The 288,358-nt window shown below is 41.0% G+C and overlaps 2 protein-coding genes across 4 annotated transcripts; one reads left to right on the forward strand and one right to left on the reverse strand.

Moving 5' to 3' along the window:
- The first annotated feature begins 12,688 nt into the window (after positions 1–12,688).
- Positions 12,689–86,681, forward strand: PGBD5 (piggyBac transposable element derived 5). Of its 2 annotated transcripts, XM_054063192.1 has the most exons (8): positions 12,770–13,386; positions 39,753–40,180; positions 48,462–48,596; positions 61,153–61,333; positions 68,398–68,595; positions 74,542–74,647; positions 76,156–76,275; positions 85,868–86,681. In XM_054063192.1, the coding sequence occupies exons 1-8, from the start codon at positions 12,810–12,812 to the stop codon at positions 85,938–85,940; spliced, it is 1,818 nt and encodes a 605-aa protein (XP_053919167.1). In that variant the 5' UTR covers positions 12,770–12,809; the 3' UTR covers positions 85,941–86,681. The 2 variants fall into 2 exon arrangements, with proteins under 2 accessions (XP_053919168.1, XP_053919167.1); XM_054063193.1 differs by lacking the exon at positions 85,868–86,681 and having other exon boundaries at positions 12,689–13,386; positions 76,156–84,098.
- Positions 86,682–99,554: 12,873 nt separating this feature from the next.
- On the reverse strand, positions 99,555–194,290 carry GALNT2 (polypeptide N-acetylgalactosaminyltransferase 2). 2 transcript variants are annotated; one of them, XM_054062813.1, is made up of 16 exons: positions 194,069–194,290; positions 143,291–143,381; positions 137,252–137,405; positions 132,652–132,750; positions 132,011–132,078; positions 131,025–131,090; positions 127,738–127,859; positions 121,653–121,740; positions 118,035–118,122; positions 117,403–117,506; positions 113,576–113,702; positions 109,506–109,598; positions 109,212–109,295; positions 105,740–105,866; positions 101,326–101,445; positions 99,555–100,044 (listed from the first exon to the last, which is right to left on the reverse strand). In XM_054062813.1, exons 1-16 carry the CDS (start codon positions 194,180–194,182, stop codon positions 99,889–99,891), a joined length of 1,701 nt encoding a protein of 566 aa, XP_053918788.1. In that variant the 5' UTR covers positions 194,183–194,290; the 3' UTR covers positions 99,555–99,888. The 2 variants fall into 2 exon arrangements, with proteins under 2 accessions (XP_053918788.1, XP_053918789.1); XM_054062814.1 differs by lacking the exon at positions 194,069–194,290 and adding an exon at positions 152,168–152,268.
- Between the last annotated feature and the right edge of the window lie 94,068 nt (positions 194,291–288,358).

Raw genomic sequence — 288,358 nt, forward strand, 5'->3', positions numbered from 1 at the left:
AATAATTATTGTCTGTTTCTCACAATGTAAGAACTGAAGGACATCAAGAAATGATCAGGTGGCAGGATAAAACCAAAGGAAAATACTTAACAAACTATTCTTAAATTGTGGATTTCATTGCCACAGTACGCTGTGAAGGGTGTTGAGAAAGTAGAATGTACAAAGTCTATTCAAAAAGCAATTAGAAGAACCACTGGAAATAAAGCTTACCAAGGCCATTAGACAGACAGATGTAGTTACATCCACCTCTGAAATTTCCTAAGCAGTTGAGAGCTCACGGCTGAGAGCTAAAATGGTAACGTGATGGCACTGTCTCCTTAGGCTTTTCCTTTAAGCTTCTATTAGTAGCCCTCAACAGCGAGAGTATGTAGGCAAGAGACCTTCACTCCTCCTCAGTGTTATCATTCTTATTTTCTTTCATTTGGTCTTCCCCTCCATCGGGTCACCTTTCCCACTGCAAACCTCCCACATCCTCCCCCTGTTTCACAGGAGTTCCTGGATATCGAGTCATCCTGAAAACACATCATGATTAACCTTATACCTTCAGTGTGTATGTCATAACCTGAACTGAAACACCAACTGATTTTGGAAGGTGTCATCCTTTTTTGACATTTGCAGATTGCTCAGAATGCCTTCAGGGACAAAGAAATGTCACTGTACCTTCCAGCTTCAAAATGTCATGCCCTGATCTCACAGACTTCCTCGTGGTAGCAGAAATCAATAGGAAAACAGAAATAGGAGAAAGAAAGAGATGGATGGCTGCACTCTGCATTCAGCATTGATCAAGAGAATGAATTTTGCTTCCGAGTTAATGCGGCAAAAGGTAAGACAGTGCTGGAGACATCTGAAATTCTGCCCAGCAGAACCTTCATTGAAAGGGAGCTCCATGCTTGTGCCAGAGAAGGATGCTTCCAATGGAGCAGAACATTCAATGCGGCATCTAGGCCCGGTATCTGGCACTCTCTGTCAAGCAACCTGACACATACCCATCGCTCAGTGACAGCTCCATCTCTTAATTAACGTGACAGGCATATATCCAATCATTCGGAGCTGGCTGTCAATGCTGGAACAACTCATCCAGTCAACAGCCAGCTCTCTGTTGCGTCTGAAGAGCTTTTCTGAAAGAACATGGCATAACTCCTGTGGTGGAAGAAGCAGCACAGATAAAGTGCATCTTGTAAGTGGTTTATGGGATCTGGGTTGTGAGCTCCATGCACTTGCTTTTCTACACTGCTCCCCACACTGTGCATGAGGCAGAGGAGGGGAAAAACTGCAGACACAAGCACTGATAAATAAGGAGCTTTCTCAACATGATCAGCAATACATCTTATGGCCAGATAAGGCTAATGGCACTGAATATTATTGAATCAGAGAGTTATAGCCCCGTATTATCTGGCCTAACCTATTGATTAATTTCACTTAGCACCTGCTGCAAACACATATCCTCATTAACAAGCGACCATTCATTGACAATGCAAATGATAAATATGGAATGCTTATGTGATGAAAGAGTAGCCACACCTTCCTCAAAACATAAATGCTTTTTCCACAATTATACACATTCAGGTATATGCCCATGTTCCTGAAGAATTGCAGCTATACGGTCAGTTGTTTTGCCGGTAGCCTTTACTTATTATTTTCTCTTGGTGGAATCAATGTTTCTTTACTTAAACCAACAGACAAAAGGTGCCCAGTACTGAACAGATCTGTTTAACAAGCTTTGCAAGATGAATCTTGCAGAATATATATTTGAAAGGTATTTCCAAGACAGCTAAATGCTCAGGTTTTTATTTTAGCCTCCAGCCTGCTTTTGTGTATTTCAAGATCAAGGAGATTTATGGGATTTTAGCTCACTGAAGTTGCAGAAAGGGGACAGCGTTACAGCCAACAACTGATGATTTCACCTCTGCTCATCTTTGTAGAATGTCTGCTTGGAATAAAGAACTGAAATAAAACAAAGCTCACTTAAAAGTATAAATCCAGCTACATTCATCATACAGTACACTTAAGGATGTGAAATGAACCGAACATTCAAAAATAACCCTAGTAAGTGTCCTTGGAAAATAATTGTATCAAATTATTAATCCTCACTAAATAAATTGGTTTGACTTGTACTGCAGCTGCCTGCAGCGAATGTCTATTTCACTAAGAAGTTCAAAGCTCTAGAGAGCAATTTACATACTTCTTCAAGTATTGCTAAGACTTACTCTCTTTGGGAGGGTGCTATAATTCCAGCAGTATGATTCTGGGGTACCACCTTGCTAGTAGGTGTTGACGGTGTTAAAGATGTCCAGGATGCAAAAATGGTTGAGAAGTTTTCCTTGAGAAGACAGAATTCACAGAAGGCACCCAGCAGTAATAACAGAGGATGGGAATAAATAATGAACTAGATTTTGCCTTCTCTCTGGAAGTCAATCACATAGGTTATGTAGGAAAACACAGGAAAACAAGAGTCCCAGGAAGAACAAATTTACCCAGGGATGGAGAAAGGAGAAGAAGCTCCTATAACCACATTGTTAGGTTAATAACACGCCCATGACACTTCTTGGTGGGCCAGTGGCTATGCAGTCCTTACCAGTGGGAAGGGTAAGCTGTTACACAGTACAGCTTGTGAAGGAAGGCTGCATCTGCAGAGCAGCATGATGTCCCGTCTTCAGTAGCTAAGGAAACACAGTCACATGGGAATGGTCCCTCTGTAATTGTACCAATCCACTAATGAGGATGGACAGGGCGAAAAACAAGCCATGCAACCTTTTTTTTAAGAATACTGACTATAAATTCCAAAACCACGAGATATTTTTCTGTCTGTTAAGGCAGTTAAATATAATGCATTAATTTGTCATTGCTTCACAAATAGATACCAGGCAGTGATAATAATTTGAAATTTCTTTACTACATTTTGAGCATGGAGGGGAAGAGGATTTGGAAAAAAACAGTGAGCTACTGTGGGAGAAGACTCCTAAAATAAAAAATACAACTAGGGGAACAAGGAGATGAAGTCCACAAACTTAACCTTAAACAAACAGTTAAATCAGTGACAAAGCTCCCGCTTGTCCTGATGAGATGGGTGGGCCAAATGAGATCAGGGAGACCAATTCAGGTCTGTGTGTAAGGGAAATGCACAGAACCAGTGTGTCCTCAACCTACCGACTGTGAAAGAGGCTCTCATCTGTGACAGCAGTCTTCCCAGAAGAGCAAGCAATGGTTGCATGCAGTGGGAAAGATGAAGAAAGATGCAGATGATGTTTAAATCAGACCAGCAAAGCTGTATTTCCATGTGTTATTTGTGTAAGCTCTTCTGAGGACTAACTTTACACATAAAGAGCTTTGAAAAGGCAGGTGACCCAAGTGAGTGAAAGTAAGTGGGCACTGCAAGTGAACAAATGAGTGGTTTGATAGCAGCTACAATATTCTGCGTAATAAGCTTCAGTAATCAAACTGGCATTCATAAGGGTTTCTGTTCTTTCTCATTCTTTTTTTTCACTAGACTCCGTGTGTCACAAAGCAACTTTGAAGCACCAATAGTTAAGTATTTGACAAATATCAAGGTCACTCCAAAGTTTAGTGAAGACCCAGTGCCTTTTACCCACTGTGGTTTCTCATTTACTTCACGAAATTAAGCAGACTAAGACATGACACATGAACACACTGTCAGATTTACAGCGGTGGCTGAATTTTCATGAACATTCTGCTGCTTTCAGCAAACATATCTTTGCCAAAAAAACCCCAACCTCAGCAAAGCAGTGGTCACCCAGCTGTATTTAAAAACAAAAAAAACAAAACAAAAAAAAAAAAAGAACATGGAAAAGATGTGTTTTCTTTGTTCCTTTTAATGAGAAAGCAGTTAACAGAGAAGGCCGATATCTTGATGCCAGAGAAGGTGCCTATTCAAATCCAGGCCAATGTGCCTGATACTTGTATCATTCCAGTGGCTGTTCAATGCTCTGACTGAAACACTGTGGTGATACTCCAGACAAAGTACAACTCAAATGTCTGAGTAGTGATGGAGTGATTACAAAGACTAAAGTGATGTCTACAAGAAGTTGCTGCCAATTTAAGAATAATCCCCAAGTAAAGCCACTGGAAATGTTCCAAGGTCTGCAGACCTAACTGCTCAGCCATGAAGTCCCAATGAACATTAAGAGGCTCCACATCATGGGACAATATGTGCTGCAGTAAACTGATGTACAACAAGAAACTGTAGTTTTATAATTCATATGTTGGATTTAATCCGTAGATTGTTATTGTCAGGAAGAAGACAATGCAATAGCTGGGTCGTTCCCAGCAGCTCTACACAATGGTGATCCATTCAGTGACTGACCATGTAGCAATGACATAACATACATGGAAGCGTGATATTCTGGCTTGTGAGTTAGCTGCATTGTCACCAGCATTGCTTTAATGCCTCTCAGACCATATCATCTCCTTGCTAAAAAGGATCAGAGCAGGATTCCATCACATAATAATGTTGCCATATGTTTTCTTAAGATAGTAGGAACAGGCTTTTAAAAGAAATTTTTAAGCTTCCCTTGAAATGTAATCAACCCAACACACAAGTTCACCAAACTATGAAAACCCAAGGGAGTTTGTTTAGCCCAGACTAATGAAGTAACAGGCATTAACCAAATTATCTAGGCTGCACAAAGGAAAAGAAAAACAAAAACAAAAAAAAACAACAAAACCACCAAAGGAAGAACAAAAATATAATATAAAAGCTGATTTGTATTATTATTTTCATTTTTGTAATATTATTTTCAGCATCACATAGAGAGAACTTCTAAAATATGTCTTTCAGTTAACAGTTTTCTCCAGCTCACAGTACCAAGAGGTCTGATTTTTATCTTGCTAATGCTCTTTGGAAATGTTCCTCTTTCAAATCCTGACTGCATATTTGGAGAAAAACTGGCATGCAAATAAACCATTTCTGACAGACGATCACTAACATTTTTTTCCGGATGTCTTTTAAATATCCTATTTCTAACCACATCACAAGCTATTTAGACACTACAGCTTCTGGAATTGGTAGCTTCCAGTGGTGCATCTCAGAACAGAAATTCAGAGTGTGCCAAGCCAGCATTCATTGACATGCTCTGAAAGGACCCTTTGATGGGCCAAATCCTGAGAGCCAGGAAGTGTTTTTACATTTCTTTCACTGCTGCAGATGTTCAATTACCCTCAAGAGCTCAGCCCTCTTCTTTTGTGATGGTTGAACTTTCAGCCTTAGCTTGGAAAAAGAAATTATCTCCTGTGGGGTAATAGATGTCAAATAGAAGGTATTTTTGTGATTAACAATTATTTTTGTTAATGAAAATAGCCTCTCTTGCTTTCTTCTTCCCTGACCCCTCATACATTTTCAATATTGCTCCCTTTTATAATCAGATTTTTGACTTCTGAAAGACTTCTTTTGCAGGAGCTAATTGGGAACCGGTCTCTCTTGTGGCTATATTGATTGAACAGAGTGGGTAAACTCTCCAAATGTAATTGTGACTAACAGCCATCTGCCATACTCTATGACTAAGACTATTACATTTTTGTGGGAAGATGTGATTCCATTTCAGATCCTTAAGCAATAAATCACCCTATACAGCAGATATTTTGGGTTTTCAGCCTCTTTTTTTCTTTTTCCCTGGAGAGAAGCAAAATCCCCAAAAATAAAATGATCGACGGGGCTGCTTTTGACCAAAACAGAAAGGATCTGGTGTCTGATGAAATGCAACAGAGTATGAGTCTAAACTTACTTCGCTAACCTATACTGCTTTTGCATGGACTGTCCATTTCAGAAGGATTATAACTATCCCACAAGTTACTAGCACAAAAAAAAAAAAAAAAAGAAAAGAGGTAATCTCTTAGGAGAAGGTTTAGCATAGATTGTTGATGGATTGGAACCTATTCAGATAACGCTAATCAACACATCCTGGCAACTGCCAGACAGGATACTGCATTTCCTGATAGCTTCAAAGGGCATTTTAGAAAAAGATGGTCAAAACTCAGAAAGGATTACAGTAGAGAAAAGGAAAGTGGTGGTAGATGGCAAGAATAAACAACCTGAGGAACTCGTTCTGGGCATTGTGGCTCTTCTACCCATTTACGGCCTAAATTTTGTGTCTTCAAGAAGAGGCATTTATAATGTTAGTGTGTCGTTGGGGCTGCTTTTCAAGAGCATCTTATTTTATTATAACAGTCTTCTGAAGTTTAATGGTTTATTAATAATATTGGTAAGGTAATTACTGACAAATCATTAATTAACAAGTATTTATTAGCCATGTTTACAGTTTGTAATATTTGATTATATTATCACTTTGCTTCTATGTTGGAAAGGTAAAGTTACAAGCTACTAGAAAAAAACAGCAAGCAAATTCTGTAGCTGGAAAACTGATTTGCAATGGAAAGAACAGACGCTGGTGCAGGCTGTAAAGCTAAGAGCCAGAGTATGGCTGTACACATGCACTCAGCCAGGCAGGCAGGCAGACAGGCACCTGACTTGGCAGCTGAAGCATCCTTCTAGGAAGGTCTGAAGAAGGTGAACTTGGAAATCTGCAGACCAGTAGTGATTCAGCGAGGCCAGCCATGGCAAAGCAAATGCCATGCAAGATAGCCAGCTAGAAGCCAGACTGGATGGGATCCTGTTCTTTATTCACCTCCTTTGTACATTGCCACTGGGTGGCTTTCTCTGAAAATGCTTTCATGCTTTTAATGGCTAATGATCATATAAGGTAAGACCTGAAACTATCATTTGCAGCAAACAGGGTTGCAGATGGTAGAAATACAGGTATGGTTGAACATAATAAGGAGTGAACATGTCACTGCCCTTACTGTGAGCTGTAGGTTCTGAGGAGCAAAGGTCTTATCACAAGTTTTGGGCATCATGTCCTCCAAACTTAAAGATCTTGTAGTGTGTTTTAATAGAATTAACTAGCTAAACAAACAGCCTTTAGATGCTACCCCACTCACAATCCCAGGGACCTTCTAGGTCAAATGTTGAACATGATTTATGCTGTGCAGGACACAGGCTGCTGTAGAGCATTGGCTTAGTGACTGTAGCCTTTAACAGCACTCTCATGAGGCTCTGTCTCACTAGATCACATCTTACTGTGAAGTGTGTGCACGGTGTCATCCCTTCAGAAAGTGTATTTCAAAACTGTGTGGTTTTCAATGGAAAAATAAGTGCAGCATTAGAGGACACCGATTTTCATGAGACAGTATAGTTCCGTGTTTCTGGCCCACTAGATGTATCTTCTGCTCCATGCATGCACTAGAGATCAAGATAGAGCTTTTGCAGACCATTGCAGCATATTCTATGAACCTTCTATAAATTATTAATGAAACAGCTAATCTTCCATGCACGCGTGAGCAACACACCTTATCGTTCCCTTTGGAGCTTAGGCGAGAGTTGTTCATAACACAATTTTTGCTAAAAATGTACTGTGCGTGCACAGAACATAGTTTACAAAGGCTCTTAAGCCAAACAAATCCAAAGTGTTCATTACAGAAACACTCAAATTTCTCTGCTATATTTTAAATTTCAGCCTCCACCTCTTCCAGTGTTAGACATGTCAAAAATCATCTCTCCTTTTTACATTATGAGAAAAATATACTTGTTCCCCTTGTTTCACTTGAAAACAGAAACTTGCTTTTTTCGTTGAGTTTTTAGTTATCATATTTGGGCAATATAAGATATCAATCCAAGAAAGAGAGGGTTCAAACGCTATTAAGAAGTTGAAAACTAGAATGCAGAATGGAAATACATAGACAAGTGTTGTTATTGCTGTCAACATCCTATATGCTATAAATACCTGATCAGTTTAAAAGAAAAAAACCAAACCCACCAATTATCAATATTACTTCCAATAGGAAAATTGTAGTGAGAAAAATTGAGTTTATTACATAGGGCAGTGCAGTGGCAAATCAAACTCTGCAGAGATCCTTTTCCCTGTGCTATGCAGCCAGACATGTAACAGAAGCTTTTATATCAGGGCATGGAGAGCAATGTAACATGACTGGTTGTGGTTGTATAGATTTCTTACCTCTGATAAAGGGCACTGGTGATGTGCTGAGGAACAGCCTGATCCAGGATTCCTCCCAGGTATGGTACAGCTCCTCCCTGCCTCTTCTCAGGACCCTGAGAGGAAACCGTACATTGGCGCCAAGTCATTGCTCTTTTCAGCCTTGGTGAAGCCTTTTCCCAAGCTTTCCTGTTCATCTGAGGCAGTGCAATAATGGAAGAGGGAACTATAATCTATTGGCCTTACGATGGATGAACAAATTGACTTAACTCTACAGACTTCTTTTAGGATGGCATTGATAGGGAAGACAGCTTGAAATTCAGATTCTGGGCTGCACTCACTTGCAGAATAGGAGATTAGAAGAGAATAATTTTGTAAACTGTTTAAATATTAGACTCATTGAATAGTTTGTGTTGGATACTTAAATTTACTTAGAGGTATTCTAGTCCAGCTGCCCATCTTATTCCAATTCTATGTGTTTGTGCTGTGAAAGGAACAGGCACACACAAAGGCTTAGGTCTACAAACCCTGTAGAGGTTCAATAGGAAGTGAGAAAGCTTATGTAGGAGACAGAAATGACAATATTCTGTTGGATCAAGGCCACGATTTGACAGTGTAAAGTAGTGTGCAAAGACAGCACAAGACCCTTCCTCAAAGAACTTGATGTCTAAATATGAAGATTAAGTTACTGAGAAGTGAGAAATTCAGGACTTCCTACTACAGGCAAAAGGCCTCACGTTTCTTATCCTATTGAGTATTAAAAGCTATCACATTGCATGTTGGTTTAACAGACCTGTTCAGACTAGCCCACAATCCTTTTCTGGTTGCATGCATGTCTTTAACAAGAGACTACCATCTCCCGAAACACATGAAATATAAGTAGAAGCAAAACGCTGACACATTTCTAGCTATCTTTAAACACTGAAAAGGGAAGTGGTTAGGGGAGGAGAGTTACAAACCTATGATTTGCCATCTTCCAGTGGTCCAGTATCTCAGCAAGATCTCTTCAGACAGGCCACAGCCAGTTTATGGGAGCTACAGAACCACCAAACCAGGCAACTGTGAAACCAAAGTGGCCTTCCTCAGCAACCCAACTGAGAAACTAAATCAAGTAAAGGTCCAATCTCACTCCCAGCAGAGAGACCACACTGATCAAGGCAATGCATTATGGTGCTTTTGGTTGCAGTGGAAGCTGAAGAAAGTCTGGAACAGTGAAAAGTGAATATGAAGGACTATCTGACCACTAGTGCTGACACTGCTTAGTGGACTCTCCTAGGCATCATGTGATCCAACATGTATCTTCCTTAAAATATTTTATCACTTAGTTTAAAGATAATTTAAGGAATCAGTCACTGACAGTTGGCCATTGGGGCTGCAAGGGGAGTGTTAAAGACTTCAATGACCCCTTGCACAGGACAAGATGCTCAGGCCAATCATAGTCTTAACATTGACAGTTGGCAGGGTCATAAGGAGTGTACAGAAGACATCATTGCTATTGCAATAAAAGCAGAAACCTTCAAGGAAAAAAAAATGCAAACATTTTCTTTGTAGGCAAATTAAAAGTGGATCAGCAGGTTGCCATGGATACAAAAGTCAGTTTACTCCAGTAGTGTTTTCTAGCAGTTAAACACAAGTATAAGTGATTAAGGAGAAAACACAGCTATGTTTGTACTATTCCATTAGGTTCTTTCAGCTGCAAACCACCATCGGTGACCTTTTTCTCAACTGTTCATGAAAACCTGGTGGGCTGATGAGGCCATTTTAGGAACCACCTGTCCTCCCTCTGCCTCTCCACATTCATTTGGGATCAAATGACTACTAGCATGTCACACATAGCAAATTTCACAATCCAGAATCCTCATTTCATGTTATGGCAATCCAACTAGCAGTTTGTATGGCTGGTCTGAGAGAAACACAGCTATGTCTTAGACCGTAGGTCAAGCCAAAACCCCTAGGCACACAGCTGTGTGTGGGAGCCTTTATAGACTTGTCTCAGAAAAGTAACCTTATCCTCCCAAGCATGCATGACAGACTAGAGCCGTCTATCACCTCATGGGACAGGCAGAAGAGCTACTTGTCTTTGCACAGACTGAAAGAAGGGAAAGTTCGCTGACAAAAGGGTCACAAGTGTGCATGGCAGGAAGCTCAATCTTTAAAATGTGATGTTGGACTTGTTACTGCAAGGGTCAGTGCTGCTTCTCTCCATTGACATTGAAGTGGTCTCCTCCCAGAGCTCTTGTGTCCATATTCCCTTCAAAAAAAAAAAGAGCCCTGAAGTTCTGACATCTGGCATGCAATTAGGTAGTATTTTTTTCAGTCTTAAAAACCATTGTGTGAGAGTGTTGACACAGGGCACCCCTATTTTTAGTTTCATGGGGACTGCATATAACACAGATGTTTGTGAAGAGTAATCTGTGGTTTTCTACATGCCAACACAGCAAACTAGATTAATGATGTTCAAGCTGGTCATTTATCATTACCAGGAAGAGAAATTCTGCAAGTCTAGTTATGCTTTCTCATCAAGGTATTCTGAAGACACAGGGTCGCATGGATGCAATTAAGAGGATAGTTTGGCTTCCGATGAACAGGGAGATCAAATGAACCTAATGTAATGACCAAGTTACAGGGCAGAGCTTGCAGGGGAAAAAATAGAAAGAAAATAATTTGAATATAAACTTAGTAATTCTTTAATATAATCAATAAGATCGTTTTTGCAAAGTAGACTTAAATCTCACCCCTCAAATTACACTGGGCTATTCTGTTTGCTTAAAGACACAGAGGAGATTGATTCTTTTCTCTGAATACAGCTGCATGCACTACATAGAACTTCAAAGTTTTAATGAAGTCATTGCAATTTAAAAATAGCTGCATAGAACATAAGATTGGTCTTACAAATACCTACACAGCCCAGCGTTTATCAAATTCCAGGCTGTGCTAGAGCCCTTAAGAATCATCAGAAGGACATTAATCGTCATTTTTTAAATAAAGAAACATTTAGTATTATAAAATCTGTAAAATCTGTAGCATTAACAGATCTTAAGATCAACCTACACTGAAAGTTTGCATCAAAAAATACAAATAATATGCCCTCTCCAGCTGCATACAATCAATGCACAGAACCCAATGACTATTTATTTTGAAAGCTGTGAAAGGGTAGGCTTGATAGCTGCTATTGCTGTCGGCAAGAAGGGAGGCAGGAACTGTCTTCTTAATGAATGTTTGTACAGTAACCAGCACAGTGAGATGCCAATAGTAATAATAATAAACCTTGATCAGAGATTTCAAGCATTCCTGTAACATCAGACAGTCATTCTGACTGCTGCACAACCAGGGTCTTGAGCTGCTGTATGGAATCCTTGGATTACTCCAGGGATACTTCGAATCACATTTAACTAACCCAGTCAGTGCATGGGTATTTTCACACACCTCGTTTTCTTGCACATCCACGTGGCTTTTAAATCAGTAGCAATTTTGGAAGAATGGTTACTTCACATCATACTTGCCTGAGAAACCAAACCACACACCAGAGGTGCTCAGATCTACAACCTGCAGCATGCTCAGTGATGGATTCAGCAATAGGCAGGAGGATGCCACCCCAGGCCCATCCAAAGCCCCTCTGGAGTTGTGAGCATGGCAGCAGCTCACTGCTTCAGTTGGGTGACAGGGCAGTGGCTAGAGAACACCTGGCTGGTGGGGCTCAGGTGCCAGGTGCCTAGTGGCCCTGTACTACAGGACCATCCTTGCTTTGCTTCAAGGGCTGCCCCAGAGCTGGTGCTCCGTGACCTATTTTGGGGCAGCAACATCAGGGTCCCAGCTGCCATGTCCCTACTCACACTCCCCTGCCTGCTGCAAAGTCATGACAAGTTGGTTTGACCACACAACTGAGGCCCTGACCCACTCATCAAATCATAGAATTGCTAAGGAAAAGACCGCCAAGATCATCAGCTCCAACCATCAACATGATAACAACACACCCACGAAACCATGTCTCGAAACGCCACATCTACAAGCTTTTTGAAGACCATCAGGGACGGAGACTCCACTGCTTCCCTGGGTAGCCTGTATCAGTTCACCACTCTTCCAGAAAAGAAGTTTTTACTAATATCCAACCTAAACCTCTCCCGGCACAACCTGAGGCCAATCCCTCTCATACTATAGCTTGTAACTCTGGCAAAGAGACCGACACCCTCCTTGCTACACCTCCTTTCAGGCAGTTGTAGAGATCAATAAGGTTGCTCCTTAGCCTCCTCTTCTCCAGGCTAAACAACCCCAGTTCCCTCAGCCACTCCTCATAAGACTTTTGTTCCCTGGGGCCCTAATTCAGCGCCTCCCTGGGAAGGTCTTGCCTGCTGGGGGCCCCGCAGCCAGCGCCTCGCCCGCGGGAGCCCTCCTCCCCGCTCCCCCAGGCAGCGGGGCCAGCGCCGCCGCCTCTGCCCCGCCGTTTCAGCACCACGGACAGCTCCGGGCCGGGCGCAGGGACACGCGCTACCGACGAGCCCGCAAGGCAGCGACCCAGCGTCCCCGCCTCTGCGCCGCCGTTTCAGCAACGCGGACAGCTCCAGCCGGACCCAGGGATCCGCGCTACCGACGGGCCTGCCTCTGCCCCGCCCTGTTTCAGCACGGCGGACAGCTCCGGCGCAGGACCCCCCCCCGCTCCGGCGGAGCGGCGCAGCGGCGGTCGGCGCTGTGGTTTTAAATGGGCGGAGCGGCGGCGGGTGTCGAGGCGGGCGGTGGGCGGCCCCCGTCGGCCCGCGGCGCCCATATAACCCCACCTTCCGGGCGCGGACCGCCGCGGTAATTGGCTGGATGTGGTACTTGGAGATGTTGAGCTGGCTCCTTCCCCCCATGTCCCTGCACGCGCACAGGGGCGGGTGGTGCGGGGGGGAGCGGGAGGCAGGGCTCGGCGGCGGGGCTCCCGCCGCTCCCTGCCTGCCCGCCGCCGTGCCCGAGCCGCTCTTGCTGCTGGGCTGCTGCCTGCGGCCGCGGGACCCGGCCGAACCGGGCCGAGGGGAGCGAGGGCGGCTGCTGGCGGCGGCCGAGATGATGGCGGAGGGCGGCGGGGCGGCGCGGAGGAAGGCGCTGTCGCTGCTGGAGGCGGCGCGCTCCCGCTACGAGAGCCTGCAGATCTCCGACGACGTCTTCGGCGAGTCGGGCCAGGACAGCGGCGGCAACCCCTTCTACAGCACCTCGGCCGATTCCCGCTCCGCCGCCTCCTCCCAGGACGACGAGGACGACGATGAGGAAGGCGAGGGGCTGCGGGGCGGCGCGAGACGGCGCCGAGCCCCGCGGGGCCCGGTGGAGGAGGAGGACGAGGAAGAGGAGAAGGGGGGCTGGACCCGCTCGCTGCGAGACGTCCCACCCCCTCGCTTCAAGGATAGCAGCGGTACGGCGGGGGTTCCTGGCCGCGGGGCGGGGGGACGCGGTGCCTCCTGGGGCGGCCAGCGGGTGCTTAGTCACGGGCACCCCCGGTTCGGCCGTGCCTCGTGGGACGGGGGGCTCCTGCGGGCGGGGATAGCCTCGGTTCTTGGTGCGTCAGGTGTAACCTGTCCAGCGCCCTGGAGAAGGGCTCTGGGAGCGGGGCTGGGATTCCCCCTGGCAGCAGGGCTTTCTGGGCAGCCCTCCCTAACCTAACCCTGGCTCGCACGGCCTTTGGCCAGAGCGAATGGCAAGAGAGTGGTGAGCTGATGTGACATAGAGCAGTGGTCCACAACACTGATATATGCTAACGTGACACAGAGTAGCAGTCTACAGCATTGACATCTGCTGACGTGACACAGAGTAGCAGTCCACAGCATTGACATCTCCTGATGTTGTATGACATCATAGAGCAGCAGTCCACAGCATTGACCTCTGATGTGACATCATAGAGCAGCAGTCCACAGCAATGACATTTCCTGATGTGACGTAGAGCAGCAATCCACAGCACTGACATCTTACATTGCGTGATGTAGAGCAGCGGTCCACAGCACTGATGTCTCCTGACATTGTGTGACATCATAGAGAAGCAGTCCACAGCATTGACATCTCCACAAACTGGTTTGTGTAGCAAGTTGTACCACTGGTATTATATCTGTCTGCAGGCCTTGACAGTCAAGTTGCCTGTGCAGCAGCAAGGCTTTGCTCAAAAAGATTAATTATTATGAATAGCTGGGATGTAAAAAAAAAAACACATTTGCCTCTTGGAACAGGATGTGATGATTGCTGTTATCCTCAACCAAGCTGGTGACTTCCTGTCTTAAGGTTGCTTGTCTCTGCCGGTTTTGTGGGGTAGTGTCTGATTCCTTCATTTTGCTATGAAAAGGTAAATGCAGAATTGTGCTGCTCGACTTGGTGTAGTATGCTGAATTTTGTGCAGTGGTACAGGTAGAAACCTATCTGAAGAAGCAGTTTAGGATGGGGAGTAAGGTGGAAGTGCTGGAGCCCAGAGAAAGTTCTGTCATGTTTCTGACATTTGTGCAAATAGAAGTTGTGTCTACCTCAAGAAATAGCTAGGCACTGTGAGATAGTGAAATATCAAGCTAACGTGCTTCTTTAAAGAACTCTGCAAGTTTTATTGATGATTCTTATTCACAAGCGTAAATAAGATCAGTTTCTGGAATATAGGCTTCATGGTCTGATGCTATTTCAGCATCAATTATCGCTTAATTTCTCTGCCTTTTCTGGATTATTTCTTCATATCATTACTTTGTAGTAATATCTATTTTAATGTAGATGGAACTGGGATTAGTGTTTTAATGCTGGTTTGGAAAAGAATTAAGTTGATGACCTATAAATTCAGCCATATTATGGACGCAGATTTCAGTTTAGGAGGGTGTATGGATATTGCTGTGAATATTTCCTCTAGTAATAGATGGAGAAGAGGTTGTTGCTGCCCTTTCATTCTGTTGATGATGATGATAGATGCTGCACGCTGATCACAGTGTGGTGATTTGCTGTTAGTGTCGTGCTTTGATATGTGTGAAACGTACACCCTCTGTCATATGGGTTTTATTTGACTACTTAAATGCCAGGGATTGTATATAACTAAGCTCCTGTAATTCTAATTTGTAGATATACTGATTTTAGGCCATGCATATATCATAATTGCAATAACACTAAGCACTCTTGTACTGACACCATTGTCACTAAATTGGACAGTGTTCTGCCCCAAGAGTTTGTACCTGCTGAGGAAGAGACTGCCGTGAGGTGAAGACAGCTGTCCCTTGCAGTGAGAGCACGTCTTCTGATCACTAACGGAGTGCAAGCAAGAAATAATAGACTAATAGAATCATTAAGGTTGGAAAATACCTCTAAGATCATCCAGTTGGACTGTCAGCCCAACACCACCATGCCTACTAAACCATGTCACCAAACCATATTCTCAGTTCAGATATGTTGGATGTGAGAATCTTTTCTTTCTAGGCACTGAGCATAAAAGGAACAGGCTTTCATGAGAATTCGTCTTCGGGTAGCACAAAAACTTAGGAGTGCAGCCTTTTGTCAAAATCTCAAGAGAATAATCCTAGTGGCAGGACCTGACATAATCTGATGCCAGAAGACAAATGTCCTTGTGGACTGAAGAGACTCAAAAGAGACTTGTGGACTCGAGAGATTTCAGTTACGTCAATGCCAGAAATAAATCCTTGAATCAGACTAGGATCGAAGCTAACATCAAGCTGTTTGGTTTGGGAAACTGCCACTTCATGAAAGGGAAGGTGCAGAGGAGAAAAAGGTTTAAGTTAAAGAGAACGAGTTAAAGCTGCCAAGAAAAAAAAAAAAAAGAAGAGCTACTTGCAGAACTCTTGTGGTCTTTTTAGCTAGAAGCAGAAAATACTATCACTTCCTTTGGTTTGGCTGTTTAGGTTTGTTTTTTTTGTTTTTGTTTTTTTTTGAGTAAATTACTTAATATTGCATTTTCCCACTCTCAATTACTAACTGAAATCTTAGGGAACTGTTGTATCCATCCCTAGAATTAGTCCTGAGCCCAGTCAGGATAACTGATAACTTACTCTCAAAAAACATACTGGAGGCTCAGATGTGCTGGGGCCTGCTAGCAGTGTTAGATGGTTCGGTATGGCCTCAGTCTGCAGTTAGTCACTGTGTGTGTTTGAGTATGCCTGCCTTGCCTGCATGGCAGGTTCTGACAAACTAGGAAAGGTTTGGGTTGACTTTTGTGTGGCTTCTAGAGAAGTGACTAGATGGCAACCAACACTGTGCTGCTTATGTCCCCGACTTTAGTTTTCTGCCCTTTTTTCAGGGATCTCCAGTTACTGTTGTTTCTGTTCCATTTAATGAAAATAGTGGGTGCTCAGAGTCTCTGGAGGGAACCCACCCCTACCTCCCCTGCCCCTATGAACAGCTTTAGTTGACTTCTTTTGTGGAAATCCAAAAGAGCTGTTAAAGTTAACACGGAGGTTAGAACAGATGGCTTGCTGGCACTTCCTGTTACTTCCAGTTAAGCTACTCTGCAAAATCATTCTCTTTAGTTGCTGCAAAATCATTCTCTTTAGTTGCTGAGAAAAATCCCAACCATATTGTGATGCCCTGATTTTTAAACTGATAACCAGTGGCACTGTGTAGTTCTGATTAAAATAGGTTGAGGAGACAAGGGACCTCAAGTGTCTGTCACAAATATCAAATCAGTAGTGTGAGTTCTGAGGTGCTGGGATAAGAGTAGTAGATAGGAGTGGCTGAGATGCTTTCCCTTCACAATTAGTGCCTGGCTACAGTAGGTCTGTGGTTAGGTCAATATATGTGTTTAAAAGGATGATGGCATCCATGATCAAATGTTGCATCCAGGCATGTTTTGACATATCCCTTCTCATTCTCCTCAAAACTCTCTGTGAAGGGGGAACAGAACTGATTTGTTGGGAAGTGAACCTACAAATAGATAGTCTTCTAGGAAAGGAGATCTGACCTCTACCCAGACAGCACTTTCTGGAAGGAGGGATAGCTGGGACCCTTCTGGCTTCCCTTCCTTCCCTGAACGGCAGGACAGAGACAGTTGTGGAAGTGTGGAAAGAACAAGGGAACAAATTGCTGCTAGGACAGGGAAAGCATAACTGAAATTGAGAGAGTGAGTGACTGTGTTTTTACTTTAGTGACAAGCTAGTAAGTGCTAGTAACTCAATGGAAACCCTTGGTCACTCCTGCCTCAGACTTAACGGGTGTGCTCTTCCTTTCTTCAAGAGCGGGATAATTCTGTGTGGTGCTTTCCCTTGTTAGTCCAGTAGTCTGTCCAGGACATGTTCTGTAATGCATAGGGGCGCTATTGGTTCTGGTCTTTCTTCATGGAGGGCCTTAGAAGGTGCAAATATCCTGGTATTGCTGCAGCGTGATGTTCCTGAATTGGGGTAGCTGGCGTCCTCTTCCTAGAGCCAGTGCTTCCTATATCCCTATGGTTCAGTGACTAGAAAATTGCTCAGATGTAAGAGCATTTTCTGTTGTTAGTGATAATGTTTTAGGGTGGCATCAACAGCAGAGAAGTCTGAGCAAAAGTTAAATCTGAAGTCCTCAAAGTTACAGTCGGTGCTACTGTTTTCTTTGTTTTCTGTGCCTTCCAAACCTTGTTCTTGAGCCTAGATCTGAGGACAAAATGTTAAGAATGTTCCTTGCTGAAAGAGCAAAGCATCTTCTCTTCAAGTTGCATTTAGAGAGTGTAACTAGCTTTTTATGAATTTCCAGAATATTTCTCTGAAAGACTAAATGTGCCATAAGTTACCATCTTTGAAGAACACACTCCAGGAGAACAGCATGCTCTCAGAGAGAAGCTGCATAGACTGCATCGAGCAATCAGGCTCTCCGTGTCACCTTGAAGAGGTTTAAAGGAATATTTAAAGTAGTTTTTAATTATTTTTTTTAAATGAGTGTTGTTTTCCAGAAAGACCAGGTTATGGGAAACAGTAATTTATTCCATCATGGCTGCCATATGAGAGATAATCTTCTGCACAAAGCAGGGTATGTTATCTGAGGGATGAAATGAGCCTGTATGTTCCAGCTAAAGACAAGGAAGCGAGGCAGAGCTTTAAATTCCAGGTTGTGACCAAGCTCACAGTAAAAAAAGGTGGGTTTCTGTTTAATCACAAGTATCTCTTTGCCTGTCAGCTGATAAGACTTCACTCTTGATTGGGTTTTTTTTTCCTCAGTAGTGTTATTTTATGAATGTTAAGTAAGGATAATGAATTTAGTTCCTTCAGGTTCATCTCCAGTGAATCATACAATGCACTATATATGAACATAGCATGGAGTTGTTCATTTGACCTATGTTCTGAATGGTTTTAGCAGAGCTAAATAATTTAGTTAAAATTAAATAATCAAAGGAGAGGAAGATGATACGTGTAATGTAAGAAAGGCTTGTAGATGCTGTTTGAATGGCTATAATCACAACTGGGCAGAGAGTTGTGGAAAGTCTTTGCAGGAGGCCCAATGTACATCCTCCTCCCAAGAGCGTGGAAAGGTAGGTGGGAAGGCAGCATTCTAGAAGCAGGGAGCTTGGAGGAAGAGCTTTTGGATCAAGTTGGGCCATGTACATCCCACCATCTCACAGTGGTGGTGATCTTGGTTCAAGTTCTGAATAGAATCTGAAGGCTTTAGTCTTATTAGATTGAGGTCAATACTTAAGGTTCCAGAGGTGGAAGAAAAGCTATGAAAGCTACTTAGTAGCTTATGGCAGATTCTGCTTTAGAAATATCTGGGCCATATTCTCTGACTGTAAGGGGATAAAGTGCTGCTGATGTGACTTGTTCTTGCTTACTTACGCTATCGGAGAAATTAGCTGCTTTTGACTTGCATAACCATAGAAAATACTGGGAAAAAAATTGCGTATCTGTATAATCTGTTCTTGCATTCTAAGTAGAAATTACTTCTGTCTTCCTAGAAATGTTGCATTGCACATTACAAAGATGTACGCTACTACTTTGCAAATCCTTTATAGGATGACTTAAAGATTTGAAGTTTTGCTAACTAGGTGAATCATGCAAAGGCTTAATATCACGCACATCTTATGAAATCTAATTATGCTCCTCAGGTGGTTTTACTGGTTTAGAGCATATTTTCCTGCTTCCATCATCACTGAAGTGATGAAAGTGCATGACATGACAGCCTTATTAGTTCTAAAATTTAGAGCAGCTTAGCTATCTATGTTCCCTTCCCTCTTTTGCCTGTACCTCTGCTACTGAACATGCATTTAGGGAATAACTTCATGGGGGAATAAAAACTCTTCTCTGCTTTTATACGGAGTACCAGTTTGGATCAGTACTTGAGACATAAAAGTCTATGAGCACTGTAGATCAAGGTCTTCTCCATAGACACTGCCTAGCCTTTTACAGAGAAAAAGTGTATTTACTCTTAGATATGTCACTGCATCAAATGTTTTCCACTTGCAGGTATTGATGGGGTCACTTAATAGATTAACTCCTACTGCTACTCATGTCCTTATATCAACATCACAGAAACAGTACAGCAAACAATTTCCTTGCCTGCATAACCTCCAAGTCAACCTGGAGAGGAAATTAGCTTCTCCAAGTCTAATGAAGATGCTAATAGTGGAGTTGACTTGCTAATTCTGTAGAGACTGCTAGGTCATAGGAAACTGTCCTGGATGCCATAGACTTAAAAGCAGCTGGAAACTTCCCTTGTGTGTGCTTGTTCATGCTTGGGTATGCATGTTTCCCTCCCATGCTCAAGCTTCTGAAATTTTGGAGCAGATGGATTTAGCAGTTTGGAAGTACAAGGTACTTCCCAAAAGGAAGGTAATCGTGGATTCAGCTACACGTGTTATCTAGAGGTTAGTGGAATCCTTGCAAATACTGCCAAAACTGGGCGTGTTATTAGAAAAAGAACAGATGGTCTCAAAAGGAATGCACGGTTGAGACAAATGCATGAGAATATTAGCATTTGACATCTTGCTTCCTTGTGGCAAGGCATCCTTTCTAGAAGCTTATCCAAACTTGCACTTCATCTTCCTTGAAGAACAGGATGTTAATCAGTTACTAGCTCCATCTAAAAATGGATGGGCACATAACTGAGTGGGTCTTTTAAAAATGAAACCAGAGCAAGACTGTAGGGAAGTAGTCTTGAAAGGCTCCTTAGCTTACTTTGGCTCTGTATAAATTAGTCCTGGATTATCTCATTTTTCTGTTAAAACAAGTGGTGTTGATAGCACATCATCGAAAACATGCTTTTAATTCTGCTTTCTTGGACAGCATGAGGGATTCACATGTCCTATATTGACAAACTGTATTTGCCATTAAGAAGGACAAAGAACAAAAGCAAGCAACTTCTATTGTGCAAGCAAAACAAAGTGGTAGCTCTGCAGTTGAAAACTGGGCAAACTGAAGTATAACTGATGAGGCACGCTGTAAGGATGCAAAAATGGTGTCGGAGAGGGATACACAGGACACACTGAAGAAAAGAATATTGTGTATATCTGTATGGATGGGGAGAATTAGCTGTGCATTGGACAGGGAGATTGCAGGACTGAGATAAAGCATACATTGAGCCTATCAGTGAGCACAAATGGAAGTATTATTTCTAGTGAAGAAAAAGTAGAAAAAAGTCTTAAAGCATCTGCTGTTATAACGGTGATTCATATGGCAGAGAAGTGGGTGTGTATGAAAGATTAAATTGGAGCAAAAAATGAGAATACCTTTCCTTTTTTTAAGTTCCTTATGAAATTCTCTGTTGTGGGAAAACTGACTATCCAGTGCATATAGTCATCTCTGCTTTTTTTTGAAAGGTAGATGCTGGCTAACTTCCGAGTGGGTAGCACTTGTGGGTGTGGAATGTGGGGTCAGTGTGTAGCTGTGGGCATGTGACTGTTCCCATTGATTTCATGCATGGTGTTGCTTGCTGCTGGATTCACCCTGCTGATGCATGGCTTGAGCAATGGTAATTTTGTCAATTCATGCCCTGAAGAAAACTAGTTTCAAAGGTTTATATGTATATTGAAACTCATGCACATATGCCCTTATACATACGGCTTTTGGGTTGAGGATGTAGGATTACTTATTCTGCCCCAGTACAGGGAAAGCAGTTCAACTGGACTGCAAGGCAAGAGGTGGTCAGCCTTCCCCAGAGGGCAAGATGGTTGTGTGTAAATGTTCACTTGCTGCAGCAGCCTGGCCAAAATGAACTAACTTTGGTTTGGGGCAAGAAACTACTAAGGTGATTTTGAAAAACATAAGGTGCTCATACATCTGTCATGCTGGATACATTGCATTATAGATATAAATACATAGGTGGATATAAATTCTTATTTAGTCTTTCAAAGAACTTCTAGTTTGCCGAAATGTATTTCTGAACAGAATCATTAAATGAGATCTCCTTAAACTGAAGAATTCCCCCCATTTCCTAAGTTTTGTAGTGATTCTTTACTTATAAACTTGTCCTATTATGTAGGAAAATACAATGTCTCAAGGTTTATACTTGAGATCTACATTAATTCCTTCTTGTCATTGTTTTTAAGACTAAAAAAAATTAAGCACCAAGACTTGGAGTGCCTTCAGTGATCTGTTACTATTTCCATGGTGGTAACCTTGCTGCAAGTAGTCTCAGCCTTTCCTTTTAAATGTAAGGAAAGGAGGTGGCTTTGAGCATGTTAGAAGTCTCCCCTATTGTGAGTTGAGTCATGAGGTTTGGAGTAAATGACATCCCCTTCTTTCCACTTGATGGGGTTGTACTTGATAAATAAGGAATAACCCTCTCAAATAAGGCCTTTCTTCATCTGCTTCTGTACTACTAGGTAATGACTTTCACTGAAACTGACATCAGAGATGGTAAAACAGCTTGTCAACACTCTACAGCAGCCCCCGTCACTGTGCCCCACGGCACCTGGGGGCTCTCTGTGGGCTGGGGCTCCCTCCATCAGAGCAGGGCTTGGCATCCAGGAGCTGTCCTGCTAACCCCAGCCATGACAATTGCAGCCGGGACACTAGCAGTGGCTCCTTGAAATGAACTCTTTGGCAAAAAATATAGCTTTCTGTAATGTTCTTTCCACAAAAAAAAAAAAAAAAAGAAAAGGTGTTCAGAAAGAATTCAGCAGTAATTGATTTGGCTCTTCTTCCAGCCCACTTCCCAAAGGCTCTGGACTCTCCTTATTGGTAGCCTTAGCCATGGAGAGCCTGGCTGCTGCCGCAGACTGGCTGGGAAATAGCACTGTCTTCTCATTACCTTTATTTCATAGGTACCCTGCCAGCTCCTTTTGGTTCGAATTACCTTTGGTGTTCATTTCTCATGTATGAAACAAGGTAACAGCTTGTGGTTTTGGTGCCTGGAGTGGTTTACCTAGTTAGAAGCTGAGTCTTGTGGAGACCCACCGTGGTCCACGTGTTCCTCGTCAGACTTATCTCCATGTTTTCTGTACTGAATTGGAGGCAAAATATTGCAACAGGAACCATCTCTGCAATACTAGCTCCCAGTTTCACAGTGTGCTTTGCGTTATGCTGTATCTGTTGCAACAAACCATGCAGAGATTGAAATATATAGGGGAGAGAAGAGGGCAAATGCAGAAACATCTGGCTGAATAGATACCGCCTAGACCCTGTCAGGTATTCTCACTAAAATTGTCATTACTGCAAGTGTCTGGTTCTGTTTTCATTTGAATTTGATAAGGTTGTATCCAGTATCTCAAAAAAGGGTTGTGTAAAGATCTGGCAAAAGCTTAAATGTTTTGATGGAAGAATGGTTCAGGGTTTTGTGTAGTTTAATGACAGTCTGAAACTGCCTTCCTGAATGGAGGTAGACTTACTGAATTTGTTGGTTATATTTTTAGATAACATGAAGTTGGGTGGGACTCCATGAACACTGGAGGACAGGCTGTGAATTCACAAAGTTCATGACAGCCTGAGATAGTTCAGGAGGAAAAAGGGCATGGTGCAAGAGAAATGCTTCATGTAAGGGCAGCAGTGACTAACAACAGAGGTGGAAAATGGAGGGGAAGGGCAGAACTGTTAAGGTTTAAATGGAGCTGGAGGTTGAAGCTGAACAAATGTGACTCAGTGTCATGTTGTTGTGAAACAGCAAACATCTTTCCCAGATATTTAAAACATATATAAGACTCGTGATGAGACAGGCTTGCCATTAAGGAGACAGAATCTGGGTCACCAACTCAAGTGAGAAGTAAAAAGTCAAATGTGGAGAGAAAGGTCTGAGAAGCAGAGAATCTACTAACTGGCCCACCTTTGAGTATTCTGTTTTTAAGCTAAGTAGCCATACGGATAACTAAGGGCTATTATTGGAAGGGGAATTATTTGCCTTATCTGCTCTGAAAACTGTCTATAAGGAATAACGGGTATAAATTGGATTGGACAATTAAATCAGACATGATAGAAACTCTCAGACAGTGCAGTGTTGCAGAAGACATGAGGTGCATCCCTGGAAATCTAAGACCAAGTGATGCTAACCTTTTCTAATAGACTGATTATATGCGTGCTGAACGAGGATAGAGGCCTGGACTAAAGGACTTCCTGAGCGCCCTTCCAGCACTCTTCTCCTCTGTTTGGTTAAGATAAATGCAAACACTAAGGAAGTTGTGTAGTAGCAAGCTGTATGTTGGACTGCTATGCAAAAGAGTTGCTGTTTCCATCTCCTGCTTCAGCTTTGGAAGCAGGGAGAAAGCTCTATAGCTTGTGGGAAGGACCTGTGTGCTTGTAGAAGGCCACCTGATTTGTTAGGGCAAAACTCCCTCCTTCTCTTCACCCCAGTATAGTGGCCCAGGCTTACTTGGCTGTTACTTAAAGTATTGTTCCCACCCTCACTTCTATGGTAATGAGTTCTGTGCCCATGATTATTGTATCTCTACGCAAAGGACTAATTGTGAACTTCCTTCTGTTAAAAACACTAATCTTGTTATGCCAGCAGTGCCTGATACAACGCTACCCAAATACTTGTGAGATTAGCAGTACTGCACTTTGGAAGCACTTAGTTGCTGCATCATCCAGTGGTGCCTAGGTTTATACTTACCTTTGGCCACAACTCTGAGGTATCAAGAGCCTTCTTGCAACCAAATGCCAACACAAATCTCTGTACACCATGACAGTGGGTATGTGAAGGGCAGCAGGCACATGTCTAGAATAGACCTAGCTAAGTCATATTCCACATGTCTGCGATAACTGATAACTGTGCAGCAGATGTCTTGGCAAGGAAGAATAGCTTAATGTCTACTCCGTGTTTCTCCAGTTCATGGACTGGGTATCAGAAGATGTTTTCACTTCTTTGTGGGCATTGTAAAATTGTTTCATCTTGCGAAGAGTACTGTTGTCTTCTCTTTTCCTGATATTTTCTTCAAGCATATTGAAGAGAATTGCTGCTTTTTTTCCCCTCTAGGCTAAAAGAGAAAGTAACTGGTTTCTTCATCATCTCCTGTTATTGCTTTTTCTAGTAGTAGTTCTCTATATTTCCTAGTTTGGGATCTACTTTTTGGTGGCAAACTGCACAGTAGTTCCAACTAAGGTGTTAAGATTCCTGTTCAAAGGTATTGATAAGTCACTATTTCCACTAAAAATAATTGAAAACCTGCCTAATGCTACCTAGAAAGCCACTAGTTGTAGTGTAGAAAGCCAAAGTTGTAGACGTCAGTTGTGCATCACTTTTCTGCAATAGAAGAAATTGGTGTCCAATTTGAGCAGATAATTGAAGAAATAACTCATTATTAAAAGGCATGACTTTGCCTTTTTTTCTGTTGTGTATACTCCTCTTCAAACTTATGTGACCAACAAATCCAGCTACTATCTATTAGGATGATTAGCTCAGCATACCTGTTAGCATCTTGATTGTACACTGTTCTAGTTTCATGTTCTAGTAATAAATTAGGCAGATCCAGAAATCACCCACCTGCATCCAGGGAACTCTTCTCTTGGTCAAGGATCTGGTTAAATAGGAAACATTAGTACTCTCACTCATCCCTGTTGCTGCTGATTAAGAAGTACCTAGCTTGAAACGGAACAGATAAATTCATCTATGCTGTAACTAACACCTTAGAAGCTTACACACTAAAAATTATTCTAAGGTGACCTGTCTATAATACAAATGCTCTGCATTTGTCTTGATGTCCTTGATTAGTCTTTCCTTCAAAATCTATTCAATCTTTGAGGAGTACTGAGATCAGAGTAATAAATATAAAGTCACCAAGTCTTATTTCTCTTTGAAAGTCTTTGTTTCCTTAGCTTGATGTGTTACCTTGAACTTGGATTCACTTAGATTCTCTTGTTATGGGGCTCCTAGTGTTTGAGGATTAGAAACGAAAATGTGTACCAAACTGCAAGATTTTAATTTTTGTCTTTGTCTCTGCAGCTTCTGGTGTCCTATCCTCAAACTCATGAAACTTATTCTCTTATGAACTTCACTAGTTGCCTTGCAAACAAAGGCAAGTGCTTATGTTGACAGCAGAATCACACCAAGGTTATCATGAATCTCTGTCCTGAAAGTGTCACTGGCCTCACTTCCTCCTTCTCCTTCATCCCCATTTTATTTGATTAAAGAGCCTTTTGGCTCTTCCTGTACAAGGCACAGCTGTTTCTGCTTAAGAGGAGGGAGTGTAGCCCAAAGTACCTAATCCTGCAATCCCAGTAGACTATGATAAATAAAAACCGTGTTGAGCTCTGTAAGTATGAACTGCAATGTAAGCACCTACTTGCTGTCTGGGATACATGATAGAGGTAGAGTATTCTGCTATGGATATTTTTCAATTGGTATTATCAAAGTGGATACTGAGTATGACATTGTTCTAGGAATATGAAATAGGCTTGACACTGTTACTGCTGTTGTTGAGACTGTACCAGTTTTTAACTTTTTCTGTTCATTATGGCTGTTGGCTATCACTCCCTGAGTCAATGAAAAGAAACTAAGCCTTAGTTTCCTTCTAGAAGCAGCCCTTTGTATTGTATGCTGAAGCAGAAACATTTGATCGCATTTTATGGGCAGATATTGTAGTTGAGTGAAATGTTAAAAATACAAACCGTACCTTTTCTCCAGGTCTTTTGCAGAAGGGCTGACTCAAAAGGGGTCTGAGTATTGACCTGGAGTGGCTTGACATTGAGCAGTGTGCTACCAATTGTTCTAATGTCAGCTTTCTTACTAAGATAAAAGCGAGACTGGATTCTTTCTTTTTAAGCCGAAATGGGCAGCTAAAGAGAGAATGCTTCAGCACGATACTTTAATCAGAAAAGGAGCAAGAAACAAGTATAACAAAAGCTGTTGAAAACTTTACTTTGAAGCTTTCCATTTCTACTGCATCCTTTTAATCTGTACTATAACCTTTTCCTAACCTGCTCTTTCTTTGCTACAGCATTTGGTTTTTCTAATTGTATTTCATTTCCTAGAATTCTTTGCTGCCATAAAAATGAATGTTTCTCTTATGTCTTATTATAGATCCTAACCAATACTTCATGTTTTAACATGATGTTCTTAGTCATTGTAAAACTTCCTTTTTTTATTCTTCTGGGCCCTGTTGGATACCATGTCTCCACTGTTCCTGTTAAAATTGCAGGTAGTCTGGAGCAGGGGTTCATTGTTCAAATTTTGCTGCTTAGTAAGCCAGGCTTTTTGCAATTTTGCTCTGCCTTGTCTGCCCAAGTCCATTCCTGTGAGAGGAGAAGTTAGAGGTCTTCCAGGTACTGGGTTCCCACCTGTCTTACGCAAAAATAGCTGATGGTGGTGACAGCCTTTTGAATTACCCTGGCTGAAAGATGGCTTGCTTGAGTTCAATCCTTATTAGACAGCACATTCATAGTGAGAAAAGCCTGTAGGCTCTAACAATCTCCTGCCATGAAAAAGCTAGTTGATGTCAAGAGACAAGGCCATGTGAAACCAGACTCTGCCTGCTCTTGCATTCGTAGTGTCGTATGAAGATGACTGCTGGTACTTCTAACATACCAAATTGCTGGCCAGATGCCCCTGACCACGCTGCTCACCCACACCCGCTGCAGCTGATGTTCCAGAGCTGAGTGCGTAGGAGATGCGATATGTGAACAACTGTCACACCCACCACATCACATAGCATTAAAAAGCTAGAAGGGATGCTGTGTGCAGCTCAACAAAATTTGAGTTGCAGATCTAATAGTAGTGCTTATCTGTGGGTTTGGTTATCACATGATTAATCAACCTTCTGTTTGGATGAAGGTTGCATATCATCTGCTCCTGCAGAAAGCTTTGAGGGAGCATTTTGTTGTGGTTGAGGTGTGAATGCATCAGTGCTTGTGCTGCCTAGTAGAAGAGACTAGCAGAAGTTCAGAGGTTAATGCACTGAGTAATGGGCCCAATCCTTTGCAGCAAGCATTTAAGGAATACTCTCCTTTATCCTCCCTCACCTCTGTTGGTGGGGGTGCAGATTGGGTCGCCTGTGTCTAGTTCTTCCATTGCTTGCACAGTGTACCCTGGAGCCTCTTATTCCCCAGATATTGATTCTAGAGGCAAGAGGATATGGCCAAAACCAAGAGATAATTTCTATAAAGAAAACAAAATGTTATTGTAGTTTAAGCAGTTTGGTGTAGCTATTGCTTTTCTTTTCTTGCCATTCTCTGTACTGGTAGAGCTTGAAAGCTTCCTAAAGAAAAGAGGCACATGGACAGATTTTAAGTTTTGCTTTCTGTGAGCACTGGTGTAGACAGCCACTGTAAGTTGCTTTGTCTGTGATTTAGAAGAGGGAAGAGAAAGTAAGCAAGCTTTTAAACTCAAGTAAAAAAAGGTAGGTCTTCTAAGCAGAGTCTTTAAGTGCCTCTTTTGTTATGTCTCAAAGTCTTACTATATTTGTTCTTTTATGGTTGTTACTGGTTTTGTACAAGCTGCATCACTTGACATTATAGCAGTATAAACTGCTAACTTGTTTGGAGCAACCCTGTAAGAAATGTGCATAGTCTCACTTAAAAACCAGGCACTTCAGTGTAGTGTTGCATTGGTGCCAAAGAATGAGTTGATCACGGTAGCTTAAGTTAGAGTATGTTCCTCAAATGCTCTCTGCTGAACTGGAGCCTAAGAGACCCTAAAAGAGATTAGTGTTATTAGTTAACTCCCAAACTAGCCTTGAAATTTTCTTAAGAGATCCTTTTGGATCTTTCTTGAAAAGTACAACCTGTGTGCTTGGACTACACAAGGAATTTAAGTACCTCATGTTGTTACGTGCCTAAAATGCTATGGCAAGTCATGTGACTGGATTGCTCCCTAAACATAGCATTTAATTAGCTTTTAAGAAACAAGTTTATACGCTTAGAACAGTAAGCCTAGTATCACAGCTGAGTATAAGTGGTAGAAACTAACATTAAGACCCATGATCAAAAGGAAAAAAAAAACCAAACACCATGTTCAGTGAATAACATATCAGTTGCAATTTGCTTGCCAAGGTTTGAGAAGAATGACCAGAATCTACAGAGTGATAGTCATAAGGCCCTGAAGGGAGGACAACGGGTCTGGAGCAGAAACTGCAGAGGATTTTTATGATAAAAAGGCATTTCTCTTCACTATGCATATTGCAGCCTCAGTCTTGCTTATAGGATTAATAATTTGCTTGCTTGACTGCACAATGAATGTGTGCTCTGGAAACTTATTTCCACTAGAGAAAAACAAGACTGTTAAACATTCTTTTGATTTATGAGTGACACAAATTAAAAAAACTCAAAGGGGAGTGTTGAGGAATGTTAGTATAGTACATTATCCTTTGAATCCAGAGAAGTGTATAAATGCATACGTAAATGCATATGTGGTACTATCTTAACGATATAGTCTGGTAACATGCTAATAGCAGACTGACATGAAAACTGTTATAGCGAAGCAAAAATACCTCTGGCTGATGCTGCCACTCCCCTGTTCCTGCAAGAAGAACAGTTTTCTAGGGAGGGCAAAGGGAAATCACTCCTTTTCAAAGCCAACCAATGATACTGGTATAAAACCTACAGGTAGCTCAGCTGAAGCTTATAGGATTCAAGTGCACACTCAGCTCTGATTGAAGTGAGGCTGAACTGTCTGCTACGCTGCTTTAGTCCTGAATGCTATTACTGAAAATCCTAGGGCGGTGTTCTGCAAACATTTTTGATTGTGCACCTCTATCAGTAGATGTTTTTTGAGCATGTACCCCCAATCTATGTATAAATGCTATACATATACATATACTACTGTACTAATACACTACCTACATTATAAAACATACACAAAGATAAAGACTGAAAAGGATGAGATAAAGATTAAACACTAATTGAAATTTTTATTTTGTTTATTTACAGTACAAATAAAAACTTTCTTCCAGTACACCAATAGATTGTTTTGTACACTCCCTGAGGCAGGTTTGCCCCGTACTGGAGACCACTGCACTAGGGGTTATGAAGGGATCTTGATATGAGCTTCATATGTGGGCAAGCAGACAGCAAGCAGGACTATGGTCATTTGTGTCCAGGTCTGCCAAATTGCCTCAGTCCAGGCGCAGAGAGAGAATTTTTGTACAGTGGCTTGCCTCTCTCTGCCAGGCCCAGATCTAGTATTTAGCTTTGATGAGAAGTTGTATGTTCACCTACTTCCTCTGTCTTCTCTCTCCCTTCTCCAAATAAATAACAGTCTAGCTTGCCTAGAGGGCTTTAGGGCTTGATGACACAGGTTATAAAAACTCCAGGCCCAGCCTTGCTAATCATCTGAAGGCTTCTCTGCCTCCACAATAGGTCCTAGTTGGATTTGGCCCTAAGGGAGGAAGGTAATCAGTTCCTCATGTGGAAGGGAAAATGCTGCCGATTCAGGGCAATTCAGTCAGTGAGGAGGAAAGGAGCTGCATCAGATATGATGGAAGAACCTGATAGGATTTAATGAGATGCAGCAGGTCTCTTACTTTCTGTAATTTTATTTTTATGAGGCAGTCAACATAAATAAAGAATGGATGGAGAGAAATGTTGCTTAAATGAGAGAACTTTGTGAATGTTGCAACAAGCAGCTGAGGAAATGGGAGAGCAATGCAGAGGAACAAATCTGTCTATAATATAAAACCAGCTTTAACACTTAGTCTGGAAGGCTTAGGAAGCAGGAGGCTCCCTATGGAGACGTGTTCTTCTGTATTTGCCTTGCTGTTTCTGCACACAGACCCAAGAGAGCAGGAAGAGACTTAGCAATCAAAACTTTAGGTTCTTGGATGCTCCTTTTCCTGCTGGATTACATATTCAAAGAAGCCAAATCAGGAAATGAAAGGAGTTTTGGAAATGCATGAGCATTCTTGATGTCAGACCTGCAGTGCTGTTATCCTGGCTGGAGACGCAACATGCACTGCTCTCTCCCAGAGATCGAGTTGACACTGAGGTTTCTGATAAATGAACACTGACTAAGGCACCGTCTCAGTGATGGCTTGAAGGGAAGAACTGGGCTTTCTAGAAAACATTGGTATAAAAAGACCTGGTTCACTAGAGCACTGGCAACTGTACAGCATAGATTGGGCAGTGGTGGGAGCTGGCTGCCAGGGGGAGAACCACCACACTGGCTGCACACAGTAGATGGGCAGAGGTTGTAGGAGTGCTGCTCTGTTGCTGAGGGACTGCTATTTGTAGATCGTGCTCTGACTTCACTCCACTGTTTAGCTCCGAGTGGTGCTTCTGGCTTGCTCTCTGCAGATAAAACTCTGTGAAAGCCTTCCCTGGGGGTACAGTGGTTTGTAAACACGTCTGCATCAAACTAGAATTAACACAGGCAGTGCAAGTAATAAATTCACCTTTTTTGCGCAGATGACTGCTTTTTATTTATTTTTATTTTTTTTTTTTTTGCTTTACAGTTAATTGCTGAAGAAATGCTCTGGTTTCTTACAATTGAGAAGTTGTGGGTTTGTGAGAGTTATTAGGAAGCCTAAGCAGTTGGAGTGCTGTGGAGTGCGTCATGTATCCTGCGTGTGTAAGAGGATTAGAGATGTTGATGTGCGTGGTATATAGAAGTCATCCATTGAACTTTACAGCCATTTGGCTATTTTGAGTTCAGGCAGCCTGTAGCACTGGTCCCTTCTAAGGGCAGGTAGAACAAGGATGAGCAAAGGCAGTCTAACAAGAGGGTCAGGAGTAAAAGAGCAAAAAGAAAACAGAAAGCATATGAAGTGATATTGTGCATGTGCAAAGGAGCCGTGGCTCTAGTAAGGATTGCAGTTACCTCCACTTGCATCTTAGCTCTCCTAAGAAAATTATTTAGACTTTCATCTGCCCCTAGGCCTAATGCACCAGTGGGGAACTTGCAGCTTTTAATTGCTTGTCCCAGGGTTTTTGAGGAGGGGAGGAACACAGAAAATACCAAATCAGAAAATTACAAGTTTAAAAGCAGCTATGTAAATGCAGATGCATTGTGATCTTCCTTGACAGAGGTGGTGCAGCCTTCCAATGAAGGTGCCTGTGGCTGAAGTGTTGATTCACTTTATTATTATGATCTCTAAAGTGAAAAGAGCTACTTTGCCTCCTAGTTTAGGGAAATCACAGCAGAGAAACATTGTCTTACTGAGCAGTTTATGAAGCTCACCTAGGTGTGCATGTTTCATACAAGTACCAGTAAAATCCAAGGGAGGCTAGTACAATCCAAAAAAAGAGGATGTTTGCAAAAGGAGCCTGGATACTATCCCCTTGAAGCTCCTGGCACCAGCCTCCTTGGGCGGATTCTGATTTTTAAACTCTTCTAGCTGGGCTGTAGTGAGAGCACCCCACTCATCTTCTCCTGAGGGTCTGAGTGGGTGTAGCAGTAGGTGCTTAGTTCTGTTCATGGGAAAGAGCATTGAATGCTTTGTGTTTACCCTAACAACTGTTCTCTGTCTTCTCCAGGAAAATGCTGTAGCTGCTGGGAGGCAATTGCAGAGACCAGTATTGTAGCTACCTTAGCTCATGTGGGATGGAGATGAATCATTAGGAGGTTCTGTACTGAAATGAATGTTTTTGCATGAAAAAGGTTGTCTTTAATGCTTTTCCAGTTGATATAGTTTTTTTTTTAAAGAAACAATTTTTGAACAAAGCAGAAAACCATTTCCTCATAAGACTTGCTCAAAAAGAGGTTCATTTTTTCAGTGGCATATGTGCGTGTGGCATGTAAATGCAAGCACTGATGTGAAGGCTTTCAGCATCTCATTAGTTGGGTCACTTGCTTATTGACTTTAATTTACAAGAGATAAATTAAATGTCCTGATGTTTTGCCTGGAAAACATGCTAAGCTATTTTCACTTCTTCAGACACCAAATCCCTCCCTTTGAAGGTGACATCCTGAGAAAAAAATATATTGCTAGTGCTTACACAAGTGGATTTTTATTTGAACTTCTTAAAGAGGAGTAAGTTGCATGTGGGAATGGTATTTGTGAACAGTGTGCAGTAGAACAGACCAGGACCCTGGGAGAGAAAGGTATGAAGATCAATGGCATCTGCAAGAGTTACCAGTGAAGGAAGGGCCACCCCCCCACCCCCCTCCCAAGGGACCATGCCAAAGCAGACTTCTGGGATTTAGTTATTAGGGTCACCCTACTGGTAATGGAAGTTGTGTTGGCGTAAAACTATCCATGTTATTTTGCAGAGTTATTTCATAAATGTGCACAGCTGTGCCTACAACCAGATGTGTAACTGTTCTGCCTTCTACGAAAAGCTGTATTACAGATGATACATGAAGCCAGCATGTTGACAGTTGTTTCTAACCTGCTATGTAGATACGCTCGGTGTCAGCTGGAACAGCCAAGAATAGCCAGTCTGTTGGGTGAGTGCGGTAAAATGCTAACAGAAAACTGCGGTGACAAAAGAAAGTGCAATGGACTATTACCATGGAAGCTGCTGCAGCAGGAATTCCCCTGACAAGGGACAAGCATGTTCAGTCCCACAGCCAAATGAATAACATGCATAGGATTATGTAAGCTGGCACAACATGGCACTGTTCCAGCACTGACTGTTCTAATGTGTTTGGCTTTTTAAAATTAATTTAACCATAGAACCTTATATCAGGGTTTAGGACCTTCTGTTGGATGTTGATAATGCTGATTGGTAGGTTGTAGGATGTCACCACAGAAATAAGTATATAATTAACGATGTCAACATTAGCTGCAGTGGGCTTTTTATTCTTTCTGCTTCACTACTCGCAACTTGAAGGCTTTGTGGCTTTTAAAACGTGATGGTAAGCACAAAAAAAATACTCATTCTTAATTAAACATTTTTTTTTTGACAGTGGCTCAAACCTACAAGCCACACTTTCATGGAAGACTGAAATGTTCTCATTCTCAGACAAATTCTGTTGGTCTTACAGCATACATTTGGTCAGTTGGAAAGGTGTAGGTCCTACCTGCTCAGTCTCCTGAAAATGCCCAGAAATTTTACTGTTTTCATACAGTGTCTTATCACACGTAGTAAGGTGCTGAGTGAAAGCCAAAATTCTTTACCCTTGGCATCCCAATGTTGTTCTTGGTGCCCCTCACGTTCTTGACCTTTTCTGGGCTGAACTGCCAGCTAGCACACAGTAGCATGAGGCAGGAGGAAAGGACAGGGTGCCTTGGTTATCACTCCAGGACTTGGGAGGCCATTGTCACATTGAATGAGAAGATTGTCTTGTGCTGGGTGGGAACAAGTATGTTACTTGCCCCGGACCTACACCAGGCTGACATGCTAGAATTGACTCTAAAGGCTTTTGCTAATGAAAGTGAAATGAGAATCTAGATCCAGTACATAGCAGGGAAACAAGATGAATTGCAGTAAGTTCCTAAGTTTACTAAACACTTCACAAAATTTTACCATTTAGTTTAACTTTTACAGTTTGGTTTACCAAATAAGTTCCTTATTTAACTTGTCACAACACATGACTGTCTAGTGTGGAGACCAGGGACTGTTTTGACCAGACTTAGCATGGAGCAGCTGTGTGCTGGTTATTGGTCCTTTCTCAGTCGTCTTTGGATCACCTTTAGATCCAGCCCTTCATTCTCTCTCTGAATAGAAATCAGAGTGCAATACGTGGATCACTTTATTGGTGGTGCTGTGAGGAAAACAGTCTTTTTTAATGCTGGGGAGGGAAGAGAAAGTGTCCTTTTCTGGAAGCTGTTTGGAACAATTTTTGTGACTACAGTTATGTGCGGATGTGGAGGCATTGTCAAAGGCTTACTTATGGCATTTGGAAAAGTGCAGTCAAATCACACTTTGCTAAGTAGCTTGGAATAAATTTAAATGAAACCCAACATAGAGCAAAAGTGTGTGCTACTGAGTGCCCAGCCAAGGGTGCAAAGTAAGTTTCTGGGGGAAGGTGCCCTAGTGAAAACTTACCCAAATGTATTGGCTGCTGAAAGAGCCATTATGAAGAGAACTATCTTTGGAAGGACTATGTCCAGTTTCTTCTTTCGTGGGTAAGAAAGCAAATATAGTGTCTCCTTGGGAGTTTGTGGGATTTTTTTGTTGCATCTTTATAGGCTGGCTCTAAGCTCCAGGCAACTCTAGAGTATGGATAGTGTTTTGATCATTTATATAGAATTTTTGTCCTACGCAGTCCCAAAGGAAGGTAAGAATTATCTACCAAAACAGGAAGTGCGAACATCTACTTGCCCTGAAAAATTGGTCAGAACGACAGCTATATAAGTTAGGATGACTCCTTTGACTTGACAAAGTAGACTCGTCACTGAAGCTTTGGATTTTTTTGATGAAGGTGAACAAAATACATGCATCATAATATCCTACACTAAAGACCTGGATACTTACTGCCAGTTCCTACAGGAGAGCAGTATCTGAAATAAACTGGAATAAAATGCAGAAGAGAATAGTTACATGCACGTACTTCAAGCTGTCTTGACAGGCTTGTTGTAAGGCTGTCAAACTGGCTATGGTTCGAGAATGATCTGATGTACATTTCTTCCAGGTCATTAAGAATAGAGCTGATATGAAAACTGATTTTCTGGTAAGCCAGATAAGCTTCAGCGTTTGAAAAGCTTACATAAGGGAACTTAGTGTGAAACTGAAATTCTCAAGTATCTCACCTGGGAAACAGTAAAACACTGCTTTTTTATTTTGATGCTGTTTTTTCAGCTGTTTGTATTAGTCTCTACTCTTTGAGAAAGATGCAAAATTATTTAAACTGTCTGTCATATTTCATCAATTGACACTTGCTCTGAAAACATCATTATTTTTTTGATGAATGTGTATTTTCTGACAGAAATCTTCCATCGGCATTATTTTATGTTCTCTAAGTAAGACCTAAAAAAATCATGTTTTGTAGTTTTGGAAATGTAACTTCTCAGGAATACAAAATAGTCTCTAATTGCTTGGACACAGGAAGAAGGAATTAATTGGATTTTTCAAACCCTCGTCTTTGAAAGCTGTCTGTAAGTCAGAGGAGAAAATACTTCCCAATTGCCAAAAAAAAGTCTTTTGCACAGCAGAGCAAAAGGAGTATTTTCTTCCACTGCATTTTCTCCTTAACACATCTGATTTATCCTGCCTGAAATTACAATGCTTTGACCTCCTTAAGATCTGTGTTATATTGTGGCAATGGATAGATTACAGTAGGTTTTGAAACTTTCCATCTTTTATTCTGAGCCTGTGAAGTCTGTGCTACTAAGTAACAGGTTGGTCATCAGAACACGAAAAATGGAAAAGGATAAATTAACCTATTAAAAGTATGCTTAAGTTACTTAGTCCTGCAAACCAGTTAAGTAAGGAAAAAGCAGTTAATTTCCTTGGAGTTATTTTTTTCCCTAATGTGCTGTTTGACAAGGAAGGCTGGAAACACTGTTGGGATTGGAGCAGAGGGAAGATATGTGACTGGTGGGGACACTTTCATGTGGAAGACCAGAGATTGTAGGAGGATATGAGGGGCTACCTGAAGGATGGTCACAAAGAAGTTTCACATGAACTTTTTCTTAAACGTTTCTGTTTTTTTTCTACCATGTGTATGTTTGAGAAGTTGAGCGTGCAGCCTCCTCTCTCGCTAGGCATTGGTCCTGGCACGGCTGCTGCAGTTTGCCCTGAGCTGAGTTGAGCCAAAATGGGCTCTGCAATGCACATAGTCTGAGGGCGAGGTGCCAACCTCCACTCCACCATCCTATCTCCAGTGTGGAAACATAATTGGCTTTCTCTGCTTAGCTTCTTAACTTATTTTGAGTCTGTTATTACAATTTAAATAGCTGTGGCTCTGTGAAGGCATTCCTTCTGAGTGCAGAATAGGAAGTGGAACAAACTTGGTCAAAAGGGGTGTTATAATAGTAATGATTTGCAAGGTAGTTGCTGCTGATGCACATGAAGTTTTTTGCTGATAGATGGGGTGAGAAGGAAGGAGGACAGTTCGTGTGTGCACGTTGTATCACAACAGAGGAAGCTTATCGTATTTTTCATGTTCTGCAAAGTCACTTAAGCAATCCCAAAGAGCTCATGCTGGTGTGTGTGCTGCCCAGCTAGAGGTTACTCAGTAGAGCTCTCTCCCCAGTCCGGGTGTGCACAGACCACTCGGTCTAGCCGCATGTTTGGAACCTCCAAGAGTGCTTTTGTGCTCTGACTCCATAACTATATTGGAAATCCTGATTGGCCTGATTGGTTTTTAAAGCAAAAAAAACTTAGATAAATATGTTCTTTCTGTGCATGCTTTAGGGCAGAGGAGAGAGAAAATTCTAAATTTTGCAGTCACGGTTGTGTAGTCATTCTGCGAATGGAAGACTAGGCAAAGCCACTATTTTTTTCACTGAATAAAGCTTTGAAAGGTAAGCAGTGCATGTGTGGAACGCTGAACTCTTTTCATATCAGTATTTTCTGGGTAAATGCCATTTAAGTCAATGTAAAAATGCTGAAAAAGTGCAAATTCACTATCTAGGTTTCTTACACAGTTGGTTCTGTATATGGGACATATTTGTAAACTTCAATGGAAAGCCATATTTGAATAATTTATTTTAGACTAGTCATTAACTATACAAAATCCAATTCATGCTAAAAATTCAGTTATCTTCCTACAGAAATTCATTGTCACTCTTGTTTCATTGCATATCAGTAAATTATGAATCAGTTGCACCTACTTTACTGATAAAAGCTGTTTTTCAAGACAATGAGATTATACAGGGTTTTTCAGAATTATATTTAGTCAACAATTAGGTTGATATTTGAGTCAGAAAGTGATTCAGCTCACTTTTTTAGAGCTATGTGGGTTCTGCATAGCAAATGTGATACAAATCTTGCGTATTTATTTCAACATGGAGAGCAGATAGGAGCTTATGTGTGGCTGGAGCAGGACTGCTGGGAAGAAAGGATTATCCTATCCAGTATACCTGGCAGTTTCCCACAATTACTTTTCAAGGTAAACTTGCACAGCTACTGAAAACTTAAAATACATACAAACGTACCTTTTTGTCCTTCTGACTGTTGTTGACTTCGTATCAATGGAGTCCAGCCTATTGTCCATATCCACCTGTCTCAAGACTGACATATTTCACTTTGTAAGACTTAATGCTTTATGGATGCATTTTGATTACTGTAGGCAAGATTTGAAATGTTACTCCACTCCCAGCTTCTGCTTCTCTGCCTCTGTGATCTGCCTTGAAGGTTGCCTGGGCACTGGAGTTGTATTCTGATAGCTTCTCAAGATTTTCTGCATAAGTAGGAATATGGTCTGTGCAGTAAGTTAGCAGAAAGCCCTGTCTGCTGTAGAACGTCAAAATTTGATTAAGTTGTGGGGAAGGAGGAATTGATGTACTGCAAGTCATTCATACAGAATCATTTGTAGAGTGTTTCATGTCAGCTATAGGAGTCTAGCAGAATAAAAATCTGAACCAAAGAAGAGAACTGTTTGCTAAGAGTATTTATTGCAATAGAAGTTAAGGTTAAGTAAGTTTATTTATTCTCATCCCATAGTTCTTATTTAAGCTGAAATTTTCTGGTCTGTCCTTACCAGAAAGTAGATTGTTCTCTGATCTTGCTATATAGAGGCATGTGCTTCCAACTGAACTGTTTCACTTCCAGTTTCTCAATCTCACAAATTAAAATTGGAAAGTAATCTTTAAATACACGTTTCTTTCCCCACTGCACTGAGGGGGAAAAACATCCGGTTTTGATTGCTTTTTTGGCATCCTTTGCAATCTGAAGGTTCACTGTTCCAGTGCCTTGGTGCTATTTTTGCTCTCCTTCTAATAGCTTGAGTTTACCAACATGCACCCAAATATTAAGGCTTAAGAGCAAGTCCAACCACAGCATTTGCGTAGTTCCTCGTAGTACTGTTACGTGCAAAATTTCTGCAAGCTGCAGTTGTTGCTGTATCTGAGGATGTGAGCTGAGATACAGGGTAATGGCAAATGCAACCTGACCAATACATTCGGGGATCTTTGCAGAGCCAGGTCACAGGACGGTAAATCTCGTGCTCTGATTCGGTTAGGAGAGCTGAAGGCTGAGATCCAAGCAGGCACGTAGTGCAAGGAAGACTCTTGATAGGCAGAACTTCAAATGTGAAGCTGCATGTCTCCTGCTTTTGATCAGGAACATTGTTCAGACAGTCCTGAGGCTGGAGGAAGGCTGTTAAATAAAAGTGCAGCATTTATTGGATCCAACGCTCAGCTTGAGGTTACAATCATGATACTGTCTTTTGAACAGGGATGTAGAACTGCTCTTAAGTGCTATTGTGTCAATTGCGTTTGTCCATGCTGCCCTTCTCAGATGCATTGATGTTCACTGCTTCTGTAAGAGAATAGGGAATGTCTCTGTTCCCCTAGCCCTTACCTGGTGACTAAAGCACTGCCACAGGGTGGGAGCATGAAAACCACTACTTTTTAAATGGATATTAATTAGTTTATGGAAAGGATTAGAGGAAAGAGGCCTGTATGGACTAGGTGTCTGCATCCCTGGTATTGCAGGCTCAATGTTCCTAATTCAGTCTAATGTAATCTGATGTCTGACTGGATAACTTTGTTACACTGATATAGTGCTGCCAACCTGCAGAGCCACCCCTTTTTTTTTTAACCCAGTTTTCTTAAGCAGTAGTTGAAACTAGGAGAGATGGTGCAAGATCAGTGGAAAGCTAGAGTAATGCAGCGTAGGACTGTAATGCCTATTACTTAATGGGAGGAAGAGAGCCAGCATATGCATTGTAATGCTAAAAATATTCCCTGTGACGTGGGACAGTGACACTAGCCACATGATGTCTCTGACTTGTTCTGGTAATGTGCGTTCTTGGGAATGCCAGAATGCAGGATAAGGCTCCAGTGTGGTGGCTGAGACATAGAACTCAGAAGTGCATAGGCATGATCTGCACATGTCTGTGTCTGGAGCAGAAGAAGATGTGAAAGTCACAGGATTCAGGTCAATGAGTTGGGCTGGAATTGGAAGTGCAAAAGAAAAGGTGGGATCAGGTTCTAGTGCCCAGGAATCAAGTCAGGTGAGACGGGAGCTGCATTCTCTCTAGTGGGCTGGGACATCCGTTATTCTGTCTTGAGGGCTGTTTTGAGGAAGGCACTGCATTGATGTGCATGTGAAAAATAAGAGTATCCAGAAAAAGGCCAATACAGCTGCTGAGGGTGAAAGGTACAGATAGTGCGTAAGGGGAAAAATTAAATACATGCTACTTCACAGACCTGTGTGCCCTCTAAGTCTTGCTACAAACAGACGCGTGTGCAGAACTGAGGAAGAGCTATTCAGAGTGTGCTGTACTTGTGTAGTAAAGGACAGACAATATAGGAAGGAAGTTTCCTGATGAGAGCTGTCAGACAGTGGATATGCATTCAAAGGAATTAGCTGACATGCAGTCACTTTAGCCTTGTCTTCCTGCTTTAGGAAAGTAAGTTAGCCCTGTTTTAAACTGCTAGTATTGAACATACCTTGCAGTGATTAGGAGCAAGCTTATCTTCCCTTCTGGGTTTTGTCCTAGGTCCAACACGAAAAATGCCCCTGACTGCCAGTGCCATGGACTTTTTTCAACTCTTTGTCCCTGACAACGTACTAAAGAATATGGTGGTCCAAACCAACATGTATGCCAAGAAGTACCAGGAGAGGTTCGGTAAGGACGATGCCTGGATTGACGTCACCTTGACAGAAATGAAAGCCTTCTTAGGCTATATGATATCGACCAGCATCCACCACTGTGAGTCCGTTCTCAGCATCTGGAGCAGCGGCTTTTACAGTAACAAGAGCATTGCACTTATCATGACACAATTACGGTTTGAGAAGATCCTGAAGTACTTCCACATTGTGGCCTTCCGCTCGAGCCAGACAACGCATGGCCTCTACAAAATCCAGCCTTTTCTGGACTCTCTGCAGAATGGCTTTGACTCTGCTTTTAGACCTTCGCAAGCCCAGGTAAGAGTTAACTGGTTGACAGGGAATGTCTAATCGAAGTACTCTGAGTTGTGCTATGACTGAAGGTGTAGGCAGAAAGTAGAAAGAGCTGGGACTCGCTGTGTGAAGCCAGGCTGTGGTGCCTCTGTGATGCATGAGAGAAAAGGCACTGTTCTATGCCAGTGTTCAGCAACATCTGACTTACAGCTCTGCAGTGCAGGTACCTAGCATGGTTCGATAGGAATGATGGTCTCCGAGCTGGGTCTGTTCGCTTTAGTGGTCTAAACAAGCCCGGAGGCTTCTCAGTGACCTTGGAACCCCACTGGCTTTTGCTATCCTGAAGGTGGGTTGCAGGCTTCTCCTGTGAGGGAGGGTGGAAAGGGCAGAGCTGATGCAGCCGGGCTGGAGGGAGAACCTGTAGCTTCTCTTGTTATAGGCTGAGGATTGAATGCAGCAGCTAAGTTTGCTAGGAGTGACCAGCCCTGACCTTAGCAGTTAGGTGCTTGCTGTATGATCCAGCAGCACAGCTACCTACGCACGACTGGGCAAAGGAGAAATAAGTAGGGGGGCGGGTGGTTTTGATTGCTGCTGTTGTCAGCTGCCCTCAGCAGCACTGCCTGTGCTTTTTGCCAGTCGTTTTTTAATGATGGGTGATGCTTCTGTGGAAAAACTGATTGATGTGTGGATTTGCAGCCAAAGTGCCAGTGAACTGGAAATATTTCTAGACTACTGGCAATAAAAGTAAACAGGACTCCAATGAATTTTCATTTCCAGATATAATTAGGGGTAGAACAAAATGCCATTCTGCAGCAAGAGTGCTCCATAGTCTGGGCAGACAATGTAGGGAACTAAATATAGAAACTTTTGTAGATGGTAGTTGTCTGACTACAGCTGTACAGTTAAACATTTAGGTTTATAAGTGCAAGAGAATCTTTTCTTAATATTCCTCATACTCTATTTAAATTTTGTTCTACTCTAAATTATTTTCTTTTGGAGCTTGGAAAGAAAAAGCAATAAGTATGAAATATGCTAGTGTTTGAAATAACTTTTCAATCAACTCTCTTTTCACAATGTAAAGATTTCATCTAGGCATTTGGAAAAAGTGTTGTTTATATCTTTTTCTTCCTGTTTCCCCTCTGAAGCATTACATTTTTGCTCATTGCACAACATTAATAAAGACATAGATAAACCTCATCCATTGAAGTGTGCCCAAAATAAATTCAGAGTGATTACAGTGGTTCTTTTCTGTTTTAAAGACAATAAAAATCATACCTGTATAATTCAGGACAACACAGCTGTCTCAAAAGCTGTTACAGTAGAGACAGAAGAATGGAGGAGGGAGGACTGTTCTCACTAAGCAGTGCCAGCAAGGTGCATTTCCATCAAGACAAAACAGGCAGCAAAAGACACAATATTATTGGTACTGAGCTCTCATTAAGATATGAAATTTAATCCTTATGGCCACTGACTTCAGTGGGCAGAAGATAAAGGCTTCAGAAATGTGATCACTGTGTCTAATGTAAATGCTTATAATAGTGTGCTGTGGGACATGCTGTGAGTCCAAATCCCTTAAAGAATAAAATTTGATTTGCATGTATATCCCTTCTTCTTTCCCGTCTCCAGAGCAAGGCTTGAGAACTGAAATGACAGAATCATAGCATCCCATTTGCAGTGGCAAAATAGATCTAAGTCTCCACAAGCAAAATGTATGCTTGTGCTGAGCTTGGTAAAAAAAAAAGAAGGGGGGCAAGAAGTGACAGCCCAGTTCTCTTACTCCCCTCGCTACTTCTCTGATCCCTTGCCAGTGTTTACGTCAGTGATTTCTGTACCGTGTGTTTCAGTGGTATTGAACGAAACAAAAGGCACTAAAATACAGCTTCAAAAATAACTCTGTGGGGAAAGAAAGAGTTTGAATCTGTTGTTAAAAATACTCTGGTGTAGTGCCAGTAGTCTAGTGTAATTCCAGGCCTTCTCCCAAAAGGAGCCTTATTCCTAATGTCCTCCTGGATGTGATCAGGCAGGGCTTCACACTACCTGTCTCAAGAGACATGGACCCATCTGCTCAAAACAACAAGAGAGTCCTCTCCCTGGAAATTGCCTCAACTTCTGAGTAGCAAACTGTAGTACACATTAAACCCGGAATGTCAGGCCTAGTGAGAAATAATAGAAATAATTAAAAATAACAGCCCAATTGTGCAGTAACAAAGGGAAAAGACATGGAGAAAGACCTATTCTGATGGGCTTTTGGATATGCTGCCTCTCAAAGTGTTTTGAGAAGAGGGGCTCAGGTTTCTGTAACCAGTGATGCCTGGAATACCAAGTTCAAAATGGATTTGTCGCTTAAGGTACACTTGTATCTTAAACATAAGACAGTATCTGGATGGTTTGTGCCTGAGCTTTAGCCTAACATCTTGTAAGTGGCACCAAACAGAGGGATGACTTGTGCTCTTTGTTGCTCAATGCAGTAGGGCTGCATCGGGCTTGCCAGTAGACTTACGGTTGACTTTCTTCCTTTGGCGTTGTGGACTCGCAGAGCAGGGGTTAGAAAGATGTCATGTTTAACTCACTCCTATGGACAGAGCAGGCAGTCTGTGTCAGGTAGGCAATGCAACATCTGCCTTCAGTTATTGCTTCTGCAGATTTGATGTTTTCCTTTTGGAGAGCTAGAAAAGATTCTTTAAGTGGAATTTCTGTCTCAGAAAATATTAAGGTTTTTTTTCTCATGCACATCCCCCAAAGTTGGCATGCAAAAATGACACCGCATTTTCTCTGAAAGGAAAGAGAGGGAGAGAGAGAATTATACCAATATACCAAAACAAAGAAAACAGTCTAGTGAATTATAATTATTTTGCTAAATATACTGAGCAAACAAAAGGAAATAATTACTCTCCAGCTTATGAAAGTATTGAAAGCCCAGAACATTATAATTGTGTATCAGCAGTGCTAGCTTCAGTTTCTGAAGTGAAAAAAAAAAAAAAAAGGTATTCTGACCTAGATTGGATAGGAATGACAGGAATATTCTCTGCCTCCTATCCCTCCCCTGCGTCTTCTGTATAAATAACTCTGCCTCTACCTAAGCAACAAGAGGTGGAGGTTTGGGTCAGTTCCTGCCATCGTTGTTTCTTTTTTGCTGGGGTTCGCATAGTTTTGTAACTGTGCCACTGTTGACAAGTGGAAGCCTCAGGAGGTATACTGCAACAAATTCAAGGGTACTCACCTGCCAAGGATGTACACTGAATTCCAGAAACCGGAGGAGCTCAGGAAAATAAGATCAATGCTCAAATATCCTTCTGTGCCTGCTGAGCACTTATACACTTGTCAGTGGGATGTGACTAGACAGGATTGCTGTCTCTGGCTGCCCCTGTCTGGTGTGGGAGAGGTCAGGAGCACAACTCTGGACACTCTCCTCTTCCCTCTCACAGCAAAGTATCTTCTCTTTGGCATCTTGGAAGTAAATGTTTCTGCATCTGTGTAGTGAAACATCAGCAGGGAACAGCCAGCTTAAATCCTTACCTCAGGCAGTAATGAATTCCCTGGCAAAAGGAGAGACATAACTCTAACCTCTTACTCCAAAGGCATGGTGCTAAAATTTGGCTGGTTACTAGAGGGCTTGTTTATGTTTTGCTCTCAGTGGTATCATAGGGTACAGATAAGCAGTTTTGACGTAGTTCTTCCAAGCCACAGCATTAGACAACAGCTTCTCTGAAAACACAAAGGGGCAAAGCTAGGCTGATCAACTCACAGCTCTTTTGTGTCCTGATAAATAAGTGTTGATTTGGTATTGGACACTTCTGAATTATAAGATGTTGCTCAAGTATCTGTATCTCAGTTTTTGTGTTTTCAAAATGATTCTTTATGAGTAAGGATGCTGGTCCCAAACCAGGACTGTTCTGTCTTAGGGCTTCTGTGATTATATCATGAAGACCTAAATAGTCCGAGGACATCAGCCAAGCATAGGACATGGAGCAAGACTAAGAAAGAAGAGCAATATTCTTAATATTGAATAGCAAGGTAAATTTCTGATATCCTGTAGCTCTTAGCTGGCTGATCCTCTGGTGAAGCCAGATTTTAAGGAGAGTTTGACAGCACAAGATGAACCTTTATGGCTGTTTTTAAATTACCTAATAGTAATGCAGTGCTGCAAGAACACATTTTTTTTTTTCTTTGAAAAAAAAAAAGTTGATTGAAGACTGAAAAAATGGGCGGAGAAGTGTGAAATCATGCCTTCATCAGAGGTGGAAGTTAACCTTTGAATGATTGCAAAAAGGATCAGTAAAATGTGGATAGTCTGAACAGGACTTTGAAAGGGAAGAGAGAGATTCGATCTGATACATTAGAGAACAAGAGCTATCAGAGAGAAATAAAGTGATGTGGCCAATGCAGTGGTCTGACTAGAAGAATGGATTCCCGGCAGCAATCTGTAGGGAAGGATGGTCTTATGTTGAGGACAAAAGGAAAACTTGCAGGGTAGCTGTGGGCTTGGATGAAAATGTTACTGGCTGGGTAAGTTGTTTCTCAGAAACATGGAAAATGCAGGCGTTGCCTGGCTCAGAAGACCTCGCAAAGAGTTGGAGGTAAAGACTGACATTCACATTCACTAGCCGGTGAGATCTGCAGCAGAAAGAGGCAGATGTCTATGATGACCAAAAAAGGAGATAGTAAAGGGTTATCTTAAGGGAAGACATACGCTCTCAAATGTAGCGTAATAAAACCAGGACTGACAGCTAGGTATGCAAGCAGAGGTGTTGAGTGCTAGCAGAGAATTTAGTTTAGATGGGAGGAGCTTTGGAGCAAAGAGGCGGAAGCACAAGCTACTATTGCAGAAGCAATGGCTGACTCTGCATACACGTACAGTTACCCCGGGGACTCTGTTTGTGACTGGATGGTACTCACCAAAAGCCAGAAACAAGGCAAACTGGGGCGGTTTATCCAGGACATAGACTGAAAAGAACCTGTGTTGAGCATGGCCGTAGAGCTAACAGAAGATGAGCTATCTCCCGGACCTGTTGGTTCATTGTCTAAGACAATGGAGTGGTTAACTACTGAAGTGCCTCTGGGCTTTGCCTACAAGCCTACTTGTGCTGTCATGAGAGCAGGATGGGTGGAACTGTGTAGTGGAAAGACCTATACAGGTTATCTAAAATGGAGAAGAAAGAAAGGCACTCCTGACAGTGGTAAGCTGCTTTGTTCAGTGAATATGATGTGAGATGTAGAGCGATTGCTGGAGAGGCAAAGCTCCAAGGTGAGACTCTAACACTTGGAGTTCATGTACATTTTGAAGGTAAAACAAAAAGTAACAGCTTATCAAACAGATCTAGCAGGGATGGGGATGGCTATAAAGAAGAGGGGGAAAAAAACCCAGCCATAGCATAGTTGTTGGGGAGCAAAGCGACTAGATGAGGAGCCTCTTAGACCTGAACAAAACTGAATATTTGAGAGAAGAATATGGGGATGATTTCTGTGAAGAAATCCACACGATATCTTGTATCAAAGAAATTCAGAATGGGAAGAGGGGGGAGGGCTTGGAGAGTGAGTCAAAGATGGTGAAGAGGCAGCCAGGAATATGTGTAGGAGTCAATTAAGCCTGAAAGTAGATTTTTATCTAGGAAGATGAGGAGGAAAAAAATATGTCTTGGGGATGGTAAGCTCACTCTTGGAAAAATGGGTATTGCAGAAACAGCAAGAATAGGAAGCGGAAAGGGAGAAAATAACACTTTGCATGGGGGTTTGGCAAAGAGATGGGTTTGAGATTATAGGAGGAGCAAGAAGGCTAAAAATGGAGGAGGGTGGACAAACTGATAGTACTGTGGCAACAGGGCTAACATTTTTTGTCATAAGGAAACCATGTCAGTGCCAGCAGCAACAAATTGCCCCTATGAAAACAAGATGAGGGTCAGCTGCTCTAGCAGCTGCGAAGTCCTTCACAGCTGTTGAAGCAGTGATTGCAAATGGATGGATGAGAACACTTGTCTTTCCACCATCTCTGGAGGAAGAAAGAAGAGCAAGCTCCAGGGTTTTTATTTCAGTTTCCCTGCCTGTCCACATTCCATTTTTTGCAACAACAGCAAATCTTGCCCTACTCTGTTTCCATTTTTGTTCTCTCTTCTCAGCAGTTCAGTAAGGACTTCAGTGGACCATTGGTCTTCTTGGGGAGAAATGGAAGTGACAAACATTTGTGACAGGGGAGAGGAGGGGAAGCTCTGGGTCTGAGGGGAAGGCAGGGCTGAGCATGGGCAGGAAGAAGAGGAAGATGGGGAGAGGTTTTCAGAATTCAGATTTGGTTTTTAAATTTAAGTCTCACAGGCCTTACTATGTCTTAGAAGGCAGAAAGAGTGCAAAAGGTAAGCAGGATGCAATAGAGCTGCTGTGAGGAGAGCTGGTGTTGTGGTGCAGAAGTGAGAGCTGAGCTACTGACAGAGGGTGGAAAAATTTCAAGTGATGCTTATACAGCCTTTACATTGTGCTGTTTCCCATCCTAAAGCAAGGGAGACTGTAACAGTTAAACCATACCACTCTGCAGGATCTGGCAGGTAAGAGGGCTTTTCCAGAAGCTGAGGAATTCTTAATGGTGTATCCAACCCCATCCCCAGGGATCTGGTCCCCTCCTCTACTTAGAAGAAGCAGAAAGCCAAAAGTAAATGAGACCACAGTTAATATGTGCAAAACACTGTCAGAATTCCCTGAGGTGGAATGTGCCAGGTGGTGGTAGAAAGGAAGAACAGTGTTTCATGTGGACATCAAGAGAGGAAGATGATTTGCTCAAGTGGGGAAATAGGGCAACTGCGACTTTAAGAAAAATAGCCTTGTATGCATCTCTCCTTGCTTGCATCTGCATTTTGGTGTATAATTTGAACATTTCACAAGAGTGCTTTCAGATGGTCCTGTGAATGTTTTATGAGCCGTTAAGAAGTGGAGTGTGTATAAAAAAAAAAGTCTGCAGCCGCCACTGTGTGGGGAGGGCACGGGTGCCTATTTTGGGCTGTCAGGGTGATGTTCAACAAAGGGCTTGTATTCAGGAGGCCAGCAACTGCTTATCACGGGTGCTTAAATGTTCACCGACCACGTCTGTCCTACGAGCCTTGCTCCCAGGTTTAATGCAGCTTTGTTCTCATTTCTGCCACTGGCTGTGTGCAGATGTGCACAAAAGTAGCACTCACGTAGAAGTGGAAAGGGTCAGTCTGAGGGCGAGAGCTTCTGCATTGTGGATGGTCACTGGGAAAGTACGGGCTCCTTTAGGGCATAACCCACCTGATTTATTTTACATGTATCTTTAAGAGGGTACAAATTATAGCCTATTGGGACTGCAATCCCCTTGTGTATTCAGGAGACCCTGCAGTGACTTGTTCTAGTTTAGATGTAGATGCCTGGATTTGGTCAACATTCATCAGTTGAGACATTTCAGCAGGTTCCAAACATTTATACTCTCACAAGTGACTTGTTGGAGAACTCGCACACCCTGCCATCAGGGATATAAATGTTATGCATAGCTACCTGTGAGTTGCGAGGACGTAGTCATGCTTTTCTATAGGTGGGTTCTGTAGTGTAAAACCGACCAACTTTGCTGCAGAATTAACGGAGAGAAGTATAACTTAAATCATCTGGATGCAGAAAGCAAAAATTGCTTTGCTTTCACAGATTTACATTACTTGCTCCAATCTGCCTTGTTTTTTTCTATTCCTGACTCAGATCCTTTATCTTTCTGTTCACTTTTGTCAAATTTTTCAGCTCCTTAGGCAAGAGAGGCTTCCCTGAAGCTGCTGCCACCTTGAAGAACATTTTCCATCTCCTCACCACCTCCTTAAGTGGCAGCAGAAAATACCTTTTTCTCCCTTAAATTCTTTCCCTCTTTCCTCTGTGTTTTTCTTTGTTGTAACCAAGGAATGCTCCTTACAACATATTGTAGGGCATGTTTAGGTGAAAGATATTCTGCCAAACAAGATTAGACTGATGAAGCTTAGAGAAGGATGCTGTTAACAATTCCTCCCGCTCTCTCCGCTTAACACTGCCACATTTTAGAGGGATGTTAAACTGTAGCTGATAGTGAGAAGTGGAGCGCCATGCCTTGTAATGTTTGCAAACCAAGTGTGGAGCAGCCATCTACCATGGATTGTGCTTGGCCAGGCTTTAGGTTTTGTCGAGTGACAGCGTTGAACAAAAGTAGTTTTGTCCCTTGGTATGAGGCAACATGCACAAGCACAATGCAAGGATTGTATTTCCTTGGAAGAAATTAAAATCCTCTTTTTTTTTCAACTGTCACATATTTTTCTGTTTCTTTTTCCCCCTCTATTTTCCTGCCTTGTAGGTACTACATGAGCCCCTGATTGATGAAGATCCTATTTTCATTGCAACATGCACAGAGAGGGAACTGCGCAAAAGGAAAAAGAGGAAATTCAGTCTCTGGGTTCGGCAGTGTTCATCCACTGGTTTCATCTGCCAGGTGCGTTTTACCTCTTCATGTGTCTTAATTCAGTTAAATGTATTGCAAGACCAAAGGTAACAGTCACTTCTGTTCATAGCTTTTCCGGGACCTCTGCAGGCCTCTGGCTTCTGCAGTTACTAGATCCAAAGGACAGTGACAAGTTCCTGATGCTCTGTTTGCTGTATGATTTAACTGAAGGTGCCTGTCTCTAATACTGTCCATCTGGCTGCCAGCCCTAAGCTAATTAAATTGAAATGGGGTTAAAAGGTCTGTCTGTGCACCAGAAGTTTATCTAAATGTCTAGGTACTGTGACTTCTGTCCTTTTTTATGAGTCAGCTTCTCTAAGTGTAACGCTGCATCTGTGACAGCCAGCGGTGTCCAACAGACTAAATCAGTTTAGTATCAAGATGTCCATTCTTCTGAGACAAACGTATTAGCATACCTCTTTTCATACTTCTGCTTCCCTACCAAAGAAATAAAATCTGATGTGGCTTCAAGGTGAGATATGAGCTTGAGTGGGAGACATGTTAAAGGGTTTTGTTTAGTGTTGTAAAGCATTGGGGACGACTTTTCAAATTCTCAGATTTCCCAATTGCCGATGTATTTTTGAGGGCTCTTGAAAAATTTGGCCACTTATTTTGATGCCTAGAGGTGAGGGTGCAGATATTTTCTCATATTTCTTCCTCCTATGAGCTTCTGTGAAAATGTGGTGTCCTGCATGTTCTAGAGCAGGAGGTGCAGGTGGGACATGGACACTGCCTTCTCAGGCTGAATGCCTGTTGAAACTGCAGGGCCTGTGGATTTTCTGCAGTTGAACATTGGTTCGTGGTAAAATTTGATCTGTGAATCACTACGACTGTTTGAGTAGCTAAGGAAGAAAAGAGGCTCCCTGGGAACAGGGGTTTGCATGTTCAGCAGTGCGATTCCCTCTAAGAAGAAAATTACAATCGTACATCTTCCGTCTAGGTTTTAAAGCACTTGTTTTGTCTGATACAAAATAGATTCACCTTGTGAAGCATCCTTGGAAGTTTCCACTCTCAAGGCTTTTGGAAAGTCATTTGCTACAAAGAGGCAGTGTCCTTTATCTCCAGTCTCGTCTGCAGCTTATTACTGAAGCGTAATGGGTACAGTGAGCACGAAGTTTGCTGATCACTCTTGCCGTGGTTCCCCCAGCCAACTTCCACCAAACTAATAAGTCTTCAGATGTGCCAGAGGTTTCAGACTCTGAGCTATAATTGTGTTGCACCTCCTGTCCTGTCCTTTGAGAGAGTAAATTAATGGAATGTCAAATAAAACAAAATAGATGCTCAGCATCACCCTAATCTTCTTGCTCCCTTAATGAATTAGGTGCTCACGCTTCGCTTGCATCCAGATGACATCTAGCATCATCTTACCAGACATCTTCTATTTTCATTCCATGACTTGGTTGTAATTATCGTCATAGTCGAATGATTGGGTGAGAGGGACCTTAGGGAATGGTAAAAGAGAATATACAGGAACATAAACCTTCATGCTAAAATGGAAAAACCTAATCTGAGGAAGATGGGGATCTTCAATGATGGTATGTTTGAAATGCTGTGTTCATTTATGTGTCACACCTTTCAAGGGATCTTGCAGAATCCAAAGTACTTATTTGGTGGTTATTTCATTTATTTTCTGCATTCAAGTGGAGGAGGGTTTTTTTTCTGTTTAACCTGTGAAGAGAATTGATCAAAACAAGAAGAAAATCCGATGTTTCTCCCTCTATGGGCACACCTTTCCCTCCATCTCTTGTGAAACTGCCATCATGAAGGAAGTATTTGTTGCTTCATAGTTACAGACTGACTGGTCTATCACCTGTCTGCTGTCAGAAAAACCTTACGGCACCCACTTGGAAATATGTAAAAATTATGTAATACTGTCTGGATGAATTCTCTCTCCTTGTTTCCACATGATGATATTGAGGTCATTTTAATCAGAATAAAATATGACTATAAACACTTCATTAACTGGGTTAATTCAGTTTCAAAAGTCTGAATAATATACAGCTATAAAAAGGTGAGGCAGCCCAGGCAGAAGAGGAAAGTGAGCTACATATGACTGGCTCTCAGGAACAGAAGGAACCTTGAGGTGTCTGATGCTCCTGGCCAAAAGCAAGATCCTGTAAATCTGAATGATGAGCCTAACGTTAAAAAAAAAAAAAAAAAAATCTCCATTTGAGGACATAATGGTTGGACTCGATGACCCAGTGGGTCCCTTCCAACTTAGTGATTCTATAATTCAATGATCCCGGTTTTCCCAGTGACCTGCTTTTCCAGCAATGAAAATAGTTGGGTAGTTTGTTTTCCTACTGTAAAATTGATATTAGTGTTTTGAAGTCACATGCTGAACTACTCTGTGAACAACTCCTGTTTGGCAGGTCACAGGGCAGTTAGGAATCTTAGCTGTCTGACTCCTTGAATTCCTCTGTCTGCTTGTTCTCATCAACAAAACTCTGAATTACTTTGAGTTACTTTTTGGATGTGAGTAAATATTTCTGTTTGGCTCATCTCTTTGGGGTTTTTTTTGGTTTTTTTTTTTTGTTTTTTAAGCAAATGGTGTTTGGCCTGATGAGTCATTCATGAAACTGGAGTGGCATAAAAACTAAGTATTGCTTGTAGGTATAAAAAGATGCATAGCCTTATATATGCATAATATAAATAATGTATGTATATTAGTCTACTTTTCAGTCTTCTGTAACACAAATAACTTGACTCCACCCTGACAGTTAAGTCTCTATTTTAAGATGGATGCACAATTTCAGATCGTATCTCTGCTTCAGAATTTCTCAAGCAAATCATCTTGTTGCAGTGAATAGCTTTGTCGCTCAGTACCTTTTCATGGTCAGCTGGCCAAGGGGAAACATGCAGGAAGGACAGATCATTCAAACAAAGTAAATATACATGCACAGCAGCTGGGGAACATGAACAAAAACTTTCAGAGTGTGAGAAGGGCTCCAGGAGGGTTGACTTTGGCAAAGTAGGCAGGAAAACTGCTCTGATATGGTTCCCTTTTTCACTCATCCTAGATGCTGGACATCAAGGTGGCAGCAGCTGCTGCTGCAGCAGAGGACTTGGGTCTTCTCATTTCTTTCTAATTCAATAAGAACAGCATACTCGGCTTGCAGGACCTTGGATGTCCGTCTCTGCTCCATCTTCTCTTTTCTTTCCTCATTTCCCTCCAACATATTTCCCTCAATATGTGTTACCAGTATTTTGATATCTTGGTTGCAGTTTAAATGACTGTAGCAGCTTAGAAGTGTTTCTTCTTAGAGTATTTGCTGAGTAAGTCATCCTGCTTAAATCAAAACTCTATTTGTGTCAGTTTTTATTTCTCTCTTTTTCTCTCAAAAAGTCGAGAACACTTGCTTGTAAAAGATGTTCATAAATATAATTGGTAGGGCTCTTTCTTATTTTAGATACAGCAGTGGAGTTCATCAAAAACTGCAAAGTTCTCAAATATCTGATCAGGGCTAGATATTTTATCCTGGTAGGATGTGTCATGCTCTCTTGTTTCCTTTTCTTGTGGGGCTCACATGGAATGAAGGTAGCCGTGAGTAACTGGTGCTTTGTCCTTGCATAGCTTCTCCTGCACAAGATGTTTTTCTGGTCATTTTGCAAGAGAAGGAAGCACAGAAGGTGGTGCTGTGCACTGAACCCTGTGGGTAGTCAGGCAGGACAAGGTGTTCCCATAGTACTTTGCCCTGGACCACAGGCCCATGGCACAAACATAACCCTAATTACAGTTTCTAATCTGAAGAGCCATCAATCAAAAAAAAGGAAGGAAACATGTAAATAGTAGAGAGCACTGCAAATGGCTAGGCAATATTAATCACTATGATAGGCACTAATGGAATTAGCTTATCAGCCTAATTATTTGCTTGAAAAAAAGTGATATCATGGTGGAAAAGAGATGACTTTATAGATGTGTGTATTCTTGCCTTTTACTTAGGATGAAATTTGTTCTCTGAGGGTATTCTGGGCACTCTTCCCCTCTATGCCTTCAACTGCATGGGCTCCGCACTTGCTTTTATTCACTGGCAGAAAGTTCTTGCAATAATGCATTACATTTTCACTAATATCACTGTGAAACGCGTCACTCAGACTTATGTGAAGTTTTTTAGATACTTGTTCTGGGACTGAATGTGAGTTTCTACTTTCCGCTGCTTACCCTGAAGTGATGAGTCAGAAAAGATTAAGGAAAAGGCCTGTGTCTCTGTAGCTTAAGTTTTGCGTCGTTATTGGACAACCAGCGACTTGCACTATGGTGGTATTTAACACATGTGGCCTCGATCAGGATTGCCCCTGAATGAGAGGGTAAGAAATGTCTCTGTGAAGAGTGGCAGTCTCAGTAAAGGGAGCTATTTGAGGTCACACACGAGTGGCAGAGCTCTCAGTTGCGGCAAAAAAAACCAAACGAAAACCCAAACAATGTAAACGTCATGCTTCTGTAGTGAATGCTGTAGTTCAATATTAATTTCAAAGAGGATAGGTACAGTCAGCTTGAATATTTCATAACCCTGTTGATTTTACAGAGACAGAACTTCTTTTTGGAGTTCAGGGAAACTAAGATAGTGCCCCAAAGAATTAATTTCACAACACATCACATAAGTGCATTCACTGAGAAGAGGAGGGGTAAATAAGCCTGGAGCGAGCTTTGTTTTCAAGGTCAGTATTGCAGGAGAGTTACCCATATGTGCATTTGTTTAATAAAGCTGCTCAGAAATGTTGGTGTTTCAGCTTGTTTAAGTTCTGTTTAGAGATTAGTCTGAGCCCTTGGGTTTCTTTAAACAGTACTGTTTCTGTTGCTGGCACAGTTGCATCTGGAATGCACAGATGTAGCGGCTGCTTTGAGGAGGTTCTCAAGGTCAGGCTTTGGCTGGGAGGGTATCCCAGGAAATTTGATCGCCTTCATTTGTTAGTCACTGATGGCTGGAAAATCCTATCTGCTTTCTTCCTCTGGTTCTCACCAGGCTCTGGCTTTCTAATGCATGCAGTTCTGTATTGTCAGTGTCTGAGAATCTCAGATTTCAATTAAAAGTCAGTTATCCTCTTGCTCACCAGTATTAAGGAGGAAAGTAGTTTTGCAGATGGGTGATGGGCCAGCCCCATTAATTTCTGTTGGGTTTACCATCTTACTGTGTTTCTAGATGAATGGGAAAAACAAACATCTAAATGTGACTTAATGCAAAGATCTCTCCCAGAGTTTACACACAATCATAGTGTCTATTTTCAGGTGGGAATTACGGTTATTTTTTTAGTTCCCGTCTGTGGTGCTTGGAGTTTCTGATGATAAAACTACCTATGTAGTTGTTTCTTTTCTGCAGCTGTTCTTACTGAATGCAGTTCTGCCTGGGGGAGGAGGCTAAAAGCACCAGAGCCTCCTCTCTTCCTTAGTTAATAGTTTTGCCGTGGGAATGCTCCTTATGGATCCCATCCCTTTGTGCTGAGTGCTGTAGGCAGACCACAAAGACAATCCCTATCCTAGGAAGTTTAGCATCTTAATACAAGAAAGAGACATAAGCCTCCCACAGTGAGTCACTTTAGTTTGAGCTTCAGTTTGGGCACCTTTCGGGTGTCCAGACACTGCAGACAGGATGTGTACAGCACTATTTACTGGCTAATACACACAGCAGAGAGCTGGGACTGACACACTGCTAGGCACCCGCGTACTCCCTGCTCCCAGCGAGCCTGCACAGACCAGGTGCTCATCACCCTTGTTACTCCTTGAAAATTAGCTAGGTCCTTGTTACTGAGCTGTCATCTTCTGGTTTTATCTTAAGATTTCACACCCTTTTTAGTTAAGTATTTTTCTTCTTGAGCTACTACATGTTATGCCCTCAACAGATATAGCACTTCTGGTAGTTTTTACTTTTCTTACCTTGCCTCAATTATATGCCTCCTCACTTGTGCACCTTCTCACAGCTCAAAGGTAGTTTTCTCAGAAAAACTGAGCCAAGACTGTGCAATTGTGTGTCAGCAGAGTGATGTCTCAGTCATGGACGTGAGCTGGGCTTGCAGTTACACAGAGGGAGCCTGATGAGGCAGTGCTAATAGGGCAGCAGCACCGATGCATGGTTTAGCAGTTGTGTTGTGGGAGTTGTGTCCTTTCAAAGAAAAGTGTCAGTAAAGGCTGGGGGATGAAGGGGTTGAGAACTTTCCTCCCAGGAAAGACTTGGAGGTACCAATGGATGAAAAGCTGGACATGAGCTAGCAATGTGCGCTTGCAGCCCAGGCAGCCGTATCCTGGGCTGCGTTGAAAGAAGCGTGACCAGCAGGTCGAGGGAAGTGATTCTGCCTCTCTGCTTTGCTCTTCTGGGACCTCACCTAGAATACTATGTCCAGCTCTTCAGTCCTCAGCACCAGAAAGACATGGACCTGCTAGTGTGGGTCCAGAGGAGGGCCACAAAAATGGTCAGAGGGCTGGAGCACCTCTCCTATGAAGAAAGGCTGAGAGAGCTGGGGTTGTTCAGCTTGGAGGACAGAAGTCTTTGGGAAGAGCTTATTGCAGCCTTCCAGGAATAATTTTTTTACAATGAGGGTGGCAAAATCCTGGAACAGGTTGCCCAGAGAGGTGGCAGAGACCCTATCACTGGAAACAGTCGAGGTCAGGCTGGATGGGGCTGTGAGCAACCTGATCTAGCTGATGTCTCTGCTTATTGCGTGGGGTTTGGACTAGGTGACCTTTAAGAGTCCCTTCCAACCCAAACGAGTATATGATTCTGTTCTATGAAAGCTATTGAAGAGCAAAAGGAAAGAGCTTTGCAGAGGTTAGCAGTGATTTCCAACCAGGCAGCAGGGCAGCATGGGAAGAAGAAAACATAGCCTTGTTTGGCGTCAGTGGTGGGATGTCTGGCTTCACAGGGGTAACGTGGGCAGGAATCAGTATACTGAAAAGGTCTATGAAGAACTCGGTATGAGAGGGAGGGCAAACAGCAAGGGCCTGGCTCAGTTTTCCGGGCTTGTTTCCATTTCATGCTGCAAAGAAGAGGAAACTGGCAGAAGGCTGTCATGGTCAAAGCAAGTGATCTCTGGGGCTAAGTGCTGTCTAGATGTCAAGATACGTTTCAGCAAGGCAAAAGAAAAGAACGATGGCTGAAGTAATTGAGAGGAGTTCTTAAGCAGTTCTTAGGTATTTGAAAGAATAGGAAATGTTTTATCATGGAGGTGTTACAGATAATTATCTGACATAATTATCTGCCTGACATAAATGCAGCTGGCCTGAGAGAAACTGCAGAGTGAAATCTGATGATCCACAGGTTGATGGTCTACCATACAGGTAACATGTTGTAGTATCGTCAGCAATAAAGAAATCACATGGAGGAGGGAAGGAAAACAGAGAGCTTTATTTTAAGCTGTATTGGGCTTGCATTGTCAATTCTGCCAGCATCTTTCTGCTGGTCTCATGCAGATTTTTTTAGAAAATTTGGAGGACATGTGCAGAGAAAACAGAGATTTGCCAGTCCTCAGCACAAAGATGTTAGCCAGATCCATGTGTCACTGCAGGTTGAAATAATTCAAAATAGGAGGCAGACAGAGAGAAGAGAGAGAGACCAAGGAAAGAACTTTGTAGGAAACCACAAGAGCTAGCTAGGAACAGAACGGGAAAGCTGTGTGTCCCTTTTGTGCATTTTCAAAATAGCCTTTAGAGAAGTAGGAAGAGGGACTTAAAGAAAGGAAAAGACCCATTCTCAGTGAGAGCATCCTCAGTGATGCGAGCAGCTGCTAAGGAAGAGCTAGACCCAAGAACTGTCTGAGAAAGGGCATTAAAGAAGGGAGATTTGGGATGAGGCTGGAGGGGAGGATCTCCCAAAAGCAATGGTAGTGACGACAGTTAAGAGATGACATTTAGGATCAGAGAGGAAGACAGAGTGAGGCAGGATCTGGAGTGTGTTGCTAGGAATGAGCAGTTAAAGCATTTGGCTATAAAGTCTATAGAAAAACAAAGTTATCTTTTTAACAGCTATTTAGGATCCAAAAAGTATGACAGTAGCATTCTTTATTCTCTTGCTTTTATAACTGCGTCATCTAAACACTTGGCTTCTGTTTTGTAGCTGTTTAGAGTCTGCCCTTTGTGAGATATTTTGCACAATGTAGCCTTCAAAATTTTCCTTTTGTTTATGAATACTCCACCATTTTCTTTTTCTTCCAAATGTCATCTTTTTCATTTGAGAATTGTACTCTGGGGTGCCTTAATTATGTATGAATGTGGAGTATTTGGGATGTGCTATTCACAAGTGCTTTCAATTTGCCATCTGAGCTTTGAATATAAGGAAAGTTGATAGTATTCTAGTTTCTAGGGCATTCTTAAATGTGCGGTCAAGATACAGCTCTTGTTCCTAAGTGCTCAGGGATTTTTACCAAATTTCTAGAAAGACCTTACTAACTTTCCACATTAATTTTCCATAGAGTAAATTGCTATCATAGAGGCAGGAAATTCCTGTTTGCTTGTAGTACAGATGTTTACTCTGTGGTCTTCCTTCCTCTGGTAGCACTCTCTCACATTCTGTCTCTAAAGATGAACATACTTGGTTTGATTTAATGAATGACAGGTGATTGACTTGCCTTTCACCTGTCAATATGTGAAGTCTTCTGCTCAGAAATGTTATGTCTTTTCTTCATTGTTTCTGTGTAGGCAAATGGTCTTCCGAGAAGTTTTCGCTGTTTTTCTTGTTTTGGAAGAGTTCAGCACAGTTTTCACCCATACCCTGTCACTTGGACATTCAGATATATTGATCTATACCTACTTTTGCGTTTGTGATGGGAGGAGGCAGAAGCGGTGGTAGGTGGAAAGAAAGATGAGCAAGAGACTGTGAGGGTTTTTTCTTACTGTGAGATTTTAAAGGGGAAGAGACTGTTAAGATGCTGCAGGAGACTGAAGGCAGAAGAAAAGAGGATTTGAGGCATGAGTTAAACGGTATGAGAAGAGAGCTGCATGGGAACAAACATGTTGAATTGAAAGTATGCGGTGCAGTAGGGCTGCAGTAGATAGAGAGATGGCAGAATTGAATGCATAGCTGTTCTAGTAAGAAATAAAATAATTGAACGATGATTAGAGTTGATGATGTTTTGGTGTTGGAGCACATGGAAAGGGCATAAAGCTCTAAAGCTGTCACAGGGCAAACCAGAAGCTTTGGTGAACGGTTTAACAAATATTTCTGGGGAGCAGCCTCTGACTGTGCCTGTTGAAGGTGTTGAAGCCAATTTCTGGCAATTTTGTGCTTTTTCTGCAGGCTGCTAACTGTTAAATACCACTCCTAATGTATTACAGAATGGAGTGGGAGGGATGCTATCTTGCCTTCAGTAGGCAAGATCTTAATGATTTAATGACGAGGAGAGAGAAAATAAAGGCTAAATAGGACTGCAGACACTTGCAAGGATATTTGAAGCCATGTCTTTGCCAGTTGTCTGTACCCAGCTGCTTTTTGACAGCAGCCTTTATGTCTTCCAGCATTATGCTGCTGTTGCCTACCTTCCCAACAGAGTTGAGCATGATAAGGCTTTCAATGATGCTTCTCAAAAACAAGGAAAATAATTCCAAGAACAAAAGCTGTGCTTGGATAGGCAAGGAAATGTCCAAAGGAATAGAAACGGGAATAAATTTAACATTGGGAGGGGAAGCGGGCATGGATGTTTTGGTACAGGGGACTGGATAAGTGAACAGAGCAAGGAGGGATGAGAATCACTGAAAGAACCTTGAGATAGAGAGGAGCACATAGGGAGTGTGCCAGATGCACAGGAAGTTCTGCTAACAAAACCTTTCGCGTATGTAGCATCCTAATAGGAAAATAGTGATATCTCAGTAGAGAGTTGCATGGTGGGCATGCACTTAAGCAACTGCTTGCAGATCCAAACCAGCCCATGGTGAGGGACCAGTTGACTCACTGGTAGACTGTCTCATCTCTTGAGGGATGTTCTATGAGGAACACAAAATAAGCATGGAGCAGGAGAGGCTTTTGGTTGGCCAAGACTTACTGCAATAGGGGAGAGGAGGGAAGTTATAGGACATTTTTCTAGACTTAGAGAGTCCTGCTTTTTTTTCACCTCAACTGCTAATCCAAGGTCAAAACTTTGTTGCATCCTTTGTCTCTGCTGCTTTGTCTGTAGATTTTAAGAGCTTGATGTGTCGTCTCTGTGCTGACATACTAGTAATGTTATCTTAATTTTGATACCGATAGTCATGAAATACTTTTGCTGTAACTTTGGAACAATTTGCCTTTTGTATGTATTCCACTGTTAAGCTGCTCTCTCGAGTCCTGATTAATAACCTAAATTACTTACTGTAATTAGCTAGTCCTCAGCCTTAGCATTGGGGAAAGCACAAATTTGACAGCTTTCAAAAGTGAGTAGGCCATGGTCTAGGTCAGGAGTCTATGAAAATTCCTGCTTTGTCCTCATCTGGAAACTGTTTCTATAAAAAAAAAAAAGGTAGTTTCCTTTCAATATGTAGTGTACTTCTTTTTGGAATTAGTGTGTATTCATCCATGCACCAACTTTGTTCTTTAGCACATCAATTACTTCAAACTACAAATTTTGTTTCTCAGAGATTTCATACATAACACACTCCTCTGGGGTCTGTCCCATGGTGCATGAATTGCTAGGGAATATTGTATGAATGTGTATAGAATACCAGTGCTGGGAGATAGACCATCTAAAATGGGGAGAAGCTGCTTAATTGATTTTTATTCCCCTATAAGATCATTGATGGGAGCACTACTGCAAACATGCAAGCATTTTTGGGTTTTGAGCATTGCATTGTAGTGAACTTTTTTTTATGAAAGAGTGTGTTCAGAGAGAAACAGATATCTACACAGGAAAGCAATGCTGCTTTTTCTGAATGGTCAAGCATTTAACAAAAGCTCATTGTGGATACATCATTCCAACAAACAAGGCAAGGTTTTTTTGCCTTGCCCCTGAATACTCAGCAAGTTTCAGCTTTCTCTGACAGATAACATTTTCTGGAATGCCTAAAAGGTCTGAATATTTCAGAGCCAAAGCCGCAAAGGCAGGCCTCAGAGGATTTTTCAGAAAAATTGCATTTGTGTATGTTTTTAAATCTTTGCAAGTTCTCTGATGTTACAGTACTGTTTGACTGACTGGGCGCAGTGTCTGCTTCTTCTCATTTCTCTTTCTAGCGTGTTCTTTCTGCTGACTTTTAGAACGAGATGAAGGTCAGATGCCTAGTTGATGTTAATAGGTGTTCAACTTTGAAAGTTATGCTTGTAAAATGCTGTCAGTGAAATAAAATCGAAGGCTTGTGTAGAAAGGAAGGGTTATGTGCTTTCTCCCTCTGCATGGCAATGCAGAGGGCTCCTCCTCTAGAGGTATCACTTGTAGGAATGAAGGCATAGCTGTACTTCAGTGCTCTTCCAGTTGGTGAGTATACTAGCTGAACTGTATTCAACTAACTATAGTCACATTTACTAAGGAATAAATGTTCCTGCACTCTAGCACTAACATGTATGTCCACCTACAGATAACGGTGACAGCTCTCTTGAAATGCATACCAATGTGGATTGTAGTGAAGCAGGATACACGCTGAAGCCACTGCAGCCTGCTACAAATCAGCTAGCATTTCTGTATAACAGCAGCATATTGCGCTGTACCCTGCTTCCTGGTTCGATCTGTTTTGGTGGGTTGGCTCCAAATCACGATCTAAGTAGAGTATCTAAGAACTAGCACTGTGCCTTACGAGTTTGGTGAGGATGTTCTGGCTGGTTGGCTATGTGTATTGCTGGCTCCTTTCGTTTATGGGGGTACACTCGTACTTGTGTAACAGCCTGATGTTTGCTGCCAACAGAAATAAATCTCAGCCTTACTGTAGTGAAGCTAATGGACCGTTTCCTTCTGCTCATTATAGAATCATAGAGTGGTTTGGATTGGAAGGGACTCTTAAAGGTCACCTAGTCCAACCCCCCTGCAATGAACAGGGACATCTTCAACCAGACCTGGTTGCTCAAAGCTCTGACCAGCCTGACCTTGAGTGTTTCCAGGAATGAGGCATCTACCACATCTCTGGGCTACCTGTTCCATTCTCTCTATAAAAATGTCTTCCTTATACCTAGTCTAAATCTACCCTCTTTTAATTTAGAGCCATTACGGCTTGTCCTGTTGCAACATGTCCTGCTAAAAAGTTTGTCCCCATCCTTCTTCTAAGATAGTGGCCTTTTCTGAGACTGAAGTTCCCATGCTTTCCTTTTGCTTGGTAGCATTAAAGCCTACACAGATTCAGTACAACATGTAATCTTGGTTATGACCCAAGTCTTTTACTGGCAAGCAAACAGTCTTCAGACTGCACACCAATGACAAGAACCTCAGCCCTCAAGCTGAGGGGAATGATGCTGTAATTATCATTAGCTGTGTCAGCTAACTTGAGGTGGTTTTAAAGCAATAGCCCCTTGAAAGGGGCTTTAGATATCAGTAGTTTATAAAAAGTATCTGCTACCTTGATTCTCAGCTTGTCTCCAGTTGAGTTGAGCAAGTATGTTAGCAATTGCTTTTGTTCCCTCTGGATTGTTTATAACCTTCTGACTTTTCTCCCCATTTCTCATTTAAGATTTATGTCCATCTCAAAGAAGGAAGTGGTGCTGATGGGCTGGATGCTTTGAAGAACAAACCACAGCTTCACAGTATGGTGGCCAAAAACCTTTGTCAGAATGCGTCTGGGAAGAACTACATCATCTTCACTGGCCCAAGCATTACCAGTCTGAATCTCTTTGAAGAATTTGAGAAGCAAGGTGTGTACCAAGTGACTCACTGGATTTTAATGATGACAGACCTAGGGGCCCTTCTGCCACTAAATTAAAAAAACTCCCAAAAGGCTTCACTGATATTTCAGTTCTTTGTATAGGTTAAGATGGTCATCTCTATGAGAAGATCTCATTCATGAAAGGTACTGTGCAGAGGACTTTCTAAGTTGATCTTTAAATCTTCTTCTTTGAATCTTTTTAAAGTTCAATGATGTGAAAACATTTTTAGTAAGGGTATTTAAAGCCCTTGCTTTTGTTCTTTGCCTTAGAAATGTGAGGTCTAATCTCCTGTATAGCCTAGGGGACTTTGCAAGGGATTTTTCTAGCTGCCTGTGATTTTTTCGGTTCCCTTTGTGAAAGACAAGGGATGGGATAAATCCTTAAAGGTGTGCCTTAGAAGTCCTTGCTGGCTCAATGCCTGTTGAAGAAGATGTGTATTCTATAAGTGACATTTTATGCCATTGCAAAAGTTTTTGCTGGTATAAACATGCCATGATATTTTGTAGTTCTGAAAGCATAATAAACTCTACATTGGCAAAAGCGCACTTGCCGGCAATGCCCACTGACATGGTAGTGTGGCTCTCCCTGCCAGTTGCTCGCTAGTGCAGAGAGCAATCCCATTACATCGTCTCTGTCAAATGCTCTCCCTCACCTTGAGTGTGGAAAAGCCACATGTTAATTTGCTTTCAGAAATACTGAGACTTGTGACTCCCTTTAAAATACTGACTCCTACACTCTTCACAGTCATTTATAAGTTATCTTGGTATGGTATGTTCAATAGATCCTTCGTAGCAGTTAAGACGGAAGGCCATCTCCCTTTCCAACATACCACTGACAATGAAGTTTTGCTTTAGTCTTTTTTCTATTGCAGAAATTAAACCTACATGGGGCATTTTATTGATGAAGCATGGCCCAAAGCAGGAGTAAAGACTGGGTATTTAGACAATATCGTGCTTGTCTTTAAAGTGCAAAAACCAATGAGCTGCAGCAGTGCTGTAGTTGAGTGCTCCAGACTGCGCTGACACTGAGGGCTGTTTCCGTTGAGTTCCGTGCAGGACCTATCTCCTACGTTATTTTAGGTAGGCTGGAAGCTCACAGTGGAATACTGACATTTTCTCACAAAACAGTCATAGTTTCCCAAATGTTGCAAACAGCCAAACAGGAAAGAAGTTAAGTATATTTGTAGTGTTCTGGAGTTTTTCCTTAGAGTAGAGTGTTCTTTAGTAAGTTAGTGTTTTCACAGCTGATTATAAGCATAACATTTTTAAGACAACCAAACCAATGATGCAAAACGTGGGCTCAAAAAAACTGTAGAGAATAACCCATATAATCCTAGTGCCCAAGATGTGTCAGGTTTAAATTTAAATACTGACAGACAAAAACTTGACTGCCAAGTTACACCCTTTATGCTCAGTTAAGGAAGGGTAAAGACAGTATACAATGACCCAGTCAGTCCATAACTCTGGTGAAAAAGATCCATGGCTACTAAACAAGCTGAGTGTTTATTTCTTACAGATAATTCTATTTGTTCACAGGGTGAATTATTCATGGGCTTTAAAGTGGACAGATCATTCAAATTAACAGTTTCTAGCAGGTAGCAAATTCAGTAATGTCTTTTAAAGCATGTAATTTTGACTTGCTATGTGATCAAGTATGCTAATGCTTTACTGAGGTTTCGGTTTGGCTCCTGATTTGCTGTATGGTCTCATGAGACTTTCTATAATATTTGACAGCTGCTTCCAAAACTAAATTTCAGGTCTGATACACATTATCGCCTTCCTAGGGGTGAAGCTATGGGGTGGGAGGGCAGACACTAAGATAACAGGTTTATTTGCTTTGCAAAATAGTGTGACAGTCCTGTATAAAGAAGATCATGAGGAGAACGTGAAAGTGTTTCTGTTAAATAAGGCCATGAAATTGCCTGCATTTGCCGTGAATTACTAGGGGCTAGCTCAGGATTTTTGCAGAGGGATGTTAAACTGGAAGGATTATGAGGCACCGTGAGAGGTAAGATGCTAGACATGTCAAGTGGTGGTGTAGTCTTCTGGAGGAGACAGTGTTTATTGACTCTACTGCAAAGCAGATAATGTATTGCCAGCACCTGCTGGGATCCTACTGCATTTGCAGTACATTTGCCTGCACTCTGTAGAGATATCTCTCCTAATGTATCACTCAGTCACCCTCAGCAATGACCTTAATGTTTTTTTGGTATGTGGCTTAGCCAACAAAATCTGAACAGGGCCAGAACATGATCAAGAAGTGTCATGAAAGCCTAGTGAAAAGTGTCTATGGTCAAGTGCTTATGACAGTTCCAGACTCAAACTGACAAATTTACTTTCCTGTTCAGGAAAATTTAGTTCCTGGGCAAGAGCAGGATCAGTAGTTGAAAGTTCCCAACTTTGAGAACTGAAAACTGAAAGAAATTGATATTGATCTTAACTGCTTTGTGACATTTGGGGTTTGTTGCTTGTTTTTTATTTTTGTCACTATCAACAGAGAAATAGGGGGAGATTTAAATAAGCTAATGCTTAGAAACTGTAAACTTTTTGGGAACCTAAACTGACATTTAAGGGAACTAAGGGGAGTTCTGGAAAATCTAGAAAGAGGTGCCGATTAAAAATGTATTAGTTCCTCTCAAAATTCTTGATGAAAAAGACCTGGGTTCTTGGTAGCCAGTGAGTTGAACATGAGTTACCAGCATGCAGTGGCAGCAAAGATGGCCAGCACTGGCCTGGGCTGTGTTAACAGGAGTGTAGACTGTAGCTTGAGGAAGGTTATTGCCTCTTACTCAGCACAGTTTTGGACAATGTTCAGCAGAGAGACGTAAGTTCAGCACCAACCTGACTAGGGGTTGGACCACATGCTCTGCTATGGGAAGGAACTGTGCTTGTTCAGCCTGAGAAGAAAAGGCTTCAGGGAGACCCAACAACAGCTTTACGCAACCCTGAGGAGATTATTGAGAGAATGGAGCTGGCTTTTCACAGTGGTGCATCGTGGAAGGACAAAAAACAACAGACATAAGCTGAAACAGAAGTTCAGAGTAGATGTAGGATTTTTTCCTGAGGGCAGTGGAGCAGAATGCCCAGACAGGTTGTGCAGTCCCTGTCCTTGGAGGTCTTCCAGCCCAGGTAAGGTAAGGCACTGAGCAGTGCTGTCTGACCTCAGAACTGACCCCACTCTGAGCAGAGGGTGGGACTAGAGACCTCCTGAGTTGCTTTCTAACCTGAATTATTGTTTAATCTGTAAGATCCTGTGATTTTATGAAGACACTTGTGGAGCCCTAACTATTGATTGCTTCTCCTAACCCTAACCCGCACATGCATTACTGGCACATGTGGCAAAAGCCACGATGTTTTTTATTGAAAGCCTGCTGTGTAGCACCTTCACTGTACCGCAGTAGGAATATGTCTAGTAATATAAAGGAATGTTGATGTACATAATTCGATGAACATAGGATCTATAAAGATACCAAGAGCTGAGAAATCTTCAGAAAATAAGACAGGGAACTTTGGTCTTTTTCAAAACCAAAAACCTGAATAGACCTCTATTTTTATTTTTCAAGAGACATAAAAAGCATTTCTTTCTCTGGCGTATGAATAGAACTGAAAACCTGCACTAAATTGCCACAGATTGTCTGTTTTGCTAGCAGATAGCCATCATTGTTACTTGCTGTGACATTCATTCATAGTGCCCATCTCTTTTTCCACCTCTAAGCATTAGTGTTGTCAGTTACTGAGGACAGCACCTCCCGAAGCCCCATGTCCCATACTTCCCTTAAATGTGTGATCCCTGAAAATTTCTTTTGCACTTTCTGAACCAGCAAGAGCAGCTGGCTCTGTCCTGCAGAGTGGCTGGGATTGGCAAAGCTGCAGTAGTTGCCAGCCTGGCTGCCCATAGCACTCTCTCAAGCTTTGCAAAATCCTGCAACTCCAGCACATGGGCAAAAGCAAGCCCTCATCTCCTTCCCACAACAGGCCCCCAGTTGCCCTATCTCTGACTTGATTGCAGAATGTGCATTTTTTCCTAAACTAACTCGAGCCTGGCTGCCTTTGCAAATGGTGCTGATGAAGATGTGATGAAACAGGCTTCAGCACAAGCTCTGCAGGGCCTGGAGACCCTGGGAATGAATCTTGGGTGACTACACCACATTTCTGCATCTTTGCTAATCTATCTTAGGTGTATGCATTTATATTGTAGTCGCAGTTTAAGAAGACCAGAGGAGGACAACCTGTCTCCACTGATTCCTGTGTATGTGGCAAACACCTGTTGTGGTTCTTATTTAATTACACATAAAAACTTTGTTAAGCCAGATGGGCATAGTTTTTATTGCTTCTATTGCTATAGTAACTGAGTGGTTTTAAAAATCTCTACAGATTAGGGTCGTCATCCATGATGAGAGATGCTAGTAAATCTGCAGAAGTGCTGCACTTCCCTAGGCTGTACAGCAGGAATACACAGTGTGTTCCTGAGAGAGGAAATGGTTCCCATCGTTCTGCATAAGGAGTGAAACATCTGCTGGAAGCTTTCTGCAGGCTTATTGCCTGAGCTAAAGGAAAGGCTACAATTAATTATTATGGGATCTCAGAGATGGCTGTTGCTATTTTGAAGCTCTAGCACAGTAATGCAGTTATTAGCCTGATTTTTTTATACCATTGCAGTCTCCTGGAAAGAGTATCATCCTTCAGTGAGCCATAAACTAAGCAGCTAAGGAAATTCATTGGAGGCTTGCTTGTTATCAGAGCAGGAGATCTTATTACTGGCTAGGAAAAAAGCTTTCTAAAAGTTTGCTGTTAATGCTAAAGTTTGTAGGTCACGCACCTGCACTATCTGTGTACCTCTCAGCAAGACAAGAAATTAAAAAAAATTTTAAAAGCATCTTCCACTGAAGGAGCGATATCCCCCCCTGTATTGATTGTAAGCCTGTTGTCATCAGGCTTTTCTCACTGTCTTTTGTAGAAGGATCTTAGGGATTTCCAGGGACTGATTCATTCATTAGAAATAACTGAGGAGGACAGATTTCCTCCTTCAGAATGAAGTTGCCTTATTGCTGTGTTGGTTGACCTTCTTCTGATATGAGTAAAATTCTTGATGGAAGAGCTTTAGCTCCTTCTAGACTCACCCACAAAACTTGCCCAATTATTGAGTATTAGCAGTTATTATATTAGTATTCCTGTAGTATCTGTGAGCTGTTGCGGGGGTCCTCAGCCTACCAGGCACTGTATGAACCAAGGACAAAGGCTGCACCTGAATGCAAGCTTAGGTCTTTCCAGAAAGACAGAGGAAGAAGAGCCACATAAATGGAGACCCAAGGACAGTGTTAATATGCTCAGAGTAAGCCAGACACTGTCATCTGATTTAGCGTTTCACCTGTAAGGATATCCAGTTATCCAGTGTGCAGAATTCAGCACAATGAGAAATTTGGTCAAGCAGACTTAGCTGAGACATGAGCTTCTAACTACCATAATCCTCTGCAGTTATATGAAAAGTGTGCACAAATGTCACCTACTTCCATGCCCATCATTTTTTTCCACTCAGGTGAGTTTACACAAAACCTAGGGAGACTGAGGAAGTTCCCATCCAAGACTTACAGGTATTTCCTTGAGTTCAGTTAATTTAATCAAGATCTTCTTCTCTTGTACTGACAGAAACAGGCTGCTATTATTCCACAGCCTAATGACAAAATCAAGCATTGTCATTATGTTGTTTCCAAATCTTGTTTGTGCCCATCTGGCTGCATTGAGATGCGTTTTGTGGTGTTAGATTTTATGCATTGCCTATTTCACATTTGAAAAGGCCACGAAGCTGTGAGGAGCAGAATGTGTCGCCTGTGGAGCCTCTGATGTCTGTGCAGGACAAGTGCAGTGCTCACTCAACTAGAGCACTGTTTGGTTTATCTCCTTTCCCTAAAATCTGTTTTCATTGAACTTCTATTTCCATCTATTTCTTCTCCATCCTTCTGGCACTCGCATTTTTTAGATCAACTAGTGGTTGCAGTGGTTCTTAATTGCTAAGCAGCATTTCTTTAACAAACCAGATGATGCAAGTGCAAGGAGTAGTAAGCTGAAAATCAAGAATTAAGCAGCACAGTGAAACAGTAGATTAAACCAGAACTTGTCAGCTATCTATATTGTGATAAAAAGTGTTGTAGGAGTCATGTAAGAGAATTTTTTTTCAGTTAACATCTAAGGTGCTATAGCTTTTCTTACCTCCCTGCTCTCCCCACAATTTATTCTCTTAGTTAAACAACAAAGACTCTCTTGGATAATAAATTTTGATTTGATCCATAAATTGTATCACCATTGAGGTTTTTTTCTGGTCCAATTTTAAACATGTTGTGAAGGCTGTTACATAGATTAGAGATGTTGCTGTTAGGAAGATACCCCAAATTCTTCTCCTTATCATTTCATCATGACCATGCAGGAGGTGTCAATACATTTCATCAAGAGAGCAAGCTTTCTGTACTTGTCTCATTTTCCAGAGACATTCAGAGTCAATTAGGACACAAGTCTTTGGTATTACAGGAGAAGGCTGAGAGAGTTGTGCCTGTTCAGCCTGGAGAAGGCTCAGAGGAGATGTTACAGTGACCTTCCAGTACCTGAAGGGGGCTACAGGAAAGCTGGAGAGAGACTATTCATAAAGGCTTGTGGGGATAGGACCGGGGGAACAGGTATAAACTGGAGAGGGGCAGATTTAGACTAGATATTAGGAAGAATTTCTTCACCATAAGAGTGGCGAGACACTGGAACAGGTTGCCAGGGGAAGCTGTGGCTACCCCATCCCTGGAGGTGTTCAAGGCCAGGCTGGGTGGGGCCTTGAGCAGCCTGATTTAGCAGGATGTCCCTGCTCATGGCAGAGGGGTTGGAACAAGATGAACAAGGTCCCTTCCAACTCTTACTATTCTATGAGTCTATGATTCTAAGGCCAGTTAGCCAACACATGTTGGATGAGAAAGTTGTAGGACAAGCTCGAGTCATTCAGATTTGCTCCACTGCTTTTGAATTCTGCGTCCATGCAATGGCTTACTTATAGGAAATGTTTTCGTTCACACGCAGGGATTTACTGCTGTGGGTTGCTGAGCACCAGGAAGAGTGACTGCACAGGCCTACCTCCATCCATGCTGAACAACCCTGAAACTCCCCAGTCCAGAGGACAATACAGAATACGAATGAAGGGAAACATGTCCTTGATCTGCTGGTACAATAAAGGGCACTTTCGTTTTCTGACCAATGCCTATTCACCGGTTCAACAAGGTAAGCAATATTCCTACTGTTCATCTCAAAACTGCACATGCTTTATGTGACAAGGCAGGATTACATTATTGAGTTTGATGATAATAAGCCTGAACAAAGAGCTTGATCTTAACATCCTAGATAAACAGTAGCAGTAGTGATTACTTTCCTTTTGTGTCTTCCTACAGCTATACTTTTTTCTCATGCAAGGGTTAAAAGCCTACTGGTAATGGAGCCTCCTTTGCCTGAGCTAGTGGGGGCAGTATCCCTTCAGTTATAAAAATTATGTCTTTGCTGATGGTCAGAGAAGGGAGGGTGGTTGTTGTATAGCACTATTACCAGCCCCATTTACAAAGCATCTTGTAGGACTGCTGCTGTAGAAAAACTAATAAACATCATGATGTACCCTGAGCACACCCTATGATTAATTTATCTTATCCAGTAAAAACCTGGTCACAAACAAATGTCTTTTTGCAAGAAGTAAATATGATTAGGGCTTCCTGTTGTGTATTAAATTGATTTTAGCAGTTGATGAAAAGAAACCAAAATAGATAACTTGGATAATTCAAATAATTGCAAGGAGCTTCTTGATACTGAAATCTTTTCCTTTTTGAAAGTATACCGATGGTTTTAAGAAGGTTTGGAAACTTCTGTAAGATGCAGTATGATTAGCCAACTCTTTAAAATGAATCTTTCAGTGAAAATATTTTCAGTTTCTTTTAATTTTTATTACTCAGATTTATGGATAACTGCCTGAGACAAATATGAATAACCTGAACCTCTAAAGGTAAAGCCACCAATTCAAAGGTATCTTGTACACTCGTGCTCTGAATCCCAAGTGATTCTTACATGTGTGTACAGGCTACAGAAGCAAAGTTAAGGCCTTGAATTACTGTATGGTAAGATGAGAAGCTGACTTAGTGTGTTGTTCAATGCATTGGCAGAAGGCTTTTTACCTTAGCAAAGCGTGACTGATCCTGAGGAATTCTGCTGTGTGCCCCAGCATAACAAAGACTTGGTGACTCGAATGGACTGGTGTCAGTACAAGTGCTGAAAATATGTACATGAAGGAAATAGGATACTTTGGGGACTCTGCTGAAGCCAGTCCCTGGAGCAGTCTTACTCCCCACGAGGGGTCTTCATCATCAGGATTTGTGCTGTTTCCCTTGTGTGTTTTGCTGGATTTAGATTATTCAGCTGCACTAACTAGACAAGAGTTATCACTACATGTTAGCTCATTTTTATAGACTAACACAGAACATTTGGGTGTAATTCATAAGTATGACTAGAAAAATACTCCGTAAATGGCAGTGTTAACTGCTGAGAGGGAGCAAAAGCAGACTCTGCGCCGGCAGCATCCTTTACAAGCAGCACCTCACGGACGTGTGAGCTGTTGTGCTTGTGGTTGACCTTGGGTCTGTTTTGGCATAGGTGGGGTTGTAGGTTGCATATGTGAGGTAGTTTAACATCCACTGACTGGGACCTGCGGGTGCGATGAGCAAGACCTGCCCAACACATTGCTCACCAAATGCTGGCTGGGACAGTTGACATGGTGCACGGTGAATCAGAGCAGAAAACAGAGGCCGGCTTTTTAAAGTGTGGTGCTTAGGGGAAGAGAGTCTCTAGTGGAGAGCTGGGAGCAGATGGAGACTCGGTAGGAAGGCAAGAGACCAGATTGCGTGCCTCTAATTTGGCATCTCTGAAGTCAGTGCAGCAAAGCTAGTTTAAACCCAACTTGAATCTAAACCACCAAATTCTCCTCTGAGGCATTTAAATACAGAGGAGGAAGAGAAGGAATCTGTGTTCCTTGAGGCAAGCCTGTAGGACAGACCTGCTGAGCACGTTTGTTAGATGGGAGAAGAGGTACGGATAAAGGGGAATAAACCCCACTCAGGGTAGTTGGACAGAGAATGGCACCAGCAGAATCGCCTGACAATGTGTGGTGTGTTTTTGCACTTGGTTGAGTGTAAGTGTTGTTGGGGGTGGAGGAGGCGATGAAGAGAACTTTAAAAACAGAAAGCAAGAGATGGTCAAAATAAAACTTAGGATGAGAAAAGGGGTGGATGTAGCTAATCATGACCTATTTATTGCAATTTAAAGGAAAGTCAAGAAGGTAAATCTTGCCTGTACTGGAGCGTAAATCCAACCCAAGCCAGAGGCACCAGGAGGGCAGTACACTTGTCAGAGCTGATCTATGAATACTGTCCTTAGATGCACCAGGTTATTTATTACGGATGTTTTGAACCAACATGTCATAATACATCATGTTATGTGCTAAAGGATGAGTCTTACTCCTTTATTCTTCCAAAAAGGTCCCACTTATTCTGCTATCAAGTATGAAGTTTCTGCCTGGAATAAAATTCAGTGAGGGTTTGAATTTTCCTTAAGCTTTGAGTTGAGTTTAATTTTAATTTGTGCCTGTATTACAGAAGAACTAAGAAATCAGAAGAGATCAGGACCCCACAGAGGGTAAAAAGTTACCCTCATTCTAAAGCAAGCGATATATGTGCTGGCCCAAACCTCTCCATCCGTGGGACAAGGCTGTATTTTTGTTTTTCCACTCTACATCTGGTGCTCACTTTCACAGCATCTTCATTACTATGTTCTAGGAATAACTACAATCTTTTCATTTTTTATATGAAGCAGGATGGAGCCAGCAGCAACCTCAGTTGCTGCACAGCAGGATGACCAGAATGACACTAGCAAAAAATTGTTGCACATAAGGTCTTCTTAAGAAGTATCTGCTTTGAGAAGAGCTTTCATGGCTGTTCTTCACCAGTCAGATGTATCTAAAAGCTAAACAGACAGTAGCTAAGGATAGAAAACAAAGCTTGGATCACATACATGAGGACTTAAGAGCTGCAAATGGCATGTTGGCATCTCACAAGTGACTTGTGAGGAATGTGAGAAGTTGTGGAGGCATCACAATTTTATGAAGCAGTTGTATAAGCCTTAGCCCAGGAGAAATTGGAGTGAGGAGTGTCTGGTGACGATCTTGTTTCGTGAAAAAAATCGATTTGTGAGATTTGGCCAGAACTGGAAGGTATGGGGAGGGCAGCATGGTGTTGAAAAATTTGTTTCAAGATGAGGAGGCTTAGGGTTTTAACTTTAAATTTCCATGTGTCCTTTGTGAGACTACATTCAGGGGTGTTGTGTCGAAGTATGATGAGAGTGGAGATGGGGCCAGAGGATGCTGATGGGAAGAAAGACTGTGAACATTAGACCTCGTACAATGCCAACTGTCTGCAATTCTTATAAAGAACTGTTAACAAATCTAAGTCCTGATAAAAAGCCATACAGTAGCTGGAACGTGCAGTGCCCCTTATGTTATATGCAACCTCAGTGTTTGCCAAGGTGGATGCAAGTGCTGGTTCTACTAAGCCTCCATTTGTAAAAAAAACCAAGATTCTAGTTCCTAAAATCACAGATTGGCTTAGAATAAGTGTTTTCATGAGACACACATGTACACCTTTGTCTTTCTGCTTGCTTATTTGGAGTGGAATTTCCCAAGCTTTGCTTGACGAGCATACAGCTTAAAATCTTATTTAAAAAAAAAAAGGTTTAAATAACCCTCAAAAGCTGATGCCTGTCTGTGGTGGGAAGGTTGTGGCCAGTGGCCCTTCCAGCAGGCAGGCAAAGGCAGGCCGCAGCTGCAGTGCAGGCGGTGTGTTCCCTGGAGTGCTGCCAGGGATGGGAACACAGTGATGCTGGGGGAGGACCAGGAGGGAAAATAGCGCATCGGATGTGCGAGTGAGTCAGCTGGCTTGGGACTGCTTGCCACAGAGACCTGCAGCTAGGAAAGACCCAGCTCCGGCAGTTGCCTTCCCTGGAGAGGTGGCCTGTGGTAAGAAACGAGGCTAGGGAAGACTGTAAAGATAATGTACGTATAAAGCTATTTATATTCTCAAAACAGAAGAGTGTTACATGGAATATAACAGAAAGTGAGAAACTCACATAGCTGCTACCGCAGTGCATTTTCTTAAGGATTGTGAATACAAAGCAAATCACAAAGGAAATATAAATCCTCCAAAGGAATAGGGCAGGGGGAAGAGAAGAGAGAAGAGAAAGAGGAGAAAGAAAGGGATTTTTTCCTGTAAAACACTGGCATGGGGGATATACTTACCCTTTCCCGACCTTCCCAGGTGTGATGACAGGTGATTCTGCAGTCCTGATGCAGCAGGCTGGTGGTATATCAATCCTTTTTACCTCATGTTGGCCAGATTTTTTGTAGGACTCATGAAAAAGATCAAAAAAACACTATGATAAGTGTATGAAGGTAATGAAGGATTTATGTATTTTATTGGATTTCTTGCCCTCCACTTGGGCTACGTTTACACCCAGCTTGGGGAGGCAGAGGTGAAAGAAGAGTATATTGAACAATTTAGAGGTGGTATCATTTGGACTCTTGAAAAAAATCACACTTTGAAGACCCCAAATAAATTGCTGCATGGCTCAGCTGTAACATAACATTTAGTATGTGTCATAAGTCTTACCTCAAAATTGAGCCTGCCAGCTAGGACATCACAGGGGGCTCGACAGAGATAATGGATGCAATGAGATTTCCAGCTGAAGGAATGAAATGGTGAAGTCTGCAATCAAAACGTGAGAAGCATTTTAGGGATGATTGTAAAACAGTTGGCAGAATGAAGAATGCAATGAGAGTTTGAAGGCTTGAGAAATCAGACAGGCCAGAATTGTACCTGTACTGAAGCAACACTGAGGCAGTGTGCAGCCAAGCTTATGCCTCTCTGGACCTGGAGGAAATAGCGGCTTTGTTCTTGAGGGGAGCACAGATCCTCGCTAGGCAGTGTGCTGTAGCCATGGAACAATAGATGATCCATACCCTGGAAAGCCCTGTGGAGACAAAGTCAAAAGTTAGGGAAACAGACTCTGTAATGAAGTGCTACAAGTTTGTTTTACTTATCCTTCCCTCCTACAAATAGCTTCCCCTAGGTGGGCAACAGTCAAAGGAGAAGAGGAATAGGTCACAGGAAAGCTAGGGGAGTTTCTTGGTTGTGTTGGACTCGTAAATATTGCTGAAGTGTTGGGGAAGACCAGGTCAAAGATGCACCGTGTGAGGGAATGAGGTCCATTCTTGGAGTAGCCTCCTCTAGGAACCACGTCTTTGTCTATGCAGACAGTGGTAGTAGGTAGCTGCAGCAGGCTTGATGCCTTAGTACAGATTTCTGCATTAGACAGGATAATCTTTCCCCAGGATGAGCTGAATTTTCTAGCCAGGTGGCCAGGCAAGGCAGGCAACATCACTCACAGGCAGAAAAATGCGTGCTTAGCTCCACTGAGGAACGTACATGTGTATCTGAGCTCTGGCTCCACACAGCAGTTGATCAGGCTGCTTCTTATTCCAAAGATACTGCGGTTGTGCCTCCTGCAACTTACCCACCAGCATCACCTCTTTCTTGACAGGGTTTGGCTGATTGGCTCCTTCTTACCGTACTTTCTTTGTCAATTAGCACCCAGTACCCAGGAGTGGAGGTACTGTTGCTCCTGGCCCCCATGGGTGGAAATAAGCAAAGGATTTAATTTCAAAGGACTCTTTTGGGATCTTCAGACTAAAAGTATAAAATATTAAGTCACAGTTCTAGAGGTGACCACAATTCTTTGAGAAACAGCAGAGGAGAGACTAATAAATACACTGTCTGTAGAGGGCTACTGTGGGTCTACGTGAATGTGTGGGTTTTTTTTGAACATATGGTAAAAGTATTCTGTGTCTAACACCTTTTCATTTCCAACTGAAAAATGATCTCTCTTCTTCCTCTTCCACTCACTTAGTGTACTACCAATGGAAACAAAAATTAAATTAGCTCCTCTGTTAAAGATGATTTCTCAGTTTTAGGGCAGAAACTGCCAATAAGATTTATTTTAAAATAAACCGTATATAGAAACCATACCTTTGAACTGCTAGGCCTGTCATGTGGATTGAAAACAGTGTGTTTCTAATTGATACAGGAGTTATAATTAAAAGAAAAAGTGGAGAAATTCCATGCCCATTGGCGGTTGAAGCATTTGCTGCTCACCTTAGCTATATCTGCAAATATGATGACAAATACAGCAAGTAAGTAAGAATGTGTGTGTGTGTGAGAGTTTATTTGTTTTACTCCTTCGGTGTTGCTGCAACGTTTGAGTTTTCCATGTTCAGCTGTAGCTGAGGGTCCAATCCTGCTTTCATGGAATTAATCTCTAACAAAACTACTGTCTCAGTCAAAGACCAGAAGCTGGCTCTGCGCAAGGGCAAGAGCTGCATCGATAGTGGTGTTTTGGTTCTATCTACCCATCCACCAGGCAAAAAAAAAAAATTATCTTCTTAGCATCTTTTAAATGACTTTTAAGAAGTGTTGGGAAGATGAGCCAGCAGCCTGATGTTCTTGGCCATGTCAAATTTAAGGCTAAATAAAGAGTTTAACAAGGGTCTACCAGCCCCACAATTTCCACAGGTTAGCTCAGCTCTCCCCTGCTATCAGCAGGTGGTGTTTAGGCGATTATCTGTCCCAGTGATATTTGTGTCACCTGGAGCCAGAAGAAAAGGATATTCATTTGTGGGTGTAAAGCTTATCTAGCTGAGCAGAATGTAGATCTTTTGGGTCCTGAATTCCAGCTGCAGTCCTCAGTATTGGTTCTTAATGTAGCAGGGAGAAACAAAAATGAGCGAGAATAGCAGTGATGAATCTTGGCTGTGAGAATAGCAGTGAGGCGTAGAAGATTTCAAGAACTCAGAATTGAGGAGAGAAGAAAAAGTGGCAGGGATTTTGCAAGCAAGTACTGGGCAAGGCAGCAAGACTTCAGCAGAAGAGATGAAAGAGGAAGAGGTCGTTGCTGGAGACCAGTGTTGGGATCTGATCTGAGGAAATTAATATGAAAACGAGGTGAGACAGTAGATTTAGATGGTTGCTAAAAAAGTGAAAGTAGGGAAGTGAGAAATCTTATGAAAAAAGCCCAAGTATTCTGGCAGTCCTAGAATTAGTCAGAACCTAAATATGAGGATGTCAGTCCTTTCTAGTCCTGCCTTATAGAGAATGCTCCACATACCAGCACTGCATGCTCTGGCTCTACCCCCACATCTTCCCACCTACTGTTGACAGCAGCAGGAGTGATTCTTTGTACACAATAGAGAGAAAAAAGAAAAGAAGCATCAGCAATCTTCCCTAAACCTTCATGTAATGTGCCTGAGGTTTGATTTTTTTTCAATTGCAAATTGAAGGGATTTGGACCCACAGCTCCCATCGTGGATGTTTGTCATGAATAAGCTTGAGGAGTCTGTATCAGCACTCTTATTTTATGTGGGCGGTACAAAGGGGAGAGTGTTGCTGTGGGTTTTGCTTCTGAGAGCAAAGAAGAAGGTTCTTTTAGACACTACTAGAAATTTCCATAATTGTGCAACTTAACTGTAAATGACTGTGAAATACATTTTGCAAAATTTCTTAAGTTGATACTTGCAGTAGGTATTAAGTCCTGGTCCAGCTTCCCCTTTGGGGCTGTAGAATCTTTGTCTGGGGTTGTTTATTGCATCCCAGCTGCAAGTGTTTGAACAGTGCTTTTCTCTCTCCTTCTCTCTTGGCTTTTTAGGTATTTCATTTCTCACAAACCAAACAAGACCTGGCAACAAGTATTCTGGTTTGCCATCAGCATCGCTATAAACAATGCCTACATCCTCTACAAAATGTCAGAGGCCTACCATGTGACAAGGTATAGCCGCGCACAGTTTGGTGAAAGACTTGTAAAGGAGCTTCTGGGCTTGGAAGACACCTCACCTTCCCATTGATGCATTGTTCTTGGTGGTGTAGTCAGGGGGTGGAGGGTAAGCAGAAGAAGATACCATACTTGGAATGGGAAAGCAAGGAACTTGTGGCACCACCAGTGCTGTCCTTATCCAAAAAATGCCAAGTGATGCCACTGGAGGGGTGGAAACTTTGTTCCTGGTAGCAGCTGGATGTAAACACGTCCTGCAGAAAGCGCCACTGGAAAAGCTGACACAAAACTGCATATGTAAATGTCCTGTTGGAATCTGTACACCAGAAATGGACTTAAATTAGTCATCATCTCAATACTATTTGTTGAACAGGGTCATCTTGTAAAATTCCTCTTGGGCTAAGAGCTAGTCGTAAGCTGATGTAGCTCAGCAGTCCTAGGCAGGTATTAGAGAAAATGCTGTACTTGGAGATACTCAATTCTGGGACAAGCAATGTTAGGTCTGCAGCATGGGCTGTGGTTGAGAGTGCCTGCCACCCTGTGAGGCATCACTGCTGCCCTCTCAGTGTGGTAAAAGAAGCAGTTCAGATACATGAACACTGAAGCAAGCATATTGACAAACAAAACCTTGACAGGCAGGCAGCCAGGAACTGAGGACCGGTTAAGACTTTTTCTTTCTGTCTTTTTTTTTTCCCCCCTTTAATTTCTGTAACGTAAGGCAATTTGATCCCAGTTATAAAACAGCAAAATTAGGAGAAAATAAATACATTAGTGAATTTAGAATGGAAATACATGACATTGATTTTCTTTTTTAACCAGGATGAAACATTTTATACACTCTCTATTTGTTTATAATACTATAAGTGTTAACAGTGAGTAAATCAGTGAGTAATACTGCCTCACATCTTACTGCCACGGTCAGTGTACTGGTGAGAAATCAGAGTATAACAACTATGGGTTTTTTCTCCTTGATTTCAGATGTACCTTAAAGGTTGTTTAAAAGTCTAATATAATGGACTGTTAAGTTTTTATGAACAACAGTTGCTTTTTCTTTTGTAACCGTTAAAGCATTTAGTCCATTTTAGAACTTCATTTGGCACACACTTGGCAGGAAAAAATGTCATTAAGAGCACTGTGTTTCCCATTATCACTGTGGGGTGTTTTGTAGGAATTCTTGTTAGAATTCAGGTTTGTCACAGTAGTTGTGATTAAGCAGATTACATGTTTAGCAAAGTGACGTAGCATTGTGTTTTACGAAAAGAAAGAAGTCCAATTGCAGCCAGACCTTAAACCTGACTTAACCAGAGGAAACTCAAAGAGTTCTCATGTTCTGAGTAATACTGTAGAGGATAAGCATCTCAATGAGCTGGTGCCCGTGGCTGAAACACCATGTTTTGGTGCTGGTGGAATCTGAAGGCCACTGAAGCTTTAGAAAACAATGCTGGGAGAAAGAGAGGTACGATTGAAATGGGGGAGAATTGATGCTGCAGTGAAATACTGCCCTCTACATATTATTGATTTCAGTCCACAACTAAAGCAGAAAAAAAAAATATTCTGTAATCTGAAGGTTACAAGTGATGGACACAAACAGAATTGCTTTAACTTACAGGGCAGAAACTAGTTGCTTAGAGAATCAGCTGGTTTTTGGTTCCCAAGCCTGGCTTTTCCTGAAAAGTTTTACCAAAGAATGATTTGGGTTGACCCAAGAGGGATGGTGGGAGTGATTGATTGATTGATGGATGGATGGATTTATTTCTTTATCAGTATAAACCTCACAGGTTATATGTATCTATCTGGCAAGACACAAGAGCAGGTAACCAACATGAATTTGAGAACTCCACAGATTTCATAATTATGTGATGTGCAGGTGCATAGCATGTAAATCATTACAGAGGAAGAATCCAGCAGGGGTTAGTAAATTCCTGACTAGCCCAAAGGGCATGTTTTATTTCCACCAAAGTCTTATTTTCTTGGAGTAGAGAGGTAGATTTTGCCTGGCTGCAGGGAAAGCGAGGGGATGGCCAACTCCTCGGTGGTTATGCTTGCAATACAGCCTGGAGACCATCCCATGCGTCTTACTCTGCCCACCAGCTGCGCAATGTACAGCAGTGGTGTTCCTAAGCATCCACTTTCGCTTCTCAGTCCACAAAGTCTTTACCCGGGAAATCTGTGAGAAAGGACAAAACTTTGTGCACTGATGCCCTCATAGTCCCAAAAAGAAGGGGAGGGTTTGTGCCACTCTAGTTCTTGGCAGTGCCAAGATGCATAGGACCCCAAGGACGAGTTTAAAACTTCTTGTCCCTGCAGAGAACTGAGAACACCCATTTTCGGACTGAGTGTGTGCAGTAGCTAGTTCTTGTGAGTTTTCTAAGTATTCAAAGCAGGAGAGATGGTAGCATGAAAAGCAAATGGTCAGCAATGTAAGTCTATGATTTCCTTTTTGTTTTTTTTGGTTTTTTTAGGAAATGCCACAGAGGTACCTGAAAGCAAATGGTGTTCTTAGTGTTAGCTCCCTACATCAGACAATGCCAGTCCTCTAAATCTATGTTGTAGTCAAGATCAGGACAGTAAGGAAAGGTCTGGCTGGAACTTTGCTGATGGGGTAGCTTGAATAACAGTAACTTCTGCGAGCGGAGTTTCCTTGCATTCTCCTGCAATGCTGGAGCATTTGCAAGATGCACATGCCTCCAGCAGAGATGCAGAGGTTTGCAGGACCTCCTGTGAGTCACTTGGCGCTTCTGAGGAGCAAGCACAGCACTCTCCAGCTGTGTCATAGACCTTTGAAATAGAGCTGGAGCCCTTGGCCAGTTGTTACATTACTATGTAAGCTTAAAGGCTTGGATCTAGGCCATCTTGTATAGAAAAATGCCTTTTCTTTTTTCAGGTGACAATAGATCCAAGGCCTTGGAATGTTTATTTTTCCACTAATGTTTGCTGTTAATTGTGCAGATTACTTGAGCTAAAATCATGAGGTCCTAGCTTTTTGCCTCAGGGACTGGGTCCTGAGTAGTTTTCCCTAGAATTGGTGTTGATGGGGGATTACACAGTGGCTGACTATTACAGGGAAGATGCTTTAGTCTCCTTTGTAAAGGAGAAAAATGAAGACAAAATTATAGCTTTGCAATGAATTTAATTTTCGTAGCCTTAACCATCCCTCATCATATTGAGCTAGTGCCCTAAACATGAACAAACATTCCATAAATAAGCAAAAATATTTATATATATTTATATGTACAAAATGCCTGAATTTGGCTCTCGCTGCCAACAAGCAAAAGCCACCAAAGCATAGTCTATAGCCACAGCTGACTATTCCACCTCATTTTCTCCATTTATTGACTGGGAGTGGATAGGGGTTGGGAAAGTAAAGATTTCTCCGTGTTGAAAAAGCATCTTGCACTTTCTCTATGTTACTACAAACAAAACAAAGTGATTAAGGAAGAAATTTAATCATTTTTAAAAGGCAAAAGTTTAAATACAGCTCAGCTTCTGTAGCACTTCCTTTACTGCAAACTGGCTTACTCAGATTTTGTTCCACCTCCTTGTTACATTAAAGTTTCTCCCAGATAAAGGAAAAGAAGTTGTTAGTCTCAAAGTAGTACAAGGATGCTAGTTATAGTGTGCACGTGTGTGTTAGTTGTACAATGGCTCGTGAAATTATAGCAAGTGTGGGTTCATTTGGATTTTTCTTGTAGCCTTGAGACATTCTTGATAAAGAGACCGTAAAGCTCAATAGGAGTTAAAATGCAGTGGAAATGCCAACCAGGTCTCTTAAATTTTTTTCTAGGGAAAAAAAACAGTTTGAGACTAAAGCAGACAAGGGAGCCGGAAGGCTCATTTCTCTCCTGCTGGATTGAATATTCATTCACACATACTTCTAAAAACTGAAAGTTACTTATTTATGGTACGCAAACTTTTGTTTCAAATAACTAAGATCATCAGCAAGACATATTGACCACCTTTTATGCACAGTACTCCTTTCAAGAAATGTCTGTCCTGCCATGATCCGTTCTTGGAAAATGTTTCTTTTCCCAGTGTGTACTATAACATTGACTAGAGCTTAGAAGCCTCTGTGAAATCATTTCCACTGCTGTTGCCTCGGTTGAAAAAAGTTTCAAGGGCTTGCGGAAACTCTGCCGCTTTTTACTTCAGCCGATTTGTGCACTTGGCACTAGGGCACAATTTAAAGAAATCTTGTCTCTCTTTTCAGTTCCTATTCTCTAGCCCGAGCCCTTCTGCATTTACAAGGTAGTGGAAGAATCTGTGCTTATAGATTTTTTTCAGTGTCCCTAGTGGGAACAACTTAGTTTTCTGTAGATACTTCCTAGAGGAAAATGAATTTAACTGTTACCAGACTGACAGTAAGGACAGCAACTCAAAACAGCATTCCCATTCTTTACCTCCAGCTACGCTTATGCAGCCTTTTTGTTTCCCTGAAGATGGTTTTTTTCCATGTAACATTTATTTAGTAGTCTGCCTTAAGCTGATGAGTAGTCTTACATGTCTTAGAATCCTCTAGTCCTGGAGCTGATTTCAGTGATGAGTAGGGATTATGCTGCACTGATAATTCTGTGCATCTGTGCTACTTTCCCTGCAAGGATTGCAAAGTGCTTTAACAGCCTCAGCACTCATGACGTGTCATTATCTCCTCAAATAGGAGCTTCCCCTTTCCTAATCAGACACTGACACACAGCACAGGTAAGCAGGTGATGAAATTGAAGTGGAGTTTGCACTCCTGCTGATTAAGTCCATGTCCTGCATTTTCAGTGACTTGGTTCTTGTTCAAGTACTTTTCCAAACTACAGATGAAAGCATGCCAAGCATCATTCCACTCTGAAGTAGGAGCTGTGGGAATTTGTCAGCACAAGCTCCTTGCTCCATATAAGATGGAATGAGTCAAAACCAAGTTGTCCTGAAGGTAAGAGAAAACTGGATAAAGCATAGCAGACTGAACCTGCTTAGAGGAAGTAAATGGAGACTCTGAAGCTCTGCTATGGTCCAGCAATCAACGTCAAATTTGGACAAATAATCACTTGAGAAAAATGACCAAGGCTTAGATGGAATATGAAGTCTTCCATCCATCTCTGTTGCAGTTTACCACAGCACTTTCTTGTTGCTAGAACTGATGTAAGATGAGTTGTTTATAAAACAAGAGCTCATCTCAATCTGATTGAGAAAAACATTCAAGCGTCAAAGTACTGTTAGCAATGTTTCACAAAGGTAAGGAACTCTAAGCTCAAAACATGTATATATTTGCCTGTCCTTAGCTACGAGATTTTGCACAGACAGATCACGTCATAGTCTGCTCAAATGCACGCCTATGACCAGTGCTACTGATATATATTCCTTCTTGTAACAGTTCTTCCCAAACCTACCTTTGTTTCCAGAAGCATTATGAACTGGAACTGGAAAAGCTCCTTTATCTGTCATCTCACTGCTGGGGAACAGCTGACAATATCTGTGCTTTGTACAAAATGGTCTCTTCCTCTTCTTTTGAGAGAATGCTCAGTGTCTTCAGAAATCTAGCCCTGGAGAAGTTTCCTGCCTTATGCTTTCCTTTGCTCCCCTCATTCCATGCATTTAGAGCACATCCAAATCATCCCACAGGTTCTTGGTCAGTCTAGAAGAGGTGACAACGTGGAGTTGGCCTTTCAGTTTACTTTTATAGTATTACTTTGCTGATCCTTTTTGCTGTTTTGCAAATCTCAGATGAAACAGGGTATTGTTTGTGAAGCCTATACTAATTACAATCACTGTGAAGGTGTTGCCTGCTTTACTCCATTAGTGCTGCCCCTCAGGTTCATAGGGACCCAGGACAGGTATCAGGGTCACCACACCCTCTGGATCCATTGGTCCCATGTCCATAATGTTCCTCAGCTCTGGATCGCTGTCAAAGAGGAGCCTTTGACATGGTCTAGGGAGCTTTTTGGTGGTTTGGATTTTTTTAAACCCTTCCACTTTGAGGAGTTTGGTGAACAGCTGTTTGGTATTACAAAAAGGCCTTAAGTGGTAAAACCCCTTTGGTATCACTCTTCTGAAATAACAGTTGCTTGTATTAGATGTCAGGGTGGTCCATGCAACGTGTAGTGCAAAAATCTTATCCATGAAAGCATCGCTCTGCAGAAGTGCTCGTTTGATGTAACTGCAACAATCCTTGAACATGTGGGGGACCTGGATGGAGAACCTAGTGGGAAAGGACTGTAACACCATCCTGTAGGGCCACAATGTACGGGGCCTGATTGGATAAACAGAGAAGGAAGAGATGAGTGCAGTTTGGGCTAAGAGCTCCTTGAGCAAATGGACTTCAAACTAGTCTCCCAAGTTTTACTAGAGAAGGGAAGATGCCAGGCCCATACAGTTTGCTCCCAGCCTTGGTAATTCTATTTCTAAAATGAAGAATCTTGAAAGTGCTTTTGCTGTTTAAGTATTTATAGCATGCTCTGGACTTCAAACAGAGCAATTTTTTCTATTTTCAGTACTTAAAAACTGAAAAGCAAAGGCCAGTACACTAGGTTCATCTGTCCAGAACCCCAGCCCACATGGTATCAAACTCTGTGGTCTTACTCTTCAATTACTCTGTGTCAAGGTGTACGTAAAACGGGACTGCTGAACAATTCGCACCTCTCTATGAAACAGTTATTTGTTTGATGGGAAACAAATTGCAGGTCTCTTGGACTTAGTTTTGCAACCTGGATTTTTCTTCTTATTTTGAGCCAAATCTTTGCCTGATTAAATTAACTTGACCCTATAGTCTGGGATGAGATTGGAGATAGCAAAACTCAGATATATGCCAGAGATTAATCTGATTCTTTATAGGTGAAGCTAATCAGCACAGTCTGATACAGGGAGGAGTTTAAGGGGAACAATGGGTTTGAGGAGGCAAAGTTCAGCGGTTGGGCATGCAGAAGGAGAGGAACCAAGTGATCCCTTCTAACTCATTTTTCCAGCATGTGTCCCACCTCCCCTGCTGCTTTTGAATTAAAAAGACTGATATTTAACACAGTCTGCACAGCTGCTTTTGTGACATAAACCCAGCTTTAGCTACATTGCTGGCCTCACTCCACACCTTTCCTTATACTCTACATGTTCAGTAGTCATCGACCTTGGAGTCAAAGCGCCACTGCATGTCAGCACAATATGGAAGCAACAGTCTGAGGAAGTGCCACGGTAGGAACAGGAATAATGGGAATTCTGGAAAAGGAATCTCCCCTCTGCATTTCATTTTCATTTCTTTTCAATTTGTGCAACCTACATTCCATCAAATGCAGTGATGGTACCAAACACAAAGATGGGCCTTCGCTGGCCAACTGCTTTTGAGGTGACTCCATTGGGCTGTGCTCACATCGGAGACTGCAATTCTGTTGCAAAGTTCCATATTCTTTATGATTCTAAAGATTTCTGTACAAGTGTAAATTCCAGAGGTAAAACATACACTGCAATTGCTTTTTGTGGTTTTTTTTTTTCCTTTTTTCTTTTTTTTTTAAAGAAAAACTTCTCAGAGCAATTTTGTAACAGCCAAGTCTTTCAGGAAATGCAGGTGTGTGACCTCTTCCCCGTAAGAGATACACAACTGTATTCCTGCATGGGACAGGGGACTACTACTTTTGTGACACCAGTTTTGTTCTACACAAAGGCACGCTTGCAATAAATTTTTACAAGTTTTGTACACCATGAGCTAAATTCTGAGTTCCAAAAATGTAAAGTGTGGCAACAATAACAAAATGGATTTATAGTGTCACTCTGATATCTTGTCATGTGATTTTATTTCTTCAACGAAGTTTGTTTACAATCAGCAACTTTGAAATACAGTCAGATATATTACCCATTGCTTTTCTGTCTCTTTCTTTTCTGGAACAGGTGGGGAGGATGTTTGGTGGTTCTCTGCAGGTGTAGGTGAAAAGACATGGAGAAAATACTGCTAGATAAATTACAGGTTCTCACACTAACACCATTAGAGGCAAAAGCCTTGACATCTTTATCCAGCCATTGAGTACAAAGTCATTCTTCTTTAGATAGAATATTATAAAAAGCATTTCAACATAGTCTGCACACAGGCATAGGAAAGGGGACTGCTGCCCCCCATGCCCTCTTGACATCTACAAGCGAAGCTTCCCAGCCATTGTGTCCAGGGGTGGACACAAGGACACAGGCGGCTGTCCCAGCTATTAGATATCTCTTCTGAGCAGCAGCAGCCCTTTGTCCTTGCTGCTCTGACTCTTCGTGGCAAGGTTTGTCTGTACCAGCAGTAGCACCCACCGAAACCACAACCTGCATGCCAAATACATGACATGTGCAGGCAAAACAAGATACACATTGTCTATGGATGACTGCTGTTTTGGAGCTACAAGTCAACAAGTTACCACAACCTGGTTTGAACCTTTATTGACAAAGAGAACAAAAGCTTTGTGGGAGAAAACATAAGTGGGATGACAGTAGGTCTTTGCCAAGAACCACAAGATCTCCACCATGCCTGTGTCCCTCTTTTCCCCCCACGGCCCCAGAGCTGTCACCAGGGGCCAGACTGCAGTGCACCCCCCAGGTCCGTGCTAGTGTAACTCAACACTGACCTCTTTCTGTCCAGATTGTTCAGGGAAGATAAAGCATCAACAGAAGAAACCAGCAGTGAGCCCCTCGACCTATTTAATATCTCTATGGACCCAGTCTCTAACTATCTTAAGTTGCTCAGCTAGCAGCAAAAAAGGGAAGGCAGGAGATTCTGGCATGTTCAACTCAACAAAGCTCTCAGAATTCTTTTCAACGTATAGGTAGCTGAATTGACAACCTTTAATGTGCAGTCTGAAAGGCATTTTAGTGTTATCTAAAAGACAGTCTGGCCCCTTCACACAATCAATTCCTCTGTGAAACAGGTTTCTTTTCTCTGATGCCTTGTATTTCTTGGGGGAACACATAGGTTTCTACATTGAGATATCACATCCAAGATGAAGAAAGTGGTGATGGATTGGCATGAACACACTCAGTTGATGACAGGGCATCCTGAGATGTCAACAGCCGTGCTCAGCACAGCACCTGCACCCGCAGGTAGCTCCATACATCACTCGGTAGGAGGAACCTAAGAAGATGATTCCAACCCCCTGCAGTGAGACCAGCCACACACAGGCTGAGATGTTCAGCGGTGTCACGAACCAAGCGAGAATTTCTCCAAGTTCACCGTCACGGCTGGAGAGCCACTGCCAGGAGCACACTGCTTTGCTCCCTGGATGTGCCGTGACCAGAGAGAATGCTATGTATAATCAGGCTACATGACTAGAGTTGCAGAAAGCAATGCGAATGACTTCTAATACACTAATTGAATAAAACAAGGAATTTAATTTGCGAAATTATGAAATCCAGGAGCTGATTAACATGAAGACACCCACACCCTCAAGCATAACCTCAGCACGGTCAGTTAAAACAATGCCATCCATTCAGATCAGGGCAGGGCCTGCATTAACTCAATCTCTCATGAGATTATTCTCAAGAGGATTTGCAATTAATAATTCCAACAATGTAGACTTTCTTAATTAAGCCAAACTTAGTGCTCCATTTTGTGGTATTTTCTAATATCCTGTTCCACTTGCCTTTCCATCCCCAGAGAGGAGCAGAGAGAAAACAGTGCCAAGTCACAGATGCTGCAGAGAAGGATCCCCCCAGTCATCACTAAGTGAAAGCACAGGCACACTTAAAGCACTCTTATCCAAGACTTAAAAAAGCACTTTACATGCAGTAATGAATGGCATCTCATCAGACCCCTGCAAAGTAAAGCCATCTCAACTCTCTTCAAAGACCATCTCTGTGCTCCAGTTTCCTTCGATTACAGCACGGGTCAGATGCACCGCCAGCCACAGTTTTCTCTTTGGGAACGAGAGATCAAGAAAACAAAAAGCGATGAGAGCTGAGGAGCCAGAGATCTCTGTCCCTCCCCTGCTGTTCCCACTTCCATAAGTGAGGGCTTGGATGGGATTCCCCAGGAACACCTGCACCAGAGATACTGCCACAGGATTCAGCTATTAACCAGCTTTAGCTTTTTTTTTTTTTTGCAGCATATCTGCTTATTGTTACAGGTTTTACATGAGAACCTGCAATCCTTCCTTCATCCAAGGGGCAAGAGTAGCAGCCAAGCAGGTCCGCAGGTTCATAGGGAATTTGCAATCCACAAATCTTCAGAATAACCCTCCCCAAACAAACAGGCTCACTTACATAGTACAGCCCTCACCCCACACTGCCCCAGAGGCAGCTGGTACCAACTGCAGTGTGAACACGCCGAGGTGCAACAAGCCAAAATATGCTCCTCTTTATACTTCCATGACTCGGGTCTGGATTGCAACCTTAAATGAAGGGTTAGACATTCTTTCTGCCAGATCCAGACTCCCCAAAAACAACAAAGCAGGATTTAAAATTGCAGCATTGTCTCATCTCCTGCCCTTTGAGGAAATAGCACAGCAAACCACTTCAATCTCTCTAGACAGATAAAAAATTTAAAAGCAAAGAGCCAAGTACAATTATGCCAAATAATAATGTACAGAAATCAAAAGTTGAGGCAAAGCTGGGGGGAGGGGGGCAACTCTAATTACTGTAAATAAGATTAGGATCTATAGCCAGCTACACCAGAATAAATTGCAAATCCCTCTCAAGAACTGGAAAAGTTCACTGCCTACTAGTCTACCTGTATCCCAAAGTCTTTTAACATTGAAATTGTCGGAGATAAATACAAATATGTGAATTAAAGTTTGTATGCATCTCAAACATTTGGACTGAAAAAGCTGGTCTCCAAACACAAGTAAATGGGTCTCCACCGGACCACAGAAGAAACTCCCCATCCAACACTCACAAAGAAAAGTGTAGCTCTGTACCCGTCAGCTTTCCTTCAGTTTGTGCATGCTGTTCCTATTCTCACTGTCTCTCCAATTCATCCTTTTTCCATGACTGTGCCCACCAACCCACTACCACTTGGTACAGAGCTGCTTCTGAGATTGGTTGAAAAAGAGGCATCCCAACCTTTGCATAATATTAGCATAATGTTTTTGCCTTCAAATAATCCCCTTTTGTTTTGTTCCTATCCCATGACGAGCAGGTAGAGCACACCTCTGTTCAGAAAAGCAGTTTCGAAATGCCACTGTAGAGTTCCATGGTTTCTGTCTTTTCAGACACCAGATAATGTCAAGTATTTACTAAACCAAACACAGATGATGACCCACAGTCTGCAGCCAGCCTAAACAACCACTGCTAATAAATACCATAAGTCAGGTTTAAGAAATCTAGGAACATCGGAGAGATACTAGCCCTTTAATGAAGAAAATGTGTTACTGCATCCAGGAGCTTGGTGTGTGTGAGCCTGAACTACAGAAGCTCTGATTTATCTGAAAGGTACTTCAGTAGGACTGAGACCATCTGCTAAACATCTGTATCCCTTACAGGAATTTTGGCCAATGCAATAAACAAACAAACATCAGATAGTTTAAACAAATCATCCATATTCAACAGCACTCCCCTATCTGGGATGACAGCAGCGAATTTCAAGGCATTGTGCATCACAGTGATTTTAGAAGTTGCTTTTACATTGCATAAAATACCCCTCCCTTCACTCATGCCTGGGGCAAATACACACACACACCAGGTGTAGACACTCTAGTGGACTCAGTGAGTGCCAGCAACAGCTTTCTATTGCTCATGCAATAAGCAAAAGAGATTCTTGAACTTTTGTTCCCATAGGCCACCATGAACAATCTATTTCTTGGGATTTATCCAACAACATCCAACAATATCGCTAATTTCAATGGAAACATCTACAGAGACAAGGTGGTTCAGCAGATCAGTTGCAAATCATGTATCATAAACAGCTTGCAAGGCACTGGGATGAACATTTCTCTGATTACTTCCCCAGTGAGCAGCCTGCAGGAGTAATGACCACGCACACTCTGAGCAAGGGAGACCATGTATCTGACAAAACTGGGTTGTATCCCTGCTACAGCCCAAACAGTGGTGCTGGAAATCCTGTCCTACATCTCTGTAGGTGGGGATCCAACCTCATGCCTATGCATCAAGTTTAACCACCAGATATGCCGGATCAGTCAGACCCTACTCTTCTCTCTCTGTGCTCGCCCTGCCTGTTGTCTCCTCAGTTTTACAGCTGCTGGTCACGACAAGCTCTGCTTTCATGCTGCAAATAACCAAATCACTTTGGTTACTTTGACGCTACCCAAAAGGGAGAAAAATAGAACAGAAAGAGAGAAAGAATTTCCTCTTACTGTTGCTTTTTGAACAATGAGGAGTTATTTATAACATGCTTAGGTTCACTGTTGCGAGACAGTGCCCTTTCCCAGGTGACAGAGCGTCTCTACCAATGACAGCCTCGCAGCAGCCTGCAGGATTTTATTGCCTGAGGTAGCTTAACCCAGTTTCTCATGTGGTTAATGAAAGTCGACAGTGGATGAGATTTGCTGTTGCTGCTGTTCTTTAGGACTGTAAGCAAAGGCTGAAGTACCCAGGAACGCATGAGCAGTTCTATCTCCTTAAGACAGATTTACTTAAAAATGAGTGGTTGCAGAGTCATCTTCCCTCATTGAAAACAAAGCACAACATCTTAACCAGAGGAATTTACAGTCAGGTTCAAAAGCTGCCCTTGTCAGCACCTCAGGGTTGTGTCATTGAGGTGTTCGGAGGAGAACACCCTGCTCCCTAGGCAGGAGAGCTAAATCCTGCTTTGCCCGTTGATGCTACAGGGCACTGAAGGGGGTTGTGTTCTGCCCTCCTCCCCATCAGTAAGATGCTCCAGTGTCTTCTGGGGTTGGTTGTTCAGCCTGGAGAAGAGAAGGCTCTGAGGAGACCTTACAGGGACCTTCCGGTAACTGAAGGGGGCCTACGGGAAAGCTGGAGAGGGACTGTTTACAAAGGCTTGTAGTTACCGGACTAGGGGCAATGGGTATAAACTGGAGAGGGGCAGATTTAGACTAAACATAAGGAAGAATTTCTTCACCATGAGAGTGGTGAGGCACTGGCAGAGGTTGCCCAGGGAAGGTGTGGCTGCCCCATCCCTGGAGGTGTTCAAGGCCAGGTTGGATGAGGCTTAGAGACACCTGAATTAGTGGAAGGTTTCCCTGCCCATGGCAGGGGGTTTGGAACTAGGCAATCTTTAAATTTCCTTCCAACCCAAACCATTCTACAACTTTGTGATTCCTTCCCCTCTGACAGACACCATGGGAAAACCTGGGGCATCCTCTCGGTTTGGAGCAATGCAATTGCTCCACAGTCTCTAGGGCTGAGGAGGAGCCCCTCACCTCTGCCCCCACAGAGGGACAGCCTTCAGATGCACAGGTAACAGGGCCAGTGTCACACATGCCTGGCCCTTACTCACATGGGCTCACATCAGCACAGTACAGCTGAAGGACCCAACTCTGCCCTTCACAGCTCCCTCACTTCAGCACACGCCCATTGAGAGTACCTCTGGCCAAACAGCACACCAGTGTCCCAAAGAAGTGGTAAAAACAGATTTGTAGGTCATTGAACTGCTCAAAGCAGCATGGAGAGCATGAGGCCGAAGTGTTTTAGGAAAGGATGACAAAGGCTCACTACTGTGAGATGGTTTGGACTTTTGGCACCTTCATACAGTCTTAAGTTTCACAGGATGCTCCCTGGACTGACCCAAGCCTCCCAAGTGGACCTACTGCCAAAGAGCTTCACTGCAAGTTTGTAGCAGCAGTAGGAAAAAGATGCAGGGCTTATGTTTGGTGTGGCTGCCAAAAGTTAATTAAAACAACAGAAACAAACTAAGGAGAGGGCTGTGGATATGACAGAGTTCATCAGCTGAATCAGGTGGAGATGGTGCTTTTTACATCCGTCAGACCAAACTCCCTGCAGCGAGCTTTCCGTACCTTTCCACCTCCTCAAGGCTAATTTAAAAGTTGTTCTTCACAACATATATCATCACCATGAGGAAAAAAAAAAAAACAAACCAAAAAAAATCAAATTCTGTTCTGCCAGAAGGAGGAAACAGGAACAAGAGAACGAGCAGGAAACTTGTACTGCTGCCATCTCTGGCTTTCCTAAAGAAACTTGTGCTCCAGGGCACCCAGTCAAAGAAACCAGAGCCGCTAGCAGGATGCACAGCTTGAGCACTGGGCAAGTAGGAGTTTGTCTGATAGGAAAGGGAAAGACACATCTTAGAGGTAAAAAAAGAAGTAGGCTAGTACATATAGGTGAACACAGAGATAACCATTCTGTACAGAGAAGCTGACTCCAAGCATTTTCACTGTGAATACCTTACACCCAGAAAGCCCCTTTTGTACACACAATCCCCCAGATCTTACCTGTGAGGGGCGAGAGTGGTAACCTCCCTTACCCTGACAGGCAGTCCCTGACAAGGCAGAAAGCATCAGGTCACTAACAGAGCTCTACACACATTACAGCCTCAGCTCAACAAAATGCTTAACACACATTCATGGTTACTTTTGCTCCACCTTTGCTGACGCAGGAAGCGAGGCCGATGCGAACGCCACCTCCAACACAAATATTCAGGCAAAGCCAGAATGGAGCAAGCAGGGTAAAATGTCACATTCAACTCACACGGGTTTGGGCCCACCCTTTGTGTCCCCCATGAAATGACCTCTTCTTTGGCCACGTCTAAAAAAGATAAACCTTTTCCTCTCAATGTTAAAGTGAATGCTCTGCATTTTTTTAAATCTTTCCAGAAAGTCATTTGATGGTCCTTGCTTCAAGAGCATTGCTCTTTCCTGCCAGGCTCAGTTCTGCTCTACACAGGCTGGGCATGTCTTCAGCTCCATTGCCAAAAATTGTTTTCATCTATATGAGTTGGATCACAAGTACAGTGTTGGCGCTGTCAAAAATAGCAGGGTTGGTTCGCAGCAACCCCAGAGCACAGGGGTTCCCAGATTGCAAAAGCCACTTCCCACTTTTGTCATCATTTCTCTCTCTCATGTCTTGAACCAGGATCCGCTTTGGGCTGGGTAAGGATATTCAGAAGCTCATACAAGATTTCCTGTGAGCACTGTTAATAAAGGTCTAAATTCAAATGCAGCACAAAGACCGTCTCATCCACGCTAATGGAAAATTCCACAGCATGTTTTCACAAGTCTATAAAAACTTTTCTTCAGAACCTCTTGAAGGCTGTCCTTAGGGACTATGTAACGAAGGGACATCTGGATGTCAAAGATGCCATCTTCTACCTGAGACTATTGAAAGTGACGATTCTTATGGGTTTATATGTGTAGCAGTTTTGGATAAGAAGGAAATTCTTAAAATGGCATGTGGTATTTGATTCCTGAGGGCAGTAGACTTCTGGTATTCACAGAAAATAAAGTATTGTTTTCCTGATCTTTCCTAGGCTCATTTTTTTCACATTTCCTCTTTTTAGGTAGAAGTCTGTTATCCAAAAAACTTTTGGCAAACATTTGCCATTATAATATCAAAATCAACTGAAAACCTTTTTACATTTTATGCAGCAGGTTAAGGAGAGCACTTTGTAAGTAAGCTGTAGCAAAGAAAGGCAATTTGAAAAAAGAACTGGAGATGGGATTCTCCATCTGGCATATTAAATACCAGTTGCTTGGTGGTTACTGCTGGGTACCTGCAAACACCCTTTTTTTTTTTTTCCTTCTCATTCACCACTTGTAAAGAACAACCAAGAGTTAACTCCCTATCCATGTTCTCCTTACAGTTCACGATCAAACCTCTTCTTTTACAGTCACCATGACTTTCCAGCTCAAATCAGACGGAGCGAGACAATTTCTGCTCCTTACTGATAAAGGACTTCAAATTAACCGGGAAAGAAAGCAGGCTTGTAGTTGAGCTATGTCTGCCTCCCTTATTCCATTTTCCCCACGTCTCTTAAGATTTACCAGCATGATGTGTGAATACTTTCATCTATTTCAGCACTTATTCCTGTTCTGAAAAATCAGAACCACAACAGGTCAGCAATCCCATGTGGACAATAAGTTTTCGGGATGTTCCGTAAGCAAACTGAGACCCTCAAGAGTATCAGTTGAGATTGGCACCCTTCAAGCACCATTTGTGGATGCGTAGTGGTGTTTTGTTTGTGGTTTTCATCAGAAAAACTTTCCTGTCTTATCATCTACTGGCCTAACATTGATTTACCTTGCTACGCTAGATTTGCTGGAAGCCAAGGAAGATGTACAACTCCTGAGGATCACCAACTCAGAGACTCTCAGAGTGCTGACTAAAAGTTGTCTGTCTCTATTATAAAGCCCAAAGTACAACATGAGCGTGAATCTTAAAGACATAATAGTTGTAAGGGCCTCATCCTATTTTCACTGGATTTAGGAGGAGGAAATTCATTCCTCACCATCCCTCCATCCAGCCTGAGGACAGCTCGGGGAAGAGCTGTAGCAATGGATGATCTGAGAAATTTCCTTCTCATCTAGTTTAAGAGGCTCAGTCTGTAAAGGGAAAAGTTAAGAGATGACAGAATCAGAATCCAGAAGCTCTGATATAAAGAAGACTGTTATAAGGAATGAAACTTAATTAGCAGACAAAACGTCTGGGAGTTGAAGTTGGACATTCAGCCTGGAACCAATTACTCATTAAAACAAATGTATTGGAACAGCTGACAAGAAGAGAATTAGATCAGTTGAAGAATAAGATTTCAGGAGTGCAGGGACAGGACAAGGGGAATGGTTTTAAGCTGAAAGAGGGGAGATTTAGATTAGATATAAGGAAGACATTTTGTACTGTGAGGGTGGTGAGGCACTGGCACAGGTTGCCCAGAGAAGTCGTGGATGCCCCATTCCTGGAGGTGTTCAAGGCCAGGTTGGATGAGGATTAAAGATGCCTGATTTAGTGGAAGGTGTCCCTGCCCATGGCCAGAGGGTTGGAACTGGATGATCTTTAAGGTTCCTTCCAACCCAAACCATTCTATGATTTCCTAATTCTCAAATTCATCAGTTTCCCAAGATGTTTATCTGCCTAAATTTTACTTTTAGAAACTGACTGTCCTAAACACTTCTAAAAATTGCATTCAAGTCTTTTACATACAAGCTGAATGCTCTTGTTGGAGGTCACATCCAGAAAGAAGCTGTGTACTTGGCACAGATACCACCGTTGAAGGTGTTATAGCTTATGCTGTAGAGTACAGGACAGCTAGATCTCATTTTACCTTGAACTATGAATTTACTGACTGTGAAATACACTATAACTGCAGCTCTGCAGCTGCTTCTCCACACCCTTTCTCTTCGCACCTCTTCCTCTGCCACTACACTTGTTTTTCAACTTTTCTACTTAGACATCAAATAAATGTGTCATCTTCTTTTGTAGCTCCTACCGGAAGCCCTGACCATCGTCAGTGACCTAAAGATGCCACCCAAATAACTCATCCAACAGGAAAAGTAAAAGCAACACCTTCATACAGTTCCAAAACCAGCTGGTAGAGAGCCTAACACCAGCATAGTTTGCACCATACCAAACAAAACACAAACTGCATGCAAGAAGGAGCATTTTCTTTCTCAAGATGTTCTAAACAAGTGTCATGTCCCTTCCAAGTAGGAAAGGCCCTATCAAATATCATCTTGATGTTGCAATCAAGACCTTGATGCAACTTAAAAAACGTTTCTCTTTCTTGCTCCCTCTTCCCCCCTCTTGCCACTACAGGTGCTGCCTGCTTAAGGGTCAGGTATTAGCAACAGGGCTGTTTTGGTATAAGTAATAATTGTTATTATTATTATTATGAAAGGCATCTGAACTGGAAAGCAAAACAGAATGTCCCTCAGCTCAGGCTTTCTCATGAAAACAAGAATTCTGATTTTACAGTCTAGTTAAGCCAATCTCAAATGGCTTTCAGCTACTGAAAGTAAAAACACTCTTTCTGTGTTGGTGGGTTTTTTTGCCAACTTTCGTTACTCCCCACACTGTCTCACCACAAGGCATACCTAGTGCTCCTTTTAACTGTTACCGGCTCACAGATCAGCACAGAAGTCACAAAACCGTACCCAAAGTCTCACACTGATAAGCAAGGAAGAGCAATACCTTAAGTAGATGCTGGATCCTATCGCTCCCCAGGATGGAGATGCTGCTTTTGTGTTTCACTGATGCTGGAGCCAGGGAAGTTCACTATCTTCCCCCATCACCTGCTTCTGGTTATGCAACTCCAGCTTTCTAAATCCTTCAAAAGGCCAGCTCAGCTCTCCAAAACAGACAGGAAAAAAATAAAGTTAATCTTGTCCTGCTGCTTTATTCACTGGATTGTCTCGCAGAACAAGCATCAATGCCAGAACAAGAGAGGAAAGGGAGGGGAGGGAGGCATGATCAGCATCCCTCTCCTCCTCAGCAGCAACAAATAGGCTGGCTCCAATGAGCATGGAGCTGCCACATAGGAATCCCCTTCATGTTCACTTCAAAAACAACTTGCTGGACAAGAAGAAAGGTGGCACAGAAGTTAAGAGAAAAGCATTTTGCAGAAGTGGTGCTCGCCACGCAGCCAGAGTACAACAGGCTCTTGGTAGTCATTTTCCAGCCTTTCTAACACAATGCCTAGATTACCAAAGCTGAGATTTAAATAATACAGATACGGCAGAAAACATAGCTATTTACTACTTCCAGATCCTTTTTAACCAAAAAAAAAACCAAAAAACCAAAAAACAAAAAACCCCATCACAACAAAAAAAAAAAACCACCCAAAATTTGTGGATTTAAAACATCTGCTGGGTAGAAGTAGGGACTTGAAATCAAACTGGTCCCTCTTCCTGCATACACAACAACAATAACCTGCCGTACTGCAAGAAATCAAATCACAAGATTATTTTGCACCCATTCAATCTTGGAGGACCGTACAGAGAGAACAGCTGTGATTTGACTTTATTCCCAAATTTTAAGCTTGATTACTAGCAGCTCTTAAAATAGCTTCTGGATGTTAAGCTGTAAATAAAATGCACAGTCTAACAAAAGATGCAACCCTGACATTTGTGCTCATTCTGTAATCACAGCTTATTATCCCAGACTTTTTTTTTTTTCCCAGTCATTTCTACTCATTTGAAATCATTCTGTACAGGAACAAGCATCTTGCTAGAGCATTCCATAACAAGTTACTGCTATGAAATCATTCATTGTGTTTCAGGCTGAATGAGGATACACGCTTGCAACTCCGGATGACACAGATTTTAGATGTGTATTAAATGTAGATGCTCTCTAAGTAAGGCAAATTAGATGCTGGTATTTGTGTACAGAAACATAACCTTTTAAAATGACTAAGGTTACAGCAGTAACACCCCAGACGGGAACTGGACGATCCTCTATAGAACTCACTTCAAACAAGACAACAGTCCTCATGGCAAGCAGATAACAGCCCTTTTAATCTCTCCCAATATTAGGTTCCTTTCGAAATGTACACAGGCATCTTCTTGAAAATTCAGTACTTAAAATACAGGGTTTTTTAAACCACAAAAGAAGAAAGATTAGAAGTTACCTTATAAAAGGGATATAAGCCTATCTGGTTTTATGCATAGCGACAGAGAAGCAAGGTAAATTTATGCATAGAAATTGGCTAAAAAGCATGACCCGAAATTCTAGAAAATTAATTACATTGAATTGGAAACTTTTTTGATATCCATACTTGGCTATAAGACAAAGGAAACCAAATGGAGTTCTGGTAAGTAGTGCAAAATTTGCTGGTTGTTTCATTCAGTCCTGACGTTCATACTAAGTAGCTTACAATGAAGAGTATGCACAGAAAATATCTAAGGCTCTGGGCAGAGACATGAGAGACAGACTTCTGCATTTAACACTGGATTAGATTGAAAGCTCTTACTGCCAGAAGCCTATTGTAATTACCTTTCAGTATTACCTGTCAGCTCACGGATGTCAAAGGGCATTTAAGATGAAGAATCCTCATTTGAGCTCTCAGATATGATATGCAAATGCAAGTTTGTCTCTTTTATTTACTGAAGTCTGACGGGGTTTTTTTCCATTTTTGCTATCCATAAATATATTAAAAAAAAAAAAATCTATTTGCTTTAGACTTTTTGAAAGGTGCCAAGTAGTCACTAACTACTGGCACATGGGGAGAGTATGTTTGCTCCCAAGAACTTCTTTCCTGCAGCCTGATTGACAGGTAAAAATCTTCAGGTAGCAGGAGTGTTTAAATTTTCCCTATAAATGCTTCTGCAGGTTCTGCTAGCTGATCATGTCCCTGGGGCTAACTCTAAAGCCACATTTCTTAGACTAGGAACAAAGATCCTAGTCCTGTAAACCACATAGCAGAAAAGGCGGCTATGCCGCAAGAACTGACTTGAGGTGTCTCTGAAGCTGGACAAAACATCACAGATGATGGTTTGGTGGTTTTTTTTTTTACCTCATCCATTCCTCCGCTTCTCATTTCACCTCCCAGAGACCATCACACCATCTCCTACCTGTTTGGCTTGCAGCCCACTTCTGTCAGGGTGATGCTGTAATTGAGCACAATGCCCCGGCTGCAGCTTCACTTACTCTTACAGCAGCAAGAGCATCTCAGACTTTCACACCTTCCATCACCTACCGTGGAGGATTTGATCCCTCCCCCCAGTTATGCCAGTGCAAGTTCATTGGCAAACTCTCTGAACTAGCCCTGTGAAGCTTTTGATCTCCCAAATACCTTTTTTTTTTAAAAAAAAGTGGTTTTTTTTTTTCCCTTTTTTAAATATGCAGTATTCAAGATTTAGCTTCAAGTGCACCACTGACATCTGAATTACTACCCTGCACAAGGGAGAGCAGAAAGACAACACAAGCAGATGAGGACAGGAACCCAAATTAACTATGAGAGCTGCTGAACTTCAGGAAACAACCAGGTGAACTGAAACATTTTTTGAAGACTATTTCCACCTACAAGCTCCAGGTAGACTTCTTGGTTTACTCAGTTGCATCAATCATCACACTTATCTATAAAGCGTTCTTCTTTATTTAAGTTAAACAATTTTTCAAGGATGGTTTCCATCTATAAAACAACAAAGTACAAGCTCTGTACAGCAGACTTTTCAAACCAACTGAAGAAAACAGTTTCCAAACTATGTTTTGAAAATCTGCAAAACAAACAATATCACCATTCTTGCTCTGAAGACAGTAAGAAAAGTTCTCAGGAGACTCCGTTGCAATTTGTTTCAAGGGCTCTTAATTTATCTTTCAAATGGGTGAATTTCTTCCACATTAAAAACCCCTAAAATCACAGTAAGTAACTTTGGCACACTGTCATGTAAACATAACAAAAGGATACCACTTCTTGTATGTTCTCTCAAAGAAAAGCAACATATAACTCCTATATTAAAACTCCTATGCACAGCATCCATGGGGAATTCATGAAAATATTCCTACTTTTTTATGATAGCAGTTGACATTAAAGACTTCAGAGGTGGAATATGGATTTTTTTTTTTTTTTACTAGCAAATCTGATTCAGCGATGAGAGGAAAGTCAATATTCAGAGTTGCTACTGCTGATTTCAGTTAGTACTACTCTTACTATGATCAATGTTGCAAATGGAAATACCTCCATGGTAGAAGCTAAGTGGCTGAGGATTTTCTCTTTTAAATTCCGGTTTTCAAAATCTCAAACAACTGACTTTCTCCTCAGCCCATATTTCCGTATTTATTTTTCCGGAATATGAAGAAATCTACTGCTATGTTTATGAATCATGTTCTAGTTCTCAGCTACATTAAAATGCTACAGATAGGGAGAGACTAAAAGCTGAAAAAGTTTATCCACTTTATGGCCTCTAAACCAGGCAAGTTTTTGGAGAAAGTGGTTGTGAAGAAGCAAAAAAAAAAAAAATTAATTATTCATAAAAAAAAATCAGATGATGGATGGAAGAAACTGGATTTAATGCCCCCATCCAAAGGTACGCAGGTATTTGCAAGTCATAACTTCAGACACAAAAGGTTTTTGTGGGCACACTGACTGGCACAGTTAAAGCCATTTTGCCCAGAAGAGTACCACCTCTATGCCTAAAGTATAGATGCAGCCAAAAAAACCCGAAAAATTGGGAACTACTCTACTTTCAGGAACAAAGAAAGAGGGCAACTGCACCAGCATACTACAGTATAGCAGATGCTATTCATCTCCTTATGATCAACCCTTACATTTTTCCAAGATCCATCATCTTACCAAAAACACTTCCTGGCACTGCATGTCTGCACTTTTTTTTATCACTGCTTTTTCACTTATTAATACTTATTTACCTTTCCTTTTCATTTTAAAAGCTCATTGAAGCATTTGCTTTTAATAAAAAAGTATATAGTCTATGCAAACATAAGAAAGGAGAGGTCAAAGTTTGGGTTAACTTTGACAGTATTATTTTAATATAAAAATTACATCAGCCGGATCAAAGCTGCAAAATGCACAGGTTCTATGGTTAAAAACACATAGGATCTGCTGGGATCCAGGCTGATTCCCAGAGCTGAGCCTGAATCCATTCCAAAGTCCATTTAAAGAAACAAAATGGAAGAAAATTCCCCACTAGTAGGTCTATAAATTAAGCAAGTGCAATTCAGAGATATCACATAGCTGCTCATCCTTGCAAACTAAAAATCAGATTTTGTGCTGTTGACAGTGACGTTCCTATTCTATCTTATTTCTACAACTCAAAAGGGGAGTTTGAGACACAGAAATTTTTCTCAGTAGGGGTCAAAATAAAACTGTGCTGAACCCACACGGCTGCATGGAAGATCTGCCCTATTTATATAATTTTGTAACAAAGGAAGAATTATTTAAAGACAAAGTACTACAGAAGTGATCAACACAAATATCAAGTACAAGTTTAACGTTATCCAGAGCACAAGTAATGAGTTTCCAAGTTGGAATAAACAATCTGAGAAATCATCTGTGCAGACGTATTGGCTTATTCTGCTATTTTCTTTCTCCTCCTGAGTTTCACGATCTCCAGTGAGGGTGAAGTGTTAAGAAGTAGATCCAGTTTGCAAAGCAAAAGCATCCAGTGTTAGCATGGACATCATACCCAGCAGCACAAAATCTGCACTTTCATAAAGTTTCACTCTCCTAGCATTCCAATCCAATTTCAGGTTATGCATGTGTCAATCACTTCGCTGAAAATTATAGGATGATGAAAACTGATATAAATCATTGGGAGCTGACAATATATATATTTTATATATTTATATTTAGAGTCCATCGTAGAAAAGTTCATATTCAAATTACCAAGTACACACAGGAGGAAAAAACCTTCAAAATGACACTTCTGTTTCTGGAAACAACAAACCATGATTTCTATGCAAATGGAGTTTTCAAATGACCTTCTCCTAGTAATTTTTTCCCCACCCTCCCTCCCACACCCTGTTCCCCACAGGTGTTTCTTCAGATCCTTTTTTTTATCATACATCAATTGTTCCTAGAGTTAGCTGCTGTGCAAGTACGTAACAAAGACAGAAAAGAACTGTTGAAGTCTTCACACCAATAAGGAATTGTGCTGCAGTCATGTTCAGCGACAGCCTTGCAGTGCTCCAAGTCCCCCGGATCCCTGGTGTCTGCTTCAGCACTTTCCTACTTTCAGATAAAGGTGGAATACTGAGGTATATAAGTTCCGTGGAAAGTTTTAAGAAATACATCAGTAATTCAATCAAAACTTTGCCCAATGTTTATGAATCGAAACAGCATTCTGCTTGTAAGTCCTTCTACTGCTGCAGATTAAGCGTGAATTTCCACTGTTGTGACAAAGAAGGACTGCAGATCTCAACGGTGAGACCATCGTTTTTGGCATTTCGGCTGTCTAGACAGAGGTTGCTGCCAACGTGCCTCAGTTTAGAATTGCTTTCAATTTGTTCCCATTTCTGGAAGAGAAAATACAGTTATTGAGTTGGAGAAGGAGTAAAAGGATGAGTTCTACACCCTGTCCCTTGAAGTTTTCATAAGCTTCCCTGGCTTGTGCTTGGGAAAGCTGTGAAAACTGTAATAATAGTATGCAGTTTAGACGATCCTCATATTAGAGTATATAAGTTATGGCAAGCCTTCCTTGCCAAAGCAGTTGTTCATTTAGCTAACACACTGCAGCAGATATAGAATAAGCCAAATCATTTTCCTCTACTGCAGCGCTTCTCAAACATGCTGTCACACCATGTTACCTGGGTGAACCTTCAGTCTAAAGAAAAAAAATAAAAAGCAAATAGTAACAGAGAAAGAAAAAGCACAATCACTAAAGACAAATTTGCAGAAAATGGACACCTTTCAATTATACAGAAGAGTACCAGTCAAAGCTTTTGTGCTGCCAGAAGCTTTTTGCCCAGGATGATGCCAAGGAAGTGGCAAATCCCGAATGCAGGCTTTAAAAAAAAAAAAAAAAAAGTGGGTTTTGTTGTACTTCTACTATTTTGTGCCTTTAAATCTTAACAAGGAAATCTTGCTTCCTTAGTTTCGTTTTCTGAACAGTTGAAAGAATATTCTTTCATCAAGGAATAGCATTTCACCTATCTATCTGCAAAAACTGAGGTACAGAAAGAGTGAAGCTGGCAGATGATCAGAACTGATGACTTTGCAGAAAGCTGAATTGTTATATGACTAGATCAAAAAGGTGGTATGACTCTGCAAATGTGATTTTCCTCAGGCATGGGAAATAGATGAAGTTACAATGCTGCATTAATAAAAATGAGCTGAAGTAGCCTAGTGCTGTTATAAACAGGTCACAGCTGAAAAGAAAGGAGAAAAGACAAACAACTGTCTTCTGAGAGACAGACTACAATCTTCAAACTTCGCTGATAAGAATTCTCAAAAATACACTGTGGGATATGAATATATCCTATTTCAGAAAAGAGATGTAGCAGCAAAGACTGTTACACAACAGCACTGTTGGATGAAACCTTTACATAAGGCCTCTATTGGGATAAAATCTCTTTATTTTCATAAAAGATTGTCACTAGCTTATGTAAACAAAATCTGAGTACACAAGCTTATTTCTGCTGCTCTGCCTGGATGTCACGCATCCTACCTTTACACACAGAAACAACAGTGAGACAGAGTGGAGTCAAACAGATATGACTACCAGTGTATGTTCTTGCATTCTCATCAGAACTCTTGCTTTCCCCAGTATTTGCAGAGTACATTCACGACATACTAACCTGTCTGCTGTCGTTTTCCCTACAGCCCTGAAGTTTTATTAGTGAACCAGGTGCTCTGTCCACAACAGTAAGGCATAAATCCATGTGTTTCACCGACTTGTCCTTTGTTAAGGCCCATTCCTAGAAAAAGGAAAAAAAGTGTACAAAATTGTGTATACTAATATATGCACAAGGTGCACATGCTACCTCTGCATATGTAGCATAGGTTAAAATCCTGTAAATAGCTGTGTATAAGCATTAGAACTGTTCATTGCTTCCCATAGAGCAGGGGAAGAAAGAAGGTCCTTTTCATATAGAGTAATTCCAATTGCTTTAGTTGTCTTCAAGTCCACTCAGAACTGGGTTGGCTGTTTGCTCCCTCTGCTGGCTTTGCACAAATACAGACAGTCATACAGGTCCTTAGGTTTAAAATATTTGTCCAGTTATAATGTTATTTATCTCCATATATATATATCTATATGTGTGTATTGCAGCCCTCATATTTTCAGTGTAGAAGATATTTATACATATATATATATATATATGCAAACAATACAGATAATCGTATATATAAAAACCCTAAAAGCTTGGTCAGCAGCATCACTGCCACCCTCCACACACACTGAACACAGCATACGAGGTCTGACAAAAAAAAAAAAACAAAAGAAAACTAGTAACCCTATAGTTTGGGAATCAAGAGTGGGAGAGAAGAGAAAGATGGTTATAGAACATGTTCTAGACTGTCACAGTGAGACAAAGCTCAACTCAATCACTCCCCTCAGTACAAGTGGACACATATTCAAATATAGATGTGTCTTACCCTCAGTCAGAAAATGTTGGTGCACAAGAGTGAACAGCAAGCTAGCATCAAGACAACACATCAGTCCACAGCACTTTGTCTGTGAAGTAGTTTTTAACTAGTAAGATCAGTGTGCTTGAGCACCAGCCCTATTCACCAGACCTGACTCCCTCTTCCCAAAGATTAAGTCACTGCTCTAAGGAACCCATTTTGTCGTCAGTAGATGTAAACGCAAAACTGATAAACATCCTCAACAGCATCTCAGAAAATACCTGTGCATTTACTTTGAATATTGGCAGCACTGTATGCAGCTGTGTGTCAACTCAGAAGGGAACTATTTTGAAGGTGATCGTAGCTGATTTTAATTTGTTAAATAAAAAGAGTTACAGGCACAGTCTCAGTTTTTGTGTCAGACCTCATATGTGCCACTGAGGAAATGGTAGTTTATCGATAGAGACCACTGGAGAGCAACACACAACAGGGTCGAACTCAAGGGTAGAAGAAACGTGTTACTTTCTATCCAAGGCATGACATATAACAGTTTCCTTTAAATGCATTTAAATATGCAGCTCATATAGAGAGCAAAGAAAAGCCATCCTGAATGTACTGTTGCCCAGCTTGTTTGGTATCAGCATCCTCCTATGCAGGGTTTGATCTTACACTGACGTTTAGACTCTCTCCATGCCTTTCTCTCCAAAGTCTGGTCTCCAGGATCCAGACTGGTCTTCATTTGTCTAATTATCCTTTGAGGAAGGAAACTGATCTACCAACTAAAGCCATACTCATTATCCAAACTGCGCTTGTCACTACTTATAATGGCACAATTAGCTATTCTGAATCCTGTTTAGTTACTGAAGAGCTGTATAACACAAAACTCTAGACATACAGGGCCAAGTCTAGTTATATTTAAAATGTTTTGCAAGCAATCAGGGTTTGAGAAAGAAATTTAATGAGTCAATCCACCTCTTTTTACCTCTTTTCTGATATCATAACTGCATTTTTTTGCTTTCATAATCACTTCTAAACTCAGCAGATCTAACAACAATTAAATTCCTTGGAGAACAGAGGCTCAAGAAACAATCAGAACTTCTAACTCACATGATTACAAGTAATTGCCATTGTATAGGAGCAAGCTATTAGATGGGTACGATGTAATGCAAGTACTAGAATAATGAAAACTACGCAAAACAAAACAAAGGCAAGAGAACTTTGTGTATTTCTTTGTTTCCCAAACCCTTTAGCTGAAGACTTTTCCTTTTACACTTAATATGCTGATCTCGGATGACAGCAAAATTATTTGCTTTTTCAGCTCTGTCCAACCCGTAAGATGTCAACAAGAATCATTAATAGCCACACTCAAAAACTTAAGGAATTAATCTAGTTGTTTTCAGAGCTTATTAGGAATCACAAATGCCCCTGAAACATACAGTCCCCTTGTATGATTTATACAGAACAGTGACAGCTGAAAATACCACCAGGGAAATAAGTAAAACTTGTGTTTTAAAACGCTGCAGTCAGTGAAAGTTAGAGCCTTGAAAATATTGCTTTACACATCTTCACCCTTACATTAAAAGGCTTCAAGAGACCCAGGTACAACAGAAATCACACAAGAAATTAATGCATTTAAAAGCCAAAGGTACTGCTTCACAAAAGCTCCAAGCTCTGCTGCTGGAGACATCTACATGGTGGCCCTTCATGGTATAAAATAAAGTGTATAGATGCTTTCCTTCAGTGATCAGGACCTATGACTAGCTATAATGGAGATAACTAACAAGAAGGGAAGAAAAACTGCAAGCAGTATTTGTGCTCAGGGCACAGGCTGGAAACAGGATAGCTCTACATAACTTGAATATCAGGACCTGTGTCATATATCAGGAATATAGTTAGTAGAACACCACTAACTTGAAACCTTCCCCTTGTATCTAAGTGCACTTTGCTTTACCTTTATCTGTTTATCATAACCCCACATTTTTGTACATAAATGTCAAATACACCATAATTTCTCCAGCCTTCAGAGGTACACATCTGCCTTTTTAATCACTGAATTCTACCAAACTGCTGGTGGGGATGGGCAGAAATCCCATTTTGACTCAAATTTTACATTTTAAGTTGTGTTGAGTGTAAGCCAGAGTACACTCCTGAAATTATAGGAGAAGGTCTCCTATAAAATCTGAGTATTCTTAATCCTAACTCTTTCCGAAACCCACCTTGATAAGAATTGGTGCAAAACATATAGTATAGGTTTAAAGACTCTGTTCCCAATCCGTTTCCCATGATGTTCATTCCCTCCAATTTAATATGAATTCTGCTAGGACGTAAAACCTGGTTTTGGCCCATTCTGCCTCCTAATCTGTCTGAATGTCCTCTCACAGGTAACTGTTCAGAGCAAGTGTATGCTGGTTTGGTCAAGGTCAGCTTCATAAAAGAAACTGCATGGAAAAGAGGGTCAAACTCAGGGGAGGAGAGTTTGAAAGAGGAAGGTAAGTTTGTGTATCTATACAGAACACACACCACCACCAGAAACTTCCAAGCTTTCTGCACCAAGGCAATTCTGACATGTCTACCCTGTCTCCTAAAAAACATTGTGTTGTTTTGAAAAGATAAGTATACTTCCATAAAGGTAATAGAAAAAGTCTCCCCAGATAGATTCTCTTTAATGACAGGGAAAAGAGGAATACCTCGGAAGTATAATGGAATTGCGTTAAAATCATCATGATATATCTTACAGGAAATAACTTCTTTATTTTAGTCTTTGTCTGATTTTAGGGTTTTCCCCTTCTAATTTAAATCAGAGCAAGCAAAACTGATACACATTCAACAGCAGATTTGTAACTGGTCAGCATTCTATTTTAACAGATACACTTGAAGTATTAATCTTATATCTGATACATAGTCAAGTTGATTCTGAAAGGAATTTAGAGACAAAGCAGCATACAACACAGCACACATGCATATATTTTGTGAATGATAACTACGTCATAACTGCATAAATTGATTCTTTGAATAATTAATGCTCTCATTTACAGATTTCACACATTTGCAATTAATCTAAGAGTAGGATTAGAAAGGTTTTGTTGAAAAACTCCCTTTTCTGTGAGTGAATAGGATATAATCTTTAAGCACTTCTGTTTTCCAGGAGAGCAAAACAAGGATTTAAGACAGACTTTTTTATAGCTTACTACCATAAACTGGCACTGACTAGTAGATATCACAGAAAAGCATTCTTCTATTTTGCCAACCTTAGGCCAAATGCTTAATACAATCCAAATCTTTTCTCAAGTAAAAAGCCACCCCCAAAAAAATCAAACACACCAATTCACTGAAAGAAGCCTTCTGTACAAGTATAAAATTGCTGGGAAGTAAGTTACTTGTGTCTAGCGTAAAAGCGAATATTAACAGAGACAAAGGAAGGGGATAATTTAATGCACGCTGAATGTCTGCATTCAGATTCCAATCCTGAAAATGCAAAATTATATTGAGAGACAAGTTATTTAGCCAATATGCTATAATAACTGATATCCTGATTTGGTTTCATCTTCCTATCACCAGTACAGAGTACCTGCTTCAGCTTAAAAGTTTCACCTTTTTTTGTTTTAAAAATCACATACTGTGGAAAAAAATTAACGGCATACAGACCTGGTTTCCCCCGGCATTATGACATTCATAAACTCCAACAACACCATCTGCAAAATGGCCCAAAGTGTCAAGGCAATTGGAACCCTGCTGCAGAGCCCCAAAAGCTATATCTTGATGATCAGGTACCCTAAAATAAAACCAGAAATATCTGCTTAATTCAATTCCAGCTACTTTATGTTTTTTGTTTGTTTCATTTTGTTTTTTAACTCCTTGTCTTTACTCAGGGTATTTTTAAGATGACAGGTTAAAGTCAAGTGATGACTACTACCTGGAAATCTCAATCATCTTCTGAAGACAGAAAGCAATTATCTGATCACAAACTGATCAAACGTGTAAACCTGCAAGCTTAGGACAGAATACAAAAAGACTTGTACCAGAGAATGAGAATGAACTTACAGACTCAGCACAAAAAGCAAATTAAAGATGACTTTGCATCATAATTTAAGGTCAATAAAGCTTAACGCTATCAGTTAAGGTCATCAAGCCCTCTTGTTTTTTTCAGCCAAGCTAGCTTATGGCAGAAGTACGACAATCTACATTTTTCTCAGACTCTTTACAGAAGTGTTAGAAAAGGGGTAAGGAATTCAGAAAAAAAACCCAAAAAACTGTTTTGCTGATATGTATTTTCATAGAACCACAGAATGGTTTGAGTTGGAAGGGAAGAAAGACAGAGTCATAGAATCATTAAGGTTGGAAAAGACCTCTAAGATAATCAAGTTGAACTGTCAGCCCAACACCACCACGCCTACTAAACCATGTCCTGAAGCTTCACATCTACACGTTTTGTGAACACTTCCAGGGATGGAGACTCCATCACCTCCCTGGGCAGCCTATGCCAATGCTTCACCATTCTTTCAGTAAAGAAGTTTTTCTTAATATCCAATGTAAACCTCCCCTGGTGCAACTTAAGGCCACTTCCTCTCATCCTATCATTTGTTACTTGAGAGAAGAGACCAACACTGACCTCGCTACAACTTCCTTTCAGGTAGTTGTAGAGGGTGATAAGGTCACCCCTCAGCCTCCTCTTCTCCAGGCTAAACAGCCTCAGTTCCCTCAGCTACTCCATATAAACCTTGTGCTTCGGACCCTTCACATCAGCTTCATTAATCACCTAGTTCCAACCATCTTGCCATGGGCAGGGACACCTTCCACTAGATCAGGTTGCTCAAAGCATCATCCAGCCTGGCCTTGAACACTGCCACAGACAGAGCACCCACAGCTTCTCCGGGCAACCTGTTCCAGTGCCTCATCGCACTCACAGTCTAGAATTTCTTCCTTATATCTAATCTAAATCTATCCTCAATCAGTATAAAGCCATTCCCTCCTGTCCTATCACTACATGCCTTTGTAAAAAGTCCCTCTCCAGCTTTCTTGTAGGCCTCGTTTAGTTACTGGAAGGCTGCTATAAGGTCTCTTCAGAGCCTTCTGTTCCCCAGGCTGAACAACCCAACTCTCTCAGCCTGCCTCCACTGGAGAAGTGCTCCAGCCCTCTGATCGTCTTTGTGGGCCTCTTCTGGACTCCAACAGTCCTTCTTATGTTGGGAGCCCCAGAGGTGGATGCAGTTTTCCAGGTAGGGTCTCACCAGAGCAGACTAGAAGCGGAGAATCAACTTCCTCGACCTATTGGTCACACTTGTTTTGATGCAGCCCAGGATACACTGGCTTTCTGAGCTTCAAGCACACATTGTCAGCTCACGAGCTTCTTACCAACCAACACTCCCAAGTCCCTCTCCTCAGGACTGCTCTCAATCCATTCTCTACCCAGCCTGTATTTGTGCTTGGGATTGCCTTTGTACTTGGCCTTGTTGAACTTCAGGAGTTTAGCACAGGTCCAGCTCTCAAGCCTGTCAAGATTCCTCTGGATGGCATACCTTCCCCTCCAGCATGTCAAAGACACTACAAAGCATGGTGTGATCAGCAAAATTGCTGAGGGTGCCCTCAATCCCACCGTCTATGTCTCCAAAGATGTTAAACAGTGCTGGTCCCAATACTGACCCCTGAGGAATGCCACTTGTCACTGGTCCCTACTTGGGCATCAAGCCATTGACCGCAACTCTTCAAGTGCAACTATCTAGCCAATTCCTTATCTACTGAGTGGTCCACCTGTGAAATTCAAGTCTCTCCAATTTAGAGACAAGACATACAAGACAGTGTCAAAATGCTCTGCACAAGACCAGGTAGATGAAGTTTTCTCATGGTCGCTTATAAAGTCTACTTACATAGTATGGAAATACCCAGGCAGACCCATTCAACCAAGTACAGTTGTGGAGTAGAGTCCTTGAGTTCATATTAAACAGTAAAACAAGGGCATATTAGTCCCTTTTAAAACTTCAGACTGTAATATGAGTATAACAAGTCAACCCAGCAGAATGAGCATGAGATATGACACAGCTTAAGACAACATCAAACTTAAGTAACGCTTATGGTAGCACATTTTCCAGGAGAGCTTGCAAGACGTATTTTTTTTCTTACAAATTCAACAAAAATAGATATCCTCCGACACTTTTAAGAGAAAATAAAGAATAACTTACTTCCTCAGCATCATTCTGTTTTTATGAGACTCTTTAGTATATGTGATGTTGTACATGTTTCACCAAGGCTGTAATGGTTGGTGCTTTTGCATTCCAAGCCTATATGCCACTAGCAGTTACCTGACACTACTGACATGAAGTGCCCCCAGGAAAAAAACAAGTATTCTTATAAGCCACACACAGTATCTTATCATTACACTACCAGTGTTAGGTTGACAACAGACAAACTAGTTTATAGACTCGGATCTGACAGACATTAATGGGTTATTGAACAAAAATCTTTTCATCCCTGCAAAAAGTGTTTCTTTTTGAGGATTTTTCGTTAGTAGAGATGCATTCATGTTACAGATACCGTTAGCAACGTTACCCCTCATTGCCCTTTTCCCACCTCCTCCCAAAAGTTAGTGATCATCCAGTTACAGAGAACAAGAGACAAAAAGAGCAGAAGACTTGGCTTCTTAGAGTCTTGGGCATCTACCCTTGTCTGCCAAATATACAAGGCCCTCTTGTCTGCTGACTCCCATTGCTTGTACTCTACTGAGATTCAGTCCCCTCACTCAACTAGGCATGTGCTTAGGCAAAAGCAAAAGCTTTAAAGAGATGACAACAGGATAGAAAACAGTGAACTTTTGAGCAAATGGCCTGTGTAGGAGACAAACTTCAGGGCCAGTAAGTTAAATCCTGTGGACACTGATCTCCACAATACTTGCTACTGCAGCTGTAGTTCTGGCAAGCAAAGAAGAAAAAGCAGCTTACTAGGGAAAAAATGGCTCTTTAAGAAAAGCACTAATAAAAATCAAAAGCAAATAAGCCTGTATGAGGCACTGCTTTCACAAATAAATTAAACATTCTTTACATTCAAGGAAGGAGAAAGAGAAACTTATTTCTGGGGTAGACAAAAAAGAAAACTCTAAACTATCTCTGATGCAGCTAAAACTCACCGTAACTCAGGATAAACATTTTCAAGATACCACTTGAATGGTTTGCAGTTAAGTCTCTTTCTGAGTTCCATTCGGCTTTGAATACTAGAAGGGGAGAAAAAAAGGAGCAGTTTTCAAAGTCAAGTTGCTATCTTCGTACACATTAAGGAATACACAGAAAACTCAAGAACAGTAGAATTCCAGAACAATATTTTAAAGAGAACACATGAGAGTTAGCACTGCTTTCACTTAAGATTTGAAGGTGCTGTCTCATGAAGAATAAACTAATAAGGCAAAGACACCCTTGTGACTTACTTGCCATAAGGTACATTCCTGGCTGAAGGCACTGCTGCATAATAGAAGTTTTTATACTCATCCATCCAGACTTCTGCTGCCCTGCGTGTATTTCTACAGACAATCATATGAAAAACAGATTATATTTTCTCTAGCTGCAATTAGACCATGCCATGTATCTTTAGGTTGATTTTAATCATTCCTAGTACTACACAGTCAGCTGCCTCAAGCCAGGCAGAAGATTCCCTATCCAAGCAATAGAAAACAATTAGAGTAACATAATTGAAATCAATGCATTTAGAACAAAATTTATGTCTTTTCCCCACTCATCACTGCTTCAGCTTTTTGTTCAGAATTTAATATACATCTTGGAGATAATTCTGCGAACTTCATGGAAGTTGTTAGGGGGTTATTGGTTAGGTTTTATTTGTTATTTTTTTTTCCTTTTTAGAAGAGTAACTTGACAGAAGCCAAATTCAGTGAGTGTTCACCTGAACAAGCCAGCTAATTAGTTACAGAAAAATCTCAACAATTGGCAATATTTAATAAAGTCTTTTACCTTTCTGAAAACAGACATGCTAACATAGGCAATACATTTTCAGTCTTCATCCTATTCCTACCAGCAGAGCACTCAAAGTTCCAAAAAGACAAGATGTAATGACATTTGAGGCTATGAACCAAGCAAGTCTGCTTTAGCTGAGGTAATAGGGGAGAAACAGTAATTCAAAAATATTTTTAATACTTTAAAATTCAGAAGAGATTAATTAATGCAATAAATGTGAAAAACCACAAAGCCAAATTCTTTACTTATAGCCAAACACATCTCTATCTAAAAATCCTGTGTTAATGTACCCGGAGTCTTCAAATCTCCTTTTAGACTGCAACAGACTAATGTGTTTTTCTATTCCCTGCCTTCCATGGAAAACCCATCTACTTCAATTGTTCATCATTTTATGCTTAGAAAATTAATACCTGTTTCACATGCAATTGTCATACTCTGAAGCTTATTTTACATTTGGCAGTAAATTAATCTAAAGCAACTAGAGTAAACTGTCAGCCAATAAACTGCTTTAATAGCACTTTCCAATTCAAAAGACAAAAGATAGTCAGGATAAAGCAAGTTGTTCTTACAGGTCACTGAGAAGGAAGGATGTGGGGAAGAAAAAGAACTCTCAAGAGAGACGTCAATTTTTTTTTTTGTTTGAGGACTGATTTTTTTTCCTTGAAAAGATTCCTTTAAATTTTTTATAAGCAAAATCCCATTCAATCCAGATTAGAGAGCTATTTCAGTTTATCTTCACTTGCAGTCTCTCAGTCCTGTGTGAGTGTCCGCCAGCCACTCAGGCAGGACCTGCTCCTGTTGCTTGCTCAGCAATCAGCTTGGCAGCCCACAGGCCAAACAGATCTTGGTGGTAGGAAAGGAACTATTCTGTTAGCCAGGGTTTCATGACGCCGAAGGAATTTCCAAGGCCAGATTGCATGCCTACATCATACTTCACCACAGTAAGGGTAGGACAGTTTAGGCTTAGTGTGACAAATACGGAAACTATGTAGATGCTGAGAACTGCCTAAACTAATAAGATCACAAGGGTGATACCTCTGTAGGGTGCACTCAGTGCTTAATGCTGAGACAGTTAATGAAATCTAGCACTGCGCTATCAGAGGTAGCTTTGCACAGAGCAGACTGGGGTCAGCAGGGTTTATTGCCTTGTCTGAAACAGCGTATTAAGGCTGCGCATGCTGGTCTAGCAAGTCCTGTCAGACACAAGCTGTATCTGCCCACACCACACAGCCAGGATGTGGTCTCCCCTCTCATGAAACAGGACTCCCAGTCTCTCATTCAGAATCACCAATTTGTTTTGGCTGCTGATTAGACAGCTAAAAAAAGAACTTACCCAGAGCACTCCAGAACAAATTGTATACAGTCAAAGGACAGATGATCTGATAAGCTAACAAGTCCCGACTGCAAGTCTAGCACAGATTCCATGCACCAAGTTTCTTGGTACTACGGTCCTACACATATCTGATAATACCTGTATTACAAGAGTATTGTATTACCTTAGATTTCTCATTCTCTCATTACTAAAATTGATTTTAATGCATTTGGTTACATTGGTTTGACACCCAAGAAAGCTGACTGAGGAGGAAACCTTCAAATATGCAGTGACTCGTCAATCCTCCTTTCAAGCGATATGCAACTCTTCTAGGTCAATTTAAAATAATTCCAATGTAACAATAATTTTAATGGTATTTCAGAATTGGGGATGGCTGGACAGCTAAGGACACTGGTAATAAACCACCTGCAGAGAAAGGTGGATCTAGAAAGGGATGCAAGTACCCAAGACACTGGTTTGCAGGCTTGAGCTGCCACTATTCAGGTACATGTGGGATCTCTCTCCAAAGTCATTTTGAACACAAATGACTGGAAAACAGAATGGTATTTAAAAAAAACACCAAACTGTCGCAGTTAATTATTTTTTGTGATCAAACCACAATGATGATTTGACTTCACAACAAAACCCAAGACCTTTACGAACACAGAATCTTCAAATCCTATTAATATGATGCATTTCTGATGTCTGGTGTATCCTTGCATGCATATAGCAACACCTTGCTCTTAATCTTCAGGTGAGCTATGTTTAAGCACCTATTTACATCACAAGAAAAGCAGCACCTTGGTAAAAAGCTGCGGAGTGGGAAAGCTGTATAATTTATATACTTTATTTTTATTAACCATACACCATGTTATGACATTGTTATTTTAAAAGTTATAGTGAAACTAAACCATTTCCATCTTAGGCCTACATAATACAGTTTAATTGGTAGATATTTCTACACTCCTGTTGCACACTATAAATATTGGAATATTTATATATATAAATATTGGAATAGAGATGTGATGTATTGGGAAGACGACTCATTGCTTGCTTTTCTTTTGCCGTAAACGCTATTATCCATTTTTCATGGTAGCATAAAATGCAGATCTCAAAGAATAGGAGACCAGAAAAAAATGTATTTTAACTACTAGAAGAAACAGGACAGTGACTTTATTTTAGCAGACTATTAAATTCATTAGAGTCATCTTGGTGGTATGAAGCATGAAGAATTACACCCTAAAGAGTTTCTCGGTCTAAGGTGAAACTCAAGTCCAAATGTATCGGCAGCTTACAATATTGGTTTGCATTTAGGTACATATGAACTGTCTGTGTTGCTTCATGCTAACCACAGTTTGCACTCCACATCCCTTGCAACTTGTACTTCTTCGATGCCCTGAGCACCAAGTCCAATTTTCTAAACAAAAACCTACCTTGATTCTTCAGCTAAAACTGATGGAGTCTTGGTCAAAACGTCCACACACTCATGCGATACCTTCACTCACATTACTTAAAAACCACTATGAACACGAATCAGAATTGCTATTCTCATTCCATAGAGGAGAAACTGAGGAAATAACTCAGTGTTTCAGTTACCGCTGTACACTGTATTAATAGCAAAATTAACAGGCATATTAATCTAAACCCTTAATATTGCAGTTTCTTGGATCTACAGAAAAAGCATTTTTAAACACACCACAGGAAAGGCAAATATGATATAGAATGAAACTGCCAACAGACTGGCACAAATACCAGAATCAGTCTATATAATAATTTGCACATAACATACATTGATCACATATTAACAAAAAAGCGAAGTGTATTCATAACTTAGTATATTCTAGCTCTTAGTGAATGATGAAACTGTGTCTATAAAATGAAGATCAATGAGACAGTTCTGAAAATAAAGCCTTCTTTAAAACCAAACAAACACAAAGTTCTCAAAATTGACACAATGCCAAGCTAAGCATTTTCCTTTTTTCCAGATTCTCACAGGCTGTGTCCACTAAATGTTTCCCTTTTTCAACTCTCAGGTTCTTCTACCAATCTGTATAGTTGCCTTAAAGTCATTAATTCCCTTTTAAATAATATTTTTCTGTGCTAAACAATATTGCAAATATTTCTAAAGAAAAGATGCTTAAAATGAAATTACTGCCACCTGCTGATCATCTGAAGAAATTCAAAACATTACTATTTAGCAGAAGAATTAACAGTTACCTTGCAAACACGGTACCACTTCCACCAGGAAATGTGTAAGGATGCTGTTTGCGGAATACATGACCCACTCTGCTGCAAGGGATGATTTCTAGGCTCCCGCCACACTGCCAAACTCTGAATGAGATCTCTGAAACAAAAACATGTATTAATGACCAACACCAGAAAACACTAATTTTGTAGCATAATACTTACAGAGAAGGTTTAGTGATTACTGCCGAGAAGATCAATATGGGAGTTTTCTGAAAAATTGTAGGACCAAGTTATATCTGAGCAATTATCAATTTCCAAGCTCAGGAAAAATAATCATATTAACTTGGAAGCAAAACCATATGTCTACTCTTATTTGAGGATACTAGCATTCCCCACATTCATAAACCATGCTGCAATTTGCCAGGGTAAGCTATGTCTATATGTACTATTACCATGCTTTAGACTAGTGCATCTACTGTTGCTTGTCCTTTAACAAATAAACTAATGATCTAACTTACAATAATTTTTTTAGCTAAAAATTGAATAACACAGTTGATAAAATAGAGACACGACTAAACAATCAATAGATTTGAGCTGCTAACTTACAGCACATAACCAAACACTCCCAGTCATTGGGCATGGAGGGAGCTATATCAAGCCAATCTTGATTGGAAGACAGACTGAATAAAGATGCAACTCCTGTAAACTGAAGATTATGACAGTACATTTTTAGGCCAATCTAGTGAGCTGAGCCAGCTGAAGAGGACAAGAAGGTCTAGAAATATTTCCACACCTTTCTCAACTTAGGCTTCTGACAGCAGAAGTCATCTGGTGCCGAGAGAGAACTTTTCCTCATTCATTCTATATAAGCACAGTAAGAAGGGTGCTTCCAGTAGCACTCTTTCTAGTTTTTAATTCCTTCTTTAGTCTAGCAGCTGCTATTAGTTACTGAGCATTACCCTTATTTTTGAGCCTCTTCATAATCACTCTGTATCTTTCCACAGATTACAAAACCATGATAATAAGCAGCTCTAATTTAAAATCAGTGTCTACTTTCTATGACTTATACTAAGCATCATTCAATAGACACCTACAAAATGAAGTAAAGTGAGGAGCTGGTTAAAAATAAAGGTCAATGCAGTACACCTAAGGGTCTGTCTTTTTTCAATGACCAGTTTGAAGGTTTAATCAAAAAAAAAATAAAAATCACTGTCATCTACTGAATGTATGCAGACATTGAAAAAGTATTTTTTTTCAGAAATAATTTAGAGCTATCTTGTGTCAATGGTTATTATCATTCATAGCTTTCATTAATTTCAATTAATTCCATTAATTTGATTAATTCTCCCTCTATAAATTCCTAGTAAGGTAAATCTACAAGTTTACTTTCCAGCACCTTAGATTCTGAAGAATCTCAAAAGAGTGAAAATTATAAAAAACAGCTCTACAGGAAAGACAGCAAAGGACTTGTAAACAGGGAGAAGCAAATTAATTCTTATTTGTGCCAACCTGGCTTCTAAAGCTTGTGTGGATTTTTCTTTTTTAAAAAAGTAATGTACAGCAACTAAAAGTTAAAAAAAAAAATCCACAAACTCCTTTAAGACATCTTGTTTTGCCACACACAAACAATGGGAGAAGAAATGTTTCTGCTTCAAAAATTTCAGTGGACAGGTTTTCATTAAAAAGACAAAACCAGCATGTCAAACATTTTTCAGTTGTGTGAGATTATGTTACACCTCTCAATAATAGATTTTTTTTTTTTTAATGAAGTACATCATTGATAGAGAAGACAGGGAATATCTTGCTTGCTCCCTGATTTTAGCAAATGTACTAAGAAAAACCTAGGTATTCAAATTAGACTCAAATCTTCTAATGGGCCATCCAATTCTCCAGTGTACTCCAATCCTCGTATGCTTATCAAAAAGCATTGTAAAGATTCTGAGAATTAGAGTTTATGAATTCAGGACAAGACTGAACAAACCTCGATCCACATTTTGTACAGCAAGCATGTGTTATCAGTCACATTTAGCAACAAATTGAAAATGCACCATGTCTTCATGGTAAGAGCAGTCTCTTGGCTGGCTTAGGCAAAATACTGCAGGCCCATCTTGAAATTTGTAAAGTCGAGACTCTACTAACGTGAACAAAATCTCATAACAGCTACTCTGTACATGCTTGTAGGAAAAAACGCTAACTTTTATAAAGCGCAAATATAATGTATAGAATCGCTTTGCAGTTCCATCTACCAGGTTAGTTGCATGCCACTGATTGAGAGATATGCTTGAGAGTATAGAGGTTTGACGATTATGCATAGAGAATTTTAAACTCTACATCACAGATTCCTAGTATCTGATGTGTGTCCCAATTAAATTATATGTCATGTGATTTTTGTCTTCAGCTAGTCTGGCAGCTACAAACAAATCATTAGCTGTCTGCTGTACTGACTGACTTTGCCTTTTCAGGGAACAAAGAAACCCAAAGTCTTCATCTTTTTCCCCACGTAGGAGTGAGGACAGAAGGCAGCAGGAGCAATGTAAATGACTTTTTGCATGTAATTCTTCTCACTTTGAGTGAGGAACTGCTGCTTGTGCCCTTTCCTGCTATCAAGGCCTCAATTATCAAAGCATAAAAGCAGTTGCTAAGTTTTCTGAAAAAAATTAATATAGCTCAAGTACATGCTTGAGCTAATAAAATACTTAAGTTGTCTAGTGACAAAAGAGGTTTTCAGAGTGAATGTGAATATTGGGTAGTAAGTATATCTAATGCCTTTCCAGGACATTTAAAAAACGAAAAATTACTATATTGATATTAATACAATTTAGCAGTGTACAGACAAAATAGTGACAAAACAAATACAAAAAGTAATTGTTCAGAACACAGAAGATATTTCCCAAGTACTGATAGGAAGGTTAAAAACTGGACTGTAAGGATGCCTCTTGCAACCTTTACATCCCACAGGAGGGTTAAAATAAATTAACGACAGACTAGAACTCTAGAAAAGTTGTAGAGTTCCGCTCCTTCCAAATCTTTTGTTTTAATACAAGTATACTGGCCTTAACTGCAAAAAACCTTTGCACCTTACTGTAACACAAAAGTCCCCAAAAAAGCTACTAAAGCCAGATCTAACCACCAAGTCAAAGAATAAATGGCTAAAGCACAAGTTCTTTCAGCCCCTCCCCCCTCTTCCCTAAATTCCACTGACTTAAACATCTGAAAGTAAGGAGTTACATCAAAAATGCCTTCTCAACCGTAAGTATCTTATAGGGCTAAAGTAGGGTTATAAAATTAAAAAAAACTCACCAAGTTTAGATGCCAGGCAGTATAGTATCGTTAAAGTTAAGAAGCAGATTATTCTTCAGTCAGCTAAGTTTTAATTGATTTCCTAAGGTATATGTAAGTACATTAAACTTGTGAACTCTTGTGTTCTGCTTTTCATGATTAAGTGTCAGCAATATTTTAAAACACGCTTGAATTGCCAGCATTTAAACGTTACAGTATTTGAATCAATAACTTCAGATGAGGATGTGACTTTCAAACAAGATAGGCAATTACTTCCAAAAATGCTATCTACAGCCTGCATTTTTTTAATTTTATCAGCTAACTTCTATTAAAAAAAAATTCATTGCTTTATGAACAAATACTTTAATTCTCTCATATTCAGCATATAATTCCTACCTTGGTATAATTCTTTCATTGAAATAAACTTTTTGTATTTTGTCAATAATTCATGTGAAGTTTTAACTCTGGTTTTAACCCTCTTTGCACAAAATCAGGAAGACCATGACTCCATGACATTAAAGGTAATGATCTAACCTGCTTTCTTTCAAGACCGATCCAAAGGTAAATAATATACATACCTAAGTTTTCTCCACCCCAAACATCCATCATCATGTCATACTTCCCTAGTTCTTCAAAATAGGACTTGTCCATCACAAATAATCCACCAGCTATCATGGGTGTCCTAAACAGACAAGAAATATTAAATACTTAGAGCGATGAATTTAGAGGTAACTATTATTTGCATCCCAAAGTTAATATCTCCTTGAACAAATCTGTAAAGCTTTTGAATGCAACTATTTTTGCATCTATCATGTCAAATGTTGTCTGCACACATTTCCATGGCATATATAGTGCTACAAAAATTTTCTGAGGCATGAGCCAAATGAAGATTTGGAAACTAAGTTCCTTACATAAAGGGTGGAAATCTGTGCCAGCAATAAAACATTAAAACTGACACTGTATTTTTGGCCCTCGAAACATACCAACTTTAAAAAAGTGAAAGGGTAAATAACCTACTAGTGTGCTTTAAAGTATGTTTATAAATACAATTTGTTTCTAAGAGTCTCATAATGCTACATAAATATGGATGAAATTGCAATATTAATGAAAACTATAGTAAAGATCCCCTTTCAGACTCAGAGATGATTTCTAACTTTGTTTAGCAGCAAACTACAATCTATTAGAGGAAGTAGTAGTGGTACAGACATACTTTATGGGAGCAACTGGATTTCCTTGCCGTGCTCTTCTTTGCTCTGGTGTCATGTAATCCCACTTGAACACCAGGTTCCAATCAAAGCCTTCAAGAAGAGAATATCAAGACGGATGTTAAAAAGACTGCATTCATCATGCAACTTGTAACAACACAACGTTGACTGGAAACACTGGGAAATGTAGTTTATATTAAAAATTGAAACTTTTACAAACTTCTAGGTAGAAAACAAAGACGCAAGAGTCCAAATAGAAGCTAAAGTTGAAAGGACAATAAAAAAGTAATATCAAATGCAAATTAAGTTTGATTTCTCTTGTTGCCATCTATTGTACAAAGTAAGAAACCCAGCCAAGTGACAAAGCAAAAGCCTTATATACTAAACTAATGTCTCATATCCTTAAATCAAGTAGAACATCATATGAAGATCTTTCAGCTGTTACAAATGCTCCACTCCCAGCAGCCTTAACTGTACAACTGCATTTCAACTCTTATCAAATGATCACTTATTTATGTTTATGTAGGCTTCATGCAGTACTCCTGGTACTCTACTTTCAGAAGGAGTGTTCTCTCCATCATGAAGGTCACGAGAGGTTACGTAGCTCCAACTTATTAACATTCATATAACTTCCTGCTTTCCTATTCCATGCTTTTAAGTGCCTCATTTTTTCAAACCCAAGCCAAGCACTAGAACACTAAAATTTTACTTCCCTTACATACATACATATGTGTGTACAAATAGCAAAGAAGCACAAAGTTCACCAGAATAAACAAGACTAACAGGCCCCCTACAGCTTTTCCTCTATGATGGTTTCTACCTGACAACCATTTGAATTACTTCCTTTAGGCAATAATACACAGCTGGTAAAAGACAAGCTTCCTATAGGAAACACTTTCAGAACAGTTTTTGAGCTGAGTCACACCCATAAGCATGAACATCTATTAAAAAACTACGCAAGGTTCATAGCCCTCTCCCAGTATACCTAGCAAATCCGCCTTACATGCACTGTCTGCTGCCAAACACATTTAGATCCTATGAGGTCATATAATGAATGATTTCCAGATTTCTTGAGAACAGATGTCAATAGTTTTCTTTCTCCAGCGTAAAGATAAAGCAATCACTTTGTGGGGAAGTGGAGAAAAAGCTAAGGTAAACAGATAACATTTACAGTCCTACAAACTGTCTGCATCTGTAAACATGCATAGCAATGACTGATGTGGAGAGTTGAACTAAATGGTTTTCATTTTAACTCGCAAGATATTTATCATACACATCCACACCACAGAGATTATTCTGAACAGCCTTTACAGCAAGCATGCCAATTCTTTCTCTCCATATTTGAGTACTTCATGAAGTGTAGCACTGTAAAAATGAGAGACTGCCTAACCACTCCAGAACTCCAAGTAGCAAAATGGTAAAATGGCTATAATCAATAGTAGTGCAAAGCCTCCAGCATAAAAAGTAAAATGAGCTCCAATATTTCCATGCAGTTAAAAAGTTGTGTTTCATCATACAAACCCAACGAAATTACTTGCATCTGGGATAATTAAAAAAAAAAATCTACTGTTCTCTGGCACAAGTGGTAGAGATAGAGTTACACATACTCTAGTGAACACAAGGGGTCTCTTTTGGAACACAGCACTCTGTCACAAACTCCAAAAAAGCGTATAAATTGTCTACCCATAAAAACCGGTTTTCTGTATCCTTTTTCACTGACTCTGGAGAAAAATCGGCACTCAATGAGATAATATCAGAAACTCTATAAAAGGAGTATTTTTAAACACAAGTGTGTATCCAATATGAAATTCTATCCAGTGTAAACTGCATCACAGGCATACTGTAAATTATTAGATCTCAGTTAACTACAGTTTATTCCAGTAATTAAAGTGCTTTTGCAAATTCCTCCTCAAAAAAAAAAACAAAAAAAAAAATCTGTAACAAAGTGCATGGGTTTAGTATTGGCCAGACTTGGGAATCATTTCAAGTCTGTTTGCTTCAAAAAGTTTTAGCGTTTGCTGGCTTGCTTGTCTTGGGTGATTATGTCCTTTCAAAACAGACCAGGCACAAGTGCTGGCCCAGCTGTCTCTCCATGCTTCAGCCACACAGATACTGCATCTAAGGTCGAAAGCATAGTTTGATTTCCGTGTTTACACTTGGCCCCAGTCAGTGTCCTGTGATGCCAATGCTGTAGTGCCTCTAACATCATAATCTGTCCTCTGGAAACTGAAAAGAAATAATATGCATGTTTCAACCAACACCTAAATAGCTTTAAACACTGCTGTGTGCAAAAATTTCTATTGTTAACATTAAAAAAAGTCATCCTCACTCCTCAGTTCAGAAGCATGTAAAAGAAGTAAAATAAATTGGGAAAACAGTTCCAAAGACGAAGCATGAGAAGTGGTAACAAGTGAAATGATCTCTTAATCTTCTCCCACTTCATTTGGGAATACTTAAAAACCATGAAAGCTGCAGGAACCAGTCAAAGGATTCAATGAAAGCATTCCTCCTCCTACTGCAGACAACAATAAAAACTACATAATGGTATAGAGATTTCCATACTCGAGGAATAATGGATAGATTGACTAAAAGCTCTAAGGTTTTAATAAAGCTGGCACACAGATAATAGCACAGAACTATACATTAGCATACTGTGAATATAAACACTGTAGGTGTTATTTCAGAATGTTAATTAAAAGGATATAGAACCTCTCGCCTCCAGATCACTGACTGGAAATTGAAGCACATGTGACATTATGCAAATCTTGCTTTTATTTAAGATAGAGATTAGTAACTGACAAAACAGGCTCAGAATTGGTTTTTCCCTCCTTACTCAAGGAAGTTCATTCAGAAAAAGCTGAAACACTGTTGAAACAGCACTGCATAATTTCTATATCGTAGCTCATCTTATATCTTTGTGCAGACAGTCATAGGAACCAGGGTCATAGGAACAATCGCTCGTTTGGTTTTTTTAAAGGAGGAGGGGCACAGAACAGCTATTTTAAATGCCAGATACTTGCTTACTGTGAAAAAGAGGGGAGTAGCACTTAATTTAACAGAAAATTTTGTAATTGTAAAGGTATAAACACGATAAATTTTCAAGGTCACTCGTTACTCTCTTCACACTTACAGATTATATCTAACGAAAACATTTATTTTTTAAACATATTCCAAAGCTTTCTGCTTACTCAGAAGAGTTTTATTTTTTTTTAAGCAAACCAGCATCTTGAAAAAAACTCATAGGCACTGCATTGCTAATGGGCTTCTAAGCTAGAGAGCAATTAAAGCCTGTCTTATCTAAAAAGAGAATCATAAGCTCTGGCCATAAGCTGCTTCTGACATATTTACACAATGCTACAAATACTGGAGTGAGTACTGCACAGTGGTAAAAGGCAGCATAAATTCATGAGAATTAGTATACTAAAGATGAACTGTTTTAAAGCAGAAGACAATAAGGCCAATTAAAATCCAAGCCTAGAAAAAACTGACCTATAGAAATTAAACTAGATACATGAAAGGGAAGAACAGTACATTAGCTGCCCATTCCACAACTGCAGTAATTATGAGCTTTGATTCTTGATGCTTTTTTTTTTTTTAATTTGTATTCCAGTACAGGTACATACCGCCTTTTAAATCAGCTGACGCCCCCACGTACTGGAAGTTGTCCATATTAATTACATCAATAATAGGAGACACAACTCTGGTCTTGTCCTAAAATAAATATTAGAAAGTAATATTGAAATAATGAAATCAACGTATAAAGATTCAGGCAGGATGAGATGTTTAACAATTTAGCAGGATTTCATTAGCATGACTCCCCCCACTCTCCCACTGCTTCAACTTATGGCTCCTGATAGCCAGTGCTGTGAAAAGCATTGCTCAGCCCTGCCTCAGAAGATCGAAACCACATAATACGGCTGGAAGTCCTCCTCCTGTTCTAGGCTAATTATATTCAAGTAATCCCCATCTTCTCTCTTGCTCTTGAAGAAGGCAGTAAATTTCTAGTTCTAAAGGCAGCTGAGCAAACAGCACTTCCATTCTTACTTTTAAAATCAGCTCAAAGAAAAGAAGCACCCAGGCAATTTGTATTTTCCACAGCAAATCTCTGGCCACATAGTGTACTACTGTCTTATTATTCCAACTTTTAAGGAACGCTTCAGCCTTTCTGCAATCACAAATGTTAGTGCTAACCCATTTCACACTAGAGTAAGAATCACACTTTACCATCAGATACTTAAGACAGGAAAGAGAACCTAAAATCACCTCAAACTAATGAACTCTAATAACCTCCAGCAGCTCAGATTCCAGTAGTATTCCTCTGTCCAACCATGGTCTCATTTATTATTCCAAGCAACGTTAATTACTTTAGCCGATGTTTTTGTTAAACTAGCTTAAGAAAAAACAAGTCTTTCCAACAGCTCCACATGCATGATCCAGTAGGACCATAAGACACCTCTAAAAAATAAAACTCATCTAATATTAGAAATGCAAGACCATGGTTAAGCCAGTCTGTCTGCCTTACTTATTGGGCAGAAAAGAAAAATTTCATTTGCACACTGAAGCATATATTCTATGGTAGTCTGATGGAACATTTTGCATGAGTTCAAAGTAAAAAAGTTTGAGCTCCACAATTTAACATCATTCAGAGAACACAGAAAATTTCAGAACAGTGTCACTAAATCTGTGAATATAAAAAAGTTGTTTTGAACAAACAGAAGATATTTTGGTAACTGTGTTATAAAGAAACTGTTCTGATGGTTAAAAAAAAAAGCACACCCATATGAAAATATCCATTTTAAGAGTTTATTTCCCAAGTATGTCTCCAGAGAGCTATATGTATATTCTAAACAGTGGACCAGAAACACACCCCCTCACTAATCAGTATTACACAAAACAGATCGGAAGCAAACTAGTGTTAAAATACCTTGAGCTCATCACAAGACTTGAGAGCAACTCTTTTAGTCAAATCCTTTGCTTGGTCCAATAAGGCTGTTAAACATACGTTTTCAGTTTACTGAATCCTAACTACTTTAATATGTTCTGATTTTAATAATTCCTAATTACACAGTTGGATTTTACTAGGCCATTCTGCCTTAGAGAGCAAGAGGTCACTAACTTCTTTAATCAGCCAAAAGAGGAATCCAAGAGAATCCAAGCTGAAGACTCAATCCTGATTCCTACATTCCTTTTACATATTACTGCAGCTATACCTCCTGAGCTAAATATCTGCTTTTATAAGGGATGCAATATAACATGTAATCAGGTCTGCTACTAAGCGTGAATTAGCTTGATCTAAAGCAAACTAGAAACAGACAGAAGACCAACTTCTCCTATTCCCATATCAATCACATCTTTAGCTCCTGTTTCTGTTAGCCGTAGCCCCAAATCTACATTTGTAATGGCAAGTATACAGTTTTGCTAACTGTGTTATATTTGGAAGGCAATTATTATTTACTGCACCTTAACTGCAAAACACTGTTTGTGTGCCCTCCTACATCACTAAAGCACTTCAGGTGCACCCATGACCTTATTCTAGGTATTCTACATACAATAACAATTAGAAAACTCCTTTATGTAAAGATTGATGAGATAGAAGATATCCAGCCTATCCAGTTATTCACAACATACTCCATTTGCATGAAACAGAAAAATAAAACCACCTTTCCTTTTCTTCTCCTTTTTTCCTTAGCTGAAACTGAGAAAGCTTTTACATCTACACCCATCTCTAAACCCAAAAAATTTTCCTGACAAAAAATTGCATTTTCTAAAATGGTTCTACTTGGCATGGTTGAACCTGCCAAGTTGTAAAAGTTGCCAAGCTATCAGGTGCCACATTAGGCATTAGGCATGCTTCAGTTAGGCTTCCACTTATCTCCACTGTGCTGAGTAAGCAGCCGAGTAGGACACTGTCTCTACACATTTGGGATTTCCTCAGGCTTTTACTGATGTTTTGAATAGCTTTATCAATATCAGTGCGAGGCTACAACAACACCGTTTGCTACACCTAACGTATTATTTAAACAACTTACAGTTGTTTCTCCAACAAATACTCAGGTTACGAGCATTCAGTTTGACGTACAACCACCGCTGCTGGCTTGGAAACATGCTGTTCCTTCCATGATTTGAAATTATAGATTTGCCCAGTAGCAAAGCAGACAAAAGATTTGCACATTCCTAAGGCGATACTTTGCAGGGCACTATAAAGTTGTTAACATAGAGACTGCTAAAAAGAGCAGTGGATCTACAAAGTACAGTTCATTCACTTAAAACACTGAAAAAGCAGCTGCTCCCTTTAAAACTATTTATCCACAGACTTAAAGCAGAAATCTGACGTGCATTTTAGAAACAAAACCACAAGCAACAAGTAACTCTTTCTGTAATCTCCCATTTCATTCTGAGGAGTTGACAACATAACTTATAATGGAACATACAATTTGAAAACCACATGCTTCTTGGTGAAGATAATGGAGAGAAATAGCCTGTGAATACTGCAAGTCCCTAGTGCCTGAAAGTTTGTGGCAGACTATTTCATTTTAATATTTCATAAGCAGGCTTATATGCACTAGCGAGTGAGACTATTATATGTTATTCTTATAAACCATCAGAAATTATCCTCAAGATTCTGCATACATTGCTTCCTCCCCCTCTAAAATTCTCAAGACACTTCAAAGATTAAATTTCATAACACTCTTTAGAGAAAATAGAAATACTGTCCTTTCAGCATTTTGCCGGTTAAAAGTCAACTCATTCAAGGTCACAAAATCTGACACATATGAAAAAAGGAATCCACATCTCATTTCTTAATTCTAGTTCTTTCTTCCTTTCAAGATCTTTGTTTAAAAATACCTTCCTAAAAGTGATACAGAATTTACAGCTACACTATGAAAACAAATTAGTTCAGTTCTGCGGCAGAATCTTCCTATTTTCATTTTTCTTATATAACTGATGTATGCTTAGAATAGAACATCAAAGTAATTAGAAATTGAAAACAGATAAAGCCAAGTAGACAAATGTTCATTAAATCGCTAGTAGTTACCAGTGTTTTCAGGACTGTGTTTACGTATTACTAAGTTGACATTTTGGGAGAACCAAAGGGTTAAACTCCACCGAGTCCTCATTTAATCTCCCCTAACCAACACATGCACAAAAATCACTAGAAGGCATAAAAGGTAGCCGTAGGGAATCAGGCAAAAACCCATTTCCCAGAAGGGAGCAGAGGGGGAAAAGGTATACCAGCTCTAGGTTACACAAGTATATATATGTTCTGAACTCTGAAATATTCACCTTGTAAGTACATTGGTTTTGCTTTAAGCCTTTGAACAAACTGCTGAAGAAAAATCCCTAGCAGTGTCAGATCCCTCTAGGAATTTTAAGTAAGCATGGTCCACAAACATACTCTAACCACGAAAACGTCTCAAAGAAGAAAACTGTGGTATGGATCATCTTTCAATTAAAGAGGTGAGTTTGATGCCTCAGGTGCTCCTAACTCAAGCAAGGTCAGAGTTTTCTAAAGTGGCTGCAGCACATGAGACACAGTATTGTACAATTGATTCAATTCAGACTGTTTCTTAGAAGATACACATATTTATATTGTAATACATACAACTAATCTCCAAATTCCAACAAAATTAAATCCCAAGTGGGCAATTCTGGAACACAAGAAAACACTCACATTTTCTGGAACATACAGAATAGATGCAGCAGTGCATCAGAAAATACTGTATTGATGTATTGTAGCCCTGAGCTGAAAAAGTTATTCTTCTGGCCGGAGCATAAATGTCTATTCAGCTTCTTGTCACTGAGGCTATCAAGAAATGCTGCCAATTAACATCAAGTAATATACCATCGGCACTATGAGCAAAAACCAACCCACCTAAATTAAGAACTATTACGTATTACACGCAAACACTTTCCATGCGTTAATTATTTGAACAAGCAGAAAGCTTAGAAGCTCTTTCATCAAACCCCACACCTCTTGGTTGGGAATCTTCCCAGATCAAAGTAAACTGGAATTTCACACCAATAATTTATTTAACAGTACATCTAGCTTTTAAGAATGGAAAACTGTACTTGCACAGCTGCAAACTATTCAATGGCACAGAATTAGTGTGTATCACAGTCACAATTGCGAGGAGCAATTTTTAAAGGGTCTTACAATTCATGTGCTGCTAAAAGGTAGCTGCTGTACAAAGCAAAACAGGCACTGGTTTCTCCCACACATGTAATGCTGGATCTTCACAAAACTGTCAGCAATTTAATAAGCGGTTTTACATTCTGTTAAGATGAAAAGGTACTACCACTTCCTCACAGTCCATATCAGTTTCAGAAAGATAAATTAATATGCCTTGAAAAGTCATAGACAAGAAAAAAAGGTAAACAACAAAATGCTTCTCTTACTAAAAGCGGGGTTTTGTTGATCGAAACCACCATATCTTTTCCGATTTCTCTAACAGGTTGACGCTTGAAACCATTTATACATAAACAGTTTGAACAGTTCCCACATCCTAGAATCCATTAGTCCTTTAGCTGCAAGCATTCTCTGCTTCCTCTGTGATATATTTATTGCCTTCAAGTTTATTTGCCTAGGTAATAATTACAAAGAAATTTCTCCAGCCCTTCTGAGGCTGCGACACTACATGGGCACAAAAACAGAAGGAACTGCTGTACCACTCATGCTCATGGGCTTTGTAGGGTCTAAGTACGTTCATGGTGCTCAGGTTTGAGTCAATTTCTACTCCAAATTAGAATTTTAACTGCTGGTATGTCTTAGGCAAAATACACTATTTCGCGAATTCACAAGAAAGAATCACAGAACCAAAGAGAATAACGAAAATCAGTCAACAATTGATAACTTCTCCATTGGCGTATGGAGCATATCGGCTTTACTCCCCTCTTCCGCCCCTCCTTTTTTGTGGGGAGGAAATGCAAAAGAGAAGTGTCAGGAGGATAAGCAAAGGACTGAGAAGTAAAGGACAAAAAATACTGAGACAGAGTATCTCAGCAAACTATTTTGACTAAGAGCATTTTGAAAAGGAGGGAAAGGGGAGGGGAGTTTACCAGAAAGGGAATATGATTAAGAAAGAATGAAGACCCTGTTGACTTGAGTGTTCCCCCGTGCTTTTTGAGATCACACTTGATTCACTTTCCACTTGAACTGAGGTCCTCCAGAGCAAGTTAACAAGTGTAACCTGAACCTGGAGAAAACAGTATACTTTTACTCTCAATCCTCTCGATTGCTTTTCCAGGTCACAAACTAAGCATAATTTTCACAGAAGCTGAGCTCTCACAGTCCCTGCTAATTTCCACGAGAATTTTGGTTTCACAGGTCAGACTTCGTCCTGTTGTCACACTGAATCTTGCTGAGGCATAAATACTCAGGTAAACTGAATTACACTGAAATGATATTGGTTGAGTTGAGCTATACTGCGTTCTAGGATTTTGAACACTTTCTGAGGAGATCCCTAACAAACCAAAGCAGCATATACTGGAATTGCCTGTAAAGAAAAAATGTGAATAATTATTAATATGTTCCTATGTTCACAGATTAAATGAACAGAAAGTGGGTTTTAATCACAAAATACTTCAACATCTCACTTTACAGAAAAGGCTTCCTTAGAAAAATGCATAAAATTAATGTAATATACACCAGATGGCTTTAAAATTTAAAAGCTACTTCAGGAAATTGCTTTAGAAGAATTCTCTACTAACCTCAGCTACTCTTTCCAAAAGCGGTTCCAGCCAGTGTTCATTGCATTCACAGTGACTATCCAGGAAGGTGAGTACTTTTGCTTGTGCTGCATCTGCCCCTCTGACACGGGAGCGCATCAAGCCTGAGAAATAAAACGTTTAAAGTACTTACTGAACAAAACAATCAACAGTAGCAAGAAACTATCGCATTCCAATTAGTCATTAAATTGCTCTAATTCATACAAGACAAAACCACAAGTTTATCAAAATGTGGAGCCAGTTAACAAATCAATGAAATAACTTCACAATGGAACAGCCTTCAAGCTTCCAACCTACTGCAGTTCACTCCACAGGTTTAGAAACTGACCTACTCTACTTCTGATTTAATTAGGAGGAATTAAAGTACATTTTCAAATAAACGAAAAAAAAGTACAGCTGTATCTGCATCACAATAAATGGTATTTATACTGATAAATTTTACTTAAGAACGGTCCTGAAAACAAACAACTGGTACTCAGTTCTATAGTAGAACTAAGGAGCAAACACCACCATTCTTATCCTCCCTACCTTTTTGCTTCCCTCCCATCCTAGTTCTCATCACAGTCTGTCCATTATTCTATCAACTTCCTCCAGAAATAACCATGTGTTATTAGCTCATGTCTGAAAGACTTCCTTCCCTATCCCTTTCAACTGTCTTTCCCCTGTGCTTCTTGAAGCTGTCTTGTTTTGTGGTTTGCTGAGGTTTTGTATGTGATTTTTTTGTGGGTTGGTCTTTTTCCATGGTTTGGGGTCTCCCCGCTCCACCCTCCACCCCCCTTAGATCTTCAAAAGATTTCTTTAGGAAAAAGCTTCTGGTAAAGCAAAAAGGTTGCCCTCTCTTCTCTACACCTCAATTACACAGATCTCACTGATTCGCTCTGTTCTTTTCCTTCTCTTTCAGTATTTGTTCATTGTATGACCTCATCACTCCTGTAAGTCCTTTGCTATATCTGCATACATACCCCAGAATTTCCTACCATTTACTCCAATAGAGAAAACAGCAAGCTTCATCTCATTCCTTTGCAAATTTCTTCCCCATTTCTCTATTACTATTCCAATTCATGTATTTTATTGCTATTCAAGACCAAAGCCAAGTAATTACTTGTTTATTCCTTTTTCTTTCTACTTGTTTCCTACCAAGTTTGTTCTGGCTTTGTTCCACACACTCCTCCCCACAACTGAAACACTGTAAAAGAGTAAACCCCATTGGTTGCTATTGCCTTTACAAAACCTGCAAAATATGATTCTGTTAAACACAATACAAGTCACTTAAGAGGAAAAGCTTGTTTGGTCTGTCCAACATGCAGCAAGAAATAGCCTTATGAAGATCCTTGCACTATCTCTCACAACAGATGTGAGAGCTTCACTGTTCTAGTACTTTCTCCACCTTATTTGTTACACATTGGCAGCTAACTACACCTTACTGTTTTTATGCTGTCTCACCAATTCCAACCTTTGAAGCTGTTCTGTTCAGTTTTTCCATTTCTCAAGCACTCTGTTTACTTTACTTTTGCAATTCCTTCCTTTCAGAGCTTATTATTTCTAACTTACATTCTTACAGAATCTACTGTTTTGCTCTACTTCCATAGGAAACAGAACAGTCTTTCTAATTTTTTTCTTTTTCCTCCCTAAATCTGAAGTGACCACTTGGACCACTGTTTTCTGCAATCACATTTGTTCTTAAGATAAAATGTCAAGAAGGTTGCCCTAAACACTGATTCACAGATTACCATGCCCTCCAAAACAAATCTGTTCCCATAACAAACTCTAGTCCTACAAATGAAACCAAAAGCTGCCATCACATATTTCTGAAAGCAGGGCATCAATGTCATCCCTTCCACAGACACCACCCTTTTACGTTAATTTTTATTTTAAAACACACTGCTTTCCTCTGTTGTTTATACTAATGTGTTACTCACTGATTTTGATTCTCTTAAATTTTAATTTGTATGTGTTCAAGATACCAGTATCAGCCTACACTTGAAAATGAAAAGCAAAGTGAGTATCAAACTCGAGCATAATGAGCCAGCAATCAAATGAAATCTCAAAATATTTTAATTTAAAAAATTATCACTTGCCTGCACGTATGCAAGCCGAGGCAAAACATTGTAAACAATACGGTAGATCCCACAGGTAGTAATTTAATCCTAATTTCACTGCATATGCAGTACAAAACTTAATACGTATAATTACTAAAAAATAAAAATCAAAAAGGTATTACTTAGTTCCATTTTTTCATCCATATTATCTCCACCTTTAAGTGCTGTGCTGACTAGAAGAATGATATCAACTTATTTGGAACCCTGCAACCACGGGAAGTTATAAGAGGCCTGCTCTCCTAACAAGCCTTTGTTTACAAGGATATTGCAAACAAAATTTTAAACACCAGGAGCCCACCAGTTTGCAATAGCTAATTATGGGACAAAACAGGTTTTGTGCATACAATTTCCAGATTCTGATGATCTAACAATTCTAGCTGCTTCCCAGTCCAGGCTGGCAACCGAGAAAATAAACATAAGCAAGCACATATCTGCTAACTCAGTCAGCTACTTCAACCATCAACTCTCAGTTATTATTTCAAACAGCTGTAGCATAACAGTTGCCTGTATCTAATACTTCAAGCTCCACATCCAGGAAGCGGCTGACTGAAGGGCTCAGTGACACAAGACCATAATTTACGAAGCAATAAAAAAACCCCCAAAAATGTAAGACAAGTTTGTTACATAGCACACTGGCTTCCACAAATCTGGCATACATGGTCCTGGCCCTCCCAACTCCTCAAACCCTCTCAAGTCTGCCAAACAAACTGCTTCAAACTTCTTGCCAGGCTGTCCCAACTGGATCCTTAAAAACAGTCTCCAGTAAGGGAACCAGCAAAACAAGAGTGCTATTTTTAAGGCAGATCATTTCAAACATTCACAGTTTACAGTGGCATCTTATGTACAATGGGAGCAACTCAACTGAGGATTCAGTACAGTAAAGTAAATTAGAGATTGTGGGCAAAAGGCAATTTCTCCAGTCAGCAAAAAGCCAGTGTACACACAACAATGTGGAATTAATCAGAATTGCTGGTTTTACTTGAACTAATGCATTTGCTTTTATTTCTTCCATCAGTTAAGTTGATTTTTAAAGTAAAAATCCCCCTTCCAACATAGAATATATAGGAGAATGATCCTTTAAATGACTTGAAGATTAACAAATAAGGCAGCACAGTGGAATTCGTATCTTTTTCCCCCACTTCTCCCCTCCCCTTCCCCGATTAAACCTACCTTCTCGGCGATCGTTTCGAAGAACTCGCACTTTTTCAATTTTTCCCAAGAGAGCACCATCCTCAGCTTTAAAAAGTAAAATTTTAATAATTAAAAAAAAAATAAAATCAAGCGATGAGAAACATTTCGATATCCAACAACCATAACATAGGAGAGGCTTTCTTCAGAGGAAAATAAAAGCTTTGTAGTAGAACATGTTCATGATTATAAATAGTTAACTATAAAGATACATGCTTAAAAAAACCCCTATGTGCCTCACTAGAAAGAAAGAAAAGTTAGCAGGCTAAGACATTACTACTCTCATTATGTTATGTAAAGCACATTTATTTTTACGTTCTTGAAATAATTTTGTTTAGTTACATTCTCTTTGCTTACTTTAGACAGTTTCTACAATGCATAATAAAGAAAAAAAGGATTAAATAAACCGTTTTCTTGGCATATAAGAAAGTTCACTTTTTAACCAACACTAAAGCTTAAACCTATCTTAAAATAGCTATAAACTAACAATGAAAATGTAGACATTAATTTCCATTAAGAAATGCTGCTTAGAGGTCCATTTTGGTTTTTCAAGTTTGTATTGTGATACCGTGGTACTTATAAAATCTTGACATATTTTAGATTCTGTAAAATTTTCTCCAAAAGGCTGAAAAAGACCAGCATTTATTTAAATCAGTGCTACAACAATATTTGGTACAAGCATTATGGGTTTTACTTTTACATCAGATAACATACTATGTAAAGACTGTTTTCAATTATACCTTCCACTCCTTCAGCTAGCAAGAAGTAATAAAACATACCTGAAGTATTATCACAACTCCTCACACTTCCACAATAATAGATAGGGAAGAATTAAAAACTGGCTTTGGATCAATCTCTGCAGACTCCTGTTCGTATGACCTTTTTTTAACCAAGTCACCTACTAGCACCTACAGAAAATCTTATCAGAATAAACAAAACAAAAGTTAAGACTCTGTAAAAGTACTTACAATCATTACTGTAGTCATCCACCAGTATGATTTCCTTAATAAGATGTGATGGGCTTTTTTTAAGGACACTGAAACAGACCAAAAAAAGTATTCACTACTAAGGTGTCTTAATTTTCCATAATAACATCATAAATGCAGTTACTCTGTTAAGACACAGTAGGACATAGCCAATGATTCCATCTTCAACAACAGCTATTGGGTTATTCTTGCTGAAAGTATTTCTGAAGAGAGGCACACATAGAATCATTCCTCTTAAAATTCCAGCCTCCAGAAATGAGTGGATTAGACAATTTGTAACATGAAAGTCTTACGATAGATAAGGATAGCTTTAGGTCAAATATTCCCCAAGAAGCCATCCTCCCTGAGTTTTCCTTGAAACTAGTTATACAGTCAATCTCCAAACATCATTCAGCAATCAGTTCCACACTTTCATGCATTTGAATGATTCTGTTTGTTTAACGTCAGTAGTTCAGAACATAAGAACTAGAGGCTTCAATGAAATTAAGGCTCAACTTTCCCTCTGGAAATGGTTCAGAAAAGCATAACGGATTGTTACTTTCTCTCCTTATCAGAAAGTATTATTCTGACAGAAGTGAATAGCCTTTGGGGGTGGGGGAAGGAAGGGAGGATCTTGGGCATACCTGACAACGGTTCGAAGCAAGGCAGATCTTGCCTCATTATGAAAAGTGATCACCACACTAGTGGCTGGCAAATCTATTCGCCATTGTTTGCGTTGACACCTGAAAGACAAAACACCCTGTCATTTACCTATAACATTCACATCCTAGGTTTAGCAAACTGCCTTCATCATGAAGCCATTATCTATTAAACACGTGTACACACTACACCTACCCAGAAAGAATGAAATATGTTTTTTGCAGATGAGATTATAATCAACTCCTCTTCTGCTACTTTTGGTAACTGTCTTAGTACAAACAGCATAAGAAGTCAGTGTCAGATATAGGTAGGTTCAGAAAAGTTACCAGGCTATAATCGCTGCAGTACGTCACAGATACCTCTCACCCAATTGCATATGAAACCAGAGCACTTACTTTACATTAAAAGCATTCAATATATCTAAGCACATGAGCATATTTTTAATGACAATGCACAGGTTGACAGGCTACCATATGTCTAAAAAAAAGACACTACTCCTATTGTACTAGAAACGAGCAGTACCAGAAAACATTGTATATCGGGTTTATGCTGAAAGCATTACAGTCTGACAGGTCACAATAACTGATCGCCATTCATGCAGTAAACATTAAGTGATTATTTCTTCATATATCCTTTACTTAATATTAGAGGGAGACTTTTAACAGGCCTAGCTGTCTTCAGAGGGACTAAACTCACTTAGCATACACCTGTAGCAAACTCAGCAAATAATTATGTACTCTGTGCAGTATTAAACTAGCTTTCCAGGGAAGAGAGGTAAGTCACACTGCTACCTAAACTTCTAAAACTAGACCTCTAACCATATAAAAGGCCTCTCCACACACGATTAAACATCTGTGACATTCATCATAAAGCAACCAACCTTCAGTTTCTTGGAATCAGAGAGCAAGCTGCAATGCACTTCTTGCCCTTGCCCACCCTACAAAATCTGAAGGATTGTGTCTTTGATACAACACACCCATAGTTTCACATACATTAGTGCTTGCCATGAAAGAAAATATTGTGCCATTGTGACCTCACTCTGGAAAAAAACAAAGCTCATGCCAGTCTTACAGCTGCTGTATCAGATTAGTAAAGCCTTATCTAGTTTTGTTTCTCAAATGGTGGGCTTACAACATGGCTTCACCACTAGCGATCAGCATTGAAGCTATAAATTACAAACCCGTACGCGCTCCTGGGAAGTAAAGAATTAAGACCTTCTCTATTGTGAGCTTCTGACAATTCATCTAGGCAGCTAGAAGACATTCAGCTATTATACAATCAAAGTTTATGGTGCCAAAAAAGACATTATTTTTCTTCTAACTTTCAAATTGCCCACAGAGGACAAGACTACTGTGCATGCAATTATCACACGAGGCACTTCCACTAGAATAATTTTAAAAGTCACATCAAACTTACATTGATATCTTTGCAGAAGAGAGCACTTAAGCTGGAGCACATCTCAGGGTGGAATTACTCAAGGCAACGAAGCCTCTTAATATTAAGAAAATGCAACAGAAGAGCACTACTGCATATTTCTGAGGGAGAAATTAAGATTTGACTTCCAAATAAAACTGGTGGAGTGTTTCACTTAGTATTTCTGCTCTCAGCTCTTCAAAAATAGCAGCTTTAACTGACTCAGTAGCAGTCCTCCCACTATTTTACTGCGTCAATAGTGCCACAGTTAAAAATCAAACTGAAGAAACAACATCATCACTTTTGGCACTGAGATTAAACTTTGTTTCCTTGAGTTACAGCACTTAATCTTACATGTAGAATGAAAAAAACACATTTTAATAAAATAGAACTAGAACTCAAAACTTCAATCTAGACCTTCAATGCTAAGCATAGGTCATTAACATCAAATGAAACATCAAAAGTACATTCTGTCCTCCAGAAATATGAGTCACTGTACGAGTTCATATCATTAATAAGTTATCTGAAACCTCCATGGTTTGTTAAAACCATCTTTTGACAGAAATATCCACTTTACTGAGTGCAAGGAGAACATTCACTTCAACAAATATATGGGTGCTGAAAACACAGGAAAGTTTATTTCTTCTCTCTTTAAGAATACGACTTGAGTGCAAGGTCAGAAGCTTCTAATAGTTGCCAAATGAGCAAGAAAATACAGTTTAGTCCAGCTAAAGTACGTAGCAGTAATCATGCTAAAACATCAGTTAAGAGACATGATTAGAAACCACTAGTCCAAACTAAGCACAGTGAACATCAGTCCACAAAAACTATGGAGTAGCTAACCCTTCATCACACTTGTGAGACTATTTCACACTGATACGAGGAGAGCTCTCGAAGTTTACTATTGTGACTGTGACACTCACTTTCTGGATCTCCAAAATCTACTCTGACAGGGATAGCTCTCGGTTGCATGTTGTAAACAGGCTGCAACAGAAGGAAACCCAGAGGTTTCTCAAAGCTGTTGGAAGTGTCAGTTGTGAGCATCAGCTGCAGTGAGAATCTGTATTCCTACTCAGGCTTCCTCCCTCTGCTTCCTTTCTTATGTTGCATCTGCCAGTTTCTCACTTCTCCCTTTTGCTTAAAATAAAGGCAAGCAGCTTAAACAAGTGAACCAAAGTGTTGTCTAGTATTGCTGGCAGGCCTTCACAAAAACCAAATGGAAAACTTTGGCCTTAACCTGATGCTAGTAAAAGTTTGTCCAACGCAGACAACTAAACAATGTAGTATAAAGAGGAATGCATAATTACACACATTTACATACCCAATGTAGAATCCCAACAAACTGCTTCTAACCAGCCTGGACAGCTTCTAACCAGCCTAGACAATTTCAGCAATTAGTATTATTATGTAGTTACGTAGTCAAACCACCTCCTAGACACATCAATACAAACAATAAAAAGTCACTTGAGCAGAAACAAGTATTTTCTTATCTAGGTTTCTTTTCTTAAAAAAAAAAAAAAAAAAAAGATTGTAGCAGCTCCATAAGATGTTATTCTTAAACCATTTGGCTCCAATTTTAATCAAAAATAACATGCTTCAGTGTCACATGCTCAGATCTGTAACATTGTTCTTCCTACCGCTATTGCTCTTGCTCTTTCCATTGGACAGTTCCTGAACAAATATTTCAGGTGACACTTTCAGCTTCCGAAAGTGAATGTTCTTGCCAAAAATGGAAGGAAAATTAATTGCAACATGTCACGAAAAGCATCATGGACACTCTGCAGGAATGACTGCTCCAGTTTGAGGTTGGTTTTTTTTGGCTGGTTGGTTTTTCTTCAAAATATGACCATTTACAGGCTGATAGGCACTTAAATCTGCTCCACGGCAAAGTCATAACCACAGCACAGATATAGCCTTTCCCCAGATACATCTCTTTCCTTCTGCTGCAGGATTCTTTTCCAGCTCAGTTTCGTGAAAAAAACCAGGCACATCAACATTTAATCACAACACCGACAAACTAAACAGTCACTGCAACATAATTTGTCTCCTGTCATCTCTCTTATTTGAGTTCTTCTAAAAGGGGAACATTTATCTGTTAGATCTACAAATCAGCTGCTTAAAAAACCTAAACTTGTGGTATTATACAAGGGATTTAAAAATGACACAGTAAGAGTCTGAGCTTTTATACAAATCTCTTTTGGTAAGCCAAGCCTAATTAGAGAGCTTCATGGAGAAAAACAACCACCTTCCTTTTTTCTCTCTCTCTCTCTCTCCCTGGTGTCTCCTCCAGCTTCTTCTACCTACAAGCTGTAAATGTACTTTCATCCAAGCTGCAGAATTAGTTAGCCAATTTACTATACACAGTTGGATAATTTTACGCTTTGAGAGCATGCTTGCCTATATTTTAAAACAAAGTTCAACTTGCTTTTGTTATTTTCCTTTAAGTTACTGAAGTCCTAATGAAAAACCATTGTCTTAATATTAATCAATTCTGCTTAAACAAGATTAGCGCAAGGCACTTCAACTCTTTTTTAAATGAAGGTCTTCTCCAAAAACAAAAAATACTTTTCTTTACTCTGAAGTGTACTAGTCCTACAAAAGCCACCTGGCACAGCAGAAGTTTTTAAGCATGTGAAGTGGAATCCTGTCATATGTTCACCGGGGTGTGCATAAATGGATTCCTTTAGGTCTGGTGTTGGCCATCATCACACCCTGAGGACAGAATCAGAGTGACTGAGATGAGAACAGAGCCCCTGGAAATCTTTTAGTCTAAACTGCATGCTCAAAGCAGGGCCAGCTAAAATTAGTTGTGCATCAGGCTTTGAGTATCCCTAAACCTGGGGACTTCACACCCTTTCTGTGCAACTTGTTCCACTGTTTGATCATCCTCACAGTGAAAGAGCCTTATGAATGCAGAAACCAAGAAAACCGATCAGATAAAGACTGAAATGCAGCACCAGTTTGGATTTAGAATATACACTGATGGAAGTCATGGAAGCAGAAAAACTGGAATAAGATTTATTGTTCTTTAACCCATTAAGGATCACACCACAGTGTACTCTTCCTGTCATTTTGAAAGCCGGAGAGCTCCTGCTTTAGAAAAATTACTTGCTGCTCAAAAGCCATAAATAACAAAACGTTAAGTCAAATATGGCTCAGTTTGGCACTTACTGATCATGCCTAGTGTCAGGAATGCTTCGGTCCATTCGCAGTTTGTCACTTTCTACCTGATTAAATTTATTGCGGGCATATGGATCCTGACCAGATCGCACCATGGTAGCGCCAACATAAGCATCTTGATCAAAGTCTTGCCACCGAACTTTTCCTACAATAGAAGAATAGGAAAATACCCAATTTAATCTTTGTAGTTTAAAGAAAAGCATTCAGTAATCCAAACGTAACTGATGAAACGGCTTGGCTTTTAATTATGGTGTTGCAAAATTTAAAGTTCAACAGTTCTGTTAACAGTGTAATATCAATAGGTCTTTTTGTATATTAAATTCCTCTAGAACACCCTAAGAATTAATATAAAATTGAACAATTTTACAGATCTCAATTTATACAAGTGATCACTAGACCATGCTTCACCTTAGCTGTTTTGTTTGGTTGGTTTTAATCCCAACTACCACTATTTCCATCCAAAAGAAAACTCTCCACATATCAACAGGCATTAACAGGGCAGAGGATTTGGCTATCAAGTCATCCAAGTAGCATTTATTTTTCAAGATCCAGTCCAGACTTCAAAAGACATAATGTAATTTACTGTCTCATTACCCAAGTAAAAACACAGTCAGTTATAATCAAACCAGTTAAGGAGCAGGCCTTCCAGAAGTACGAGATAACATTAGTCTCAAAAATCAGCATTTCACGTGGGCAGAACACTAGATTGCTCTCCAATATAACATAACTGCAACCTCCTTTACAAACAGAACTGATTCACATATTAACCCCTCTTCATCAAGCACTGTGTTACTGAGTGACTCATTGTGGCACTAACACGGAAAGGCAGATCAGCAACGAACCACCAGGAAAAAAATTTCAGTATTTTCACCATCTTCATATATAAAACAATTGTATGATATTTACCAGTATTAAAACTATCAATTTTTACCTCTGGCTGAATGTTTACTTTTCTTGTCTATTGACAGCCCAACCTATGCTACACATAGCAAATTTATACCACCTTTAACTCAAAATCAGTACTCAAGTTCTAATGCAATACAGACACTCTTGTTTTAACATAGAAGCATAAGAGAATCTCCTGCAAGCATATTGTGCTGAACACAGCATGATGCTGGCATTAAAAAGAAAAAAAAAAATACAAAGAAAAGCTGTCTTTTGGGGTCACTGTTTATGACAGATCTGTTTATTACAGATAAACAGATGAGAGGAGTTAATATTCATTGCTTTCAAATTAAAAAGTTTTTGTGGTACTGTCAATTAAGTTCAGTAAGTAGCAGGTTGCAGAGGTGTCACTTCATTCAAGCTCAGCTTTTAGACAAATAATATAGCTCAGGCATATCATAATCTAAGTTGATCCACATAGAGGGAATAGTATTCTAACAGCTACTAACGAGAGTCAGAGGTTGCTCAGACATTTCAATGTTTGCCTTTGCTCTACCCCTCTACCTGCACAGCATGTAAACTAAGGCAGGCCTCATTTGCAGCTTTCTATCCATAAGCCATGTCCAAAAATTTATCAAGGCTAGTGGGTAGGTGGTTCTGGGTTGGTGGGTTTGTTTTTATGAAACTTCCAATATCCAAGTGAAGTCAAAGTAAGAGAAAAGCACCTACACTTTTGCATTACTGGTTTAACACCTGCCCAACTGATACTAAGCACCTATTTTTATACCTGAATTACCATCCTAGAGAAGTTAAAACATGCACACGCACACAGAAGCCAGAACTAGAGAGTTAAACAAAACCAGACTGCAGAACATTTAATAGACACTTGGTGAAGCAGCCCAGAGGGGAAGCTACAGGAAAATAACTGGAAGGAGAAATACAGTCAAATACCAGTTCATGAAAGAACTGTACAAACGAAACTTTCCAGCTATTGCTGGTAACCCACAGGTTGCCCAGAGTTGTTTTTCGCCTTTCAGGTTCTTTCTCCAAAATATTTCCAGGAACTTACCTTGAAAACAAGTTTACACCTCTGCCAGCTACCACACTACAAATAACCCAACATAGTTGTTCACGAAAATTACACAGAACCTCACTATAAACAAAAACTACACAAAATGCAGAGCAGCTTGATTCAGGAAACTGGAAGAAATAGCAGAGATCACAAAGTCATCTCTCCATATAACTCTCCTGCTTAGCATTTCCCAACGCTTTTGCAACCTCCTTGGTAACTAAACTATATTCTCACCCTTGCTTCCAATTTGTAATATAGCTTCAATCTGGAACATATGTTGAATATTTTATGAAATACAGGACATGCCATGTGATTGCTTTTCCAGTCTAAAAATAAAGATTTTAGTGCATTCTACAAAACATAATCTATACTTAAAGTGCATTTATATAGGATTTTCAACTTTGAAACACTCCAACTTCCAATGGATTTTAATGCTGTGCCTGCTTTAGGACTGTCACCTCTATCCACTTCTCTAACTGCCTTCCATCCAGTGCAAAGAGTAGCTAAAACACAAAAAGTCATGAGGGCATCAGTGGCACAGGCGATGCCATTACAAACATTCTTCTCAAAAAGGATATGTTCTTTATGAACTACAACTGGCAATGTGCGCTGCCCACATGCTTACAAATGATAACAGCTCAGGTTAACTGCTGGAAAGAGAAAGGCTGATCTAAAGCGAAATATACTGTCCAGCCTTACTTTTGCTGAAAGGCTTACCTTTCTGACAATTTATCAACTAAATTTTGAAGTCAGAAGAGGTTTAACAAACCTTTTCCAATAATAGGTACTACTTCTGATGTATGCTTCCCTGGGGTACACAAATAGGAACATGCTTGATTTAATTTCTTCTCGGGAATCTGCTGGCTCTGTGGCTTCCTGAGTTTCAATGACTTTGCCAGGTGGAATGAGTGTCAGAAAACACAGCTACATTATTTCAAACTTAAACTAAGCAAGTTTTTAACTCTGAATTCAAGCATATGTGTTTAACTGCAGAGTTTGCTACCAGAGTCAGGTAGAGCCCAACCAAATGAGCTAAGAACCTGGAACCAGGGTACATTGCAGTTCTAACCTTGGTTTTGGCAAGAAGTACTTATTTTACAGACTCTTTATAGGGCCTGAGAAGCTGAAGAAGAAAAAGGCGAAACCCAATGAAGTTGCTTCTTTTCTTCCCAGGTATTTGCTAACTCTGAAGCCTTGGAGAAACCAACAAAAATAGTGAAACTCATTGCTACAGTTTTTAATAATAAGCTGATAGATTTTACGTAGGAAGCACATTTTGCTTTTTTTGCCATGTATTAAGTAGCTGTATCTAAAAAATAGTGCTAGTTTGGAACGTTTTATTCCATTCCAGTTTCCATCCAAGTAGAATTTGATATAAATCATTTAAAATGTATCATCATTTACCATTTCCCAAGACTTTAAAACCAGCAAATGCAACACTGGCCCAGAAAGCACAGAGTAATTTGAAAAGCAAGAAAGGAAAAGACTTCCTGGGGCTAAATTTACTGAAAAGCACTGACAGCCCACAGAACATAAGAACAAGTGGATTTGGCTCCAGTAGCCAGGAAACAGGCAAAGCCTGGCTCTGGCTCCAGCAGAAGGCTCTGTCAACCTCATGCAATATGAACCAGATCTACTAGGAACAAGTCAGTTACAACTTGTAAGAGCAGCTTGAAGCAAGATAGACAAGAAAAAAAAATAGCAGATAAATCTATATGCAACCAAGCAGCAGGCAAAGAGTAGGAACAGAAGGACACAAAATACTCTAAATAGCTTGTACTACCTCTTACTGACTCAAGGTGGCTTAAAAAGAAGATGGATGCTTGATATAAATTACTATTTTTACTTGCAAGCATTAAGAGATCCCGGATCTTCATTAAATAACAAAAAGAGCTGTTTGAGCAACTGCTGAAACTCCTGTCATTACAGAGTACAGATTATACAGTTATGTTTTAGTTATCCATGCAGACAATTCAGAGTCAGTCTTTCTAACTAGCAGAGCTAACATCACTGCTATCACAAAACAAGAAATAGTCTTTTTCAGCATATAAGAAAGTCACCAAATGACAAAAGATAGGTACACTGATGTACAGAAGGTAAAATCTTTAAATAAAGCCATTTTAAAGATAAAGATGATAAACAACTCCTTAATTCCAAGAAGTTCTGAAAGATACTATGCTGCTTAATGTTGAAACAGAAGCTACGGGTGGAAAAGCAAGAAAGTTTTGAACCAAAGCCCTCCTAAAATTGGATCACTTTGCTTTAAAACAGTGCAAAGAATCTGCAGAAATATGAATTACAAGCTTCACTGCCATAAGGATTCAAAAGGTTGCCTACACAAATTGAAAATAATCAAAATAGTGATTTAAGAGTGCATAATTCTGCCTGCATAGCCTTTGATGTCTGATTCGAGACCCTTATACTACTTAACAGTAACAGTTTTCTTGCTTGTTAAATCAAGTCATGCGAGATTACTAATAAACAGACGAAACGAAAAAAATCCTGACCTGCTCTACTTTACACTTAATTTTACTTCTAGATTCTACCCTCCAGCTTCTTATCTCTCCCTTTCAACCTGTGACACCTCCCACTTCTTTTAATACTCACATAGCTACTTAGGGCTTCTGATCTCTCCCTTTCAACCTGTGACACCTCCCACTTCTTTTAATACTCACATAGCTACTTAGGGCTTCTGATCTCTCCCTTTCAACCTGTGACACCTCCCACTTCTTTTAATACTTGTATAGCTACTTAGGGCTACTGGGAAATGAAGGTCTTAAAGGAAATGTATAGGGTTTGGCCCAGGGTACATAAACATTCAAAAAGGGGAAATAAGACTAGTAGCTGGAAGGTGCAAAATCAGTTAACCTCTCACCCCACTAACAATATTTACAGAGAGTCCTGTTAAGGGAAAAAAAAAATACTTGAACAGACCTGCCAGATACCAAGTTAAATAAGCCAGGCTCTTTGACTTTTTAGGATTTATTTCTCAATTTGTGCACAAAGTTCTGGCCAAAACCGGCTTCATACATAACTGGAGTCTTGTTTCTCCTCAGAAAGCAACTAAGTCAAGGCAGGCTAAAGGCTACCAAAAAAAGCCATGAGTGTCAAACAGCTTATACTGTACAAGGAATCTAAGACTATAAAACAAATATCCCACCTCACACACTATTGGGCATGGAAGTTTCCAGCTGCTTAAGGGAAAGTTTATTTCGGTTAGTTCTTTCTTCAAGATTTTATAGCATTTCAAATGGCTAAGCCAAAAATTAGGATTAATAGAAGAATAAAACGTGTTGTGAAGTTATTTGTTCAGGACTTGCCCCACCTTGTATGGTAATTTTTTTCAACACAGAACAAAATACTCAGATTTGTTTTACTGGTTTTGTATTCCTTAGTATATATAATAAATTATATATATTCTAATATATATATAATATTGCTATATAATAAATCTCACTGATGTGAAAGAGTTAAGCAGCAAAATCAGTTTATGGAAGCAGTCAAGTAAAATGAAGATTCCTCAGCACTTAATTTTCCTAGTACAAGACCATTTCACTGAAATAAACAAAAAAAACACATTGCTTAGTTATTTGCAAGCACGTGACAGATACTGAGCAAGTATAAGAAAAATAAAGTATACCATCAGTACACTCAGGAAAATCTGCCACATCAAGAGCTAGACATACTAAAATAAACATATGAACCTTGGCTGAATCTTCAGTGGGAAGCACAGTCCCAAGGTGACTTGTCTGTGCCTGCCAACATTATCCATCTGGAGAAATTGACTACTTTTGTACCAGAGGATTTACAGCATGTCAAACCTACCACAGCACAATATAAACATACTAGCAAAGAGTCACAGTCTCTGTTTTTAAACCCAAAGGAGCAGTGAAACAGGTAAGATTTAAAGAAGCTGAAGCTTTAAGAACAGAGAAGTACATACTGCTAAAATAATGCTAGCACTTGCAATCTACAAAGAATTATTAGAATCAGAACAACTGCTGTGTTTTATGGTTTTCAAGGATAAATGTTTTATGACTATGGCTCTTTCACAACAAATGTTACTGCAATACCTGGAGGTAGTGTCTCCACACTTTGTGCTTTGTCCTCCCCATCATTGCCACGCACGTCTTTCCTTTTGGGGTCGATATCATTTGGGTCCTCCTGAAAAAAGTACATAAACTTTAAAATAATCTCCTTAATTGACTTAATCTCATGTTTTCAAATCAAACAACAATACCTAATTTTCATGGACTTTAAACTTGTGAAGTGGTCCAAGAGACCTAACTTTGGATTGTAAGAGGAAGGATTATTATTTCCTACATTACTTGAAAAACATTACAACAAAAATTTAAGACATATAATTTATGCAGGATTCTTATTTGAAAAAAAAATGAAAAGTTTAAGAGGGAAATGTATTAGGAAAGTTTTGGGGTTTTTAATTTGTAATACTCAAATGACCAACACAGGCAAAAAGATTCAACAAAATCTGAAGAAAGTCTTACTCTAGGAAAGAGCAGCCCAACTAGGAAGTTATCTGAAAAAAGAGAAGTCTGGTTATCCAGGAGTTATATCCGAAATGGCAGCCTTCCTACTGAGGGGAAAAAAGCTTCTGAAAAGTACCTTCAAGTTGCTGTTTTCATATGTTCATTTCAGTGGAGCTTATTCTGGGCTTCACAGGCAACTCCCTTGGATTTAAAATTCCAGTAATATTCATAATACTCATTTAGAGAGAGGGGGGAAAAGTTTCCCCCGTGTTCCTCCAATTTCCAACATTGATTCTGAATCTGTAAATCTCATTTTCCTTTCAACAGAAAAAATCTCCAGACTCTTGTAGGGTCATTGCCACAAAAATAACAGATGTCAAACTGGAATTATCCCATTATAGTTAAACAAGATAACTACCAAACTATAGGCTGATTTACACACTACATTTAACCAACTGATTTAAGTGTAATCAGCTTCTGTTGTTCTTGCACACTTGTCAAAGGAAATTCTGTTTCCTTTTCTACACTTGCACTGAAGAAGTCCCAATTATAATACCGGTTTTATTCACACAACACTGCCAAAGACAACAGCTTTACTACATCATGTAAGAAGATACATTACTATGACTATGCCAATCAATAAGTGCACCTAAAACCAGTACCGGGCACTGAAGTCCAGCAGTGCAGAACAGTTCATATCTCTTCTAGGAATCCATCAGAGTCTCCAGAACAGGTGACAGCATACAAACTGCCTACTGTAAACTGTCTCTGCTATCCCAGCTCCTAAGCCACTTTGGGAATTTTTTTGGTAGAATAGTAAGTAGTTGAAACAGGCCAAACTTGTGTTGAGGAATATTCAACCACAAATGACAGCATTTCAGCATGCCTCCAGGCGTGTCTGAATTTACCAGTGTAAATTTAGCTTAAGTAGGTACATTAACGAAGAACTAATATTTGGAATTATGTTGAAAAAAGGCATCTGATTTCTAAACACTGAAATGCAAATCTGAATACTGATGCTTTTTTGTTGTTGTTAATCATTTTCAGAGAAAAACAGACATATAAGCACTAAATCAGTTTAAAATGATGTGCTACAAATGCATGGTTTTCACAGCATCATGCATCGAGGATACCAGACAGAAGGAATTTGTCCAAGTTCTTATACTGCATGTCACTATGTTGGTTTGTGCCTTGCACAATTAAGAGGTCAATAACTTTACTTGGAGAAAGTTTTAAGACAATGCCCATCACTTAATCCCCACTCCCCTGAAAAAACAAACCCCGAACCCACTGCACTCCCAAAACCACACAACACTTTTCAAGAAAACCTTCATAGCTCAAGCTGGTAAGGGAAATTATCTGTCACTGTGTGCCGAGTCCCACCAGTACATTGAAACAGAAGCTTTCTGTGGTTCTAGGAAGCTGTATTTCACTAGTTAGCTGGCTTTCTACACAATTTTGAGGATAGCAACACTATGGAAACCCTTAATAAGCGCAAGCTGGAAGAAAAAATTCTTTCCAGTTAGAATGTAAAGGCTTGCAAAATTCCACGAAGCTCTTAACTGTTCCTAATTACTATAATGAATCAAAGACATACCTACATAAGTTGAAAAACATCTATTAGGCAAGGGAAAAAAGAAAAAGAAGAAGGGATTTCTCTCTTGTAATTAAACAAAAACTATTGAGTGTTTCCTCATTCTCTCCTTCCCTTTCCCTTTAACTTTTTAGGAGAAACTCTGCTTTCACATTAATCCTTCTAGCTGAGAAGTACCTGCCATTAAGCATAATTATTCATCAAGTTCTTTTACTTCAGGGCTTTTTTTGTTGTTGTTGTGTTTTGGGTTTTTTTTAATAAACACAAACTAAGTCTAACTTTGCCTTTTGTAGAGATCTAATAGCTAAATGCCATTTTGAATTCTTGCAAATTTAAAGCTTCTAGGAAAGTACCTGGGTACAGCCTTCAGACACTGAGGTGAGCCAAGCTGCCAGGATGAGTTTTCATCACAGATTGCTGGATCTTCAGATTGCCTCCTAGGACTCCCTATAAACCAGCACAGGAATGGGAGAGTACGGAATATTAACCTCAAACCCTTACAGTCTAAATTAGGGCTTTGTGGTATCTTTCTTTTCCAAAATAAGTCTATTTTAATTATTTTTAAAACAATCTACTCGGCCAAAACTGATGTTCTGTTCTAAGCACTGTCACCCAATACAGCATCTGGAAAGCCCATGTGGGAAACCCGTGCCACTTTGGTGCAAATATGTTATATCCTTTAGAGAGAACTTGAGTGCATGAAAGGAGAAGAAAGCAGACATTAAAAATTACAGGCATAAATAAAACCAGTTTCTTTACATGTCTGACTGTAAATTGCTCCAGCATGTTAGGTTGGTGCTCTACATGAATGAATCATATGGTCAAATGACATTCCTATGTTGTCATCATCACATTAGAGTTGTTTTTTCAGCTTGTTTGGAGTGAAAAAATCCTAGCTTCTAATGTGATCTTAAAAAGCCACTCACATTTCATGAGTAATCTCCTTGGTAGACGATAACAATGCTGCACTGACTAAAGTAAATCTAATGAATAAAAACTGAAAAGAAAAGGTTAATGCCCTTTTCTATATTAAAATACTATTAAAACTATTAGTACTTAAAACTTAAAAATACTATTTTCTGACATAGTAAAAAAGCTGACAATATAACGTTATAACCTAAATATGTAAATGCTGTAAGTACAGCTGGACAAGTACTTTAAGCTTATTAAAAAATAAAAAGGTAGCTGCCCAACTAGTGGAGACATAAGCCAAACATTAGATGCACGTGGAGCACCACTAGAATAAAACGTTTATGGTCATTATTCATGCAGTTATTTTCTCAGGCCAGGACACATACAGCAACATCAAAAAAAAGTACATGTCAGCCACAACACCTGAGTTGCAGGGATTTGACATACATTAATTTTTCACATCATGTCACCGCTCCCCATTAATTCCTGATTGAGTACTAGATGACATGCAAAGAAACAAAAACTGCAATCTTTCAAGACCATTCAGTGGAAAATCCAACAACAGTATTGTACTAATGTTTAGATGTATCGAACAAATATAAATTAAATGTGATTTTAAAATTCAATTATCCAAATACCTTTGCTATTCCAAAAGCTCAGAAGTTAAGGTGATATACACTTACTTTATTAAAGCATTCCTTGCAAACCATAAGTACAATTCATTATGGTTTAACTGAATAAACATGGGGAGTAGGGTTATTTATTTATTTTTAGGCTGATTAATATGGACATGTAGCAATCTTTCTTTCAGGATACAGTAAACCCTATGCCTCAGAAACCCTACATCAGTTTACAAACCTCACTATCACCACTTTTCTTTACCTCCTCAATTCACCCACTCCATTAAGACCATCCTGTAGACTGAATTCAAGAAATTATGAAGATGCGATATGAAACCTCCTGTTTCAAGAACTAGACTTGAAAAAGTTGTTCTGTGAAATGATTAGTTCCACATTTGCAACGGCTCTGACTGGTATGGGGAAAGGAAGGAAGAGGTAGTACAAATGCAAAGCAACATTCAAACACATTTTTACAGCATTTTTACACATCTGCAACGAGACACGATCACATTCAGTAAGAAATTTAAGACTAGTGCCGTTTTTGTTTAGAAATCTGTAATTATACGCAGACCTACACTAGTGACCACTTAGCCATCTGGTTTTGGTATATTTGTATTGAATACTATATTCCTTACAAGCGTCACAAAGCAATTAGAATTTTGTCAATTGTTATTTCACTTGGCACAAAAAATAAAGACATTAAACTGATCCAAGTCCCTAGGTATTGCTCCTATATAAAAAAACACTTAAAACCACTACTACTTTTCCTATTTCTGCCTTCCAATACTTTTTTTCAAATTAATGTTTCAAGTATCACGGATTTGACACTTAACTGCTATATTTTAGATCTCATTCTAGCAGATTTCTATCCTACAGCAGCTTCCTACCAACAAGGAAACAACTTAATAATATGTAAATTCACTACAAATATTAAGATACCACATGCCTTAAAAGTAGCAAGTCAGCACAGACTTCAGTAAAGCTCTTGTGGTTGAAAACATCAAAAGTGGGAGCTGACTGTGCCTCCACTACCAGCCATTCCTCTCAGACAATCCAAATGCTGAACAATATACCACATTGGGGCACCAGAGACAGTTGGGAGCTATGGCTACACCATGTGCTACCTGGACAGCTGTTCACTGTCTCTTCATCTGGCTTGCTGCCACTTCCATGGAAAACATCTGACAACACTACCCAAGGGCTAAACTCATCCAGTTATTCTAGACATACGTCAAAGTAACTGCTTTGCTCACCTCCACATACCAGCATAACTTTTCAAAGTTCACACAATACAGGGCTGGGAATTATACAGGACAAAAAAAAAAAAAAAAAAGTTCTGCTTGCCTCGGTAGCAGGGACTCGTAGAATAATTGAGAAATGTGGCTTCAAGGGACAAAATACATGCTAAGGCTTAATATCTGTTTCGGTATTTGCTTTCAAGATGTTGGCCACGGGCCAACTGCAGACAGATTTTCTTCTGCTGATGATTTTCTAAGAGGAAACTGAATACTGGCAGCATCTTCAAAGAGCATCATTTGATCCAGCTGGCCTAATACAAGGCTTCAGTGCATCATGCAGCACAGATCAGTCAAATCAGTTGATGATTTTGGAAGGGGTACTCTTGCTGCAAACAACTCTTCTCTCAGCACTTCATATACTGCTGTTCTGATCGTGTACTTGGGGCCAGATACACAGAAGCACTTTGATGCTATGTAGAGCAGCACTTGGCATTGCAACAATTTAATGCCTGCTACAATTCAGATCCCTAAACCAAGCATGAAGATTCCTCACAGAGCTTATTTACCCAAGAAAAGGACTCAATTTTGAGCAGACAGCCACCTAAGTCACTGAGACAAAGCCCAGTGACCTTTGCTACTGCTAGCACTTAGTGTCTGCCTTTCCCCTCCCCATACTAGCAATTCAGTTTACAATCTTTTTATTAGACATCACCGAGATGCTTACAGAATAGCTAAGTAGGCTCTAAAGTGCCATTTCCTCCTAACCCAGGAAAACCTTTGGCAGAGGATAGAATCCAGCACATTGGCTTGCTTTCTGACCCAGTGCTCACTTGCTGCCTTACAAGAGGTCTTCCAAAACATGACTCCCAAGTCTCTCGATGTAGGAAATGAATCCAAGCTTCCCTACATGCCAGGCAAGCACTCTAGCGATTTAATATAATTCTTTTATGGGGCACCCGTATCTTCCCCTATCGGCAAAAATATTTTGTATGAAACAGATAAAAGCATGGCCTGAAAATGCCTGGAATGCTGCTTCTTACAGACAAGACAAGCAGGAAATATCCCATAAACAAATACTGACTGACTTTTGATTGCCAACTTGCTTAGTGTTATTAAAATGGACATTTCCAGGTACACCAAGAAGCAAAGCATAAATAAAGAGAAAAAACAGTTAATATAGATATGTACATACACACTTTGTGATATTTGGCTACCTCTGGTAAATGTAATATCTGAAATTACTACAGCAAAGATGATTTAATTTTTATTTTGATTCCTTTACTCAGTTAAAATAAATTGCTGCCAAAGATACACTCCTTTAAAATGTTTGAATAATCAAAACAATAACAGAAGCTTCCAGCAGGGGGAAACAAACACACACACCCTTCATGCACACAAGAAGGCAATTTTAAATTCTCAAAAAACAAGGACAAAAAGTAATCAAGATTATACTTTGATGGCTCCAAATATAGGAAGTATGTCTAGTTATGCTCTTAGTGAGTACACTCAAAACATTCTGCAAATGCTGTAGTCTCCAGGCAAAATTAAATGCCTTACCATCCTACCTTATCTGTAAATTTTAGCTTTTAACTTGGGGAAAAGTACACATCTTGGAGCTTCACAGGCACTATCTGAAGTACTGAAACAACTATGAAACATGACATTTTATAAACCCAGAATGGATTAGGCAAAAATAATTTTTTACCTGAAGTTTCTCATATACATGCATAAATATTCTCTGAGGCAGGTTCAATCCAGCTTTGCAGCAGAAGACTTATTTGTACAGCAAAGGGGATCAATTGGAAGTTCTTGTTCAACTTAATTTAAGAGTTCTGGGCACAACAAACTTATTCAACTGAGGAGCTAATGCGCAGCAGATACCCCCAGGTAGGGCATATATGACTATTCTGGCCGTAAGCTTTTAAGTATGAGTAAGCTGTTAAATACAAAGACTTGCATTTCAAGTATATGCTAGGGAACTGATTAGAATTTGAAGATAACCTAAAAGCAACAGCATGATTTATTCCCCAGATCTCCACGTTGGTTTAATATACACTGGGCTAACTCATTAGCCACAAATGCTATGCAGCTTTAAACTGTGTTTCAGTACTTAACCACAAATGATAAATTCTTCTGTAGGCATCTAACATCATATAACATGATCCTAAAGGTATATAAAAAAACCTCCAACACTTTTACAGCTCTGAGAGATTTCAAGTATCCAGCTCCAGGTGACCTCTAATAAATCACATTCCCTTCCCCTAGAGATTTCATCCACTCTGGGAATAAGTACCTTAACTGAGTGGACAACCTTATCACCTACAAAGAACACAGAAAACTAAGTGTTAACTTGCTTTACAAAGTTGGCAAGCTAGTATACCACAAGAAAAAGGAAAAAAAACACCACAAAATCCACAAGCACCCTTCGTTTTCTTCAGCTGTACAGTGAAAAAAGCTGCTGGAGCTGAAGTCACAGTCAGACTGAGAGTGAGAGGACAGTTAAGACAGTGCAGTAACACACAATTCAACTCAGATGAAGTGTGGGTGGATAAGAACACATCTTGCCAGTGGCTACTTCCAACATCATCAGTTAACCCAAGTCTACCACGCCTAAAGAAGCCCTACCTACGAAGCAAAAATCTTCAGTGGCTACCACAGACAAGCAGGACAGCACCCACTGTCATGTGCCCAAGAACCAGAAAGCAACCCAAAATCTCACTCTGACTCCTTGGGGAGACTGTCACCTCTCCACAGAAACAGCACAAGGGAGGGGAAATTCTCATACTCCAGAAAGAGTATGAATGAAACGAAAACGCTCCAGAGGAGCGATTAAAAGGCTCCATTTTTTTTTTTTCCCCTAAGACTACTCAATTCTCATGATTCAGGAGGCTGCATTAATGAGTAAGGGTGGATTGGGTTGGGTGAATGGATGAGATAACAGATGGACAAGTAGAAAGGACAAGAAAAATTTAAGGGTACTGGGACTGATGGAAGGGGAAACTCAAGTGCATCAGTAACTTGGAAAACAAGGAATAACCATCTCTACGGATGGCAGCAGGGAGTCTGAAACGGTATCTAGTATTTCCTGGTAGATTTATCACATCTCAAAAAAAAAATCTCACTTGTCTGCACTACCTGCCACAGGCTACAGAAATAAGCAACCATTGCAAATGTTTTGTGATGCTTTAAATGTAACACAACATCTAAGTCTATTATCACTCACTTTTAGTTCCCAAAAGGAAATTTTGATGGAGACAAAATAAGACATTTATTTCAATAGTTAATTCTATAGGGGTGTTAATGCTTAAAACAGCCTTCTATTCCAAAATAGTCAGTGCAGACATAGTTACACAATTTACACAGTAAGTGTACATTCAGCAGGAATAGTGTTTACATTGCTCTTTCAGTTGTGTTAGATTGGAAATAAATCCAAGAATAAATTAATCGTAAATCTTCATCAATCAAAAGGAACTGAGTGATCTTATCTGTTATACATATGCCAAGAAAAAAAAAAAAAACAAAACCTAGACAGCAAAAAAGAAGAGTCAGGAAGATGCCACAAAACTTTACTATTTGCAACTTGTTAAAAGCATCTTATTGGTATGTCCACCTCCAGGGAGCATTTTGTCATCATGGCTTATATGGGTTAAAAAGTGGTTTGATGTACATACTCAAGTAGCAGCATTAATTCTAGTATGCCTATCTCATATCTACTACTCTTCCCAAACTCTATAACAATTGCAAAGAATATTTTGGATTTTTTTTGGTTGGTTGTTTTAATTGATCAGTTTCTGGTATGGGACACAGTAGAAAAAGTGGCAACAGGTCTCCAAAACGCAGGGCATGGCTTGATGCACAAACAGTACCTACCCACTGCATTTCTTTCAAAGTCCACAGCTCTTGTTTGACAATTACTGTGTGTATTCACTTTCTCGCTTGAGTGCTTTCCAAGATGTGAAATCTGAACATTCAAGTAGCTTAATAGAAGTACACAAACTCCAATTCAGATCCAAGAGATATAATGGTCACACTAGTGATTAAAAAAATCAACACGATTAGACTAAACCCCTGTTCAACAATCCCAGTTTATTGTACTTACAGTAGATGGAAGATCCCATGGAACAACTAGTCCAGCAAGTGGAAGAAATGAGAAGGGCAATGTAATCTTAAACTGCTGCAAAGACTTGCAAAGGAGCATGCAGCTGGTGCTGCTTACTCTCACAAGCCAGCATCTTTAAAGGCCAGCTGCTGCTGAAAGGAGTTGTTCACACTTCACTAGATATCCACTCAGCTGCTGGACTGCCCCCACTTCTCCCCTTAAAGACACTGGTGTGGCAGGTCAGGTGATCAGATTTATTCGACTGACTTAACAGTGAGCAGTGGGGTTGGTGTAGGGATGTATGAATGTATTATTTCACTGTCTGAGTTTTTTTTAAACCCCAAGATCAACCACTAAGTTATCTAATTTATTTCATGCAAGGGAAGCAGCACCCATGGTAGCAGGGAATAAAGCACTGAAAGGGGTGTTCCCATTACAAGTAAAGGATTACAAGTTTAGTCACATTAAACCACCCATCACTCAAAACCACTACATATTTTTCTGCTTGAAAGAAGGCAATTACTCCAACAAATGTTCAGGCATGATTTAATGCCATCCCTTGTTAATTCTACAATATCAGAAGAGTCTGATGAATTAGCCTGCATTTCAAAGTCCTGTCCCTAATCTTTGAATTCAACCCATCACTCCTTGCTCTTAACTCCAAGACTGACAAAAAAAAAAAAAAAAGCAGCTTTTCCACAGAATTAAAGGAAGGACACAGAAGGCAAAGGGCATGGTGCATTGTTTTAATATTTATACACATGATCAAGTCTTACATTTTCTGGAAGTCTAGAAAGCTGGAGTTAAATAATTGAAAGAAAAGCAAAGGATTGAATAAATAAGCAGAACTCAGCTTATAATCTATGCATCTAATAACTGAACTATACAGAAGTATTCCAATAACCCAGGTATTTCCAATTCTCCATCTCTACTTATGAAAGAAGCAGTATGCTTCTTGTACTGCTACCCACAATACAAGAACCAGCTGGGGCAGAAGGGAAGAATGGAAGAAAACACCTCCCCTATGCCTTTGCTCACATCTTGAAGTATAAAGAGCAGAAGGAGAAAGCATTTAGAACTCCCCCCTTCTCAGTTTAATTTTGTTTCATAAATATTTAAACCTGAAAAAGTAACCAAGATGGAAGGAGGTACGTTTATCAGAAATTTAAGTATATGTAAAGACAAAGCTGCTGTCACACCTGCAGTTTATTAGTAACGGGAACAAGGTGATTATTACAACAAACAACACAGAAACAGGATACAAGAGTGCTATCTTACACGAGGAAAAAAAAATGTAGCTAACAGGTTGAGCATTTTGCTGGATCAGATCTGCAAGGTTACGATGCAACGAAGCAACACATTACACCACAGTTTCTCAGCCATAACAGAAGGTTATTTGCAGGTGTACAACAGAACTGAAGGTATGTTGAGACAATGGAATTAAAGTTCCTGTGTCTTGGATCTGTCTGTAGAATGCAAAAGCATTGCTGTGTTCTCCAAGAAAACAAAAGGAAAGCAAAAAGCAAGACTGACTTAAAATTTCTAACCTTTTTAAGAAGGGAAAAAGATTAATATTCAGATTCAGAAACTGAGCCACTGAAAAAAAACCACAGAGGAACTATTTCATTCTACCTCGTTCAAGGAGGACACCTTTGAATGCAAACAGATGGAATAATACCCAGAAGTCTAAAAAATTACTAACTCCTCTAATTAAATAACCTTATGACAAGCCTGCAATTGACGGATGACTTCTACCTTCAATAACTCTCTGCATATTTTCTCTTCCATCCCAACATTAGGATTTACGGACAAGTTTCTGCAGCTCTGGACACACGCACGGTATACATAATATTACAATTTAGCACTGTTTAACTGCAGATTCTTATTCAAAAAAGAAACCAAAATTTTTCTCCAGAGCACCTGGAAGGTTTTAGTACAGTCTAAAAACTCTGAGAGTATTTTATATCTACAAATATATTTAAACATTAAAGGCTCCATAGTACGAAATTCACACCAACAACTGCCAATAACATCTTCCAAGTTTTCCAGACCTAAACATCATCATTCATCTGAAATACACTGGATTACTGAATCAAAGCTCAATCCCATAATGAAACAAATGCCTATCACAAACCAGACAAGAAGTGTGAAAGGCAGACTCCTGCGTCACCGGGGAAAAAAACAGTAATCATCACGGAGATAAGGGACCGCTATACTTCCTTGAAATTCTTTCTGCCAGATTTTAGTACTAAGATTTCTATCTGAAGAAGTCAATATAGATCTTTGTATCTCTGCTCAACAAAGGTATAATGTTGTACACTTTCCCGTGAAAGACATCGTTCTGCAATAAGGAACCAAATGGAAAATAAAAGCTTGCTTTTTTTGTCTATGAAGGTTAACACTCAAACATGCTATTTCAGGAAACCAGCGTCACAGAACTATTAGTAAAATAATAGACTACACAGACCCACAGCTTTAAGGCAGCAATTCAGGTGTTTCACCTTGCAGCTATAATTCTGCCTCTAGCACATAGGTCTGCTTTCCCTTCGAACTACACTTCATTAGTTCGGCTGTACTTCTGGAGAAACTACGTTCCTTCGTGTTGGGATCCCATTTGTACAGTCCAGAGCAAAGGCAGATAGAAAGGTGAGGAGGAGAGAAGCAGCTTTATGCAGCTAAATTTCATACCAAGTGTATAAATGGAGCCTTCTAGATACAATTTAGGTCCTGTATGCAAACCCTTCAAGACTTCCAGTGTATCAGATGTCACTGAAACCTGGAGAACTTAACCTTCAGTTGTGAGACAAAACTAATATTACACAAGCCTGTCCACAGGAAAACAAGTTTTTCAGGACTGAGGGGAAAGGTGTTTAGAAACAGCTGGGCAATTTACTGAAGCATCCCAGGAATTCTGCACTCACAAGCAACAAGCTGGAAGGCAATTTCACACTACACAGGCACACAGGAGTTAATCTCATTCTAAAAGAGTGGGAAGCCTCCTGGATATTAAGGCCTAGCAAGAAGAGAATAGAGGCTAAAGTCTGCTCATAGCCCATTCATCTGCAGTCCCTCAGAGAAGAGGTCACCAACTGTGCACCCTTTACAAAGATCTCTAACAACTCCACAAAGAGCCCTTATCACAGAAACTGACCTAAAAAGGGGAAAAGGCAGAACTAAAGACTCATCCAAGCATGACAGCTAAACTGGGTGCAGTGCAGAAAGCTTTTGAGCTGCTCTCAAACCTACCAATAAGGAAAAGTCTTGGAATTTAACAACTCAAAAGCCTCAACAGGAAAGATTACTCCAACTCAGATTCCTCTTTAAGGCTAAGTGATAAATTAGAAACATCTCAAAGTCTAAATTTAAACCCTTCTGCAGGATTTTATGAACTACCATTTTCTAGAATTCATTAGCTCAAAGAAGGGTTTTTTACTACCAACGTGGAAATGGAATATTAGCCTTAACGTTGGAAAATGCCAAAAGATGAGGTAAAAGACATCATCTGTTTTGGAAGTTATGAATGGTATACAAAAGGCAAGAGCAAAACGTCACTCCTATCATCTACTGTTTCCACAACATATACTGCCTCGCTAGTTTCAACAGTGAGTTCTGCCTCCTCTCACTGGATATGCCCATATACTGGCATTTAAGTCAGAAATCATCCGAAAGTGAGAAAATAAAAAAAAGGATTTGAGGAGAAAGACTCCTTAAATTCCTAACTGTGTCAATTCATAGGAAGTGTTCCAGGCCAGGCTGGATGGAGCCTTGAGCAGCCTGATCCAGTGGGAGGTATCCCCTGCCCATGGCAGGGAGGTTGGAACTAAATGATCTTTAAGGTCCCTCCCAATCCAAAACATTATATGATTCTAAATTTATGTACACGCATACATGTCTAAATAATACGTGTGTGCATATATACAAAAATTAATACGTCTGTGTGTATATATACAAAAATATATACATACATGAATACACAGAGAAGTACACATTCACTTTAGCAGAGAGAAGCACACATTCACTTTAGCAGAGAGAAGCACACATTCACTTTAGCAGAGAGAAGCAGACTTGTATCACAGACTTACTTTGTGGTCAAAAGACAGGCAGGTACAGGGTGAGACTAAGCCCACTTTCAAAAGCTCAACAGAAATCTAGTAAGTAATTTGAGCTCCCATTAGAAGACAGAAAAAAAAAGTTTCATTGTTCTCTGGCAAGTGAGAGAAGAGTTGAAATGCTGATCACAGCAGCACAGCAATAACAAAATCAAGAGATAAATTACTCCAAAGAAAAAAAAAAAAAACTAAGGAGAAGGAACAAGATTTTACAAAGACTAAGGAAAAATAGTAATTAATATCAACTGTCTTGAATCCAAGCCACAGTAGCATTCTCAAATTTAGCTGGTAGAATAAAAGAGTGTGTCCAGCTTCCCAAAAAATACATTGTTATGTGGATCAGAAAAGTCCTTACAGATGAGAGCGTAAGGATGATACTCAGGAAAGAGAACGTAAGCCTATACAATAGAAGGCATCTCCAAATCACAAATTAGCTCCTATAAGAATATTGTTATCAGTTTGATGCTTGTACTGACCAGCAGGATTCATATTGAGAAAGATAAAATATTCACAGCCGTACAGTCAAGTACTCTACATGAACATACTAACTCATTCACATGGTGGTGGTCAATCAAGCAGGACACAGTCAGGTAATGCAGTAAGTATCTAACACTACAAATCATTTGAAAGAATTAATACAACTTTCATGACCATAAAGAATTTATTTCATTACTAGGATATTACCACTTATTTCTCATGATTTTTTATTTTCTGTAACAGTTAAAACAGTAGCAGAACTGACAGAATGAAATAGCTTATGCGGTGGGAAAGGACTGAGGGTTATTTTAGTATTGGCCATTTCATAAAATATGATTTTGAGATAGTAACATGTTCTTTCCTTGCATCTGTCTCAAAAACATGGGAGTTTATTTAAGCCCTTCTATACACGGCAGATTTGGTCCTTGATTTTGCACAGCAGTAACGCCACTTCACACTTGAAAACTGACTCATGTACTCTTTTCCAATTGTTATATGACCAGAACAGCATCTCTACAGAATAGTAACCTTCTTTCTGTCTAAAGAGGTGATCACTATCTTTAAATCATTCTCACATTCCATTACAAACTGCCACTGAGTTGACTAAAATCAGAGATATCTCATCACACATAAAAAATAATTTTCAACAGTGAACTGTGCAATCAAATTGCCATGGGTTTTTTTTTTTTTCCCACTTTTACCAATTGTAGAGACTGTTCATACTCTCTCATATAGAAACTGATTTTACATAGAACTTTAAGCAGGCTCATCTTACAAATACATAAAACACCTGTTAAGGCCTAAGAGTTCAGACAACAGGGATGAAGGGAACAAGTACTAACGTCAGATACTACATACAGATAAAGACAGTTGCATCACTGGCTTTTTAACTATTTGCTTAGTTGATGTGCTTTCAAATCATCTGTAATTCTTCATCACAATGAGGCATTAAGTGTCAGGTTTCATCAGCCAGTCTTTTCAGTTCAAGTCTGAATGAATATTTGAGAGAAATAGGTTACCGCTGTAGACATCCAGTATTTCAAGCCTGAAAGCTAGATCCTCTAAAGCAAAACAAAAAATCCACACCTAAACCAAAACAACTTTTCTGGGTATTTAAGTCTCAGAATAGTTCGTTTCACCTAAAATATTTAGAGCAGAGAACAAGAAACAAGTAGTTCAAAATTGAGGGATTCAAACTACTTAAGTCATAAGTTCTCAGATGACTTGTTTTGTGCAGCGTGGATAAATAAACCTGGTAGAGTCAACTGGCTCCAATACTTAGAACTCATTTTGCTATCCAAAAATTAGCGCCATCAGATTTAACAAACTCTACTCCAATGTCTTCTCCTATTTTGCTCGCATTCTGGAAAAAAGCACAAAAATATTGAGCCACACCATACAAGTGCAACAGAGCTTCTGAGAGGTAGTGCTTAGCAGAGCCATGCTTTTCACTTACATGGACTAATACTTCAAAAGCTATTTCTAGGCTACTGAGTAAATATGATCTCTCAGAATTCCTTAAATTCTGACTTACTTAGCCAGATTAATAGTTGAGTTACAGCCGAAATGCAGCTTTACCATCATTTTTAAGACTTCAGTAACACTAGAACACAAGCAACAGCATTTATAAGCTAAGGCCATGAAAAATTCATCTTTGTCATCTTAACCCACAAGGAGTTACAAATATTTCAATTCACAATGCAGTGAAGTGAATCTAATCTGCCCTTATCTATTACATTGGCTCATTTGAAAGAATTTGACAAAGACGAAAGATTGGTGTTTATTTTCAACTGAGTAAAAGATTCAAAAGCTGGAGGAAGAAGAATAAGGAAGGACCGAATGGGACAGTCCATCAGAGTTTTCTGAGTCAGGAGTGCACCCTCAGTCAGTTTGCACATGACACCAGCCAAGTGGTACAGTTGTCACAGCAGAAGAACAGGATGTCATCCAGAGGGACCTAGACAGGCTGGAGAAGTGGGCCTATGTGAACCTCTTGAGGTTCAACAAAGCCAAGTGCAAGATACTACACCTGGGTCAGGGCAATCTGCAGTTTCAATACAAGATGAGGAACAACATGATTGGGAGTAACCCTATGGAGAAGGAATTCGGGGTGCTGGTTGATGAGATGAGCCAGCAATGTACGCTCACAGACCAGAAGGCCAACCGTATCCTGGGCTGCATCAAAAGGAATGTGTCCAGCAGGTTGAGGGAGGTGATTCTGTCCCTCTGCTTTGCTCTCATGAGACACCACTTGGAGTATTTTGTCCAGTTCTGGAATCCTCAACATAAGAGGGATATGGAACTGTTGGAACGGGATCAGAGGAGGACTACGAAGATGATCAGAGGGCTGGAGCACCTCCGCTATGAGGACAGGCTGAGAGAGTTGGGGTTGTTCAACCTGAGGAAGGGAAGGGTCAGGGGAGACCTTATAGAGGCCTTCCAGTACCTTAAGGGGGCATAAAAGAAAGGTGAGGAGGGACTTTTTAAAAGGGCATGTAGTGATAGGACAAGGGAGAATGGCTTTAAGCAGGAAGGGGGAAGATTTAGATTAGTCATTAGGAAAAAATTCTTCACCACGAGGGTGGTGAGGCACTGGTACAGGTTGCCCAGGGAAGTTGTGGAGGCCCCATCCCTGGAAGTATACAAGATCAGGTTGAGCAGCCTGACCTAGTGGGAGGTATTTCTGTCCATGGCAGAGGGACTGGAACTGGATGATCTTTAAGGTCCCTTCCAATCCATTCTATGAAGAAAAAACAAGCAAAGAAATCACTACCAGCCCACTGACACACAGAGGCACCAAAAACACCCCTAGAGAAAATGAAGAAAAAGTTGAGAACTATCAAGCAACAATTCAAAGCAAGTATTTCTATGACATTTAATAGCAACTTTAAAATTTTATTATTAAGAACAGACTACTTGAAAACTCATTTATTTTGCTTTTGCAGGAAAACAAATAAAGACAGACACATAGATTAGGTCACGTGCTGTAAATTGTGTGCTGTTTTGTTGATGGATATTATTCACACGTAGAGACTATAGTTCAAAAAAGAAATGCTAAAGTAAATTCTGAAAAATAAACCCCTCTAAGTTTAGACATTCACAAATAATTTAAAAGCCGAAAGGACGGAAAGACACGTTAACTTCTGCAGCTACTGAGCTAATGAATGCTGCTTTTCAAAAGCCAAATAACTGCTATGTTTTGTCAGCCCCAAGCAATACTGGTTGTTGACTCCAACCTTCTTCCCCTTTTTCCTATTCACACATGCGCTTGCACTTATTTCCTCCAAGAGTACGAATCAGTCCTTAAAACCAGAGTTGAATTCTTTGATACTCAAACTGAGCAGCTGCCACTGAATCAAGCTGCGACACAAACAGGAGCAAGTTATAGCCAATGGTTTCTCATATCACTTTTGAAAGCCACCATCTCCACTTCCTCAGTGTAACATCAAAACCTGTTCTGATCCTGCATTTCATAACGCTGTCCCCTTCCCTTTCTCCAAAGGTTTTTGACTGCTGGCACTATAAAAGAGGGAGTTGCTTATTGCCAGCATGAGCTGCACCTGAAAAGCCTATATATTGTTTGGGATGGCCATACTTGGTTTCAAAGCAGTGCTAAACCTGTTCACATATTTTCTGCTACTGCTTCAAAGCCACAACCACCAATTTTACAGTTTCTCATTCTGGTGAACCCTTCACCATTAGCACTTAAGGCAAAACACTCAAAACCCCATTATCAGCTACCCATCTAATGCCAACCACTTGTTCCAATGGTGCGTATTTATAAACAATGTTGAGATTATATAAAGCTAGTACTTGCACAAAATCGTTACTGCATTTATTCCTGTATCAGTGCTCTCATTACTACCAAAGGAAAGCTAGAGTCACTAGAAACAACTAGCCTGTTGTTAAAAATGAAATAGGAGAATAGTCAGGTATAAATGGGACCTCAGAATTTTAAAACTGTGTTTAAGTAGGTGAAAACCAATAGAATATTCAATATCTGTTTTAAAACCTGTGACCTAAAATGGGAGCAACAGGTTTTCTGTTGAGAAACACATTTAAGTAAATTGTTTTTTAATCAGGCTATTAGTTTAAATGCTTTTCAGATACAATAGTAAGAACATCTTATTGAACACGTGAGTACAAACAACAGCTTGGAGAATCATCTTGGTACACTGCATTCATAAACCTGAAGCAGGTTTATTGATTAGTTTTGGACATAGGAAGATCTTCAATTTATAATATCACCATATTTGAGGCAAAGATAAACTTACACAGAAACTGGTATGCTGCAGTTTACACTTAAGTTTAATAGAAGGCATTGATTTTGTCTTAAGCATCAGTTTATTCCACTGACTACAAACCACTGCTGCTAGAATCACTGTAGAGAAGGCAATTCAATTTTTAGATCTTCAAATATCATTTTGTGCTGTTTTTCCAAAGTGTTTTAATTAATGGTTAAATTGTCTTTGTGGAATAAAAGTCTTTACACCACTGCAAGTAAAAAGCGGAGTAGAATTTAAGCCTAGGATACAATGCCTTACAACAATTATTCAAGATTTGTCTACTGAGTTTAGCATTCTGAAGTAGTTTGCCGCCATCCATAATTTAAGCCTTGTAAATAGCAAGCAGTACCTTGTATTTCTTAGTGTCCTTCTGCAAAACAGTGAACCTACGCCTATTTTCTTCTTCCATTAAGTACTTTAAAGTTGAAGTAGTACATTTCTCCTCTCCTGTTTAATTTACATTTCTTCACCCAGTTCTCCCATCTTGCACTCAGCATGCTAAGTTTCTGTTGTGGTTTGGGACTGGTGGATGGTGGTTTTCTTTCATTTTTTAATCCACATTTCTATATGGAATGATTTAAAAATAAAAGGGAGAGACTGTCCCCATAACAGTTTATTTCATATGCTTATTTTTCCTTTCTCTCCTCCACAAAGGAAAACATACAGTACCACTCAGAGCAGTTTACAAACCTGATGGATAATTCTGGGGAACACCTACCACTACAACCACCCATTTCATATCGAAGATCTCAGCCCTACCAAGGAACATGAGCATATGGGGCAGGGGAATCTATACAAAATTATCTGTAGAACATAACTTATCAGCCCTCAGGTGTGACATGAAGAGGACTCGCTTCTTAACAAAAGATAATGCTCTTCACTTTTTAACCAGGTTAGTCCTCAATTTGAGTTTAAATTCCAGGCAACTCTGTGGCAAGAGCAGAGACAAAGAATTTGAGGAAAAATGCAGAACCGACAGAAGCAAAGTCACGAGATTTTTTTCAGAAGAAAGGGCTCATCTGGAACCCTCTAGATGAGAGGAAAGAGGGGAGAAGAATATAATATACTGTTAACTCATAAAACCCAAACACATATCTAAAAAAAAAAAAAAAGGAAGCTGTATACTCAGGTTTAATTAGCATCTTGGGATTACTTCTACCATAAACCCCTGGAAGGCAGCAGAGATCATAAGGAATGGTTCTCCAAATGAAAAGAAATCTAGAGCTCTGCACCAGCAGCACCAAGAAAAACAAACCTGCTCCAAAGTCCAAAATGAATCTTAATCATGGATATCTACAAACTATGTAACAGTACGAATAATACATATTCCAGATAAGAGAAAGTAAATAAATATTTGTTCTCTTAATGAAATCATTCCTTTGTAGATTAAATCAAATTTTTACTTAACTTTGAGTTCTTACAATTTCATCTCCCTAAACGAACCTCATTCCTGATGACATCAGATTTTCTTGGAGCTGCAGGGCTCTAAACTTTCTAGAAAGTGTATGAAATCTTGTAACATTTTGAAGAAAATCATGTCTTTATTGCCAGGCAAATACTAAAAGCAAGACTTTCTGTAGCTAGGATTAAAAAAAAAAAAAAATTGGTGTTGGAAGCAGGAAATAAACCAAGTGTCAGGAAACTCAAACGAGAGCACTACTGGAATAACGATACCATCTTCCTCCTCCACATCACTGACTGGATGTGTTTGGCTTTCAATGAAGGAATAGATTAAAATTAATTTCCCTGCTCCTGCAACCAGACATTTTGCAGTTTGCATTCTTAATCTGCTTTCTACATCGGATCAGCACGTAGAAGGATGAATTACACATACACATCGGCAATATGTTTAGCTACAGCTGAAACAGGTTCAGAAAACCCTTAAAGTTTATTTCCAACAAGCAATGGATATCCAGTTTTGAAAATGTAAAAAAGTAAACCTGGTTTTGTTATAAGCACGATGACACTAAAAGATTAGCCATTTAAGTAGTGACTGACTAGCAAGAACTAAGGACATGTGTGAGACGAAGGCAAAGGAGCAGAGCTGGCAGACACAGAAGAGCACATCATCAGGGTTCTGCAGAACAGAGAATGAGAGTTCTGCTTTTTTGAACAGAGCTGTTCTAGCAGTGATTGAAACTTATTAGAGAATACTTTCAAGCAGAGTTTCTAGGGCCTTACATCTAGATACCTATTTATCTCTTATCGAGTGCCAACAGAGCACCACTTTCTAGCTTTCAGTTTCATTCTCCTTTAAAGGAAGGCTCAGGCATCACCAAGCAACCATTACAGTTAAACTTTGGAGTCCCAGCTGCACCGCTGTGTTAGCTATGACCCAGGTAAAAGTAGTAAAGCTCAACAGCTTGCAAATATTGACATAAGAACCCAGACACTCAGCAGAATTCTCTTCTGCTAGACCAATTACACTAGTCCTCTTCAAGCAGCAGAGCTAGCACACAAGCACACACCACAGCAGCAGTGTTCTAGCATATATGGATAACGTATCCAGAGGACGTGGTCCAGCCAACCTAGCAGGCTTGATTCATCAAAAGGAGAATTTGGTGTTGATGACAGTCCTCTTTACTTCAAAGCTCTCTGAGCAGTCAAGGAGTTTGCGTCCTGTAAAGTTTTGCTCTCTTTCTCCCCAGCTGCTGGAAGAGCTACTTAATCTCATCTATTAGGCTGACCCAGAAGATGGACGTGCAAGACATTTTAAAAGTACATAAGTAAATTCAATTTTCTGATAGTAAATTCACTCGCATTTTAGTGATCTCTACTGAAACAAAAGGGATGTTTTTTTCTCAATAGAATGTTATTCTCTACACAAAAATTACCCTGAATTTGATTTTTTAAAAAAAGGGTTCATCACACAAGAACAATGGAAACCGAAGGGGTGGACAAAACCAGTATATATTTAACTCTTAAAAGGTACAAAACTTCAAAATGTGTCATTTGCCCTATTAATTTTCCAGATGCCTACACTTAAAGTTTCAAACAGGTATTCCTTGTAAAAGTAGTAAGTACTGAACTTTTCTAACAAAACAAAAAACTGTTGGAAACGAACTAGACTTGCATCACAAGATTTCTGCTTCAAAGTAAGAACAGGTTCCACCTCAGAAGACTACCTTGCCAGAAGCTAACACAGCCTATGAGAAAGGCTCATATTCTTAGTTGTTCTACAGCACTTTACACCGCAACATTGACTAATATGACAAAAAAGGTATTTCTCCTTTTCCACTGGTCCCTCATGGTACATTTAAAAAGCCAGATACCACAGTATATGTATAAAAAGGCCCTGAAAAAATTATTAGATGACCAGCTTATTTGCTGCACAAGTAGCAAACTGCATTCTTTTCACAGGGTAAAAGAGCTACAAGGGAGAGAACAGAAAATTAAATAGTTGTTCTGGCAGTCAGTACTTCTCTTATCCTAGAAAAACATACCACATGTCATCCCTTGTGAGAAATGCATTCATAAAGAAATGAAAAGTCTAGAGTCCTCAGGCTGCCCAGTTTCATTGCAGTACAAGAAAACCAAGTTTGGCTTCCTCTTAACTCCTACTCATGATCTTATCAAATTCTTGTATTAGTCTTCCAGTGACTCACATGCAAACAAACAAATCTCCATCTTTTAAATAATTTTAATTGAATTATTACTGATAAGATTTCTATAGGAATAAACAAGAAGGAAGTGTTTTATCAAAATAAGACAGGGAAAATGCAAGAAACATGGTAACTCTAAAGTTTCTGTGTGAATGTTTATCTATGAGTTGACAACATTCCTTTTCCAAATAATACCGTTTAAATTAAGATTTATTAGAAGTACACTAGATATACTTCTTAGTCTATCAACTAAGGCATTGCTTGTGAAGACAATCGTGTTTTACGGATGATCGAAGAATAACTTGGAAAAACTGCCAGAGTTGTCTAATTTACTACATAAAAATCTTACCTAGTAACATTCCTTTCCATCTTGAGAAGGTGACTGTAAACAAAAGGACTTTCAACTTTGACTGAAAGTCAATCCTTGGAGGAATGCATACTGTACATTACTCCAACTATCTAAAAGATAAAGCTAACAGAGAATTACAGAATTGTCAAAAGTACAGCAACAGCTAGCTTTTCCATGCCATTAATATATTCTAGCCCATCCATTTTCTCAGCATAGTGTCAAGGATTTAAGCATTTCTTTTACAAATGCTCCCAACATTGAAGCATACACACATACTTTAGGGAAATTGCTAAATATAATACTAATTATTTAAAACAAAGAACAGATACTCCTGACATTAGAATTCTCTTGCAAAAAATTAAGACTTCAGAATGAAGGCATGACAGTCATGTACTGCAACATGATTCATATCTTTCCTAGGCATTAACTGAAGAGTAGGAGCTGAATTAAATTTAGGCCAATCTGCCAGAACAAACAAGAACTTGAGAAAATGGTAGTTTTCCTCTTAATTCAAAAGGCAGCATTTTGGGCAGAATTCACTTCAGTGCCTCCACAGCGACCTGCAGAAGAACTATCCTCAGAGTTCAGAGCTCACTGCTTGGCCACAGGCCACTCCCTGCACCATGCAGAAGTCAGCAATGCATGCCTGCTCAGAGCTGCCAGCTCAATCGTACGTTCTGCCAGAAAGCCTTTACTCTGGATTCATACAAGCCTATGGGAGAGAGCAACCGATAACTAACTATTCCTTAAAATATCTTTAAATGTCAACAAGCACTGTGGACTACACTGCTCTTCTCCAGCCTTTTCTACCACTAATTTACTGCAGTCAAGGAGGAGCATCAGCTTTTGCTCCACTGCTACACTTAGCCAGCTCAAATCAATTATATGCAGTTTTGATGACATTTAACTGTTTCAACACAGAAGCGTCTATACATATCTGCCCCCATTTACATCTGCTGTGCATCTAGTCCTGCCCTTGCAAGGCTACTCATGACTAATACAACTTTAACTTGATCTCTCATCAGCTCAACAGCCACATCAGCAATAAATCACAGAAAAATGATTTGGTAGAAAATATACTCTTTAATTGCAATCAATGCAACTGAATAAACATACCTCAAAACCAGGCGACCCTTCACTTCCCCAGTTTTGACCAGTATTGCATGGCCTACTGTTGACGTACTGAAGTTAAAAATATCTAACTAAATACCATAAAATGCAGAAGACAGACTAACAGCCAGTTTTGTGATTTTGCACAGTACTGTGCACATTCTTGCTCAGGGCTGTGGTCTAACCTCAAATAAGCAGTGAAGTATCACATCAAAAGAGGAAATATTATTAGATATTAGATTTTCCTCAACTTGTGTTGCTATTGAGTCTAAACAACATCTACGGACTAATTGGGCCCTAAGCTCTACTGAATACTTAAACAACAAAGCTACTTTGCTGGTTTTCAACTTAGATTCACAGGCAGCCCTTATTCTCATTTTTAATGGGGAAATTATCCCAGGATGAGTTTGTGATAACAAAGGCAAGCCCATTTGTCAAATGTCCAAAATAATCATGGTGGAATCAAATACACGTGTCAAATGTAATTTGATTTCACTTAGTAAGTGCTAAAAGTCAAAAAATGTGATACCAATTAGTTAATGTTGACAACAAAAGGAAACCCCCAATTGCTCTAAGGATTACTTTTCCGAAGCCAGCCTTTCCTAATAAAGGCAAAACTTCCATGCTTACACAGAAATACTTGATCAAAACATTAAAACTCTGCACAATCAAGTATCCGCAAATTTAGAGAAAGGTACTGCAAAGACAAACTTCGGATTACAGCTACTTCATTTACGACTTAAGTAGCTGTACTGACTTTTTTTCTTCTAAAAGTGCTCTGTTTCATGTGACTATTAGTTCCCTGCAACAATTAATGATTTGTGGAAGCAGGGCAGGTTAGCCTCATTTTCAGGTATGTTGATGACAAGAAATGATGTAGTATTAAAAGGCAGAGCGCTATGCTATAAATATATGTGCAATATTTTTGAGAAAAGGAAGAACCCAGATAACAGTAAGGATAGCAGGCAGGTCCTCAGATAAGGGAAAGACAAAATTTAAAAGTCAGTAAAGAAACTCTTCAACATTACACAGATTGAGACAAAAAAATGGCAATTAAGACACCTAAACTTAAAAAAGCAATCCTCCCTAGATCTTTACCTTCCTTCCCTTACACGAGCACTGTGGGTGCCTTCAGAGTACTTCAAAATCACCACGACTAGGAGGAACAGAAGAAAATCAGACACCATGGATCCTTAGAGGGCATGGCCTCAGTAAAAATACTTTGCAATTAACCATGGACATTTATAAGTATGCATCTAAAAGTTAAACACACGTTTCCAGTCTAGAAATGCAGCATTTTCATAAACTGTTTTAACTCCAGGAAGACGTTTAAAGCATCCAGCACCTACAAAGGTACAAAATACCTTAAATTACTTGAAAGCCGCTGCAATATGACAACCCTTGCCACAGGTTTCAGTACAGATCAGAAATAAAACTCCCAATATATAACTTCTGTTCTGCTGCAGGCACAAGTGAAGAAACTTGCAAGTGAAAGGATGTTTCCTTCTCCACACACATTTCAAGAAACATCTTTGCAAGCAGCTAACTAGAATTCCCAGAGAGACATTTTTTACCAGCTAACCTAGGCCCCCTGAGTCTTCAAAAGTAACCACACTCCTTTCCTGTTTAAGCTAAGGATGGAGGCTTTATCTTAATTTATCAGTCATGCTGTGAACAAATGCTTTCATAACCAAGAATTCAAAACACTGCAGATTTCACAGCTTCAGAAAAAGACACAAATTTAACACTTGAACACTATTCCCAACAACTTTCAATAGAAGAACAGCAAGAAGCAAGATACAGTAATTTTTCCAAGTGAAGTCTTGCTCAATAGAACTTCTTAAAAGTTGACCCCCAATAACATGTTTGTAAAATAGCTCTGCGCCCCAAAAATTTTCCTTAAGCTTCTAAAATGAAGGGTAAAACATCAAGTTCTGGTGGTCTCAGATTTGTCAAAGCATATAGACTAAGAATTGCCACACCTTCAAAGGCATAGGTGAAGTAAAGAAAAACCTCTTATAAATAGTGCACCTTTGCATTAAAGAGCAGAGAATATAATTCTTCACTAAACTCTAAAGGAAAAAGTCATTCCTCCCCTCACTGAGCTGATAGACTGTGTGCATCTTTTCTCCTAATTATCTGATAATCTGCACTGCCAAGCTCGTGTTAAACAGAAGGTCTGCTTAGCCTTTTTCTATCCAAAAAATCTGACAACTGTTAGAAGTCACATCTTTCATTAGTCAGCTCACCTAAATCCACCTTCAAAAAACATCATTTTTGAACTGGCAGTTTTAAAAAAAATGTAACTTCCTTAGAGCATCATGGAAGTGGCACTCACACTAGTTCAAAACCAAGTATATTCATACAAAGTTGTGATCAGGAGGACCTGCGTATAATTTGTGGGAAATCAATTACAAGAAAGTAACAACATAAGGAATTAACAAAAGTGATATTAAACACTATGGGCATTTACATCTCGATGCTTAATGCTTTTCAGCAGGTATATAATTTCTATGGCAGTTTTCATGTACTCAAATAAATTAAGAAGGACAGACAAAAGACAACGCAATAATTTACTTTTAGCCAAAGCAAGAATCACTTATAAAGAGAGAGTGATTTCAATTTCTGCTCATTTTTCATATTACTTTGCACTGTTGACCATTTTCCTCCTCCTATTGTCATCAAAGAGCTTCAAATACCTCTGGAAATTTGTTTCCTATGGATCTTATTCTTCAAAGAAATTTTAAAAGTACAACAACAGAACAAGCCTTTAGCAACAAGCATTTAATATAGAGATGTGCTTACCTGTTTTAAAGTAATTTTCAGTTAGGGCTATTGTGTAGATCATACCGTATTTCCTCTAAACTTCTTTGTAAAATAGTACCAGATCACTAGGAAGAGGGGTATCACCTCAAATGAAGACAAAGAAACTCAGGGCACCTTTCAACTTCCTTTATGAGTGTAAGACACTAGATTCATCCTTTCCTAAAGATAGTCTTCTAGGATTAAAGAGAAAGCAAATTTACAGTGAAGCATTCCTGCTCAAATCCCAATATTGTTGCTCAAAACTCTCCCAAACTGCTACAGAAATATGAACTTAACTTACCCAAAAGATGTTGTTAGTCATTTAGGAAATTATGGAACTCACAAAAATTTGTTCCCTAGGTATAGCTGCAACACTAAGAAAATAAAAAAGTGAGACTTTTAGATTAGAAACCTTATTCCATTACCTTCAAAAAAAATAAAGACTCCTACTGTTCAGACAGAGTAGCAGCTCCGATGGATGCAACACCTGCTACCAGAGTCTATAGAAAGGGGGGTGTCAGGCAGCCTCTGGACTCCCAGCAGGCAGGTGGTGACAGTAAAACGCATTTCTTCCCAAAACAACAGTCCAGGGTCAGAACCACTATACCTTCATTTAGTGCTCTGATTACTAATGGAATCTTCAGAAACATTAAGGTCTGTGAAAGAGTCATTGCGGTTGGTGGGTGCAGTATCAGGAAGCTGAATGAACACAGATGCTTTTACAGTCAATATGCTAAGCAATGACATAACCTGTCAGTCAAGGCAAGAGATGACTATATGCATCTACTCGTCTTTTTTCCTGCAGTAGAAGGACAGAGAGAAAAAGATGAAGTTACTAAAGAGAAAAGCTATGATACCACAGAAGATAAAAAGGCAGAACAGAAGTGGCTGCAATATTAATGGAAAGATAAATTGTGGTATTCCCCACTAACTGTAACCTTCCACTTAAAAAAAATAAATTAATTAAAAATCACTAAGTGCAGAGGTCCCAACCAAAAAGGCTCAGCTGCATTTCCACCCAGGCTATCAGGCCCTAACTCTTATTTTAACCGACAGTCAAGTTTTCAAGTTCATCACTCAAGGGAGAGTAGTGCAGAAGGGAAAACACAGCATTCAACTTGAGCAACAGAAATCAAATATTAATTGTCAAAATCATCTGAGAAAATGCAGATCTGCATGTGACTGGCTCTACTGTCTGTTAGCTGAAGACAAAAGAAGTGCAGTTCTGAAACTGCACAAACAACATACAACTTCTCGTGCAAAACTTATCTGCCTAGTACAACATTAGATAAAGAAAATAAGGTGCAGGGAGAGTAAAGGGTTCAAAGCTTCAGAGAGTGCACTAGCACTGCCCATTTCCTGGGCAACACACCCAGCAATGCCCACAGCACAGTCAGGAGGTTGTTTACAATACAAACACTAAAAAAAAAAAAATTCAGAACAGACCTACAGATTTCATATAGTTATCACAGAGGCATGCAGCATGCTGCATCACTAAACCAGTTTCAAGAACAATCAGTACTCCTCTAACACACCAGGTGGGCCAGATCAGTAAAGTTTTATTTTCACAATTGCTTGTGAGCTTGCCTTACAGTAAAACAACAGAAAAGCCAAAACAAAGATCTGCCTCACTATTTTTTCTGCAGTCACTCTGCCGTGAAATCACTGCAATCTCTCTATTTTCTGAGTCAACTAAGGAAGTATTATCACAAGAAGTGCCAAGGATATTTTGCCTTATCTGAAATTATAACCCTATATAGTCACTGTGTGATTCCCTTTCAGAAGGGAATTACAAAAATTCAATGGGATACTGTGTTTGTATTTCTTAAAAAAGACATTCTAGTATAATAACTCACTATAATGCACATAAGGTAGCAATGATCGAATAGCCATAAAACCCTCTTTTAGTTTCAGAGAACTAAAGGTGTATCTGAAGCAGTTTATATGTTAACTCTTGAAAACGCATGGCAGGTTAACGAATAGAACATCACAGAAGTATATTGACAAAAGCGGTATCAACTTTATATTCTAATCCTTTAGAGACTCACTTCACGTATACAAAGTTAGGTATTCCAGCTGCCATACTGAAAAACAAGTCTTGCATCCTAAAATGCTGAAGAGCATCACCATGACTGCATCATCTTCTGGTTTTCTGAAAGATATCCTCAAACACTAATTAGTTTCCTGCAGTTTCCGTAGGTGGCTGCTTTCCACAATAAAGTGCAAGACAACCTTGATAACTCACAACTATAGATACCTCATTTATGGCTGCTCCATGTTTCAGCTCTCTGCAGCAAAAATTCATATGCCACTTTGTGAAACGTAACTGAACTTGCAATCACTCTAATTTAGTTAGTCAGCAAGTACTCTACAGAAAATACTAATCTGCAGCGTTAAAAAAAGGCTTATCTATAATTTTAAGAGTAGTGGTAGGAAAGGTAGGAAAGGTTTGGCCAGTATTTTGGGATGGCAGGGGACAGAAAATAACATTGTTGAATTTCATGAAGGAAACACTGTTACACAACTACCCAATTCTCAACTGAGACTGTGCTCTAAATCCCACTGATGGAAATTAAAATCTACTTGCCTTGGCCCAGCCTTTTGCTACTCTAGACTTCAGCAAAAAAAGTGTAGAATTGACGGGCAGGTATAAAAAGAATCACTTCACATAAAAATGTGCCACCATTTTAAGGCAGCTAATCCTACAGCTTACTGTAGTTCAGGGCAGTCAATTACTCTGCAATCCAGATTGCTTTCATTTTCGCTTAGACAGTCTCCAAGGGGTATTTTTATGCGTTAAAATATACTCTGGAAAGAAGACAGTTATGACTAGAACAGAAATTTGCACTTTCTAAAGCAGGTTTTTGTCAGCAAAAATCTAAAGCACTATAATTAGACAACATTTAATTACCCCTGACGTGCAAGAAGCAAAGATGTAATCAAGAATGATTAGAAAAATTGCAACTTCAAGTTGTGTAGCTTAATGGTAGCAGTAGCTTATAGAAATATCAGAGTTCTGATTTCGTAGAAGTTAGCAGCACAATTTAATGCTAGGAGTTTCTGAAGAACCAAGCAAGCATCAAATAAAAAAAGCAATATTTGTTTCTTCATGTAAATTTCTAACGTATACTCATATATACTCTGATGGCTGATAAAACAACATATACATGCAGAAAAAACAGGAGAGACCACATGCAAGGCCTATATTCAGGATACTTGTTGGTCAAGGTCTGCGTTTTGGTTTCTTTCCAGTTTTATCCCAGAAGCGTTTTTTGTTTCAATAAACAGAGCAGTTTAGAGTTTCTGAATATACATCAGTTCAGACCAGACACACATTTTCAGCTATGCCCTTTAATCCTGGTCAGGAACCAAATAAAACATTTTCTGTGACTTAAACTTAAGTCATGCAATTTCCTCTTTAGGACACTCCCGAGTAACATGGTTTTGACAAAATAAAGGCAGACAGATTTCCAGCATTGATCAATATTAAGCAGTGCACTTGAATGCCTACATTGTCATAGCACAGAAGCAACTGTTACGCCTAACTGGCAACACTGTTCTGGCATAAACTTTTTTCTGACAAAGAACTCTGTGGCAGATCCCCACTACATGGATCTCATTCAAGCTTGGAAACAGACATGCCATACCCAACCCTGTCAAGTATGAATTAGCAACACAACAGTTTCTAAACTTCTGAAGTGCTCCGTATCCTCCTGCTTTACTTATCTGACAAATTAAGCATTCTGTAAGCAGATTATAGCTGGTTGAAAACATTAACAGTGAAGTAATAAATGAGGCTCACACCAGCTGCATCTACAATACTGATTTAGCATGCCAAGGGGTACTCCTTGGTGCAAATTTGCACTGTGTCTATATCTGGAGTTTTGCAGTATTTAAGGCACAGCCAAAGCATGTTCAAAGCATCCCTTCTCCTGCTGAAACCAAAGCTGAATTCATACCCCAAGATTCTACATGTAATTCCCTACTTTTAACAAAGATGCAAGATCCAATGGTTTATTCTCTACAAAAGTACAGAGCATTCCAAGGACTGACAGCTAATGGAAATTTTCCCAACACAAGAAATGCAAAGTACATAGGAAATCCTATAACCATAATGGAACACACTGACTATCCTCTCTTCACCATAAAGATCAACAGACATGCACCCAACAAACTTCTTGGTAGTATTACATACAAACCAATAACAACATTAATTGGTTCCTAAGTTTACTAACTCCTAAACTTGCTCTATATTATAGTAGGTTGTCAGGGGTGAGGGCTGTTTTCTCAAAAACTTATTTTTTTTCCTCAAAATACCCCATCCGTCTATGAAGCAAACAGACCAGCAAATATTTTAAAAGTAAGCCAAAGTGAAGTCTTAAACGTGAATTAACATTTAGGCTTATTTACATTTCCTAAAAAATTATTATAAAACCCAAGTGTTTAGTCTACCTGCTGTCACTTTAAAGGCAAAAGATCAAAAATAACATTCTACAGTCTACTTTCTTTTCACTAAGACCCATCTGCTCCATCACCTCTACAGTGCCCACTCCCCGTGCTCTGCCAACTCTCTTCCCCTAAAGCAGAGCAACTATTCCTACCGTGTTGATGATATCCCTTTTGTAGACATCTTTTCATATTTTCTTCTTCTGCCCTACTTCAACCCTAACTGGGGTTTTTTGAGCTTTTTTCCAGCTCCCTTCCAAACTCTGCTTTCCGCCCTCTATGCTTTATGGGTTGCAGAACAGCTGGGTCTAGCAGTGTCTCTTTTATTAGCCTAGCAGTACTGCCCACTAAGTTATCTGTTCTTGCTAAGCAGGTATTGATATGCCATAACAGAGATCATATAAATCTTAATAAGATGATTAAAAGAGGGTCACTGCAAAAGCCCAGAGCAGTCAGTTCATCCCTGAGCTAGACTGCTTTTAGTTAGACTGACAGTCCCAACATAATAAGAAAATTGTTTCTGCATCACTGTTGCTTTGATTCTAAGTAACATGCTGACTTACTAGAATTTATAGACAAAGGGCAATGGCTCAAAACTCTTGGAAAACTACATATGTATTAGTGACACATGCTGTAAGGCAAACAAACTTTAACAGCATGGAAAGGTAGAGACATGGCTACTTAACACATTCCCTTGCAGTTGTCTAACAATCCAGTTGTTACACAACAGGCCTTGCACAAAAACTTTCTGGACTTCTAGCAAGACTATTCTATATCACTGGTGCTATTCTACGCACTTTTATTTCCTCAAACTGTAAGAATGTATCTGTTTAGATTTTTCCATGCACTTTTTTTCCCACTCACACTGCTCTGATTACCACTGCTGTTTCAGTCAGCAATCTACATTTTTTAAATGCATGTGCTGATACCATCTGCAATAAAAATTTACAAAGCTGTCAGAGATCCGTCATCATGCTATTAGCAATACAGAAATCTCTTATCCAGAGTCACAGTTCCTGTGTTCAAGGCAAGCTTGTGTATTTTACTGCACTATAAATGTGCATATGCACTATGTATTGTAACTGCTGACTACTCTCTTGCCTTACTACGTTTCCACACTTACGTCATGAATTCCTACTTAAGAGTTAGATGAGCAGAAAATTAAAAACAACTGGATTTTATAGAACTGTAATAAGACAAATGGAAGGGAGAAGGCAGAAGAGTCAAGAGTGAAGTTGAGCATCAGAAAAATGGAGGGGTGGGGAAAAAGCATTTTTTTAGGTGTTGTTCCAATTTCTCACAATCCTATGTTATTAAATGGTAATATATTATTTTCCCCTAAGCTGAGTATGTTTTGCTTGTGACAGCAATCGTTGAGTGATTCCCCTGTGTTTATCTCAAACCATGACTTTTTCATCATCTTTTCTTCCCTGCCCTGTTGAGGAGGTGGAGAGATACAGCAGCTTGGTGGGCACCCGCCACACTGAGCACAGCTAGTCACTAGCTTGACCTGAAACTTAATAGCCCCCAAACATCTTCCTGCCCTCCAGAATCTCCTTTCTACTCTGTATCTTTTTTTCTACAATACTCTCATGCAAATGCATTCTTTTATCAAGGACTGGAGAGTCAAATCTTCCTGTAAGTCCAAGCCACATCCAAAAAACCCTATTGTAATCCATCCTGATGTAGTGGAGAACAACAAAGCATCTCCCACTCACCTCAGAGAGCCAAGGCTGACAGCACTCAGTCATTTTAAGCAGGATGAGAAGGCCTAATCTCCACTGCAATACAGACACTGTTGTGTTTCCAAGGTCCCACGTCTGCTGCAGCAGTCCTGTGGGCTTGTACTCTACTCAGTCATGGATTCATCCCACAATCCTCCTGACAACAAAAATCTCACAGGAACCACAGCCAAACTTGTAAGCAATAGCAATAATTTTGATTTATTTCCATCTGCAACAACCTTCCTCAACAGCACTCACTAGGATTTTTGCAGCTATGAGGAAAAAAGCTGACAGTCTATCCATATCCCAACATAGATACTAGAACGGGAAATAGTTACATTACTAGAAAAAGGATCTTCACAGCAAGAAAGGAGCTAAGAAAATAACAGAATGCTTTTTATAGGCTATGCTTATTACTGTACAATACAGCAAAATCAAAGAAGAAAGAGTACTTATACGGCTGGCTGTGAGGCTTTCACTATTTGGCTTTTTAGATTCAAAGCAGAAGAGTTTCCAACATTATACAAAAATCACAGAGTTTGAGAGGTTGTTCCTAGGTTTGCTCTTTGGAGTCTAACCAGACAGACTAGAACATGAGGTACAGGATGCTATTGATCACATGGTATACCCCCAAAACAGAGAGGAAAGGGAAATCTAGATTGCTCAGGATGAATGCCATTGTAATTTAGAGGTACTGAAATACCTTCAGTATTAGCTGGCAGATTCAGCCCTTGAATTTTGAAATTCACTGCTTGGATTTCAATACTAATAATTTGCTAGTATCTGCAACCATGCAGTCTCTCCCACCCTCCCCAAAGAAAAACGTACTCTGTCATGGACAGTTGTCTGAGCAAGACACAGTTGGAAAATACAGTCCGACACCAGACTTCCCTTCAAATTCAATAACACCCCTATTCAGACTGTTTTCTCCTTATGTTCCACCTCCTCCACAGGAAAAGCCACAAAGATTTATAGTTAAAAGTCTGTTAAAAAAAATTCATTTCAATCTACCAAAAATAAGAAGGGAAGGAGGAGTTGGGGAATAACAATACTGGGGGCTAGATATAGGCACTCAAAAGAAACTTGAGACATATGCTATACTGACAAACAGCTGTTCTTACCCTCTTAAAGGCCAATATGGAATAAAGAAATTTAAATATAGTGAAAATTCTCAGTCTAATAACAGTTGTGAATGATTAATCAGCTCTCCCAGGCACATTCTTCAAACACAACAGTTAAAACTACAAATAAAAAAATAGTTTATTAAACACAGAAGTAGCAACACTGTGCTCAATGTAATATGGCAATGGGAAAGAAAGATTGCTTGAAAAATTTGACCTTTCCACTGGAAAACCACACCAGTTTGACAAAAGCCCTTAAGAGCAGTCACATGGATAGAGGGAGCAATCATAGGAAAGAATTCCTGGGTATTGCTGTTCAAAACAAAAGCCACAGAAGCTTACTTTTTTCTTATATCAGACAAATGCTTATACTGGCTTCACCGAACAAAAGTACAAAGGTATAATTTACAGTCAAAGATGTTAAAATAAGATTTTTGAAATCCAGAAGCTGGTCTCAACTACTTACAGTAACCAGGTAACATTTCAACTTCTGGATCTAGCTGTTAACATGTAGCTTCAGCATTAGAGATCAAATTTGAGGCGGTTTCTGCATTGTAGTAATTCCTACCCATACATCTATGTTGCTAATCTGCACTAGAGTGCATTGCTATGCAGTTCACATACTGTACTGTTGCCATCAGTACCTGCTATGGACAAATCTCACACATGAAAAGAAGGAATGTTAAGTTTCATATCCCTCTCAGTAAATACAAACCCCTGTGTTCGAAAATCAGTTCAAGTCAAGCAACCGAAAATGTCACAAAGGCAAGGGAAGAATCAAGGAAAAATACTGAGGGTTATACCTATTTCACTGAATGTATATATCAGAACAAGTGGAACAAAAATTGATTGATTTTGTGTACAACTAGAATAAAGAAATAGCAACATAACCACTCTTCAAAAACGAATTCCCAAGCCTTTGGAGATATGCCATGCCTCACAACACAGACACCAAGACTGCTACTAGAGCAGATTTCTTTGGAAAAAGAAAGCCCACAATGACAACAAATTCAGATCTGGCAGAAAATGCTTTTCTAAATGTCCTTGCAAAGTCATCTTCAAACTAACCTTCATTCAAAATCTTACACATAAATTCATATTTAAGTTCAGTTTGAAATACCGGATTGCCTGATAGCAAACTGAAGCTTTGCCAGCCACCCTCCCGCCACCCACACTCTCATGAAGAGCTCCCTTTTTTTGTAAGGCCATTGTATTCTTCAGACTCTGGTTAACATCAACACAGCACTGTCACTGCTTTCCCTCCAGCAGGGAAATAGCCATGTTATTTTTCTTTGTTTCTGAACTTCTCCATTTCATGCTAATTTGAGGATTCTTCAAGCAAGAGCGAGGAAAATTATTAGACAATGTTTTACATGATGTTTTACATAATTTCCTCCCCAAAGGGTACTGGTCTGCACTGGCGGCCAAAGAACCTCAACAGGCAAGAACCCTAACCTTAAGTCAGTACCTACATGCACAGCAAGCATCAGAAAAAGCATTACTGTAGAAGACATAACCCAGTATAATTCTATTGGCAAATTCTTTAAAAGCTGAAACAACAAAAGAACATAACTTGTACAAAGACAATCAGAAAAAACTAATGTGAGGACAGGAACTACATGGCTACTTATTATATGTGGCAGCCAAGTATCAGCTAGAAGGGAGAAAATGGAGAAAAATCAGCGGGACAACAACAGTTACCAGAGGCAAAGAAAGCCAGCGAGCATACTGAGTGATCTTCATAGGCCAAATCAAAGCTCCCTTCCTGGGGCAGAGCTGAGTATGCTCCTTAGTAGACCAATAGGCTAACTCTCCAGACACAGAACTGATTTTTTTTTAAGTATCATCTTGAAAATGAACATTAATTTTAATTTGTACATTTAGTAGCTTCTGTACTACTTCTATGATGATTCAAAGAAAGCCTACTAAATGTTACTTTAATTTCAAGCAGTGGCTATGCACCAAGACTTGTTTTTCCTATGGTGATGGTATGCATAAGACAGTGTTCAGACTCCGCAGAAAAAAAAATCTGTTATAAAGAATAGCACGCTTCTTCCAAGAGCTCCCAGGAGCCACTTCTTGTCCCAATGACTACTACTTTCTCTAACTCTCAAGGAGGAATATAATTGTGTATACTAAGATTTCATTCCTATTCTCCTCATTCCACTACACAATGAGGAGAGCAAGAAGGGTGGGGAGAAAAAGAAAGGACTGTCAAATTTTTAATTAAGCATACTTATGCATTAATCATGACCATATGGTCATAGTATCATGCCATGAGCTACAGTTCAGTAACAATGCATTTCCTCCTATGGACAAAAATAAAGTACAAATAAGCTGTCCACATGGATTTTTACTCTGCTTCATCAGTCCTTCATAGACGAAATTATTACAAAAACCTGTGACATTTCAGGTCAACATTTCTCTGGTATGGAAAACATATTCAACTACAATGGTCTAGTAACTTCAGATCCGGAAAATATGGTGTTGGTCTGCAGCCTTATGAAAAGAAAATTGAAGGCTCCGATATCCCTGTTGCTTTAAACTAACACAGTAAACAGCAATATGAAAGAGGAAATTGGACTCCTTTTGCCATCCTTTAAAAGAAACAAGCTCCAACAGGCTTAAGAAGTCTTAAAGCTTGTAAACAGTACAATGGCAAAATATCACAAGCAGATTAAATTAGCTTTTATTTATAAGACATAATACTTTCCACTTGTACTCAGTGCAGACAGTTTATAAAGTAAAATAGCATGCTTAAATCAAATGGTAAAAATAATTTGAAAAAATGGTGCTGATTGTTTCTTCTTGTAATAGTAGAAATCTCCACTGCAATTTCCTTTACACCAACATGACAAGATGGGTTTTAAGTAACAAAGATGGATGAAGATAGATGCTGAACATGCAACACATTCAGAATTAGTGCATCTTTAGGAAGGCAGCTGCAAACCGAGCCTTAGCAAACGAACACTCTTGTGAAACATACAGCTTCTCTCAATGAACAGCTCAAGCCTACCATGGAACTAGAGTTTGCAAACCACACCATAAAATAGCAAACTAGTTGAAATATGTAGATATCTAATCACAGGAAAACAATAATCAGCAATTTCACCTCCCTTTCATAATTGCAGACCTCCTCTCAAAAGACCACATGATCGATTTGGATATAAGCTGAAGCCATGCAACATTAAGATCAGCATTGACATTTCTAGTACCAGTGCTACTTACTAGCAGGTGCAATGGCCCGAGAAGAAAGGCAGACTGAAAAACAAGTTCAACACCAACTGCTTTGTACTGCAGAGAGGCACTAAATGCAGTGGGAGTCACAGCCGTCCCCTGTGCTCACCAGCACGGAATTCACTACCTGCCAAAAGTCACTGCGAATTCCCAAACAGCCGTCAATGGGGGGGGGGAAAAAAAAAAAAGTATCTTCACTTTAGCTTTCAGACACGTATTCCATCTTTAAAAGAAAGCCTAAATCTGGTATTTCAATGATTGGAGTCACAGGGATGATTACAGATCAGACAGACCCTTCTCTCTGAAGATTTGCATTATGTTAATTTTCCCGCAATGCAAGTTATAACCCCACTTGCAGGTTCTCCCATCCCACTGACTCTTTCCAGTGATTTTTGAAGTGTGGTTTGTGCCTACGCAAAACTTAATTTTTTTACAGATTATTGTGAATTTAAAGGTTTCTTTAAAAATGTACCCACCGTACAAACCAAATGACCTGGCATTTGAGGATGAATCACCATGACTGTGTTGTATCTCTTGCTCTTAGTTTTGTACATCCCTATACCAGAAGTTTAATTTTTCTATAAATACACGATAATTTATAGCTGACAAAAAAGACACTGTAGTACCATGATGGATGTGGTTTCTCTTTCTAGAAACCACCTTCTCCAATAATGCAAACCTGAAGGCTGCTGACAAAGTTTAAAAACAAAAACAAAAAACAGTAAAAAAAAAAACAGAAGAAAAAAACAAGTTGTCATCATTAAAATCCAAACATGACTGAAAGCAGGTAAATCAGTGGAGCTGTCAAGAACCAACTGAATGGTCACACAGAGGGATGCAACAGCCCAAAGATTAAAATATAAACATGAAGAGAATAGCTTTCCACCCATACTGGCTCTTAATGGGAAATAACTGGGTTTGTCTACCCAGCAAGCTGGTATACTGAACAGCTGAGTCTAAAACTTCATTTTTAGTCCTAGCACAGAGACTATTGTTCTGTAAGCCTGAAAGCTAAGTGAATTTACTGGGATAATTAAAAATTATACATTGTTGCCATTAGTACAAATGAAAATCAACCAAAAAAAAAAAATTCTGCATTGTGGTATTCTCCCCAGATTTCTTTCTGTTCAACTGGGTTTTACTTTCATGCAGAAACCAGGTAATATATGCAGTGTTTTATACAAATGGTGAGATTAGTATAAAACATTTGTACTCTTAAGGCTTGTGATGATTTTCAGAGAGAGACAAGGGAAGTAAAAGCCTATGTGTTTTTAGCACACCTTCCTCCACTTTTTGACCCACAGCTTTATCTTCACCCTGTTTCATCCTTTTCTTTCACAAGATGCTTCATTAGTGGCTGGGAAAAAAATATGTACAATAGATACCATGCATTTTAAAACAAAGTAGCAGCCTATTACCATTCTCTTTCCCTTTTCTGTTGCATAACAGAAGTAAAACGTGTGTTGGTGTGTGCCAGATACCATTAAAATTATTAGATTACTGCAGCTTTTTCTCCCCCACAGTAACTCTAGTTTGGGGCATGAGAAATAGAAGTAAGCAGTTCCTCATTTAAGTTACAGAGGAAGCAAAACACTGAACACTTTTTTTCATTCTACTGGTATGCAATTATTTAATACGCACATCTAGGATCATAAAAGTTCTAGTTAATGGAAAATAATCAAGTGACCATCTAACTTGTTCTTTATATAAACTCCTGGTAAGACAGCAGATTACCCAGGAAACATTCCCCACACATTCTTTATTCCACAGCAGGAATACTGACATACCGATATCAGTAGCTTTTCGTACTTGCAGGGAAGAGAGAACATGTAATTTATTTGCACAGTATTTTTTTTTCAGCTTAGATAAAGAGTACAGCCGCTAGAGATTTCAATACAAGCCCAAGAGCACAGCACAGGAACTGGGCAAACAAAGCTAATACAAGTTCTGCCATACATCTTCAGTCCTCAAAGGAGTAAGAGGGCAGTGCACATTACAAGTCACTTCTACTATCAGACAGGACATAAGATCTAGAAATGCACCTCCAGGAAAACAGGCAGAAAGAAGTTAACAGTTGAAAAACTACATGGTGCTACATGTGAGATAGACTATACTAAAAAGTAAACAAAAACTGCGATTACTAATATCATGACAGGGACTAATTACTCCCACTATAAAAATGCTAAAAAGGCACTTGCTTTTTTACAAGACATGAGCCAGGAATTGGCACTTTCTTCAACAGCAAAGCATACTACTCTTGACTAAAGTATTTAGGCAGCTTATCTTAAAGTTAATGTGGACAAATTATGACCAAATACTCAGCCATGCCAGCACTCAAAGGAACAGTAGAAATACAGCCCATAATGTTATCCTCCTATTCAAACAGCCTAACTAGGACAATTTCCACTCCCACAGTAATTCTATCCATACCAACGCCACTGCATTAACTGGCAAGCACTGCTGTTTACTGGCAGAGCTGGGAAAAGCTTTGTTTTCCTGGCAAAATCCAGAATTCAGAAAGAGAGAAGAAGAGAATTAACTGCTTAATCATTTAACTAAGGACAAAAAATAGCATTCAGGCATGCAATAACTACTGTAAGTTCCAAAATCAGAAAGGAAGCCAGAACTAGCAGTTCCTGTAATTTCATTGTCATTTTCTTCCCTATTTGTACAACAGCAAAAGGCCATTCAAATACAGGGAAAAATATGAGTACAAAATTATTGTCTTAAACTTATAAGCCTGAAAAAGAAGACTAAACCATGTCACAAGAAAGCAAACATGCTGATTATCCCAGCTGCTACAGCCTACTGCCAGTACGAGCGCGAGAAGTCTAAATGAAAATATCACACAGTTGCCAGAAGAACAGATATAATGACATACTTCAAACAAACCTCTCCCATTGGGGACTCTTCTTCCTTTAGCTGACAGAAGAGCCAGCTAAACAAATTAAGAGATAGAAAACTGATATTCACAAGCACTAGCTAATCAGAAAAAGCTAGAAAAAAAATTAATTATTCTATTAAGATGCTTGTGTGAAAGTATATTTTCTGGACATTATTTAATGCTCCCTCTCTATCACCTTCTTCTTGGAAAAGGAGCACATTACTTCAACCTACAAAAGATGAAAGCAGACAAGTGTCTTTGACTCACTTGAAACTGCAGATAGCAAGCTGTGCCACTGCAAAGTTCACACTGCTGGCAAAAATAGGAAAGTCAAACATTGTATAAGAAACAGCAGCAAACAAAATATCAGTATATACATAAAGGCAACTGTCTTTAGTTTAAAAAAAATAAATAAATAATCACACTCACCTTGCCAAAAAGTTTTTTATCTATCCTCACTTGTATAATAAAATAAAACTCTACCAAAAAAACTGTTACCTAAGCAATTATGTTTAAAAAAAAAAAATCCATTATGTGCCATGATATTCTGACAAAGTACTATAACAGTACAAGAGGAAAGTGACACAGTTGTATAGCTAACGGAAATCAGGGACAAACTCAAAATAAGACAGTATAACACTCAAGCAGAAAAGTATTAATAACTGAAGCAAACTGCAGACATTTACTAGTTGTTTTGCGTACCTAAATGAGTGCTTAAGAGTCTTGAATAACTGCCATAATTTCAGTGCTTCTATGGATTAGTTTAACAGATATTGCCATCTTAAGTACATGGTTTCTCCTTAACTTCGACTAGTCAGGTCTTCTTAAAGAGAATGTTTTGGAAGCCTATTAAATATATATCCATTAACATCCAACATCTTGCTTATTCATCATTATGAACTGGATTTCATCACAAACCACATGCACTAAAACCAATGTTTTTTAACACAATTTTACAAGACTTCACAAGATTTCATCAAATCACTAGCACAGCAGTCCCTTAAAAAAAAAAAAAATCCTTCAAAGCAATTTACAATTGAAAAGCAATCAGTTCAGGCACTGTAAAATATTCAAAGGAAGTAACATCCAAAGTACTTCTATACACCAGGACTCAAACAACATCCCTAAACCGCCTTTTTTTTTTTTTAAACACAACTTCTGGAACATTAGGAACATTTCTGCAAGTTTAAAAATAAAAATCATTACAGGATGCGTGGCATTCAGCAAGTATAAGAAAGTTTTTACATCAATTTTCTTGATTAATTATCCAGATCTGTCACTGGAAACTTTTCTTGGTAACTGGGATAACAACATCATGAGATGATAGCCACAATGACAGTTAATCTGCACAAATGCCATGATATTTCCAAACTGTTGTCTGCATCTGAGCTGTAGCTGCTCTTAGAAATAAACATTGGAATATCACAATTCTAAACAAAACTGAACAAAACTGGAGGTTTCAGAAGCAGTCAATGTCAACCACACAAAAATTAGACACCAGATGTGGTTCACTGCATAGCTTGATTACCATATCAGATCCAGTTCCACATCCTAGTAAGCTTAGCAGCACGAGATCCTGTCACACTTCAATGCTTAAGACTGAAAAGCTTGACCCATCTTTCCCATAAGACACACAACTTGGGTCATGATCATTTCTTAAAGCCCATTCAATTACTGAATTTCAATCCATGAAAGCCAATTACTTAATACAGCTCGCTGAACCACAGGTAGACAAAAAGGTTTGGTTTTGAGTGAAAGGCCACACGAAGAGATGAACACGTGAGAATTTCTATAGTAAGATCACAACATTCAGATTTCTAAATTCTACTAGGAAGAAATCCTTTCCTAAAATCGTCATGTAGAAAACCATTCAATCTACTGGACAATAGACGTGGGACTCTAGACAGTACTATAACACAAACAACAGTTAAACACCTCCTGAACAAGTGGTGATATATTTTCAGCAGACTTGCCATTAATGTTGGACGGTGTTTACAATAGCCAATTTGGTCAAGAAAAGGACTACTTACACACAGACTACACAGACAACCTAGCAACCGTACTACTCAAAATTGTCAAAAATATTGTCTATATGCATAACTCAAAAGCAAACTAAAAAAAAGAACTAAAAAAAAAAGGCAAAAAAACCCAACCAAAAAACACTGAAAGAAAGCATATCATTACACTTGCATATCACTAAATAAAGATACAATCATGGCCAAATTTGAAACATTTGCAACCATTCAGGAATAATAATGACAAATTTAAAAAAATTAAAACCCCCTCATACTCCATGATAATCCATGTGTATAAAACCAATCTTTGCCTAAGTTTCTGGCTCTTGATATCACAAGCACATGAGAGAGAATATTAAATGATTGCAGACTGATTTTATCATCTTGATTTTCTAGTTGTTGTTCCTAGGATACAAGAAGTTTTTCCTAGAACACCACTATGATTCACATTAGTTCTCAGTAGGTAACCTAAATGGATTTTTAAGCAAATAACTTTTGCTGTGTATAAAACCAGGCACTTCAGCAAAAAGGAAGCTAGAGCCTAGACCTAGAGAATATTCAGAAAGTACTAGCAATTACTCAACAAGGCATAGTGTATCCTTACCAAGTCTCTCAAGCTTAACAGTCACCACAGACAAGTCCTGCAAAAATTTTTTATCCTTTGATTAGCGTAAGCTTTGTATTAACGTATTTCTAACTCTTGTGATACCTCACTAGTGGCACCAAAAGCCTTCCACTCAGTTCAGCCTTCCCACTCAGAATCTACCAGGCAAAAGCAAGCAAGAAAGCAAGCAAGAAAGCAAGCAAGAAAGCAAGCAAGAAAGAAAAGCTTCCTAAAAGAATGTTCAAACACACTTTTTACCATGCAAAGAAATCAAGCCTCTTCCCTCTTCACTTTTTGCACAGTAAGTATGAAACCTAAGAACGCAAACAAGTGCTGCTGCTAGGCCACTGCTCACTACTTTTAGTTGAAAGTCATCTTTCAAACTCCAAACACCTTTTTATTCAGCTATCAAGACCTGCAAGTTCTCAAGATGTGCTTATTTACAGAAAGCACTCAGGCTGGCAAATGGGGTGGAGGCACTGTCTTTGACAGACACCTATCAGTTTAAGAGCTATTCAAAACTGTTCTTTTTTGTGCACTAAGTGTCAAGCTCCAGCTCTCCTTATGGCACTTGCTACAATTACTGTTCACCATCAGCACCTACACAGAATATTGAAGGAAAGCTAGATTCCATGTCAGTGGAATGAAAAGGAACGTTTCTCCAAAACTGTAAAAAGCATTCACTAACATAATGTCTACAGGTAGTAACTGTTCCACATGGTAGAACAGTCGCTTCACCATTTGTTGAGGGTAAGTGACACAGCACACCTTCACGTCAGTGCCCCCACATCTTTGGTAGGTCTGCTTATCACCGGAGTGGGTTTGTGATGGGGACATTTCCTAAGGGCTGAACCATGACCTGTAAGTATATAGGCTGGTCCACCATTTGTTAGTAGCAGTTTGCTACCAAATAATGTAATTAATTAGAAGAAAACATTCTTTTTCCTTACACCAAGGTCTTAAGAGAACACCTGAGCGTACCTGAGTGAATGGACTTTTCCATTTCACTTAAGAGACACAAGAAAAAGAAAATTCAAGCTATCTAGAAACCTTAACATTTCACCTCATTAAAGCACATATCCATATATGCACTCACATTTATTGACCATCCTTAAACCAACAGGCCAGCTGGAGCAAATCTATTTTAGTAACCAAAACTAATTTCAGCTGTGCTGATTATTTCCAGGGTGGCTAAATATTTGGAACTACAGACACAGAGAAAACATTTTCTCCTCATCAAGTCATAGCTCTTTGAGAATTTGTACACAATAGCATTAGCTGTATGCCAATTCTTTGTACAATCTTTACTTGGCTGAAGTCTCGTTTCAAGCAAATCTGTCAGTCAGCACAGACAGCCTATTGCACTGCCTGAACTCAGCAAAATCTCTAGTTATTTTTTGCTTTCCTTAAAGAAGCACACAGGTTTTATGCCAATTTTACAACTTCAGAAAAGTTATTTAACAACTGAACCTGCAATCTGTTCAATAGGCTCTTTTTTTTCCCGTAAGAGACCATAGTCACGAAGAAGACAAATCCAAATTGCTTTTGATGTGCACTATATAGCAGTTTGAGGGGGATATATGAAATACTCTAAAATTCAGTATCTATTCTTGTACCATCTCATTCCTTTCCCATTTGAATTTCATAAGCAGTGCTCGAACCTAACATCTGCCTGGATAGTCCCTTTACACAGATGTGCTCTGTCAGGCGGTGGAGCTATTTGAACTAGCATATTTTAACATGTTTAAATGACAATAAAGGCACCCTGGGTAATTAACAAAACCAGCGTATAAAAAAGGGCTAGTGTGGAAAATAAACAGTTTAGACACATGAGAAAGCAACTTGGGAAATAAAAGTGTTGATAGTCATTTGCACAGGCTACACTTGAAGGCTATCAAACTAACAAGTGTGTTTTCTCAGAACAAAAACAACTTCAACATGCAAGTTGATACACACCAAGAAAAATCCAACAAACAAAAGCCTACCTTAAAGTCACACTGGAAGATTAAAATATGCTATTCCTATAGGGGATGTATCAGTCACAGTTTATAGAAAGAAAACAGATGCTGATTTTTTCCACTTTCTTGATTACTAACAACTGCCACAGGACATAATAAATAGTCCAGGACTACTTCATTCATGGCAAGATTACTTGGCAAGTAAACACTTTGAGAATGACAGGTAAGTACTTACTCCATATGCAACAGTAAAATACAAGTTTCATAAAATAATTCATTCTTAAAATAACGGGAGTCTGGGGGAGGGACACAGACATGACCCAACACATCTAAATATCTTCACTTCCACTCAGCGGGAGAGGTGTACCATATGAAGCTTTCTGTGAGTCCACCTTACAGACCCAGAGGGAATGTGAAATGATTCTATTTCTAGTGTTATCTAGGCTATTTCATGCTATGCCTTTAAATTCCAAAACATATAAAATGAACATTTTCATGTGGACATTCAGCATTTCTTTTCAATCTCCCCTCCTCAATCAGTCCCTTATTTCTTTGAGAGCTTACAAATGAAAATTAGAAGAGAAGATTAGCACCTACTAATTTCAAAACAAGAAGCATGAAAGAATGCACCCAGGTTTTAAAATTTACATAGCTTAAGATACCATCACTTCGCACTGCATTATGGCAATAGAACAATCTGCTTAGTGTTTCTTTCTGTAACACCCACAGTGATATTCTGTTTCCACACTATCCCGATATATTCCGGCAATGACATTCAGCCCCATATTCCTGCCAAAAAAAATGCAAATGTCTCACTGCTTCCTGCAGATTCATTATTAGAATTCAAACATATTGCCATCATATTAGCAATACATGGCTTCTCTGCTAAGTCCTAATAAAAGTCACATGTAGTAACACGTTACCGATGGCCTGGAAGTTAAAAAACTGTTTGTAGAACACCGGGCTATATATTGATTTGTAGTGCTATAGCTAAACTGCTATCAAGGGTGGGTTATTTAATAATATACTTAAGTGGACCAAATCAACTTAATCAAAAATACGAGTATATAGTTAGCATCTGCATTAACTTCATTTGAACAGTTTACATTCATTACCCAAGTTTCACGTGTCCTAATATTTTCTTTTCAAATAGATTTAACTTAGCCTGAAGTACTGTATATTAAATTATTTATAACTTATACATAGTTACAAAAAAAGCCAAAAGATGTTTTCTAGGCTGGCTGCTGGAATTATTACTTTTAAACAGTTTCTAGGTACGCCAACAAGGGTTACACTCTTGTGACATCCAGTACCAATATAAAGGTCTTTCTTCTATTGTGTACTAGAGTATCGTGAGCAGCTTTCTAGCAAGCAATACCATATCTTTCAACTGACCTTGAATCATCTCAACAAATCAGTTCTACACAAGCACCTGGCTACCATACAACACTGTAAGCAGAAGAGAAAAGGACCAAAACAACCAACAAGACAAAAAGAGGAGGAAAAATAATATCAGGATTTCAAAGGAAAAAATTGTGGAATTATCATGTAATTTTGAAGACCAAGACTGAAGTTCTCTAACATAAGTTTAAATGGTTTACATTTGTTTTTTCTAGGCTGGTCTAGAAACTAATTCATTTTGGTAATCACCACTGAGGTGAATCTTTAATATTCTTTTACTTCATATGAAGTAACACTATGCTTTTTCTAGGTTAGAAAAAAGTGCTATTATTATATCACTTTTCAAGTTGTATTTTTGGAAGGCTCTAGAACACATGGAAAGAATGGCTGGAATTTAATTGCAAGAGATCTCAAAACACAAGACTAACAAGACAGAACAGGTAAGGGAGTTGGCACACTTCATTAGTTTATACTTCATTTTTAAACTATATCTGTCAAAGAACATCACTACAACTTATAAACTTCATACGTGAAGATCACAGTAAGCAGCAAACCATAGCAGCAATGGAATAACACAGAGAAGCACAGCAAACTAGTACAGTACCCACATGAAAGGGAAAAACTAGGGGAAAAGCTGGTTAATTACGTTGTTTCATATGAAACTACTTAAGAAGTCATTCTTGTTTCCCCAGCCCCTTCTGCCATTACTACAGCCCTGCTCTACTTCTCCATTTATGACAGAAAAGAGCTATTGCTAATCCAAGAGCAACAGCACCTGTACCAAAGACAGAGTCATCAGTTTATAACCCAACAGATTACAGGGACCAACTTAACAGTCTTCTCACTAAGAATTACATTCTTGCTACCCCTCTACATAAACAGCAAAAAAACCTCACTGAAGCATTTCAAGTAGCAGGAGAGAAAAAGAGCCCAATATGACCACAGGCCTAAAGAGCACAAAATTTGCATTTGACTGTCTTTTCATAACATTCCAAGTTGAATTCTATGAAGTAATCCACAAAAATAAGCAGCTGAATTGCCAAGGCAGTCATTTTGCCAAGTAACATGTTAGATTAAGAAAACATACATGTATAACAAACATGTATAACAGTCAAAATTAGTTACATTAATGATGCGGTTCATCCTCTGATAAAAGCAGGTTAATGCACCTAAAGTTAAAAATACATTTCCTTTTCCCTCCTACTTCAACCTTCAAAAAGAAACTTAAGGACACTAAGTCTGTGGTAGATACAGTGCTCTTGCTCTCCTTCTATGTACATCAGTATGTATGACAGCAAGAAGAGCCTCATTTAACAGAAACTGAAATAATTCAGGGGGTCCAAAAAAAAAGATAAAGAGGAAATGAAAGATATGTGTGCTGAGTTATTCTAAGGTTTTATCCTTGTAGAACAAGAACTTATACAGCTTGGTTCTTTTACCTCTGCTTTCCTCAAAGCGGCCAAGTTACTTTTAATCAGTCACATACTTGAAACAAAGCTTCACCTTTTGCCTTTGGATTTATTTCCTCTCAGCTAGCTCCATGGCACAACCACCTATCAAAAGTCTACACGAAAATAAAACAAAAAAAAAAAAAAATTCATCACACAAAAACAGAAAAAGGAAAGGAAAAATAGCACTATATACAGGGCAATAACCAGTTGTACAGGAGAAGCCTGCCTCCTTGTGGCTGAACTAACCATAAACTAACTTTCTCCAATTAATTCCATTACGACCAGGAAATGTGGTGAGCCAAGTCTTCTAGTTCAAAGTGGTTTGGGGATTTAGTTTTCTTGGGGTTTATTTTTTTGTTTGAGTTTTGAGGTTTTTTTGCAGGGAGTGATGAAAAAGATGTTTCTAATTTTAAGAAGCAGCTCAACCTAACAGGCCTCTCTTGATGCCTTAGCTTTCAACAGCAAATCAAATTTCTGCCTACAAGTTCCTTCAGTGTACACCTAGGAGAATTTCACTGTTGGAAGTGGTGAAGCCTTTGGTGCTTTCAACAAGCTGCAGATATTCCTCTGTCCTGCTTGAAGGGCTCAATTACATGGGGCTACTTACTTAAGGCATAGAAGAGTTAAGTTCTTTAGAAAACAGCTGGGGGCTTTGGGGGGGGGTTAGGTTTGGTTTGTTTGGGGTATTGGTTTTGGGGTTGGTGTTTTTTTCCAATCCAGTCACTCTACTGTGCAAGAGCGCAGTGATTAAAGAACTCAAAACCTATGTGGCAAATACACAAACTCAAATTCACACCAGTCTTAAGAGGAGATCACGTCATCAGGATGATTTTTGCTTGAAAGGGTATGAGTAGCTTTCTAATCATCTTGCAGAAGCTGCTCCATTTTGCGCAAATCTGAGACACAGAGCATGAACTGCTTTTGCTACACATTAGGAAATTCATCCGTGAAAAGAAGGGAAGTCCCAGTCTCAGCTCCCAAGACTTTTGTGTATTAAACACATTAAGTGAACCAAAAGTAGCCCACATTTTCCTGAGTCTCCCAACTGATGGGCTTGCAACTTGCTTTCTTCTGTGTCACAGACTCAGTTTTGGAAACTCTCTCTCTAACCTTTTAAACAAGTGAATCAGACTCATGCTTAACTATCTACAACCCAGTGATCTGGATGGAAAAGGAGTGAACTGAATCCATGGCACCCTCGTGCTTACAATTATTTTAATTATAGATTCACTGGAGGGAAGGAAAAGAAAAAAAAAAAAAAAAAAGACATTTCTGCCCCCTCCAAGCACATTTTGAATGGAAGGCTTTGACTACCCTTCTCTGCTTTTCAAGAAAAAAAGAAAGTTTGTCACACCCTAAATTCCAGATGTGGAAGATGTGATTTCTTTCTACTACAATTTTTATGCAAGGTCCAGAAAGACAAGCACTGCACCTTCCTTTTTTTGTTGTTATTTACACATTTACCAATGAGACAGCTTCTACTTTGCGTGCTTTAGCCCACCTATTCATGCCTGCTCAGCTCCTACCAGGCCAGAGCACTGAATACAGAGCTGTGGATTCCACCACCATTGTTGCCAGGGACCAAAGACTTAGACAAGGTTGTACGACACACTGCAACATCCAAATAGCTTCATAGATCTCATTAGAAAGATTGTAAATGGAAAACCAAAATAAGTAGATTCTTACATTAACTGTGACACTACTCTAATATGAAAAGGAAAGAAAACAAAAAAAAAAGTCACTCTTCTCTTACTCAGATGCAATTCTAGCAAAGAGCAAATACCTCCAACTCTGCTTAAGAGAAAGAGAATTTGTGGTGTTACTCACATTACAGGACTGGCTGTTATACCAAACAAGTCCACTATGACTGGATAACACATGAGGTCTGTGTATCGAGAAAACATTCTGTTTGTATAACCAGATCAGTAATTAACATGCAAATTACTTACTCATACGAATGAGGAACTATCCACTCTCGGCTTTTATAATTTTATAGACTGAACATGGCAGAGACTTCAATTTATTAAAAGTTACGATCTGCTCTAAGCAACTCTGTTTCCATTATATTGAAATAGCAGGCAAGTAATAAGGACTACTTGAAGTCATACACATTGTGAAATTTACTACAGCAGGGTTTCTGTTCATAAGTTTAAGACTGTTTGTGGTTTTGCTTTATACCAGGGCCTGACACTAAGTTAATAAGCCTTTTATTGGGATTCAAAAGCTATTACACTACACACATCTTCCTCTAACTTACATTTGCTCACCTATGTTGAGGCCCGGGATTAAATTTTACGCTTCGCTGACAGAAAACAGAATCCTAAATCACCAATCCACACATAATTGTTAATTTCGCACTTGTTTCTTGTGGTCACAGTACCTACTTTCTTCTTTACCATGGCCTTACTTTAAATGTTTGTATTTTTAAACCTAGCACTGATCTTCAGCCCAGGCCTATGAAATGTCTTTCAGCTATCTTCCCTAAACTCTCCCAATTACCCTGACAATTGAGATTTAGTAATTTTGTGCAGAATGACAACAAATTATAGTACCAAAGGAAGTACCAGGATCATAGATCTCTTAAAATCATAAGAAAAACTCCAACTAATATCAGTAATAAACAGCAGAAGGTTCCAGCAGATCAAGTGCCAGACTCGTAATCAGAAAAACTGGTTTCTTTTCTATTTTATTCTTACCCAGTCTTCTAGGTGACCTTGGGCAAATCACTATGCCCACACTGCAGTTTCCCGAGCAGTAAAAATGAATCAGAGTTGCAAATCTGTTTGGAAACTCCAAATGAAACACACAACAAGAGTTAAAGAAGTATTTCCCTATCTGCAGATATATTTGCCTTAGATAGCTTTCCTTTATCACACTGTACATCAGCAGCAGCACAAGACTGCTTTTACTTTCTGAATACACTCTGGTGGTTCTTCAAGAAAGGCTTTAGGCTACTGCCTTACTTGCTATCACATGCTTGATCTATTTCTGCTACTACATCCACTCTGAAGGACCAAGAGCTTGTATTTAGCAACACACACTTAACACTCACTTTAATATATTACGTCAAAAGTCGCTGCTTAACACATTCCTAGGCTACAGGGAGAAAATAAAACAGTACCCATCAGAACAGAGAGCCAATCATTAGCGAGCAGCGTCTCATTCTCTAGACCCTTGCTCACATAAGTAATCTTGTAAGTAATCACGCAAGCATTTGCTTCCACGACCCACCATAGGAACCAGTCATCAGCAGTTTTATACCAGGAATTCATGCATTGATAAATTGAATGGCATCAAAGTAACACAAAAATATTCCCCTTCTTGTACACTTCTAGACTTAAGAAACACTACTTTTCATTTAACAGGAAACTGCCACTTATTAGGAGATAACACTGATTAACTGTGGTTCAATTGCTCTCCTTCCCATTTCTGAGTTTTAGTATTTTTGAATAATGATGCAATTATGAGGAGCTTTGTCACCTTTGCTATTCTAAAACACAAGGCTTAAAGAACAGTTCCTAAAACCTCTTGGCTTTGCTCTGGGGAGGTGGGACTCACAATAACAACAAAAACGGACTTATTCGCTATTATTTTTTATAAGCGGAGTTAGCAGACAAAGTTGCCACTTCCCTCATCATGCCACGAAAATGTGTTTTGATCGACACCAACGCAAACTAAGATATCCTTAAGTTCCAGCTATTTTCCTCATCAGTGAATGACTACAACACGTCAAAAAAAATACCGAATAAGTTGACGCACAGAATAAAGTGAAATTACTCCCGTACAGTCAACAGACAACTTCTTGAACATTAGTAAGTCAAGGGGGAAAAAAAGGGAAGAGAGAGACCTCAAAGCCCCCAGCCAAGAAATGTGACAAATCGAGCTATTTCCTGACCCGCTGCCAAACCGACCCGAAAGCCGCATCTTTCAGGCGTAGTGCTAAGCAGAAAGGAAACGGCTGCGCATCCAAGCAGGGGGAAAGAGAGAAAGAAAGGGGGAAAATGCCATTGCAGCTCGGATCTTGGCGTGTTGTCTAGGTGGGAATGCGAGCCCGAAGAACGCCGGGGAGGGAAGAAGGGAGGGAAAGGGGGAGATATCAGCCGGGAAATGAATGGATCGCGATGGGACGGGTCTCTCCCCTCCCACGCCCGCTTCCCGCGGGCCGGGACGTGGCCGGCAGCAGTTGGATGGGGAGGGACGTGAGGAGGCTGGAACCGGTCTGAAGTCCACCAAGCAGCCTCGGGGAGGCGGGGAAGGGCAGGACCCGGGGGGGTTTCACGCCGCGGGGATCCCCTCCGGAGCGGGGCGCGCCGCGCTCTCACCTTCCTCCCGCCGCCGCCCGCCAGCGCGGCGCTGCCGCCCGAGTACATGTAGTAGGCGATGCCCAGCACCCAGAGGAAGGCGAAGCACAGCAGCAGACGAGACCTGCGCCGCATCCTCGCCGCCGCCGGGCCACCAGGAAACGGCGACGAGCAGCCGCCTCCGCTCCTGCCGCCGCCGCCGCCGCGCAGGGTCAGGGGGCAGAGGGCGAGCGCCCCCCCTCCCCCCTCGCCGGCTCCTCCCCGGCCAATCGCGCGCAGCCCTGCCCCGCGCGGGGCGGGAAGGGGCGTGGCTAGCGCCGTCGCCATGGTTGCCGCACGCCGCGCCGCGCCCCCCCGCCGCGGTCACGCGCCCCCGGGGCGGGGAGAGCGGGCTGCGCTCCAGGGGGGGTCGGTGGGGACACAGGGGCGCTTGGGGGTGGATGGAGTGGGAACAGGGAGCCCTGCCTCTCTTACTCTCCCTGGCTGTTCAGTGGGAACAGCAAGGTACAGAGAGTCATGGAATCATGGAAACATTTAATTATAGAATCATGGAAACATGGAATCACAGAATCATGTAATCATAGAATCATTGAAATGAGGAATCATAGAATAATGAAATCAGGGAAGCATGGAATCATAGGCTCCTTGAATCATTAAATCATAGAATCGTGGAATCGTATGATCATGGGATAATTGGAACATAGAATCGTAAAATCATATAAACATGAAATCATGGAAACGTGGAATCGGAGAATCATGGAAGCATGGAATCACAGAATCATGAAATCACAGAGTCCTTGAAACTTAGAATCACAGAATCATAAAATCACAGAATCGTGGATTCATTGAACCATGGAATCACGGAAACATGATATCACATAATCATGTAATCATTGAATCATAGAATCATTGAATCATTGAACCCTATAATCATGGAATCATGTAATCATGTGATTGTGGAATCACAGAATTATAGAATGTTTTGGGTTGGAAGGGACCTTAAAGCCCAACCAGTTCCAACCCATGGGCAGGGACACCTTCCACCAGACCAGGCTGCGTCTAACCTGGCCTTGAACACCTCCAGGAATGGGGCATCCACAGCTTCTCTGAGCAACTTCTGCCACTGCCTCGCCACTCTCATGGTGAAGAATTTCTTTCTTATATCTAGTCTAAATCTTCCCCCCTCCAGTTTAAAGCCATTCCCCCTTGTCCTATGACTACAGACCCTTGCAATGTGCTTTATGAATGTGCTTTACGTAGGTGTTGTCCCTGAAGTCACTTGGGGCAGGTAGTGCAGCTGGTCTTCATGAAACCTCAAAGGTGAGAAAGCAAAGTCATGTTGGATGACAGCCGGTGTCCTCTGGGTGACAGCTATTTGTATCTCATTTGATAAGTCTCCACCTTTCTCATGTTAAAGAGGTCCTTCTGTGGCCTAATGGGAGACCTCAAGGTCCTGAGAACCATACCATACTGCTAACGTCATGCACCCGCTCCCCTGGCATTTCTGGGGTCACTGCATTATTCAGGCAGCAGTGCCCAGTCTGGAAAGCATGGTCACCCCTACACTGGTCTAAAGGATCTCCAGGGGATTCTGCCTGGATCTTCCCAGAAAGCTGACCCGAGTGGGGCTCTACTCTTAGAGTCTGGTCTGTTGACATACGGTCATTGCCTGGTAGAATTACTTTTCATTCTGCTTGCCCAGTTCCAGCCTTAAACACCTCAGGACAAATGCTACACTGCTGCTGGCTCTCACCGTGCTTCACTGATTTGTGTGCACCCAACTCACACTGCTCTTTTTCCATGCCACTGAGTAGTTTCCTCTCGTTTGGCATTTGCTCTTATCTTATCCCACTGCAGACATCAAGAAATGAGGAGGCAAAACTAAAAAATAAAGAGACACATTCCCTAACCATTAAAAAGCACCTCTAATTCAGAACCACGGTATCCACTCAAGGCAGAGAATTCCTGGGTTTTAAGTGTTTTCTCTGTCATCTCACCACGTGTTATCAATAGGGTGTTTTACTGCAACCTGTTCTGACTATCCCATATTTTCACGCTCCTCCTGGCTATACTGACGTGAGACCTCTGCCAGTCCAGCCACACCAAAGGCAGCAGAGCCTCTCTAAGAAGACTGGAAACCAAGCTGTGCCAGGATGTGGCAGGAGCCAGGGATCTGACAGACGTTCTGTTGCATAAGCAGGAAAAGATCCAGCAACTAAAAGAAATGGCATCAATATCTCACCTATTCACAGTCATTCCACTGACAGTCTTGTTGGGGAGGTGATTTGTGGTAGTGTTGGCACTGCCTGGGCAGAAGTTGTCTGGTATGTGAAGATTTCAGTGACTAACTGCACACCTTCTCACCTGCCAGAGCCCTGATGGAGAGAAAGGATTGGTGAAAAGACTAAGGAAGGAATCCCAAATAAGTATTTGTTCAGTGAGTGTAAAATAAAGAAATCTCTTTCTTCATAGAGAATAATAAGCCTAGCATTAAGATTCTTGGGCTTGGAGGGAGCTGGAGAGAGATACCAAATTTGTGCAAAATACAAGTTTTGGAACCAGATGACTGGCATCTATTGAAGTGAGGTACACCGGAGAGCATGGTCCGCCCAGAGACACACAGATGTTCTGGAGGAGAGTTTTTGATTTATCCAAAGTGTGTTCGAAACAAGTGAGAGCAATTCCTGCAAAAACACTGATTGTGCCTGCATCTAAAGGCGCACACCCCAAATGCTACATTCTAATTAGCAAGATTCTCTATATAATTCAGAGCAGCCCAAGACTGTGAACAAGCTGATAATCTGCAGCCGTTTAAACTCTACCATCACCAAGAAGTGAAAGGAAGAAAAAGCTCCCCTGCTGCTGGGAAATTCCTTCACTGGGCAGATCTGCTGAGGGAGAGGGTGATGTTCATCACATGCTTCCCCACAGAAAACATTGTATACTTATGTGTGTAAAGCTCTATTCTGGAGCCATAATTGCATTTAACCTTACAAAATCTGCAGGATGCTTACTCTTTAAACACCTCCCAAAGCCTGCAGAATCTTTTCTTGCCCTTTTCATAGTCTAAAAGATCTTGGGATGGTCTTCAAAGGTCTCCCTGAAGCCTCAGGTATTATCACTGATTTTAGCAATGTGTTTAGATAGATTTTTCCCTTTCCAGCAAAATTAGCCAGCCATGCATGTACAGAAAAACCTTCTGTAGCTGCACACTTCACAAGTTTTCCAAAATAATCCATTGCACATGCTCAATCACAGTTTTCATAGGTTTAGAACTCAGTCAAATCAAAACTAATTTCTTCTCAAGCAAGCAAATAAACGTTTACTTCAAGGAAGGCTACTTCCATGTCAGAGTCCATTCTTTCAGCTGATAAAGTTACAGAAATGCTTGGAAAAAGGCTGTAAGAACCTATTTAGCTTGAGAAATTATTTTTTTTCCCACCCTCCTTATATTCTGAACTGGCTGAACCAGTTTCGTTCAAATCTTTCCAAAATATTCACATTTGGACAAAGTCCCAATCCAGCAGATTTCATCCTGAATCAGAACAATTCAGAGACCACAGAATACACAGAAGCTTAGAATGGAAAATGTTACCTCACTAACTCTAGGAAAAGCTTCCTGTTCTATTACAGCGTACTCGCATGCTTTGCATATATGTCTTTGCCTCAAAAGTCCTAATGTGTTTAGTCAGCAAAGCAAAAAATGAAAAAAAAAGCACTTCAATTAAAGCAAACAATTCAAGAAAAATGTAAGATATTCTTAATTCTTTTTTCAGTGCATTTCAAAAGAAAATATTAGCATATTTTAAAAGCGGTGTTGCTAGAATGATTCACAGAATATAAATGCTCTGTATCAAGCTCAGCCCTTTAAACAAAAGGGAGATCAAGCATGTGAGAGTACAAATAGCAGTGAAATTTGCAGAAGGAATCATCAAAACTTTGCCTTTGATCTGTAGAGGAGACACCTAGATTTGATTGGCTAAATTCTGTTCTAGTTAGCTAGAGTGTAAACCAGAGGGAATTTCACCCAGTTTATTTGAGAGGAGGTATAAAACTAGACACAACCATGACTGGAGTCTAATTCAGAGTTTTAATGTTCATCTTCTTGTAACTAAAACCAAAACTAAAGTTAATCATCTTCTTCTGGAGTTAAATGACCTAGTCAGCGGTGGATGAATCCTCTGACAATGTGAATGGTAAGTAGTCCTTGCCGTTAGGAATAAGTGAGTCAATCCCTTACTCATGCAAGCGATCTTATCCTTGAAAAGACAGGAAAGAGCATTTTCAGATCAGGTCTAAAGCTCAGGAAACAGATTTTAAAAACTTTAAAAGGCCCAAATTCTGAGCAAGCTGTCTGAATCTTTCTGATATATGGAAGCAAATGTGTTGCTCATCCTTTTCATATTAACCTTTTTTCACACCCATGCAGTTATGTCAGGAAGTGCATCATTCCTCCTCTCTCATGAGCAAGATTATTCATTAGCCTGATGTAAGACATTTTATAATAGAAATCACACATTAATGTGAAATTTAAAACACTTCTGTGCAGGAAATAGGTTAATACCTTGAGAGCTCAAGCAGAGTGCTCAGCCTGAGCTGAGCTTGTGTTTGTAGTGAAAGATCCTGATCCTGCAAATGTTTATGCAAATGCGTAATTTCATTCAGAGCATATTCCCACTGGAGTCAGTTGGACTACTCAGACGTTTAAAATTATATGCTCATGGCTGAGTACTTGCAGGATTAAAGGTTAAGTGCAGCTAGCAGGTCTGAAAATCTATGTGGGTGTTTCGCAATTCCTCGCTGCATGGTGGTAACAATGAGAAACAGACTACCTCCTCAGCTAAAGACTTGGGAGTCAACATGTCCTTTCCCATCTGTTTAGATGCCAAGAACTATGTTTGTTTAATTTTTCAGCACAGTTTCTGATGCTACCCAGAGTAGGCAGACGTGCTGGCAATAGCATTTGAAAGTGGCTCACATCCAAAAAAACTTGTTACCCTCTAAGAATGTTTTTCGAGCTGTTAAAACCCCAAGCAGCAAATATTGTATCATGCACATTTTACCCTGAAAATAGTGTGTCACACTGCTTGACCTGTAAGGGTTTGCTGTGCAAGGTCTGAATGCATTAAGGCCTTTTATAACTAAAGCTTTCTTGTCCTAGACTTTGATCTCACAAAGGTAGTATCTTCACTTTTAAAGCATAAAGAAATGGCTGTTTCCTCTGCCTGCAGTTTTTTTGTATCCCCATCAGAGATCAATCAACATATTACATCATGTGATGCAGATATTGTAAACTCTGCAATTTTCTCGTGCAGGTTTGCAGTATCAGCTTAAGCCCTCATGCTTCTAAAGGAAATGATCCAAATCTGGAAGCCCTTGCTTTCTATTGAATAAAGTTTAAGGTTCAACATTCCTTGGAGTTGTTCGGTTCTACAAAGAGAGGAAACAGATTCTTTTCCGATGGGTGATGAAGGCCAAGAAAGAATAACTCAGTCTTTGGTAGGCCTCCTCCTAAAGCTAGAAGCCAGTACGGACTACAGTCCTATTGTCAATATTTCTTTCCAAGCTGAGTCGTTTAGCATGTTGGACTGAACTTCAGCAGCACAAAATAAACCTCTTGCAGAATTCTATAGGGTGATGATCAGATTTCAAAATGTGATATGGCTCAGAAGCATCTCTCATAGGAGAGTGATGATAGATGAGAGAATCGGCCATGGAGGCAGACTTGCTGAAACAATGACCTCACCTTTGATTGAGGTAATTTGATCCTCCTTCATTTCATTTATCTGAATTCAGAGGGTCATGCTGGATTCTTCACAGCTGCCAGAAAGGGTAAAACCTGATGATCTATGGTCTGAGACAGGGCAGGAAATTCCATCCTTTCCTCTCAAGCAAGACCATGTTGCAGTGGTGTGCAGCTGTAGTACTCTAAGTTATTTGAGTCTAGGGGTAAATACTACCTCCTAATGCATAATACAAAAGTCTGTTTTTGAGCAACAAAGACACGTCACTCAATGGTGCTGTAATCTCAACTGGTACTTTGTCTATTCAGACTCATAATCCAGATCAGTAAGGCTACAGTCAAGTAATTTGAGGCTATATATCTATATATGATAAAGCTTTGCTACAGCAAAAAAAAAGCATAGAATATGCAGCTAAATTAGCTTACAATGACAGTCTTGGAGATCACAGAATCACAGAATCACAGAATCACAAGGTTGGAAAGGACCCATTGGATCATCGAGTCCAACCATTAAAAGAAACCATCAAGAAAGAGGATTCCCCAAATCAAAGTGTTCTACCAGAAGCAGGTTTTGCTTATCTCTTTAAATAAAGTCTTTCTCCTAGGTAATTGCACTATCATCAGCTCACCACAGGGAATGTAAGGGAAAAAGAAAGAACAAAGGTAAAGAGGACTCAAGGAAAAGTGGTAGGAAGGAAGATGAGAGTACAGGGAAGCAACATAAGCCTTTTCCTACCAAAGTGACTGCACCATATTCCAACTCTCTCTGCAGTGTCTGAATTGAAAAGACAGATAAGTGATTCAGATCGCCAGCTCCCCAGGCTGTCAGGCCCTGGCTTCTTATACCAGCGGCAGGGAGTGCTTAACCTAGGTACTGCATATGCTTCTCTTCAGTGACTGTATATGGTTCAGAGGGGCAGAGAGAGAAAACCTTTCCTTGCTATACAATATTTTAGTTTCAACCGGATAGTGGAAAGCGTCTCCTTACTTCTTTCCCAATTCCCTTACGGTAGGAGTTAAAGAAACCACTTTCAGTGAGACATGGAAAGTAGGTGTCCAGCTTTCTGCAGAAGCATCCTATTCACTGACAATGGCAAGTTACTTCCAGAGTTGCCATGGTGGACAGGCTGAATACAGCTCAGCTGTCTTTGTTTATTGTCTTTATTTCGTGTATCCACACAATTCCTCCTGGGCACAGTACAGCCTGAGAGCCAGCAACAGTAGGCATCCGCAGAGATTCCTCTGCACTAGGTGAAGGTCACTACTCCCCAACACACCTGCCCTAGTACAGTGTCTGCCTTTTGCATTACAGTCATTTTTTAAACAAATAAACGCCAGTGCTGTGCTTTTATCACTGCTATAAATTGTACTCCCGGATACTGCTCAATTGCTGTGCAATTAAAAATAGTCTTTTCAAGCGGTATATATCATCAATAAATACATTACTTTATCTTGTTCATTTGCATTTTACCAATTTGCAAATTTGGGTGTTGGATTCCACAATCATTATAACACATTACACAGGTCTTCTGTATCACACTCAAGAGCACATTTCATGTAACAGGGAAAAAGAGATGCTCACAGCTATTTCAGTTCACACATCCTCTAGAAGTCACATATTGATTTCTCCCAAGCTCAATCTTTCGGTACTTGGGAACAGACAGTAAACAGAGTCAGTTAACCATCAGGGATGAAAATTGACCCCATTTATAGCCTTCATGACCCTTTTGACTTCAAACCTTTATCATCATCTGTTGAAATCATGAAAGACATTGTTTCTGAAAACAGGGCCAAAACCTGCAAATCTGGAGAAATTAGCTTTACACTGTTCCTCTTCCAAGAGAAGTAGCCAGATCCACCCTCAGTGTAATGTGACCAAACCACAATGACCTTGGCCCTGGCTCTTATCACACAAACAAAATAATTTATAAGAAAAACTGGTATTGTCTTGCAGAGACCATGTTTTTTCCATCCCTTTGTCCTTTTGAGAGTTTCAGGTAGAGTAGTGAGCGTTTTCTTCCTAAAAGTCAAATGGCAAATAAAAAAACTTCCTGTGCTGATTCTGTAAGCTGGAGGTCTGTGCGTATGTGAACAGAGGTTGAGATCCTTTTTCCTTTCTCACTCTACCAGCATATTGCACACTGTTTTCTCTGGCTTCCAAAACTGTTTCTGAACCAAGAGACATACGTACCTCATGGAGACATGGCCAAATAATTATTTTATTCTTACTTGTAAATTAGATCCTTCCAGTGGATGCAGGCGTAAATGAGGCCTTCCCTATTGAAATAACATTTTTGGCCTCGGGGATTCCCTAGCAAGATCATTCCTTCCATAGTCCAACAGAAAGAGTTTTGTCTGACTGCTATCTCATGCTGCTGTACATAGGGAGTAACTGTAGAAGGCCACGTCATTACAACAGGGAAGAAATGACGTAAGTTGAGAAAAAGAATCATGTTTCCCATACAACTCCTTCTCTCAATGAAAGGTGGTAATATAGAATGGAGAAAAAAATAAAAAAGCTGTTTGCATAAAGTACTGCACTTCTATGTATAGTTTGCACATAACAGTCCTGAAAACTGTGACCACAAGAAACTTTGTGCATGGTAATGCTCACAGGGCCACTGCAAGCCTGAAAGGATTGTGTGCAGGGACAGGGGCTGGCAGGGGAGGCAAAAGTGGGAGAGGCATGGGAAGAGGAATAGGAAGACAGAGGAGGAGAGATTCAGAAAAGAGAAGACATGCGCTCTGCTTGGTTATGTACAGGTATATAGTGGTTGTGTCAGGCAGCCCAGCGTGATGGACAGGCTTTCTCACTGTAGTTTCTGACACATCACTTGTTAAGGCAGGAAAACCCCCACATTTTAGGAAATGCTTCCTGCTGTGATGCTGAGAGTAGAAAGCTCTGTGACGCTGAACTAGAAAAATACTGTTTCTGGTATCTTATCTTTGTAAGCGGCACTTCTACTGTATACTTATTATTCTTTTATACTGCCTGAGTCATCCCCTCTAGATAGATATCCCAGGACAGTCTAACAATAACAAAGATCCTTGGCTGTACTGCAGAGTATAAAACATTTACCAGCTATTCTCTGTGTGTCCTTGTTACAGAAGAGCTCGCTAAATACTTGCCCAGGGACACAGACGTACCTGCAGAGGTAGAGCATGACAGTGGTGAGACAAATGTGCGTACATAATATCGACCTTGGTGGTTGTACACCATGTGAAGCACCAACAGAAATCCTAGCAGCTCACCAGCAGAACCCCTGCCTTTAACCAGTACGGCTCCTGCAAAGCCTAGCAGTGCCTCACCTAAACCATTTGTCTGAGTCACCTGTCCTTTCAGGATCCTGCATGCTACATGCCCTGAAGCAGTTGAGAACCAGAATTCTGGCTGAGAGTGCAGAGTGGATGGTGGCTGCTCAACACTACAGACACTCTCACACCTGAAGGCAAGGATCTCATCCGGAAGTGGGCCCTGTCACTGCATGTTAACCACTTACACACCTACACGTTGCAGAGACACCCTGTACTTAAGAAATATCTCCTTGCGCTCCCACACTTCTCCAGCGCTTTGTCAAGCCACCGTTACAGGATTTCAGGCAGAACAAAATCAACACCCTCTGTTCTTGGGTGTCGTGGTTTTTTTTCTCTGTTTTCTGCTGGGACCCTGCTAAGGGCTGGATGAAGTAGGAAGCCTCACCTGCTGCAGGACCACTGCTAGCTTTTATCTTTCTCTTCCCTGCTTATATTTCAGTTTATCAGCTTCATGGATTTTGTCTATCTTCCTGGCATGCAAACTTCCTTTAAATTCACGGAAGGGCAGTGCATTTTCTTGCTGCAATTAATTGCATGTTTTCTGGCATATGACTAAATAACAATAATTAACTCAGCAGGTGGAGTTTCCCTGGGTTAGATCATGATGCTCTGTTCTGGCTTTCCATGGCGTTTGCTTGCTGTCTACGCTGCTTTCTTGGCTAGGGTATCTTCAGGCATACCATGTGCTTGAGTAACAATTATAAACAGGAAAAATGAGGCAGTTCATAAGATTATTATTTTGGTTAGATTTTCTGTTCTAAAAGCCAAAAAAACATCAGCAGGCCAAATACACTCAGGAGAGCTGGTTTCCCCCCCTCTACTCACTAAAACATTGAGATATTGTATGGCTATATAAAAAAAAAATTGATGGGATAGCAAATTAGTTTAGGATCCCACTGGTACTTCAGCTGCTGAATTTGATCAGCCATGAGCTCATATCATTGCTCATAAAGAGAGAGGAAAGATGGGGAGTTTGCATTTGAAAGACCTGAATAGATTCAGATCTGTAGCACTTATCAGAGTCAGTCACCACATGTAATTCTTTTAATTCTTGAATACACGCACTGTGCTGCTGCACAGGAAAAGTCTTTAAATAAAAGGCCTCCACAAGCCAGGCAAGGTCCTGACAGGACTCCCATACCAGACTCCCCTAACCAAAGAAGCAGGCTCCTGGTGAGATTTTGAGTTAGTAGCTGATATATATCTGAAAGGAATCAGTATGCTTCTAACACCCCACAAAATGCAGAACCAAAGGGCTCACACCTACAAACACAGCAGAGGTCTATATTTGTGATTTACCATATGGAAAAGTTTATCCTTCCAAGAAAAATAAAGTCTTCAGAGAGGAACGTCTTCAATGTAGGAAACCCTCTCAGAGATGTGCTTTTATTCTACCTGCCCCATTACCTAAAGCTGAGAAAAGTTTGAACAAGTAAATCAGCTGAACCAAGGCCTCTTTTCAGTGTCTAACCAATTACCCCCATCCCATGTAGATCTCCCTGCCAAGATTTTCTTCTGCTTCCTTGAGAAAAGCCCAGAAGCATTCAGACTGGTCCTGCCACAAGCAGGCTCTCCACACATCTGCTGGGAGATCTGGCAGCCTCAGTAGCCGGTAACAGCACACAGAGCTCCCAGTCTTTGCCAGAGAGAACTGTCTGGGCTGTTTAGTCCCCTGGAGCCATCCGGTAGCTGTCTGCGAAACTAACTGGTCTCAGTCCACTCATAGTGGATCAGAGTCCAAAGCACAGGTTATGATTTGTATTTTGACTTGTACCTGAGTTGTGGGTCATTGCAGGGACCTCAAAGGAACTGAGATACACCCCAGTGAGGAAGTTTTAGTAAAGGAAACGCTGATCCTGCAATGCTGCACCTGCTCTATGGAAAAGAGAAGGAACATCGGTACAGAGGGTGGTGATTAACCGTTAAATTTGCTATAACTAACTGAACAAAAAGAACAGATCCGATTGGAATTTACTGTATTTGCAGCTCATTCTTCCAGTTAGATCCCAACCCTACTTAGAGAAAAAAACATCAAGTGAAGGCAGGATGAGTACTTTCTGGAAGCAAAAAGATACATTTTGTCAACTGATTACACAGATGGGAAAATCATGCAAGCAGTGGCAAGGTTGACAGCAGTTCGGGATAACTGGCAACATCCCAAAGGCTAAGGAAAGCATCCTTTTATCCAGTGCTTCTTGACATTTCCTCAGAGAGCAAGTTTGCAAATTGTGCGTTTCTGAGTTCAGACAAGACCTCCCAGGCTTGTCAAGAGTATAGATGCTGCAATTACCAAACCAAGGCTTCAAGACTTCTATAGGTGTTTGCCTTTTTTTTTTTTTTTCCCTTTTCTTTTTTTCTTGCTAGAGATGGCTCTTGTAACATCTTGACTCCTGAGCAAGATGAATTCTGTCACTGTGCCAATTCTTTGCACCAGGCAGTGGAGGGCAAAGATAAGGCTTCAGATGTGTCCCACTTATATGTCAAAATACTGCAACACTGACAAGTATTCTAGTGCTGCACATACCCTGAATACTAAACTTCTTTCTGGTACTATCCTGTGCTATACAGTATGGCTCATTTTATACAGTAGTTTACCAACATTCTTTTTCATTTACAGCTAGGCTGGTAGGGGAAGAAAGCCCCTCACAAAAATTAGGATTGTATTTTTCCAATCTTTACTCAAGTATGTAGTACATGCAAACTATTTACACAAGCTGGGATTAGAAGTCCGAGAGCTAAGATATATTCACACCTTTTTCATCCTGAAGTGTTCTTTATCAGAGCTTAACTCACTATTTATCTTTGCAAGGTTTAAAAAGAATGTTTTATTACCTAGCTCAGTATTTTCTTGCCATCCTCAGAGACGATGGAGTGGAGAGTGCACTTATAAAATTTGTGGATGACACCAAGGTGGGAGTGGATGCAAGCACTTCAGAAGATGGGATCAGAATTCAAAATTATCTCAATACACTGGAGAAACTAGCAAGATAAAATTTAGTAACATGTGAACAAAGCACTACATGAAGAAATGGAAGATCAAATGCACAAAACCGAAATGAGTAGAGCTGGAAGAACTTAAAAAAAAACCATGTGAGAAAAGCAGGTAAATCTCCCAAAAAGCAAATCTCCTTGTACCGAGATGTAGTATTACAGGAACATCATATGCAACAGGGAATAATGCAAAGCACTTGTGAAGACACAGCTTGACTACTGGCTCTAGTTCTGAGTGGCTTTTAAAAAGTGCAAGAAGAATATAAGACAGTTAGAGGATATCAGGAACTGTAGCATAGGGCCTGACAGGTTGTGGAAAAGCACAGAAGGTTTGTTTAAGGGGGATGTGCTGGAGTTCGTCGGACACAGACCCTGGAAGGATTAAGATAAGGACCTGGACGCGTAGGCAGTCTCTAGTCTCTCGTTATTTATGCCCTTGAACACTGTTGTTGTAGAACAGTAGGATTTAGATAAAGAGGTACAAAGAATCACAAGAATGTATCTTAAGGAGGAGTTGTTTTTTAACGATGTAACCAATAATGAGCTCACCTTTTGCAATATGTATGAACTTTAATTAGTTGTAACAAGTAGTATAAATATGTGTTAGCGACACAATAAAGTGAAATACCTGCTTGCATCAAGCGGAGTCCCGTCTCTCCATCGCGGCAAATTGGTGCCCCGTGTGAGGAGGCTGATAACCACCTATCTGTGTGGCATGCTGCGAGTCCCTCGGAACTTTGAATGAGCTGCTGAAAGGAAGCAGGATTCTGGCCAGAAACAATCCCTCTGGAGGAGAGAGGTGAGCCGTGGGAAACATGGGGAGTCAGATGTCTGTCCCCGAGAGAGACGTATATGAACTCATGAAAGCCCTTCTTAAGAATCATGGTAAAGATATTTCTGGGCATGATCTTAAAGTAATACTTAAATGGGTTCAGGAAAAGATACCGAACGCAACCGCGTCTACTGTCTTTACGCGGGAACTCTGGGATGAAGTAGGGGTAAAATTATGGGATGCGGCAACTACAGGGAATAACGAGGTACTGCGTATGCTCCCATGGTGGAGAAGTATCTTTGAGGCTGTAAAAGCTCAAGACAGTCCACCCCGAGATTACTCAGAGGGAGAAGAGGATTCTATGATTTTACCCCCATCCCTGCCAGAGAGAAAGAAACCTACCGCACCAATGGAAGTGTATGCCGCTGGGTATCCTCCTGAGGAGGATCCCTTTGATCCGGGACCAGTGAATCCTGAAAGGGAGCCGGACCTTTATCCCCCTGATCCACATGACGTGTGGAGTAACATCAAACGTGAAGCTATAAAGGAGGGGGACTTTGAAGTTGCAAAAACTATTGTAGCCCCTGTCATATATCATGGACGGGGAGCTCAGTGGGAGGCTCTTTCCTTTTCTGTCATCAAAGAATTGCGTCGTACAGTAGCTGAGCATGGTCTTTCTTCACCGTATTTTGCGAGTCTATTGTCTTCTGTTTTTGATACCTATGTTATGACCCCCCATGATTTAAAATCTTTGGCACAGTTGTTGTTATCTCCTTCACAATATTCGTTGTGGGAATCTAACTGGAGGGGGGGCTTGCGGGCTCTTATTCTAACCTATGCTGGTCGTGATAATGCTGATTTAGCCGCGTTGACTATAGAACAACTTACAGGCACGGGTCAGTATATTAACCCTGTGGATCAGGTTCGAATTCCACGGGAGGCCCTTGAGGCGACCCGTGAGGAAGCAAAAAAGGCCTTTTTAAAGATTCCGGATACTTCAAAACCACAAAAGGTGTTTACTAATATCACCCAGGAGCCCCGAGAGCCTTATATGCAATTTATTGATAGGCTAAAGCAAGCCCTGGATTGGCAAGTAGATAATGCAGAGGCTCGGGAAATTTTATTGTTGAAATTGGCTGTAGAAAATGCTAATGTGGATTGTAAGAAACTGTTAAAATCTCTTCCGAATCCGAACCCTTCTCTAATTGAAATGATGGAGGCATGTAACAGAATTGGTACTATGGATCATAAATTTGAAACAATGGCTGCAGCTTTTGCGGCCATGCGCGGTCCAATGGGCCTCACAGGATCAGGAAATTGTTATGGCTGCGGCAAGCCCGGCCACTTGAAAAGAAATTGTTTGAGTGCTAATGTTGGAAATAGACCCCAAGCTCCGGGGATCTGTCCCAGATGTCGAAAAGGGCGTCACTATGCTAATCATAAATCAAAATCATGGGGACGGGATGTACTGTCACAGTGGGGAATGTCTCTTCAAACCCATTTTTAGAGGGGGCCATTGAAGTGCGCGACACCCTGAAAATAACCTGGAGGACTGAGACCCCTATTTGGGTTGATCAATGGCCCCTCTCACTGGAAAAGCTTCGCGCCCTCCAAACATTAGTTGATGAACAATTACAGAAGGGACATATTGTGCCGTCTACCAGTTCTTGGAATTCACCTATCTTTGTTATCAAAAAACAGTCTGGCAAGTGGCGCTTACTCCATGACCTTAGAAAGATTAATGACGCCATGGAAGACATGGGGGCCCTACAACCTGGCCTCCCGTCTCCGACTATGATCCCTCGAGATTGGCATCTGACTGTTATTGACCTCAGAGATTGTTTTTTCAACATTCCTTTGCATCCAGACGATGCCTCTAAATTTGCCTTTTCTGTTCCAAGCGTCAACATGCAAGCTCCATTGCAGAGATATCAGTGGGTTGTGCTGCCACAGGGTATGAAAAACAGCCCCACGATTTGTCAGTGGTTTGTGGCTAAAGTGCTTAGCCCAGTCAGAGCTGCTGTGCCTGAGGCTTTGTTATATCATTACATGGATGATATCTTGGTGGCTGCACAACAACACGAGGTCATGGAGAAAGCCATAGCCCTTGTCTCGGCCGCCGTCAGTTCGGCAGGCCTTTGTATTGCGACAGAAAAAATTCAGAAAACACCACCATGGAAATATTTGGGCTGGCGTATAAGAACTCAGACTGTGATTCCGCAACCTTTACAGATAAGAGCAGATGTGAAAAATCTACATGATGTTCAGAAGTTATTAGGTACAATCAATTGGGTTCGGCCGTTGTTGGGAATTTCCAATACGGACTTAGGTCCGTTATTCCAATTGCTTAAGGGAGACACTGATTTACGTTCCCACCGCAGTCTTGGCCCTGAGGCCATTGACTCTTTGCAAAAGGTTGCTGCAGCAATCAGTTCCAAACAGGCACATCGATGGGCTCCTGAGTTGCCTTTCTGCCTGATTATTTTAAACCCTGCTCGGCAGCCTCATGCTTTGATTTTTCAATGGGATCCTGGAAAATCAGACCCATTGCTGATTATTGAATGGATTTTCCTACCAAATCAATCCTCGAAAACTATTTTGACTCAGCATGAAATGTTTGCCTGCTTGATCATTAAGGCTAGGCAACGTTTGTTGACATTATCTGGAGTAGATTTTACTCACATTTGCTTACCTGTAACAAACATATATTTGCAGTGGCTTTATCAGCAATCAGATGCTTTTAGTATGGCACTAGCTGACTATACAGGTCAGCTTACATCTCATCCACCTTCGCACAAATTATTTAGCATCGATTTTCGCTTATTGCCTAAGCCAAAGAGGAGTGATCAGCCATTACATGCTTTTACTGTGTTTACTGATGGATCTGGAAAAACTCACAAGTCAGTCATTTTATGGTGGGACGATCAACATAAGCGATGGGATTCAGACATAGACATTGTTTATGGATCGCCTCAGATAGTAGAATTAACTGCAGTAGTTCGAGTTTTTCGAAGATGGACGACACCGCTTAATCTTGTCACTGATTCTGCTTACGTTGCGGGGATTGTGCAGAGAGCTGAAGCATCCCTGCTACGTGACCTCTCACATCCTAAATTATTTGTTCTGTTACAGGAGCTTATTTTCCTTTTGGATTCTCGACTTCATCCTTATTTTGTTATGCATGTTAGGTCGCATACCTCATTGCCTGGTTTTATTGCAGAAGGGAATCGACAGGCTGATTTGTTGACATTACCAGTGCAGGTATTGCCTGATCGCATAGCACAAGCTAAACTCAGTCATTCCTTTTTTCACCAGAATGCAGGGGGTCTTAAAAGACAATTTGGTCTAACTTCTCAGCAAGCATCTAACATCATTGCTGTCTGCCCGGACTGCCAAAGGCATTCGTTTCCATCAATAGCAGGAGGTGTTAACCCCAGAGGTTTGCAGAGTCTACAACTATGGCAAACAGATGTAACTCACTTTTCGGAATTTGGTAAATTGAAGTATATTCATTCTTCTATAGATACTTTTTCTGGTGCTCTGTTTGCTTCTTGTCATACAGGAGAAAAGGCACGTGACGTTCGTAAACATTTATTGCGTGCCTTTGCTACTCTGGGCATACCTTCTCAAATTAAAACAGATAATGGCCCTGCATATATTTCAGTCACGATAAAGACATTTTTTGACTCTTGGGGCATAACTCATGTTACTGGCATTCCTCACTCTCCCACAGGTCAGTCTTTAATTGAACGCTCTCATCAATCACTAAAGCGTCTTTTATTACAACAAAAGGGGGGAGCAGGGACCGCTGTTCCCGAGGAACGCTTACAGAAAGCTTTATATGTTTTTAATTTTTTGAATTGTTCTTTAGTAGATAGCAACCCTCCAATTGTTCGACATTTTAATACAGCTGATTCACTCGAGGTACGAGTTAAGGCTCCAGTATTGGTTCGTGATCCAGAAACAGGTAAGATCATGGGTCCATACCCTCTTGTTACATGGGGCAGAGGTTATGCTTGTGTCTCCACAGAAAAGGGACCCCGATGGATCCCGGCAAAGAATGTGCGACCCTTCCGTGAGTCCTTACAGCAATCACCTGGTGATAACCTCAATCATCCTCGGGACCAGTCCCTCGACCGACCAATTGAGGAAGATCAGGACGACAGAGGTTGAATACTGGAAGTTTGGAGGGACTGTATGAATTAGAACAGAGAAATATTTGTTGCTGAAGTTATTTGCGTAGATTTTGTGAATATTAGATTTTGTATGTATATTTAGATTATAAGTTGTTTCTTAAATACGAAGGAAAGATGCAAAAAATAGTTTGTTTGGAAGCTGGAAGGAGGGAAAAGGTTGCTTTTCAATTGATATGTTTTGTTTTGATCATGTTTGGAAATGTACAGAGCTATTCAGTTTTGTCTATACCTGGAGGTGCAGCTGCAAAAGCACTCTCAACCCTGGACAAGCTTGGTTGTTGGTTAGCCAAACAAACGAATGTTACTAGCATTGCACTTTCTGGGCTTTTATTAGATGTAGATAGTGTGCGACATATTCTATTATTGCTTTTATTGCCATGTTTATTATACTGCCTGCGAAAGTTAGTAGTGCGATTTGTGAAAGGGATTCTTGTTGTACAACAGGAAGGGGGAGATGTAGCATAGGGCCTGACAGGTTGTGGAAAAGCACAGAAGGTTTGTTTAAGGGGGATGTGCTGGAGTTCGTCGGACACAGACCCTGGAAGGATTAAGATAAGGACCTGGACGCGTAGGCAGTCTCTAGTCTCTCGTTATTTATGCCCTTGAACACTGTTGTTGTAGAACAGTAGGATTTAGATAAAGAGGTACAAAGAATCACAAGAATGTATCTTAAGGAGGAGTTGTTTTTTAACGATGTAACCAATAATGAGCTCACCTTTTGCAATATGTATGAACTTTAATTAGTTGTAACAAGTAGTATAAATATGTGTTAGCGACACAATAAAGTGAAATACCTGCTTGCATCAAGCGGAGTCCCGTCTCTCCATCGCGGCAAGGAACAGCTCAGATTATTACAGTGGTCAATCTAGGAGCTCCGAAGGGAGATTTCATAATAGTTTTCCAGTATGTGAAAGACTGTCCAAGAAAGGGCAATAACCTATGCTCTTTGCCCAGTTTTCAGGAAAAAATCTACTAGATTCTGCAGCATGGCGGTTAGATATTGGAGGAAAATCCAAGGCTGGCTAATAATCCTCAGGGAAACCTGGACTGTATGCTGGTGGAGGATTTTAGGAGCAGAGCTGGCAGTGCTACAGGTATCTTCGATCCTACTTGGAGCAGGGAAATTATCTCAGTGGTTTCATACAGCTTCTCAACATTCTCAATCCTATTTTATCAACAGCTCTGTCTGGTTCCTTTTCATTTGCAACAGCACAGAGTTGAAACTGACCTGCAAGTGCTTTTCAGTTGCTTCAGCGCTTTGGCAGTTACAAATTCAGGGTAAGACACCTTTCCTTTCTTATGCTTTTGTTGGACAAGCAAGGACCATTCTCATCATTTAACTCCACTCCCTGCTTGCACATACGGGTTTTCTAGCAGCAACAGTCCTGAGGGAGTTGCGTTCCCCCTTCTCTCCTCAGTGCACTGAGTATTCTCCCAACTACCTGACATGGGTACACTCGAGTGGTCACACGTGCCCCCCTTTCCAGTCACTTCTAGATCTTGTTCTGATATGAGGCTCTCCTCATAATATTTTCTAGGTCACCCTGTTTTTTTGTCCTCACTTTGGCTGAAAACAGAGAAAGTTTATTCATGGTTCAGCTGTCCATGAAGACCCTCAGGCTCTAATCTCTACCCCAGGATCAACCCTGCTAAAGGCAAAGCCTGAGCTGTGGATGATGCAGCTCCCTAGCCTGACCCGTGGGCTGCTGCACAGGTGCTTTGTGAGCCCTGAACTGTTGTGAGATCTACATCCCTGTCTGCCAGGCACACAAAGTGCAGGGATTCCTGTGCACACTGCCCAGGAGGTGGTGGTTCAGCCACCGCCAGCCCTGCCCAGTTCTTCTCCTGCCCCTCAGTCATACATTGCAGAAAGTGAGAAATCAGAATTTGTTTCCACAACATTCTGGCATCAACAGTTCTATATTATATTGATTTTTCTTTTCTCTTGCACTTTCTGAGCCATTCCAATTCTCCATTTACCTCATCCTCCTGTCAGATTCTGATCCCTTCTCTCAAGCAGACAAGCCCTTTTCTCTGCAGAGCATCCCCCTTGTTTCACTGGCTTATCCACACTGAACAGCAAGATGTTGTGGCTAAGGATAGTAAAGTCTAGTTCTAATTAGTTTTTGCTTCCGTTCAAAGCCTATGTTTTCCCATTCCATGACTGCAACATGTTATTTTTAACATATTTTGCATCCTTAAGCATTTTCCTTTTTCTCTTTCCTTTACAGCTCTTAATTTTTTTCTGTTTTCTTCCTTCCCATTCCCCAATTCCCTCTCCTAGATTTCCCCTAAGAAAAATGAACACTCAGTAAAATTCTTTTTTCCCCATCTGTTCTTTTCTTCTTTTCCAGTCTTTTTCTCTAACTCTATCCTTCCTTCCACTTACTTTTCTTACTGCACCCAGGGATATGTTTCCTCAGCCATTTACTGCTTTATTTACTTATATATTTATTGCTTTTGGCTGTCGTCCTCACAGAAGCCCTCACATTTTTCGCATTTCCCATCAGCTCCTAGTTTTGGCTAATGTATCCTGCAGCTGGGCTAAGTTTCTGTACTCCACCCCTCCAGCTGTGGGTACACTACAAGCCAGAGTACCAATTGCAGCTGATATAACACCTAGTTTTATATTAGCTTAGTATTAAATACAGTAGGACTACATCGATGCGGGGTTTACTGTGAACTGCAAAGTCTGACCAGGATCTTGATACATACGTGGAGGCTTAGCTGTGGCTCCAGTCTATGCTGCAACGGCTACACGAGGCCCAAGCAAGCTGCAAACTCATCCTTGCATAGTAAAGTAGCTGTAAGAGGAACAGCAGGGAGGTCACAACCTCCACGTTTAAGGCACACTAGGCTTTAGCCACCTGTATGTTACCTTATGCTCAATTGCTCCAGAACACCCTGAGTAACACAGAAACTCTGCAGGAGCCTGAGAGAGGATGTTTTCAGCACTTTCCCAGTAGAAATGGTCCTCTCTAGAAATAGCAGTGAAGAGAGCTTCCCCCTCTTTCCTTATGTCCCTCTTCTCCACAACGCATGATACCCCAGCAGATTTCTGCCCAGAGTTTGCCAAATGCCAAATAATATAGCTTCATGGCTGCTGCCTGCAGATCTCACAAGGAAATAATCTTCCCACAGAAAGAGTGAGACCATTTGTAGCCTCTTAATGAGCAGTATTTAGGGGTCCAAGCAGGGAAGACATTAATGCAGGTTAACATTTTGGTTGTTTAAAACCTCCCAACACCAAGGCCCTGATTGTGTGCTATTCATGTCTAGAATTCTGCTTCTGTGTTCAAAGGAATAAAAGAAGCCCTGTGGTATTTGCTTCTGATAAGATACAGCATTTTTTCAGCATGCAAGAAGGGGGATAAAAGAAATAAGAGGAAGAAAATAAAATTAAAAAGTAGACTGATGGGATTTAGGAATGACATACAGGAATTTCCACTGCAGCTGATTTAAGTCCCAGTTTCTCAGCAAGGCCTGATCCCGAAAGGTGTTTGAATGCACAGCTAGAAAATCAAACAAAGGAGAGCTTGGTACCTAATGCACCCACGTGAAAACCTTTGATGAAGTCCTGAAGATAAGGGAGTGAAAGCCAGACTAACCAGAGCACAACACGTCAGTTTAACTTGGCTGAGAGTCAGGCTCTGTGTGCTTTTTCTACACAGTGTACAAAACTGAGCTCATTGGCAATGCTCAATAAACAAATAATGATAACAAAATTTGAAGCATAACCAAAAAGGATACATAAAAATCACTTGTGTGCAGAATTCCCTCGGATATGGCATGTTGCCTTCACTACAGGGAAATACACTTCCATTGGAAGCTTATAGTATGGTAACTGCTACTTTTCACCAGCTATACCAAGGTGATAAAAACAAAATCTGAGACTGTGGTAGGTCAAATAGTATATAAATTATCAGGCAGATTATATTGCAGGTCCATAAACCAAACAGATGGTGTTCTGGGAATAATGACTGAAGTGTAAAAAATATCTGAATTTTTCTCTTAATGTACAGTCCAACCTTTGCATCTTGATGACCTGCCAGACTTGTCTGTGGTGCATCACTTGTTATCTGTGAGAGAGGACTGGGGGAAAATAAAAAAGCTGGAGAAGTGCAGAAGGCACAAAAGCCTATGTTGATTGAACAACATCTATCTCGGAAATTGTCCTTTCTTCGCATGTTGTTCAAAACTGCTGCAGTGAAACAAGGAATTTCCAGTTGCAGGATACCGACATGGGAGATTTTTCTGTGGAGCTGTACTATTCTTTTGAGACTGAGTGCAAGGCACAAGAGTAAGCTGCAGCAATAAAATGCTGTGCAATGGGTAACAGATAAATAATTCAGGACTATGGACAAGGAGATGAACACCAACTGGTTCAAGCTGGTATTAACCGCATCGCATATTGCAAATCTGTGTCTTGGACTGGAAGCTACTTGCTGTCAATAGACATCTCAGCTATTCACATTCAGGCACTTCAGGCAAACGTTTAAGATGCACTGCCTGACATAGTGCAACCAGAAGCATTGCTGTATTGAAGCAAGTAACTGGCCATCCCTCTAGCTCAGCTTCTGGTCTCCAGCTGTGACCAGAACAGCACAAATCACAAGACAGCCCTGCAAATTCATCCAGGCAGCTGAGCTCTGCCCTGAGCTAGCAAGACTTCTGAGCCCCTCAGCATACACCTTGAAGAGCAGTACTGATGACTTGCAATCATAATGGATTCAATTTATCTATCTGTGATAGATTAGGGTGGTTTCCCATAGAATTCAGTTGGGAGCAGAATAAAACCACAGGACTACACCACCCCTGCTGTGATGATACGAAAATATTGAGTAATTGTTATTAATACTATAGCCCGACAAGAATCATGCTGTCACACAAGCACATAGGGGAAAAGTCTCTAAATCAAATACATTTAAATAAGATTTAAGGCATATCATCAAGTGCCAGAAGAAAACCCACCAAGAGGAAACAGAGAAATTAAGAGAAGGATTAGAAATTATAAAACAGTTGTGTTCTGGGCACAGGTAGCACAGTTTTATTCTTTAGAAGATATGATTAGGAAATACTGAATCATTTTATTAGCATCTAATAAGTATTTACTCAGAACAGTTGACTCTGCACTTCACAATTGAAGTGAGATTTGCAGAGGACAAAGCAGTAATTTTATGAATGAGTTAGAAAAGTTTATTCTGCATAGAATAAAGGGCAAAAAGAAAGTGCAAAAGGCATTTGCTGAGGTGGAAGGCTGGGATGGATATCCGGTCTTGTCTTCCATCACGCTATAGAGAGGAATGTTTACCCTCTACTCCTAACAATGCAGATCTCCTTTAGGTGATTTCTGACCTGTTCACATAACAGCCACAAGCTGCAATGTATTGATGGGTTTGGACCAGATGATGTTAATCTCAAAAAGTGAGCTTCCACATAGATGGCAAAAATGTGGTAGAAGGATCTTCTGTATGAAATCTACTGTCTCCTTCCAAAAATCCCAGGCACCAGCAGAAAGAGTGTCTTATAAAACCCACTCGTCAGAGGTGAGTCCTTCTGCCTGCAGGGCTGGCCATGACTGAAAAGCAGGATGTGTCATGGACACATCAGTCTAGCCCAGGACTGTGTGGGAGAAACACAGAGCTAAAAGTAAGTTGGATCTAGGGCTTGTAATAGTTGGATTTACAGCGTGCTGTGCATTTTGAGGTAGGGGAAAAGAAAAAAAGTTCCAGGTTCAGGTAAAAGTGAACCAGAACAAATTAGAGATTTTGTGAAACAAATAACAGCCCACCTAAAATTGTTTTTTTCCTGAAACATTTTGTTTTCTTTGAAATAAAATAGCTTGTTTCCGTCTCAAATGATGTTGCATAATATTTCCCCAAACAAAACAATTAACTTCAAAACTATGAACACAAATTGTTTTAAAATCTTGATTTTAAAAATCTGACTGAAATTTATTAATATCTTAGGTCTCTTCCACAAACTCCATGATTTTCAGAGTGAAAACTTACTGTTTCTCGAAGAACTGCACATTCTCGTATTTGCAGCCACTCTTACCATCTGTGCAGCACATAGAGGCTTGCAACACATACTTACTGGGAGCTATGAAGATGGTTGCCAAATGCTTCCCTGTTCCATCCTGTGATGAGCAGTTACTGACTTTTTAGAGGGTAGCATTCAAACAGCACTCTCAAACAAACACTTAATTTAGAAGTGCTTAAAATATGGCACAGGTCCCCTACTGTGATGATCAGTTTCCAACAGTAAAACTGTCGGGTTTTTACCACCCTTCTAATACTCCACAGTGCTTTCTTCTGTCTGAATTGGCTGGGTTTGACCCTAGTTATTAGCAACATGGCAGTAATAAACACTTTAGTCTCAATGTCATTCTATCTCAAAAAAAACCCAAATACAATATTGTCAGTTTTACATTAGTATTGATATACATATATATTTTAGTCAAACCAGCACAGTTATTTCAGAAATAAATTTGAGGTATTTTTCATGTTTCCAGGTCACTATGGCTCTACTGGAATTCACCAAAGTGCTGTTTGTTGTGCTGACAGTCTGCCACATCATAGTTGTAGAATATTCTAATCCAGAGGTTTAAGTACTGCTTACAAACTGAGACCCGCAAGAAGACAAAGAAAAAGTAAAGTTTTCTCATTAAACAATATCTGATTTTGCTCAAAATTCACTGCAGCTGGAAACAACGTGGGCAGAAGGATGTGGGTTTTGGCATTGCCTTCAGCTGGAGGAACGTGCTCCAGGCATGTGAAGTGGTGGAGCTAAGCACAAACCAACACCAGCACCCGCAGGCTTCTGGCTCTTTCTCCTCTGCTGAAGACACCAAATACCTTTGCAGACACGAAGACAGGGGTTTTCACAGGGAAGTCTTCGTGGGCACTTTGGGAAGTAGGTTACTGCCATGCCTCATGTCTGCCTTGGATTATCAGGTGCTCCAAATATTCTTAAGCTTGGGATGTCTCCAATCACCTTAGGCATGGAGGATAGATTTCGTCTCAGTCACATTCAGGACTTGTTGATACAGGGACATTCAGAAGAATTAAACTGATTTATCTTTGGAAGTGGATTAAGTGCTGACACATAATCAGTGGCAGATAAAACACTCATTCAGAAATACAAAGCCTCCAATTCAGTTTATCTTCATTAGGAAATGAATTGGAGCTGTGACGGAAGTGCAGGGAAGGCAGGCTCAGGTGCAGCAGCTGCCATGCTCCCACAGCTCTCCTCCAGCCACTTTGCAAGGGCTGCCTGCCCACATAAAAGGTTGGAGAGGAGGAGTGGAGGAAGCAGGGTTCCATTCCTTCCTTGCTGTTATAGCTCACAGACCACGTCTCAGGGCACTGGGTCCCAAGTAGGGTTGTTTGGGGTCTCAGCAGTCCCCCCACCATTGTGTACCATGCCCTGGCCTGGTTGATGAGTCCCTAGACATCTCTTTGGAAGTCCTCCTTTCTCCATCATCTTTAGATGTGTCAAGAACTGAGATTCTGCCAAGGTCAAAGAAATGTCCACCTGTCAGATTAATCTGTATGCCGAGAATGAAATACAAAGATTTGTCATAAAGGCACCAAAGCTTTTGAAAATTGGCCAGCAAAAAATGGAGCCAAAATAGAGTGACAAACCCTACAACCTGTTTAAGTGCCATCTAGCACTGTTGCATGACCCATGACAGAATCTTTCCGCACGTCTTTAACTGTGCCTGCCTCCCAGGAATGATGAGAACTTGTTGTTAAAGCCCGACCTATTGTGTTTTATTTATTTCATGATACATACAGAAAAACAAGACAAGCATGAGAGAGTTAGCCCTCTTCATGAAGCCCAGCTATAGCACACACATGGCTTTCTTCTGAATGGAGGCAACCAGGGACACAGGAGGGAAGCTCCCCCTTGGGACCAACCTTGCCATCCATAAAAGCATGCCCTTCAGCCTGAGACGCTTCGCTAAAGTAGTTTCTCCTTTCCATTTGAAATCCCATGACCTGCCATAAATAACCTCTTTAGCCCAGCCAATGCCAACAAGGCATTGTGTGGAAAGCAGCTCAGTCTCCCACACACTGTCTCACAAACAGCAGTTTCCTTTTGTTTAACATCCCTGGTTTGGACCTGCCTTGCCCCAAACAAAAAGCAGCTGCTCCACTTTCCAACACCTGCCCACGCCTGCCCGTGTTCCCAGCACTAGAGCAGCTCACCCTGCTCTCTTGCCTTTTCCACGTGCTCACAGCAGTGCATTACGGTGAATAATGGCAACTTTAAAAAAAATTGGAATCTCTTCAGACTTCAATTGACCTTAAATATAGGTTCTGTTTCTAAAATCCCTTCCTCAGCAAAAGTGGATATCTGGAAGAATGAGTAATGGAATATAGAGGATTGCTTCCTCTTGCTGTGCTTGGCAATTACCAAAAATTGTTACTGTTTGATGGCAACTTCTGTGTGATTATCCACCCATAGCAGTGATGGTGTTGAGCCTGTTCCATGCTTTCTGCTAACGTAATACTCCACTCTCCTTCACTACAGCTCACCCAAGAAAACAACAGCTGAGTGCAGATCCAGTTGTATTTTACAGTCTGTGAGTGCGTGGTTTATTACTAGGCAAGTTTTTATCTTTACAGATCACAGTTACAGTCAAACTATTTGCAGAATATTCCTGTGACATGAATTTTTGTGTTTGCTAAAGGTAAAATTACTCGCAGAAAGATGGAGAATGAACAGGTTACTTAGAACCATCTGCTAGCCTACAGGTGCTTGAGTTGTGGCAGTCATGGTGGCAATATATGCTTATTTGAGGTGGTCTCACTGCTTTTATATAATATAGCTTTCCCTCACCTAAGTGAGTGCAGCCTTTGTATGGCTGTACATCACCAATGACACACACTCACGTACACCAACACACAAACACACACACACAGACACCCCCCCACACACACTCTTTTCATTGCCTGAATTCAGGAGTCCTAATATGAAACCTATTTGTTTGTTTTGGTAATTCTGAAAAGAATATGTCTGAAGTGCAGTGATACAAATAGTCATATACCAGCCTATTTGAATATGTTATATACCCCGTCTAAATATATAGAGAATGCTGATACAGAAAAATGCACACATATATATGTGTAGAGGCAGACAGGAAGATGTCATTTATATGTGTGTGTATGTACGCATATGTACATATATATAGACTATTTCAAAACTAAAAAGGAGATTTAGTCACACAGCTTCTTGATACTAAGTGATACTCTATGTCTATCTGAACACATACATGTGCACATACTGTTGGTACTGTAAAAACCATCTGTTCTTGCACTATATAGCAATTTTAGTCACATTTCCCATGGAAATGTTTTATAAAATCACTCTCCTTCTGCCTGCTTACTCTTCTTGAAATCCCAAACCTTTCAGCAGCTCCAAGCTTACCTGGAGACAGCTATTTTCTTACAGAATCAATGAAAATATACATCCAGACAGAGGAGAAGCCCTGATCTGTGTTGTGACTGAAGTAAAGGTTGTAATATGAACTTACTCTCACTGTAACCTATAGAATATGCAAGAGACAGCAAATTTGAAAGTCTAGCAACCCTAGGAAAATTTAAATGAGAACTTCCGTTCAACCACCAGACCTGAGCGGATGGGAAGGCTGGCTCCATTTGGTCCATTGTTCATGGCACTGCTTTGTTTCTGTTGATCTGAAGGAAAATGTTCTCCTGTCCATTTTTTCTCTAGAGCTTCCACAAATACACTCATTCTGCACAGTTTTGCTTATACCTGACATTTTCCTGCTTGTTCATGGGCTGAATGACTTATTTCTGGAGATATGATTTCAGATTTTATGTGAGTGACATATACTTATGTCAGAAGGAATTAGATCAGAACTTAACTGAAAAGGGGGAAAGAGCCCAAGTACAATGATGATTTCTGGATCTGGAAGACAGAGAGGAACTAAGCATTAAAAGAATTTCCGAGTCTGTTTTTCTTGTTCCAAATCATGAACATTTTTCCCTTCCCAAAGACGTAGAGCAGGGTGAAAACAATGCACACCTTCATAAAATTTGCTCACCATGAATAGAAAAGGAGGAATAGAGGCCACACAAAATAGTGGAAGAATCTCAGCTGAAGATTTATGCATCCCAAAGGTTGTTCCAGATGAAGATGGGAATAAGGCGGTTTTATGTTTCCCAGGACTTCTTGGACTCCTGATCAAAACCCATGCCAAGATGGGACAACATGGTACGAATTTGCTCCTGCACAGCAGTTTCCACACGCTGGAGTTCCCTCTCCTGGAGACACGGGGGCAGGAGCCCAGGGACTTAATACAGCAAGAGGCTCTAATTGTGGATCTCTGCTAAGAGTTTGACACCTGAAACTCCTAAGACCCCTCCTAGTGAAGAAAATAGTGCACTTCCACACTGCATAAACATTCCCATTTGTGGGGTTTGCGTGTGATGGGGAGATAGAGCTCATTGGGATTCAAGTCACCTCATTCCCATTAATCATGTTAATAATTGAAAACATAAGTTCAGCTTGAAAGCACAGCAAGAGAGTTAGGCAACCCTACATGGAAGTGTGTTGTTACCCAATTCTAATAATACTCATTAACATACCCTTGCCAATCCCACAGAGAATATCCTCACACCAAAAGCAGGTGCAGTATTTGCAGTTAACTTCTTGTATTCCAGCCTGACAAAGCTCTTCCCTGGCGACTTGTTTCACCTCCAAAGCTCCTTTTCAGTTAAGTCTGACCCTTCTCACACAGTGTGTATGTGATGCTAGTGGTAAGTTCTTCTGTACTCATTCGTAACCTGCTTGCACAGAGAAGAATTTGGGCAGGGCTACTTACTTCACAGGGTTTGTTCAGCCATGGTCTGCCTCCCTGTCCAGCAGCTGTACCACAGGGACAGGTGCGACCCACAGCCCTGCCAGCATGCTTCAGCCGGAGGCTGGGCTGTAGCCCTTGAGTAAGACTTTCAGACATCCGTTATCAAACCAGCCCAAACAGTCACAGGCATTGATATTGACCTCTCATTGCTCCTATTAAAGTGAAGCCAGTGTTTCCATTATAAACTCTGTTTTGCCAGAGCTTGCATGATGTAATCATTAAAATTAATTCCAGGTGAAAACCTGCAACACAAATTCTTACCAAAGCAGTAAATTTTAGACCAAATCGCACTGCCTGTGGGCAGGCAATGTTCTTAACTCAGCATCTAAGTCTTTCCCAGCTACTCAAACAGAAAAGGGGGACCTTTTGCTGTGAAAAATGCAGAGCTGGACTCTTCTTGGGCATGGACACGGAATCAAGTTGCCATGGCAGCTCCAGAAACCACAGTAACTCCATCATGTGTTGGAGCCCTGAGGGAAGGATGATGAAAAGAAAGTAAGTTTGGATACAGGTGGAAAAAAGGATGGTTTTTCTTTGCAGATACAATTTTTTTTTTTGCCCAACGTGCATATAAATCACTTCTGCTGCCATTAGTAACAGGAAAGAAATAAGCCTGTTTGGAAATGGGTTTTGCAATCCTGTAACATGAAGATGTGGGGGAGGGGGAGTATGAAAAAAAAAAAAAAAAAGTCTTGTTTAGGTATTAATAATATGCTTTACACAGACTTCAAATCCTGGCAAACAGTCTGGTTTAGATTGCATACTGTGTTCTCATCAGCCCTCCTCCCCTCCTACACTCTTTCTCCATTGATCCATAAATGCAGCAGGAGTAAATTCCTCCTACCTGGATTGTAATCTTCAGTTGTTACCTACATTTGTGCTGGTTCTTACCTCAAAGGAGCACAGTGCCCCATGGAGAAGTTCTGGACAAGGAGATAGAGGGTGATGAGCGTTGTACGTATGATATCCACCTTGGGCCACTGCTGGAAACGGGAGTCTCAGCAAGATGAACCCTGCAACTGACTTTCTGGAATTGTTCACGTATAGAGAAGAGTAGAGACTGAGACTCCACCAGTGCAGAGGGCGTCACCTGAACTCTCTCTGGTCATGCCTGCTCTCCTTCTCCCTATCTCCTGCCAAATGGCTCCCCTTAGTATACTTTGGCAAGGGCAGTTCTCTGTTTCTGAGCTGTACGGCAATAAGAACGTGCAAAATAAGTCAAGACCCAACTGTTATTTCGTCTTACTCGGGGAGTGGGGTTTTGCAGGATCTAATACACTGTCAGCTCATTTCTACCAATATCAGAGCTGAGTTTAGACAAAGGGAGGAGACTATCTCTAGGGTGCTGTTTGGGGCTGAAGGAGTTAATCAGTGTCAAGACTTTTATATGTTATGTGCGGTGAGCTATGACCCACAGCTATTGAAAGTGAGAGCTAAGTGCATTATGGACAGTCTTTCAGAAGGAGTGAGAGCCAGCAGATAAATTGCTGGTGTCCCGATGTCTACAGACCTCATTGTGCACACCTCGGCATACTGGAAGAGATTGCACCCAGGGCTTCCCCAGGGGAGGCTGAGGAGAGGTGGTCTCCACACTCGCCAGCCCCTGGACCACAGTAACCTAACACTCTGCTGATTAGACCACTCTGGTATTTTTCATTAGCAAACTTTGGAAAATCTTTTGGAAAATACAGACCAAGGCCTCAAGCAGTGTAAATCAGTGTAACTCCCCTGAAATGTATCGCCAGGGATCTATCACGTGAAGTGCTCAGGATTACTATTGTATAAACAAAGTGTAAAGTCTTGGGTCAAGCCCAAGAATCTGGAATCCCAGACAACTCCATCATCCTTTCCCCAGCATTCCTGCATCCCAGTGTGCTCAGATATTTCTCTGTGTGGTTTGCTGTAGCTATTTGTGCTGCTCAGCTCCCACCAAAGCTCTAGTGGCATGCCCTGCACAGAGGCTTTATTTTGCTTTGAAAGTAGAGCTGAGGTTGTGTTGACAGCAAATCAGAAGATATTCCAGCTGTCAGAATGCATCTACAAACCATACGCTGTGTATGCATCCACCTTATCCCCTTGCTGAGATAATATTTACTTGCCAACACACCAGCAGCTACTGCTTGTAATTAGTGTCCCTCCCTATGATGCACACACTAGATGGATTTTAGAGATATGGGATGGGAAGGGACCACCTCGGCACTGCTGAGCCCAGGGCCCAGCATTGCAAGCAATGTGGGGTGAGATCTAGCGCAGAAGTATGGTCCACCTTGCCCTACAATACTTCGTAATGTCCCATTATAATCTCAAGACTTGTAGTAAAAGTCAAAAGATATTCCCATTGAAGACCTCAGGAGGAAAGATGGCAGACCACTCCAAGCAGTCTGGGGGAGCAGATCTGCAGAGTAGAGCAAAACCAAATCGGCGCAGCTGACCTGAGCGAAGAATGCTTTTAGCCTCAGAACTGGCAATAGGTTTTCTGAGCATGTGAGCAAGGCGTAGAAGCCAGGCACTTCTGTTATCAGCTTGGAGAAAAGCCACACTAATGATCTCATGCAGGGGGGTGGTATCTGGCCAGAAGGAGTGGAATTAGACCCAAATTGTTGTTTCCTCTCTGCTTCTCGAAACTCGTCTCCTTGACTAAAACCAAACTTTTATAGTATCTTTTTCTTCAAGACTCTACACTTTTTGGCTACAGCTTTTCTTTCCCATGTCTGGCACAGGCCAGAACTGGAAGAGCCAAAATGTTGAGTGAAAGAGGTTTTTTTCTCTCCCCACTACAGCTTATCGCAAAGCTACAAGCCGTTGAACAGAATTAAACAATCAAGAGAGAGGTGGTGACCAAGCCAGAAATGCAGGTCTGGGACATTTTTCCTTCTAGCCCTGGCCATGCTACAACGCTGTCCACCTCCTGGAGGCTCTCCTTCAGCCCTGAGCCAGCCCAGCACATGAGTTTCCTTGGGAAGTCACAGGACTACATATTCCAAAAGTAAAGCACATGTGTAACTAACTGTGTTGCTGAGCCAGAGGACAAAGATCCCTCTTCAGCAGAATTCTTAAGTATAAATCAATGAGACCACTCACATGCTTAAAATAAGGGTATATGTTTAAACACCTTGCTGGATCAAGGACTTAACTCCTCTCATAGCTGAGCAAGCTTTTAAAGGGCTTTGAATATGTTTATCATCAATTTCTTTCATTTTTCCTGCCATTATTTGGAGCACCAAGACTAACTTAAACCAGTATATATAAAGGACAACTCTAAGGCGAAAGACACAAGCCTAAGGGTATAAGTGGGATGAATAGGTAAGGAGTGCATTCACTAACCCCGTGGTTTTCTCCATTCCATTTCTTTTGTTAGGTGGATCTCAAAATCTTCTCTTTTAATTTGATTCCTGTAACAACCTTGCACAGGTGTCTCAGGAAAACAAACATCACTCAAATCACAGTGCAACCACATGTCCAAGTGTTTTGTCCCTAGATTTGATCTGCTCTTCCCAAAAGTGAGCCTGATCCTGTTTCCCCTGAAGACTGTGGTGTAATTCCCCACCGATGTCAATGGGAGCAGGAGCAGGCAATCAGACTTGTACATATTAATGCCGTTATTCCAGCTCTGAGAATTTTTTCTTGCCTGACTGGCTTTCTACTTGTCTCCTCTTGTAACCCTGTCCAAACTGTCTGCTCCTACTCCTCGATCTGCTGGCACTTCACAGGGTACAGAAGGGAGCTGATTCCAGGTGACCACTGCCAGAGCTTGATGTGCTTAGAGCTAAAGACAGATTACAGGTTGCAAGCCACAAAACTCCCTCTCTGGATTCCTTCCAAATAAAAGCATTTTCAAGAAATCCCGAATTAATGTGACATTCAGGTTGGTGTGTGTAGCACTGTTAGACACCCATTGTGTTGGGCAGGTTTGACGACTTTTGTTCTGGGTACAGGTGTCACAAGCCTGAAGACACTACCACTAACCCCACTGCATCCTATCCTACTTTGCTGTCCTATTCTCCCACCATTTCCGTGGTCATTACCATATTCCACAGGGAAGAGGACAGAGCTGTCAGGCTCATTCTGTGCCAGCTCTTGTTGTTGGCTGGAGCAAATCAGATGAGAGTCTGCTATGAGTCTGCTGATGGAGAAAGTATTGACGGAGCCAGGCCTGACTGATCACTGCAGTCCTGCTTGTGAAGGTATAGAGAAAGTTATTTTCTAGTGTCTTTCTCAGTCCTGCCACCATATTTTTCCACCCGTTATGTCACTCTACAACATGTCTTATGATAAGATCAGTCCTATGCTCCCCCATAACATGGTAACACACATGTTCTAAGTCAGGTTTCCTGTAAGAGACCTTAGGAGCCTTTTGGATTAAATTATTTCTTTTTGCAGTTACCCCTAGGGTTTGCTGCTTTTCCCTTTGTCCCTCTTTCATTTGCTTGATTTCTTTTCTTTATGCTACATCTGTGACATTTTGTTCAGGGTTGCAGTGAGTGAACAACAATTTAGGATGATGAATTATGGATTAAAAGAAAAGTCTGGGCTATTTTGGAATCACTATTCAGTGCCTTCTGCAGGGACAAAGGAGTTCCAGAATTAAATTTTTTAAATTATCTGTGTTGAAGAAATGACAAAAAGAAGAGAAGGAAGAGAAAGCAAGTCAGGGAGGATGGGAAGGTAGGAGAGAAGGAAAGAAATAAACAAAAGAAAAATAGAAAGATAATTTCTTCTGTTTGGAGCACTGAAAAAGCACCCTCTGATGAGCTTTCTGTACCAGACTTCCCATGGCATATTCTGAAACCCACATGAATTTTCAGTTGTGCTTACAAACATAGTCCCTTGAATCTACTGGGAGCTACTGGCAGGAGCACAAGCTGCTTGGGCTGCAAAAGGCTGTCCTCCTCTATCGTGGCTGAGTTCCCTAAGCAAAGGACTGTGAAATAACCCGTGTGGGGTTCTGCTGGAAATTTGCAGTCCTTTACTTAAAGCCAATAACAAACATTTTCTCAAGTATTCCAAGCAGTATCTTCAATACTCCCTCCCTTGGCTGCAAGATTAGGGGAAAAACAATTGCAATTTTGTTGACTTAAGTTCAGCATTTGAAAACTATTAATAACAAGGCATGGGGGAGCTTGTGTCACAGAATAGAAATTGCCATCTAATTCCCTTGCAATTTATTGAGCTACAGGCATTTTTGAGGAATGCTCTACAAAAATGCTAACCCTTGTCCAAAATGAAAGGAGTGTGCTTACAGTAAATGATTTGTTGCCCATTTGGCAAGTGAGGCAGCATGGCCTCTGAGTTACAGCACTGAACTAGCATTCAAAACTCCTGCTGAAGGCCTAGTTTTGCTCTCAGGTCATGTACAGGTGGTGAACGATCAAACCGTGCTATCCTGGCGCTCGTTACCCTCATCTACAAACTGAGAATTACAATGCTTAGACCAAGATGTGCTCCAAGATCTTGTGACAAAAATTGCTTTGTGGGAATATTAGGGTGGCATTGCAACAGCTGGCTTTTGGAGGGGAAACGTAGTCTCTCTTTTAGATGGCTTAATACCAATTTGTTTTGTTTGCTAAATTATCAGCAATGTACTCATTTCATGTTCCACTCTGCTTGTTTCTGTGACCCTGGAAATACAGGTGTCAGGAAGACACAGTCATGACTAACCAATTCCCCACTGCCTGCCCCTACATCTTTCCTCTAATCTTGGTTGAATAGTTTCCTTACATGACATGTTAACGCACCAACAGAGCTGGAAAGGCTGAATGCTCCTCTAGGTGTGCACAATGTAAAATCATTAGGCTGCTTAAGAAGCTTCCCAAATGCTTTCTGTCAGCAGTTAGATGGCAATTACAAAATTAACTGGAACAGACCACATCTCTCCCTTGCTGACCCACAGCCTGCCAACAAGAGGATACCATTTCAATGGAAAAAAAGGTATCACCTGTCAGAAGAACAACATGAATATGAATAGCATATGGAAACCATTTACTGCCTGCCATGGTATGTGCTCACTGAGGGCCCTGCAAATTCAAGTACTACTCAAAACAAGTCAGAGTCAATCAGCCTGCTAATTACAATTGTGTTGCCCTTTCTCTGCAAACCATGTGGGTGAATAAAGCAGTGAGGAGACCAAGACTTTGAGCCACTTGTGCTGATGGTGCAAAGGCATCAAGAACCGGCCCAGGCGGGATGGGGTAGGGTGGTGTGGGGCACGCTGCCTGCCTGCCCTCCCTGCCGCCCAAGACTGTGCTGCTGGCAGAGAATACTGCAATGCTGGAGGCAGGAGGCAAGTCTCTCTGGACTGCCTCTGAGGTCCATCCAGAGAAGGGAGCTCCTCCAAAGTTCTGCTTGGAGGTCCTGTGGGAGGATCCCACTTCAAGTTACTTATTTCAGTCACTATCCCTGTCTCTCCCTGTGTGACAGCCGCTGCCAGACCACTGAGTGTCCTGCCCTGAAGGGGCAGCTGATGGAGCTGCTCCAGACACAGACACACTAATCCTAGCCAGATGTTTCTCAGAGTTATTAAAAGCCAGGGTCACAGCTTTCAGTTTCATAGTGGGCCACACACTTGCTGGTCTATTGCTGTCACCTCACTGTCATCCCCACAGAGTAAACATAATCCTTCCCTGAGCCACCACACATATAAGCCAGTATAATGGCTCTTTTCCCAGCATTTTAACCTTCCCTTGTCCTCTCCAGGCCTGGACCTTATGCACCACCTTTGTTTGTTTGTTTGTTTGTTTGTTTGTTTGTTTGTTTCCTATATCACATTCCAAATCTTGGTTTGGTTCCCATTGGCTCTGCCTTACTTACATCTCTACCCCATTCCTCCTCAGTGCTTTTCCTTACTGCTTTTCCAGAAGAACATTTGAATGCTGCTGCCCACCGGAGCTTGGTGCCACCTGTCCGGTCTCCTCTTGCCTCTGGAGCAGCTTCCTCACTATCTGCTTATTCAGTTAACTTCTCAGGGTAATGGCAAGAAAACCCCGCTGTCCACCCATCGCTAAAGTCTGTCTTCCTCCAAATTTTTTGCTGTTGTGGGGGTTTTTCACTCATTATTCTGCATTTTTCTTACTGGTACCATAGTTTGTCACCCGAAGACATCCTGAGACAACCACATCCACCAAACTCACAGTTCATATACAGACCAAATACAGGCCATCAGGAGCCTTGTCCTGGTGCCTTTTCTCTTGGGTATGACCAAGGAAGAGTTGTCCCAGCACCTGTCAGGGCAGCTACAGCAGACAGTGCACTGTTGCTTGCCTGCTCTGAAGGCACTTCTCAGAAAGACAGTGGTAAGGACCAGACAACATTAGTTATCCTAGTGATGGCCACCTCCTGGTGGCTCCTCAGGAATGGCAAGAACATCATGGATAACACTCACAATCACACAGCTGAAGGGACTCTGGGTGCCATCAAGCACATCAAGCCTCTTCACGTTCTAAACCTACAACCTTCCTGACAGATGTTCACGTAATCTGCTGGGTTTGGGGACTGCACACCATCCCCAAGCAGCATGTACTGCAAACAACCTGTGCTTGCACAACGCATTGATGAACCACTGGGATTTACAGCAATAGACTGTGTGTTACATGGGCAGGAGATCTGGTCAGATAGAAGAGAAGCAGTTCTGGCATCCAGCCCACTCTGACACCAGAATAACAGCATGACCCACACAGCTGGAAAGTTTGGGCTCACTGCTTTATATTTGTCAAGGCAAAAGGCTGTTAAAGGTTTTTATGCTCTTTGCTTATTGTAAAGAGTCATGTGAGTTAGGGGAATTGGTTAAAAATGTTCAGTTCTGGTTTGTTCCATGAGGGAAAAATACATCATTTTGTATTTTCACATCTTTTCTTTCTTTTTTTTTTCCTCCAGAGGGAGAAGACAAAAGAAAGACTGCCTGTGGAAGGGCATTCAAATAAAGCAGAATGATTTTTTTTTTTTAACATCAAATCTAAAAGAAAAAATTAAAAATAAAAAATTCCCTTTGGGGTTTTGTTTGCCAAAGCACACCTGTTTGTGTGACATTCATAATAACTACAGACGCTGCTTTGTTGTACCCACAGACTCATTCATCAGCTGTATGTTCTGGGTAAATGCACTGAACCTCACAAGAGGCACCTTTTCACCTTCATAAAGAAGGGGATGACAGGGCGGCAGCTGTGGGCTGTGCCTGGGAAGAAGGGCAGCAAGTGTTGAAGAAGGACTCTTAAAAGTATATAGCTACTTATTCTGTCAGTATGCATCTGTCTTGTAAATAGGAAAATGAACTGTTCGATACTCCAATTTTTATTCTCACAGAGGGAAAAAAGGAAAGGAAAACCAATTGCCAGTCCATAGAGCTGCTAAAAGGGCAGCTGTGGAGGAAGATGGGGTTAAACAACTCAGGGCACCTAAAATAATGAGCAGCTTCGGAAAAAATAACCAGCAGGAACGCAAACAAAACAGCTGTCTGGGCTGCAGCTGGGTCCTGTCTGAGAGAAAGCAACGGGTGTCAAGTTCAGTTTTCAGGCCTCTCCATCACTCTTCCCTGTGTTAACAGAGCAGCCTGGGAGAGAGAGCAGTGCCAGAAGAAAGTCTAAACCTCTTGTCCCGTTCAGACTCCTGCTGGCTCTCCCAGCCATTGTCTGACCCTAGTACCTTAAGCAGATGTAGGCATCTAAAACCTCTGCCCTCACTGGGAGTTCAACACCACCCAGCAAGACTCCCAAAGCCACCCGGAGACAGGGTCCTTTCCATGCTGCCCAGTTACCAAGACACGGGCAAGCTGCAGGCAGGTGGAGCAGTGTCTGGGGACCCCGGGCCCTTCTAAGCCATAAGCTGCAGCCCTGGCATGCTTTCCAAGGGCATCTCGACTGGCTTTAAGCATTCATGTGGGGCTTACTGGATCACGCCTAATCATTCCTCAGTTCCTCCAGCAGCACATGCAGGTTAAGTTGCATGTGTATCAATGCAGGGCTGGGGCTTAAGATATTTGATTCCCACTGTGATCTAAATTTTCTTATTTCCTACATAAAGTGCCCTACACATTTTTGCTGATACACAGACAATCACTTCAAAAGACAATGTACCTCCTCACTCCACTCAGGTACCATCTTCTAATCACTACATGAAATTTCATCCTTTGTATATAAAAAAATGTATGGCAACAGACTTGCCTACCACATGCCTGCAGAGATAATTAAATGTCGATGCCAGAAAATATGAAGTTGGAGGTTGGCAAAATTTCTCTGTGTCTTTTCATCCCCGGCTTCTGAGTTCATGGAGAAGGAAAATGGGAGTTTGGCAATGACAAGAGATTTAAGGGAGTCTGTGAGAACCATTTTATCTGTGAGCGGAGAGGGAAGATTTCATTAATCTTTTTATCTGTCAAGGTACTGCACTAACTCATGCATAGCCACGAATTTCACTCAGTGTGCAATATTATACTACACGAGTACCGATGGTTTTTCGCAAAATATGTTTCAGCTTATTGAGTTGCTGTACCAAATCATTCACTTCTCCGCTTTCTCCCTCTTTTTTTATTAAACATCGTCTGCCATATATTATGTAAGGGCTCTCCCCATCTCATGCACCACAAGGCAGTGATGTAAATCCAAAAGTGAGGAAACAGAGGAAAAAACCAAAATGGGATACAAATGCCACTAGGCTTGTGTCATGAGCAATCAGCAGAAGATGTAGGATGAGCTTTAAAAAGCACAACGGCTAGAAAATGGCCTTTTCTAAGTGTGTTCTTTGGGGTAGAGTTAGGTGATTAGCAGAGGGAGAAGATTCCAGCAGAACCAAGCTTTTGGCTGGACACCACCCCCGCAACTTCTGTCCTGGCCAACATATTCGTCCAGAACCTGCTCTGCCCAGTCACCTTGGAGAAAACAATGAAGTGATATTGTTGAACACAGCACAGGAACCAGGGACTACTGTCCACACACATTCAGGGATGTGTCAGCATGATGCTGCTCTTTATCTTTTCTTTTCCCATTTCCTCTCCCTCCTCGTCCTGATGTTCTTGAACTCTTGGTGCATTTCAGCAGCTCCCTTGCCAATGATATTATTGGCATCTCAATTATTTTCCTCATGTTTCTTCTTCTACATGCATCTGGTGACCTCAGCATCACGCCCCGACTTCCACCGCATCCTCTTTCAATTACTGCCACTGCTCAGCTTCTGGGAGAGCACCCCACAGCTCCCTCCTTCCTGCACTGGGCAGCTGGGAATAACTCGCTTCTCATCCCCCCCTTTTCCTCTTTCCTGCACAGTTGCAGCTCTCAGTTAGTGATGTTGTTTTCCCTGCAGATGTTTGCTTATTCTGCCTGGCTGTGAAGAGCCTTTTCTGCTTCACACATGGGAACTGAGGACATGGAAACTATAATTTTTCAGTGTTCAGATATCACTAGGGACAGGAGTCAGCAAGAGATTTACAGGCAAGTCCTTCACGATCTGTTCTAAATCAGACTGCAGGACTCCACCCTCCTGCTTCTCCTTTATGTTGGCCTGTCTATCACTCACAATGCAGGCAACCACACTCTTTTTCCATCTTCATGTGTTTCTCTCCCACCTGTTCAACTGGGAGCTCTTCTGGGTCCTTCCTTCAGCTTTTGGGGCTTCAAGACTCTGCCTTTAGTCCATCCTCTTTTCTTTCTGAGTCATTTATTTTACAGAATATGGTGCTATCACCCAAAGAGAGTCATACCCAGTTCCTCACCATCTCGCATCTCTTTTGGTGCAACATCCATTTCTCTGGCTTTGTCTTGAAAGAAATCCTGCCCTCGTCCTTTCATAAAGCTACTGCAGCAGAGGCTGACATCCCTGGCCTGCAACCCTGAAGCTTTACTATTGCTCTGACAACTATTGTCTCTTTATCTCATTCTGCTCTCTGGATGCGTTTTTATCTTGAAAAAGTAAAGTATTCAGGGCAAGGACTACCTTTTTGTTTTGTCCTTGCACAGCACGTTGCACAGTGGGGCTTCAGTCCACAGTGAGAGCCTCAAAGAGCTGTCACTGATCAAAGTGATAAAATGATGAATACACCAAAACTGACAGCAGGTGCTCTCACTTAGGCAGTCAAAACTGACTGAAAATGCTGTTGTCAATGAGGAATTTTCAGACATACAAGCCATAGTAACCAGCAGCGAGGACAGCAAGGTACTGGGTACTTGTGTTCCCAACAACCAGGTCTGGTGTCTGTACACTTACCTGCATAATAAATTTACACAGATTAAAAAACCCGCCAGGTACCTTTCCAGTAGTTATATCCAGCAGGTTACAGGCAGCTGGGTTCATATAGTCTCAAGAATCTTCCTAAGTTTGTTTTCAGTGAGAAAGCCTACCCTCATTTTGACCATAGACTACACTGCTCTGTGATAAATCTCTTCTCCCATCAGTGCTCTTCCTGCATACTTACTGGAAGTGATGAAAAACCAGAGACGTTGTTTTACAAACAGAGCAAAGTTGTGTTCATTTGACTGAGTTTGAAATGGAGCTCTTCTCCTTGTTCCTCAAACACTTCTTTTCATTTACTGGATTTTACCACGAGCACTTTTCTTAACCAACCCCCTTCTTCCATGACGTTATACATTTGTAAGATTTTCATTGAGACACCAGATGATGCAGAAAAAAAAAGCTGTAGCATAAACAATTTCCAGAAGCAGAAAATGTGTTGCTTGCCTTTTGCAGAGCCAAATAGCTCTGTTCTAAATTCTCTCTTTTTTTCCTCCTCCTGTCTGGTGGCTCAAGGGGAAGACAGCAGTCCTCCATGTTCACCCAGCAACCTTCAACATCAGTGCCAGAGGTGTATTCAGTGTTAGCAGCAAGAGGGGAGCTGGAATCATGTCAGTGACACTGACCTGTGACACCATCTGGGGTGCAGCACATTGCAATGCATGATGGAAAAATTACATGGGGGAAAGGAGGAAGAAAAAGGAAGGAGGGAGAAGAAAGGTGCCTTTTGATGTCAGTAAAAACTTGAAGTAAATATAAGATTACTTTTACAGTCTATCCACATATGAAACGAATGCCGGATGTGGCTTGTTTGGTTTTCATCTGCCAAATCCAACAAATACTATCAGGGTGGAATTTGGCCATACTTACAGTATTTCAGCAAAGAAACAATGGTCTGACTGTGGGTACAGAAAAAATACTGAACACAAAACCACTACAGTAAGCTTAGAAGTTTATAGGAAGAAATATTAGTAACATCAGGACATGAAGAGCAAAAGGGGGGGGAAAGCAACAAAGGAGAAAGGGTATAAATATTTAAAGAAAGGAAATGTCAGCAATATAGTGTAAGAATGAAAACTACATGTTTAAAAAGCACAACAGCTAGAAAATGATCTTTTATAGGTGTGTTCTTTGGGGCAGAGTTAGGTGATTAGCAGAGGGAGAAGATCCCAGCAGAACCAACCCTTTGGCTGGACACCACCCCTGCAGCTTTTGTCCTGGCCAGCTTCTTTGTCCAGAATCTGCTCTGCCCAGTCACCTTGGAGAAGACAATGAAGTGGTACTGTTGAACACAGCACAGGAATCAGGGACTACTGTCTACAAGTGCGCAGGCTGCTCTTTATCTTTTCTTTTGCCATTTCCTCTCCTTCCTCATCCTGATGTTGTTGATCTGGTTTCATCTCAGATAGAGTTAATTTTTTTTATAGTAGTTAGTATGGGGCTATGGCTTGGATTTGTCCTGGAAGCAGTGTTCATAATACAGGGATGTTTTCATTATTGCTGAGCAGAAATTACACAGATTCAAAGACTTTTCTGCTTCTCACATGGCCCCACCAGCGTGTAGGCTGGGAGTGCACAAGAAATTGGGAGAGGACACAGCTGAGACAGTTGATCCCAACTGACCAAGGGATATTCCACACCATATCATGTCATGCTCAGCTACAATATCTGGGGGAAGAAAAAGAAGCAGGGAACATAAAGAATGATGGCTTTTGTCTTCCCAAGAAACCATTGTGCATGATGAAGCCCTGCTTTCCTGGAGATGGCCTTCCCATGGGAAGTAGTGAATGAATTCATTTTGTTGCTTCGCTTGTGCACAGAGCTTTTCTTTACATATTAAACTGTCTTTATCTCAACACAAGAGTTTTCTCATTTTTGCTCTTCTGATTCTCTCCCCTATCCCACCGGGGGAAGGGAGTGAGCAGCTGTGTGGGGCTTAGTTGTCAGCTGGTGTTAAACCACTGAAGTCCTTTTTAGCAGCTAACATGGGGTTCAAAGGCCTCAAGAAAATGACACATTTGATTGGAATGTGCTAGAGTAAGTTTATAGCTGTTATTGCTGTTTAGCTATTAAGTCACAGGCTCTTGCGCTTGCCTTACTGTATATTGAAGTCCAGTGCTCGTTAGTGGCTGCTTTTTGCTCTCACTACTTGCTATAATGTTGCACTGCTTATCATCTGACTCTGCTGCGCCTGGGAACATTTTGATAACAGTGATAGCCATGTGCCTGGGCTGGCAGAACTTGTGAACTCAAGTCAAAGGAACTATGACCTGTGGATGAGTCCATGCAGGAGCAGGACACCCCTAAGCATCTGTGGCCATGGATAAGCCTGTGCCAGAGCAGGCACAACTCAAAGCATCTGCGGCCTTGATTATGACTGTGTCACAGTAAATATACTTTTGAAGGCATTGTGGCCCAAGGAAAAGTCCATGCTGGAGAACGTACATCTTGAAGAATCTGCAGATATGGATAAGGCCACGCTGCAGAAGGTACACATTGAAGAAATCAGTGGCTGTGCGTGACATCATGCTAAAGCACCTCAAAACATGTGGCCATGGATAAGCTCACTACAGAGGAAGTACCTCCCTGGTGGGATTGCAGCCACAGGCAAAGCCACACTGGAGCAGATATATCTCTGAAGGCATTGTGGCCCATGGATAAGACTGTGCTGTAATAGGTGCACCTCAAAGTGACTGTGGCCGTGGATAAGGCTACGCTGCAACAGGTATTCCTCTGAAGACAATGTGGTTCATCGATAAGGTTCCACTTGGAGCAGACCCCTAAGGGAACTGCAGTCTGTGGATAATCCAAGCCAGAGCAGAGGAAAGAGGGGAAGTTCATTGCAATGTTAAACCCTATAAGTTGGCCCAAAGAAACCAGGACTGGAGTTTATAATGGAAATATCTTTAAATTGTTGTAACCCATGATCTGAGTTGCACTTTTGCGTTTTACTACAGCAGGAATCCCATGTTGCCAGCCAGGCTAGGAAAATGGGATGAGTTCATTGCAATGAGTGCCTTCCTTTTTTTTTTTGCTGGCATGTGCACGTCTTTGCTTATTAAAGTGTCTTTATCTCAATCCATGAGTTTTCTGATCTTTACTTTTCCAATTCCCTCCCCGACCCCATCCCACAGTGGGGAGAGGGCAAGTGGCTGTGTGGCACTTAGTTTCTGTCTGGGGTTAAACCACAACACTACAGAAAAATAATGGGTCAATACATAGAGCTTTTTGGAAAAAGAAGTGACAAAGAACTAAATGTTTTCATCGCCTCTGAATTAGTTAGGAAAATATATGAACTATAAACTTGTGGAAAACATGTGTGGGTACTAATGATCACGAACCGGAGGTTACTGGGATAAATTAAAATATGCGAAAGATCTCCTCATGTAGAATACAGATACAAAATGCCAGGCAAGTATGAGTTAATCCACAGTTAATATTGGAGATTAGGGATCAAACAGTTGGACCATAAACTCCGCATTCAGAGAGAATTATTTATTAATCATGAGTGAGGAGAGTTTTTTGAAAAGCAAATCATGTCAAACAGATGTCATTTCTTTTTGCAAAACAACTTGCTTTAGGATATGTGAGGTGAAAATTGAGCTAGATTCTCAATAAACTTCAAATTACATGGATGTGACAGGTGGGGTGACCTTGAAAAGCCTGTCCTAACAGAGAGAGCCTTGTTTCACGTTAAGGTCAGAGTTCATTATTATCAGTCCTGATTTTCTCAGGGGTAATACAGAAAGAACGAGGAAGCACCTGAAGTTTACCATAGATGAATTAAAAAATAAGAGCTTGCTAAATTTTTTGATGGGTCACAGAATTAAACTTCAGACCGAGTGCCAGGTTGCTTCTAAGAGACAAAATTGTAGGTAAGTGGATGCTGGGGTGAAATACAGTTTCCTTTGCAAGAACTGGTAAAGCTTAAGCCCTCTCTCTGTCAGAAAACAACTAGTTTTGGAGCCACACTACTAGTGATTTTTACATAAGAATAATGTGCAAAACATATTTGGAAATGATACTAAAACACAGTGGTTAAGAGATGTACAACACTGTACATCTTAATTAGTATGGTAACCTGAGCAACAACAAAAGGCTCTGAGTTACAAATTAATAGCCATTATACTGATCTCACTTTTGCTGCCATAAATTGGAAGTATTTCTAAAGAAACAAAAAAAAAAGCCCTGTTGATATAAAACATGCATGTATGTAGCTGGGGCCTGGGTTTGCATGGTTATGCAATTAGAGAACATAGCATCCCCCCAAGGATATAAAAAGGTAAACTGTAATCTTAATTATGGCATTTTTTAATTCCTTTTTGCAATCTAAATAATTATCTTCTACTTAGTTTTGTTTTAAGGGAAGAAAATGACAGGAGTTAATGAGTTGCCGACAAGACAAAAACATACAAAATAGGGTTTGAAGAAAAGCAAGAAAGGACAAGACAAACTGCGACCATTTCAATGATGTTGTGTGTTTAAGCAAGAATTTCTAATTGAGGTCATTTCACTCACCAGAATTAGAACACCAGCCGAGGGGAAGGCGAAATATGTATCTAAATAATTTAAGGAGGATTATTTTACAGAGAGAGCAATCAGGAGGTGACACAGATATTCAGCAGAAATGGAGAGGTCAGGCAATGCTGATGTGAGCAAAATCCTGCCGTCCACATGGAGCTTTAACTGATGCTTGTTTGAGGTTAGCCAAGAACCCAGTGTACTGCAGGGAGCAAATAATTTGTCAACCATCACATTTTTCTTGCAGGCTGGCTGTGTGAGGCCATTCGTATTATATTGATCTCTGGGAGTGCTTTTGCCCTTCTTTGGCACATGTTTTCTACGTTTACAGGCCATAAAAAGCTGATAGACTAATAAGCTTTGAAAATATTGTTATATACATTGTGTTTCTGCTAAAAGAGGAAAGGAGAATTCAAATTCATGTTTTCAACCAGTTTTGTGACTGAGAAATGCCAGCTCTGTTGTCAACCCTCCACCAGCAGGAAACAAACATGGCAGAAATATTTCAAATGGCAGAAAACTGTGTAATTATGGAGATTTCACCTTACACCCTCCACCTAGTCCAAGCACTCTGCCAGCAGGAAACAAACATGGCAGAAATATTTCAAATGGCAGAAAACTGTGTAATTATGGAGATTTCACCTTACACCCTCCACCTAGTCCAAGCACTCTGCCCAGTAGGGTTGGCAAAGTTGTATTTCATCTTACTTGTCTGAAGTCACTGCCCAGCAATAATTGCAGAATCTTGTAGGGCTTACCTGAAAAAATAAAAATTAAATCAATTTGGATTAAGCCGTCTCATGGCTGGGGAAATATGGTCTCAGTTCCCGGTTTACACAGACACGAAGCAATATGAAAAGCTAATATCAGGAAAAGAATTTACAGAATTTCATAATGAAACTTAGCACTTGTTTACTTTTCAGCTTTCATCTAGAGCCCTGCAAACCACCTTCAACATGTTATGCGTCATGTTATCCCCATTTCACAGGGCTTAAATTTAGGCAAGGGCAGACACATGGACTGCCTGCCATCCCAGCAAGAGAGCTTGAAACCGTGGACTAGCATGGAGTGTCCTTCCTTTGGATTCCCTGCTGTGGCTTGTTGCCAATGCTGCCTCCTGTTAGCTCCGTACTCGCACGCATACAACACTCACAGGTGCAAACACTGAAAAGAAGGGACCCTCTCTCAAAGAATGGCCTATTGAGGCCAACCAGCTTTGCATTTAGACTTCAGCCTTCTTGGCCTCCACCCAGTGCCTGCTTCCAAAGAGCTGGGGGCCCAAATCAATATTGTCTATAACTCCGCAGCTTGGCAAATGCGCACACAACAAACAGGCACTTTGTGTGCTTCTGCAGAAAGAAACAATCCTGCACCACTGAAGGTCATTTCTTCTGCCTTTCATTCTTCATCTTAATTGAATCCTGGCTTTGCCCCTTATTGTCGTTACAGAAATAACTGAGACAGAAATGTTGTTTAGCAGTTTGAGCAGGAAAAGCAAATTAATTACAAAATTGTAATCCTAATCTTAACACAAGTTGCTTGGTCAAATCTTAATTCAGCTCCCATTAAGGTTGAAGAGTCTTGCTAGTTGGGCAGAAATTAGGATGGACAATAAAGATCTCTGCTTACTATTTGTCTGCAAGCTAGCTGCATTCAATATTTTCATCTGAAATTAATTATAATATTCATCAATGACAATTTTTTTACGTGAGCCTAAAAACAAGGGAGTATGTGAGGGAGATATTTATAGATATTAGTCTGGGTAGTTTGTAATGTACAGGCCAGATCATGTCTGTAAGAACAAAGAGCATGGGGACTGTTAAAAGATAGACCGCGAGATACTGAAAAGGGTGGGGACGATCAACTTGGACACATAGCTGAGCATCCTATGCAATAGTACAGTTATGTGGGAGACACAAGGAAATATCAAGGAGCTGGAGGAATCATCCGTATAAAGTCTGGGAAACTATCACAATACTGTACCCATTTCAGAGACTTGCTTGTAAATGTATTGGTCAGGTACGCAGAAGGGATCAGGGGGGGCAGTTTGGTCTCCTGAAGGGTCCAGAGGCTGCTTCTAAAAGGTCTATAAAAGAGCACAAAAGGAGCCAGAGGCATATGGAAATTTTTAAAAGTCCATTTACTGAAAAAGGTGAAAATTGCTGTTCAGGTTTGACCTCCTATACAAAAGACCTTTATGTGCTCTCTCAAACAAAAGATTTGCAGTGACAAAGAGTCTGCTATAAACCTTGGGAAGCAGCCTAGGAACTCCTGGTGTTAAAAAAAGTGAATCTTATCTCAAAATGGAGCTTTGTAACTTCAGCTTCAAACTGTTGGATCTTGTTAAGCCTGTGGGGTGAGCAGTCCTGTAGGATCAGGTTTCCGTTCTTGGTGTAGCTATACAGGCTACAGTCAAGTCCTTTCTGGGGTTGCTGATACCCAAGGCAGCATTCCCCTTTCTGTAAGCGCAGCCTACTCATCTTCTCCCTGCAAGTATCACTTTATTTTTGGCTGTACTAAAGCACACAGTATCAGCAGACTCCCATTTTAAGAAGTTCATTGGTGTGTCTTCTCCACTAGCCTCACTCCCCAGCCTTCATCAATATTTGTAGATTTACTTTTAGCCAAGGGATATGGCTAAGGGATAAACAGCACAGGTCAAGAAAGCCAGCAGCTGTCTGCTGAAGATGGTCCTATATTTAACAGCAGGTTTGGGGCTCAACCTCCTAACATATTTTTAATACCATTTACTAGGACGTTATTTTGAATAATTCACAGTAAAAAAATTTCATTACCATAACAAACACCTTAGAGAAATATGAATACATTACCCCCAACACCTCTAACACCAAACAAACATGCATGGTACCATGCTGGTATTGAACAATTTGTTTCCCTTAAGCCTAAACTGATTAATGTTAGGTGTAGTTTTTTGGGGATTTTTTTTGCCTTCTTGTCAAATAAATTGCATTATTTTGCTCAGGATCACTGTCGATGTCAGGCTGATATGACTATAATTACCAATATCTGTATCTTCTGTTTCTCCAGGCAAGTAAGTCTTTCTAGTGTTCCCATGATTTACCAACTTTAATAGCCCACACATCATCTTATCCAGCTCTTTAAAGCTCCTGCTGCAGCCAGACCTACTGGCTAAAAACAGTGAGCTTATTAGCTCTTGCTTCGCATATTGCCAAGTTACTGTTGGAAGGGAACAGATTTCATCTTCACTCTCGGTGAATTCTTCATGCAGGCTTTTCAAAAAAAATGCTTGAAATAACAAGATATATTGAAACTGTTCGCCATTTCTACATTAAAAACATGTTTTTACAGACTAGTATAATTTTTAGGATATTTTGTATTAAGAAATGTACAAAAAATTTTGGTTTACTGCCACTTCCCTTCTTGCCTTAGGTTTTCCCTTGTGTCCTGTCAATTCACTAAGTCATTTTCTGGTTTTCCACTCTTCTAATTTATATTCATTACTATCTTTTTCTTCCGTGTGTGTGTGCATTTGTATTCAGCTACATTTGCCTATTTCAAGCCAGCCTGGTTCTTTTCACCAGCACAACTTTTTTGCTCTTACTTGGGCAGCTGTGTGGCTTTGGGGCATGCAATAAACAATTCCATAACATTCCCAATTACAATTGCCATTTTAAGACCACGAGAACAGCTGTTTGGTGTGTGATCAAAGGCCCATCCACTGACCATCTAGAAGTGGCCAGTTTGCCTGGAATACAAACAAAAGAGAAACACAAACACAGCCAGCGCTTCCCTGCATCTCCCCTCCATCCCTTGCCAGTCCTCTGGAGCAGTCTGAGCTGGTGGCAAGGGCCTTTGCATCCCATGGGGCTTGCTGGATCTTTCCTCCCTTCCTTTGTCCAGTTGCTTTTGGAATCCATATCGACTTTTAAGAGCCACACAGTCCACATGACAGGAAACATCCAGCTTTGGCTAGAGAATGGATAAAGAAATGTCTCTTTCTTTACACTGTCTTTTCATTCAATGCCTCCTCATCATTGCACTCAGTCATTGCCATTCACCTTTTCTGCATAATTTTCTGTTGTGTTCTGTCTCTTTCCCTTCTGAATCAACTCCTTTCCAAGCTGACAAAGTCTAGACTATTTAATCACTCCTTGAATTAGATTATTTTTACCGTAACTGTGATCACTCTTCTTGTCCTGCTCTGAACCTTTCTAATTCTCCTTTAACCTTTTTGAGATGCAGGGGAAAAAAATCTATTTGTACTAATGTGATGTCTTGCATTTTAAATTCTTTCTCCAGAATTATTTGGCTTTTGAAGGTTTTCAACTTCATGAAAATGGGCTTCTAAACTACAAAGTTTTTCTCTGATACTAACTCAGACTTTAATGTCTTTGAATATAACAGATACACTCCAGGCACCACCACAGTGCTCCAGCTAGCAACAAGTTTCTCCTTTGTGTGCAACACCCCCTTCTTGCTGAGTTAATGCCTAATTCAAAGCTATGCAAGGATGGATGCGGTGCCCAGGAATGGGATTGCCAGCTATGAGTTTTGGCAATTCTAAGGAAATTTTGTGTCTACCTCATAAAAGTAAAAACCACAAAAGGTTCAGATGGAAGCTGCAAGAATAATGTGATGCGGAACAGCCTGGCTACATAGTAAAAGACCAACAAAGCTTAATGTTTCTAGCTCATTCAAAGCAAGATGGATCTGTAATCTGGTAGTGTAAAGACATAATAAGATCCCGTGGCTGAATGTTGAAGCAGGACAAATTCAGATGAGAAACAAGACAAAAATGTTAGCAACAACGATAATTATTCAAACAGCTTAAAGGGATGTTCCAGATTCTGTAACACATGATGTTTTCAAATCATAATCAGCTGTCTTTTAAAAAGATGCGCTGTTGCTCGAGCAGAAATAAGAGTCTTTGTGCAGAAATAATCAGAAGAGTGGTTTTAGCCTGTAGGAAGCTAGAGGTCAGCCTAGATGATCTTAATTAACCCCTTGGCCTTCAGATCCATTAATCTAGAAAAGTGGGGATTATGTCATGTATTTAACTATCTTGTGTTTGGAATGAGAAAAAAAATGGAAGAATTCTTCACAGGGAATAATTGATACTATACATTTAGGACATTTTTTCATGTCTGGGAGCAGACCATTAACTCCTCAAATCTATTTTTCAAATGTGATGGACAGCTATCTTGCCCAATATTTTACTCAGAATTTGTGAGCTGTGCTGCCTAATTTGCTAGCTAATGGGTAATGTGCCAGTTCACCTCTGTGACTGATTAGCATGAAGGCAAAGCAGACAGACATATTCAAACATTTCAAATTCAGTTTGAGCAAACATGTGTACGAACATGACTTTGAAATCCATGTTTCTTTAATCAAGCTCTACCATGTCATGGCTACTGAGGAGTAGGCAGAAAAACTGTGACACTAAAGCAGATTCATTTATTTTAAATGCTAAGGTCTAATCGAGACATATTCACAACGCTATCTTGCTTATCAGGCATCCAAGTCTAGGTCTAAGGATGCATTTTGTTTTGAAAATGAACCAAATCCTTAGTCATTTGCTTATGCAGTAGGTAAGTACAGTGAGGTCCTTTTGGAGCTTACGGTAATCAAACAGCAAATACTTAAGATACTGGGTATTACAAAAACCACTTTCACTTAATGCAGGTCTATAGCCATGGGAGGAAGTATACCATACTTGGAGACAAAATGAGCAGAAGCAACCCACTTGGGCTGCACTTAAATACTACAAAAACAAGACCGGAATACTAAGACAGTATAACCACAAGGAGGAACATCGGTTGAAGAAAACATGTCTTACGAAGTAGATCCTCTTTTGCTAATGAAACCCATGTAAATTATTTTAGGGCCATGGAAAGACATCCCTGGTGGTGAAGAACAACTGAGAGTGGTCCGCTGGGGAAAGAAGAGGGGTCCTCCAGGACTGCAGAGCCAGCAAGTCATGCCTGTGACACTAGACTGACCGCAAAAGGAAGATACAGCAAAAACAAAGAAGTGCCTGTTCTTTAGGAACATGTAACACAGTGCACTTATTGAACAAGGTTTTGCTACCAAGCTTTGACAAATCTGTGTGTATTACCCATCTGCCTCACTATCCAATGTACACAGCTGCCTACACCTCCATCTACAGGACTCATCCTTCACCAGGACCCACTGCATCAGCTCCCAGGCATTGAGGCCAGATCATGGCAGGGGGTGGGCATGCTCCCTCCCGGCCAGACTCCAAGCTGCCTGCTAGCAATATGGACCATCACGGTTCTCTTCCAAGCATTTGCCATCTCAGGCACAACCACCCCACTCCCAGGAGGTGTGACTGTGATGCACACAGATACAACCAAGCTGTTCATGGTCAGTTGTGAAAGTGCAGAGAGGTACCCAGATGGCCAGCAGGATCTGACAGCCCACAGTAAATCCTGTGCATCTGCAGCGTTAGATTTCGCAGCCTGCTCTGGATTACAAGCACTCTGGGTATTGCAACACGTACTTCAATGCTGTATTACAGTTGCAGCGTGGATACACTCTGCATAGGAGCAAAACATCTGCAGATGATTACAGAAGCACAGTGGAGGGCGATTAACAGCCATTTGACCTGCAGTGAGCTTGCAAAATGAGTACAGTTTATATTACAGAGTCATCAAGGGGCAGTGTGGAAGGCTGTGACAGGCAGGTGGGAGTAGCTGCCTGTGTCAAAAGCCACTTAATTTTTACCTTTTAGATGGCTTTCCTATTACATCTCCAGCCTGGCGTGGAAATTACACTTGTTCTGTGCCTACAGTTCAACACCAGATTGGAGGAAATATATGGCTGCTCTATTTCCATGCACTTTCTGACAGGAGACATGAAAATCAGTCACAAAACTGCTCTTGGTATTGCCAGCATCTGGGAAGAGTGGTATCCCCTGACGCTGAGTGAAAACGTGGTGCTTTGGACCAGAATAATCTCTGCTCCACTGGTATCAAGAGCTGTAAGAGCATCTGCATTTGTGCTCCAGGAGGCACACTGTGGTACTCAAACAAGAAATAATACAATAATTTCCCTTTTCCCCACCCACAAAAACAAATCTCTGAGTCATCAAACCTTTGAGATAACTAAGAAATACACACAGAGAGTGGCACCCAGCTCAGCCAGTCCAGCGCACCACCTGCTGTCCTGCCTCATAAGCAGGTAGGCTGCCTTCTCCGCTCCCCAAGGATGGTAGTCACACAGGCCGCATATCTCAGTTGCTTCCTGGTGTTTGGGAGATGCAACACTCATGTATTTGACCCATTGCTGCAGGAGCCTGTTTCCGTCCCTGCAGAAGAAGGCTGCCTTTACACCCACAGAAAGCCACTGACACTAGCGAAGTCCTTCCTGCTGTCTCTGATGGGAGTGTGAGGGCAAGCGTGGATCTCAACAAAAGGTCTGGTCTTCAATTCTTCCCTAGCAAGGAGAGCACTTACAGGCACATGTGCAGCCTATTTACAATCCATGCATGCTTAAAGTGCTGGCTAGTGTGGTAAGGCTCTACATCCCTTTATTGTGGTCTGAGCAGCCAGGACAGAAAAAACAGCCTCTATAGTGCATTTCCAGCCAGCAAAGCTGCTCTTCTATTTCCTTCTGGGTTTGGTGTTAGAACTAAGTGGAATCTGGGTTAACCCCAGTTCTGATGCCAAGCCACTAAAAAACTGTTTCATTGCCAAGAATAATGGTTAGGGCTCGAAGTGCATCGAAACACCCTGTTCTTTTTTTGCCACTGGTGGAACAGCGCTAGACTTCTCAAAACAGGTTCAATCCCAGCCGTGATCAAGACTCACCAGTGTAATGAGGCCTCTCAGGAAACAGTCTCACTATTTCCCACATGCGTGCTAACCTCACAGAGAGCTTCGGATGTAGGGAGATTTGTATGATGGGGAGGGTGCACTGGGCACCTTCATCCTAAGAACTGGACAGGGGTGGTTATGGCACGCAGAAATTCAGATTCATGTCTGGTCTAGGTCCATTAAGCAACTCCTACCTGTTCTCTCTTTGCATTCATGAGATTAATGTGGGTTGACTAACAGACCAGAAACAGGCTTGAGAAATAGGCAACCTCTCTCTCCCTTTCTCCTTCCCAACCTCTCTCCTTCCCTTCCCCTGTGCTGGTTCACACCTTCAAAGTCAGTCCTGAGCCTTTTCTCTTCTGCAAGGCTAAGGACAGCATTCTGTTTGAAAACTCATGGAAGTTCATGGCTTCATTTTCAGGATTTCAAAGGCTTGTTGCACTTCAGTGGGCTGACAGAGATGCTCAGGTATAGCTTACTTGGGATCTGTTCATCTACAAAAATAATCAAGCTATTTACACCAGCTGTTGCGTGAAGGCCGAGGAGATGGGAGATGCGAATGTGAGACCTGTTCTTTCATTAGTGTGGTTTGTACATCAAGGTTTTATTAGCTTTTACTGCCCTGCTGACTGCTGACTGCAATTGCTTCATGCTAGCCTCTTCTCTAACAGCTCCTCTGCTCTCTGTTTTACTTCCCACTGTGTTTATGTGAATCTCTTTATTGCCAGCTCCAGTGAGATTATCGAATTTGGCATCTGTTGCTGGACGTTTCAGATTTATTAAATCTGTTAAAAAATCTTTACCTCTGTAACATGTGCAGCACTGGGTAATTGTGGGGAAGAAGAAGGGCTGGCCTCAGGGACCCTGTGCACCCACAGTTTACTCAGTACTGGGGGGCAGTTCTGGGGAGTGAGCAGGAGGAGGAGCAGGCAGGTGATTTACTGGTTGGCTGTTCGCACACATTCATCCACCCACCTGCCCGTGTCTACTTACAGTGTCCATGGATGCATACTCCAGATATGCCTACTCACCCATCACCCTTATCCTAATCATTGTCCCAAAGCCTTTTGAAAGTCCAAGGTTAAGGTGAGGACTGGGTCAAGGTGGTACTTTTTCTTCTCCCTTTCTTCTAACAACAAGCAGCTCTTAGTTTGCTATTCGTGACCTCTGAGGACTCCAAGAGATTCCTTGCCTTCTCCTGTCAATCCCACATTGAACTTTTTTATTACCACACTGCACTTAGCTAGTCTTCAGCCTTCTGCTGAGCTGTGGGGACCTCTCAGCATTTCTCCACAGGGGTCTGCCTCTTTTTGCCACATGCACAGGACCTCAACACCAAACTAACTTAAATGCTTAAATAAATGTCTCCACCATCTATCTGTTGAAAAATCTCAGTCATTTTTTTCCATGGCCTCATTCAAAACAGTGTGTGTAGAGGGGGTTTCTCATGAGGGAAATTTTTTTTTTCCCTCCTCCTTTTCCCTCCAGCAACTAAACCCTGGAAGAACCGGGATGTTTCACTTCAGCATTTCCAAACACTTGCCACTGAGCTGAAAATCTGCACGAGACTTTTCACACCAGGAAAAGCACATAATCCAAAAAGTTGTGAGAATGTGGAAATGAGTGATAATCATGGAAAGTGCTTTCAACTTCACACAGAGTGGTCATTGGTGGCAATTTGCATAATAATCTCAGGAAATAAGCTATTATGCTTCATGACAGCAGCAATAATTAAATGCCAGAGCTGGCCATTACAAGAGTTAACCACTGATTAATTAATCTGTTTATATTAAAAAGGATTGGCTTCACTAACTAATAAATTGCCTGTGTACAGCTGTTACCAAAAGATCACTTGTTAGATAATTGCTTCACTCATTTTTAAATTGTTTTAATTAAGTTTCAGTAATTGGACTTCTCCAATTTATTTTCCCTTTTTTATAGAATGGGAAAGAAATAAACAAGCACTGTGTATATGTATGTAAAACGAGATAACAAAAGTATGATTGTAAGTCTTTAGGATAACAAATACCCATTGTGATCCTCTTGTCCTCCGAAAGCCTTGTTGGAATCTAGAGAAAATCAGATTTTTATTTTATTTAATTTACTTTACCTCATGAAGCCTGAGCTCCTACCTCACTCCTCTTGCTGCATTCATAATAGGAACAGAGATGCACAAGTTGCTAAACCTTCGTGTGCCCATTCAATTTATTATGCATGATATTAGCCAGCCAAGTGATGTTGTGGAGGGCAGTTTACAGCTTGACAATAAAGCCTCACTTCCAGCTTCATAGTGCCAGGTCCTCTCTGGAAACTTGCAGTTTGCTTTTCTCTCCTCATCCTCCATGGAGGGCTCACCCCACCTGTGCCCTGATCCTAACAGGGGGCACCCGTGCCCAGGGCAAAAGGCAAAATGGGAACTAGCAACGATGATGACAGCAACAGGATTGCCTTCTCCAAATCAGCCTCCTGACATTGCCCATGCGTCAGATCAAACAAGTTATGGCATGAGGGACAGAGGAAGGTTCTTTTGTTCCTGGAAGTTCAATTATAGGGGTTGTTGTAAAGGGCTGTTTTAATATGTTGCCACTCCGCATTACCAGTCATTACTGTATAGCCTGCTCTTAAAGAAGATTCTTGGGCACCTTTGCACAGGGCTCTGCTTTGCCTCCCCTATCCGTAAGGTCACTTTGTTAATAACGTCATTGATCTACACCTTTGGGTGGTTCAATATGCTATTTTCTGCCACACTGTATCAATGGCATGGAGCTTAGCTTTAGGACACAGACATCTAGATATGGCATTAGGTTTTGCTGAAATAGAGTTGTTTGACAGCTTACTGGCTAAAGTTCAACCTTTAACGTATTTGGGTCCAGAATAGCAGTAATATAATAAGGCCAGAAAATCAGAAAAGGAGGAATAATCACATTCTGTTATCACTTAAAGAATTTACTACCTGCACCACACCTAAAATGCAGACACATATCCATACCTCCCTCACCCAGCACAGAAACAAAACTACCTCATCCGTAAATTCACATCAAAAGTTTCCACCCATACACAACATTCAATTACATTAAATTTACATCTGTAGTATCTGTGTGGCTTTGCTAATATTAGTTATTAGAGCCATTTTTCTTTCCTCTTAAGAAAATGTGATTGCTTTTTAATTGAGAAAGTGCCACCGGGGCATGGCAAACCCAGAATTGTATCCACTGAAGATTTCAAAGCATGCAATACAAACGCTGGCGGTGTGAGCAGTATAAACATTGATAAACCTCCCTGCTAACCCCTGCTTTTTTGAGCATGTTGACATATCCACACTCAAAACTCCCAGAGGAAGCACCCTTGAGCAGAACAACTATGAATATACCAGAAAAAGCACAGTTGGTTTGGGAGATGGAAGGGATGGACACTTCAGAAGAGCTGAAGGGGCACCTGTGCACATTCCCAGGTGCTCTCCTGCAGGGGGAAAATCCCCTATTGCCCTCTTCAGCCAGATGTTGGAAATTACTAGCTAGTGACTTCTGCTTTTTATATTCACCTCAGTGACTAGTCCTGGTGAGAAGCCCCTTGTTTTGATGATCCCAGGCCTAAGAAGACGACTTTTTTTTCTGTTCAACTAAGCCCTTGCTTCCTGGCCTGGGCTGTGATGGCCAGCAATCCAGAGTATGTTGGATTGGGGATAAATTTGATGTGATGTCTCATTAATAATCTTACTGCAGTTGTTTTCACCTCATGTTAGTTGAAACCTCCCTGTGTGTCTTTCAGCACAACTGCCCCATCAGATGGCTCCTCATGTCCAGTGCATTTCGCCGTAGCAGCAGTCTAACTGCTCAGCACCTTACATTGAGAGGAAAAACACTCACCGGCAACATTATCTTCCTCATTCCACCAGCAGAAGAGAAAAGATAGAAAGGGGGAAGAGGTGGACCACCCAGTGCTGCTGTGATCCGTGACTGCATTGATAGACTTGAGGAGAAGGCACAGGGCCAAGAGTGCAGGTGTGCCCAGGCGCTCCTGCTGTCTCACTGACTGCTCAGTGGCCTTGAGCAGTGAAGCCACTGTCATGGCCAGCCAAGCCCTTTGTAGGATACCTGTACCTACTGTCCCTGCTTACCCACAAACGCTTTTGCCCTCCCTCAGGCTCCTGGTTGACACAATTCACAGAACCGTGGCTAATTCATGTCTCATTTCCCCTTCTTTATCACACCGCCTTACAAACACTTGTCCTTACTGTTCCCATTTCCCGGGTCTTTTTCTGACACTCCTGCCTCCAGCAGCCCTGTAGACCTCACACAGAAGCTGTCTAGACAAATTCATGAAAACTCAGGAAGCACTTGGACACTACCACAAGAGGTTAGGCAGGAAAGTTAATCAGGAAATTGCCATCCATTTCCTCCACAGCACAGTTTGAATCACAGATTGTAAATAAGGCATAAGACGCACTCTGAATAATTAAGAGAAATAATGAAAAGTATGAAATAGCTGATCATGAGATCACAATTTATTTTGGACATCGAATGTGGGAGAGGTTCCCAGGGAAAAATTAGTATGCCAGTACATAAGTTCAAGATGAAAGATGGTATCATAATACATATGGAAATGGGAATCAAATTAATATTGCCCAGACAATCCTAAGTCTAACCTTTCTTATATTCCAGGAGCTTAATTTTGCCATTTTAAAATCCTCTTATATTCAGAGGATCAAGGCCTTATTTTGCTAATCACTTATATGGCAATGCTCCCGATGTGGAAAAGGAATTCAGTGACTAACAAAATAGCATTTCATGGTTTTGTCATTTCAGTGAAGTTTGACTTGTCTGTATGTTGAAGTGTTGAGTTTCAGCCATTTCTTTACTTAAGAGAAAAAGAGCTTTGCTGAGCAAGAAAGAAAAAAAATCCCAGAAACTTGTCACATAAAAACTGTTCTTTACTTTTAGTATATTCAGCATTTTTCCTGAGTAAAGTTCACAGAACACTCACACGAATAAAGCTTTTTTTTTTTTTTTATTTAATTGGATTGAGCCTGGAGAGAGAGGAAACCAAATAAATCTTTAAGCGGGGGGAGGGGGGTGGGGAGGTGGGGGCGGACAAATACTTCAAGGTAAAGTGAGAAATAGGTAACACTCTCACGGAAATTTCCTAAGGCAGAGTATAATTTAATGATGGGTTGTTTTCCTGGATTCACGGATCTAAAGGCAGAAGGTGCCTGATCTCATTCTTAACACGGGTCATAGGATTTTATCCAGCTGGTCTTGCTTTAGGACCATACGTGAGAGTGGTGAGCTGATCATTGGCAAGCTTTGCTCCATCTATAGAAAGCAGTAGAATGAGAAGTATCCTGGGGTAGGCATCAGGATTACCGTGTCATCCGGCCAGCTTGGATCCATCCTATGTCACCACCAGAGGTTTCTCATTAGATTTGTTCCTCAGCAGTGATTTTAGCACAAACAGAGTCTTTTGGGGGTTTGGACACTCAGGAAACTGATGGAAAACCTGAAGTGCCCAGCTAAGGGTGCCTGCTAACTTCAGCACTGTGCTGGGAAAGATCTGATGAGTGCTGGGATGCAGCCGGACAGAATGCAATCCCTTGGTGCTTTCTCAGAGCTGGAGGTCCCATCCATGCCAAAGGCAGGCTAACTACTAGTGTCTTTACATGCACTCAGGATAGCTTTGACAAAGATGACTTAGGTATAGATCAGGATGAAACAGCAGTGGTCCAGGTTGCAGTAAGCACTACATTTACAGGCATGTTTCAACATGGCATGCTGGGCTCTAAGCTGTCATGATTTTATTGCTGGTGGTGTACAAAGCAGCTAGCTGCATTAAGACTAGCTCCACTCTACCTGTGACGGCTGCAATCACAACCCAGTGGTTGAGTAGCTTTGCAATGATCCCTTTCAGTCCTTTAGGTTAGCAATGAGAAGGAATAGCCACCTGCTTTGAGTAGCCTTTTGCCATGCTGTCTCACAGCTTGACTTCATTGAGGTGTGTTAAAGAGAGCTGGAGAATGGCAGCCCACTGTGTATTTTATAGACTTGATGTTAATCACCCATCCAGTCCTGTATTTTAGTTTGCCTATTCGTTTCAGGGCTACTGACTTCTGCGGGGATTTTACTGATGGGTCAACAAGAGAGCTGGTTGAAAGAAACATTCGCGTCAGTATGCTCCGTTGTAGGGCTGGGAAAGGAGATGAGACACTTTAGTAATCGTGAGTATCATGACAGTGTTGGCAAACTGTCAGCCAGCAGGCAGCCTTTGGCCCTGAACGGAGTAGGGGAGTGAGTGGGACAGAGACACTTGCTTGAGTGCTCTGCACCTTTTAGTTACTACCTGTGAATGAGCTGGTAGCTCTTGCACGCTGGTGTCCTCATTACAGGGATCAGAAACTGCCAGTGTACATGTCATGTTGATAATCCCGGGAGAGAAATCAGAAACTCAGCTGGAATTAAAACCACTCTCCTCTGCAAGGGTGGATCCTTCAGAGCAGGATGGAAATACGCTGACAACATGCTGTGATTTGACACAGCAGACACACCTACTGCCCAGACTGGACGTGAGTTGTGGTTGAAGAGGAAGTCAGGACGTGGACTTGTTAATCCAGCACATCTCAAAAGTGCCATAAAAATAGACTATGAGATAGTTTATTTACAAATGAGATGCTATTTTTAGCATTGGGGAGAAAGGAAGTGCAGAAGGCTGAGACACTGTTCTTCACACTTGTTCATTTACTCAGGCTTCCCCCTAAGAGATCAGTAGCTGACACGGACTAGCAGAGAAGGTTTGCAGTGGGAGAGCTGGTTCACACAATTTGCTTATGGAAAGAAGGCCCTTTGTGGCATGCAGTGCAGTACGAAACATGTTGTTCTTCAGCATGGGGTGAGCCATCTCAGTCAAATGCTACCTGTTCAACAAGGAGATGAAGAGGACCAGATGGAGAGATGAATTTCCTTTTCTAGGATCCAAGAGAGTGGGCTGATGCTGTTGCAGGCAGTGATGGAGGCTGAGTTGGAGAATGAGGATCTGGCTGCAGATCTAAAATTTGTTGTGTGGAGGGGGAGAGAAACGCTGGCCCAAACGTTCACAGAGAAACTGTAGGGTGAGGAAAACTAGAGGTACTTTTAGGGTAGCTATGGCCTTCAGCAAGGTAATATCTGCCTTCCAGCAGTGTGTTTTTAAGTCAAGATGCCCATGCCTTAAAAAAAAGACAGATGGGAACCCACATCCCACGTTATGTTGAGAGGGTGGTATTCATTTATTGACTATGGCAGTCCAGTTCTCGGAACATCTCCCTGCCAGTACTCAGGCCCAGCCTTTCTGATCTGGTCTACCCCTCAGGTGAGGACAGTCATAGCTTACAGATACACAAGCCTTTTATTTGCCTGTGATGCCCCTTTCACCTCTGACCCTGTCTCCTCCCATACACCAGATCATCTAACCCTGCCTGAAAACCTTGCCCCTCCCCACCACTGACTGTTCCTTGCCCCTGCACCCTCCTGACATGGCTGCATCCCAAAATCTTTCCTCACCAGCTACCGTGTTCCTCTGTGTTCCCACACAGTCATTCCTATTGCCTCTTCCCCAGCTGAGAAGCATTTCACTCTACCTTGACACTGACAGGTAGTGTGTCCGTACTGCCCACCACTTGGCATTGACACAGGTTGGTCTATCTGCCCCCTCTCCCCCTCTTCCAAGATAGCCTCATTTCAGAGGCAGCTGTATGGCTTTTTATAGATGGGGATTAATGTCACTTGATGGACCACAGTGCTATTTTTGTGCCAAGTTAGCACAGGCTTAGTATGCTACGCATGTGAGTGCTTCACCCAAGACTAGTTGCTGAAATATAAATATCACTCAACCAAAGTTATTTAGAACTTCAGCTGGATCGACCTGATCTGAGCCAATTATTTTCCCCGACAGAATTAATTAGACTGCATATAAAGTGAGTGAGATGTGAAAGACAAGTCTGCAGAATTACTTATTCCATTAACAGTTGGTTTGGGAAAAAAATGAAAAAGAGGCCCTGTCCTTGACTCGGTTTTGCCATGGCCTCGTCAAGAAGATGGGAACCAGAGTTTTTCGCATGGGAAGCTGCTCTGCTGGCAACCACAGTTCACTTGATGTTAGTTTGCATCAACAAGTTCCCTGCTCTTTTATATTCATGATGATAAGGGCTGGCTGTTTAAACGCTGTCGCAGAATACTGACTCCCTGCCTGCTCAGAACAACTGTTGCTCAGACCTCCTCTGCAGAGCTAATTTATTGCCAAAGAGAGTGAAATGTAAATAGTATGCAGCAGGTACAGGAACACGCATTTCTTCTCTGAGTATTACTTGGAGAAGAGCCAGTTGGTGCTTATACACTGAGTTGGGGGCAGCATATTTTCAAGCATGGAAGAAAAGTATGACTGGCTTCAAAAGAAGTGATTATTTTATAGGGATAACTCCAGCATGGGGGGGAAAGGTTGAGAAATCCATTTTTTCAAGCTCAAAACTCATGCTTAAGTTTCACTGGGACTCCTTTCTCCTCCACAGCTCATAAAAAAAAAGAAAAAAATAAAAAGAATGAAACTGCAGCTCCAGCAGTCCTTTGTGAATACTTAATTCTGGGGTGACATACCTCCCTGTACCTAAACACATACCATGAGAAAAGGGTGCAACTGAGACATAGGGCTGAGGCCAGCTTCTCATCCTCTGCCCAGGGAGAGGAGTTCAGCTGCCCCACTGAGACTCCCTGTGCCCATGCCATGGCTGCTCCAGTGCAACAGCTTTCACACAAGATCAGAGGTCTGGTTCTGCCCAGGTTTGTAGGGACCGGGGAACCATCCCCAGTCCTGAGAGCTAAGAGTTTACATCTCACAGCCAATAATCTCTGCCCTTCTGCATTTACCATCCCCTGTGACAAAATCCACCCACGCTCTCCCTGCGTAAAACACCATCCCTGGTGCTACAGTCAGACAAGGGGGTTGTCTCTAGCAGCAGACAAGTTACTTGTGCTCTCTTCTTTTCCAAGACCAGTCTCTTTCCAATCTCAGAGGTGTGCAGCCTTGTAGGAAGGGAGGCTGGGAAGCCAGGGGAGTCATCTCCATGTCCCTGCAAACAGCTTCACCTTTGGCACCAGCATGATTCTTCCCCCACCAGCTCCTTGGATGTAACTCCTCACAGGCAAGTTAATATGAACTGATGGTTGTAAAACATATTGCACGCAACCCCACAACATCCACGCCTAGACTGCAGGACAGACCCCTTCACAGCATAGGGGTGCCACTGCCAGCTCTGCCAGGGACAGACAGAGCTTCCCACTTGGCCATGGTTCCTACAGCAGAAATTAAAAGTACTATATTCTGGTTTGTGGGGTTATTTTAAGCACAGTTATCTTGTTTCCTGAAACACACTAACACTGTAGCTAACTGTGCTTTGGGGAGGAGGAATGAACTATATAGTCTCCCAAAAACTCTACCCAGTCCCACAGCCTGGCTTCAGAAGGAGATCAGAGAAGTCTTGCAAGGTGTTTGACTCAATCTCCTACACCTTCTCAGCTGCTGCGTAAAACTTTCCGTGAAGGTGATTCTGCAATATCCTTCCTCCCACAACACCCAGAGCTTCTAGTTCTCCTGGCAGCTTTTGTTACACCTAATCTAAGGGTACATTAGGTATATTAAACCAATTACTTCTCATCCCACCTGTAGAAGACAAGGAGGAAAGGAAAAACCAGTTCTCTGTGTATTGAAAGCTTTGTGATTCACCTCAGTCATCAGCTTTCTAGACAGAACTGAAGTCCCACTTATCTGTGCCTTCTGAAACGTCTCCTTTTTTTGCTGCTTTGCCCAGATTGTCTCTGACATGATATCCAAATCTGGACACTTGGTGCCAGGTGGGATCTCAGCGGTGCTGGGTGGAGTGGCATAAGTAGCTCTCATACTGTCTGCCTGCTAACACCTCCTACTCCAAGATTCACCTTTCTCAAAACACCAACATATTATTGGCTTGCTCAGTTTGCGGAACACCAAAACCCCAGCTCCTGTTCTTCAGTACTGCTGCCTCAGCACTTGTTGTGCAATCTGGTTTTATGCATTTGATTTCTATGTGTAATACTTCCAACTTGACTCAAAATAATTCCATCTCACTGGGTCTGGATCATTTCTCCAGCTCATCAAGATCACTCTCTTTCTGATTATGTCCTCCAAACTCATTATAGCTCCTTCCCAGCTTGATGTCTGCTGCACACGAAGTGTTTTCCATCATCTACCCTGATAATGAAGACGGTGAACGGAAATAGTCCCAAGGAAAAATTCCAGCTTCAAATGCCTTCTCATCTTGACAAGAGACTATTGCAAACCAACCACCACATTTTTCAAACACTTGAATGCAACTTTATGGTGACTTTTTTTCTAATGAAGAATCACCCCAAAAAGCATTGAATACTTCAAACATCTCCTTGTCATGCTTTATTTGTTCTCTGTGTCCATTAAATAGCAGAGTTACAATTCCCTTTGCCTTACTCCTACTCCTCATATATTCAGAAGAACTGATTGTGCTGCCTTGCTTTTACACTTTACACCTTTTTTTTTGGATTTCAAGTATTGAAGTGCTCCTCATGCAGCTATATAGGGTTTACTGTAAACTCTATTGCTCGTCTGCACTGAGACAAGCTGCTGATTTGCTTGTAATACAGCCACCAGCTCTCTGCACTTCTTCACTCAGAATTCTTCCCAAGAGACTGTGATTAACTGCTCCCTGCATTTGCTGAAATCTGTTTTTTCTTAAGTCCAGGTGTCCATTCCGGCACGTGTAGGTCCTGAAATAGCCAGTCATTTGTTCCCCATCCCCAGTTTCAGCAGAAAATGAAACAGACACAGAGAATGTCCAATTCTCATTTCATAAATTGTCCCCGTCCAGGATGGACATGGATGGGCGGAATAATCTGAAAAGTGCTGCTCTCCTTACTGTGCTTGATCTATAGGTAAGGTACTTTGCCTGTCAGAGTTGTAAATCTAGCAGCCTTTGTGAACACAACAAAGAAAGAAGGGAAAAAAATCCTATTAGTAGAGGAGTTAGGAGGGGGGGGACACAACAGGGACAGAGATGGAAAGATGCAAGGTCTTAATTGACATATGAGAGCATTAGGTTTTAATTTGTTCTTTGAGAGATGGACATGAATAGCAGCAATTTTAGGGATTACTGCCTAACTTGGGAAGCTGCCAGAATGGACAGTGCACAATTTCAAACAGGCAAATCAGCTCAAGGGGCAGGATGTTGGAATTAATCTACTGGGATCAGAAATCATCCAGAGACTTCAACATCAAATGAGAAACATTTATTCTAACGTAACTTCAACATCGGGATTGAAAACCCCAAAGCAAACAAGGAAATTCACTGACCAGGTCCCTTCAGCTAGCTTTCCATACGAGTGCCCTGAGAGGAGGTGGCACATAGCTTTTGGTGCTTGATAACATACCAGAGTCATTGCAACAATGAGAGAAGTTATATGTCTCAGACTTCAGGGAAACAAGGGGAAAGTTGGCTTTTGCTTAATAAAAAAGGGTTAAATACGGGGGGGGGGGAAAGGGTGTTAGAAATATTTCAAAACCTAATTATTTTTATTATATAACAACTAACAACTTAGAGAGGAAAAAATACATATGCAACTTTCTCAGGAACACTGGCAATGAGCCACATGACAAAAATCCTTCTTTGTACCTGCATCAAGAAGAGATCAAGTGCTTTCGTAATACATAAATTAATTATTCCTAGATACCACAAGCACTGCTCAAGTGAGGATCACAGGCCTGACTGAAAGCTGTTGAGTACCCACAGATAACTTCCACAAACTTCAGGAAGAAACATAGATAGTCTGACTTAACTATGTCATGTGGAAATTTTGACAGCCCCTTAGGCACCTGGTATCTTTATGAACATAGACTACTTTCTCCCTATCTCCAGGACCAAACTTTGTTCAGACAAGGGTCTCAAACGTCTGACACAGAAGGGTTGCTCCATTTCAGGGAGGATTTCAGGAAGTGGAAATATGGTCTCATCCAGATTTGGAAATTACTGCTTTGGTGGCGACAAAGCACCTTTAGCAAACTATCAGCTGAGCTACAGAAAGATTTGCCAAGGTTTTTCGAAGCAGCAGTACTAATTTTGAGTAACCTGGGTTTCTGAAGTAATTGCTTTTCTATTCTCTCTCCCTATCTATTTTTCAGAGGCCAGGTTTGTGAGCAGCTTGGCCTGTTTCTCATTTTCATGCCAAATTGCTTCTTCACTTCCATCCCCTCCCCCAGGCTGAAAGAGGAGGAGACCATCAAGCCGCTGTTTTCTGACAGCCTTACACCGCATACGGCTGGGGGCTTATTGTCTGCTTTTGAAGGAAAATAAACTCTGACCAGGCTTCCTTTCAACCCAAAGCCCTGCCTCAAGAGGCTGCCTGCACAGAGGAGGGAGAAGAGCAGAACCACATTCAGCAGCAACCTGCCGCTTTGCCAAGATCCCATGGCTTAACCAGAGCACGACTGAAGGTCAGGAGCTGTGAAGGCTCAAGCCAACCCCAAATGGTTCAGTCTGGCTGCAGTTAGGTAGCAGCAAGCTGTTCCTTCAGCCCAGCACCTCAGGGCTTTGTAGAGATGGACAACAAGCGGACAGGAGGACGCGCTGCTTAGGGATGATAAAAGCATGCATTTAGCTCCCCTTGCAGAGTGCTCGATCACTGGTCCTGCTAAACTGATTGCCAGCATGGCCTCTTTAATTTGTAATATAGACACTGCAAATACACACTGTGAGCTATAGTTTTATGAAATCCAACACAAAAAAACCCAAGAGTAACCCTATAGCTTGAGAACCAATAGTGGGAGGGGAAAGACAAAGAGATGGTTATAGAACACATTCTAGCCTCTCACAATAATACAAAGCTCAACTCAATTGCTTCACTCAGTACACATGAACATGTGTTCAAATATAGATATTTTCTTAACCTCGGTTGGAAAATGTCAGTGTGCAAGAATGAACAGCAAACTAATTTCAAGTTTCTTGTGGAACTGAAGAAATTTGCAACAGGAACTTTTCAATCATTGACTGAGGCTTACAGTGTAGAGATCCCAAAGATCAAGTCAGTGTTCGAAGGAATCCATTTTTTGTTGGTAGAAGATGTGAAAGGAAAAACAATGGAGATCCTCAACAGCCTTTCCGAAAACAACCTGTGCAGTTGTTTTGAACACTGGCAGCCTAGTATGCAGCTATGTTGTCAACTCAGAAGGGAAACATTTTGAAGGTGATTGTAGTTGATTTTCTTAATCTGTTAGATAAAAACAGTTAGTCTCTCTTCGTGTTTGTGTTGGATCTCGTGTTTTCACATTGCATTTGCTGTGGTTTCATCTGAGAGCATGGACCCACAGAATAGATGCCAACCCATAAGCTCAGAAATGAAGTTACAGTCACGCGTGTGCTTTCAGACTGTGATAAGCATGAGGTGTTTACCTCACCTTCCTTTTGCCATGGGCTGAGCATGTTTACATGGATTCTGACCATAAAATAGCTGACAGGCTTTAAGCTGACTCTCCACCTTGTTCCTGGTAGGATGCTCATTTGCGCTTCCCCTCTGTGTCCTTGGGTTTGGTGCTTGCTCATCTTGTATAGTAATTTGCATTTTGGTATATATTTCCAGCAGCATTTCGTATGCGTAAATTACTATAAAGTGCACCAGGGAAAGGAGAATTAGACCCTTATCTTTTGAAAAAATATTAAAAAAAAAAAAATTGAAGAAAATTTGGACTTGAGCCAAAGGCTTCTTCCTCAATTTGATTCTAAAATAATAAGAGAATTCTATTTAAAAAAACCCATAATTATGGAAGAAAAAAACTTTAGCTAAGATTGTGTGGCTAAATATTCAAAATCACCTTCTGCACAAAATCTTACCCCTTCAAAAAAAATCCTCCAAAATTAAGATAATGTATTCATTACAGTACTCAAAAGATTTCAGTTCCAATTTATTGTGAAGGTTGAGAGGTTCTGAATAGGACTCCTGGGGAAAAGGGCAACTTTACTATCAGAAAGATAGCATTTTACTGCCTGATTGAGATTTCCAAATACTGATTAATTGAGCCACAGAATAACACATTTGTGTAGGACAGCTGTGATTCCCTTTGCAATTCGCATTTAATAGCTGGGAAGTTAAGGCACAAATGTTGAATATTTTCCTCAGAGCAATAGTCAATGACAAGGCAGGACTTGGACAGGATTCCTGTATTCCAGGTATGAACATACTATGAAGACTCTACACAGGTTATCAGGATCTCTTCTAAATGACTTTCTGCAAAGAAGACTTCAGTAACATCAAGAGATCAGCTGGCTTTTCTGTAGCCTTCCAATCTCCTCCATGTCATCTATTCTCTAATATAACCAATTATCATTAATTATAGTCCAGTTCCTAGCAACACAGCACTTGCTTCTTGTAAAGGATGGCTCTGGTCAGCACGTAAAGAGAAGCAATTTTTTCTCATCTTAAGGGACAACAAAATTTCCTAAATCTAACAGCAATTTCTCACCTTCCACTCTCCCATTCAGTCGGAACAATCCTAGTTCTGCCTTCTGGTAATGAAAGGGTGACGAACTGTCCCAGGCAGAGGAAGAACCATTTCTTCATGACTCACACAGACCATTTGGGCTCAAGAGTTTTTTTTTTTTTTTTTTCACATTAAGAAAAAAATGTCACCCACACAAAAGCTGTAGATGCTTACAGAATCCATTTGACTGGCTGCAGTATCCATTGCTTCCCCTCTGCTCAGGAAGAAGACTGCCTAGCTCCTGAAGTTTCTGCATCACCTGAGTCTTTAAGCCAAGAAGGGCCAACTGAAGGAAGACCATAACCCCAAATGAAGTTCTGTGAACAACAGCTGTTGAAGCTGCTGGCTCAGTCCCTCATGTGTTGGACAACATAGAGGACGCCATGAAAGTCGAAGACTGTTCAAGAATCAAGCAATTGTTGTGCTTTGAGAGCAAAATCAAGGTACAGACAAGCCTTCAAACCTCCAAAATAGACCTGAGACATAGCTGTAGGATATACACGAGTATAGGTTCACCATGTAACCCTCTAGCTGAAATGAGACATGTATCTCAGTTTAGTTATTATTACTTCAAGCTGAGGAGAAAGGCCCAAAAGACGCTGTGCCAATCTTTAACAATAAATGACACCTGTGTAAGTGACTGTCACTAGGGAACAGACTCTGTGGTAATGAGTCTTTTCCAGTAACAGGCAGGAGTTTTGAGTAGAAAGGTCCAGATACAACCTTGCTCTTGATGTCTCTGAACCCTAAGGATCTTTTTCTGAGCCATGGGGATGTCTTACTTAGGTCTTCTTACAGAAAGGAAGAAAGGGGCTTTGCTCCAACTCCAAGAGTTTGAGTTTGGAAGGGACTCTTCTAGGCAAATCTCCTGCACATCATGGGCTATGGAATCTGCCCAGTTCCCTTCTGCTTAGCCTGAGCACACATGACTGACAGTGGTGGTTGTGTCCAGGTAAGACTTCAGTTGACTTTTGACATGAATGAACTACCTAGACCACTCAGACAAAGGTGAATTTATTTCTCTCCCATATACTAGAGCTAAAAGGTTGGAAGAAACACTCATGACCCAAATCAATAGAGACTCACTAGTCTCTGAGAGTTAAGTCTACGAAGAAAATTACTATAGACAAACAGGACTGGAACACAATGAATTGTGTTTCAAACGACATCATTGTTTAGTCAGATACAATCTGATTTTATGAGTCACTGCCACTTCCATTGTGCATACAAATGGCCAAGTAGAGCTCTTGTGGAAATGGATGCAACTCCAATAGCTTCGCAGAGATGACACCTACTAACCCCATACTAGGATTTGACTAAGTGCCTGAAACACTGATGAGTGTCCTAGAAGAAAAATGTTTAGCAACATTAAATTGTTCCGTGAGATCTATGATGAGCACTTGATATAAGTTGTGCATGCTTAAAAAAAATCCATTGAAAGAATTTTTCCTAACAGGTAGTGCATTAATGAAAGAAATTATTTTCTTCAAATTATGTCAGAGGAGATATTAATTTCTGGGAGAGTGGGGGAAGAAAAGGATCTCCATCTTCTGCAATGTCAGAGTACTGTGCTATTTTTGCCTCTTGAAATCTAATTTCCATGAACCATTTCTGCAGAGTGCATATTTTCTGAGCATGAATTCCTTAGCAGCCTTGCTAATACGAATGCCATAATTTCAGAATAAAGAGATAGTGCCCTGCTCCACAGGCCTTTGACCAGGAAAGGCAGCATTTCAAAGGGAACCTACAGCTTGTGCCATGGCATTATAAGTAACCACTGCCCGAGTGAGAGTCAGACTGACAGAGAGAGGCTTAAACTCCCTGAGGGTAGGTGGTGGGGATGGTGTATATTGTTTCCAGTGGTATAGACTTAGTTCATGCCCAGAATATAAACAGAACTCCTCTCTGATTTTAATGTTGCCTGCCGACTCATGCTGATGCCAGATTCTGGTGGTGACATCGTGAACAGCATATTCTCATAGCTGGTTTCAGTCAGTGGAGTTTACAGTAATCATTCAGGTAACTTGCAGTGTTCCTAAAAGTATGTGTATGCTTTAGGCAGTGCTGGTTGAATGCTCCCTGCTTCTTCAACTCCCCTTCAATATCCTTTTTATCCCGTCTGCACCACTTCTCTGACCTCCTGCCACCCAGCAGATATCAGAAACACACTTGCGTTTTTCCCAACCAACCTCATGTTCAGAAAAATGAGTGTTTCAGGTTGGCACACTGAAACAGGGTCAGCCCTGAAACGTCTGCCTGAATACACTGTGAACACACTACCCTAGTGATGGGCTGCAGGGGAAATTCTGCCCTTGGGAAGTGAGACTCAGGCTCAGCGTCTGCTCCCGAGACCTCCACAACAGCATTACTGCCCGGCAGGAATACAGTGGCTGCTGCTGTGGGAGATAACTGCCTCCAATCCCAGTGTATCTGTGGAGTGAGTCAGCTCACAGACACCGCAGCTTCACCCCAGGAGGGTTACTGCTAGATATCTGTAGTGAAGAACGAGACGCCCAGGGGGTTTATGATTGCCACCTAAAAATGGAAAGAAATACACGAAAGAACTTCTAGCACTTGCTGTGGGAGACTGGAACTCACGATCCTGTCCCACGCCAGACATGGGGTATGTGCTATATGCTTGAGAAAATATCTGCTCATCACCCCGTCATCCTTTACTGTTTAAATACATCACCTACACGGGGTTTGGGCCTGTCAGCATTGGCCAGTCTTCTTCCCATGGGTGGAAGCCCTTCTCCTGGCATGCGCATAATGGCAAGGGGTATGGTGGATGTGCCAGTTTCCACAGTGGGTAAGTGAGGCAGCCCTCATTCATGCCCTGGCTTCCGAAGAGCCATTGGCCAAAGGAGGGATGGAAGAAAACTCTCTACATTTCTCTTGCAGGAGTGAGAAGAAAACATAATTTGTGCTTGTTCTCTGTGGTGGATATTACCCCTGGCATGAGCAGCTAACAAAAGCTCAGGGCCATGCAGGTTGTTTCAGTTCTTAGAGGAAGCTGTGGCAGTCCACTGTGTTTTTGATGGATCCCCTGTTCATTGACTAAGGCTATGGAAATGTCTGGTTTTCCTGGACACCATAAAACTCAAACAACAGTATACTATCTGCTGCCCACATCCTTGACTGAGGAAGTCCCCCACCTCTGACATTTCTTTCAGTACCAGGCTCCCAGCGCCTTTTCAAGCAGGGCTGAAGACTTGCTCTGCTGCCTCTGCTCCCAGTTTCCATGGGCTTCCTGCTCTCCCCTTCCAGGCACACACACCCCTTGCTCACACTGTGCCCTCAGCGTGCCCTCCGTTTCAGGCAAAGACCACTTATTATTGCCTGCAAAGAGGCCTTGCTGTCTCCATAAAGCTCTTGGAAGAAATGCCTTATTCTTCTTATGCCGGAATGAAGTGTAAAATATTACATGTATTTAATGAATGCCTTAGAGGCTCATTTACAACCCTGTTGTAACTGCATAGTGGTAACCTGGACATACATAGCAGCATGACCATCACCATGGGCTTTCACGTGCTCAGCTTTGCAAATGCAGCAGTTTGCTGCTTAAACCAAAAAAGCTCTGTTCAGAGTCTACTCTAGGTAGCATGCATGGCAATACCCCACAGTGCTGCCTCTTTTCTCCATTGGAGTCATACAATAAAGAGAATTATCCATCCAGATTCATCTGGCCAGTGTGCCCTCTCCTCTGAAGCAGCCTCCTGCCAGGCTCTGCCAGCAACGCCCTACCTGGTTCCACATCACTCATGTCCAAGGATGAGTTACCAGGCTGTTAGCAGACACTTTTCCACCCTGTCAGCCAGCCACAGCTCAGCCTCTTGTTAGCACAGAACATTCCCAGGTTCATAACAATCCTCAGCATGTGACACCACTTCCTCTCTCTTTAAGAACAAGTAACTTGGTGTGTGGGTCCAAAGTGGGACAGTTGAAGGCTCTTCACTGTCTCTGCACACAGCGAGACAGAGCCCAGTGGCTCTGGCTCACAAGCAGGATGGTGCAGTGGGTTTTGCTCTCCAGCTCCTCCCTGAGAGGCCCTTGTCCTCGCTCTAGAGATACTTCAGACAGCCCTGAGGAGGGTCCTAGACCAACGTAGTCTTCACATCAAAGCACAGAGGAGAAATTAAATGGATGTCAGAGTGGGAAGCTCCTTGGAGAGGACTGAGGTGGATGAGGGAACCAGATGTCTCAGGGACACTGTCCTCACTCACTGGTCAGAGCCTTCTCCAAGAGCAGCATCAAGGTGATAGCAAGGCCCCTGTGAAACACAGCAACATTTTGGAAGTCTTCAAATGTTACGCTTTCACAGTTCAGTTTCTTGCTAACAATCCCATTTGGAAGCATGAATTGTAAAGTGCTGGGGGAAGGTTGTTGGAAAATAGGATTTTTGAATTTTAATGGACTTTCAAAGCAGATTTACTGTTCAAGCCAAACTCACACCTTTCCTCTCCTGAAAGCTGCATTAGAATGAAATCCAGGTGTCAGAGAGGCAAGTCAGTAGTGGGGGAGGAAAGCCCTCAAAACCAATAACTCAACCCTAAGCTTCAAAAGTACTCAAAAAAGTACCTTTAGTTTTCCTTTCACTATTGTTTATCTCAGCTATTAAGACTCTGCTGGTACCTCCATTGGCATGTGAACTGGCCATGTCCCTTCTTTTAAATCTCTCTACAGAAACAAAGGAAATATTCTCGCTTTTGGTAAATCCAGCAGTGCAGGTGCTCCTTGCAGATAAGGTAAAAAAGCAACTTCAAACATTAGTAACAACCTATGAAGGCCATGCTGAATTTTTAGTGGCTGAGTACTAGAAACAAGTTCTGGGATATGAGTACATATTTGTCTTCCTTTGAGCATAAAATTCCAGGTTCAGAGACAGATTAAATGAAGGAATTGCTCTATTGTAAGAAAAGGCAATACCGAGATTGTGTTCAGGTCTATCGGATGTAAGCATCTGTTTTGTTTTCCACTATAAGATCATACAATATCAAAAGAGATGCCCAGTTCTGGGGCTAGTAGTAGCTGGATTCCAGCAATGGCAAAAGGCCACTTGAGAAACATTTTCATTTCTGAAAAGATATAAAGATTATTGCTCTGAATCACTCAATACCTAGATCGAGGCAATGAGTTGTGGCAGGGTATCGGCACGCCACAGCCATCAGCCAAATCATATGCACCCAGCACACAGAAGTAGCACCAGAAATACCCTGCTCTTCCATCCCACATCCTCCCTCCCAGACAAGACAAAAAGCTTCATCTCAATCTCCCTGTCAGAGCTTTGTCCCTGCTGGGGCTTATTCCCACCCTGATGGTGAGTGGGGCAAGAGGGAAGCCAGACCCTGGCTCCTCACAGCCAAGGTCTCCCCACAGCACCAGTGCAGGTCTCCACTTCCCAAATTGTTCAGCATCCAGGCATAGCAGGCCACAGGCAGAGCTGGCAGCTTGCACAATCTGTTGCACCCAAGCTGGAAAAAAACCTCCCAGGTTTTCAGAAATTATGCTGGTGTAGAAACCTAGCTCTCAAATCTCACTTCAGGGGGAAGGTGAGGGGCAGAGACACTCTTTGGGTGATTTGGAGTATATGGAACTTTTGTGTGAATATGTCTGCTTCAAAACCTCAGAGCAACCAGAGAAGTTGTTCCATGAATGACTACAACACTGCTTCCTGGTTTGGTCCCTAAAGGCATGTGACCAGGAATTTTTAAAACTAATTAGCTACAATTAAGTGTTTTCTATTTGTGCCAACCCCACACATGGAATTATAGTTTCCCAGATCTCTTATGCGTTGCAGTAGAATTTCTTTTTCAATATCAAAGACTGCATTCTTTTTCTTTGCAATATATTTTTAAGAGTGACAAGAGATCGATAAAAACATGTAATTTAGGGTTCTATAAACCCCACATAATTTAGCTTCATATACCATGCTTTAATAAAACAAGACAGCCCATGCAGTTGGTTTGCACACAGGTGTATATACATTGATGGCTCTGGTTTGGTTTATGTTAGGCTTTGTGCTTTTAAGCTCTAACAGCTATTTAACATTTTCTTAGGAAAACCAAAACATAATTAAAATATTGTGAGTCTCCTCAGCTTAGGTGAAAAATAATGGCTTACCCCCACTTTTTGCATGGGAAAGAAAGAAAATGAAGTGTTAATCATTCCTCATTCCTTGCCTTTTTTTTACGGGCATTTGTTGCAGTTAGACAAATGACAAGAGTTTTTCTACAGACTTTCCTCTATATATCCAGATGACTCTGACAGTCAAAGACCAGTCTCAATTATAAATATCTTTTGGTTACTTAACATGACCCTGTCTGGAAAAGGGAAAGCTGTGAAACAGAGAGCCTCGATACCTTCCACAGGGATCTCCTTCCCCTCATAAAGGGCAGAGCCACCAGCCAGGCAGAAAGCTCAGAGCTGCACAGCTGCTCGACAGTGACTCAGTGCAAAGAATCAGCTGACCACAGGAATATGTCCCTCGATCGCAGACACAGTCACACCAGGCCAGTGGAAGAAGCTAGGAGAAAGCTTCCCTTCTGTAAAAGTGAGTGGCAAGCTGCTGAATCACTCTGGCAGGCAGGAGTCAGCATGTCTAGGGGAAAGGAAAGTCAATGTCTCCTGGAGGGAATATTAATAATAAAAACCAAAGCAAGGACATTCAGGACTCAAAAGGATCTTTACATTTAGTAAAAAAAAAAAAAAAAAGAATTCCAAGACTGGCTCCACGCACAAATTAATATTTCAGAAACCGTAAACCAATATTCATTTTATATTTATGATACGACATTATTCATCCACTAGGGTTGCAAAGTATTTCACAGGCATGCACTAAGAAAGCATCTCATTTGCTGTGAAATGCAGCCACCTTGTCACAGGAGCACAGCAGTTGACAGGATTGTCTGGGGCACAAGGGAAAAAATGCTACCATCAAGGGAATTTGACAGAGCTCAACACTGCTGCTCCTCTTTTTTAAGTCTAGGATAAGCCTATGTATTTGCAGGAGCTGGGCTTAGCAGCAAGATAAGTGGAAAAATTAGATACAATAACCTGTGGAATATAGACATTTTGGACAAGTCCTTTTCGAAATCTGACTGGTCGTATGCAGGTAAATAAAGACATATGCAAAACAGATTTCACTGTCCTTCCTCTCAGTCAGGTCTTAACAGAAACTAGCAAGGTCTGCCAGGAACAACTCCTGTTTTGAAACCTAGGGCAAATCCATAGCAGCCACCACCACTGCAGCAAGCAAACCACTGAGTACCCCTCTATCTGCTGGGGGTCATCCTCTCCTCAAAAATTGGAGGACGACCATCTGCTTTTTCTTCTCCATTCCTGACAGCCTTCCCTCAGCAGAGGAAAACGAATGCAAAGTTAACTCTTTCTTTACTGGAGACATTCAGTATTAACCAGCCCTATGTATATCCATTCATTCCATAGATTGAATTTATGCGGACAGTCAATTTAATCAGTAACAATCAGTAATACATTTCAGAAGAAAAAAAATGCAGAATGCAATACTTCTGCTACCAAACTAAATAACCATGAACGCATAAATATTCTTGAAATATAGAATTTGTATCAGAAGCAACAGAAGCTTTGGTTAGGGATGTGCTTTATTACGGTCTGATGTAGATTAAAAGTCAAATAATACACTCTCAGAGACAGACACAGCCTCAAATCCAATTTTCCTCTCAAAATAAAGTACAATAAATTAAATAGGCAGCCAAGACTATCTACGTAACTCCAAGCAATGCCATGTGTTTGGGTTTTTATGTGTTTAGGTATAGCTGTGTACACACACACATGGTTAAAACATGAATTTACATAATATTTACTCAGGTACAGAGTTTGCTTTTGGTCTCTCTATGAAGACTGAGTATTCCTAAAATAACCATTAGAAATCAAGACAGAATGGAAAGGAAAACAACCTTCCATTTTTATTTGAAAAAGCTTCTGCTTATGGTGTAGCTTTGCTACAAAATTTGCTAGGAAAAAAAGAGGAAAGAAAATGTTAGCTGCAGCTTACATAGTGGAAAAGCATGAATAATTTGGTGGAAACATGTATGAGAATGGGCACCAATGACTGTTGATTCAGAGCATAGCAGAGTACAAAGTCTCCTGTAGCTCTTCAAAAAAACAATGATAGTCAACATGGACCACTGGAGGGTTTTCATCCGAGCTATGCGATATTTATTCAACTCTTTCTAGCTGCATGTGGTATCTCAGCAGAAATACATCAGATGAGCAATCCAGCTTCTTGAGAAAGACCTCGGAGCCCTCTAAGACAGAGAGTCAGGTGCTAGGTGCCGTAGAGCTGTTTTACAAGCTGCGGGAAGGAGGCACCATATAAAGATTTGCTTTGACAAAGCCTCTCGGCAGGACCCTGCCAGTGCTGGGGTCAGTAATCGCTCCTCCTCCAGCCTAAGCACTGCCATAGGCTTGCTGCCCCCCTCACATCTAAAACCGCCCTGAATTTTATGCCACCGCTTCTTTCTTTAAGCATATACTCGATAGACGCTTTTCAAAAATGTGTCCCCCTACACTTCTGTGTACACTGGAGTATCAATCAGGTGAGCACTGTGTAAATGCTTGCTGAGCACACTGGAGTATTTGGTCTAAAAATATTTAAGAGTCTAAAGGTGAGTTAGAGATACATCAAATGAGCAATCCAGGGGAAGAGGCTAATTCAACAGAGCATAGCTGGGACTGCACAAGCAGCAGAGAGGGATTCCAGCTGTATCTGAGCTCCTGGTAAGATTATCTATTATTTAGTGGTATCACATTGCCCCAGCAAATTTCCATTGGCTACTCATCACCCAAAACTTAACATTTTTTCCAGCTTTATGGAGAAATAGTAACTGGAGGGTGTGATAATTAACATGTACAATAAAACTTGTATAGATTAGAAAAAGGATTGTAGGTGATCTGGCCGGTATTTTAGTCACAGCCCCAGAACTCCTGGTAAATAACAGGAACAAGAGTTTTCCAGCTCAGTAATCAGCCCCTCTGTTACCTAGGTGCTTGTATTTGTCCTGACACACACATATCCGGGCACTTTCTGTAAGGTGAGTCTTTCCATTCAAACATGAATATCTTTCAAAAACAACCCACTGCCATTCTATTATAATAATGTTCTCTGCTAGTGGATCTTAGCCAAGGACTCTGGGGACAGTGAATACCTTGATGTTCTTGTAAAGTCATTTAACATCTGTCTTTTTCTATTTAAACCCTGCTGATCACCCCACGGACTTAATTTTCCCAGCCATAAAATGAGCCAACAATATATACTTACCTGGTTTGTGGATAGAGATGTTTGCAGTAAAGGACTTGAAGAGAAAAGTAATTAATGAAGAAGAATTTTCTGTCTGCTACAGGTTTCACCATCTGTGTGTGGACATAGCGTGAAGATCAAGTTGAGCAGCTTAGATATCTGATAGACTGATTTACACAGACAACTAAGTCAACCGCAGGCACAAGGCTACTATTGAAAGGCACTGTGGGTCAAGGGGATATCCATGCACTGTGTGGTACAAAGGATAAGGACAACGGGATGCAGTGGTGGGAACAGCCCCTCTCTGCAGCACTAGAACGGGAGAAGGTTTGTTTCAGGGCAAGGCCCTCAGCAGTAAAGTAGACCAGAAGTTAGTATTGAAGGACAAGTCACTCCCTTATCTCAACACTGTTAAAGCTTACACCAATATGAAAAATGTCTCCATATCAGCCCCCCGATCAAGTTGCTCCACAAGCACCACACATCCAATCAATAAGCATCTCTATACCAGTGGTTGCTCTCAGCTGATGCCTCCTGCAGGACAGTGATGTCTCTCCTCTCTGTCTCCAAGGGTAAGGGCAGGGAGCAGATCTGTGCTGCAACCCCGATGGTCACAGAGACAGTTAACGACCGCCTTTCAGTGCCACAACTCAACCAAAAATCATGAGGCCACACTTCACTCTAATATCTAGTTGCCTTTTCCTTCCATGGTGGTTATCATCAGTAAATATAGGAATGAAACATTAGAGAAGACAGCTCTGACATACACAAATAGCTCCCTGCTCTGGTGTCTGGTCAGTACACTAGTTCCTTTGTCATTTCTTCTCCTTGTTCAAGGTGTCACCTTCTCTTGCACAGAACCTCATGCACCCTTTTCCTCCGCTGCCTAGAGCTACCCCCGGGCCTGGTCCACACAGAGGTGACAGCCCACATCATTGCTGGGCCTACTGAATCCTCCTCAGGCACATGATGAGTGCAGCTCACCTTCCTGCATGGGCAGCTGGTGCCTTCCACCAAGTGTTTACGTACTCTTCAGAGGAGGGAGAAGGCTGTGTAGGATGGGCTGGGATCACATGTAGGTCTGGTATGGGGAACGGTCACAGGCACGGCCAGACGGCGCTGCAGAAGTCATTGCAAACACAGGTCCTCACACAAACTTTCTGGTTATCCAAAAAATAATTACTATTTCCGTTTAGGACACGTACGGCACATGGCAGGCCAATTACAACACATGGAGCAAGAGGGGGCAGTGCCATAAAACAACAGCCAATAATGAAAACCCTTTTGATTTTTCCTTTTACTACGGTTAGTTCCTTTCACTTTGTCTCCCTCAAGTCCTTTTGTTGGGTTTTTTTTTTTTGATCATTGCACAATTTTTTCACAGTCAAATATTTTCAGCATTTTCCGTTCTTGACGGGTACAGGCTTCTCCCTTTGCCACGCAGAGAGAGAATGGCTCGAAGGCAGGAGCACTGCCCCTTTCAAGCTGGTCACCCATGAAGGCAGCTCCAGATGATCCATAAGCTCTGTGAACACAGTCCCATCTTGGCACGTAACGCTCTTGTAAGGCTGCTTATGGTAAGAGAAACTCAGCATTCATTAAGAATAATCACAGATTTTATTTACAGTGACAAAATGAGACGGCCTTTTATGCAATATTCACTCAAATTACCCAAGTCAATAGCAGCCTAGTCATAGTGACTCATACTGGGGAATTAAATATTTTAAACGTAGCACAGTTACAGTTTGAGCCTGGCTTGCCTTCAGTGACTGCCTTGATCTAATTTTCTTCCTTCCCTCCCCAAAACAGACTAGAGAATTCAAAGTATCTCACGCAACACAGCACCAGGTTCTCCTTATTCTATGTCAAACACCAGTCAGTGATCAAAGATGCAGAAAGGGGTGTTCATGCTGTATTTTGGAAGAGTTTTGCCTAGTGACCTATAGGAAACAGGGACACATGTATAGCATGGAGCACCCCAAAGCTGCCAGCTACGGTGCCAGAACACCATCCTTGCATGGTCAGATTGTTGCTGCTCTTCCAGTAAGGTCACTTGAAGACCCAGATAGCTGAGTGATTCATGCAAAGTCATTGAGAAAACCAAATAGAAGAGCTGAGGACAGAGTTTTAAATCCCAGTACAAGGCCCCACCAGGAAATTGCCTGCAAGTTTTTATGGTTCAGATGACTGAAGGGAGAGTGATGTTTGCTGAGGCCTTTTGCGTTCCCTTGACACAAAGGAGATGTGCTAAAGTATTCCCCGATGGAGGTGCAAGTTGGTACAAAGGCTACTCTAAAGCAAAGGGTGGAATAAAAGCATTGGAGAAACAGTGCAATTTGGGCTGGAGGGCTTTCCCACCTGGGACCTGAGAGCTCTGCTGTGAAAAGCTCAGCTCAGCCATCGGAGAGGATTTGAGCTCTGTATGGTCAAAACCCATAAAAGCAACTGCAGTGCACCAGTCCCTGGACCTGGGAAGATCCACTCAGCCTTGCCCACTAAGTAGGAACACAGAAGAACCACTACTCAAATCCACCAGAAATACAGGAAAGAAAGAATGTAATGGGGATACAATTCTTGTGATTATAAATTACCTTCTATACAAGTTTTCATGCAAAGATAAATTCCCTTATTTTTCACCTTATGGGGTTAAATTTGAGTGTCTCTCACTGAATACACAAATTCGAACTACAATGCAAGTGAGGCTAAATTCAGAAGGACCCGGTTGGAGGCTGTAGCACCACAGCCACTGGAAGGCAATTCAGACTCTGGTTGCCTCACATCACATTAGGGTATTGATTGACCCCTGCGCTACCAGTGCACTGACTGCACTCTGGAAAAACAGCCACTGGGGCACAAAGTTCAGTGGCTGCATCAGCTTTGGATGCTTTGCAAACGGTTTTAAAATATGTCATTCAAAAGGCTTCCTGAGACCACACAGCATGAAAGCTGCTGTTGTTTTTCATGTGAGCATGTTTTCAGGGTGTTTCTTATTTTTCTCCCCAATAAAAGTGGCCAGAAGAGAAACTACACTGAGACAAAGACTAAATTGCTTTGATTCAAATCTTCCCCCTTTGGAAGGGGCATTATTGGAACAATGGATGTAATAAAGTGATGCTTGTTTACATGACTTTTCTATTAGCAGAGGAGAATTTGTGGGAGGTGTAAACTTTTTCCAGACATTCAATTTGAGTTGTTTAATGAAACATTTTAACTAAAGCATCGGGGTATCAAAGGGTGATTTACTACAGCTTACTGCTTAGTTAGAGTAAAGTAGAACACTTCAAGTAAGCACAAATAAGAGATGAGTCTATGGTCTCTTTCTATGCATTGCAGTACTTAACAGCACATGCTATCTTCTCTGCATTATTACCCAGTTACAAACGCAGATCACAATCACTGTTTCCAGGAGGTCCACAACAGCTCCACTAAGTCTGCTCAGGGAGGGAGAGGCTTCACTCAGCGGTCTCTAGTTACAGGGCTGAGTCTTTCAAGGGCAGCAGCGTCTGTGTTTGTGAAAGCATCGTCGCTGTGTCACTTAGCGTCTTTGGCCTGAGCAATGGAACCTCTTTTACTAAAAAAAAAACCACAAATGTTCAGCTAAAAATTGAGGTAATCTATTCTCTCGCCAGCAGAGCTGTTTCGCCAGCAGAGAGGTGCAAATGGACTATCCATTCACTCTACAACAAAAATGTTTACCTCTAAAGGAGCAACAACTCCCTACAGCTGCCACGATGTGGCTCAAGTGGTGTGAAAACAAAACTTTGGCATAAGACTTGAACCACAACCTGTCATCCACGATCCAGGGACTCAAATGGTTCTATTGCTCTCTTTTCTGCCCAGCCAAACCTGTTTGGCTGCTGAATAAAGACAGCTCTTCGAATTTTTTGGGTGGATGTGATAGCAGTCATCTCACTGGGTATGACTGCTCTCCTTGTAGGGAAGGATGCATAAAGTAGGAAGAAGTCGTAGTTTACCATATTAATAAACTTGTCAAAAACCTGGGATGCTCTAGAGGAGCCCAGTGCAAACAGAAACAGAGCTCAGAGTTGGTCAGAATGCTAACCTAATGGTCTTTCTGTCAGAAAGCACTGATAGACACCTTAACGTCACGTGGAAGCATCATTTGCTCTCAGTCAGTTATTGATCCTTCATATAGCTGCTTCTTGTGTAATTAAGTCTCTAGAGAGGATAAGGGAGAAAAAAAAAAAACTTCGGAAATGAAGAGTATCAATAGCTGCAGCTGAGGTTCTGAAGAGTTTTATGGACTCAGGATGCTGGAACAAGCACCACAAGTTTCCATAGCAGAGAAATTACTATCTTAGGGAAGAAAAAAAAAAAATCCCACCTGGGAATCAGATTATGGTAACTACCACTTCAAATGGAGTTATAAAAGAGAGGAATTTGTACCCCAGAGTTTAGCCTTTGGACATATCTTTATAAATAACAAGTTTTGCTGGGGATGTAGTGGGTATAGCAGGTGGTCTTCCTCTCCTGGGAAGGGCAAATATGCTTTGTTCTAGCACTAATACATATTTTGGACCCTCTGAGCAGAAGTTCTGAGGCCTCTCTCAGTTTCCCACCACTGTAACTCACTTCTAATAATGAACTTGCACTACTTCATCGCCAGGCTGAAAAAAGTGTGCATTTTTATCCTAAAAAACCCTGTTCTTCCACATCAGTAGGCCAGAAGTGCTAATAGCTACCATTAGCTAATAGCATTTGAAGTATTTTATGGGTCAGCTGCGAGTTTGCGCATTACATCCGTGCATGGCATGAGGAAAGAAACTCCCTGTACACGAAATTTAAAAAAAGAAAAAAAAAAAAATGAAAAGGAAAACTACAGTGGAGGGAAGCCAGATACAAGAAATACAAGTGATTAGATTACACCAATGTGGCCATTGCAGTTCTCACAGTTTTAAAGGACCTGATAACCTCACAGTTCTTGCACTTGGCATCACAAAACAGAGAAACTCTGCCACAGGAAAAAAAGTCTTAAATGCAGTAAGATGTCCTCAGAGTAAATGTATAAATAGCTTGATTTGTCCTGATGGACAGATAGACATTGTCACAGTTCACTTCATCTGACAGACCTAAGACTCACACATGGTACAAATTGATGCAGAAAAGAGAAGAGTGCCACATGGTATTACAGTTACATTTGATTGTAATGACTAGGTACTATAAAGATTTCGGTGCATGGATGCTCCAAGAGAAAAAGAAGTTCAGCATACCCATACTAAGCAAGAATCAAAAACTCTCCTGAGCAAACTCCCCTCGACAGAAGACTTTCAAGGATGTGAAAAGTCAAGTTACATCCTGTTCTGCTTTCCTCCTTTTGTCTTCTCCACTCACCCATCATTGCTTTCCAGTGCTTCTGAAGGATTCACTAAAGGCAAGGGAAGGAAGGAACTGAACCTGTGCTGCCTGTGGCTTCCTGACATTGCATCTAAACAGTCTTACTGCTGTTAATTCTTATTCTCCTGCCCTGTTTACAGGGGAAATTCTAGTTTTGTTTATCCTGCTGTTCACGCAAGACAAGCAGGACTTTAGGATTCCTTCACGCTGCAGCCACTTGTCACAGTTTCACTGCCTGGACCTACAGAATGTCTTCATCTCCGAGGAAGGAGAATTAAATGAGAAGAGGTATCACTGAAGAGTTAATGTAACACAGTTAACCCTTCTCTTAAATAAAACATTTTTAAAAAAGGAAAGTAGACAGTGGTAATACAGTGGCCCAGGTGACATCCTCCATTCCCTCACTGATAACACAACAGAGGCTGGACAAAACATTCCCAAGTCCTGCAGCCAGCAATGTTAGCTCACTGCTGAGAGATTCTCTGGCCAATTCAGAAGTGCCCAGCGTGGCACGTAGAGCCCTATCCTGTGTTGGAGGAGAGAGTAGCCTGTCTCGGGTCCTGCCCAGCACTTGCAACACAAGGTGTTCTTGGATGCATCACTGCCTGCCCCTTTGCCAGCAGTAAAGCAGCCTCCCATGAGGAACAGGGGGAATAAAAAGACGTATTTGTTTGTGTGTGAACAGTCACTGAACATATTTCCTTTTTTTTTTTCTTTTTCATGAATGGCTCTTGTTTCTTCTTAGGCACTTCCTGCCAACAAGAGCAGAGAAGGGAAACGAGATGTAATCTGGGTGCTAGCAAAAGACACTCCTGGCAATCAGAAAAGCCCTAAATATCTCCCTTTTTTCACTTCATTTTCTTTTCTAAAGCAAAAATCAAATGCAATTCACCAAGGAGAGTGATTAATTGTAAAATCTCTGTCTAATCAGCACGCCCAAGGAGATTTTTGTCTTCTTCCAATTACATGGAGCAGAGAAGTTTTAAGCAGTGCTCTTTCCTAGAGTAAATGAACCAGGAAAGAAACCCCTTGGAGTTCCACAGACTCTTATTTGATGAGCAGCCTCGTTCCCTGGTCACAAAGCAGAAGTTAAATGTGGTTTCATTACCGACAAGAGCAACTGGTCTGATATTAGATTATAACACTTCTTCCCACTACCTTCTCCTCTCCTCATCCTAGCACTCGTAGGCATAGGCACGTGTGCGCTCACATACACTTAGCCCTATTTCCTTATCCATGTGGCGTATCACAGGCAGATTTTGACAGCTATACAGGTAGAGGCTGTGAGCTGAGTGTCTTTAGCAAGAACAATATTTAGCTGTAGGACAGCAAGGTAGAAGGTGAGGGAACTGGAAGGACATAATGAAGGGAGCGGCAGCAAATGAAAAGATGGAATGGATAAGTAAAGAAAAAATGTCTAACAAAAATACCCAACAAATAGAGGAATACGAAAGATTGTTTCTATGGCAATGTAAGTAAGACTGCAAAACTACCGTCTGCAGGCAAATGTATTTAAAATGAAACATGAGGTAACTGAGGTAACAGAGTCTGTGTCACTAATGGCAAAGTAATTTAGCAGCATTGAGTCTCCAGCATTCCCTACCACTTCACACCAGTTGCAATGTGAGAGCACTGCCCCACATTTCAGCCTAGGGACTTTCTTTGGGGGTAATGTCCCCCCTTCAGCAGCTGCAGCTGGGGAGCACCACTCAGGTCACAGGGCTGTCCCTCCCCACTGGTGCACAGCCACCCAACCCAGGAGTCCCCGAGGAGCAGCGTAGCCAATCCTTGCCAAGAAACCTCCCATGCCCTGCTTCCATTTGCCCCTTGCACTGGACTGGAGGCCTCCAAAGCCCACAGCCATGCAAGGGTACTAGAAGCGTTGACACTATCTTCAGCCAGGCTTGTCTGCTCTCCTTCCCCACTGACTCCATCCACCACACAAGACGGGGACAGCCTCTGAGTGAGACCTGTTCTCCTCTCAGGACTCACTGATGGCCTCTTGGATGATGGCAGATTTTTTACAGGGAAGTGTGAATCTGGGGAAGGGACCTGGAAAGGGTTCAGCTGGACCAAGGAGAGGGAAAGAGTAACCATATCCCCTTTCAGAAACTTCATGAAACACAGATGCTAAGAGGTGGCAGGGTTGCCCGTGCTGGACCAAGGACATCATGGGAAGGCAGTGGTGCTCGTGATGAGGTTTCTCAGGCAGATGAGGCACTAAAATAGATGTAGGAACAGACAAGAGTGAGGTATGTGCTCAGTTTACAGCAGGTCCCGCACATCTCATGTAATGGCATCTGCTCCATCAATTCCTTCCCTGCAGCACTGGTCTCTAAAAGCAAGCAAGGGAAACAAGTCTCCTCACATGTAGAGCAGGTGCACAGCATGATCCAGCCACGTTGACTTGGAGGCTCCCTGCCTGAACAGTTTCTGACAACCTTAAAAACTGAGCATCTTCCACATATGCTGAATGCCCAGTTGAGCTGTGTAATGGGTTTTGCTCCTCTGTTTCTCTCGCTACCCCATTTCAGCCAGACCACTGTCTGCACCCTGCCTTCAGGTGCGGGAAACCTTTCTGCAAAGGAACAGCATGGAGGGCAGGCAGGAACAGGCACTCAAGCTAGACCTGTTAGAGGCACAAACTGCCTCCCCTGTCATGACACTGGTGTCATCAGCTCACCAGGAAACTGCTGAGCCCTTAGCTTGCCTTAGATTGGTGACAAGAGCTTGTCAAGACCTTAAAGCTGTGTGCATATAATATACTGTAAAATAAAACACATTACTTTGTATGTGAAAAACTGGAATTTGCTTTTAGGTCAAATAGACTGAAATTAAAGCTTAAAATAGAGGGGAAATTAATTCAAATATAGATACATGGCTCATGAGCTTGTTCCTAATCTGCTGCGAGGAAGATTATTAAAAAAAATAAATTAGCGTTCCTCCATACAACCATTCTCAGAGACCCTGGCTGCTCTCTCTTGGAGACATGCAAGACCTACCTTTCCAAACCAGGACTCAAATCAGAAACCATCCAAGTGGTCACCTCCATGGACTGGGAGGCATGTATCCAGCTGCCAGCAGTTCTGGCTCTCCCAGCCTGGGAGCCCAGCCCTGCTTGTTTACCCCCACGAAGCCATCTGTGTTATACCAATGTCAGAAGCAACAGGCCAAAGATGACAGGTACACTTGTCTAAATAAAATGTTGCTGAGTGGTTCTCAAGTAAAGGGTTCACAGCAAAGTGCAAGATGTAAAATGAAGTGCAAAGAGATTGCCTTAACATACGCTCTTATCGGTTTTGCTGCTAGACACCCCTCTTTCAGCTCTGTGGCATTTCAGTTCCCTAAACTCTATTATGTCCTATTTATTTCCATTTTCTGAACAATAAAAGCTGTAACATAGCACCTCAGGCACTGGGCTACGCTTGGGAGAGTTGAGTCTGGCTTGTCACTGTGCATGCAGCCACAGCAATGCTTTTATTGAAAAAACAGGGATAATATGTTCATGCTGCAACTAAATCCAGGTTATAAGAGCCTCATACGAGAGCCCGCTGAGTACTGAGGGCTTACGCTGGTGTATGTATTGCCTTTGAATCAAACTCAGCTTCTTTCTTTCAATGTAAGACAGCTTATTTACTCTTAGTGATCTTATTTGTGCTATGCCACTGCCATTTATCAAAATGCAGTTGGTGTCAGCTATATTTCTCTGCTGTCAACCTGAGCAAAATAGGAGTGAATAAGGCCCTTTTCCTTTAATTAGCCACCTTTGCTCCTCAAAAAGAGCTGTGTCTGGATATGATTTCCACTATATTAACCAAGTGGTACAGAGCCTTCCCACCGCAGCCCCTCTCTCCAAGATGCTGCATGGACACCATCAAGTTGTTTAATTCTGACTGTCTCCTTTCTGCTTGCTACAGGAAAGTGCCCATGACCAGAAATTAATTACAAACATAAGGAAGAGAAGCCATGCTGCTGCCTGAAACACTCTCAGGGTGTGATCCCTGTTTTTATTTCTCAGCAATGCAGACTTTACTTCACCTGTACTCTTTCTTCCCACATCAAAAGGCAAAGCTACCCTCAGCCCACTTCTAGCATAGGCAGAAAATACACATTTCCTGTTTACAATAAACACCCCAAATTCTCTCTTTTCTTCTCCACTTCAAGTTCAGGGTTTGTTTTGGTGGTCGGGGCTTTTTTTTTTTGTGAAAATGGTCCTCGTGGAAGCAGCCTGCCTGACAGCCCTCCTGGCTAAAATCTGCTGTTTATCCACAGAGTGGGAACGGTTTTTGCCACTGAAGCTTTCTTATTCTCATCACCTACATGCCGCTAGTCTGCTTTGAAGAAGCACCTCTAGGGGTGAAAGCATACTTCTGTCTCTAAGCTAAATTCAATCCCTGATCTCTTTGCAGAGACTAACAACAAGGGAGACATTTGGCATGATTGATGGGAGCCAAATGAATAATTCATGGCAGATCATTTATTTTGATGAATTTTAGCCTCTTTTTCTGTTTGCAAATTGTCTGCAAGTCACTTATGAACATCTCAAACGTATATGGGATTTGAAATTAACTGCTGGATACTTTCCGCAAATAACTCCTAGCCTGTGGATTGCTCACAATCCATTCAGCAGAATCATTTGAAATTTCACATTCTAGCCATGTCAATTAGTTTGATTGCTCTCATGAGCCAGAAGATCAGCTGTGACACTGGTGTAAATGCAGAGAAACTCCACACACTGTGCTGGGGCACAGCTCTGGGTTGACTTTTGTTACTTCCAGCTTCAGAATCTGCCCAGAAAAAAAAAAAAATCTGTTCTCTAAGCAGGTAGGTAGCATTTCAAATCAGGTGTCCTCAGTGACTGGGAAAGGAGAAAGTAAAACAAAATAATGTTATGTTTACACTTATTTTCCATGAATCATAAAATGTTTTGTTCCAGTAACTCTCCCTGCCAGTAAACACTCATATCTTTAACGTGCCTGGCTATCAGTTAGAAATCTGTCATTTCTTACCTGACACATTTCCCATCAGTTACCATGACATTTCTGCTGCTAGAAATCCATTAAACGAGTTTTCTAAAGCAAATGCAGGAGCAGACTCACCATCACAGCTCCACACCAGTGTTGCTCCACCGAAGACAGTGGTATTAAACTGGTGGGATACAACACAGAGAAGTCGCCTTTGTTTAATATTTTTACAACACTCCTTTTAGTAAAGCAGACCAAGAGAGGGCTTTAGGCGATGGGATGATGTTTTTGGAAAGAGAAGAGGTATGTCACCTTGAACTGGATAAATCTGGATACATTCCTATTTAGTAAATGCTTAAGCGACATTCGTCTGAGTCCAGTGGCCCTTGTGCTAAATTTCTGCCAGCTTTCTAGGGATCACCACTTCTATTTTACACAGGGCCATAAATGGTGAAGCAGTTGGTAGTGCCTGTCAGAGCCTGTCACTCTATTCACAGAGAGCACATCCAAACAAATGCCCCAGTAGTTAAAGGCCAAGGAAGCAGCCCCCAGACCCACTGTTGTTACGGATAAACAGGCAGATAGGAGTCTGTTTTAACTTAAAGCTGAATATCTGAAAATCCTCTCTGATCAGGTGTCCTGGCTTCAGCAAGACCTCAGCTACTTGGAAGTCAAAACTACTGCAAACATTGAGACACAACCCATCGAGCTGTGAGTGACAGCTGGGTATTGGTTTTCTCCAAGCTACTGTGGCTGCAAAGAACCCACAACACAGTGAAGGGAACAAGGAACTCTTCATCAATGTGAATTAGCAGCTGATGCTGCTCCTTCTTTACCTTTCCACAGCTCTGTCCCTGAAACTCCCAATATCAGACCTGCTGCCAGCCTCCCAGCACTTTTTCCATTTGCCACAGCTGTGCTTCACCAGGCCTACTGCATCATGCTTGTTTTCTCACTCTGATCCTATTGCATCAGAAACCCCACGACTGAGGAGGAGGCAGGATGACAAACATGAGCGCCCTTTGCTGCAATGCCAATGGAGGTGGAGGAAAGTGCCAGGCTCAGGGTGGGGGGAGGCATTTCCTTGGGGCAGAATGTAAATTGTGTGGCACTTTCAGCCCACCCCACATTTGCGTCAGCCTTTTGCCGGAATACTTGTAAGCCCATCATTGCCAAAACCTTTTTGGCAGCCTAGTCTTAAATACAGACTCTAATCACAACTGTACATTGTACAATCAGCCTAAAAAACTGATTAACTTTTATATAAGCTTATGTTCAAGGGGCAATTCAAGATGTGGGAGCTGGCAGCAGCTCAGGGTTGGAGTCTGTGCCTCTTTGCCATGTGTACCATAAAAAATGTGTATGGTGTATTAAAGAGAGCCAAATTATATATAATGGGAAAATCAAGAGGAAGAACCATGGAATAGCCTTCATAAATCAGGTGGACCATGAAGGCTACGTTACACATACATATATATCTATAAATAATCCAATGGAATGAACTGCTGTGAAAATGCTTATTTTACTAAAAAGTCTTCACATGTTTTATTATTCAGTAGTTGTATTTTGTCAGTGGGGGGGTTCATTTCATTTTGAGGAAAGTGGAGGAGGGAAAAGCAAACCATTCCAGCTCATAGTGTTTCTGTAGAAGGAAAGAGATGGTGTGGGAGGAGGAGGAATTTGTCAGTGCACATATCCAAACCCATCAATGAGGTACCCTGTGAGTTCAGTTCAAACACATTATGGTAGATGTTGGTAACACAGCTAATGTCAGTCGGGACAGCAGTAATACCTGAGGATATAAGCTGGTCTACAGCAAGGTGTACAGCTGAGGTCCAGGGAAAAAAAAACCCAAACCTCTAGAACTGAACTCCAGAGGATTCTACACCTTTGCTTGAAAGATTCAGAGTTTACCATGCTGGGAGGCACAGACTTTGACTTGATGGCCCTTGGAGTTCTTCTAGTCCTTTTATTGTACACTGTGAGTTTCTGAGCAACTGGACATTATTTTCCATGCAACCCTCCCTTCAAAAATAATCCTTTTATTGGTCTGTAGTCCCTGCTGGTCATATTTCATATCCCAAGTCCCCAGTGCTTCTCACTGACTCTTGGTGCACTGAAAGTGAACTGTAAAGCAGCTAGTGTTTGAACAGCTGCCAGGAAGTGCTCCTACTCACAGGACTACTGGCTTGCTTTCCCAAGCAGTGGGTGCTTCATCTTTAAAATCAATCTGATGCATTGGCACAAGCCCAGGGAGTGTTAGTCCATCTGCTGCCTAACTCTAGCAGTTTGTTTGCAGAGACTTGCCATCAGCTGTTCAAATCCCTCTTTCTCCCCTCCAAGGAATTTCCTACCACTCCCCCCACAGCCTCCACTAGGATCCCAATAATCCCCACTTTACTTTATCTTAATCAGCCTCCAGAAAGCCATGGAAAGAAGCTTAGGAGCAAACAACACAATTAACACTGCTTCTCATTTAGCTGGCACGGTGAATACTGTACAGTGCGGTAGGTGAGGTGGGAGAAGCTCAAGTTTCCAAGACAGCGTTTGGCGCAGTCAGTCCCAGAGTCAAACACCATTTCTGTGGGACTAGAGAATGGGATCCTATTTCCCACACTTTCCTCCTGCCTGTTGCAGTCAACAGCAGACTGTAAATCACTCCTGGCAAAGAAACAGTAGAAGACCCCACCAGTCACCCACTGCCTGGTGGTGGTCTCGGACAAACTCCCACTGCTTTGGTACTTGTATCAAAAGCACAACTACTGCAGTGAGCAAGGAGCTTGAGGACTATGGGAAAGATAACGCTGCTGGTGGCCACAGCAACTTGTTCTGTGTCTGCTAGCTGCCAGTTTGAGGGGGTGTAATTTTCACAGCCCAGTGAGTGCCTGGAGTCCCCTGGGGAGGGGTTTTCCAAGCCTCAGCCCTCTGCAAAAGTTGTTAAGCTGAATGACAGATTTAGTGCTAAGCCTGGCCCAACAAATTGTGGAAAGGGGATCCCATTTGCCAGGTAACACCTGGCTGAACTCAGGTGTCTGCTAGAGGAACAAGGTTCTGCACCACACTTTACACTCCCGTCTCCATCTCTACCATCCTCACTAACTTCTGAAGGCCTCATTCTACATGGGAGACTATCCCAGCCAGGTAAGATTTAGGGCTGTTCAATCTCTTGCATGGAGCCTCAGCTAGCTGCAAGAGCCTTGCACCTTGTGCATGGCCTGGCTTGCTCCTGCCTGACGCTCTGCAGTAATCCTCTGGGAAGAGCAGCAGCCAACCCCTACTCCCCTTCTCAGGGCAGAGCAGGGGTGAATGCCAGCACGAACAGGCACTGACTGTGGCACGTGACCCCATAGGAAAGCCACTTGACAATGGCACCTTTTTCCCTTTAGGGCTTCCCAAGGTCACTAAGCACTTCCCCTGGGACAGGAGGAGAGGTTGAGTAGGCTCTACCAGCATCCAGTTCCTCTCTCCCTCTCTCCTCCCTCTCGTGCTTGTGGCCACACTGTAGAATACAGTGCTCATGCTGCTCCAGCCCTGAACAAAGACAGCGATTCAGCCCAGACCGTACAGTGGTTTAATGCTGCAGATGAACATCTACTATTGTTGCCAGCACTACAGCCCAGGGAAATTAAATGCAAATTGTCTTTGTTTCAGAGCACAGACCCCCATGTCTTCAGCCCCAGGAGCCAAACAAACACCCTTTGTGCTCCCTATTTGTTCTCCAAGCATCACCTGCTTGTCAGCCAGTACCCGGCTAGGCTACAGGATTTAGCCTTGGGCACAGCCTCCTTGTCTGCTACAGCATACAGATAACCTTTTAGGGCTGTAGTTACACATATATCTTGTACAATGGCATGTGTTTCAAAATAAAAACATGAAAGATCAGTCAGTGGGTCAGCAGGCAACACAGCTAAAATGCAACAGGTAGCCGGCTCATAAGGGAGAGGCATCACTGCTTTGAAGCCTGGCCATCTACAACTCTTGCACAGCTGGGGCAACAACAATACAATGCCTCCAAACCTTGATGCAAGAAATTCTACTGCCATTGTCCCTTATATCCTGGAGTAAGAGGATAAAACTGAGCCAATGAAAATCAAGCTTGAGATCAAAGAAAAAAATCCATGACATTAATCTTTAAAGGTAGGAAATAACTTCTCAAGGATACTGAGAAAGCTCCATTGCTTGGAGTGCTTAATCCTATGACAGATGAAAACAAACAGCATGAAACCCCCCCTAACTTTGACAGTACAGGTAACACACTACCTTCTTTAACGAGCTTGGTTTGCCAAGACACTTCTAACATTCCAGAGGTACCCATCCTGCAAGGCCCCTGAATACACAAATCCCTGTGCACCCCCAGAGTTCCACTATGATCAACTGGATTTCCTGCAAATGCAGTCTGAACCCCCGCCCACCGTGGCTCTGTCTTCTTGCAGCTGGATGACAAAGGCTAAGACAGTTCAGTCTCGTGATAACAAAGCTGGGCTCTTCAGCTCACAGTTCGGATAGTTGATTAGTTGCTACAGCTCAAGAAGACACTGCTTATCTGCCGAGCTGCAGTGGCAGACTGCATACACACTTAGCCTATCACAAAAGTGAGATAAAAAGGTATTTTCTTAAATCTTTTTTATTGCAGCTTACGCAAATATGCCTTAGCTCATGTTTGGTCACAGTGCACTTGCCTGCCTGAGCCTCCAGCTCATGGCAGGCTGCAATTTAGATTCTCAAATGCCAGGTTCAATCCTAGATGGTTATGATGCCTAAGGCCATGATGCAACATCAACATAGGACCCAAGGTCTGCAGAGCTGACAGCAAGACTAAGGTTTGTATTTCATATCAGGCTTATCGCCATAGTATCTGATCAGCTCTATCCACTACCAGATATCAATTACCTCTGTAAAACAACAACATTCAGGTCACCAGCTTTGCAATTTGTGAGCAATGAGGCAGACAAATCTCTGATTTAGAGCAGATGAACTTCCAGTTGGCTGGTGAATAAAATGGGAAGTTTTATTTAAAATAGCCAAACACGGTTTTCCCCCCCACATTTAGAAATCTTCATCATCTGCACATTAGCTCACTAGCTTCCTCAAACACACACAGATATTCACTCTCCCAAAGCACTGAGGGAAAGCTGCATCTCCGTGAGTCAGTTCCTGGTGGAAAGCACAGAGAGCTGGATAGTCCTCTGCCAAGAGGAAATGATTAAAGCCACAAGTCAGCCAAAACCATATGGCAACAAAATGTTGGGGTTCCCCTCCCTCCCCATAAAGGCAGGGTGGTGTTCTTGCAGATGTTGAGACTCTTTCCTTGGCCCACAAAATACAGATTAGCCCATTTGAACAATTCTTAACTGTGGAAATATCCAACCCAAGACAGGAGGAACAAAAGGATCAACACAGTAGCATGGCTCCATGCAGATGGGATGTAACAGAAAAGCAGTCATCAGACTGACAAATTGTCACAGGGTTTATGATTTTCACAATCATAAGGGTTGCAGAAGACCCCTGAAAACTGTTGTCAGTAGAAAAAGAGAAAGAGATAGCATTTCAGAAGATGCACAAAGAAAATGAGAGTTGAAAAAAGTTGAACCATTCAGAGCAGGTGAAACTGCTATAGGGTTTGGCTTCCCCTTGATTGGTCTTACAGATCACATTCATTTTCAGACCAGTTTAACATCTTGGAAGCCTTAGAGTTCTGGACATATTTACCACACCTGACTGGGGGAATATTTCATATTCAGTTCTGAGCTGCAGCTCTTCTTTCCTTTAACAATCACAATAATAGCCTGCTTTTCTGGAACCTAAGGAATGTTGTACAGCAGGCAAAAATTATGTCCGTAACCACTACATAAACAGAGGAAGTGCATGAAAAGTTGAAACACTGCAGATGCTGGGATACAGCACTTCACAAGGAGGATAAGCAGACTGATAGAGATGACCTTGCCCAACACCAAGGATTAGAACCTGGACAAGATGAAGCCTCGTGAGCCTAGGTAACCAAAAAAAAACTAAGCACAAAGCCACCTCAGCCTTACCGGTGGTCAAAGAGCAGTGGAAAACATTACCTTATATAAAGGCTACAACACGAGAAACCCACACTTACCGCATCCCAGCTTATGCTGCCATTGCTAACAGGCCACAGGGAGTAGGGCTCACATTCAATGCCAAACTTCTTAACAGAGAAGAATAGTACATCCTACAGGAATCCAAGGCAAAAAGAATAAAATCACCCACACCACAACATACAGTCTTCAAGGCCTGTTTTTCAAAGCTCTAGAAATCCAGCACTTCAGCTAACAACTGTCAGCTGCAAGAAATTAGTCTCATTGTGGTGTTGCTCACCTGCAGTCTACATTGGCTCCAAAAGAAAAGGAAGAAGAGGCTACCACAGCAGTGCTTGTTTGTTTTAACTTGTCCTAGCCCACACTGCAACTTCCATCCCAGCTGCCTCTTATAATAACAAAATAAGCGCATTCTTGAAGTACTATAAATAGAAACAGCAGAGGAGACTTTGCTTTGAACAGAGTTGCACTGGGGATTTCTACTTTGCTGTCTTTCTGTGTGCTTGCCATTTGAACATTTCCTACTAGCTTTGAAACAACACTCTGAAACAGACTTGCATCTTAACTTGTAGATGTTTCATTTTGAGATTGTCCCAAAAGGATGAACTCTCAACCTTTTTCGTTCCCAAACAATAGGGTGTTATCATTGTGTCATAAGGTAATGAAGCCTTAATGGCTGATCTTCTCATCCACTGCATCACAGGCCCTGCAACCATAAACTCCATTTCGCTCCAATCTGAAGTGAAATGGAGTTTATGGTTTCTCTTTCTTGCTTCAGAGTATGAACAGCTCAAGTGCTGCCATAAGAAAAATAATCCATTCTTGTGCTGGAGCCCAAGACAAGGCTTTAAAGCCAAGAAGGCATGTCTGCTCTGCCATCAAAGATAAAACTGCAGTGCTTCTAGCTATGCTTCAGCCAGCTTTAATCAAAGTAGTTCTGATAGCAGTACCTGTGGTGTCAGGGTAATACAGGCTAAAGGGAAGGCAGCATCCCCACCCAAAGCAATTAGCCTGACAGCTGAGCTCTGGCACCCGTGGGAAACTAGCCAAGAGCTAGTTTGCCTGCTGGTGCTGTGAGTGTCCCCATCTGCAGCACAGCCATACCATGGGGCAGGCTGGCAGGTTTGAGATGAGGCTGAGCTCCACTCTGAGTATGCAGCACCAGCAGAATCCTGGGACTTCAGGGGCAACTCTGTCAGACTTAGTGGCACTGCTTTCAGGTACTACCTTGACTTTCACCAGCTGTGCCTGTCCTGCCTCTGCACCAAAGACCCATGCCCCATAGCAGGGATCAAAGAGGGCAGAAATGTGTTAGCTTCTCAGCAACTTGGTATCTTATTTTAAACCATGCTGCCCAGTGGTTTGCAGTAATAGATCAGGCTTCGTCCTCCTGTAAGACCACAGCTCCGATGTGAGGACCAGTGATGCTGCTGTGGGGAAAGTAGCCTCCAACCAAGGTCCAGTGAGATTGGTAAGACCCTACACTGCTTCAGATAAACCAGCTGAAGTTCCTCCATTCAAGAGCTGTAAGAAGTGACTGGTGGTGGTGGGCGCTGCTCCTATTGCAGCAAATAAGCTCCAGTCACTTCTCAGTGCACATGCTCATCTCCTCCATGCTCTCTGTATCCTGCAGGCAGTCCATGGCAAACTCTACACAGCCAAAGGTGCCAAGGGGAAGACATGAGCTCCTCTGACAACCAGGCAGGTGGTTAGAAGGATACTTGCATTCTTATGACCCCGTCCTGTCACAAACACTTCTATTTTAAGTCAAGATTTTCTTCCTTCCAGATTTCAGACTAGGTTAGCTTTTTCAGTAAAAGAGGATGCTGACAAGCATCTTCCTGGTCTGGCAGAGTTTGAGCAAAGCTGTGGGAGTGTCAAATCCATGTCAGCTGAAAGAAGTCTTACAAAAAAAAATAATACTTGCTCCATTTGGCAAGCCACTTTCCATCAAAGTGGCACAAGCAGACTACTCGAACTTTAAATGAGGAATTAAGAGATATAAGAACAGGGCTGATTCTCTATATTTAATAAAATCTATATTTCAGAATCCTAGCATTTACCCTGTCTGCCATCAGCGGTAATATTTTACTCCCTTACTGCTGTATGGAGCTCAATAACACAACTATTTGCAACCTACTGCCAATCTGCACTGCTGGACAACAGCTCCCAGCTATGCTGGGGGGTTTTTTTGTTACAACCCCCTCCACTGCATTAAAAAGGCCTCCCATTACCTGGTCTGTTGTCCTGCAGAAGTGTTTGCGTACCAGAACTGAAAAGCCACCTCTCCATCTCCTTTTTGAAGGCTACAGTTCACATACAGTGGCTGGCTTCACAATTTAAAAAAAAAAAAAAAAATCTTTGCAAGCTTAACCAATAAAGTATTAATAGGTTTTATTATAATTACCATCACTGATATTACCTTTGTTGTTTTTCTTGGTGTTGACACGAGTTTAATTACACCGCTAGAACCTCTTTTTAAAGCTTGGCTAGAACACAACTCCTGCCCTGAAAAGCTTAGTGTTAAAATCTTGGCTTTGTGGAAGATACGTTGCAACTACCCACAGGTTATTGGACTCACCACAGCAGTAACTATATCAAGCTCAAAGGACTGTGAGGTGATATGAAGAGGTATCT

The sequence above is a fragment of the Cuculus canorus genome, chromosome 3, assembly GCF_017976375.1.
Source record: "Cuculus canorus isolate bCucCan1 chromosome 3, bCucCan1.pri, whole genome shotgun sequence".
Classification (NCBI taxonomy): domain Eukaryota; kingdom Metazoa; phylum Chordata; class Aves; order Cuculiformes; family Cuculidae; genus Cuculus; species Cuculus canorus.

Excerpts from the sequence above, each read along its gene's own strand:
- PGBD5 (XM_054063193.1), top strand. The coding sequence starts at position 12,810 with ATGTGGTACTTGGAGATGTTGAGCTGGCTCCTTCCCCCCATGTCCCTG. Across the intron at positions 40,181-48,461 it reads TTAGACCTTCGCAAGCCCAG|GTACTACATGAGCCCCTGAT; the intron begins GTAAGAGTTAAC and ends CCTGCCTTGTAG. Across the intron at positions 61,334-68,397 it reads TGAAGAATTTGAGAAGCAAG|GGATTTACTGCTGTGGGTTG; the intron begins GTGTGTACCAAG and ends GTTCACACGCAG.
- GALNT2 (XM_054062813.1), bottom strand. The coding sequence starts at position 194,182 with ATGCGGCGCAGGTCTCGTCTGCTGCTGTGCTTCGCCTTCCTCTGGGTG. Across the intron at positions 118,123-121,652 it reads GTCAGCTGATTTAAAAGGCG|GCTTTGATTGGAACCTGGTG; the intron begins GTATGTACCTGT and ends CTCTTCTTGAAG. Across the intron at positions 117,507-118,034 it reads AATCCAGTTGCTCCCATAAA|GACACCCATGATAGCTGGTG; the intron begins GTATGTCTGTAC and ends TTGTCTGTTTAG.